Below are 288,358 nucleotides of genomic sequence, written 5' to 3'. Positions count from 1 at the left end.
AACAGCAGCCAAAATACATCATATACTAATCACTGAGCTGAGTGGGAGAGATATGGAGACATAGGGAACAGGAGGGAGAGAGGGAGAGAGACAGAGAGGGGGAGAGGGGGAGAGGGGGAGAGGTGTAATGAGTAAGTGCGAGGGGGAGCATGAATGCACTCGGCGACATACACGCGTGCACGCACGCCAGCCTACACGGATTCACACCGTAACAAGGTCATTTTGTGGCCTGCCCAAGTAAATAAAGTGCAAGAGAGGGAATGTGGCAGAGGCAGGAGAAAATGGCCCAGCATTTACTGGCTAATTATCAGCCGGGGGAGGAGAGACGAGAGGGGCGAAGGAGGACAGATCAACACACACCAAGACAGAGGGCCGGAAAGATGGAGCGAGCCAGAGAGATGGAGTGTAATCTCTCGGCAAATATCGCAAGAGGAGAGACTGAGGAAAAAGATGGGGAATAGATAGGAAAATAGAGCAAAAAGTCTTTGCAAAGTAGCTGCCATGAGGGTCGAGTGAGCAGGCAGAGAAGACAAATAGGCAGGCAGCATGACTCACTGATCTAAATCTGACACTCGAGAGGTGGGGATCTACTGCCACCCTCTGTCCAAGGCAGACATGACATCTGCAGTGGCCGGGATCAGTCACAGCGAAAGGAGGATCTCGGCTACTGTCGGGGACTGTTGTTGGTTGTCAGTCGCAGCCATTAAGTTTGTTTTAACCACAGGGCCAAGGAAGGGCTTAGCCAGGGCTTGCTCATTACTCAAGTCAGATCATCTCTCTCAAAAGCAACACCTATGGCAGTGTTTCAGTGCTGCTGCCAGTGGAGATGATTTGTCACCCAAATAACATGGTTTCAAATAAAGTAGTGATGTTTTCGACGCTATGAGAAACACCTTCAGCTGGCAAGTCGCCCCTTGGTGCTGGAAAAAAAAAAAGGCAGCTGATGAATATGCAATGCTTTGAGAGGATATTATCCTAAGACAGACACCAGCAATAGTTTTTTTGACCTAATCGCTTGCCTTTAACTGATTTTAACTGGGCCACGAACCAATATAACCTTTTCTCATCATCTTCCCCAAAACTGACTTTTTAATTTCTTAAAGGAACTGTGCGACCTTGTAACCATTCTGTCTGACTTATTTTAACTGGGACATACAGTATAGCAACAGTCAAAAGCGGCCCGTGTCATCTTTTTCCTTTTTAACTATCATTAAGGTGCACTTGTCTCTCTCGATTCAAGACCTTCACCTGCTCCCATGCCCGCATCCACATTAAAGAGCACTTCTCTTCAAGTATTTCTTTACTCCCAATGTAGGCTAGTACAAAGAGTAAAGTACTATACAACACAGGAGTGTTATCACAGGTGGAATATCATGTAAATCACCTTTAAAATGCTGTGGCAGCTTCAGTCCAATATTACGTTTAATGCCTCCATCTGACCTTTCTCTTGCTGCTGATTAAGGTGTCAGGAAAGAATTTAAAAAGTAAAAAAACTTGAAACTAGAAAACGCAATCTGTAGCGTCTGTATCTGCTGAACACTCGGTTGCCCTTCACGTAATCCTCAGACATTACACAAACACACTCGTTTTGCATTGTAACTTCCATATTCTCGTGAACTTGGTTGAGCAAAAAGCAACAGCTGCAGTGTTCCTGACAAACCGTGGATGAGAGGCTGGAGAAGGGGTTTACACCACATCACCTTTTATCCATCACCTCACAGGTCGATTGTTACCCAGGGGAGAGGAGGGGAGGGGAACGGAAAGGAGGGGAGAGGAAGACTATCGGGACGTGGCCTACATCCACTTCTCCAGTCCCAGCAGAGGTGGGAGGAGAGAGGCGAGACAGTCAAAGATGAAGATGCGTCAGCAGGATTGACTTGTGGGGATTGGACCTGCTCTGCTCTCTCCACTCTATCCATCACTCAGATAATAAGAAGTGAAAAGCAGAGTGGACGAGAAGAGGGGAGGAGTGTATGATGATGGGACTGATGGATAGATGCGTCCCTGGGAGAGTCGGTGCATTGCAGTATTAGGTGCCCACAAAAGTCCCAAGTATGGACGGGCAATGACAGGCCTGAGTAACCTTGGCCTGTCCACTGTGTACTTATCTTAAAAACGGCTCAAGCTGTTGCAGGGTCAGCGTGATGCTTCCCATCACAACAATCTGACACTTGTAATGAAAAGTTTTTGGAGTCCTAACAGCATTATCGAGTGCATGACCCTTTCATGGACAACTTTTACAGCTATCTGCATATTAGCGTTACAGAAAAGGTTTTTATTTTAACCACACAAACAACAACAACAACAACTACTACTACAAAAAAAGGCGATAAGGAAGAGGAAACAAACAAACACAGCAGCAGATGACATGGAGGAAGTCTCTTCTGTGGCTCTTCTGGGGGAGAGCGATTGCAGGGGAAAGAGGACGGCGAAGAGTCCCGCAGAGATCAAAAAGTGCACAAGGTGTAACTAGGGGCATCAGCAGTGCGGTACCGTAGCAGTGGAGGGGGAAAAAAAAAAAAAACTGTGCAAGGATACTGAAGAGGACATACATAGTCCCAGGGATCTTGATTAGGTGTTTTTTTTCCTGACTTTCACTTCTCCTGTCCTTTCATCCTTCCTCCCCTAAATCTCCCTATACCCCTCCACACAAACTCACTTTCAATTTCTTCTTCAACCCTCTACCTCTTATTTTTCTGCACCTTTCTGCCTCTTTCAAACACCCTCCTGAGCTCACCACCAAACATTCCCTCACTCCCCCCCTCCCTCCCCCTGACTGCCCGCATCCAACCCTCTTTTATTGAGGGGGTTCAGAGAGATCTGAGAGCAGCTCACACTGATACTATAAATGTTTTATCCTTTCTCTAGCCTCTTCCTTCTGACTCAGGGAAAAAAATATACATACACGTAGTTTCTTTTTGACGCCTTCTTTATGCGCGTGCAGTTTATCAATTTCATTCTGTGAGCAAATTGTCAAAGCAACGCCTTTTATGCAACCCTCAGGCTGACCATGAATTTTTCAGGGTCTTAAAAGTTCAGTGTCTGGAGGGAGCAAACACAGACACAAGACAAACTTTTTTTTTTCCACATTCCTAGAGAAGAACACATCAACTGAAGGGGAAGGGCTGGGTGCAAGTCGTCATCAAAATGCACACAGAGGGGACCAGATTTGAAGCTGAAGTTTTAAGGCTGGAGTTGCTTTACTACGTTAAAGCTACAACTTGGACACTATAATATGTCATCTGACAGACTGTATTATCGAAATGTATCAAGGAGCCCATCTCACTTGATTTGAGCTAATGTGTCCTGACATCAGGGAGGGAGTGCAGTCCCCTTGTACTTGATATTGAGGACACTTCTTTTCCCCTGAGGCCCTGGCCAATAACCTCCAAAGCTAATATCTCTAGTTCTTGGCTTTTGGGGGTCATTCTGTGCTGCTGCCGCTGCAGCATACGCCAGCGATTTGGCCCTAATTTGACTGGGGAGTGCTTCAAGGTTGCTGTTAAGCATTCCTCCCAGTACCTGTAGTGGAGGGATTTTTATTTATTTATTTATTTTATTCAGTGGGGGGTGGGGGGTGGGCAGGCAGTGCAAATGTGAAAATAAGAGGTGTCAGGAGGATATAATTTGTTAGAAGCCTCAAAGTGGCTCCGCTGCAGTGCTGGGAGAAAATTGGAAATGCTGCGGTAGACATCAAGTGGTGGAAGCAAGGGAAGCGACCAGCCTCCACCTTCGCACCGAAGCCAAGTCTGATTCATGCTGGATAATGTCTGCATGTCAAGCTGGAAGTTTTATACTCTACTCTTGCTTTTTCTCTATAGTAGAAAGATAAGTGAGGACTTTCATGATGATCCAAATTGAAAGACATTATGTTAGGGGCCAAAGAAGAAGTGCCTTCACCAATGGCACCCGGCGTATAAAAGCCACTTCAGGACCTCACCTTGGCTACAAATTGCCTGTCCTTCTGGTCCAAGTTGGCTGTGGGCGCCACATAGTCCTTCCAGATGCGGACCTTGCGCTCCTTAGCAGATCTGGCCGAGAACAAAATCACATCATCATCATTAGTGGCAGTCCTGAGCTTCAGCCAGATATTAGGACAATAAAGGGCTTCATCAAGTGACTAAAAATGATCCATTTGGCTGAATAAAACTACAAAAGCTCATTAAAGTGAGAAAATCCAAGCGTAATGAGCCCACAGTCATTGCTGCAATGATCGTAGACAATGAATATCATTGCAACAGATGGACTGTTCACCTCAGGTAGTGGTGGCATAAATTATATGTATGGCTTCTAATTTGCACATTGTCATTACTTTAAGAATCTGCACTTACTTTCTTTACTCATTATGTCTTGTCCCAAACCAGTGAGTAATATCTAAACTAAAAAATAACAAGGCTTCTTAAAAAATGCCCTGAATTTTCCTGTGTAATTCTCAGTATCTTCATGAGCTGTGCACTATCCAACCGTTTCAAAAAAATACAGACAATTCAATTTGTTATGTTTTCTGTGTGTCTGCAGCTGTGTACCGTTCTGCAGCTCTGAGCTTCTCGGCTCCCTGAGTGTAGACAGCCATGGACCAGTCCACACAGCGGGCAAAGCCCTCCTTCAGCAGGAGTTCTGTGATGTTGCCATTCTGACACGGAGGGAAAACAGAAAAGAGCAATTACTAAGACCGAAAGCCTAAATTTCAATGACACGTCCACCACCAGCGCCACCTCCTGTGTCTTTACCGGGTGAAGGATGGTTCCCAGTATGATCTGGTTGGGGCAGCTCTCCAGGATGATCTGAACGTCTCTCTGCAGAAGACGGGACTCGGTGAAGAATTTGGCCTCTGCTGCGAATGGCTCCGGTGTCTCTGTGCCATCCGCTTCCCGCTTGAATGTGGGACACTGGAGGGAAGGAAAACCCACATTAACACAATAATACTCACGCTTCAATCAGTAGGCGTCTTTGCCAGCACTGGGAAATGCGATAAAATGTGTCCAATCGCCATTTAAGGGAAGCATACATTTTGTCTGCCGCAATTCCCAGCAGTCAACCAGAGCCTCCAGGAGGTTTTTCTTTGATATAATCAGATTTTTCTGTGTACTACTATTATCCACTTTTAACCGATGTCACCTTGTCGTGTATGCTATCTGTATTCTCCTTAGAGTGTGGGAAAAGACCAAACAGATATAAACACAACAGGCGAGACAAGCAGACAGGCCTTTGAACAGCGAGACAAAGAACACCTTGAAATGGATGCAATATCTTCAAGTGGGAGATGAAAAAGATTAGTTATCTTGAGTGGTCCATTGGCAAAGCTGGGCTTGGTGAAAGAGACTGATGGGGAAATTTAGCGGAGCGGATATGACACTGGTGGAACAAATACAGACACAGAGGAGTGACGAAAATGAGCAGTCACTCTTTTTATGTCTTTTTTTGTATATATATTCATAACGAGACGGGACTGTCGACTTTAAAATACTTTATTAAGAGTTTCTGTGACAGTAAAGTGAAAAAAACAGGGGTGTCTACACGTGATTGGCCATTTGTGCTTATTTATTGTGCTATTTATTGCTACTGTACTGCGCTCCCAACTAAAAACAGCAGTTTGTCAAACTTAACGAATGAGCTCAGCGCTTCACATTTCACCACATCTGTAAGCGCAGAAAGTGAGTAGTGGTTACCTTAACTCCAGACAGCATGACGGTGACCAGGTAGTAGTCGGGGAGCAGCAAGGCACGAACAACACTGCCGTCACGCACATGCTCGATGATGGCTGCGAGGAGAAAGGAGAACAGAATGTAAAAGGAGTTGACAGAGAGAGTCGAATTACAATAACCATGCAGACATCAAGATCTCAGATCAGACTTACTTATTTGTCGGCTGGACAAAGCTTATGCTGATCGTGTAAGTACAAAATGTCATACTGGAAAATGCAACCAAATACCAGATTCCTTCAGGAAATCTTAAGGTTAGTCAGCCCAGCCAGTCAGACACATTTATTGAACTCAAAATGATAAAACGTGTGAAAATCTAAAACCAGTGATTTATTAACAGCGCACATGTTGCAGAACCTCTGTCTTTTTATTTTGACGCCCATGTTAACACGTTAGAGCAGCCATGAAGCCTGTGTGAGCAGCACATCACCAACAGATTCTGGATATTGGCAATTTATTCTGTGTGACACACGCAGTTCTCAATGTCTTCAATGTCTATATCTGTAGAATATGTTACAAAATATGAAAAGACACATTTTAAACAGCACTTTCTGCATTCTTCAAAACTAAATACGAATGAAATTTATAACTAAATTCTAACATTAATGGCTATTATCAAAGGTGAATTCAGTGTAGACAGATAGGGATGGCATCGCAGCAGCACCACCACATGTGTATGAACAGCAGCAGTTCAAGGAGGCAGCAGTTGCACACAGGTAGAGGTAGGCAGGGGGTCCTGGGTGTAAAGGGTCACTGTGTGGTACCTCTCAAAGAGGAGAAAATTACAGCCTCCTTGGCAGACTGAGTGCACCACTTCAAGTGATGCATCAGTCAAAATCAGTAGCAAACGCTCAGCAGACTGGAGGCTACAATGAATTTAATTTGAGAAATTCATCTGGATATTTTGATACTTGTCGTGACTGAAATCCATCTCAACCAGCAAAAACCAATCACTGCCATTGTGCTCTGGAAGGAAACAGCATATTTCTAGCATTTGCTTTTATAGCCCACAGAGGTAAGTACTTGATGATCAAAACACAGATCACTTTAAAGTTGTGACTATGCTATATGCAACGTATCAAGGCTTGAGACAAGGTCGATTTATTTGGAAAGCTTTTGAGGTATTAAATTGTATTTTTTTTTGCCCAAATCATATCACTCAAATGTTGCTCCTGACCTCTAAGTACTTTAAGAAATTGGACAGGATGTGAGTCACCTGTGTGAAAGGCATTTCACGCGTAAATGGTATTTTGATGATGGCCGCTTTCAGTCTGTATTCCTTCTTCCTGTGTAGATCTTTGTGTATGTAGACATGTGTGTGTGTGTGTTTGTGTCAGCAAAAGCAGATGAGAGTGAAATTGGTATTCAGATTTTCAAGCACAGCAACTCGATGCACATTTAAAAAGGGGCTTCTGCTGGATTGCTGCCTCCAATTTTAAAACAAGCCCGGCTGTCTCTCATGAATGGAGAGAACAAGAGCTAAAAGGATGAAACAACCTTCCCTTGTTCATTTTCCCATTCAATTAAAGGGTAGTGAAATGAGCTGAGCCACTGTGGCCTGGAAATGAATTGAGTGGCACATTACGGCTCGGGTAGGGTTTGAGATGAGAGACTGGAGGAATGAGCAAGTGAAGGATGACAAAACACCTTCGACTAAAAGACTCAAATGGTTGATTTCTGAATTCTGTGGCCTGTATGGGAAAACAGAGGCTTGTGTAATACCGTGTGCTTTGATATACCGTGCGCTTTTCTTTCCTAGGCCAAGCTTTCTCTGTACAAGCTTATCTGTGTGGATGTTTGCATGCTCCTTCCAAATTCATTACCGTTGATGGGTTTCTGGTGCAGGGAGTCAACAAAGTTGCGGGGGTTCTCTATGGTGTACTTCATGTCACGGATGGTGTGCGTGCCGCCACCCTCACTCCACAAGCCCTTCTTGGAAGCCTTAGACTGGTCCTCCAACTCACAGAGTCTGGCCTGCTCTGGACTGGTCACACAAAAGAAAAGGAAAGTTTAAGACCACGATTAAAGGAATACCTACAAAACACAAGCATGCATGCAAGCAAGCAAACACAGACTCTGCACAACTGTTCAAGTGACAAAATGAATGTTGCTTGCTGCATATGCGGCGAACAGAAGCTAGCTGTACAGCCTTCTTACAACATGATGGTTTGACTTCAAGCCGTTTCATTTCTTGCTGCTGTTTTTCAACCAATGAATGTAAAAAAGTTGTAAATATGGCACAAATAGTCTCCCTCTCATTCCAGGCAATTTCCTTTGGAAGAACTGGAGGCTGAACACCTTAAGATGGCCAGTTCAGCTAATTTTAACAGCATCGGACATTCAAAAAATGAATAAAAACAAGACACTAAGAAAGTCCACAGTCACTTAATTGAACTTACATCAATGAATTAGTGAAGTAGCATGAAACCTGGCCTACTACTGAAACCTGCAGCTGAGTGAAACTCATAGTGAAACTTTCACAGATGGCTCCTTACCAGCTTTTGAAAAATGAAACACTTTATATGAAGGTACACATATTCACCATTCACCAGTTTCTCATTAACATGCATATTAGGGGGATATTGGCTCTTCATTAGCAATTGTAAAACACATATTAATGTACAATACATATCACTGCTAGCTCAGCCTGTTAGGTTGATAATAAATAAGCACTTAATTCCAATTGCCACACCTAACAAGGAAAAGCTTTTTGATTGTCAACTTGTTAACTTTAACATGCTCTAACTGCTCTCATCCAGGCTGTGTTCAAACATGGGCCATCCAAAGCCTTGTCCCTGTAGGCAAATATTAGCATTACAAGGACAATTACAACAACTTGTGTCCAATGCGAAAGGCCTTTAACTTCTGTCATGTTGGGTTCATTATAACTCATCAAATTCCAGCAACAGTTGCAGCTGAACAAAACTGTCATTGGTTGTTAACTTCAACACATACAAACAAGAGCTCATTGAAAGAATGGGACTGTATAATTAAGGGTTTGGTTAGGCTCCAGCCCTGTTTAAGTGCTGTTCCTGACAAACTGTACTGTTGCTTTAGTGGCAACAAGCTGATGACCAGATTATAAGTGCTTGAAAAAAATATATCCAAGCTTTTTGTGAAGAGACAATAACAGTGTTTGACAGCTCCTTCAAAAGCAGCCACGTAGCTTTCTCCCAACGCCACAGTTAATTCCGTTCTGGCTCTCTAAATCGTGCAGCCTAATGCTTTTTGAGGGCCCTTGTATAACTTTAAATATTCATTACTTCAAATGGCCAACAGGCTTTTGTTTTTCCAAGAAGTAAAAGCTGCCTGACTGATATGGGAGTAGTGATGGTGGCCACAAACTGGGTCTCAATTAAAATGCAACGCACATAAACACACATGTAGCCTGTTCTCCAGCTGTGTATTCCTAATTGGGCTTTTGGACTTGTGCCCAAAAGCCACCAAGTTCTCTTTCCCCTCTACGCTGATTTAGCCACCAACTTCAAATTGAATGGAAACAGTTTCTTGCTTACTGAGCAACAATAGTGAACCTTTCTTTAAGAAGTCAATTGTGTTTAAGCTACTTAGAATTTAAGCGCTACACAGAAATGGAAAGCTACAAAGATAGAGTGGGGGAAACTAACAATGCAATCAAGGAGAGCAGACATCGTGAAGGCACAGAAATAAATGAAAAGCAACTCACTAGCAGAGATTGGTAAAGATATAGAAATAACTTCATGTGTGGAGGCAGATGATAGTGAACTTATCCACCTCTCCAAATAGAATGGCTTCTTTGTAGGTCAACAACTCCTTCCAACCAACACACAGCTTCAAATCAAAACAGATATTGATGGGGAAGAAAGTGCGATACTGAGCAAGACTACCGGGGAAACAAAGGGCCAATGAAAAAAAGAAAAAGAAAAAGAAACTTTCCAATTCTCTTCTATTTGAACATGCTGTAGGCTACATCTTTCATCTTCATATGGCTCCCTTGTGCAACCAAAACTGCTTTAAATAGAAACAAAATGTTGAACCTTAGCGAGCCGTTTTACAGCTCCCTGTTGTCTCTGTACAGTTTGAAGAGGATGTCGGAAGTTGTGATCCCCCGTGTACTTGACTGAGAGGGTACACCCTTCAATCAGCACTCCTCTGGGACTCCAGTTTAAAAACGAGCAATGCGGGGGGGGGGGGGGGGCCTTACAAAGCACAGTCTGCCTCCATGCTCTGGTGGGTGGGCATTTTACAGTATAAGTCAATCAGTCAAAATGTAATGGCGTGAAATCTGACCAATTTCCAGCCTCTCCACATCAGCAAATGGATAAAAACATTTCTAAAGAAACTCAAACCAACTGAGCAACAGAGACGGAGACATAAGACTGAGAAGAGAAGATTGATGAATGCGTCTGTACCAATCACTGTATGGCTCAGCACCGAGGGCAGCATTTACGCCTGATCAAGTTAAAGTGAAGCTCAGTCAAATGGTGAAGCTTGCAACGGCAACTCCAAAAAAACTCAACTGTGTAATTCAAATAAATAGAAGTCTGCCTGACATGGACAGCTGCAATATGTCAGAAGAAGAATTCATTTTTGATAGAAAGTGGGAGAAGTGGACCATTTACACAACCTTCACCATTTATATATGGAGTGACTGGAAATAAGGCCATGTGACTCAATGCATTATAATAAGGAACATCTTTTTTGGATTTGGATTACCATCTGGCACATTCCTGCATGAAACTACACAGGTCTTAATTTAAATAACGGTTATATTGTATATAATGTTTTCAGAATATTTTTTTCATATTTTAATACCAGTTTTCTATTATATATTGTTATATTTCTTGACTTGCAGTTCTTACTATCTTTCTTTACATTTTCCGACTTGCTATGTCTGTTGTTTATATTTGCATTTCAGTCCAATTGAGTCAAGGTAACATTCTGCACCCAAACATATTCAAAAGTTGAATATATAAATGGACAGAGTCGAGCCTTCAATCCAATTTATGAGCTGGGTTTTTTTTGTGTGTATGTGTGAGAGAGTGACTGTGTGTTCATTCTTGCTCTAATAAACCAATGAAAACCAGCCCCTGACAACTGTGGCCCAGCCTGCTCTGGTGAACTGGCCCCAGCCCTTAAATCTGTGAACCCATTTCCCAAGCCACAGTTATCTTCTGAACATGTTTAAGTGCACTGTCCAAAGTCATCATCATTACAATAACCCCCATAATTATGATCACATCATTGTTAGTGTGATCAACGTGACCGGTCACGAGGGGTAATGATATTGGAGGCAAGTGCATTCAGGGAGGCCTAAACTGAATAATGAGCCCCCGCCTTTGGCCAAATGATGCCCGCTTACACTTAAAGCATCATTTACATTAGTGCTTGTTCTGGGCCATTGCGCAGAATGCTTGACATGGGTCATTAGTGACAAAATATTCCCATCATCTCTGTTCATGTTGGAAGATACAAATGTAGCAGCGTGAGTCAAATTGCTTGTAATGTGTATAATGTGCAAATACTGCCACTGGGAGGGATATACAGTACTTTGTCATATAGTGCAGGGTGTGCAAGTGTATTTAGGGGATTACTGCATAAGGGCAATGTGGCAGAAAAGGGTTTCACAGGGACATCATTGTAGCAGCAGGGTAATGCTGCCACCATCTGGGACACCATGGCTCTATCTCAATTCTCTACGGTCGACCAGTTGAGGACTTCAGTGCATCTCTCCAGTTTTGTCCTGCTTTAAGCTTCGGCAAGCAGATTACATCATGTTGCCAAAAGTGATTTCCTCCTAATTTGTTGAAACAAAGTGCAGAGGCTGCAAACCAAAACCAGCTTCAATGTCCAAAATTACTTCAACCACGCTGAATGAGCAAACTAATTTGGAGGGAAAGCATTTATGATATCAGTCTCACTTGAGGTGAGTCATGCCAATGCAGCTGATCAGGACAAACATAACGCATACCACAGAATCTGATATGTAACAGATATGCCGAAGAGAAACGATGGCATGTGGTACAGTCGCATACTGCTGGGATATTAGAGCAAAACATATCAGTATGCATAGTTTCATCTAAATGTGTTTACTTTTCGAGTCTTCTTACCAAAAAGAGAAGACAAAAATCTTACTTGTTCCCTCTGATTCCTTCCCTGCGGACTGTGGCGAGGCCCTCGTTCACCAAAGACTCAGCAATGTTCTCGCCTGTTGTGTCTAAAATGGAAAAAAAAAATAAAAAAATCAAACACTTCAGAAAAACAAAAAAAGAGTACTCCCAATTTCCCAATTTCTGCAGTTTTAGACCACTATGGTTACAATTACACAGCAACAGTTAGTGCTGGTTGGGGAGCTGGAATGGACAAGAGGCAATCATGAGTGCTGACATTTGGGATAAGAGGAACATTTAACTGTACAAAAATCACTGTTTGCAGGTGTGCTGCTTAATCGGTTGATCACACTAGATACACATGATATTTTGACAACATAATCATAACCCATTATGTTATTTCATAACTGTAACTGTTCGATTTCCACATCACAGGTCAAAATACAGTGCTGGAAAATAAAGGGAAAAGAAACATTGATGGCGTGAGTGTTTTTCCAAATACATGCTGTATGTGGACATTTTTCAGACCAGTTTTTGACTCACCTCTCCCCAGGTACACCATGCCGTACTCCCTGCCCAAAGCAGTCTTGATTTCCACAGTGAAGCACACTTCTTTGCCGATTAGTTTCTTCCGCAGGAACTCTCTGGCTTGAAAGGCCCATGGCTGCAATACAGGAACATTAATTTATTTCTTGTATTATTTTCTGACTAAATTACACTCTGATCACAGTTGGTGGTCCCCCTGCAAGTTGTTTCCTTTTGTCTCTTCACAGGCACCAGACACACATACCAGTGCACAGTAGTGAAGTGAAAATAGTACCCACTAAACAATAACTAGCAGCGTGATTATAATGTTAGCAAAAACTGCAATAAACATGCTTTTCAACATGCTATTATCTTGGTCAAAGCAAACTATCTCTGAACACTGATTTAAATGGATTTTTCCATCTTTTTTTATCTGATGAAAGAAGAAAGGCCTGACCGTCTGTCAAGGCCAAGTTGGAAAGGTATTCAAAATTAAAGAGCAGACATTTTTACATTGTAAACTTCAGATATGAATAGATTTTCTTTAAAAACAGGCAGCAGAGCAGACAGGAGTAACATCTGGCTGGATAAATGAATTGATGGACTTTTCAAAGGTGCGATAAGAAAATGTCAAATTACACCAGCGGTATCTTAAAGCCTCAAGTTCAACTGAAAATAGACATGTTTACCTCGAGGTTGCATTATTATTTATACAATCAGACACGGTTTGAATACCAATTCATGAACAATTATGTTACAGCTACTTGATGGAAATGAGCAGAGCAAAGCCATGTGACAAAAACTCCACATCAATCTCGAGACAGTAAAAACAAAGATGCACAAATCAGCATTCAGCCCTCAAATAGGAATATCATTGTGTGTGCTGAAGGGATACTGAGCAGGACCTTGTTCTGCCTTTGCCAAACACAAATATAAACAAACACAATGGGATAGAGATGCTCACCTCATCAGGGGTGTCCTTGGTGTCGGGCTGGCCCTGAGCAGCTCGGCGGGCCATGGCTCCAGCTCGGATATTACTGAGATTGATCTGACGCTCCGGGGGGGGCCCACCTCGAGGCTGGCCCCGAACAATGATGGCACAGCCCGACAAGACCTGGAGAGATGACAGTAAAGGCCGTCAATTTGACAGGACTAAATCAAGTCAGCAACCACCAATGCAGATAATATCATCAAACATTTATTCAACATTTATCTATTCAACAAACAAAATACTGTGGAATTCACAGGCCACAAAGAGCAGGAACAAATAGCAGACACTTCAGTCACCTGAGTGGAATGAAGAAATTACTGGTGGCTTTCAATTTCTATTTCCTCTCAGACAGTGCATGTGCTGTGGTGTATTCAGTAAACCATTGTATTTGTTATTTGCTTTGCAGCAAGTGTCAGTCGGTTAAGCACAATGGGCGGGTCATGCAGGGTTTATTTGAAACTGGTATCACATAAACAAGTACAGTAGGTAGGCAAATAACGAACTAAGCGTTTTCATCAAGGTCATGGCCATTGTGTGGAAGCATATCATTTACCAAATCATATTTAATACCTATATATACATAATAACAGCAGCTATAAGTAAGCAAACTTTTAAAAGGTGTTACAGGAGCCTGTAAAACTATTACAGAGCTGAAAAGCAACTTCAAACTGCATATCTCCATGGTGACAGGCTGTCACTCAAACGTAAGGTGAGATCACGGTATCTGATAACGTAGCTAAGTACAAAAAAAAAAAAAAAAAAAAAGATAACTACTCTTGGGTTTGACAACCACGGCATTTACACGAATCTGAGCAAACAGCCTTTATCTGCGGACTCAACGGTGTGTCTGTGGGGAGCATCACTGCAGGCTGTTGATCTAAGATGTGGGCAAGATAAAGTCTTTCATCAAATTGTTCCCGCACAATCTGACTCCTCCAAGTAAAGGCTAAGCAGGGGGGTATTTGCAGTTTTTATACACCAACAAGGCGTGGAAAAAAAGAGGCAAAGAGGCAGTACCCTCCCTGTCGGTTTACAAAAGGGCCAAGTTCCACTTTGTAGCGTATTACAAGGTTTTGCTTGATCCCCTGGTCTGCTTTCTCAAGACCCAGAGTTGACTGTATGAGATGAGGGCCAGTAATACAGATTCTACTATTTGACTAAATCAAGTATACCATGTGCATAATAAACCAAAGACAATCATAACACAGACCTAGTCAAAGTTAAGAGTTAATGTGAAATGAATAATTATATCATCACTAAGAGATGATATAATTATGCCTTCACAAAACACTCAATTCCTCTGATAATAAACCCACAAGAGTGCAACCTACTCACATATTTCATTCTCAGAGGAGGACACCGGCGCTTACCTGTTTACAGTCGTCACCACAGATCTAAAAACAGCTCTTATTCAAACGCAGTGTAATTATGTGTTGCTCTCTGTGATACAGTACATGCTGATGAGGAGCATGAGTGACATGCAACTTTCCCAACTAATCCTCTCATCTAAATAACATACAACAAGATAACTCTGTTTCATACAGTTTATTTGTTTGCTTCATGCAGAAGAGTGTGGATCTAATGCAGACACCTTCCACAGGTCAAACTTTGAGAAAATATGCTAACTTTATCTCGATGGGTAACCCAGAGGTTAACTTGCCGTTTGAACAAAGTGCAAGGCCAAATCTTAATTCAAAGAAGGTGAGGGTGGACGAACAGAGACTACACACAACCAAGATGAATGGGAGATTATAGGGGCAAGAAAGCTGTAGCTACGTGTCAGTTGCCCCGTGGTTAGTTTAAAACAGCACGCTGAGGAAATGATCTGCCTGTAACTTGAAGGGTCGGAACACGTTAACCAGCTTGGCTGCTACAGGGTTTGGACTTCCTTACGTTAATAACGGGTGCTTCAACCGCTGAAATATGACACAATGCCATTTCTCGGAAACGCTGAGAGCGATAAAAAATGAAACGACATGGGGACGACGCGTTTCAGCTTGATGATACTTGGCAAGTCCTAATGTGCAAGCGGCCGACAATTTAAACTAGTTCAATCTACGCAAACGATGTCAACTTTGTGTTTAGCTGACCACGAACTTTCTTCATACAAGTCAACACTTGCTGGACAATGTACGCTAACGTTAGTTTGCTAACAGTTAGCTAGTCGTTAGCTGGGAAACTAAACATCTGTTAACGTTACAGCTAACAAGTTAACTTATTAAACGGCATTAGTTTCCAGACAGCTTGGCGGTTAGTACATTTATATCAAGCCTGTCTCGTCACAATAGACCTTTGACAGCTTCATATCTGTCATTATACTAAGTTAACGTTACTTACAATCAGTTAGCAAGATAGCAAACATGTGCTAAAATCAGATGGCTTCAGTTTATTAGCAGGCTAGCAATTTTAGTAGCAAACCAGCTAATGTTAGCTGACATGCTGCTACAGCCAGGTGAGCTAAACGTCAGTGACAATTTTTACATGTCAGTAAAAACCATGCCAACACTGGCCTTCAACAGACATTTGCAATTTATATCGTCAAGTAAGTTCAGTTAAAGTTGTATGGCAACGGACAGTTAGTTTAACGTTTCTTCTCGTTAGCCACTGGCTCACTAAGCTAACTAGCCGAATCCCTAGACTCACGTAGTGAGCTCACATATTCATGTGTTAGAATTCCTACCATTTTCACAATTCCTCTTTGCAGAGGAGCAGCCGGAGAAGGGGCTGTCTGAGATGGTGCCGAAACAGATGCCATGTCCACCGGTTTGAGATATAACGCCGTTAAGGGGTGACCAGGTAAGGGAGCCGGGACTCTGAAGTCAGTGACTGTTCTACTGAAAGCCAAGAGAAAAAGGCTGAACACCGATCAACACACACGTTATACCGGAAACACACTTTGCCATGCATGCACACACGTCAAAACATTTCCGGGTGTGTGGAGCAGAATGAATGGGAGCGAATGGAGCTGCTGCTTGACCGCACTGGCGAAGTCTTCCGGAGCAAGAGCTACGACACGTCAGCACAGTGTTAACCCAGCTAATGCTGCCTTCACTGGGTGTCGGAAATTCTTCAAATTTTGATCTGAATCTCATACAACGACCGGAGAAAATGACAAATGAAGTATAACAGAAAAATATGTTTAAAAAAAAAAAAAAAAAAAAGCTGCATTGAATAATTCCAACTCTAACTGTGTTTTACTTTAAAGAAAATAAGTTCACCTCATTCTCCTGCATATTGTTTCCTCCTCATTCTGGCCCTGCAGTACCATGACTTTGTTCACAACATTTCGAGATAGAACTGATATAAACAAAATAGACTTCTGTTTCATTTATTTGATTCTAATATTAGAATCTAATATTATTTCTGGCTAAATTTAAGTGGATGTCACACAAGCAAACACGCACAAGCTGTTATGCAGTTTACTCATAAAATACAATGAAATCATCAATGTCCTCTTGAAATTAACTTATAAACCCTTTTCCTGACAGGCATATGGACTTGTAAAAGCACACTTGGAATTAATCCCATTAATAATGGATGCATCCCATTAAGGTGAACCAGTTCCAGGGCCCTTGTATTGTGCATGCTTGCTTACTATTATGGATTTCTGGGACACTTAATGGAATGGAGCCATTATTAATGTTAATAAAACCTGTGCTTATCCAGCTGGACAAGTCAAAATGTCTGCTGTTGAAAAGGGTCTGTTGGCCCATTGAGAGGTTATGTGACATTACATGCACATGTGATGACACATGGAAAAGGTGAAAATGCATTAATTCAAAGTAACATGTTGAGGTACCACTTCACAGCTGATTCACTGTTGAGCAGACCAGTTGTATGGACACAAAGAAAATCTGTTAATTTAATCTCTAATCTGTTAATTTAATCTTTGTTAAGACAAATAGGATACAGTGCTGAATATAATGACAAATCTGTAATGGATAGTGTCACCATCTATGCTGTGGTGATATCATCACACCGGGGATAATTGCATGCAGGGCACAAAATTAGCACCAACCAAATAAAAAAGTAAAATATCCAAGTGACTGGTAGACCTGCTTCACTCACCAGCCTCAGAAACAATGGTAACCTATTGGAGGCTGGTAAAATCTGAACATGCACATGGCATATAGCCAGCAGACAAAAAAGTAAAATCTGAACCCTGCTTGCATCTGATGAAAACATTTGTCTTTTGTTCTGTTCTGCTGCTGCTCAGTTGTACTTGGCAGCTTGCAGACATGAGTAACCCTGAGAGTAGGAAGCAGGGCATTGCTGAAAAAGAACATTAATGCTCAAGGGACTTTAAATATTTGCAGGATAAATACCTTGAGATGTTTTTATGCACCATGACTCATGTAATTCCCAAAAGGAGTAACTTGGAATGACCACAATATATGATTCATCTCATTTTCACATCATGAAACCGTTCAGTGGCCCCTTGTGCCCTGTTTAATTGTGACCTGTGTGGAGATCTGTAAGAGCTATTGTTGAGGTGCTGTCACAAGACGCAGAGTTTGTATCAGCATCTCTGCTTGTGCATTTAACTATAGCATGAGTTGTGGAAAAAAAAGCATGAGAAAAGATGCAATTTAACTTCACTCAAGCTCTTTTTTACAAAATAGTTTCATATACTGTACATCTCTTCTTATCTCTTTTTATGTTTAAATATATATATCAAATAAAGTTTTATTAAAAACAAAATAACCAACCAAAATAACCTCCCCTCTTCCACTCCACACATCTGTCCATGCATATATGTGGAGTGTACAAATTATAGTGGCTTATATGTGTCACAACTCAACTTGCAGGATGGACACTTAAGCTTACTTTAAGTATTTGTCATTACATCATACTGGCATATTTTGTTATTATTATATCATATTGATATGCATTAAACTTGGGCAATTCAAGCATGCTGCCAGATATCAGAACATCGTCATTTTTTGCTTGTCTCTAGCTATTTTTATTATTATTTCTATAAATATAAAACACTAATTTAGAAGTGCATCATAATACCTGTGGAGGAAAAGGAAGAAAGGGGAAAAGGGTGGGTTACATGATAAATTATGAATACGCGATCATATTGTAGACAATAATGAAAAAATGTTCGATTTAAAAGCGCGTTATTCACATTGGAAGTGATTGGGTAAGAGCACTCATAGCTACATTTATACGAAAATAAATGCAGGAAAAGTTTTCATACCCATAATGAAAACTAAACATGAAGGATAATCGTGCATGACCATGACACCAAAGCGCATGCACGCTAATAATGACCTTCACTTCGTTGTATTAAAATTGCGCGCAGTGATCCTGTTGGAGTGAATCTGTACTTGCAAGACGCTCTAAGCTTCCCTGCCTTTTTGAGCTTCAGGCAAAGATTAACTTGGATTTGCAATAAACTCTTTGTAGTACTGTTGGCTAATGCGCATCATAAGACCGCTCCATCTCTGTTAAGTTGAGAAAAGGCGCACTAATTGTTCTATTTTCCAGTGGGACCTCATCATGAAGGGCAACTGTTGGAGCTTATGGCTACAGTAGATTCCATACGGATATGTTATGTTTTGTTATAACAAATCAACACTTGTCAACGACTAAATCTTCTTCACCAGCAAAGCAGGAATATCGACGGTCTGTTTGGCATCTGATGTAATTTGGCCTATTTAACGTTATTTTTTCTGCGTGTCTGAGTTGCAGTGAGCAGCGAATAGGCTGCTGTTCTCAAAGCAGTGACGCAAATTCTCACCTAAAACTTAGACATTTGGATCAGAATCAAGAGACAGAGGATCTCCGCCTTTATGCATACATTTCAGCTGCGTTGTGACAAGATATGATGAACGACACGATTTTAAGACTGTGTTAAAATAAAAGGAACATAATAAAATAATTGTCTCCAAAAAAATAAAAATAAAATATTAGTAATGTAATTGGTTTAAGACGATAGTGGAAGGTTTGGTGACATGGAACTAAAACAACTATTGTAAACACAAGTACTTTAACCTGGACTACATAAAATGTATAATTAACACGCCAGTTATCCAATTTTGAAAATGAAATGAGTGGAAAATTACCAATAACCGCTGGGACACACAATTTTGCTTGTTTCAAAAACAAAGCATTTAAGACTTTATCTAATCCTAAAGTTGAATGGCATGTTAAGATGTTAAGACTTTCTGTTGCTGCCTTCTGCTTAAATCGACACATTTGGCCGCGGATATGAAAATAAACGGGTACATCTGTTCATAATAACGGGATAAAACAAGCGTTTGCGTTCACAGAATGAAAATAAAAACATGCACCAAAGTAAAAATCAAAACCAAAAACATGAACGATACATACATCTCGTAACAAGGTGAAGAAAATTGCTGCACAAGCCACCACGGAGGCAGCTCCGTTGCGCACACGGCACGTCGGTGCGCTTTGGAGAGGTTTTGGCAACCTTTTTACGCGAATGAATTATTCCCATTTCTCAACGTTTCAAGACGCACTAAAGCACTGATATACGCGTTTTATGCACAAGACAAACGCAGGTGGTGTGTTACTACAATGTAGACTTATTTTGTGGCACGATTTAGCCACTTAAACTCCCGCTCCCTCCTTTGGCGAGCCCAGATTAGAATTTACGCACCACGAATATGCGGTACTGTTTCAACAACACAACCTAAGACCTTTAATTAACCTCGTTTGGCACACACTGAACGTGCAATAAAGTACTATAAATCAATGACCATATCAACTCTCTGGTAATAAATAAAAAAGCTTGCCTCATTTGTCCTTTGTCTTGGTTGGCAAGGAGATGATGGTGTCCAAAAATGACTGTCCTCTATCTAACCAGGCTGATTGTACACAGAGAGTATTATTGTCCTGTAGCTCATGGTTAATGTATAATTTGGGCCATATGGCATTTTAAAATCTGGGCCTTTATTTCGGTGGCACTTCGATCTGTGTGGACCCAACTAATGATATTCAATTAGTCATTAAACAGGCCAAAAGACGAGCCTTGTGTGGCTTTTCACATAGACTAATATTTGCTCGTCAAATATTTCCCTTTGAAACGTTTACAACGCATTTTTATCTGCTGGCTGCCCAAGGAACATCTGTGAGGGTTATTTTAGCCTCCCTCTTCTGGATAAACGAGGTCCCCCAATTGGCCCTTTCCTTGCGCCCATACACGAGTCTATTTGTTCACGTTTTGAAAGAAAATGTAATAAAGAGAGACTGGGTGATGGATTTATGATTTATCAAAAGCACTTTACCATATGGCAGTCGTCATTGGCGCAGATTTCCAAATGTTTGTTTTATGAAAAGAGGCCAGGGATCCTTTTAATCTGAGCCACTTAACCTGGGAAAGGATGCTCAAGTCACGTGACCACAATTCCCCCCCTAAAGGATGGGAAATATGCCACTGTTGATCATTTAGTGTCTTTGAAAGAAGGAATCTGGACCTTCACTTTAGTGGGATAAGGTGCACCGAAGCAGAGAATTTGAGGACTGAATTGTGCTGCACTGAAAAATTGGTTTATCTGACAGACTGTGGGCGGCCGCTGCGCAAAAAGGAAACCAGTCTGAATCCCAAACTTATTATGTTGATTTATGTTGAATTAATGCAGTACACCGAAAATTCGAGATAAAGGCACGATTAATAAGAACCCAGAAGTGGAATTTTATTTTCATGGCGCCGATGAAATGTTGGAAAGCTAAGAAATCAAGGATCAAAGTGCCGTCAATTCAGCAAAGCAGCGTCTAATTGTATGTAATATGCTTCCAAAACAAGACAGTGCAAACATAATAAATGATACAAGTTATACTTTTTAATAGGTGATATTTCATTTGACTTAGTTAACACAGAGAGCACATTTTTGGTGACTCGTTTTTTATTATTTCTATTTTATTCTCTTGCTAAATGTGCATAGTAACGAGATCATCCTCTGCACAGTGTTTGAATCTAAATACCGGACAGCTGCTTATGAAACAAACGGAAATACAAGTGGAGTGAAACTAGAATATTGTTATATATCCAATGTAAAGACATTCTGGCAGCATATACCTGCAAATGTGAGGCCCATTTTTAGTCTGTGGTGGCCGCATTCACTTCCAGGCAATATTGACATTTCAGGTAACAGGCCAGCACGTCATGTTGAGGTCTGCAGGCCTATAAATTTCTGCTGAAGGGCGTCGTTCCCCTCATTGTCATTCACCACGGATACGCGGAGTCACCTGGACAACTGATTTTTCTCCACAGAGGAGGTGAGCTTTCCCAACATACTTTTTTTTTTTTTTTTTCCTGGGAACATTATTTTGTTTTTGTGCTCAGTTTCATTTCATCGTCAGGCCTGGGAGCGAGCAGAGATGTGCGGAACAAACGTTGATCTGCCAAGTAAAGGTTCATTTTACCATTTTATTACACTGCACTTTTAAGCTATTAGTAGATTTTAAGACAGCTAATTAAAGCGCCTGCTGGGACTTGGCAGTGCCATAAGCACAGTCCAGATGTCAACTACAATAACTGCAATATAAGTTCAGAGAGAAGAAGCTATTTACACCTCTTTTTAAACATCAAGTGACTATTACGCGCTCTTTAAGACAGATTTAAATAGTACAGGCTGTGTTATGAAAAGGTGGTGGAAGTGTCAACCAGCTGGGAGGGATGTTTCTCAACGGCAGACCTCTCCCAGAATCCAAGCGGAGGAAAATGATTGAACTGGCCGCGGAGGGAGTCCGTCCAAGCCAGATCTCCAAGATACTTCGGGTACGCACAAATAGCCACGTTTAGACTTTAAGGTTAGCCAAAGCGTCCTGCAGTGAAGATATCCTCACTTGTAGGTCCGTTTTAAAGTGTACTTTATATGTACAGAGTTTTAAAAAGTGGGACCCACTGCGTATTTCAGGTGTCCAACGGGTGCGTCAGTAAGATCTTGAGCCGCTACCGCCGCACCGGACTCCTGGAGCCAAAGACCATTGGAGGGAGCAGACCTCGGCTTCTCACCCCCGGTGTCATCTCCACAATCATCCAATGCAAAAGGGAAAATCCAACCATTTTTGCTTGGGAGATTCGAAAAAGGCTTGCAGCAGCACGAATATGCAAGGCTTCCACAGTTCCCAGCGTAAGTGAGACTGAAATTCAATTTTGTTTCCGTGAGGATGAAAATGTTCCAGCATGATGATGTGTGTGTGATTCGCACACTGTGTTCTGCAAGGTGTCGTCCATCAATCGGATTTTAAGAAAGATCCACTTGGACCACGGGCCGATGTGCATGGAGATCAATGCGCATGTCAGGACTGAGCAGGGTAAGTCACCTGAGGTGGTTGGACGGCTGAAAATAAGTAGAAGATTGGAGAACCTCCGATTAACTGACGGTTAATATAAGGCACACAGTCTGTGACGTAAGCAAGGACACAATGGGACACAGTGGATCATTTCCACAAAGAGCCTAATTTGATCATTTTGATACCAAATTAAATATTTAAGCCTGGTAATTTCCCCTCATGCAATAAATTTACTGTACATTTACTGTACACAGAGTGATGAGTTTAAGAAGGTCTAACCACCTAACCTAACCACAAGGGCAAGCTGATGTAACGTGTATGTGTGTGTGTGCATGCCATGTGCAGGTTTTGATTCTTTGATTCAAGAAGAAGTGAATGAGACAAAGATGTGTGAGACAGTGTGCAGCAATGACCAGAAACCTAAAGGTGTCCAGCACAGAAACCGCACCACCTTCACCCTGGAGCAGAGCACAGCACTCGAGCAAGGTGTGCTTTAAGTCCTCAAAAATGCATCTGTGCATGTCTCAAACACTGCATTTTCCACTCAGAAAAGCACTTAAATACATGCTTCTATCTCCTGGATCAGAATTCTCTCACTGCCAGTACGCGGATATGTACACGAGAGAGAAACTGTCGGCTGAGATCAAACTTCCCGAGGACACCATCAAGGTAGGCTCATCAGTTTTAATCACAAAAATGCTCACTCAGAGTCACATGTTTAATCTTCCTGCTCTTGAGACAAATGTCTGTCCCTCAAAGGTTTGGTTTTCAAACAGACGGGCCAAATGGAGGAGGGAAGCCAAACAGAGGAGTAGCACACAGAGTAAGTGTGTGTGTTATTGCTCACACTGTGGGGACATATATCTGTTTACATGCTTGCAGTGTCGGCGCTCACCTTCCCTAAGGATTAGACAAGTAGTTGGTTATGGCTTTGGTTAGGGTACATCTTCAGGAAAGGAATATAAGTCTATGAAATGTCCCTATAAGTGATGGAAATACAACTGTGTGTGTTTGTGTGTGTGTAAATGTACTTACTTGGATTTCGGTGGTCTCAAGTCCTAGAAAGATTATGCACAGTGCTACAGTTCAGCCGTAACAGAGGGAATTGAAGTGGATAACAATGGGATGCCCCTCAGCACACCTCCATTCTCACCTCACAACTGCTTGACAAAGTGTGTTTCTTCATAACACCTGCAGACCTGCAAAGGCAAAGAGCTGTTGTTCCTGTGAGTTCATCAGTGCCGCACAGCTTCACGTCTCAACAGGTACAGTGGGAGTCAGCACTTTGTGAGACAGACTTTAAAGACCCTGAAAACACCTTGTTTTCTCTCTGAATCAGCATCTTACTCTGAGCAACAGAGCGGTTATGATTGTTTAACGTGAGAGATTTCTACATTTCTTTGTTCTGTACGATCCTCTCACTGGTTAGACATGGACAATGAAATAAGTGATGTCACATATTTCCATGCACCAATCAGGATTCAGCAACATTTTAATTAAAATCTGACAGCAGCTCGTCGGTTTTTTGATCACTGTTAATCAAATCTGATCAAACTGCAACCACACAGTCCTGATGAAGCAGATTAGTTTTTGACACTTAAACTCTAAAGATGCTTTTTTTAACTTTAAATATTACAAGTAAAATGTTTGGACTGTGTTGATTCGAAGGCGACAGGAGTGTCGAGAGTCTACTGTGAAAACTCAGATGCGTCCCCTGCATTCAACACAGTTGCCAGGAAGTTGCAGAATGGCTACTTTTACCCAACAGAAACAGGTAAGATCCTGCAGCCGGTGGAGATGTTAAAGATTTCACACAAATAAAGTTAACTTAAAAAACTAAATCCTTGTCTCTGATGAGCCATTTCTGCCCTATATGCAACAGCGTGAAATACTTAAGATGAAATAATGAAAAAATAATGAGCAGGAAATGAATTGCATGAAATACATGCAACTAATCACAAATGTATTGCCATATTTAGCCGTGAGAGTAAGTGTCTTGAAAACGTGTCTTAATCTTCATTTCTAGAATAGACTTTTCATCCTAAATTGACTCTTAAAGTGAGTGTAATCTGTAGAAGTTCTAGAAAGAAAACTCATTATGTCATTCCTTCACTCTGATGTCCAGGTGTGGGAATTTCTGAAGATCTCACATCCATCTCAGTGCCACCCTCGTTCCTCCATCAGCCTAACAGCATGATGGGCCAGACCATGACAGACAAGACTCCACTGGACCTCCACAGAGACAGGTTCACTTTCCCTGTGATCCACTATCATACAGATGCAAGGACATCCCTCCCTTTGGCAACTGAGACAATAAGAACAGACCACCCTGTGACTCAGTGCTGGAGCCAGCAGGGGATTTCTTTTACTTGGAGCCAGTTTCAAACAGACGACAGGTTTCTCTTTACCCAGCAGCCCTGGGATGTGAATCCACATCGCTGCCTGGACTAAATGTGCGGTTGCAGCTCTGACACCACTGTTTCATAGAGAGTTGAAAATGTGTTTCTCACTGGGTCAATTTCCAGACTGGAGGGACACATTTTAACCAGCAGAGGGCGACAGAGGACAGGCCTTACAAGCTTCTCTTTTTTTCAAATGCGCTGCAGCTTCACTCATCACTTTTCCTTGAATAAGTCGTCTTGAATTGCCATTAAATGGTGGCAACACAGAAATTAATTTGTTGAGTGTTATTCTAGATTCAAAGTTCTTCTTATAATTTGTTGCTGGTTTCATCAAACAATACCAATGGATCTTATATTAATCCACTTAACTGACCGCTGCTGAAGAAAGCCGCAATAATAAGATGGTAATACGTTTTTTTGAGAAGTGATGATCAGAGTTTCTACACCAAGGCGGGATTAAGCCAATAAACACAGCTTCTGCTTGAAAGGGTGCAGATTTTAGAGGGTACTTTTAACAGAGAATATAAAAAGAGAAACTATATTTGAGCATAACTTTAACTGCATTCTCTGGTCAGTAATATACTATGTAGCATAAATCATAGCTCCATGGATCATTTCAGGTTGCCACTGGATAATATGGATGTTATCTCTTTTATATAGTCTTGGGCTTGCTGTCTGTTTGAGTGCGGAAGGAGGTTCAGGCGTTCCTCCAAGATTTCTTTCCAGGAGAGGCCAGTGGGAAAATCTATAAACGCATAGCTTCAAAAAGTCTAAACATGACCTGATATCTGCTCCGCTTGGTATCAGTTTTTATGACTGCAACAGGGCAGAGGCATTGAGTTCCTTTATATCCCTTTACTACAGTGAGGAGACAGTAAGACTCAGACTTTTTTGATAATTGGTCACTGGGGGAAAGGTTGGGATCAGACGGCAAACAGCTCGGCCAACAGCGTGGAAGTGGCCCACTGTCAAAAATGACCTGCCGGAATTTAACGCTATGAAGCCAGATAGGTAAATTACATCTCCACGTGACAGTGTAGGTTTGTGTTGTGGTTTCTACTGCAAATGCGAATCATCTGTAAGCCTTTTAAGTAGCTTTAGTTCAGCTGTTGAAATGGGGACATAACTTTCTCCTCAGAGCCTGGTGCTGTTGTTAAGAACGATCCTTAAATATTTCCATTTTACGCTACTATGTATTTCCACTTCACTACATTTGAGAGGCAAATATTGCACTTTTTACTTCACTACATGTATTTGACAGCAATAGGTACCAGTTACTTTACAGATTAAGATTTTACATAAAAAACATATGATAAAATTTTAAAATAATCTGCATTGTTCTGGATTAAACCAGTGGCTCCCTACCTTTTTGTCTTTTGAACCTCCATCACGCTTCACATTGTTTTGCAGCTGTCTGAAGCTCCAAGACATCATCTAATATTTCACAAGAAAAGCAAAGATTAGAGACAAGTGCAAACAATGAATCCAGATTTGTGCAGCTTTCTTTTTTCTTTTGTCTTACCCCATCAATCATCTTACGAGCTCTCACATTCATCATGTGACCTTTCAGTGGGTGCCAACCATTAGGAAACATTGGACTTAAATACCTGACCGTCTCGTTAAAACTAGCTCCAAATCAAACATCTACAACAATAAAACACTACTTAAGCACTGATGCATCAGTTTTAGCAATAATGTCATATATAACAGTATCAACACAGGGCCCATACTTCTGCAGAACAACCACTAAGTCCTTAACAACCATTAAGGACTTTTACTTGTGATGAAGTACTTTTATTTTGTTGTATTGCTTCCTTTACCCAAGTAAAAAATCTAAGCACTTCCTGCGCCACGGTTTATCAAAAACTCCCAACAGTTTTAGCCTCAGTACAACAATTTGACACAAAAATGAGTCTTACATTTGGAGCATGAAGTCTATCTAATCTCATATTGAGCAACCAAAAGTTTCAGAGCTGCTGAAAAGCTTATCCAAGTTCCATTGTGCTTAACTTAAGCATGAGATGTCCGAATTTGCAATCCAAATGTTTCTTAAGACATGTAATTATTCATCTCCTTCAGTGGTTGTGTTGATGACCCCTGCTGCTTTCAGCCACTTAGGAAGAGTTATGAGGCACTAGAATTTGCAGCTCTGAGTGATACAAGGAGTAAACTGCCAAAGTTGTGCACACATTCTAAGTGAGGGCTGCTGGCTTATTCTTTTAAACATATTACACATTGGAAAACAGAAAGCCCAGAGAAAGAAACTGAGCTTCAGAATATAGCTGAATGTAATGTCAACTTGTTTATTAAAATAGGAATAATACAAAGGCTACAAAATTTAGAAAAGGTCATAGATATAAAACAACGCACTAAGACAAAATAGCAGCTGTTATATTTAAAGTTTACAATATACAAACAGAATGATCATGAAGAAAAAATACTTAAGTGTGATATTTACAAAAATTACAAGTTGTAATTTACAGAATGCACTGGGCTATTTACATAAAGGTAAATTAAATAACAGTAACAACGCCACAAGAGCACAGAAAACTGATCAGCGACCAAGAATATGTGATATTTGGCTTCACTTGTCTTATATGTCAGTTACTTTTAATGAAGCTTTCTTCATTTAAACTGCTCCTTCATGGACTTTCACCTTGGTCTTAACCTGTGCAAGGCTTCTAGGGGACTGCATTTGTCCTCGAAGTACAAGTAAGGCCACGTTGTACTTTAAATGTGTAGTTACGGTCTTTGAAACACTTGAACAAAAGCCAAAATGACTGATGGGGATCTGCAATTCATTCTGTTAAGCCCCTAATATTAAAGGACCAGTGTGTAGGATCTGGTGACATCTAGTGGTGAGGTTGAAGACGTGACAAAACACAACATTTCTTATTTTCAGGCGATTATACAATAATGAAAACACACTTAGTAATATTACATTCAATATTCTGCCAATAGATCCTCATAAACCCTACACACTGTTTTTTTAATGTTTGCTCTGTTATTGTTATGTACTTGTTATTTCCATGTGACATTCAGAACTGTCATCTTAGAGCATCGTTTAACTCTTGAATGGGAGCCACACAAACATGAGTAAAATACACTGCTGTTAACACCAGGGGCTGTTTTGGCATCATTTGGGGCATTGAGGGTTACAAGTGTCTGCTAAATCACGAAAACTTCCTTTTTCTATGGAAATCATAAGAAAATGTTCAGGTGTGGTCATTTGGTTAGCCTTTTGCATCACCTGCATTATTTATTCACTTATTATTTTGGTGATGCTAATTTCAAGACACGTGATGCAAGATGTTTCTGCATTGTTTTTTTTAATATATATTTTGTAAATAAAACTTTCTTAAACTTCAAGTAAATGTCATTATTTGCACCAATATTTGGTTATGTATGTATGCTCAGTAAATGCATGTTAAACTGTGGGCATTTAACAAGCATTTAGCTCGCAACAAGCGCTCTTGAATAAAGACGTTAAATGCATGTTATTTTACAGTGTTTGTGTGGCTGTTACCTGTGAGTCCAACATGCACCCCAGTTACGCTGTATTCTGGGGTCATAATTACTCAGATGAACCAAAAATCTTAATATCACACCAAAATCTGGATTCTCCTCGAACAATGTCCTCTGTTAATTAAAAAAAAATAAATATACCTAACTACTACTTACAAGCACCCAGTCTCTTTAAATATTCAACACCATCAGAGGCCTGAAGCAGCCAATCTGACGTTACTCAGTGAACCAAAAATATTCCAGATCTATAAGACCTATAAAATCTTACAGCACAGAAGAAACATACTCAATAAATCTGCAGTTATGTACATAAGGAGTCACTTTCCACAAAACAAAAAAAAAAGTATAAAATATCCTACTGACCACACACAGCCCACCAGGGGCCAAAGTTCCCTCCAAACTGGAGACCAAATAGCCATGTTATATTTGGCATGGCCCTTCTCTCTCTCATGCTACAAATATTAGCATAAGATTTGGAGCAGTTTGCTCAGTCCTACTTAGAGCCTCTCACGGGGAAACTAACAGTTACAGCTAACTAGGGAAAAGGTAGTCCAGCTACTGCACACAATTAGCACAGCATGGTTTGCCAAGGCTGCTGCAGTTAGCTTCTCAAGCAGCTATTTTATATAGTCAACTATGGTATATCTGCAGCCAAATTTAAACCTGTGCTGGAGTTACAGGCTTGACTTAATCACTATTTTCTCAAAGGGACTTTTAGCGTCTGACATTTTGACTCTGACATTTTCATGCTTTTGTTTTACTACTTTTTGGTATTAATAAAGTTTTCTGTTGCATTCTTTCACAACTCCGATTCCACAAAGGTTGGGATGCTGTGTAATAGTTTTACAAAGTCTTCCTGAGTCCGTGTAGTAATCTCCTTTATCCAATCATGTGTTCACAAAGTGATGAACCTCGCTCCATCCTCGCTTGTGAACAACTAAGCCTTTCCAGAATGCCCCTTTCATACCCAATCATGATACTATCACCTGTTACCAATGAACCTGTTTACCGGCGGAAAGAGAAACAGGTGTTTTTGGCGCATTTCACATCTTTCCCAGTCTTTAGCTGCTCCTGTCCCAACTTGTTTGAAACGTGTTGCTGCTTCAAATTCAACATAAGCAGATATTACAAAAATCAATTAAGTTGATGATAAAGCATTAAATATATTGTCTTTGTACTATTTTCAATTGAGTATATGTCAGAAAAAGACTGTCACATTCTGTTTTATGAATATTTTACACAGCGTCACAACTTCTTTGGAATTTGGTTGTAGTAGCCAAATAACATTTATCATTTTTACTGTAGTATTTATGAAGTATCCTGTTTGTCAACATTAAGGAATACCATAATGATCCATCCACATCCCTCGTGTTAGAGGTAAAAGGATATTTTTTGCAGTCCAGCTCAACACATTAAAAAAAAAAAAGAAATCCCAGTCATCAGAGGCGTCCTCATGCGGTTACTACCAGAGAACTGGGTTTTGTCCATATTCAAGTATATTCCAGGAGATAATACTGAGTCACAAGTCTTATTCTCATTGTCTTTGTTTGCATGGCTTCAGAAGTTCTGAACATGTCAAAATGCAATTAATATGCCGTCCATGTGCCCGAGACTTTTGGTTGTAAAAATGATATTAAGGCAAATAACCTGGATGTCTTCATTTGCAAAGTGGAAGAACGCATGAGATTCCATTTGGTTCATCCAGGCTTCAATCAGTAATCTCTGTCCTCTCTGTAAAATGGCAAATTCAGCCAAAATACCCCAAATTGGCCACTTTCCTTAGGTGATTTTCCTCATTTCTCCCTTGCAGTCCCTGCTGCAGAGCTCTTGGAATTTGCTGGCCCAAAGCTGCGCCGCCTTTCGCAGGCTGCGGTAAAGTCATGCATGGAGTTGATTTTCACACCACGCCATCAGTTCCTGTCCAGACTGGGGTAAAGTTTGAACACTTTGTAGATCCACTCAGAGTAGAAAGCAACGTTAACAAAGAGCGCAGGCTGCGACGAGGCGCATTTTGTCCTTTGGATGCTCACACCAATGATGACTTTGCGCTCATGTTCCTGGCAAACCAATGGACCGCCATTGTCTTTCTGCAAGAGGAAAGGGTAGAGGACAGCACATCAGAGAGACAGCACGCCAACAAGGACATTATAGTCCATTGAACCAAACTCCAAATTCTTAAAATGCTGTCCAATGCTTAAAAGGTCAGCTCACACTACAGGACTGTTTCTGTTTCTCAATTTCATCTGCCACTTTTTAGACATCCTTGTTGAAACATCTGCTGCCATGCGAATATAATAAAGTCACAGCAAGCCAAGATAATCCATAAACTTTGATGTCAACCAGTTCCGTCATGGCTATTTCTTCTACAGAAAGTAGTTCCAGTGAATATTCAGATGTTATGTTTTTTGTTATTTGGCGAACTTTCCAGTACTTTCATGTTGTTTCTGTGTCACGATGTAGACAGATATTGGTGATCCTTACATCACACACGCCCTCGCCTCTCTTGCCACCGGCACATATTCTGCTTTCCCCAGCATCCCCTTTGATTTGTGAGCACATGTCATTGTTGACCATTGGCATGGTCACGGCGTTCAGCGTCTCATCGTATCCTGTACCTGAACAGAGAAGGATAAGCAGCGTGATTGTTAAATGTTGCAGATATGCTTTTGTTTTGAATAATGTCACAGTGCAAAGTGGCATGGCATGTGGGTGAAAGAAGGCAGTACTTTTGGTTTCCCCCCATCCATACATGGTGCAGTTGGTGCCTTCGGTGATGTGACACTCCTTTACTGGAAGATGAATGGTGGAGGCACCTTCAGACACAGGGGCAGGACTACAACAAACATAACAAAAGCCATAAATAAGGCACAATAATACATACCATATGCACACAAGCAAGAGGTGCATGAGGCAAATAAGGGAGACTCTTAGATCATTAAAAACTGATGCAAACAACAAGCCTTTCACACATTCACATTGCCAAAATTACGATACAATACACAAGATTAAACATTTTCCATATCACTAGTTATAGTTATAGGGATCTTAAATTAGTGGAAACTGAAGTAGTTCAGAACTTACTCTGCTAGTTTCAGCATCACCAGGTTGGATCCTTCGGGGCCACAGATCAGGCGAGAGATGCGCAGTCTCGGGTGGCTTGAGGACTCATTGAGTTGGCGCAGACCAACCTGCACACTGTAATCCTTCAGATCTGGAACACTGATGACCACAAGGACCAAGACGTAAGTTGTAAACTTACAGTAATGTTACTTAAAGAGTAGGCAACTGCTCTGTACGTAGGTGGCAGGGGTGATCTCATTAAGGATGCTATCAAGCTGCATTATGGGAAAATAGGATCCAGTGTTTTAACCCATAATAGAAATGAAAAGGCAGGGTATCTTTTGACTGTTCTTTCTTTGAATGTGTTTTCAGTCAGTCCATCAACTTTATGGAAGACTAAATCACTGGTTTATCTCTTTAAGGGTGTAAAAAGAAAGTGAACCTTGCTCAAATCTGCAGGGGTCTCACTGTTAAACACTGCTGTTTAACATGCATGTAACAAAATGCAGTTTTTATTTTATAGGTTTATTTCCAGGCGCATTTTGGGATTCGCTGTTGCACATTTTCACAAGAAACACGATGGCAGCAATTTACACGTAAAAGTAATATATTATGTATATTGATCCTTTTTGCAGATATGCAACATGTGAAGACAAGACAGACGAATATGAGCAACAGAAAAAGCAAAGTCTTTACACAACACACACTGTGCCTAAAACAAGCAGAAAAAAGCGACTGATGTACACCATATGCAATGCATACGTACAGAGAAAGGGACTACTTCAGATGTAGAGATACTATATGTATACAATTGGCTCTGACAAAGATAACTGGTGAAGTTAGACAGATCTGCAAACAAAACCATTCTGTTCCATATCTAAGGTCCGGCCTGTCTGGGATTGTCGGTAAACAGGATATATCCTGCATCTTAGCTTTAAACAATATTTAAGAAGAAGGTAGCAAGAAGAAAAGAAACATGTTTGAGAGATAGAATAAATGGAAGAGGTAAATTAGAGGAGGATTTGATTTATTCGTCAGACACAGAATGAAAGCGGTATCAGAGGGTGGAGGATTACCAGGAGGTGAAGCACTGTTGGTCTGTCAAAACCCAGTCTTCTCTGATCAATGAGCCCCCACACAGATGAATCTTCCTAAGGACATTTAAAAGACAGTGTTCCCCATTACGGTAGGTATAAAAGAGTAAAAAGGGATAAATGACATTTTATAGAAACACAGATGTGCAATGACTTACTCTCTTTGGATGCTCACAACCCAGCTGCCATCTGTACCTCGCACCTGGTGCCCTCCAACAATCCTGGTGTTTATGTGCACAAAGCATGATATCTTGGGCCTCATTAGAGCTAAACAAGGAGACATTTTTTATGCTGCATGTTAGATGGATGTACTATTTACGTTTCAAATGGAAAATGTTTGTGAAAACTTCAAAAGGCAACCATAAAATCAGATTTATTTAGTCAGGTACAGGAGAACAGAAGGATCTGATAGAAGGAGTGAAAAGGAAAAGGGATGAGATTAGAGATAAGAGGACGAGGAAGGGGACTAGACCGGTGAAAGCCAGATGAGCAAAAACGATACTCACTGTTTGGTTGAGGAGCCACTGTAGCTGATTCACCTGATAGAAGGACAGAAGAGAGAGACAGCATGAAGGCCTCACAGCAGTAGTAAGTGATTCAGGCCACTGACCATACATTGACACAAAAAGCAGGAAACCCCATTGCAAAAGACACCCTTCTTTACTTTAGAAAGACTTATCTGTGATTCAGAATCATTGTTGGAGGCTATAACGGTCAGCAACCACAGCAAATAAATTTGCTCAAGACCTCAAAAACTTCATGGAAGATATGTTTTACATTATGGAAATTATTATGCAGCCAGTTGATAGAGGCACGTCAATGCAGCCGGATTAAAATCAGCCAATGAAAATGTTGGGTCTTGCTGCTTGAGTGTGTTTTTTCTCAAACAAGAAGACGGCAGCAGAGACCTGCATCTGTTTGCTGTTTGAGTATCGTGTAGTCTCTACCAATTGGACAAAACCACGGCTAACAGATTACATAAGCTGCCAGCCAAGCAGCATTAAAAAAAAAAACTGTTGTGAGATTTAAGTTGAAGTCAACAAAGGCTGCAAAAGCTAAATCACTTGTGTTATTTTATTGTGCTCCACCCATGCACCAACACTGTCTTCTTTAGTGAACTAAATGCCAGTCGATGCTCTTTCACAAGTGCTGTTTGCAGAGTCTGAAAGGCTCATGAAATACTTGCTTTGTTTTCTTTTCCAAGCAGCTGGGATCTGAGTGGCATTGTTCACATACTTACCCATGTTGTTAGTGTCTACCTGAAAGATTAAAGGGGTAAGGATGGTTCATCAGGACCAAATCGTCCCTGGCTGACACTGAAATATCTTGCTTGAGAACTTTTGCACAATGTAAACACAACTAAACATGGCACTGCTTTAGGAGGAGAAGTGCAAGCCTAAACAAGCGCCTTTAGGTGCTTCTCAAAACTCTCTCTCTTTTTCAAAACTTCACGTCCTAATATACTTACTGCTCACCTTCTCACCTACCTGCTCACTGTTCATGAGCTTAATTGTATGATACAGACAACTGGTCTTACGTGGATGCACACAAGATACACTCTGATGGCATGCAGGACACATGAATGCATATTTAAAAGCAAGTGTATCATGAGCCCCGTGATGAAAAGCTGCTTTGAAGTGTTTGGCTAGTGCCAGCAATCCACACCTGCTTTTTGCAGCAATTAGCCAGGTGCACACAAGTGTGAAAATGTTCAGTGCCCTAAACAGTCTGCAAATTCTTTTCTCTCCACAATCCTCACATTCCCACTTTTCACTAGCGCTCGTTAGCATTTTGCAGCAGTTGCACTTGTGTTGGCAGAAATAGAGGTGCTGTGCTTTCCAAAATGAAACCAAAACATGGAAAGGTTCTAAACAACAACACAGAAAGACGCAAACTCTAACCACTGGAATTAAACACACCTCAGGAAATATGGCAACCTGCTTGCTATTTGTGACAGCAACATCTTGCAGGTGTTTTGAGTCTTTGAGCTAAGCTAAGCTAAGCTAAGCTAAGCAGATGCTGGCTCGAACGACATATTCAACATACAGACATGAGAAGTATTGATTTTCTTATCCAACCCTTGGCAAATTATGTCGAGCTACTCCTTTAAGGGTCTGCTAAATAGATCACTAAAAAGTTGCACAAGGTAACATGCATCATTCACATCCTGTCTACTATGATCAGCTAAGGGTCTGCTAATATTTATGGCTGATGTAATACAGATGTATCTACTGCTGCAGAGAGAGAAGAAGAGACAGGGTTATTTAAGCCACTCACAGTGCTTCAGTTTGCAGTAGTCCCAGACCAAACGGTTATTTGGATTGGTGTAACACCAGGGGCCATGTTTGTCCCGGTCCGGATTCCGGCAGTAGTTCATCTCCAGCCCTACATGGGATTCTGTAGAGTGAGAATCCCCACTGTAAAACACACAAATACAGGTTCTCATCTTTCGTTTGTTATTTTGCACACAGTGTATGAGAACTAACACTGGGCCACGTCTCATAAAGATTCATACACACTCTCACACTCTAAAAACATACCAGCATGTCGCACACACCGTCATAAACACACTGTAAGTAACCACAATATGCTTGGAAAGTCTGACTCTGGCTTTCCTATAGTGCAATGAATCCTCTGCATTTGGTACACATAGCCCAAAGAAGGAAACACAGAGTTTTGTGAAGAGTACTCATGGGAGTATGAAAGTATGCACTCTAAGCATTCAGCAGGGCTCAGACCAGCAGGAGCCTATGGACCGATTTGGTTGTGCTCCCGATGTGTAGGAATTCACATCTAATTGTGTGTCTTTTTGCAACGTTCCTCTTGGCTCTAAGAGAATCAAATGTAATCTTCTCAGATATCCAAAATATCACTGAAAAGCAATTACTAAGCAGAAGTCTGGACACACACGCACACTAAAATAATACAACGCAATGGGCAACAATTTGTCAGGGGGTGAAGATAATTTCACTTCCCAGGAGAATGTTAAACAAGCTGTAGCTCTCAGCAGTTTTTCCTGGGATGACCCTTGACCTTGAGCAGGGTAGACTCACTGGCTGCAGTCTACGCGAGGGAGCTGATTGGCTTTGATCTACTTTCCTCAGAAAGCACTTCCTGGGGTCAGGGGTCGGCTCTGGAACATGTCCATCTGTCTGTGCCATTTTGGCTTTTAAAATTCCTGTAAATTAAGTAATTCCAACAGCCTGACTTAAGCATGGAGCAACAGCCCCGTAGTGGGCAACCTTTCCGTCAGGATGGGTCACTTGGAGAGCACCCCGGGGTTTCCTCTCGTCAGTTAGATGAATAATAATTGGGCCTGGTATTGACCCTTGAGGAACCCCTGATTTCCTCTCACTGTTTGTTTTCACTGCTCGGCTTCATTCATATGACGGACTTTCACAAGGCAATGGGAGATAAGCTGTCAACAAATATCCCACAAATGAGCTGAAAGAAATATCTCCAGTGTTGCTCAGTGCATCTTAAGCTGGATTGGGAGTAAACAGAAGGAGCAAAACAACACATTTACAGGCAGCATGCATGACTCTGTTACCTGTTTATGTGATGTGACCAGTCTGCACAAGGAATCCCTGATCGAGTTATAGATAAAGTGCCCCGGTACGTCTCTCCGTTGTTTTCATAACACTCTGAGGAAGAACAGCATGAAGTTATTTTAAACCATCTTGTTTAATAGTCCCAGGAGGAATAGAATTACTGAGCTCAGCAATTTCCCAAACACCTAAATGCAATCAGTGACATACTCAAAGGACTGTGTGCATGATTTGAGTGGTGGTCTTTCTCATTGATGCAAACATAACATAATCAAGTTCAAGATTTTGGCTTCTCTTTGTGGTTTGGATCAATTTAAAGTCAGGGGCCCCCGTCTAACCGGTGGTTCTCAAATATTATAAGAAAATGAAACCTTACTATGTCTGTTCTTAAACAGAATCAGAAGAGGGTCGATAGTAACTAACAGACTGGCTGCAGTTTGACATGTGCGGTCTTCTTACTGTAAATGTAAAGCAGAGAAACATGGGAAATGACAGCAAGCCAATTGCCAAAGTCTGGTGTTTTTGTTCTTCCATGAAATGGAATTCATTGGGCAGCATCCTGCCAAGTCGCCCAGTCCTACGGGAGCAATATACAAAGTGTCTGTGTAACTCTTTGGCTTTTGAAGCATTTGTAGATCTGTGTTTCGGTCACATTATTCAAGAAACAACATGGACATTTTCTAATAAATTACAACACATTTGCCATTCTTTTGAAGTTTAGCATATACAATAGAAAACACTCAGATAGTCTTAAAGGAATAGTCTGACATTTTGGGAAATACTGTGCACTTTGCTTTCTGCTGAGAGCTTCATGAGAAAATCACTACAACTCTCACATCTGTAAATATGTAGCTAGAGCCACCAGCTGGTTAGCTTAGCTTAGCATAAAGACGAAACAGGGAAACAGTTAGCCTAGGTCTGGATAGACCCAACCTAGCTGTTTCCCCCTTTATTTCAGTCCTTGTGCTAGGCTAAGCTAACCATCAATTTTCTCATCTAACCCTTGGCAAGAAAATGAATTAACATATTTCCCAAAATGCTGAACTATTCCTTTAAAATAAAGTTGCACAGGAATTTACCTATTTTTTGTGTGGCCTCAGCATCACACCTGGGGATGTGGGTGCAGTTGGCTATCCTCTGATTAGGGTCTGTAGTGAAGCACCATGGGAAATCTGCACCATCAGGGTTACGGCAGTAGTTCTCTCTGAGGTCTCTATAACACATACACAAACTACAATTTAAATGATGGTGCTGATGACTGTATGTTTTGCAGCAAAGCAAGCACTTTTTCACATTTCCCTTTCATCGCTTTTCCTTTTGGCACTTCATCAGTCAAATGCCAAAAATGAGCAAATCACCTCCTTGACACAGCCAAGAAAGCTGAATCCAAGCTGTCAGGGGCCGCAAGGCAAACATTACTCACTTGCATTTGAAGTTCTGAGGAAGAAAGGAGTGGTTATGGGGAAACTGAGAGTCCCAGCGCTGACATGTCACACCCTCTGGAGTGACATTCATTGTGCCTCGGTAATCTGTGCCCTTTCCCTGGACACAGGATGTTGTTGCATTGACATCTGTGTCCTCACTTGAGTCAGTGTCTAGCAACAAGAGAAAAAGGGAGAAAGACATCGAAACTGTGATTGTGAGTGGAAGCAAGGGGAAGACGGCGCAGGGAAAATTTGCTAAAGAGAGCGAGGTGGAGAAACCGAAGGCAGGAAGGAGGGAGGGAGAGAAGGAGGGAGATATTAATCCCCAGAAGAATGTGTCATGTTTAACCTAGAGACAGATGATCAAAAACAGTAGCACTCCCCCCTCGTCTCAACTGCGATAGGAAACTTTTTGTGTATTCATAACACTGGTGCCCCGCATTCTTGCACGTAGAGACATCCACAACAATATGCAGTTATTTAACTTGCACACGTCACAGGTTGTTGACAGAAAAACCTGGAGCTTGACCTTATTTATGAATACGTCTTTGCCTCAAAATCAAACATTCTGAAACTCTGTTTCTGGTGAATTTGTTTATTGCAGCCCGACCAAAGATATCACATCCGAGCCAGTCTGGCAGCGGCAAATTTATCCACCGGACAAGTATTCCAAACATCTTCAGATGGAATTCTGCTTTTCAGCAGCGCAGGGATTGTAGTACATGGGGAGCGACTTCTCCCCTCTGGATTTCTGTCTCTGTTTCTTTAGCCTTTGACAAATGAGATTGGGAGAAGACGGAGGAGGAAAGGGAATGTTTTGAAGCAGAAATGAGAAGGCGTATGGAAAAGAGGGATTCTTTGGCTTGATGTAATGCATGCCAGTGTCTGTGTGCACTGTGTAGTACAGGTCAGTGGTTTTTATCTTTCTGAGGGCAGGCATTGAGGGATGCACACATCTGGACAAATGCAGATCCTCCGCCCTCGCCGTAAATCATAACATGTACTGTAAAGTACATGTGCGTATGTGTCTGACAGAGACAAAGAGAGATGCTTGCTGTGTTTGTGGGCGTGCATGTGGGAATATTTCACCATGCTTTCAAAGAAAAAAATGAACAAATTGTCCAAATGGTGTAAGCCCTTTTTGGAGTCAGTTCTTTTTCTTTTCCTTTTGCCTTTTGAATCATAAACGAAGGCAAAAGTTATCTAAACTACAACTGTGTCAGCCTGTCAAATGTGATATGACTCTAGTAGTTATATTGTTTATCCCCTCGACATACTGTGTGTCTACTATATCAAATACATTATGGCTGCAACTAGTGATTAATACCATTCTTGATTAATCTGTGGATCTTTAAAAATCAATTTATTTTATGTCTGTAGAATGCCTAAAAATAGTGAAATATCACAACTTCCAGGAGCACAAGGTGATGCCTGTTGCTCGTTTTGTTTGTCCAAGATCCAAGATGTTCAGGTTTGAGTGATATAAAAGAGAGAAAAATCCAGATTGATGAACACCATTTTTCAGCTAGTATTCCCTCATGCAGTGTTTTGATGATGGCGGTAGAGAGTCCTGGATTGATCTGGTGACTGCGGGGGCCATAGCAAAGCACTGACATCATTTTCATACTCATCAAACCATTCAGACCCTTTGTGCCTGGTATGACAACATCTGCATTCATTATGTTTCCCCACGCCACTTTTCCTTTAACTTGTCACTTGTTTGTACACATCCTGATTTTCATACCACTAAAACAACTATTAGATCTTCTGATGGATGCGTGAGGCATCTCCGCATAGTAGCCTCTATTGTAACATTCCATTTTATAGCCCCTTGTCATCTGTGAGTGGTCTCAGTAAAACACTTCTGGCCCTCTGAAGTCAGACCCTCCCCTTTACAAACAACTTATTTGCTTTTCCTTGTTGAGGTAGAAGGATTTGGAGCCAACCACCACATGAAACACTCAGCCGGGTAAACAAAAGTCTTATGAGGCTCCGCAGGGGAGAAGAGGGGCTTTTTGACTCAGCTCACCGCAACTACCCCAAAACCACCAAAGTCTTGTATGTTATAGAGCCCCTGGCATCGTCAAACCACTAGCTGGTAGTGCCTGACCACAGTCTGTTCAAAAATTAAGCAAGGGATCCTCAACACTGTGTCCACTTCTGAATCCCATAATGGATTCCTAACTGCCTGACACATACTGTTATAAGGTTTAAAAGGTGCCAGACATTAAGAAAAAACTAGCAATAGAGTCATAAATCAGAGTTAAACAACAGTTTGATCTTCAGTTGATTTGTTAAAGACTTTGTCCACAAAACCCAAGCCCCAGCATGTAGGCCCTTACCACACACAGTGATGTTGCAGTACTCCCACGGAGTTTTGGGATCCATGGTGTAGCACCAGGGACGAAGACGATTATCTGGGTTTCGACAGTAGTTGTCCTTCAAATCTTTGTCCCGATACCTGAGAGAAGAGACAGAGGGGATACAGGCAGGAAAGAAAATGGGGGGAGAGAAGTAAGCCATAACAACTGGTGAGGTCTACCTCTCCTGAGTATTAGCGTCATTTCTTTAAGCATCTGTCATGGGCGTGTGCAGCATTGTCCGTGAGAAAGGTTAGCATGTGATTATCAGCTTTGCAGCTTACTTTTTGGGCTTGAAGTGGTGCTTGTGAGGCCTTAGTGAGTCCCATCTCTGACACTCCTTGCCACTCTCTGTATGGTCCATTTTGCCACGGTAATCTTCCCCATTACACGTCATACAGACTTCTATCAATAAAGAAAGCAACATTTATCTATGCTTTCTTTTCTCTGGTTATGGATGCAGACACAACGAACGAGTTTACGAGCGAAATAAATGACAGAAACATTGATTCAATGTTTGAACACAACTGGAAAAGGATGCATGACAGGTGAGTTATTTTGGCTGAATCTTATTGTCCAGTGTTTTGGGAGGGTCTTACCCTCTGAACACTGTGGTATGCCACACTCCTCAGCTCGTACGTTGGGGTCTGTAGTGTAGCACCAGGGACCACCGGGATCGTTGTTGGGATTCCTGCAGAAGTTCTCCCTCAGGTCTTTCCTTGGGTACCTATCAGGATAAAACCTACAGGGGAGTAGACAGACATTATTTAAAGTGTTAACTGATACTATAAGCTGTCCAAATAAATTCTAGGGAGTCCTTACACACTTGGCTGCTCCACTGGTGTATACATTGCCATACCTGCCTTCAAGTGCTCTCAGTAACAAGCCAAATAAATTCAAAAGGCATTTACATTAAGACATAAGTCTCAGTCTGAGAGTTTCCAGTACCTTCAGTGTGACCAGGTTACATTTTAAATCCTATAATGAGCCGTCACAGAAGTCTTATGCAAAGTAAGTCATTAATATGTTTCTCCTCTCCAGGTTTGCACCTTTTGCATGATCGCCTTACTGATTCCTACCATATCCCAGCTCCCTCATGCGTGACGAAGCCCGACCCTGTCACAGCACAGTAACCACCAACAGCACAGAACAATGCTATGAACCACTTGGAGCAGCCCAAGCAGGTCTTTTGCTGGCAGCCTCTGAATCCGTTTAAACCTAATCCCTCTCTGTCAATGGCTACACCACATCACTGTAAGTAAAAGAACCTGGATAATCCAAACATATGGGATGTAACAATGGGGAGCGGCATGGGCTACTAAATGGACAGTGCATAAAATTCATCTTCTGTCAGAGCAGGATGATGAAAAGCTGGCATGTCAGCACCCCCTGATCCATGCTGACCACATTCCCCCTCCCACCCAGGGAGACAGAGAGGGAAGACTGGGGGGGAAAGCTGTGTGCATAGAAGGTGAAAAGAAGCAAGCAAATTGACTTACTTAAGTGCTTAAAAAAAGAAAAAGCAAGCATAATGGAGCGAGCAAAAAGGCGGGAGCTCAGTGTTTAATTGATGATGTAAAAAGAAACAACATGTGTAGGAAGAAAAAAACGAAAAGCAAAAAGAAGTCCACCCTCCCTTCAGCAGTTTGTCTGACCACTCTTCCCCAGACAATGACTCTTTTCTTGGGGGAGTCGGCGCTGCTCTCCCCTCCGTGCCCTGGGGCTTACACAAGACTCATAGACTAATGCACAACATCATTCAACCCAGAACTACATGAAATCTCAAGAATCTAACTCAGCCAAAAAGCAGGAAAGAAGGCGAAGGTCCTAAGCTACAGATCACTGTCCCACCTACAGAAAAATACAACAGACTAACAGCAAAATTTCACTCATGCATGTCACTAAGACACAGCAGTCTGCCAAGTGCCAAAACTCACATCTGTTGTGTGTAACTCACAAGCTCAAGATATTTCCATCACAATACAGTATCCTTAATTTATAAATGGAATTACAAGGTTCCTCATTTTACAAAAAAGGCTGCATCTGGTGAGAGTCCGTAAAAGGCCGCGGCATGGGAGCAAGTTAGCCATAATGATGTTGTGCTAACAGATGTTGGCCAGTTATTCATCTCCTTGCCAAAGTCTGCTCCCATCGGAGGCAGACACTATGCACACATGCTTCGCTCTCTGGGCAGGCTAAACATATTGGCTAGATTTTGGATATCACTAAAAGATGAAATCTAGACCTGAAGTAACTGCTGCGAAATGTCTAGCAAACATGCACCTGGTGATGATGGAACAATCGTGGCGATGCTTCAATGCAACAGCATCCAACGGAATCAAGTTTTCAGAGATTAAAGCAAGAAAGCAGGGACTGCCTGAATCTTCAGACATTCATAATGACTTCTGGACACAGGGTGCAGCAGCTCACATCTGCTTTAGTGTCCTGAAAAGAACAGCTTGAAATTTGAGAAAATGAGAATTTGATGAGAATAGCACTGTCATTTTTTTGTCTGTTAAATGTCCAAAGGTAACAAATTTTGCATACCTGCACCTCTGAAGGTCAACACTTAACAAGTTATCCTAAGGTCAGCCAGGCTAGCTGTTTCCCCCTGTTTTAAGTCTTTCTGCTAAGCTAAGCTAACTGGAACTGTCACATTTACTTTGACGGTTCCACTCATCCAAATCTCGGCAAGAAGCTGCAGGGTTGTATTTCTATAGCTGAGCGTGCTCGCTGACTTCCCAGTGGAAATGTGTGGAAAAATAAAAGATTGTCCCCACGGGAATAAATAAATGATTGCAATGTTATCTATTATTATTAATATGAACAGAAATTTTCCATTCCATTTCATTCTCCACGCTTGGCTGGGCATGATTGCACACTTCTTTCAGAGCCTCTGTTCAAACACTAAATATAGACAACAGGTGGAAGTCCCATTCCTGCAGGGGAACCTCCTGAGAAATCACCCCTGGCCCACAGTGATCGGTCAAGCATGAAAATAATAGTTACCTGAAACTCAAATGGTGCGTGGTTCATTACGGCGGTAATTCTCACACAGCGGGACAGTCCCATGTTAGGTAACCCCACAGTGGCACTAAATCTCCCCTAAGTAAAGCTCCCTTTGACCCTTTGAAAGTTTAAACTTGCTGACAAGCTGGGGCGATGATGTTGGACGTTACATTTGCCATCTGGGACGGGGACTGGAACCGTGTGTCAAATAAACAATGACAAAGTATTGCGAATGTGAAGAGCTGCCTCTGGAAAGTAAAGGGAGGAAGAGAGGAGAGGATGAGGGCTAACACTGTTTTAATTGTAGGGGATCACTGGACATGTATTTTCTCTCAGTGCATCTGTGGCTTTGCAAGCTCAGCTGGACAGCAGACAGAACATGACTTCAGGCTGTACATTTTAGCACCTTCTTTCTTTAATTTCACTTCCTTTCAGTCTGTTTTTCACGCTGCACTTCTTCAAACCCATATTTCTCTGTCTCTCAACCCCTCCCCTTCCTGCCACAGTCAAAATATCTTGTAACTAATGAGCCCCACTAATGAGATGCTGGCACAGAACCACCATCACAAATCCACTGATCTTTCCTCGCCTGTAGCCGAGATAAAGCATCTTTGGGGATACACCTGATGGAGTGCAGCAGAAAAGCAGGGAGAGGACATCCTTGCCTGTGTTGAAAGAAATCTGACTTATCTCTGGCTAAACGTTCACCCGTCTCCCAGCCTGCACCTTCCCTTAACCCCTGAGGTGCAAGGGGATGATCTGAACATCAATAAATCAGCTGCTTAGGCCTGCGCAATATCAGACACAGAGAAACAGCAAGGGAGCATCCAAGAAAACGGTGGAAGCCTTAACATTAGAGAGACGTGCTTTTAAGGCTGCTGGTTCAAATCTACAAGACTCTGGCGAGGGGAAGTAAACGATTATCACCTTCCACTCCTTCAGAGGTGTCACGCAAGCAAGACATTGCACCCTCCAGGTGATGGGTGAATGTTTTCCTCTTATGAATAGCCCCCATTCCCACAAAAACAAAAACTTTTTGTTGCCTTTCTTGGTTAGAAAATGAGAGGACTTACGTGTGCTCATTGATGTTATTATCTGCCCAAGCCTGGCAAGTGATGTTTGACTTCGTCCAAGACCTCCTCCCTCTGTAGTTGTCCTTGGTGCTGGTGATACACTCTCTTATGAAATCTAAACGAAAGCATGAAAAGCATTTGAAAACATGCATTCATGTTCTCACTTTGATACAAGATGTTCCTGTGTACTCTTTGTGTGTCAGTTTACAGAGCGTTTAATCAATTAAAAGTTGATTTGTGGGTGCTGCCTTGGCCACCTGGACTATATTTTCCCATTTATGGTGATTAAGACATTTTTACAACGAGCGTTTTATTATGTCCCAACCTGCTATTCCCAAAACAGACAACTCCCTGAAGTTCATTACATGTAACCGCGGGGAGTTTCCATAAATTTCGCAGTAAATTCTAAAGTGCTAGATTCCACAGCCTGCAGTGGGGACAAGCCCTTGTGTTCAAACTGTAAACAATTAATTTTTTGTTTACACTCCACTTCAGTCTGCTACATGTTTATGCATGTGCCTCTGCCCACTGGAGTGATTACACTGCAGGAGGGCGGGTGGGGGTGGGGGGATGGATGCCATTATTGTGTCAACAGAATAAGCAAAGACCTTAAAAACATCTGAGCCAGAGAGCCGGTGCAAGAAGCATAACGTGCAATCACCAGCAACCTATTTGCCCACATAAATCCCTCCCTGCACCTGAGCGTTCTCATGAGAAAAAGCCCAGAGTGCATAAAGTCAACTTCAGGAGACTGAAAATTTACCTTTTTTCTCATATAAAGTAAAGTTGACGTTGGCCTGCTTCTGCACACCATGGGTGAAACGGTCAAAGGGAAGCAAGTGGCATTTCCTGTTGGGCCGTTGAAAGTTGAAAGCCCTGCAGAAGCACAGAGGAAGTAGTTGGAAGATGAAGAAATGATAAACAACAAAAATATGTAAATGGTGCGTCTGTACAGGAGGAGTGAGGGGAACGCAGTCATGAAGAAACCACGTGCTGGATTTCTGGGAAACACAGAAAGAAAACACCACTGACCTGCAGTTGAAGTTTTTCTTGACCTTGCACTTGGCGGCGCAGCGCTCCTGCGACCGGCTGTTTCGTACCAAAGGTCGCTGAGGGCAGTCTGTGCAAACCAGCATGTGACTCTCAGTCTTCTCATACATCCGTAATGACGGATGAGACTCTTCACAAAAACCTGCAAGAACAAGAGAACACAACATGAGAATCTGCATGTTGTGGTGCAGCCACTAGATTCACTGCTCGACTGGAAGGAGATGGGCCTGCTAATGCTGGGTTCATCTCATATGGGAGTCGCGGTCTCTGTGTCCTGTAAATACCATTCACATGAACATCCAAGTTGCAAGCATGACTGATTTTCCTCAAAGCTCCGAGTTATCCCACTTGGTGCTTAATGATAGGGAACTGGCAACAGGCAGAACAGACGCGCAAGTATGAATGATCACATCAGCCACAGCACAGCACTATAACCCACATTTTATGGATATTGTGCTATAATGTCCGCACTTTTAACTCTTTAACGTTATCAGATTTTCAATCATGCAGCTGTCTTAAGTCGTCCAATGATGTGAATGCGTGAAACAGCCTGAAACACTGGCTTCTTCCCAATCTCACCCATTCCATATGGCGTAAGTGCTGCGACAAGGACTGAGTTAGCCAATGGGCAGCACTGTGAAGACTTGACAGTAAGGGTGGCATTCAGCTTGTCACTCCACTCAGAGTACAGTTCTGATTTATCCACTACCATGTAAATTGATGGTCAGCTGCATCCCTGATTTGGGCCTTTGCTCCATGTGTCTCTCTTCCCTTGTTTGCACAATGCAAAAAAGAACATTTCTAAGATACCATGTGGAATTATTATCGTCTCAACTGTCAAAGCGTCAAACATTAGTCACAGTCTGGGAGACATGGCCAGACATTTCACGGCTGCTGTCAAGGCGCTGGCGACGAAGAATAACTTGTTGACTCGATGAGAATATGAGTTTTCTCCTGGTGGTTTGACTATTGGAACAGCAGGAGGTATGGACAAAAGTGACAGGGTCTTGGCATGGAGGAGGTGGAGTAATGATTAAATTATGTCACTGTCATGCATTGAATTGGGGGGCCAGCTGTCAGCGAAAGCATCCTTCAACTGTAGTTTGCTTCAAGCCCCATTGACATGTTAGCATCTGCACTGCTGAATCATACTGAAACTCCACATTGAAAGTCTTGAATCCCTCAAAACGCTGCTCTCCTGCAGCTCTTGAAAGAACATTTCTTTAGATCATCCTTCAGCTGTGCCGAACCCGAGTCAGGAAAAGCAAGCATGGAGTGCGTCCAGGACGTAGACTGTATACATAGAGGACGGAGCTTCCAGGTCTGAATGCTGCAGTGCCTTAATCCTGCATTCTTTCAAACAACCAGAAGGGGGTGACTCCACTGGTTGCAAAAAGAAGTGAGATTCTGTAGGCTTATAAGAAAATGAGCCTACTTTCCACTTTATTTATTACTTCAGGACACAGTTTCTGAATGAGTTTATGGTCTCAATCACTAGTTTCAAGTCTTCTTCAATGCAGCATGATGTTCATTTTGTAAATTAAGTTCCTGTAGAGTGTAGAGTAAAATAGACGATAAAGCAGAGTACATGTTGGGTTGTGGCTATATTATGATTGACAAGTTGCTACCGCTCAGACCCAATCAGGATAGAGGCGTAGCAATGACTATCCTCCCCATCTCCACCCTCTTGTCGAACTACGGTCACTTCTGGCTCCAAAAACTCCATGACGGCCATAAGGCCAAACTTGAGGCTTCAAAACAGTAGTCCACAAACTGATGGGTGATGTCACGGTGGGCTTACCCATCCTCCAGGATCAAAGCCCAGCTCCAAATGCCCCCCAGCGCTCCTGCTGGAAGCTGCCTGAGTACTGCTGAGTGGGTGCTGAACTGTGCAGACAGCCAACAGAACAGAGTGATGTCCATCCAGCAGGCCGATGCGCTCCGGTGCCTTAGTTGGAGATTTAAATCTCATGAAAGCATATTTCATATTTTACTGCTTTCAGAAAGAGCCAAAAATCAGCTTTTCTTCCCCCGCGATTTTTACTACTTTGTGGTATTTGTTCTGCTGCAGTTTTATGTTATTGTAGATAAATTTAATGGACATGTCTTCACAAAGTCATTTCAATAACTTGCTTTCATGACAGTCCTCTTGGAACTCCTGCTGTTTCACTGCAGTGACATTGTGTTGTCATTTTCATTTCGAGCGACGAGGGTGACATTTATTTTCAAGGGAACAAAACAAGATGTTGTTGGAATTCCTTTTTCCCCAGGAGAGCTTTAATGCTTTTCACCATTTCTACTAACTAACAAAGTTTTATGTGTAAGTTTTAGCAATAATCTCTTAGCTATTGGCATCCAAAACATACTAAAAAAACCTACAAGGTGTAGAAAAATGGAAAAGTGTCATGTGTTGAGAGCCCCTTCTTTGCAGGACGCACATCAAAAGAGAATTCTGCCATTGCAAAGACATAGCATAACGTATAGGAGAGCCAAGGGGGTTCAAAAGCAGGACAAAACCATATTTTAAGTCCAAATCCTCTGCGATATACAAATCATTCATTTTTACCTTGTGGAAAAAGTTAAGAGCCCATCCTTCAGCAGAATGGTGCTCTACTGTTTCTGAGTGCTGCAGCAACATCTTTACAAGCATTACGTGTTTAGTTATAATAGTTTTCCGTTCATAATTAGGGGCAAGTGCGATATAAATCACACCGGAAGATCTAATGCTACCGAGTTACAGCTACATGCTCAACTGCCAAGATCCGACACAAGACGTTGTGTGTGTACTTAGGATACTGTAAACTGTGGAGCGTTTAGAGGCTCCTCATGGTTGAAAATGGTTTTTGGGGAGAACGTGTTATTAATGTTTGGCCTCCACTGGACCACATCTGGCACTCATCACAGTGTTGTTCCAGCCCTGATGTCTGGCCAGGCTGCTCAATTAGATTTCACTTAGTCTCTTCCTCTCCTTGCAGTCGGACTCCTGCTATCTCCAAATCCCAAACATTTGCCGAAGTCGGAGATTATAATAAAATGTGCTCAATGGCCGAGCATGAGAGAAATGACATTTAATGGGAAGAGGCAGCAATAGCTTAAAGGAACAGGTTCGAGGTCCTGGTTTGGCTTGAAAAATAGAGAGAGGAAAGGTGAGTGACCGACACGCTGACCTTCCTCAGAAACTTCCACTTAGGTGCCCTTGAGCAAGAACTTAAGTGTCAGCTGGGTAAGTATTTTAGCCCAGCTTTCCTGCAAAATAAACGGTCTGATAATCACGGATTGTGTTGGGCAGCGTTAAGGAAAAACTGTTACATGAACAACAGGAAAGTAGCAGGTTAAAGGTGTGCCTCTGTCTGGGAATTAAGCAGACATTACATCTGCTTCAGAGAGCAAAATGTGGAGCTGGGCTCAGCAGCCAGATGTTACCCCCCCCCCCCCCCCACCCTCTGTCCCGCATACACACACATACACACACACCCCTTTTCTATCTCTCTGCAGGGACAAGCGCACACAGTCCGGAGCGCGCATTTTATACTTTCCCCGACTCTGGGGCGGTCAGAGGTCAGGGTCGGCACCCCTGGAGGTGGTAACTATGGATTCAGTGCTTAACTCCGTGACATGTCAGCGGGGCGGATATAGGCCGGGACACTCTTTGTAACCACTTGATAATCTGGGCTTCATAAAACGGACCGGAGCTCGTTTGGATGAGCTTTAAACGCGCGACGTGTGAGCGCCCGGAGCTGAACATTACAAGTAGGCATGCGCCGCATCCTCTGAGCAACTGGCGTCAGGCCAACAGATGCAGCAGCGTCTATTCCTGAAATCACCGTGACCTATATAAAAAGTTTAATGACAAAGCAGTAACATCAGCAGATGCACTTCAAACCAAGCGCTCTGGCACGGGTTACTCCGTTTACGCAGCTGGAATGGCACGGTGCGCCGAAACTTTCCGATTATCAAACATTACTGCACAATGCAGTTTAAGCGCATTGATTACACTCGTTTTTAAGTCTATTTATTATTAGGCGATTAGAGCTAATGCTAAATTGAAATAATGGTATCTCTAATAGATTCCTATATGGATGCGCAGAGTTGTTCAGTTCATTCAAAGTGTCATTGTTCAAAACATATTAAACGCTTGCTGAGAGACTCTTCCTCATCTTTTTTTAAAAAAATCTATGTATACTTAGCGTTAAGTGAGTTCTCTTCACAAATCTCACAGTAATTAATCCTAGAGAATGAGCCCAATCAATAGTGCAAGACAGGGCTTCTGATCAAGTTCACTCAGTGCCAATCAACGCCACAGTACATAATTAAAATGCAGAGAGATTATCTTTTACACAGCAGGATGTGCATTTTTAAAGTAAACTGCTTCAAGCCAAGATCTGACTTTTTTTTTTGCATACTTTTGTAATTTTTTAAATTTTCATTTCTTTATTTGTCAGTGTCATTTCTTGACTTTCTATCATCTCTGTTTCTCACTTTACTGCTCAGAGACAATTGCAAGAAAAAGAAGAAACAAATCAGGTTTTAATATAAGACTAAAATGAATCACAGCATGCAAACAGACATTCAACATCTACCTAGAGGCACAGCTCCTCTGGTCTTACCTGTATCCATGATAGTGACCACAACACACACCACAGCTTGGTAAATCCATACGTTTGTCCTCATGGTTTTGGGACCTTGAAGGCAGGTTAGAATCCGGATTAATTGGGCGACGGACTCTCTGGTTGTGTGAAGTCCAGAGTGGCTGATGACCAGCAGAAGACCTCCTCACGCAGATGCCACTCTTCCAAGAAGCCACACGTCCTCGGTTCAACCCCCCCTTTACTTTACTTCAGTTTGTGCTCCTCTGTGTCAGCGTCTCTCCCCACCAGCGTCAAGTCCTCTCAAATAAATAGGGCAACTTCCGGTTGTTGTTTTCAAAATAAAATCGGATGTGACTCACGAGCCTTTTGTTCTGCATATCAAAGTGTGGTGATATCACTGGTGATCCTACTGACAAATATTGTGTGTTTCACCAGATACAGCTTATTTCTGTGTGAGTCATCAAAAAAAGATTAAAACACATCAATGGACACAGTCACACATACTTCATTGTAAAGCCTTCAGTACTGACTAGGGCAACAAAAGTGTGTATTAATCCACATCTGAAAGTAGTACCAAATAAATATATGATAGACTACTAAAAAAGACTAAAGACTCACATCTTATTAAGAATGCCTGTCTTATTTTTGAAGTCCATTGTGAGTTAATCTGTACTAAACGAAATGAAATTAGTCTTACTTGAAATTCTCCCTATCATCAAAAGAATTTTTAGCATATTTCTATAAGTATGTGGGATTAAGCAAGATGCCATTAATCAAACAAGTCAACCAGAATAAGCCAACAGTGATAGAATAATGGTTTAGCTGTTCTGTACACCTCCTTTGTGCAGCTTTAAAATTAAACTTTGGTGGTTCTCTTTTATTTTGAAAGTAGCACTTCTAATTTGCCAGTCATACTGTAATCTGGCTGAATAAATAAACAAATCTTTTGTGCTATCTATTCAGCTCTTTCACTCCAATTAACTGGTTGATTTTGACCTTTTGATGAAGGGCGAGAGCAGGACCAAAATCTATTTATTAACAACTTGTTAAATTTCTCATCAAATAGTTGACAGATTATTGTAATCTTATTTTATTAACACTTAATGTTTCAGATGACTTCCTAACTTTTGGTGTTGGCTCATAAACAAGTGAAAAACTTGTGGCCATTATTGTCATGTCTTAGCCAGACACTCATTACCCTTTGTTAATGAATTTATGAACGACTCTTAATGACTCCCCAGGCAGGAGAGATTTTCAATCAGGTCATCAAACAGGATCTTTTTGACAAGATCCTCTCTCTGTCTCTCCTCACTCACCTCACTGTGGCTCAACTGAAAAGGCAGATGGGATTCTTTACATGGTGTGCCAAAGAGCACTTGGCACAAAGTAATGATTACATTCTCAAAGGACTAACCATTTGCAAAATGCATAATACAGTACCAGACAAAGTGCACAAACATAAAACTTACAAACAAGCAGAAAAGAGCCTCCTGAAGCCTCCTTAAACAAGCCGTTGTAACCGCACTAACTCTGGCCAACTGGACCTGCTGACATGAAGAGGTCCTGGCTTTTGAAAGTTTTAATTGACCTGAGACTGAACTGCACGAACCCGAGTGAGTGATGCACTGCTATGCCACATCATGAGATGGCATCCTTTTTCTCACACGGGGTCAACTGTTCTAATGAAAGGCCCGTCATGAAAAAGATGAAAAATATCTATCAGGGGCTGAGGGAATATTTGTCCTGCTGTTCAAACAATCCCTTTGAGAGAAAGAGGTATGGAGGGTGGGAGGCGGGGGGTGGGGGGGAGTCTGGTCATGGCTTATTCCAACGGCACATTTGAGACTGACCTTATACAGCCCCCCATAAAGAACTATAATGTTTATATTATATAAGGCTGCTAATGGATAGAACACACTACGGCATGCAACTTAATAATGTCCTACATCTTTATTATGGGAATATTACATTGATTACTGGAGTTTAAAAGTACCATAAAGGTGCAATAAGGTCACTATAAAGACAACACTGAGCACCACAGACACTGTGTAAATCTCTACAGGGACATTATAAGAAATGTGTGTGTGTGTTTAGGTGGGGCAGCTGGAAGTGATCCTATTTAGGTACCAGCGTACAGGACTTTTGTTGGGCCCTAACCCACATTTGACAGGAAATCCACACTTTAGCCGTTAACGGGCGGCGGGCTTAAAGCCCTCCAGAGAGAGCAGCAGGGGGAAGAAATGGTTTGAGGTAAATGCCAGATGCCCGGCCCTCCCTCATTAAGACGCGTGCAGGTCATTTAATTTTTCTTTGGTCCCTTTTCCTCCCTTTGGTCTGCGTGTGTGTGTGCGCAGGAAAGTACCGGCAGGTGTAGAGGTGTGGGTGTGCGTGTGTGCGTGTGTGTGTGTGTGTGTGTGTGTGCTCCAAACAGCGGCCTGTGCACGGAGGTGCACTGTGCACCGTACACATGTCGCACCCGTAATGTCAATCAGTGTCAGTGCAAAGAAGAAATCCAGATGCTCAGAAAATCTGTCTCGGAGCAAATTTTTGTAGATTGGTACCTTTTGAACTACGGCTAGCCCTGTCCCATGTGGTTCACAAGTCTCAGGTAAATAAGTTAGGTTTGACAGCTGATTATGCATCGAGGGAGAAGATGTTGGAAGTGGGAGTGCTCTTTCATAACAGACCAAAGCCATGGGAGTATTAACTTCCATGATTTATTTTTTCACTCAAAGCCTCGGGCCTATCGCTGAGGATTCCAAAACGTCAGTCATTCTGCTGCATTGTTAATTAGAGCATGGGAAGTTCGGTAATGCTATGATGTTCAACACTGATGGGTAACTGTATTTAAATACTATCTTAAGATGTAATCAGTGCAACTGACATAAATTTCACAACTGCCAGTAACAATAGGGTCCAGCTCTTTGAAAGCATGATCACAAGCTCCTTCTCATCAGACGGCAGTCATTCCCAGACGATTTCCAGCTAATTTGCCATCACCCTTAACAAAGTCCAGCAACCTTCTGTCGTCACAGGGTTCCTGAGAGTTAACGTTCATGATTCGTGATTGATCCCATTCTTTCTGCATTTTTCAAGTGTGGACGAGGGGAGGATTGGGCCTGAACATAGTGAGAATAGGAAAAGTTGTGTTGTGATGACAGAACAGAAACAAATGAGGTTAAATGATGATCAGACTGGTCTTCTTTAGCTGGTTTCTGGTTTGGCACTGTTGGAGTTACTATTTCCTTTTGAGGACTTCATAATAAAGTATGGAAGCTTTTTGTTTTGGATGTGTTGTGATTGGTAGGACAATTTGTCTTTTAAATAAAAAAATGTATGCAGGAATGTAAGAAACATCAAGATACTGCAACGGTAACAATTGATGTAGAAATGAGAAATGGCAAATTAATGCTCCCTTTCACTAAAAAATTGTTTGAAATAAAAAAAATATGTATTTTGCTGGTGGGGGCTTGTGGAAAGTGAAACAACATGCTCTCCAAACCAGAAGTCTGGATGGTTTTTTTTCCACGCAGTATGGTTTTGTAGTTTCTTTTTACAAAAAACTACAAATCCATCAGAATAAGACAGAAAGATGTTAAAAACCCATAAAACCCCCACACATAATGGCTTTAAGGGATCTGTTTTTGTGTCCATCTCTTTTTTGCTCTTGCTTTTTCTCTGCGTTGTCCTTGTGCCCACATAAACACACACCTATTTCATGGCCTGCTGAGCCACGTAAAGAGGTGTGGACAGGGGAAGTGAGGAGGCGGAGGAGGGTGACCCAGAGAGATGGGTAGTGTTCATCATCAGGGAGAGCTGGGAGTTTTTCGACATGGTCAGCTCCCAAGGCCAGAACCTGTCAGCACCTACGAAATGCGGCCTCATTTGGCTCTTTTTCAAACCGGCTCCTTACAGCGTTATGGCAACATGTGTTACTCTAAGATAAGTTCATTTTTACACACAGCTGATGTGCTTATCCAACTGGCAGCTTCAAGTCTTTGGTTCCCGACATTGAGAGCAGTTGGCAGTTCAAAGGACCAAAACCAAAAATTCCAAGCAACCAAAGCATGAAATTACTCTCTGTCCCCGCACTATTAAAGTTCTTAGTGGGAGTGAAAAGTCCAGTGCAAACTCAGATCATGTACGCTTACTGTGTCAAATATCTAGCATTCAAAATTTAGTTGTATACTTTTTCGGACAGCTCCAAAGATTCAGTGCTTGTATCTCAACTGCTTCTTCAGAGATTTTATGGATTTCACCTGGACTCACCTTATCAGGGTCCAGGTGTCCATGTCTTGACCTAGGGCATTATCATTAACAGCACTGACCGTCCTACATGCAGGATTTTATCCCTTTCCCTCTAATTACTTTACACCCCAGCTGCCCAACAAACACTCCCCCTGTTTCTGCTTCCCTCCATTCCTGCACATGAAGGAGGCTAATCACCGGTGTGATCTCCCCCTTTTCACCTCTGACCCCCCCCGACACTAGAATAACAACCTCCATACCAGTCCCCCAACCCCTCGATGCTTCCCCCCCAATTAGGAGGGTGCTTTTCCCCTTGCAGATGACAGATGAGGGGTCAGGGGGTTGTCAGACCCCCTTGCTAGTTTCTCCTCGTGCCCACCGAGGGATGAAACAGGAGGACATCCTTGCTTTGGGGAGTGACGAGGAAAAAGGTTTAGAGATGGAAGTTGTACTGACATAGATGAATGACTGTCGGAGAGCTGGGCACGGGAGCACAAGTTGGGGTAGGAAATTAGACCTGCAGGATGGAGCTGAGGAGGAAAGGTGTTCAAGGAAAAGTTGAGACTGAAAAGGTAAAAATGAGACAGAAAGTAAGAAGAACAACTGCTGCAGCGAGACTGAGAAATTGCCTCATAAAGAGAATCGGAAGTTGGACAAAGAGAAAGAGGGTCAATGGCAGGATTTAATGACCGAAGCAAAAACAAATGAAAAGAGGGAACGAGGGAAGAGGAGAAAGACAGAGCGAGATAAGGCAACGCTCGCTGTGCTGAAACACTGCAGCGAGCCTTTTTCCTCCGCTGCAATAAAAGCAGAGCTGCAGTCCAATGAATCAAGGCGTTGGGGGCTTTGCTCTCTCTGTTGTGTGTTATGTCCACTGCTAATGGCCAGCAGATGTGGAGGTATTTCACAAGTGTGGCTTTGGAAAACATTCCCGCACATAAATCCAATTAGGTTGGACCCTGCACACGAGCTAGCTAGTGAGCGGGCGAGCGCGCTCGCGACCGCCCGAATGCTCCACAGACACAGTTGACTTAAATAATCAGATTTCTCACAGCAGATAAAGGAAGATGTAGACTCAGAAATGGTTCAAGACGTTCTAAGCTTAAGTAAACCAATGTTCTAATTCAGGATTTTTGCTATTTGGGTTTGTCTGGTTTGGATGTTGAGGTGGGTGATCAGCTTTGACAGATCAGTGTTTGCTGTCAGCGATTCATTTACACAGGTGGTCCAAAAGACACAGTAAACTACAACAGAGAGAAAAGATCCATGAGACAATGCCACAGATAGCATTTGAAAGCAGACCTAAAGCCAAGGACTTCATGTCAGGCCAAAGTTGTATCATCAATTGGAAATGCTCCTTCTCCCAGGATCACCTGCAGTGGGATCAAATAATGCAGATCAAGTAACCATGAATGAACTCTGTGCCAACCTAATATACCTCAAGGCAGCAAAAACTCGTTTCCTCTGAGAGCCGTTCTACAAAACAGCATCAACCCATCCCGTCCGTCATTAGTTCCTGAGAGTACAAACCCTCGTTTGGAGACGAGACTGGCAGCCAGATGACCTCTGGTTTATATCCGTGATTCCAGTACAAATGTAATTTTATGGGGTGAGGTAAACGGCCTCCAAGCCATCAGTATTCAACACATTAATGAAATCACGCAAGAGATAAAAGTCCTTAAATCACAAAGCTGGGTCGCTTGCTTCATTCACTGTAGTCTGAAGCATGAATAGGTTATTTGCATGGGACTTTCAGATCAGCCATCAGAGTGATCCCATTATCTGACTGATTGCTAAGCCACGCGTTCTTAGTTACTGATGCTACAGCTGTCAAAGTACACTATTTACAGTTACAACAGTGAAGATTTACCACTCAGCTGTAGCTAGCTAGTGCAAGCTAATGCTAATGGTAAAAAAATCTGTGATTTGGCTGAAAACTTTGCTGATTTTTTTAATGCTTGATGATTTGTTTTAAAATGAGAGCAAAATGTTCTTTAATATACACTTAATGGACATTCTGAAGGAGGAGCAGTACAGCTGTTTGAGTGTATCTGTACAAAATGTACCGTATGATTGGACAATTGTTGTTTGGGGCTGGGGTTTAGCGAATTTTCAGTTGGCTGACATTGGACTAAAATTGATGATTTCAAAACACAGAAAAACGCAATTGTGGTTGTGGAAACCTCTACATTATGCAACAATAACCATTTCTAAATAAAACCAAGGAGGACAAAGATTATTCAATTCTGAAATAATGTTTCATTTTATGCCTATAAACTTGAAAGTTCCGCATCAGGAAGTTGCATCTGGTCTCCGGCTGTCATGCTAATTCGTCTCTCATTAACATTGAATCCGGTATCAAAAAAAGTTTTTGTTGTCTGTCAAATAAATGTTTTCCTTGCAAGCTTTGGGCTTTGAGTGTGCAAAACCATTTCCTTATCTTTTCGTCACACATGACCATCAATACTTTGATACAAGCCTTTTGATTCAAAGCCTGCAAATAAAAATAATAACAAATGCTCTGTTTGGCATAGCGCTATGGCTAACATTGCTGATAAGTCACACAGGCTAAAAGCTCCTCAGAATGCTTTATGTGAGATCCAGTTATTGTGCAAACACAGCGTGAGCCAGATCATAAAAGCCAGCTGAAATATTTTGTCCACATTTGGGCTTGACCACAGCCAACAACTAGTATGATTTAAAAAAAGGAGCAAACTGACCACAGTTCACATGACCCAGACACTAACATCATCTCAGCAATTCAGCAGTGCACAGGATCTGACCTAGAGTCAGCACTGCAGCCTACTGTGTCTGGATCATGAGCTATTGTTTCTAGTGTGGCAGCTGCTGCATGCTTGTCTGGCACCTCATTCACTGCTAACCGCCTCCACGTGTGTGTAAAAGGACAGGTCCAGATACATTACGTGTACTCTCTGAACACACACTCTGAGGTCCACACATACAGGCGTAAATGCACACCTCGCCACACGCCACAGACAGACACACGTGCACACACACACACTAACTAATCCCCTGGCTTTAGCGGCACAGCGGGAGTGTGGTGGTCTTGTGTGGCTTTATTAACTGGGGTGGGGCAGGGAGAGGTGAGATGGTAGAGCGAGGGATGGAAGGATGGAGAGAGAGGACAGAATAGGGGGACGGGGGGAGTCCCACCAGGTGCTAATAGATTTCCTGCAGCTTTGAAACGTTCGCTTGCGCCGGTCCCCTGGAATGGAGTCAAGTTTCATCTGTGGCAAATTACCCGGACCGAGGATTGACCTCCCTTCAACACACACCCGGGACACACGCCTGCGACACACATTCTGACACACACTTACCAAGTGGGACAGACGTGTGCACACACCCACAGTTACGCCTGCACAGCACTAACATATATCCTCTCTAATGAAATGCCTTCACAACTCATATTCATATACATCTTCTCTCTTTAAAGGAAAGGCTCAGGATTTTGGGAAATGCTTGACAATTATTTGTTTTCATTCAGAGAGTTAGATATGAGGTTTGAATCAGAATTAGCTTAGCATAAAGCAGGGGGAAACAGGACACACGACAACAGTGTACTTCTAAAGCTGTACGGAACAAATGTGGTTTACGGGGTAGCATGGAGCAATTTCTTACCAAACAATTGCTGGGTGTATAAATTCAGCATCCCTAAGTCTTGTCATCAGAGTAAGGTTTGTCAGTTTTCATACTTTTGTGGACCAAAACAAAACCTGTGCTAATAGGCCTATCTGGTATCCCACGTTAGCCAAAAGCTGCACAGAAGTACTGGACAGATGGACCAGATGGCCTCCGGTGCATAACTAAAATCACAAATTTAAAATTTCTAACATTATATTTATGTGTGAGTGCGTATGTATGTGTGGTTAAAAACATCCAAGATACATCTTGTAGGCTAGCTTTCCCCCATTCCATATGTTAAAGGAATGAGTATATAATGTAATAAATAATAGTTCAACATTTTGGGAAAAACACTTCTTTGCTTTCTTGAGTCTGAGAGATATAAATATGAAACTACAGTCAGCCACATATTAGCTTAGTTTAGTATACAGACAAGATGAAGGGAGAAAAAACTTGTAAACTTGCAAAAAGTTGTAAAAACTTACAAGATGTGGTTTTTATGGGGGGTTACGTGCCAAAGTGGCATCCTGGAGTCCATGCAGGTTGCAAGATTATCTTTTTACTTAAGTTCATAACAAGGTATAATGTATTAAGCAGTGAGCTTAATGTGAAGTCAGATTAAGTGTGTTTTGTTACCTTTAAATTTCTTCTCAAGCAATTCCTGTTTCCTTTCTTTATGCTAAGGTAAGCTAACTGGCTGCTAGCTTAGCACCAATCTTCTCATGTAACCCTTGAGAAGACAGCAAACAAGCTTATTTTCTAAAATGTAGGTAACATGTCCTGACTCCATGAGGCTGATTGTAACCTTATATATGTCTCCCTTTTGCAAAATGTTCAACTGTTCCTTTAACTCTCTCACCCACTTCCATGGTACTAATTATGCATTTACTCAGCATCTAATTACCCCATGGCCACACACATACACAGGTTCACTGCAGGTCAGCCCTTTGATAGTTGTGGTGGGAGAGGTGCTGCACCTGCATGTTTGCATGCTTGTAATTTCGACTCTGTGTGTGTGTGCGTGTGTGTGCGTGTTTGGGTGGGTGTTGTGTGTTTGCACGAGTTGTCCAGACTGGGGGTGAGGGTTTGTAAATGAGTCACTTTTGCTCAGGCAGATAATGCATGTAATACGAGTGTTTACATACATGCATGTGTTGGTGTAAAGATTTATAGGTTTGTTTGTCTCGTGTGGCTGTATCCCTAGATTCATATGTGTGTGTGTGTGTGTGTGTGTGGGCCTGTAGGAACCGTGAGATGCAGCTGTGGGGTAATTTAGTCACAGTAGATGGGGCTTCGCGTGTCAGAGGATCTTTAAGAGGCTAGTTTTTCTGCGTGTGCTAGACCATGGCGCTTAATCACACACATTGTAATTAGACACGACCAAAATGCTGACTCGCTGTCCTGATCAGACACCTGGGGCTCGCAGCAGAGGAAATAACTCACACTCTACCAGAGTAACAGACGTCTGCCCCACTCCATGTCTGTGTTATGTAACTGACTTATATCTGATCTATCTGATATGCGTCTGTCTCTGTAACAATAGACTCCACACGACTCATCGCAACAGTTTGCCTCGCAGCGTGAGTCATTGTTTGTGACTCTGGACATGAATCTATTTGTTCTAACGGTAAGTAGGACAACCAGCCAATCAGTCAGATGGGCAGTTAAAAATCCGTCTGCTAGAGGAGAGGGAACAATCGTCACAGCAGGGGCCAGATGCTGAAACACACATTTCAGTATCACCATTTACTGAGCTGACTTGCCTGATTCATGCTGCATCACTGCTTTGTCAGCTGATTACCCTTATCAACAAAGCAATGATCATTTCCTTTAAAGAGTCGTCTCATCCGAATGACCAATAATCATGTTGTTTCACTTTTTCTCTGAAAGTGTCTAGCCATGTATGCAGATGTCCTGAAAATGAAAACAAATGTGTGGAAATATGCATCAGGATCAGAAGCTGTCTCGTCTGAAGATTGTGATCCCCTTGTGAGGACAGGTTTCCAAATTACTTAGTTTTTGCGAAATGAATAAAAGTCATGTACATGAATCTTCTCCATCAGCTTTCTAGAGCTGAGCTGAACATTTTTCTTCCCCTTTCCTGTTGGGACACTATCATTTAAAGACAAAGTTTTGACAGCTTGTTTCTTTTTCACCTCGGGTCTGTCTGCAAATCTCTGTAAGTGCTCTTCTGTTTTCTCTTCTCCTCTGCTCTCCTCTCCCCTGAGATAAGGACCACTCATATTTCCAGTCAAGGACAGCCGATAGAAAACTGTGGGTGATGCCGGTGATTCAAAAACCACATCAAACCACTGGTACTGGTCAACAAGCGGCCCAATGAGGGAGGTGTCCCACATCTGCCCTGGGTATTTTTCTTTTTTCCCCGATACAGCTGGGGCCTCCACCGTAGCTGCACTTTCTCTGCGGCCAAATAAATATTAAAGGAACATGGAAAGCCAATGCTACCAGACTGCCGCAATTACAACAAAGCGAATGCATAAATGACCGGCAGATGAGTCACAAAGTAATGGAGCTCCTAACAGGGATGCAAAGTGGAGCTTGAGACAGGGGAGCAGGTGAAGCAGATCTTGAACTCAAGCTGTTCTGGGAAATTCAAGGGAAAGGCTTTGACTTTGCCAAGCTGAATGTATAAACGTATGGTTTTCATGAAGCTTTTCTTCCAAGCTTTCATGTGGCTCAAATCATACAAGGCCAACAAGACCATGTAAATAATTTCTTTTGCTAATATTCTAAAGAACTGCATCACTGCACAGTTGTTTGTACACACAAGAATTTGATTGAAGTTGATTCCACAATCATATACGCCATCAACATTACTTTTGTCATGCAGGCCACTTTTGTTTACTAACTAATATTTTCTTTACTCAGCAGACATTCCAGCACAAGACCACACTGTCCCCTCCTTAGCTGCTGTAGTTCTTAGGTAGCGATTCAGATTAAAATGTAACGTGACACATTTATCCCGTGACGCTACTCAGTCTCCAGAGGAGAGCATGTGTGGTCTCCAGGCAATCTCATATGAGTTCACTTCAAGTGAAGCCCAGACCGCCGATTTGAGATGGATCTGAGACCACTTTGCTGGCTTACACCTGGATTCCAAACCAGCCATCACATAGAACAAAATGTACCAAACTGTGGGAGTTTGGTGTTCAAGGGTTGACGGTTTCCTACATCTAAAGCACAGTTCGGGCCTCAGTTTGCTTCAGACCAAGTGACTGTTGCATACGTAAACAACAGAATAGGTAATATGCCAGTGACACCCAAAATGCCATACGATCGTTGGAGAGTACCAGCGACAGTACCGGACCTTCACCCTCATGTGTTTAACATTGTGAAATGTTACAGATTGCTTTGGTTTAGACACCAAAACTACTAGGTTTATGTTTGTTGGATTGCTGTAACAGCAAATGGAGCCCTCTCCCTCGACACCTCATGTCAGATTTGGGAGGATCATGTGTGACAACTTTTGTAATTTTATTAAACTGGCAATCCAACAACAATGTCTACTTTTCAAAGTGGCTGGGCAGGTGTTTTGAGGTGTGAGAATAGGCAGGGCTTTCTGTTTTGCATTCTTCACACCACCCTTTCTGTCCTTTTATGTACCTGTCTGATTATGCAAGACTGTGTGCGCCATTGTTTCCATTTGCATGATTAATTGGATCAAGACAACAAAGGCACTCAACAGCCACTGAGTTGAGGGAGTTGATGTGATGCGGGCAGAAGGAGTTTATGATGAAATGTGGCCATCCAGAACAAGCATAAGCTTTTTTTTTTGCCTTTAAACTTTCAGCTTAATGAACCGTTTAGATTCCAGAGTCTGGAGATAGTGTAATCAAAGGTATTTTTTTGTTCAGATCTGTTTTCTGGAAACTAAAGGCTACCTGGAGCTGCTTACTGTCTGTATGCATGATGAAAGACTGCCATACTCTTACTGTAATCTCCAAAATCGTAATCTAATACCTAAAAAACATCAGTGTAAGGAGTTGCATGCAAATGACTGCTGACCCTCAGGGTACAGACTCTCTGAATAAGAGAGGCGCAGTCCATCCAACCATCCCGTTTCTCCTTTTGAGGGCTGCAGGGGGCTGGAACCAATCCCAGCTGACACTGGGCAAGAAGCAGGTTACAGCCTGGACAGGTCGCCTGCCAATCACAGGTGAAAACCCATGCAGACACACAGGAGAACATGTAAACTCCTCACAGACAGGCCAGCCCACAGCCAACAGTGCTAACCAGAAAAGAAATTCTGTGGGGAAGAACAAGATATGCTAAACATATCAATCTCCTCCCGCGAAGAGGTCCCCTTGTGCCTCGTAAGTATCCCAAGATGTCTGTTACAGCAGTTGTGATTGGGTTTTGAGTCTGGGCCAAACAAATGCCTTTATGAGGTGTTTGAAATTTAAATGAAAGGGTACGAACTTCATTTGGGATCTGGGTGATTACACACAGCCAAAGCACAGAGTCAAAGTAACGACCTTTAAAATTACACAGAAGAGCTCAAAGACAGGAGATGTAGAGACAAACAGAAACCTCAATAATGCCTCGGTGGTCTACTTCTTGCTCTTTGTTGTCAGTTGAGGTTAAGAATGCCGTTTTTTCCAACCACAGCCCTCAAAGTTGTTCTTTCTTGCCAACAAGCATGCGTCTACTGGATCCTCTGTAGCCTGCAGCCGTGCAAAGTTCCCTCAGCGGTCGTCAGCTGGGTTTGTCTGCAGCCATGAAACAGGTTTCGTGTGGGGACAGTGTGCTCTTCAGTAATCCAAAACCAGTCATTCCGTAGGATTGGTTCCACAGAATAGGGAGGGAGAATGCATATCTTCCTCATCTTGCACGGTGAGGAATGCAAGAGTAAGCATTAGCTGAGAAGAGGGTTTAGAGATCAGGACATGCATAAAAATGAAGCGGTGAGCTTCAGTATGTGACCATTCCTGCTCAAGCATGGGATCCCATTTTATTTCTGAGCACTTGAAGGTTCACTCTGGTGCACAAATGACATGCGACACCATCTCTACACTCTGCAAAGCCCATTTTGGAAAAACAAATGTGCCTGTGTAATGAGACTTTTAATACTTACAAATGTAATTACTGACATAATAAACTTTTAATATTTACACTAGAGGCCGTTTACTTGTGAGACTTCAGGCCAGATATCAATCAGTGACAGAGGGACACAAGCCCAAAGACTTAGGATAACAATCAAAAACACAACAGCAGTGACCTCTCAGTGTAAACCAACTGGGTCATCTTGTTGCCAGACGCGAAATCCAGAGCCCCGGCAGGAAATCCACCGTGTGCTGTTGACATCACAACTCATCCGTGACAGACAAGGAATAACACTTTTGGAAAGGGGGAGATTTCAAAAAAAAAAAAAAAAAAAAAGCATCCAAGTCCAAAAGAGAGAGAGGGCGCTGTCACTGGAAAACACGGTTTCAAGCATGATAATAAATCTTTCATATAATATTCACTCAAGGAAAGAGAATGCTTTAAAAACAGAGATTACACATAGTGAAAAATATTCCATGGTTATAAATTATAACAGACTTATAGGTCAATATCTAAGAGGGCTGAAGGATGTATTTTTTGCATTACACTGCATGTTGATAAGTGATATTTTGAATTCGTGTTCATACTTAACTAAAATGGCAGTTTCACAAAGTCTTCCTCGATGCTGTTGTAATCAATTTCTGTCACATGGTCTGTAAAATATATAATTTCATATTATTGGTCTCCGTGCAGTCATTCACCAGCTGTGCTACCAACAATAAAGGCCATTTTTTATTAAAACTAAAGACATTGCAATTGGTCTCATTTAAAATGTCCCCAAGCACCTAAAGGATTTCAGTTTTCCTTCACAGGCTCTAGCAGTATGCCATACAGAAACAGGGTTAGTTTTTAACGTCTATAATAAAGAGTAAAATGAGCCTGTAGTTTGTCTTTGGGGGGCAGTGAGGAATAGTGGCTCTAAGAATCTGGGCTTGAGCACAGCTGGTTTCAGGTTCAAGTGTAAAGCGGACTGCGCTAACGAGAAAGTCACTTACTATTTGATCAACATGCAATGGGGAAAACAGGAATTACTGCAAATTTATGACCAGAGAACATTACGGGTCGTTGTTAATGGACGTGTCCTTCAGCCAATTTCAGTGTTGTAGAGAGATGTGGCTGAACCTACGCCTCCAGCGTTTCTTTTCCTGGACACGTGTTGATTTTGGCTGGACCTCAGTTTCTGATGTTGGCTAGACACTGGGAGAGCAGACTCAGGGTGCTTCCTTCTCATTCTCACACACATTTGGATGGGAAATGTGTGTTGGCAATGTGACAGAAGTTAGTAACAGAAATCTGATCCACTGTGGAAAAAAGAGACATTTTGCAAGAAAGGGACATCAGCCAGAACTCTAAAAGTAATGCAACAGATAGTAATCATAAACTTTTATTCTGAATATACCTTATTTGCACATGAATAAACACGTTTTTTCCTCCCCGGGATTATAAACATTGTTCTTTTTTCTTTTTGTTGAGAACAACATCGTTTTTGTACAAATTTTTACACGACTGATTCTGGAGAATCGAGTTCCACTACAGTGTAACATATTAAAGCACAATCGAGGGAGACTGACAGAGAGGCCCACCAAGACCTTCTTGCACGAGTCTTGCAAGAGGCGACTTGGTGGATGCTTCCATCATGAGCCTGCCTTCAAACCAAAGGCAGGGAAAGATCGACTGGCAAGCTCGCCAATCGGCTGCCAGAGAGTGGCAGCAAGGAAACAGACACAAAAAACACACACATTAAGCAATCCTCAAGATTCCAGAAATAAAAAGGCCAACCCACACGATCCATACAGACAGCACCAACAGAATCAAAAACACTTCATATCACATCGAGAGAATATTATTCCTGAGGTGACAGCATCTGATTTTAGCACTTAAGAGTAGAATGGAACATCTGGATGAGTATGGAGCTCATGTTCATTCTCCAGTGTTTTCAGTGCATTTCTAAAAGGATCCGGTTGGAGCATTTTAGGTGGTGTTAATTTTCACTCATTTCATATCTGTACAATGTATGCATCTGCCGAAACAGATCTAAAGGACCACACCAGTGTTTTTGCAAGTTTAGCTTCTTAACTACAATTCATTTATATTTTAGAGCCCAAATACTGCAAACATTTCCAATTTTCATCATATTTCAATAAGTTTTCTTACTTTTCAAGACCGGAGACCGGAGTCCCCCCCCCCCCCCCCCTTTTTAGCACTAAACATAAAGCACAGCTTAGGCTGATGAGAATGTCATTAGTTTTTCAGGTTTTCAGTCATAAACCAAATTATTTGAAAGAGACAGATAAGATAAAAAGTTCAGGGATCACAAAAGTGTTTCAAATTCATAAAAATTTCATGGTGGTCAGTCAAATAGGAGCCAGAATACAATGTGGGTATTGTATATTTCTGCAACACATTTGTACTTTTCATATGCATCAGATCAATGTTTGTAGAAAAGGCATCAAAGTGACGTAGTTCAGATTATTGGTACATGTGCATGAACAAAGATGTTATCAGGAGGAGGAGTGGATGGTGATGCTGTGACAGACAGGTGAGGTGACTGACAAGCAGCAGATCGAGATCGAGATATTAAGACATTTTGCAGCATGTTTGTGCCGATAAAACCGGGTATTTTAAGCCAAAACATGATCTCTTCCCAGCCCTAACCAAGTGGCTTTGTGCCCAAATCTTACCAAAATGTAAATAAACGTAAAGTTTGACTGTAGAGAAATGAAAGATTCGACATATACATGGTTTGCAACGTCAACAGAAATGCACAATTCCAACATTTCTTCTGGCAATTGGGTTGCAAATAACTGAAACATGAATGTCAAATTGTCCATCCAATAGTTACATAAATATTATATATATATTTCAGTCTGGACCAAAGGAGTGGACTGACTGACCCCCGGATGAAAATCTGAAACGTTACAACATGGTCTGTAAAATAATCGGCAGTAATGATTTGTAGTAACTGCTCTCAAACTTGCTAAATCACTGGTCCTTGAATAATAGTGAATCATATGCGGCTTGAACCAGTCAGACAGATTGAGCAATGCATTCAAACATCACGCCGGCCAATCAGGTTTCCTTTCCCCAGCTGACTCAGACCAGTTTGGAGCCAAATGCTGTCCCCCCAAGAGAAAGGCAGTAATAGCTGATCATACCTTATCAGATCATGAACAAATGCCTGACACCCATAATATTATGCTTCCCAACATTACACACTGAAGCAGGAGCACACTGGATATGTTTTTTTTCTTTTTTCTTTTTTCTTTCCAAATCACATTGTCAGCCACTACCATGCAGCACAGGGAAACGATTTATGGGACTTACATCTTGCCTTGGTAAATTGCATAAATGTTATATTACGATAATAGGTTTCTCCACAAGAGAATAAGAGAGTCCTATATGGCACTTGATATTCTTGAGTGGTAGTAAATGAGGAGCATAAAATACCATGGTTAGTCTCACCACATTGTTTTTGTTGGAAGGGTATAGTTCAAGATAGAGGAAAACATGGAGAATAAAAAGTGCACCTCAAACCACTTGGAAAGTTATGATGATGGCGGCGGTGGAGCGCCGCCACAAAATGACACGGACAGACAAGCCCTCCCCGTTCTGACTCGGAGCTATGCTTGTAATAGAAAACATTATTCAGTGTGATCTCACAGCAGTTATTTAACTAAAACAATTGTGAAGAGTGTGAGAGACAAAGTGGTGATGTGGTGCACACGGCTTTGTTTCTGTGGTTTTCACTTCCCCTCAGAATTAAGCAGTTTCCTGCAGGCATGTGTCAGTATTTACAGATTATACTCTCCAAAGATGCACTCAGTGGTTTTATTTTAGTGGTGTATATGACGTCCCCCAAATCCCCAAATTACTTGTTGATGTTACGATCAAACGCAGTTGCAGGTGAAAATGTTTAACAGTGAGTTAGAGGTGAATTTGGTGATTTGGGGTTGTCATTATAAAAGCAGGGAGCGTGTACTTAAAATATCTGATATCACTACAGTTACTGTTCTGGCAGGTTTCTGTCCTCTCGGTGAACTAGTGAGGTATCACACATACCCTGCATATGAATCAGTTTAACCTGTGATTGTCAATTCTTGCGTGGAACTAAGCCGCCGAAATGATGGTCAAATTGTGGGATTACTGTGACAAACAAACTGCCGAGTACAGCTGGTTGAAATAAAAATGACACTTTTATATTGAGGATTTAAAGCTTGTAACAACCACGCAAGTTTTCTGCCGGACATATTTTTTCCTGCCTGATTGAATTTATGCCTTTCACTCTTCAGCATTGTGTAAATACACAAATTGAGCCCAAAAAACATGACATGTTCTTTTCCACATGTTGCATATTCAGGATGGATTTCTATTTTCATCATGAAATTAACTAAGTGAGTTATTTACTCAAGTTCTCGCTGACATAATAACTACTGCATCAACATGTAGCGGCTTTAAGAGTCCGGATTTGGTCCTGTGAAGTTTGTTGTTATGAATTATGTCAGATTTCTTTTCCTCTGCAGCAGTGGTTTGGCTGATTCGTGCATTTCTTAATACAACTCGCTATTTAACTGTTCTGCGCTCCAGTGAACAAGATGACACTCTCTTAAAAAAAAAAAAAAACACCTGCAGAAAATCATCTGTAAATTATCACACTTAAGTTAGGTTGCTTTGTATAACTAATGGAACAGAAGGCACACGAAATGAAACAAGATGAACTCACATTAAAGAAAATGAGATACAGCAGTAGACAGGATCACAAGCATGGACTGACTGCAGCGATTTCTGCTGGGTGATATCATACCACAGTATAATAAACCGCAAGAGGGAACCTCACTACTACATAGAGATAGAGGATGTTCTTCAGTCAGGAGATCAAACTGTAAAGACAAATAACAGCTGCACTTTGAACTGCAGTGCAGATAGTAGTCATTTAATTTACAAAGTGACAGCAGTGAATACAAATGTACTGTTTTTACTGTTTTGCTGACCAAAATGTCAAATACAAATTCTGATTCATTTTCTTTAGTGGTGGCAATAAAACAAAGAGTAGCATGCTAGCTACAGCCTAAAAAGCTAAAGGGATCATCTGAGTCACACAGTCCACATGGCACTAGAGATTTTGTCCAATGAGCATGCACAGGCTCACCCTGATTGGTTTATGCACACTATGGCAACAAAGTTTTCATTGGAGCAATCCAAAATCAAAGGTGTGAAATCTAGATCATTTACCACCTCTTGATCTGACGGTTAACATGATCGGCTACAAAGTTAAAATCCGTACACTCACAACCGGGCACGAACTGTGGTAGTTGAAGGGTTGGTTTCTTTGCATTAACATAACAATGAATATGATTTCCACACTGCAAATACAGTATCTACATGACAGAACACTGGGGTGAAAGTAAAGACGATGTATCTGGTGAACCCTCATAGATACTGAGAAAATGTTCTGAGCAGTGCTATCTAAAAATCAGGCTGCGACAACATTATTATCAGCCACTCAATGGAGGCAAGTGAAGGGCAAAAGCTTGTGATGTAACAATTTGGCATCTGTTACTGCAATCTCAGCCGAATTCCCTACCATAAAACAATAAATACCTAATAACTAGCCACAGCAAATCGATTCAAAATCAACTTAACGCTTGCAAAGGGCAGCGCTGTTTCTGGCAGTGATGAATACAACTGCTCAACATCTTCAATAAACACCAAGTCCCCCCATCGTTATTTAAATACCTCTCACACTATAAGGCAGTCCGATCTCTTTCATCAATGACAACAAGCCAGAGAAAGTTCAGAAGTCGCCAATCAAAATTAATCTCTGGATTCCTCTAATCTCAGCTGGCGGGGACCATTGATGGGATGAACGATAGGCGCAGGTCAAGCTCTTCCTCATCTTTCAAACCGATATCTTCCAATACACGTTTCTTTCATCACTTGTACTCTTGCACCTGATGAAATCGCTTTGACAAACCCCTGAAAATGAACATAGCAAAAGAAGAAACTGGCCGGATGTGGGGCTCACAGGTTTTAGTTTGTTTGTTACAAGCGCTTCTCATCGGCGTTCCGTCATTTCGGTGGCAGCGTTGCATGCTGGTTGCCATTTTGGAGATAATTGAGGGAGAGAGAGAGGGAAGGTGTGATCAGGGTTTTCAGAGGTCATGAAGGGATGGCAGGGTGTCTGGAGCCAGTCAAAACCCAGAGGAGAACCAGCTGAAGGGCCACCGTTAGCCAGAGTGAGGGGCTCAGGCCGGACGCCCTGCCACAGTCAGGGTCCTCCTCCTGATGCCGAGCAGGGAGGAAAAGAAGTGAAGTTAGGGCCAGTCAAGACCAACACATTAAGCACTTTTTAACTGACCATTCACTACACCCCTCCCCCAAACACCAGTTGGGGTTGGGTTTCGCAAACAGTCAACTGCAACTATGCATGGATCAAAAATGAGGTCAGAAAATACAAGCAAGCTACAAAGTGTCTGTTTTATACTTGACTGCAAAAATTTAAGCCAATATGTTTGACCAAACCTAATCGGACACTCTCACTCTCTCCATGCTTAGCATCTGGAGAGGTACAAGGCAAAGAACGTCTTGCCTTGGTTTGTCTTTGGAGAGGAAAAAAAAGTTGAGAGTCATTAAACGGGACGTACGAACGTCTAGATGCAAATGAGAAGTGAGCGGTCTGTTTTAGCTAGCGTCTGGCTACATCAGTAATCAGATGTCAGCAGAAATAGACACTGGAGCCTATTGCCTGAGACAGATAATGATAGATGGGGAGAGATACAAAAAATATGGCTTGAAGGTCATAGTCAGGTGAGATGGAGAAAATGTTGGCGAGAGATGGAAAGACACTGGGAGGTAAGTTGGGAGGGAGGTGAAGACAGATGTTGATAGAACATAAGAAAGAGTGACAGGTGAGAAAGATAGGGGCTGGGAAACAATGGAAAAAGATATGAAGTAGTGGAGCAAAGAAGAAAAAACTGAGATTTAAAAAGAGGAGAAGAGAAAAGAATCACAACTGAGTGAAACATTAATGATCTAACGTTAATGAAAGAGAAAAGAGCTAGCGTTATGGGACTGACCCGAGACAGCACATGAACAGTGGCAGCAGTAACATGAGCAGAGAGGAAGCCAATGGGGAGCCTGCGCTCCTTCTGCACATGGCCTCATCCTAACCATCAACAGCCAATCACAGAGCAGGAAACAGAGAAAACAGAGAGAAAGAGAATCGTGCAGCAAAAGGTCCACACAGTTAGCAGGAAGTTAGAAAGCAAATATGAGCAGAAAAGGCAAGAAAATTAGTTTAGACAATAGTAGTAGGTACAAGACAGATGCGCTCACTTGTGAGACAAGAGTGTGAAGGAAGGAGTTAGTGTGTGTGGGTGGATGTGTGTATGTGAGTGTGTGTGCGCATGAGTGAGCAAGACAGTGCAGGCATAAGAGTTAATTCATAAGACTGACAAACTTTGACACTGGAAAAAGACTATAGAGAGAAAACAAACAGAGCGTTCAAGCACAGAGGTTTCACACGCAGAGATTCAGCGCTGCTCATGAAAATGTTTGTTTAGCTTAGTTATTCATAGTCGAGGAACAACCGACTGTTTGTCTTTGCGTGGGAAATCTGCGCACACGCGGCTTTCGAGGGATTGCAAAAACACGAAAAAGAAATGACATGCACCATGTAAAGATATTAGTGGTGGAAAGGTGCCATGGGTAGAATTTCTTCACTGATATATTGTTTCCATATCAGGAGTGCAGCTTCAGGATTTGGGGCTGTGCCCAGTGAGGCTAAAAGTTTTTTTTAAAATCCTTCCTTAATTTTTTATTGGTCCCTAACATGTTGCTGTTGCTTATTTTCCAGGTGAAATGTCAAAACAGATCAGGTTGTTTCATCTGGAGTTTGCATTTGGAAGGAAGATCTCCCAAGAACAGGCTCTTTGGGGGGTTGGCCTGGATGATGAAATGAAACTTTTATACTACAGTAAATTGTCACATTTACCTCGATAACATCAAATGTAATAACATTAACTTCCTTCATGTTGGCTGATTTATGATGTGTTTGTCCTGATTTATTACAGTCAAACATTGACTGGTTTGTTGAACTTCTGATTAGAAGTCAATGGTTGCTGTAGACACTCTCAGTTTAAAGATTTTTGTATTAACAATGAATCAGGTGAAAGTGATATGCAAAGTGATAGGGGTTACTTGTTTGGGTTTTACAAGGTTTACTCTCATCAATCCTGTTTCCAGCAGCATCAGGTAGCAGTTTTCAGTGGATGCTACCTGCCCAGCACCAAACAGCAGGTGGGCTGGTGAACATAATGCAGCTAAGGAGCAAAATATGTCCCTCAGGAGTTAATGAAGCCAAAAACAGACCTAAAAGGAGAATATTTGACTCGAAATGAATGCTAATGTAAAGTGTAAATATACAACTATTTGCTAACAACTTCACCATAACAAGTTCCTAATAAGTCAGTGCAATGCAGCGTCCTGCAAGCTCCACCAAGGATTAAATTTTGCCTTTGCGATAAACTTAAATGATTTTAGCAGTGAAACCCAAAACAGTAGCCTTGGGGCACACACTTTAATTTGAGAGGCTATTCTGATTTCAGCCTGGATTTTCTGCAAAGGTCTTTAATTCTTCTGAGACCAGTAAAGCGGCAGTGATACATGAAACCCTACACAGAGCACCCTTAGCAACAAAATTGCGCAGATAAAATTGTTCTCGACCAGGAACATTCCAGGTCTGATGAAAACAACTTACATTTTCAGTGCTATCAAAACAGACTGCGGGCCCTTTCCTGTACCGAGGATTGTGGGCCAGTTCACAGGGATCAGGACCATCAGCTGGATGATTAAAGTCAGGAACGTGACACAGCTTCTGAGTGACTCTGAGCAAGAAATGGCAGCAACAAATTGCCCTTTCGCAGTAGATGTAACTCTGCTTACCCCACGGGAAATTATTAAATATAACATTTTGATTGATGGGGAAAATCACCAGGATATATTACATTACTTCCAATCCAAGCACATTCAACATAATTGTGGAAGGACTGTTAAATTTAAAGCGTGTCATCTCTTTTTGGATTTCAAGCACGTTGCTCAATACCTCAATAATATGGTCATTTTTGGGCATTGTGTCTTAATCTGTAATTAACCACAGCCCTGTGTGTTTGAGAGAACATCATAGATTTGTTTGTAAGCTATTCGGCAGACTTATTCCACAAAACCATCTGCCTCACAGACGCAAACAGAAACCCAGTGCAGACACATCTGAGATCTAAACGTCATTTTCTATGAAAATGCTCATTTGTTATTAAGGCTGTTGGATTTAGGAGATGTATATGAGGGAAATGTTGAGTAGTGAGAATTACTAATAACAGAAAACAGCCTTTTATATAAACTTGGCAAAATGATATTCTGCTGTTTACTGCAAGTTCCCTTGTAGGAATCAGTGGTGAAAATATGTGTTTATGGCTACGTGTCATGATCAGCGTTCATCCACCGTTATCTTGTCAAACATGCGACTTTTGAACATCTGCTCTGTGAATCAAACGTTCTGTTGCCAGATGAAGGTAAAAGGATACACTGCTGTTCGTCCTGTATTAACGGCTGGTTGTCACAGGACAAGCAGGTGAGTTTTGCATCAGCGATGATAAAGACCAGGTTCGTCTTGGGCAGCTTTTCGGCGTGGTACATCCTGGAGACGAGCAGACACACAAGAGACACGAGAGAAGCTGTTGACATGCAGGCTTGAGTCCAGGAAAGAAGGAGATAAAATTTCAGAGACTTGCTCACAGGAGATGTAGCAAAGCTGAATATTTAACCAGAAAGCGATGAAAGGAAGACACTGATCTCGGTCCGCTGCCTTATAGTCGACAGGAATTCGTAAAACATGACTAAGAGACAAACCTTGTCATCTTTAACACAGTGAAAAGCACACTGTGGGTCACTCAATCGAGTCTCTTAACTGCCTTTATTCCTAAGGGGACACAAACCTGTTGTGCCACCCCACCTCCAAGACCTTTACTGAGTCCCACATGGCGCTGGTGCACAAATGATTTTCTCTGCTTTTTTTATGGCGGTCGTTAAAAAGAAACGTGTGTGCGGCTAATGTGCAGGAACGCCGCGTGGCATGCGGGCAGGCACTCCATTAGCCGGCACGAGGGGGCCTTAAAATGGCATACGCGCGCACACACACATCTGCACAATCACAAGACGGTGGTCCACACTAGTGACTTCACTTCACCTTCATGGCATGTGAATTTTTACAGCCCTCTCTCAGCGCCACCTCTGGGGACTTCGTTTGTGTCTCATGGATGCAAATGACCGGACCTTAACTATCCTCTGCCAGCGTGCATGCAGGACTGTTGTGCAGCTGAGAGGGAGGGGATGCTTTTACCTGGTGCAGTTTTCACAGTCGATATTGCCTCTGAAAGTCAGCTGATTGGTCTCAAAGTAGTACTGAGTCTGCTCTGTGATGCAGACCTCTTTCAGCATGGCGTCTGACACGTCTTCATCCATCTCAGCTGCAAAAGCACATGTGAGAACATTCAGGTGTGTTCATGCAAAAAGGCACCTCAAAATACATACATACAGCATGCATCTGACACAAGACTCAAACATTAAAATGCAGGTGGTAGATTGTGAATGATTGAAGTGAGCAACACTATAATAATTTAAACTAGTTTTAATTGATGTCTGGTCACACAGGTTGTCTGACTCCTGCTGTAGATTCAGGTGCACAAGAGCACACTGGATTTCTTATTTCTCTATAGTGCTTAAAGGGGCATTTCAGAGAGATGACCTGGGCCGTCAATGCAAGAGAAAGACAGAAATATTTTGGAAATTGGTGCTACATGGCCTGAGAAAACTCCCTTTTGCTCAAAAGGTAGAAAACCTACAACAACCAGAATGCACTGCACTGAACCAAACTCCCACTGGAGGGTGAGTTACGGTGAGCTGGGCGGTGTTTGGTTTTGGCCCGGTTTCAAGCTGTGGCAGCCTGGACACAAGTTTTTTCGAACTGCAGCTAAACAGTGAACTAAAATATGTTTCTGAAAACATTTGATGCAGCAGCAGAATTTTGATTCATATTTGATCAGCACTGTCTAGTATCTGTGTATTTGGATTACACAGAAGAGGGAAGATCTGGAGGCAGCTGTCAGCTGCACAGAAGAAACCTCAGAGACAGAAATTAAGACCAGGTCTTCTCTGCATAGCTTGATGGTTACAGTAGAAGTAAGTCAGATAATGTGTCTTTTCATAATTAGGATGAGCTGATCCTTTAACAAATATCATCTTGATCACATGGAACATAAACAAAGAGAGACCTGTTATTTGGTTTTGGGTCTGGTGGTAATTTGTGCTGCCTAATAGCACATTTGTAACCACACAAAACACCACACACAAACACAACTCCACATTCGCACGGTCTGGGTCAGGTGTGCAACATCTTGCACACATGGGGTCCTCTGAAGATGGATGAGTGTTCAATTGTTCCTATGAACAATATTGTTACTAATGACATATCCTTGGCATGTGGTGAGTGCTGCGCTGGAATTTCAAGATAAAGAAACTGTTGGAAAATAGTGTGCTCAATATCCTTTAAGGCCCTGTCAAAGCAACTAAAAACGAACATCTATTATTATTTTATTTCCATAATGAGGCTGCTTGTGCTGTCCAGAACTCGCTCAATATTGAAAAAAAGCCTTATCAAAACCTCAAAGCACTATTTCTTCCAATGTGTCAAATTGACAGGAACTCACCTGCGTCCAGGAAATTAGGGAATGTGATGCTGACCAGTAACTGTTGCAGTATTGACCTAAGGAGCAAAAACAAACCCAGAGGATGAAAAATGTCTGGATTCATTGGAACATAATGTACAATAAATAATGCGTGTAAATGCTAATGCATCAATAAATCAGGAGAAGATTTTGTGGAATGTTGTCTGTCCTGGGAACAATTCAGTTATTAAACAGATGCTATGTGGCTATTTTGGAGGAACAAACCCTTGCCTGCTTTCCATATGAGTTTCAGGACTTAAAATGCTTTTATAGTGTACATTTGTGTTATTTAATCATTTGAAAAAACACTATATAGGGAAGAAATTCATAAAAAAGGACTCACCAGGCTGCAGCCGTCGCCCACCATCCTAAATTCAAAATATCTGCAATTGTGGGCTGAGGGGGGCAAACAAAATGAGAGTTAATATCAGGAAACGACAAAATCAAGTCTGTAATAATCTTCTGGCAAACCACGTTAAGCTGGTTGAGCCAAGCCGAACATCCTGCTTGTGTTTACAGTGGCTGCAGACGGTCCAGTTGTGCCAGGCAGAGAGACCAAAAGGTCCAGCCAGAGAGATTTTATTTTCTTCCCTCTCAGAGGAAATTAGAACACAATCCTCCTCAACAGATGCGGGCATAAATATGTAAACAAGGAGCCAGCGAGAAAACAAAGCAGCACACGGTTTGAATCAAAGGCCCAACATGCTGCTTTGATTATGGCTAGCATGCGAGGGCCTTGTTTTGGTGAATCACTGCTGCATCCTTTCTCTTCAGCCGATGCCGTGTTGAGTCATCAGGGAGTCTTAACTAACCGTGTTAGAGGCATCGCCGGCTATTGACGTGATCTTTGATCAGACGATGTCTGCACCTTGGTCACTCGAGCGTGTTGTACACATTTACGGGAAATTACACGTTTTCAGTCTACTAATGACGGGAATTTTTCCACCTCTGAATACCTACAAATAACTGAATCTCCATTTTAGGTATCAGTTTATCGTCACTACCTGTTATCGCCTCTCAGCATCTAAGAGAAATTCATCAGCAGCGCCGAATGTCTGCATGACATGGTTGCATCATTTCACTGTGAGTTGTTTTGTAAGTGATGAAAAACAGTACCTCTTTCTACATCACTTGGTGTGTTAGCCAAGCACGCTAGACCACCTAATCCTGTTACTGTTACTGCAACTCCCACTCTAACGCTTTCACCATACCCTCTGCTTCCCTTCTCATCTGCTCTACTCAGATTTATGGCTCCCTGGTGAGTGAAGGTTTGTGTGTGTGTGTGTGTGACTGTTTGGAAGCATGCAGGCAGGCAGGTACGGCTGCGAACAGCCGCATGTGTGCATGCATCGCTGCGTGGGTTTGTGCAGGGAAATGAGTAAACGTGTGGAAATCAAAATGTGTGAACATGTAAGTGTGGTTGTGTACATGTGGGTGGCTCTGTGCGCGTGTGTGTGTGAGTGTGGTCAGTTGTGTGTGAATGGTTTCTGGCTTATGTAACTCACCACATAGACAGATCGCAGGCCTGCAGCCGCCTGGCTCTCTTTCTTGGGGTCACAGAGCGACTGGTAGTCGAAGGTCTTCTTAAAGGTGTAAAGGGACGAGTTGACCAGGTTTTTCATGAGGATCGGGTCGATAGCTCCAAAGAAACGCCCGATCTAAGGACGGAAAAGAAAACAGAAAACATTTACTGTTACGGCATGTTTGTATCACATTTGGCCGATTTGCTGTGCTGCAACTTGATAATAAACAAATCATTTTACCCGAAAGGAATTCGATTTTTGACTGAAGGCCTGAAGTTTCAGGTCATTATTACGACACTGTGGTGCAAATTCCCAAACAAGTGACGATAAAATGAGCACAAAGTAATGAACACACAGTGAAGCCTATATATTTTGGATATATGCCTCAAGAATGGTTGAAAAGAGAAAATATTTAATGAGCATACTGCTGGTTGGTGAAAAGAATCTTACAGGAAATGGTTATCACGGGAGGACCCAACCTTAAATGCATGGATGGAATCGACCTAAAAAACTCATACTTCAGGGTACGAGAAATGTTTGAACGCGCTGAAAAAAAACCCTTTAAAATGGTGGATGTTACAAGACAGAGCCCTTAAAAACTTTTACACAGTCAACCCGACGAACAGTTAAAAATGTGTGTACATGTGCCAGAAATGTTCACATTGAATTTACAGACACACACACAGTAAGTCATCCTCAAACCAGGATGATGGACTTCAGTATAATCTGATTAACACAGTCCACCAGGCAGCCATAAATTTCTTCAAAGAGGAAGTAGTTTGTCTCGGCATCTCAGAGGTGTGACATGACCGCGTGCATGGGAGTGTTTAAGTACTCGTGTATCCAGGAGGGAGTGTGTACAGTACTCACCGAAGTGTGTGTGTGCTGAGAGATGTGCATGTGTGTGCATGAGGAAATGCAAACTATCCTTTTCCTTCCACTTCGTAAGGTCATCGTTAACAAGCCATCCTCCACATATCCATTCCTCTTTAGTCTAACAGCCAAAGGATATATAAATCTTCCATTCTATAAGGTGGAGGGAGCCTTCTCTCCTTTCCCCGTGCAATAACACAAATAATGAATTAACAGTCACAGCCCTGTTGGCTGACGACTCCCTGAGGGTTTCGGAGAAAGAAAAGGAACGAGCTAGAGAGAGAAAGACATAAAGCGGGAGAGAAAGCGAGAAGCTTACAGAGAGAAAGAAACGTCGCTCCTGTAGGAAATATGATTGAGGGCACACAGACTTCTCCAAACAAGGCCTCAGGCCCCTGAGTTTTAGTGCTGCTGCCAAACTTCAGAGGGCGACTGATTTATCCAGCGCACACCCAGGCCTGATTAGGAAGGAGCCGAGGCCGCATGAAAAAACATTTACTCAGATGACAGCAGGGGCCCGCTCTTAGCATTTAGCATGGAGCAACTGTGTGCAAAATGTGTGTGCTTACTGTATGCATGTGTGTGTATCTCTTAATAATGCATAAAGATGGGTCAAACTGCGGTTCAGAGGCTTCATTAGCTTAATTTTTTTGTTTGGATGTTCAAAGCAAACAAAGATAATTTCAGTGCATCAATCAAAACTGCGTACATGCAGTGAATTCTTCATAAAGAACGAAAACTATTTCCAGTGTGAAAGTTTATTGTTTGTCAGTTGGTTGGGTTTCAAGGCTTTCTTGTGTGGGGATCGCTCCGTTGGTCACGTGATTACAGGTGATCATGCATGATTTTGACCCCTCAGTTCACAGTCTTCCTCAGTGAACTGAGGGGTCAAAATGTTGTTCACAGTCTGAGTGTTTTTGTCATTTTTGTCCCTGGGGAAAAAAAAAAGCGTTTATGTTTTACAGATGGCAGACTCAGGAAATGAATCACAAGGCAATCTTATTTGATATAAAATCCTAGAATATGAACAAGGGAACAACAAGTAGTAAATTATTCCCCACATAAAGAGATAATCAATCCATGATGTCAAAACATTTGGACAAAAATTAATAGCATCCATGTCTGCACTCCTCTGGATTACAGCACCAAACAGATAATCGGGACCAAAAATCCAATTATTAACCACTTGTTTAACCAGTTGTTAATGGCAACTGCAGACTTGATGATCAAAACCCTTTTTAATATCTATTACTGCAGACTTAATAGACTTGTGATAAGTAAGAAAACGAACGAGAAGCTTTAAATGGATAACCAATGGATTAACACCAACCAACATATCTTATTTATTACTTACACCTGACCTACAAAGCATTAGTGAGCTATTTATTAATTACTGAGTCAGTCAGTACTAACAACTAGTAACCCTTCATAAAGCATGCCTTTAGTGGTGCTAAAGTTTGAGATGCACCAGTGATAACTCACTATCTACTAGCAGTGACCTCTAGTTTTGTGAGTCAGAGTAAAATGCAGAGGCCCACCTTAGAAATATCTTCATCTTGATTGGACATCACCAGGAAGCCCCCATCATCCAGAATGACACAGTCTACATACTGGAATCACAGAGAGGTTAAACCAGTGCTGAGTGCTCCTGACTCTCATCCATAAATAACAGCTGAAAATGAAAAAATGTGCAATTAAGCCTCTTACCGGATGGTTTCGCTGGCAGCCACAGATCTCATCGTTGCACTGAAAACACAGGAGAGCAGACAGAGCCATGAAAAGTCATACAGCAGAACTGATCGTCCTTGTGCGTGCACGCCGATAGAATCCACTCACATTCATCCTCTGTGTGGTGTTGATGAAGCTCGCCATCCAGGCACTAATGTCCAACTTCACGCCGACCACTGCGATCAAACACAAAAGCCAGACATCCTAGATCATGTTGGACCTCTGTGTCAACTTTACTCTCTGAACTTGGAATATGCAAACTTGGCCAAGGATCACAGGAGACCAGACAGCTTGATGTGTGGTTTGTGCGTGCGTGAGAGTGTGTTTGTGTGTATATGTCAGGCGGAGAGGGAGAAATAGACAAAGGAGGAGTAGCCGAGCCTATCGGTGTGTGTGTCAGAAGATATGAAGGCATGAATTGCATTAAGGCTATAGGGCTGCAAATGCAGGTGTGTAAATAAGACACACAGCTGTAAGTGTGTTTATATGTAGGTGGCAGAGGGAGAGACACAGTCTGAGAAATGAGAGGCATAAAGTGTACATACAAGCCCCTCTTTCCCTCTGTGTGTGTGTGTGTGTGTGTGTGTGTGTGTGTGTGTGTGTGTGTGTGTGTGTGTGTGTGTGTGCGTCTTACCGGCTGGTTTGAGTGTGACATCCTGAATGTTGATGTTTACCGCTCTGCTCACCAGCACTGACTCGTCACTTGCTGCAGGAAGAATAGGGAACACTGTACACACTATATGTGCATACACACTGAGACACAGCAAAGTAAACACACACACACACACACACACACACACACACACACACACACACACGCACACACCCACACACATTGGCTTTTACTTACAATTCTCTTTAGAGTAGGGCGTTGGAGTGAAGATGTACAGATCGTTATCCAAACTTCTTTTATAGAAACTTGACTCGTACGTCTCTGCGTCTTCTTCCCAGGACAACCCAGCACTGTCAAACACACAAACACACATTGATTGCTGCTGCTGATGGTCCCACATTAAGCCCATTAGATCAATCCATACATTGTTTTCAACACCACTGACTGTTACATTCTTTTGAATACGCTATGTCATCATAGACCACACTGAGTGATTTTCAACAATAGCACCTTTGACCGTCATTATCTCTCCTCAAGGATACCTCAAGGTTCTGTATTGGGGCCTTCACTTTTTGCCTTTGTAAGCTTCCACTTGGTTTTCTCAACATGATGCTGAAGTACAACAGTAACTGGAAAAAGCAGCTCGGAGTACAGGGTTAATGGCCTATGACTTTCTTTGCTTAACCTGATAACACCATGACACAGACATGAACCAGTGGCAACAGATGGATGGATGAATGTTCAAAATGCTATTGACAGAATATAAAGCATGGGCAAGCTGCAGCGTTCTCAGCAGACCACACCATTATTCTTATCAGATAATCCTGAACATATTATCTACTCCCCATGCTTCTAAATCAACCCTGCCTCCTGCATGGGCTAGACAAGTACCTTTTGGGGTAGACCCGTGTGATCCCTCCATCGGTGGCAACAAATCTGGCCAAGACACCACTCCTGACAAGCAGAGAAGATAAAGCTATAAAACATACACTTAGGAAAATCTGGAATGTGCTTTATGCCTGCATGACATTTACTGGTGATGGTGAAATACTTGAACCATGTGTATTCAATCTTTTTCGGCTTGGACATTCATTACCAAATACCAAGAAACAAATAACTGTATCCACATTTCAGTTTGTTTTGATGGATTACAAACAAACATTGATGGTAAAAGTAGGCAAAATGTTGGCGCTTCGCTTACTGCAGCTCGTATTCTTTCCAAATCTTGATCAGTTCTGTGGTGATGCCGGCATCCAAGAGCAATCGGTTCACCAGCTCCACATTACCTAAACAGCAAAACATCACTTCAGCCTCAACATGTAACCTTTGAGTACCGTTTGTGTGTCTGCTGACTGATCAGAGACAGTCAAATGTTTAACTGTCTGGCCTTTGATCAGCTTCAAAGCGTCTCATCTTTAGAAGCTGATATTTCCCTTTTTGCTGTTTCAGATTTGTTAACCTGGAAAGTCTGAGTAACGGGAATCTGCTAAAATATGTAGGATAAATACCTGCGGAGCATCAATAGCCAACATGGAACGGATAATAAGAGAGAGAAGGAAGGAAAGGAAACCAAAAAGAAAAACAAACCCAGAAAGAAAAAATAAGATGGTATTCACAGAGTATATATGATACTGGAAACACAAAGAAAAAAACAAATCAAGGAAAAGTTGAGAATATTCAACATTTATATCACACTTCAGGCTTTCAAAATGAATTTCAAATTGAGTGCAACCTGGGAATAAGCTTCACTTGATACACTGCTAAGCTTACAAGCACCTAAAAGCAAGAAAAGTTGAAGGAACAAAACTGAACCAACTGGACAGAAGGTGGGCTGGTGAAGAAAAGGCAAGATCTCAGCACTGTCTCGTGAAACTGAAGCAATGAAATATGTATTTAAATTGACAAAAAAAAACTATGGATGAATGTGCCAAGGCGTAGGTGGTAGGTTAGTGTAGGTGTAACAAATTATTTTTTGAGACATCCGACAAGACCACATGACAAACATAACAGGCGATAAAAGCCGCTCGCCCATTTTTTGGGCCGGGCCCGCCGCTTTGAACTCTCCGACGACCCGCTTCAGTCCATTAACATCGAGGCTCGTCGATATACCCCCCCACCTCCTCCAACCTTTATGACACACCACACACATCAGAGAAAACAGCTGGTGTAACACTTTATTTCCCCCGACCCCACCTTCCCTCCTCGTCCAGTGGTTTTCATTAGAGATCCTTTATTGAAGGCAGCCCAGGAATTCCTAATGTACTTCAACTTCTTCGCCACTACAGTGGCTTAACCAAGCAAAGCGTGTAACGATACTCAAGCCGCCAATAGTCCACATGGGCCATAGTCCTCTCTCCCTCCCCCTCTGAACTCCCTATGGACTCCATTAAACTAGCAGCTAATAACGGTGAAAGTAATATTTCAATTGGATGAAAAGTTTTATTGGATTGATCATGTTTGGACCAAGTTCTCACACTCGAATCCTCAAGCTAAACTTAAAGGAGGTCTTTTATAAATATCCGGGGGACTTTCGTTTTGCTCAGTGGGCAAAAAAAGTGAGCGATGCATATCAATGAGCGTACGCAAGATGTGGCATGGATGTTAATGCGTTGGTCAGATGTTTGGGAGAAGGTCCACTGGCCCCTGATTTGTGTTTTATTGCTCCTCTCGTGCTCCTGGCTTGACATGTCCTGCTCTTTCTCACAAACACACAGTAATTGGATGAGGTCGAGCGGCTATAGGTGGGGTGTGGAAGGCATATTACTGGTGAATATTGTGCGTGTGCGAGCGCGTGTGTGTCACATCTAAGCCGACGTGCCTCACACATGTGCACTCAGGCGTGTGATGGTCAGACTTTTAGAGTTAGCATCAAATGGGTAACACGAACACGGGGTTCCACATCACAAAGCTTTGCCTGGTCATGCACACCAAACAGCCAGACCTGTATTTCACTGGAAAGAGAGACCTCTGGGAATAGGTTTCGGTTGACAATCCTCCATTAAATTTCCAATGCACACCTTAATGCCAAGCCAGATGGCTGAGATTCATTCATATATACATGCTATAGCAAATACTGTAAAGCTTAGCAGCTCTTTGAGGTGTAAATAGGAGTCTGTAGTGAGAATGAGGTCCAAGTGTGCTGCAGAGTACAACAATATCCACTAGAAAATTTTCAATTTTCAAGAAAAAAATCAGAGTTGATGGCAACCAGGAGCATTTAAGGTGGAAAGAGGTATTTTAGAGAATATTTATTCATTTTTTGATACTCACACATGGGGTGGTTTGGAGTCTTTGTGTCAATGTAGTGGTTGAACTCCATGAGGAACTCGGTGTTGTTTTTGTACTTGTCAGGCGGCTTTAAGTCCTTACAGTACACTCTGTGGGAGACAAAGCAACTTTATGGTGAACGAATGTAAGCTAAGTCATTGTTGTCGCGCCAGAAGTAAAAAGACAGCTTTTTTCAAATTGTTCAGAAAACCTACTCCTAATAAACTACATGTCGTCTTACCTCGGTGCGATAAACGTATAGCCATATTCATCAAACTTGTCCGCCAGCAGGCTTTCAGAAACTGGTGAAAGGTATAAAATATTGTGAATTTTCCTCCCAAATATTAGACAGGTTAAAATCAAACTGAAGTAATCAGTTTATGCAGATGAGATGGTGCTCCACTGCGCAGAACGTAACACCTGTTGAATATTTAACAGTGCACCAATAAGAGAGAACTCCTACAGGGACCAAGAATGAAATGAGATTTCATCTCTTGAAAGACTGAGCAGAAAAAACATTAGCATTAGAATAGCTCCACATATTCAACACTGCCACATCTTTCCTTTCTAAAAAACCTTTGGATGAAATATTTAGTCAAATGCAAAGTAGCTTTGCAAAGTGAGGGGTTGTTACTCATAAAGAGAAAGTAGGGAATTAAGGCTTTATTTGCCACATAGCTCACAAAAACTGAAGCAAAGGTTACAGAAATAGAACACTGTAAAGAATACAAACAGCTAAAAATCAGGTATAAACAAGAAGGACCACAATAGACTTGGCCAGACGTGCGGGGTAAAAGACCAACAAGGCTCAAGAACACAAGGAGCGAGATGAAAGTAAAGGAAAAAATACTTGCCATTTTTCCCTGGAGTGGAAAAAAATCCCAGCAGAGACAAAGTGAGCGAACGAGAGAATCATCCCCGGGGAGGAAAAGACGAGAGGGAAAAGAAAGGGGAAAAAAAGGCAGGGTAAAACCACAGGGGTCAAAGGTGACACAATATTTTATTCACAGAGCGAGTCCTGAATAGAAATATTGGATTCCAAACAAAAGGTTTAGGCCTTCGGATGTAAATGGAGACAATGCTGACGGAGAACACAAAGAGAGGCTTAGAATGCGGTCAGAAGTTTCTTAACTTATGATTTAGATGTGTTTTTAGCATTAGCATTTATTCTTCTGGTGATACAGTAAATCTGTGGAGCGGCAGCACTTCAGTGATGTATTTGCATTACAATCCTGCACATAGGAATGAACTGAGGGATATTAACCACAGCTCATAACCTTAACGCTCCTTTGACATTCTCCAAAGCATGCCGTGTCGACAGTTGATTATACTGTACGGTGAAATTTCTCATGACGACATGGGCTACTCCTTGTCCTCTCTGGTGGTCATGATTGGGAAATAATTGCACCCATGTGCTTTTTCTTTGATATTTGGTCACCGCTTACTAATCCAACGAAGTATCTAGTAATGATGGATAGCAGGGAGACTTGGGGAGTGACGACTGCTTATATTTTCTGCACTTTCACACGCCTTTTCACACCGATGATGACATTTCTACCAGTTTTGTGAATAACTGAATCAGCGCGGTATCTAAGACATGCAGCTACAATCCATCCAAAATGTGAATGGATTTCAGCATGAATCAATCTCACACGTTAAAACATGCAAGACAAGACCCCGCATTGACTTTATAAATGCATGACAAATAGATGTGGGAATTGGGACCAAGCTCTTCGGCTCTTAAATTGACATTTATATTCTCCCTCTGAAAAAGTGCAAAACAGGCACAAGTCTGGCTTCAGTTTCAGTTAAACCACATTGTTTGAAAATGCTCTGTGGAGATGTTTGATTCAATGTCCACAAGCAAGACAAAACTGATGACAAAGCACACAGAAGGACAAACAGAAGAGATGAAGCTACGTGCTAAGAGGGGGTCCTGTCTTTCATTAGCATTTGTTCAACAAGGTTGTAAAACTCAAAAGTGAGTCAAAAAAGAGAAAACAAGGAAAAGCACCAACTCATGTTTTGGGTGCAGACTCACAGCTTTCTCCTCTATGGCTTCACCTTTAAATAATGCAAGCGTCCTGCCCTTCCTGCTACAGCGGGTTAGTGCCAAAACCACATCTGAGGGCCATTGGAACAGGTGGGGGTTAAATACATACATACATACACACGCAGACACACACACACACACCATCTGCGACACTCTGTGTGGGCGCGGGTTGCATGCGAAGCGCTGCTTCTGAGGGCAGACGCCAGCTTGATTCAGCGTAACAGAATTGTCATTATTAATCAGAAGCCATTAAATGGAGAAAAACAGAAAACCAAAACAAAATGCTTCTGTGCCTGTGAGCCGGCAACATCACACAGGATGAAGCACGTCAGAGGCGAAGTTACATCCAAAGTCTGCTGGTAGTGTGAGCCTAAGAAGACAGGGGTTGTGAGGTAAAGCACAGGAGGAGAATACTTGCCCACAAACGCTGCAGAGAGTCCGACACACCAGGAGTGGTCAAGAGTTGAAGGAGGGCAGGAGAACAAGAGGAGGGAGGAGGGAGGAGGGAATTGGAAAAGAGAGCAGTAAAGGAAAAAGAAGCCAACAGGGTTACGCAATATTTTATTCAAATGGACATTGAATAAGAATATTGTATACAAAAAGTACAAAACACTTAGAGTTTAAAGGTGAACTATGCAGGATGTTCCTTAGGAACAATGCCGGGACTCATCCAAGAATAATCTCTCTCAATCATCACTTCTGACCCACTGGAAGTGTGTGGTGGTGTATTTATCCGCAGAGGCTCTGCCTGTACTTTCTTCTGATTTTGAGACATTTCGGGGCTGCAGCCTTGGGGCAGTGGGTGCGTAACTCCCAGCCAATCACAGCACACAGGTGAGGTCAGGACTTTACAAAAAGGTAGCAAGCAGACTGATGCTGTAATCTGTGTCATCTGTGTCAAAGGTCAGGAGGCTAAATTCTCCTGTCTGGACACAACAACAATTAGCTAATGTTGCTGTCTGTAACTCGACAGATTCATTAGTTATTATAATTACATGATTATCATGACACATAATTATTATCTACTAGTAAGTCTATTAGTGAGCTGAAGATGGCTAATCTCTCTCAAATTAAAGCCAGTAACCCAACTTTTATTTTAGCGGTTCGTTCATACACACAAACAATGCTATTAACACACTATTTGAAAGAATAGGCAGTCAGGTACATTGCTCCTGAGTCACTGCTTCATGTTGGCATATGATGCTGTGATGCTGTGGGTGGTGCACCGGGAAGGCAGGGGCGTGCACGTCTGGTGGCGTCTAAATGTTGTGTTTACAAACAGTAACCGACAATTCCTGCATAGTACACCTTTAAGTAAGTTACCAGTGGGAGATACAAGGGGTGTTTAAGGTAAATTAGGGTAAGACATACTGTGTGTGAGGGTGTGTGTGTGTGTGTGTGTGTGTGTGTGTGTGTGTGTGTGTGTGTGTGTGTGTCTGTGTGTGTGTGTGTGTGTGTGTGTGTGTGTGTGTGTGTGTGTGTGTGTGTGTGTGTGTGTGTGTAGTTATGTGTCTTAATGCCATGGAGACAAAAAAGTTATGCAGTCACATTAGGGAGACTTCCCTCCTAGTTGGGGACAAAAACTGTCTTTACTAGATTATTTAGGAGTTCAGGTTTGGTGTTAGGCTTAAGCTACAGTTGGGTTTAGAGTTGAGTTTGTTGTTGTTATGGCTACAGTTAAGTTCAGGCTCCAGCGACCGATGCAAGGCAATGCACAAAGGCTGAAATGACAAACAACTGTGTGAGTCACCGAATAAACTCAGTGACATGTGAATGAGCCCATCACTGGATTCCATGTTTTTACATCAATTACAACTGTTGTCCACTGTGCAATTTACTATTTTTACATTTAAGCATCAAGTGTTTGCCATCAGTGTGAAAACCAACTTCCAGAAAGCTGCTTTTTGTTGCTGTTCTGTTTCTACTGTCTCTGTTGGTGAGTTCATCGATAAGTCAAGATTTCAGTCAGCTGCAAAGAGACAACCAGCTTAAAGCGAAAATGTGTCCAGTTGATCTTCTGGTCTACTTTTTTCACAAAGTTGCTCATGCACTCAACTGCCAAGCCAATCATTGAGCTGGCTTTAGCTGTGTGCAGGTAAACAGACAATATGGAAAATGAAAGAGGTGGAAGGAATTGGCTGAAATGCAACCTTGGAACAGATCAGCTTTCGTCTGAGGTTGTCTGAGATTTTTTTTTAAAAATTGATCTGCATTCATCTGCAGATATCTGCATAGGGATTAGCTGAAATGTCATCTGACTCCATTCTCATGTCTCAGACTGCAAACAATGAGCGGTGGTGCACAGAGGAGCAGTTCTCAGCCCGGATATCTGGCTCCACTGGAAGCCTGAAACACTGGTCGTAGCATCCAGAGGCTAAATCATTGTGATAGCTGACGAATTGGCAAAACCCAAACACACACACAGGCTCACACACACACACAGGCTCACACACACACACACACACACACACACACACACACACACACACACACACACATAGAGTGAGGTACTTTGCTATAAATGAACTGATGAGCACTACATGTGTGAAAGGGGACACCGGAGCGACTTGTCTTGCTGTCTGGCGACCAAAACTTTGAACAGCGCCACAACTGAGGGTGTGTATGTGTGTGTGTGTGTGTATGTGTGTGTGTGTGTGTGTGTGTGTGTGTGTGTGTGTGTGTGTGTGTGTGTGTGTGTGTGTGTGTGTGTGTGTGTGTGTGTGTGTGTGTTGCCATATGAGAGGATGGCATGCAGAGGTGGTGTAGATTTTTTTTTTTTTGGGTCTATGTATATGAGCATGGGCCACTATAAGTGATGGATGGAAACCATAAGCTGGTGTTTCTCAGCCTTACAAGGAGAGCAATAATATCACTGGAGAACATGAGCAGTCATTTTCCAACTGCCGACATGTGTCTTCTGTCTGTGTACGTAATGTCAGGTAAATGTTACTAAAATGGAAAAACTAAGAAGGCACAAGAGATTGAGCTGATTTAGATGGCACTTACATTTTGCCTGGGTGATTGTGTCGCCGATGTTGGCCTGGATGTAATGCATACTGTACTCAGGAAGGACCAGGGCCAGGCTGAGGGAGGACATACAAACAGTATGAAACTTTCCATGGCAATGTTTTTCTGCCATATTAAGTTTTGTTACCTGTTATCAATTATTTTGTGATTTTACTAGTTTTTGCAAAGATTTTACTTGTGAATCCACGTTTTGTTTCACTGCATTGTTGATTGAAGTAAGCATCTCTTTGTCTTGCTCAACCAAACAATTCACATGCAAAAACGCACAATAAAAACATTTCAGTTTCCCTCTCTGCTTTTAGGAGAAAAAAAACAGAATCATAGCACCGAAGCAAATCTGTCAGTAAGTCCTGCTAAGCATTTTTTAGCAGGAGGATGAATTTTCCGAAGAGTGCACACAAGTTGTGAACACTGGGCCCTCAGGGCTTCACCTAGAACACTCTAAATTTGTGCCTGGACTCTGTCCTGAACTTAACACCACCGTCCAGCTCCAGTCCCAATGAGAACAAAATGGTTTGATGCAATTATGATGAACTGTGTAAAAGCATCTGGAGTTCCTCTATGTCTGGACTGAAGTTTGGTTAAAAGTACTTTACACACGCGATGGCGTTATCACTGCATGAGACATATTTAACATGTGATATTTACCTGTAATCTGTCCCCTTCACTGGTGCAAAGGTGTACGTCCTCTGACCTAAGTCAATGTAGCGCTTTGAGGGCAACAGTTTGGTCAGTACGCGTAACATTTTCTAAACAAATATGTTGATAACTGTCATGGACTCTAACATGCTCCCAATATAAAGTTACCTCATCTTGGGATTTCACCAGTGTAGATATTGTATAATTCCCTGTTAGACCGTCAATCATTTTTCTTCTTATCTGTTGACCAAATCATCAGAAATAAATTGATTAATTAAAAAGGGAAAACAAAAATTAGTCATGCTATATTCAGAAATCACAATGTCATCTGTTCTGATATGAGCTCATGGAGTCACAAGAGTTGGAATAATCTATTTTCCAAACCTCCACTTTGATCTCATTCTCCAGCTCTGCATCCAGGAAGTCCAGCGTAACAGGTTCATGAAACTTGGCAGTCTACATAGAAATGCATGCAATTAGACTGTGATACACACTATAATTCAGAATTAGTGGGCTTTGAGTACAAAGGAGAAGAATTAAGCAGGAGACATACGCTATTGATCTTCGGTTTCCAAAACAGCTTCAAACAGGGAACTAATTATGGACTAATTTATCCGTTAACACTGACTTTTGAGTGCTGCGATCATCTGTAACCAATCTGTGTGTGTGTAATTTACAAGAAGTGCGCACATCTCAAAGGTCAACGAGAAACATCTTGCCGTGTTTCTACAAACATCACTGCGGACCCACATAATCACGACATTTCAAAAAATAAAGAACAGAAAAGTCAGCCAACTGATACAAACACAGTCAGTGTGGCAACTCAGGCTAACGTTGCATCTGCAGCAGAGATGCTGTGCCATGTTAGTTTAAGGCTGAAATTTGATTTTCTCTGCAGGACAACGAAGTTGGTCAATGTTTTTGAAACATGCATTTTGTAACATGTCACAGTGGGTTTCTAAACCTCAGATGTAAGTGAAAGGGATTTCCAACAGGCTGCAAAAGACAAGCATCTTTATGTACTCCCAGTCTAAAACGCCTGCTGGCTATCAGGAATGTAATGTTTTCTTGTCAGTTTAACCAACATTAATGAGCAGCTAATGGATTTTAGAAAAACAGATATTTGGAGCAACAGCAGTTGTGACAGGACCGTCATTAGAAAACAAAAACATCTGGTTGCATTGATTTATAGTCTTGTGAATTGGCCTACCATTGGCTGGAGATTAGGGTGGAGCAGCACGTATCCATTGGGGTCGATGGCAAAGTAGTAGCCATTTGGTCCAAACTGCAGGAAAAAGGATATAATGAGGGAGACATCTGTGAAAGGAAGGACGGAGGAACCCAGGTACTAAATATGACACCTACTGTATAAATCGGCTGGTTTATGTTTGTGTTTATCTATGTAGCGGGTGCTCTTACAGTAAACCGAGGCGTCAGTCTCTTGATATCTTCCAGTGAGACATCGATAGCCATGACACCCAAGATGAGCTGGTTCTGAAATTTCTGAGATTTCTGGAAGAAAACCACAAGGGAACCAGAATTACTGCCTCAGAGTCGTATGCCTCCACCAACCAGTGAAGAAACGGTTTACATCCACGTCTGTCCTGACCCCTAAAGGTATTTTTGTCTTTTTTGGCAAAATGGAAGTTTTCACTACATTGACAGTGAGAAACGTGCTGTCTTCACATAGAGACTATTTTATACAACCACCTGAAGCTCAGCATCAGCAGAACCAATGAGCTTGTGGTGAACTACAATGCTTCAAATATGGATGTTGCTGCAAAGTAGCTATAAATGAAACAAAAATGTGTTTTGTGAGGTCACAGTGACCCTCAACCTTTGACCGCCAAAACCTGAACAGTTCATACTTGAGTCCAGATGGACGTTTGTGCCAAATCTGAAGAAATTCCCTCAAGGCGCGCTCGAAATATCATGTTCACAAGAATGGGATGGATGGACAGACGTACAGTATGGACAGCCAGACCAAAAAAAGCCACTGTAAGATCCACTTTATGAGTCTTGCTGTTCTTTCTGGATGAGTCAAGTCCCTCTGTGCATTCTGAATGATTTCAAGGAAATGGGGTGCAATAGAAATCTGGACAGCCTCATTCCCAAAAGCTTTACATGCCGCCATGAGTCACTGACAAAGCATTTCCAGCCTTAGCTTTCAGCCATAGCGGAGGTAACCCTGAACTTGGAGGCAGACGTGTAAGCTCATCTTGAAGCACTTAGCTACTGGATCATTTGTCTCCCTGCTCTGCAGGTTTGATCTCTTTTTGATATTTGCTTTATGACATCCCAGAATCTCTTCCTGTGGAGGCTTGTGGGAGAGCTTTGAGGGACCTCAGCGTCAACAAAGGATACATGGAAGAGCCACAAGAAAGACGGGGGATAAAAGTAAAGGATGCGACGATAATTGAGAGTATTCACGTTGCATGTTTATTTTTTTTTAGTCTGGTAAACATTATGGCGTGTCAGGAAACCACAGACTTCACGTCTCTCATGGGGTCAAAGTATCAGACAGTAAATTCAGTCAGCAAGTCAACTGCAAACTAGATGGATGCAAAAGAAGACAGAGCGGGCGAGTGAATCAAACAATCCAGGAATAAGCATGTAGACGATGAAAAAGGTCGAACCTAAAATGAGCCGTGTGCATGAAATAAATGAGAATCCAAAAGCTTGTCATTGTCTACCTTTGAGCCTGTGTTAGTTTTGTTGAAGACAGGCAGAGTTCCAGTGATCACCAGGCCAAGCTCCTGGAAGATCAAACATACAACACATTGAACAGACATGAGGTATGGAGGCAAATCAATCAGGTCAAAATAAATGTTCATGGCATGAATCCACAGAATACTTCATTGTGTGTAATTTTACTTGTGTAATTCCTCTGATTAATTAATAAAACATCATTTAGCAGCTGCGCAGCACTGACACCACATGGGCGGCATTGGAAAACCAACAGCTCCAGCTTGAAGTTAAGATGTTTCCTGTAACCAGTGGTGGAACGTAGCGAAGTGCATTTACTCAAGTACTGTTCTTAAGTACACACTTGAGGCATTTGGACCTCTACCTCTCTGTTTTGCTACTGTTTCAGTCATGCAACAAACATTTCATGGTTCTACCTTCACAATTGTTAAGACCTTTCTCCCTATTTTGTCATTTAATCAATTAATAGAGAAAATAATCAATTGATTGAATCCCTGATGAAAATAATCATTACTTACAGTTCAATACAAAACAGTTAAATGAGCTCCAACAGTAAAATCCTGCATTTTTTCTGCATACAGTACTTTTACTAACAATACTTTACGTACATGTTCCTGATTATAGTAGCATACTTTCACTTAAGTATTTTTACAGTGTGGTATTAGTACTTTTACTGAAGAAAAGGATCTGAATACTTCCTCCACCACCAGCAGTAACAAAAGGCAGAGACATCCTGGAGGTGACGAGGTCGCTACAGTCACAGTTGACAGCGTCTTATCAGTAAACGGATGACAACATCCAAACCGTTTGGCTCCGGTTTCCAGACTGCTTTCTTATCTGCACTGTCGTCTCAAAGTTAATCTTGACGGAAGCTTAAGCACCACAGAAAAATGACTGATGCCGCGTTTTTGAAATAAAGTGAATGTGTCTTTTTACAAATAACACTGGAGCAGAGTTGAAGCTGAGTTTACCAGTGTGACAAGGAGCAAATGTCGAGCATAACAGGACAAGACTTATCAGAAAATCTTCATCTGACAGAAAGCAGATTTCTTCTCATTCTTGCAGAGCCCTACATGAGACTGTGATTCCTTTCCCACACTTGACCCAAATCATCTTCTCTCTTTACATAAACTTGTGTACGAGCAGATAATGTGTCTTTTATAAAGCAAAACGTACCAGTGCGTCCAGGTAGACGTTGGTCCACTGAACCTGCTTGGCCTTTTTGTTGTCCTTAACCATAGGCCTGCCCAAAACATCCAGGTACTCCTACACAAACAGGACAGGGGCTTCAGTTTTAATTGCACAGGAGTCATTCTACCACAAGAGGGCACAATACACAACTGGTAAGTAAGCCGGGGAGCGAGCTGAAGGCAGAAACCACCCATGCAAAATAAGTGTTTGTGCCACATGAATCTGAGTTTACCTGAGTGTTGATCCTGATGGCACCTATAGATGGGATCTCATAGTAGTACCCTGAGACAACAATAGAAGTTTATTCTAACATCCACTGTGAGAACAGAAGCTTCATTTAGATGAGACGACCCCAAACTACTGCAAATCAAACAGCTCAAAAGACCAGACACAAAAGTGGAAGACATCTTATGTCTTCATTAAGATGCCATATTTATACTAATTTAGTGATCTTATGTCATCCACAAGCTTGTTTACATTTGGATCACAGGTGGACACTTTAAAGCATTCTTTGAATTAGCTCAACATCCTACAGAAGAACACAGATTGGATATGTGACCAGTTATGTGTCACATGGACACCAGACCTCGAATGCAACCTTGTACCTTTATTAGTGCAGGCCATCCACTGTATTGGTCCCTTGTCATAGTTGTGTTGACCTACTGAAAATGTAAAGATGCGCACCTGACAGGAGAAGAAAGTCAGTAAAAACACAGATATATGACGAAGAGCAAAGACAGCTGTATTTTCCCCTCTGAGCATGCTGTGTGTGCAGTCCTACCGCTTGATTGGGGTTATATTTTTTAAAGATCTCCTCTGCCTTCTCCTCTCCTCCGTCAGTGAAGAGCATGATAATCTTGTTACAGTTGGCCCTTGACACATTCATCTAAGGGATACAAAGGTGGAGTTTTTGTATTTTAACCACAATTTATGATGAAAAAAAGATGTCAGAAGCATTGAAGGCTAATGCCTCTTAATACATATGCAGTTATGCACGGGAAACATGAACCCTTGCACTGATGCAAAAACCTGCAATGTCCAAAACAACCAGAAGAGGTCGACATACGCTCACTGTTCATTAGAACACCACCAGGATGAACTTGTCAGTGTGTCCTATGTTCCATCATTATTTTCATAATTGAACAAAATTGGTAATTAAATGAACATAAATTATATCTGCTGTTAAGCAGATTTCACAGGGTTTCATCACGCCTCTGGGTTGGTCTGCACTTTTCAGGGGACGCTGTCAGAAAAAATAATTAAACACAACAGATCGACAGCGGTGTCCTCAACCTTACCATCCCTTCCTCTGTCCGCTAAACACACACACACACACACTCCTACACCCTTATGTTAGCCAAACACAGATATCACACTAATATTCCGCCACACATGCCCACACTGACACTTTACCTGAGCGAGCTGCTCGAAGGCCAGCTGGAAGCCTCCTCTGTAGTTGGTGGTACCCTTGGCAGTGATGCTCTGCACAGCATCTTTCAGCATCCTCTTGTTGCGGACGTTGGCCTGCACCAGGTTCTCAAAGCATGATGCATACGTAGCCTTGTCATTGAACTGGAGGGAAGAGGGAAGGAGGGATGATGGGAAGTGGAGGGAAGGCACTTGCACATATTTTCTGTCAAATATGTGGCCTGTTTTCCCTTCGTTACGGAGTCATGCAGTGTCCCTTAAACATATACGATGGACTTAAAATGAGGTATTTCAAGAGAGAGATTTAATGGGTTCCATTATAGATTAAATAAAGTGAAAGAATTATTCACAAATGTTATAAAGTAAATAAATCTACTTTAATAACACTTCAACTTCTTTGCTGTTGCAAAAATCTTTCATGTGTGAAATGAAATCAGGCTTAATCAAATCTGCACAGACCGAAGGGAGCTATAGGAGCAGAAGGAAGGATTGGCAGGAGAGCAGGTAGGGGTGTGAAAACGGTGGCATAAGAGGGTAAAAAAACAAAACAAAGAGCATGATTATGGAGGAATTATGCCAGAGACAGACACTACTACAACTGGTTAAATTACAATTACACAGCTCTACATTTAAAGTGTCTTCAGATTAATATTGGTGAATAGTTAATGTGGAGGAACAGATGGATGCCTATCAATTCATGCATACGCTCACACAAATATAAACCTATACACACACACACACACACACACACACACACACACACACCAACACACAGCATCTATGGAGGGCTGGGACATGGCTCATTAATACCCAACATCTGTTTTGGCCTTGACTGCAATCATGATCATGTTCAAAACACACACACGCACACACCCTTTGCAGTGCAACACAAACTGCACATACTCACCGCTGATCTGATGCACTATTTATTTTTCTTTATTAACATTTGCTTACATCTGCAGTTGGTTACATGAGTGATTTGCACCTTTAGCTCAAGATCATCTAAAAGTATAGGTGGAATTCTGAAGCTGAGAGAGAAAGACCTCACTGCGCTCCCATAAAATGTCAAATCTGGGTGACAAAATGTTAAAAAGTGCACCTGAAAGAGACTTAAACTTTGTAGTTCCTCAGTAGAATGACAAGGGCAGCTACAAAGACAAGTCATTTGGAGATGACTGACAGTGTTGTCAGCTTTAAAAGATAATCAGCACTTTGAAGTGAGTTGTCAAAGCAGTTCATGTAGTAGAGTAGAGTTAAAGTAGCCTAAATATCCCAGGTGAGGATATGTTTCATTGATACATGCAAAACACACAGTAAAGACATTAAGGTAGTTAATAATGACTATTTAAGCATAACAATATAAGCTCATAAAGAGCACAAAAATCAAAATCTATGAGCAAAGGACAAATTTTAATTCAGTTTCTATGGCACCTCTTTGCTATTTTTTCTCTATTCGCATGAGTTTATGTTTTCAGAATGCCAAAGGAACTCATGATGACTGTTTCCAACTACTCAACATGTTGGCAGACGTTTCAGGGCAAATACTGCCAAGACATTCGTCCTCTAAACAGACTCACGCCTACACACACACTAATATAAACCATGGTGAGTTAGAACTTCATCTAACTTATGAAACACATCTTAAAATATCTCAGACAAAGTAATAAAAGCTCAGCAGAGCAGCATACTGTATGTGGGCTTGTTATATATATCTATATATATGTTTGGGTATATAAAAAATAATAAAAAATATACGCATACATATTCAGGCAAGTTTACGCAGATATAGGCTGCATACTTTCCCAAAGATGTCTTAGAAAACAACTTATATTTAATTCCTGGAAAATGAAGCCATAGGTATACAACAATTATTTCATTTCAATTAACTGCTCTGTTCACAGCAGCTCAACTGAAGATACAGAAATGACTACAAAGATCATTTGGATATAAAGATTTGCAGATATGTACATGGGTGAAACATAAATATTGCTTGCAACCCAGATTCCAAAAAAAGTTGGGATGCTGTGCATAGATACACAGCATCCCAACAAACATAGATACAAACAGACGGTGATACCTTGCTAATCCTTTCTGACATATACTTAATTGAAAACAGTCCAAAGACTTCATTGATTTTTGTAAATATATGCTAATTCTGAATTTGATGGCAGCGACATGTTTCATGGTGGGACAGGAGCAACAAAAGACTGGGAAAATGCTCAAAAAACACCTGTTTGTAACATTCCACGGGTAAACAGGTTAATCCAACAGAACAGATCCAGTTGCTTTAATGTGACTATTTTACAATGAAAAGCTATAAGAGACTTTCAGAAAACCTTCAAAATGCTTCCGGAAGTTCTAGAAATTGAGCCGCCGTCAATATGGTTATTACGCTGCCTGATTTGATTACCTTCAAAAGCCCGATCACTTAGCTGATTTGAAAGCTCCAAACAAAAACGCAAACTGCTGCTTTATTAAGGAAAGTGAAAGAAAACGTAATTAATGGTTCACTGGGAGAGGAAACAGGAAAAGTCATTTACGTTCCCTCCCATTAGGAAGGACAAAGAAGAGGCAAATAAAGATAAAGGAGATTTCAGATAGAGTGCAGGCCCATCCAAGTATGTGGTGCATCCTGAGCCAAAGATACAAGTTACTGGTGAGAGATGTTTTAGAAATCTGCATCTCTGGCAACTTAAAAACTGCTAAAAAAAAAAAAAAAAAAAAAAAAAAAAAGTAAAATGGGCATTAATGGAAGGAAAGTGGAGGAGTTAGCAGCTAGATACCCACATATATGCTGAAGGTGTACAAATGAGAAAACACTGGTGGCTCATACCCAATTTGCACATACAAAAACATGTAAATGTTAAGTTTGTGATGTGACATTTGGTTAAAAAAAAAACAAAACCTGAAGCTTTTATATGTGGAATCCATAAGAGTATTAAATGAAATTAGAAGAGTCAGATGAACAGATCGCTAGCAGTAAGCTAGCTTAGCTCAGTACAAAGACTAAAAACAAGCAAAAACAGGCTCTGTCCTACCCTGACCTCTTAAATTTGTGTGTCATATCTTTTCTGTTTAAACCATTAAACAAAGTGTGAAAACAAATTCTATGGAGGGCTGTTTGTTAGAGCTAAACTAAGCTAACTGGCTGCTAGCCGTAGCCTTCTATTTAACAGACAGACATGAGAGTGGTATTGTGTCTTCTAGCTCCTGGCAGGAATGTGAGTAAGCATTTTTCCTAAAATTTGAAGCAACTGCTTTAATCCTTTCTTTTTCAAGGCGAGGGAAACTGTCACTGTTTGAACAAATCAATTTCATCCAGAAAGTCCTTCATTTATGGGCAGTGGGCTTCCCCTGTCTTGTTTTCAGTGATCGGCTACTTCAGCCATCTTTTTAACAGCTATGGCGGCCTTTTAAAGGTGGGTTGAGTCGTTCTAACCTAGTACAATTTTGTCAAATTCAGCAAATATCTCCTCACAGTCCGCTAGCTGTCTGTTCTGTGCGTACATTGAGAAACAAATCCTATGTTTGCACACAACGCTGGCTCTGTAGATGGGAAACTTGTCCTCTCTCCATGTTAGCTGCACGTCCGGGTGTTCAGTTCAAATATCAACAATCTTTATCCAGAATGACTCACTCCACCTTTAATTCGGTTACTTAGAAGGAAGGTCATTTTACTTCTTGTGTAATCTAATCTCTCAGAGAAAGGACAAACGTTATTTACTAAGAGGCTGAAGCAGAGGCATTTTGGCAACAAGAGTCGCCTCTTTTTCATTACTTTCAATATGTTTGAAACTTCTTCTACAATCAGATAAAAAGAGTGAAAGAACTTCTGTTACATCAATATAAACAAAGAAACCAAAAGGACAACTTGGCAGTGGTTAATTCTCCTCACTTTGCTTTACCGGAGAACCAAAACATGTGCTTTTTCGAAAGCTAACAACATAAGCTAACGTACACAAGCTACGTGACGGACGGCAGCAGTTGGGTGGTTGCCTAGCAACAGCACAAAGAGGTGCATTTTAGCAGTGCTTTTAGTGGCTAAAAATCAAGCTAGAGTGGTGCTCTTCACATTTCAGCACTGCAAATCATGTCCAGTGTGATTGCCTCCAACGTGTCTTCTCAAGTACTCACAAATTTCTCCAGTGGAGGGAAATAATGACTGTAACCAGCTAAAATTGTGTGATTTTTCGTTCCACAACTAATATTGCTAGGAAGCATGAATCTGCCTCATGCAACCTGCTGTGGAGCTTTAAGTGATGATGGATGAATATTTCCTTGATCCACACATCAGTAAATCCTTTGATGCCACAGATTCGTACAGAATTTCAATTAGGCAAACAAGGGCTTTTCCATTACATGCTGCTAGTGCAAAGTGTGGGTTATAAATAAAGCACACATTCATTTGTCAACCTTATCTGATGGCATTTCAGAGTTTGCTCAAGCTGTGTCATCTGTTTGCTCTATTAGGCACAAATACATGGATTGAGCCCTAATGCTCTTGAGACATGTCTCTCATACACACCTCTTTATAACCAGGCATGCAAACTCGCACAAACATATTGTACATATACATACATATGCGCGTAAAGATATTTTGAGTTAGACAAATGTGCACATAAGCATTCATGCATCCACACACATACACAGCCACAATAAAGATTCATCCATGTGCAGTACATTAAGTCACTCAAAAGGTCATTGCCATATTTAATCCAATGACTCAAAACTCAGAAGTGAAGCTACTCAAATGTCCACATTAACATTCAGCAATGTGTGCGTCTGCAAATTCAATGAATATACAGCATCCTAAGAACTTTCTGGACAAAAAAACAACATACTTCGTAACTTGAAGTGATGGAAAGTTGAGTAATTCAGAGTGAAGTAAATATTAGTATGAGTAGTGTCAATACTCACATAGACCACGTTCACGTAGTCATCATCTGAGAGGGTCTCCAGCATCTTGCTGACGGACGTTCGGATGAGTTTGAGGGTGAGACCAGAAACGCTGCCACTCCTGCAGTTTGGAGCAAAGATGGTCTTTGTTTGACAACGTAAATCAATAAAATAGAAATAATTCGACATTAACATGTAGGAATGAACCTCATGCACGAATGGCACAAAGCTCTTGAACAGCACCTCTGCCTACTTGCACCACTTGAGCTCTCTTTCCTCATGTAAAATAATCTGTGTAATTCAGCTGACTTTCTGAAAATTTATGCTCCTCTCCTTTGCTGTTGCCACCACAGCCCAACAAGAAAACAGATAAATTGATGAACAAACCTAAAAAGGAGAATTAGGAATTAGAATTTGGTTGACTGAATTCTTGAAGTATGGCCAAAAATCCAAAATCTAATCAGTTCATCCTTGAGTTTAAGACAACTGGACCTTTTTGCCTGATCAGAGCATTACAGAAGGGGTCAATTCACAATGACAGCCTTCAGCCTGTAGAGCAAAAAATCCACAGGAAGCAGAGATATCAGAAGTTCCTTCCATTAATAAGCAGGCTGGACATAGTATTATTTATCACATGCCATCACCATGTTCTATATTGTACTGCTCTTCTAAAACGACATAACCTGCACCGATGGATCTATAAATAGACATTTCACTGGGTTCCTGCAGGTAAAAGAATAGAAAAGGACAGACTGGAAAAATGAGGAGTAGGGTTCTTTCAATGTTCTTTCCACCAAAGCTTTTAATGTCTAATAAGCCTCATCAATCCTCTGTGTGCCAATTACCAGAGCTGTGTTAAAAGCTGCAAGTGGACAAATTTAGTTTTTCATTTATCATAGTGTGATGCCAGCTAAGCCTGGTGCTGTGCCAAGAGTGCCATTTCTCATTAAACTCCACCTGAGTTAGGAAAATTCAGACAAATCACATTGACGCTGAACACACCACACTCACAATCACATGTTCTCGCATGCAGCACATTTCTTGCGCTGTAGTTCCACCGGTTGTGGTAAAGAAATCGGCAGAAAACTGGTGAGTCATCAGCAATCATACGGGAAAAATATACAGAGAAATAAAAATGCTGTGAGAAAGGCATAGGGCTGGTGTTATTCAATATGGTCAAGCTTATGAGCAGTTTCCTAAAACAACTGGGAACTGTGGTGTTTAACCAAAATTACTCAAACAGGAGGAAAAGGTGTATTTGTTGGGGACTATATACAGCTGTGAATAGTACAGTAGAGTATTTACAACCCCCATAGACGGTGTATGTGGGATTGACTTGGCTTTGGACATGCTTGTTAATATTTAATATCAATTCCTTGTTGGTTTGGCTCTTTTATGAGGATTGCATTGACAATAATAAAAAGACAGAAACTGCCAGCCTCACCTTATAAGCTTATTTCCCATAGCTCCCCTTTTTCCATACAAAAAACAATATAACGCTACTTATTAGGAAATAAACTATAAACCTGTGGGTACATATTTATGTGAATTGCTGGTAGACTTGCACTTCAGGTTATCCTAAACTGGAAAGGGGATTGGCCTCAGTAAATGCAGAGAATAAAGTTTCTTTCCTTGGTTTTGAAAAGTGAAATCAGAAAACATCCAAATTGTGTGTTTCTTGATCTGCAGTTCTACAATCTGATCAAACTTCTGTCATGACAGATATTTCTCCCGCATCCTCTCTGAATATCTTAGCTTAAACTATAACTTTTAGGGCATAAATCACAGGAAGTAACAACTGAACTGTAAATGATGAAGTTGCCAAATACACTGACTGCTTTTTTGTTCGTCAGTGTCACACGAGTGGCGCGGCAGCCGCGAGCACGGCGTGGCGGCGCCCAGCAGGGTGAGGCCAGTCAGGGAGCTAGCACCGGGGCCTTTTGGCGCGCAAAAGAAAATTAAATCTGACTGTAAGAGATGAATCATAAGGTCGTCACTCACGCATCCACCAGGATCAGCATGTCCTTGGGTGACGCTGCCCCCTGAATGTACCTGGTGAGTAATAGCAGACACACAGACAGAGGTCATGGATATTGAGCACATAAAGAGATGTGCATGCGCACAGAAGAGGAAACACAGAGAGAGATCATTATAATGCAGAAATGCTTTTACTAATTTGTAAGGAAACTCCATTAACACACACACACACTTCAGCACACATAAGACTGTATATTTTACTCGTTCATCACTCTCTCTGAGCAAACACACAAATATCGCTCTCTATCATTTGCATTTGAAATCAGTCACACCTTTGTATTCTTTAATTAGACCTCTTTAATAAACAAACAGTTATTCGTCTTTGTTCAGACTTTGAGTGCTCAGTAGCCAAAGGGTGCTTCTGAGGCTAATGAAATTTAATAACACAGTTAAAAGAGAACTGGTGGCTTCCGGCCAGATTTGAATAATTTTTAGAAGACTAATGAAGCTTTTGTATTGGTACCCTTTGATCTGCAGTGGCTTAATCATCATAGTGCTCTGATGTGTTTGTTTGAGTGGGTTTGACTTGGGTCCTGGATTTGATTGTTAAACGGTGTGTGTGTGTGTGTACAGGTGCTCTTAAGTGTAACAACATGCAAATACAGTTTTTGCAAATGAACGTTTAATATGACGATTAGACAGGCAGATTGAGTGTCTGCCCTCGACAAACACTGGACACTGAGATGATTAGAAACACAGAAAGAACACTGCCCATCCCATAAGGACTGCCGACACTCACCACGGTCGCCGTCGCACGTCATAGAGGTCGATCTTATTGGCTGAATTGCTCGAGTTCATCCAAGGAGATGCTGCGGTTTGGCAGGAAGAGAAAAATGGGAAAAGAAAAGCAGGTTTACTTCACATTTGGCTTGGGTTCAAGTTACTTGAATATGTCAGTGGCCAAATTCTCTGTCTTATACCTTTATTCTTATATCTTAATATTTTCTCTTAAAAAGATTGGCTGGACATTTTTGGGAAATATGCAAATATGTTTTCCTGCCAAAAATCACATGAGAAGATGAACACCACTCTAATTTCTGTGTGTATTCAGTCTATCTGCTAAGCTAAGCTAACTGCCTCCTAGGGCAAGCTTGAGTATTGAGTGCTAGTATACAGTTATGAGAGTGTTACTCTATTCCCAAAATGTCAAACTACTCCTTTGATGCAATCTCATGACTTTTGCGGTGATGAAGACAAGGTTTTCAAACAGATTATGAGAGATGAAGTGGTCATGAGCGTATTCACATACATGTTCAAAAAGCTCAAAGTCACAAGAAAGAGTTGTGACTGACAGCACGCAGCGTTAAGAAAACTTTGCATGCATCTGCCTGCAACATGATGAAATGGCCCTTAGGTGGCAATTTTTGTTCCCTTGACTGACCACAAGAAGGTCAGTGGGCTGTGGAGTAACCCCATTGGCCAATGTGCTGCTCACCTGGGTAATACCGAGCCAATCCAGTGGCAGAGCCAAACACCTGCCAGAGGAGTGACGGATCTTCCTCTTTGTTTTTCCGGAAAACCTCCTCCAAGGCCTCTGTCCAATTTAGCTCATTCAAAATGATGGTAGCTGGCACGCACACACACACACACACACACACACACACACACACAAACAGAAAGAGAGAGAGAGAGAGAAAAAGATTAAATGAGTCATATTTGTATAGAAGTACAACATCATAAAAATCACACAAGCACAAAATGTCAAGGATTTTCAAAAACCATTAACTCTGAAAAAGCAATTCTGAGGAAGGAAAAAATATATATGCTTGAAAGTCCAAGACACACACACACACACACACACACACACACACACACACACACACACACACACACACACACACACACACACACAGAGATTTGCCAGTATCAGGCAAGTGACATTGACGGCTGAGAGAAAGCCTCCTCACAGATATTGAAACTGACGTCAATCTGCTGTGATGAGATATTTCCATTTCTTTCACTTTTTCGCTCCCAGAACACACACTCAAAAAACACACACACCAAAATGTGCAGCACTGCAAAGTGAGCAAAAGAGAGGCGAAAGGGAGGAGAGGAGAGAGGGAGGCAAAAACAGAATGATTCAATTTGATATTTCTGGAGTAAGACACAATCATGGTGCAGGTAGTCAGAGGACAGACATACAGTAAACGTTTTGTTTACCTGTTTGTCTGCAGGAGCTCTTACTGGCTTAATTCTCCAACAATCTAGTTTGATCGAAAAAGGCAGCTCTCCGCCTGGGAGAGTGGGCTGCATGTCAAAGTGATGCTGTGCATGACTCATACTTGCGTGTGTGTGTGTGTGTGTGTGTGTGTGTGTGTGTGTGTGTGTGTGTGTGTGTGTGTGTGTGCAGATGCCCCCATCAATTTGTGTGTGTGCTTTTGTGATAGCAACTGGATTAAAGGAACAACAGAGAACAAAGAAAAAGAAACAACCAGGGCGAGTCAGGAGGTCAGACAGACAGACAGCTGGAAGATGTGTGGTTAAAAGTGAGTCACAGAGTTAGCGTGAAGCACCTGTAGACCTGCTCATAACTCAGTTAGAGAATTACATTGACAACTCAGCAGGAAGAGGTGCTAGAGAGAGACGCATGGCAGAGCGAGAGAGAAGAAATCTGATTAAACTCTTAGCATGTGACTAATGCCAGAAACCTTATTAGTTTGTAGTCGTACCTGAGTCAAATGAGAACACACAGACGTCAAATCCATACTGTTAGAGTCAGTGTTGCTCAGATTTTGACTCATAATTATCAAATTATCTCTTGAGCATCAGCGGGTGATTGTAAACCCATGATGCTTCAGGTAAACCTACAGGCTAAAAAAAAAACATAATAGCAGCTCTGTGTGGCTGCTAATATTACACCATTTCCAACATTATCCAGCTCGGCTCCTCCCGACTGCAGGCGGCTAACATTTTTTGCATTTTTCATGAACAACAACTTTTGGTACTCCATAAAAGCTCTGCGTGGTTTCTTGGTTTGATCGATTTAAGCGACTGTAAACAACGCAAAACATAGGCATTTTGAGTGTGTGTTAATAGAGCTTCATGTGCAGAAAATCACCTCCTGCCCTCCATCTGCGCCACAAGAGACTGATGTGACATCATAGGCAAACAACCTATTTACGTCACCTGAAGCATGATGGGAACTTTAGTGCACAACTCAAAACTTAATTATCACAATGGGAAATGCTTTAGTTTCAGTACATTTTGTGTGATTGCTAAAGCAGAGACATGGTTCTTCTACTCCTGTGAGATGTTTCTCACATTTTCTGCTTTCCATTTACATGAATAAGGGTAGATACCCTCAATTAAACAGCAACACAAAATGCTACACAAACTGAAGAAGGGTTAGAATTAGAGTGCACTCGCTTTAGCTACGTGTCCATAATGAAGCGGCAGCTGAGTGTGCAGTATTTCCTATGTGCAGAAAACCTTCACAGTTAAGCAAAAAGCCCAACAATTTCAAATTGTGTGAAATTTCAATGTTTATAATACCACTGACATATAATGCCATAAAATCACATTTCTGCAAACTAAACAAACACAAAATGGGTTTAAAACTTTTTGGGCCTGTTTGGATAAAAGTACCACCAAGAAAAACTTAGTGTACTGTTTTAACAAAGTAAATAAGCAACGCCCGGCCATAAAGTCTAGAAAAATAGCTCTCGCCCTCCCACTTGTGCCTTGTTTTCTCTGCTCACCATCCTCTAGCTCTCACGCTCCCTCTGGCTCCTCACTCCTTCCCCACCTCACAGCCCCCCCTCCTTTACAGAGGCTCTATTTCCAAGCTTTGTAGGATAAAGAGGGAGTTTAGGCCTGGCCTTAAATGGCTCCCTCTGGTATTGTAGAGGAAAAAGTGTCCCAGTGATAAGTGGTGACAATTTGTTCAGGCCTGATCTCTCTGCTCCCCGAGGATGGCTCTTAATGGATTAGTCCTACCGGTTTCTGTGACATCAGTAACAAGAAGTCTCAGAATAACAAGGCCTCATACAAGAAGCACTGGTATTTTCCCCCCATACTGAACAGTGGACTAACAAGGAAAAGCGCACTCAGTATTTCATTCGTCCACCAGCTGCCACTGCAGGAAGCCATTGTAGTGACCAACTCATTGTTGAGGAAGAGACACAAAATAAATGACCGACACAAACTCACTGCGTCTCTTTTTTATGTGTTTCATGCGTGTAAAATTGATGAGCCCATTATAGCCTCCCAAAGGAATCAGACACACATCACACACCCCCAAATGGGCAGGTCAGGCACCACTGGTGAGCCCTGAGTAACTACATCAAAGGTGTGGCATGGCAGCGTCCTCTAATCCACTGAAAGAAATCACAGTTTCAGTGTAAACACATCCATCTCTGTGTTGATGTGTTGCTTGCTCGAGGTCACCATGATGAGGGGAAGAAATGAGAAGTATCAGTGCAGGAACGCTCTGGTCAGCTCTGTTTGTTCATCACGGCCTGAGGGACTTTTGGCAGGTGGGGCGTGTTCGTTTGTGTGTCCACATACTTAGAGCAATAAACATGGATATTACCAGTGCTGCCAATAAAATGTGGATTTCAGTAAAAGTGTTTTTCTTCAGGGTTTGGGGGAAAAAAAACTAAATAACAAAGCAATGGCCATGATTTTTTGAAGGTTCTACAAAAGCAGCGAGAATCTGTTTTCACTCTGAGGAGATATGAGAGATGACACAACATAATGAGTGAACAGAGAAAAAAAGGAGGTGAAATGAAGGAGAGACGTGAGGAAGCCACCAGCAGAGGTTTGTCTTTAAAAGGTACTTTCATTCAACTTGTGTTGTGTGGTACATGCATGTATATATTACCTTATGGGGTACAGGTAAAAGTGAATTACATGTGGGCTCGTCATGAGTGAAATTCTAAGACATAAAAGTGTCGCTGTATTTGTATTTTCACCATCCTGGACAGTGACAAACATACAGAGCTTAAGTTCTGAATCCAAGCTACCAAACTTGCTAAGTGAGCTTGAATGATGATCTATACTTATGTCAGGTAGCCAACTTTTTAGCCAATGGACAATAAGTTCACATAGTTAATTAAAATATATTTGTACTATCAACTCATGTCTCATAACTGTCCTCAAACGTTTCCTCTTAGGTGAATGGTTTATATTTCGACGGAGAGGGTTAAATAAATAACTAAATTATAAGGTACAACAGTTTCCCTCATTTTTGACTTTCTGTAAGACTCTGGCTGGACTTATGCATTTGAGGGTTGTAAGTGGTCATCCTTTAAAACAACTCAGACAGACTGAAGTATAATTGTTTCAGATGATAATAAATTCAGCAAGGATGCCCAGCCATGCCAGCCTCATAAATCACACTATTCAAATGTCACATGGTTAACAAGTGAAGACGAGTGAGATAAGAAAAAAAGATGAATGATTCATGGGGTGAGAAGACATGGGAACTGAATATGGAAAAGAAGATACTAAATATTCCCTGTGAGGCATGTAGATGCTTTCAAAAACAAATCAAACAGGATTCTGGCAGTGACTGATGAGGGTGACGGCGGTGGGATGAGGAGTGGGAGAGGAGGGAAGGCTGCACAGTGCCATGCCAAGTGATGCCCTGTGGTGTTCCCTGTCGTCAGCTAGCTGGTGGCTGAAACTGCCTGTGCATTTGAAAGTAATTACATGGTGGGGACTGAAGTGATGAGAACCTACAATCATTGTATCAGAAGGGGCCCTATCCTCGATGATAATTCACCACTCACTGCTAATGGTGACGTGAGCCCCAAAGCATCCTCGTGCAGGCATCCACAAAGCACTGACATCCACTTTAGCTTCTCGCACACACACACACTCACATATAACGTCTCCTTCCACCAACACACAGATTTTTTTTGTTTTGACGGTCAGGAAAGAGACCATATTTAAAGTCTGCATCGCAAACCACCTTAAAATCCCTCCATAATACAAATTCTCACCATTCATCTGCCAAATAAATTTGCCTTGCTAATTAATGCTGCAATTTGCACTTAAAAGCCAAAAAACAGAAAGGCAGTAAATTTGGATGAGATGTTGGATGGAGAGATGTGGGCAACAAGAGCACTAAATGCTGCAGAGAGAGCTGGAGGTGACAGGACTTCATAAGAGTTCAGTGAACTTCAGCTGCACACCACGCTGTTTAGTACGCCATTTTCAGCCATTTTTGAACAACAGTCATGATGCTGAAATCGTAAACATGGTGGGGAATAATAATGATGTGATCCCTGCCTTTACAAACCCACGAGGAGCTGCAGAGTTAAAGACGACAGAAAAGTAGGAAACGCGAAAACAGGGGCAGTGGATTGCATTTCAATCCCAGTGCCAATGGATGGTGATGTGTGGAGACCATGTGACAAATAGGTGATCATTCTGTCATGCCACAGGAGTAAATTCTGAGCGTAGCTATAATGAGCATGTGTGAAAACCACCCCAGGTGATATGAAAATATAGAGACACACTCATCGCAATATGGACACCAGCACTCACACGTACTTGACCACCATAATTATTTCTGTAGCGTGACAAAGGTGTTGAGGTCATGAGGGTGAGAAAAGCCCTTTTGGTAATGTCCACTGCCTTGAGATCAAGAGCAATTACTCATCACCCCCCCCCCCCCCCATCACCCCCCCCACACACACACACACACTTATGACTGTCTTTTTTTGAGTGACAGGAGCCTTTTTACGCCACTTGGATCAGGACGTTGCAAAGTTGACATTGGCTACCAATACTGGGAAAGAATCCAACAATACAGTATGTGACGTTGCAGAAATGTCCTTCATTACTTACTAACAAGTTTTATAGATGAGTAAAATATGATTTCTCTGGGAACTTTCTGGCATGGAGGGGAATCCAAATGCGAATCCCAATCACCTGATTAGAACATCCTGGGAAGGTGTCCAACTTGTCGCAAGGACGCAGGTCGCAGACATAATGACAGTGAGAGGGAAGAACAGGGAAGGAGGGACTCAGGGAGAGAGATGGAGATGAAGATACTTCAGAGTTTGGCAGCTAGCTCCGTAAACCAAATAGGACGCGTATCAAGTGGCACAAGAGTGCAAAAAGGAAAAAAAATCAATTTATACGCTGTGAGCTTTGCCACAGGGGCCGTGACTTCGACACGCTCACATACGCAGTGTCACAGTATCTCAGCACGTCACAGTGTGTGTGTGTCTCGAGGTGACAGGTGCCACACAGCGTTGATGCAAACGGGCATCAGACGAGCCTCCAATCTCCTGCCAAGGCCGCGACGCTCTCCCCTCATCTCCTCTCATCGCATCCACGCCAATCTGCCTAATGAGCAAGAAGACACGCATACGTAGGCATGGGATCCATACACAGTACAGTAGGTGCATGCGAAGTGACACACACACACATGACGGCTCTCACACTGCAAGTGTTTCTTCCTCTCTCTGTCTCTCTCTCAAACACAGCCACACACACACAGATTAAACTCTGATTCATCTCCAATGTGCATGCACGCACACACATAAACACGATAATGAATCCCAGTCTGACCACCCACACTGGATCAGCAGGGAGAATAGATTCCAATCAGCAGCACTAATGCGGGGGAGAAAGACAGTTTGTCGCCACACACCCCACTATTAATATGCTTAATAAAGTGGAGCGAGGGCTGAGGGGTGGGTGGAGGGACAGGGAAGAGCTGTATAAGAAGGAAGGGACAAAGAGAGCGAGGCGGCAAGGAGGCATGAAAAAAAGCATAATGACATAAGTAGGGAAGGAGGCACGGTTAAGGGGCCAAAAAGCAAACCAAAGACAAGGAAAACAGGGGTGGGGGTCTGCAGAGAAAGTCTACAGCAATTTAAGAAGAAGAGGTGGATGACACATCTCTCCTTCAGCGTCAGTACAAGGCACAAGGACGCCGGCATTGTCTGAACAAAGTCCCCTAATCAAGTTTCCAGTCTTTCCTCCACACAAGACAGAACACCAGGGCGTGTCCAAGCGTGTGTGTCTCCCTCTACACACACACACACACGCACACACACACACACACACACACACACACACACACACTGGAATACACGTTGCCATGGCAACGATGACAGTGCTGGCCAGCTGGGGTGGCATCAATGTGGCAGTCCATCCTTGGATAAAGAGGGTGAGAGGGGGGGGGGGGGGGGAGCACCATCACCAGGCTAGCTTGGCTACTTTGTTACAACAAGAGCTCCACCCAGACCCCACCCTCCTGCACCAGTCTGCGAGCTGAAGAAGATCAAACACCCTGCCCACGGGCCTTTCAGAGACGATGGTCTTAAACAAAGCATGCACTAACAAAAGATGGAGGAGAATAATTAAGAAAGACAGAGAAAGATAGATCACATATAGTTGCATAAAAAGAGCAAAAGACAGAATGATGAATCACACAAGGAACAACCCCCTCCTCCAACAGCTGAACCCACCCCCCACCTTTTCATCATTCTAACTGTTGCTTGTAAAAATAACTAAGTGCATTTGGCCATTTGGCAATGACAGAAATGTCTGCACAGTCAGAGGCCTCAGAGGCCTGTCACTCTGCACATTTATAGTCCAAATTATGTGGAGTGACTCGCTGTATGAGGGCATTATAATCATGTGACCGAGCCCACTGCATTCAGCAAACCCAGTGTGACGGTCATTACGGAAATTGATATTGAATGCTCAATCAATGCCAAGGAAGCTATTAAGTCGTGCCTGGGTATCAGGAAATCATTTAACTGTTTTGATGCCTGCTGCAATCATGGGCTGTTAAATGTAGTGTGTAACATGTGAAATGATATCCTTTAAAGCGTCACGTTAAGCAGCGTGAGAGTCCAATGATGCACTGCTGCTGTGCTATGTTTCTCTAAAGCCTGGACTGACATCGCATTTCTTTGGTTTGATGTAGATTTCATTATGATTATCTCATCAGATCACACGTCAGTTCTAATTTTATATTCGTGTCTCCTCCCCTCCATACCAAGTGTGTGTATGTGTCATATGAGAGTGCGTCCACAAGGACGGACATGACCACTACTGTATGTTGCTGTGTGTGTCAAGACATGCCTGCATCCTTATTTCCACCCATACTTGTGTGTGTGTCACTCTGTCCTTGCATTATAATGTCTTCAAATAAGAGGCTAATAACCCAGAGGATATGATCGTGCGTGTGCATGTGTGCGTGGGCAAGTGTGTTCTGCTCCAGTTTGTGTGTACTGTCATCCACCCATACATTAGTCTATTTCTCTCTTCCAAGGAAGCTTCTGCCTGTTTAACATATTGCTGTTTTCAAATCACTGGCAAAAGGACAAATCAATGCGTGTAAAGACATATTGAGGCAACACACGGTGAGCTAATGCACACTCAGTTACCACCTTTTCCACTCAAGCATAATCATAATAAACATAATGCATCATATCTTTTTCATTCTGGGCTTCCAAAGACACATGTAATGGTAAAAGGTTGCAGCCTGCTGCAATCACCAAAGACACTGAGGCATCACTCTGATGCTAACATTCATTTTACAATGATGTCTGTTTCACATCTGACGCTGTAAGGTCATAATGGACAAAACTCTCATTATATGGCTCTTAAACTTGTCCAAAAGACTTTAAGGCCGGCCACATTCTGTAATAGTATTCTTCATTATACTAGATTTCATTACTGTAGGCTAAATCTTGTTTGACTGGTGGCCTGTTCAGTGTGTTTCCTGTTTTATGTGCATGGAGAGGCTCCAGGAGGAAGAGATGGACAACAATCCACATGAAGTTACAGCCACATATGCGATTAAGTTTAGGTCAGCTCAATGTGAGACAATCACTCATTATGCAGAATAGTCAATTTCAGAATACTATGCATTGTATCACTGGATTAAAAGTGATGCATCAGTGTGTTAGCTTCACTAATGTTGCAGCTGGAAAAGGTGGGGCTAATTTCAACTCCTTTATGTGGGCTGGTAGCTGCCAATCCTATCGCCACGCTGCTAACGTGACTAAAAATCAAACTATACACAACACTGAGTTTGTATGATGAAAACAATCACAGAGAAAATCATGTTGACAGTGAAAGAAGCAATGACAAAGAAACGCATGAATGTAAGTATGTGAAGTATGTGCACACTGAAATAACTAAGAGCAGCTTCCTGCAAGCACATCGGACCCACCAAAAGACCTTCCATTAGCCGAGGCACTGACATTCTGTGCAACTGTCCTGAGAGGTCAGCGGGGTTAGCAATGAACGGGAGGGAAAGGAGCAGCTGGTGACCAGGGCAAAGAGGGAGCTAGAGTGTGCTGGCCACTGATTTGTTGGCATCTGGGCTATATATAGACTAGAATGGCCGAGCCCTGGTGTGGAACTGTACACTGCAGACAGTGCTGGGAGGCTGAGCTCGACGTGAGCTTGGAACGTACTGTAGATACTAGTGGTGACAGGGATAAAGAGAGACAGAGAGCAGAGTGGGAGGTGGTTGCTATGTATTACTATTTATAATAGAGGAATGAGTAGATGAGATGCATTGAATGTATGTGTTTGTGTGTCTCAACTCACATCCTTCATATATGTCCGTGGGGATGTGGACGGCGGTGGTGTTGTACGAGACGAGTCGTTTGAAGTCGGGGTCTATCTCAAAATCATCTGGAACATACCGGTTCTTCTTCCTCTTCGCTTCTTCTGTCTGATTAAGCTGCACAAAAGGAAAAAAAAGGTTTCAAAAGCATCTCGCAAAGCATTTTTTTGCCATTAGAGAGCTCTGTACATGTGTGCACACCCTCAGTTTGTAAACATACCGTATACACAGTCAGTTTCTTGTTACCCTGAATGACAAGGTGTCAGTGTTGAGTACTCACTGAAATGTCACTACTGACAGATAAAGATTGAGAAACTGAATTTTAGACAGTGAAACATAAACCCAGGCATCCATAGAGAAGGAGAAAGCAGGGAGAGGGGCTGTCAGTCAAATACAGAGTGACATTAGGGTGCTGTGGGTGTGTGGTTCTTTCCCACTGGGACAGTGGGGGGAATTAGATGCTGATCCCTGTTTATAAGAGCAGACAGATGACGTCTGAGGCCTGGGGAGCATTCAACGTCTCACGCGCAAACTCATGTGTTAGGCCCAAAACATGTACTGGTCATTGTGCACAAAAAATACCACACTGCATACTTTAGTGAAGTATAAACCCTACTTATGCAAGACATGCATATCTCCACATACAGTGACTGCCTTTCACAGATACTTAGAGGCTATCACTAAAATCTTCTGTCAGGTTTGTTGCCATGGTAATAATCTCAAGAGGGTTGGATATGGGTTGCTTGCAGTGTTTTATTTGAGAATATGCATCTCTAATCACACTGAGAGAATATGAGAGTAGTGGGATCAAGTTGTACTTACGTCCTCTTTGGCATTGTAGTAAACAATTTTTTCGACCTGCAAAGAGAATGAAAGAGAAACAGGTAAAGATGAGGAATGAATGATCAAATAGAGGAGGTACACGTCTTCGAAGAGGAACTCATTCCCAGGCTGAAAACTGCATTTTACACCCTCTCTGGTTGAAAGTTTCAGTGTTTTACCTGCGACCACAACCAGCATCAGCAACAAGTGTGGTTGGGTGTTGTGTTTCACCTGTAGTCACACCCAAACATGATGTCACAGCGTACAGATACACGCTGGAGGACACTTCTGCATCACTGCAGCATGGTGAGATGCCAAAACAAGATTTCCAGCTGCTGTAAAGTTGTTCTTTAAATACACAACTCAATGTACAAGCATCCAAATGGGTGCCAAAATATGTCCAATCTTATCAAGGATCAAATCCCACAATTTGGTGTCTTCTGTTCTTAAAACTGTACTCCATGAGGAATAAAGACTAAAAGCCTGAAGTCCCACTAGAAGCCGCATAACATTCACTATCAAAGTGCTGGATAGCACAACATACCCGAAATGTTACTATTCTTAGAGCCTTAGCAGTCGTGAGGCTAACATGTGAGGCTTGCTGTGAAGATGGCAGTTGTGGAAATGTCAGGGCACCATTAAAATCAAGTGGGTAGGTCCTGGGAGAATACACTTGGCAAAGTCAATGGCAATATGCAGTGCACGCAAAGCCGGCATTTTGATAGGTGGTGTAGGTGTTCGTAAAATGGAAAGTTTTAAACCTCAAAGGAGAAATTTCACAAAAGTGACAAAAGTACTGGCACTCCATCTGCAACTAATTTCATGAAATTTGGCCAGAAATTTCCACAGTACCTCATCTTGGACGGAAAAAGACCAAAGGCAATTAAAGTGATGGACAGACTAACAGATTGTTGCATGTGCTAAAGATATGTGCTTAAAAATAGCTTTTGTCTCATATAAAAACATGACATGAAGTAAGTATAACTATCATACTTTGTTTCCCGCTGTGGATATCATTTGAATCTTGCTATATTTTTTTGCAGGGCAGCGGTCTGTGTTTGACACTGAGGATCAGTGAAGTAAGTGGTGTTGTTTTGCTCTCACACTGCTGGACTTCCTGTCAGTACACAGGCTAGCAGGGTGCTAACGAGCTAGCCTAGCTGCTGACACAAGGGGGCCCTGGAGCTACGGAGCTGGTTCACTGACTCCCACCACCTGCCCACCACTTCTGGAGCTTCAACTCAAAGGAACCTGCGACAACTCCTGCCTCTGCTACTGTTGCCTCAGCTTAAAGGGAAATTTCACCATGTTCACGTGGAGTATAGTTAGGTAATTAGGGGCTTCTAGCCTCCACTGCTGGGCAGCCAGGGGGCATGCTAGAACAAAAACAAAACCTTGTTCACGTTGCTTCTTCTGTAAACTAGCTACAATGCGTGAAACTCTTGGACTCTTGGAGGTGCATAAAAGACATTCTTCAGGATCTGATAGAAAGGACCAGGAGCAGCAGGGCTGAGCGGACAGATTACCTATAAGTGAGTATTTTCGTCACCTAAAGCCTGTGGATGCACTATAACATTAAAAGTAAATGCAAAAGGCGGTATAAACTTTGACTGTTGTTCATGAGCAGCTATGATGTTAGACATCAATATTGCCTCAGCAGGCACTGAGGAATTTATTGCTTCAACTGACTACATTTACCATCAACATTGATTGGGAATCTACATAAAATGTGGCAAAAATTCCCTTTAATTTCCCTTTAAACAGTTTGCAAATAATAAGCAGTTAAGCTTAGTGACTGTAAACTGTGCCAAACGCTAGCAGCTGCTCTCTGCTTTGTTGTTTTTACTAGCATTTATGCAAGTTCAACTATACGCACAAAGAGTAGGTCTATTGCACATATGCTGATATGCACATGCAAGCAGAAAATATACACACAAAAGAGCTGATAGCAGGAGACTGTCCTATGATGTTTTCTGTCAGGTCATGTTACTGCAGACAATGTGCACCTTAAGAGGTGATGGTAGCACGACGGTCACACCATCACACCCCTCAGGGGAGGCTACTGTGTGCAAGAACACTTAATGTGTGAGAGATGGAGAACGACGTGTAGGAAGGGGAAGGGTTGAAAAATAAACTATGCTATTACTTATGTGGCATGTTGTGGTGGGTGTAATGTGTACTGCCAAATCAGTCTGGACAAGAAGATGCTTGTTAAAGTACTGCAATCCAATCTCTAGCAGGTGGAACTGCAGCTCATGTCTATGCTTGTAAAAACCAAATGACTCATTCAATATGCCATCCTCTCACTGATAACTCCAACATGACCTGCTCCCACCAGTTACAGTGCTTTTCCCTCACATTCACAGCAGCTGCACACACTGCTCTGTCAATGGAGTCATAAAAGATGACCTTTCTTTGCCTCAAATGAAACTTAATACAGGGGCAAAGAATGACATCTTCTGATGTTTATTTTTGCCACCTGCAAACCCACTCATACTTAAAAATGAGATCAAATAAGACTGCAAGAAGAACTAATATAAGAAATGTAATCAAATAACAAGATGCAGCTTGTATTTTAATAACAAATAGGGCCAAAGTCATTATATTACACTGAGCAGACCCATGCAGGTGTGTGGTTCTATTGCAGCAGTCACACCTTTTGAGTGTTTAAAAGTCAGCAGGGAGAGATGCCCAGTAGTACTGGCCTAGTTATCAAAGGTGAGAACAGACGCATGCGCATAAACACTCACACACCTCCAGCACACAGGATGCTCCACATGGTATTTCAAAGACTCTTAAATTACTACGACACAAATGCATGCAACATGTTGACATGCTTGAGAAGACCTACTTTGTGCACCATGTCTGTTTTCTGTTGGTGGTGTCATTTCAACTGATTGCAGTAATTATTTTTTTAGCAGTATGTACAATATTGTAAGTAAAAAGGAAATTGAAATGCTTTTTTTTTTTTTTCACAACATTTTCTGTCAAACCTGTTCAAAATTTGTGAAGGCTATTTCAGTATTGATTATAATGGTGTTGAAGTAGCTAAATTGCATACTGAATACATGGTATCACATTGTTAGGAAATACAAAATCCCACACAGGGTGCACGTATCCTGTGTTACAAGAATTTCCTGGTATATATTGACCTGCATAAAATAAGGGAGCCTGGGTGCTTTGTAAAAACATACAAATAAATTCCCACAAGTTCAACACAAAGAAAGCTCAGAAACGGCTGTATATCTTAGGGAAACACGAGAAAGCAAAATTCCCGTGCCAAGTTCTTGCTTACATTTCCAGAGAAGTGTAGGAAAGCATCCTGACATGCAACATCACAAACAAGCATGGGTTTGTGCACAGCCCAGAACAGGAAGGCTCTGCAGAAAAAACACCCAGAACATCATTGGTTTCCATCTACTGAGCATCAGTAATAAAGGACAATACCCTCCCCAGCCACAGCCTGCTCACCATGCTGCTGTCTGTCAAGTGATTCAGAGGAATCCACTGCATCCAGCATAAAAAGTAAGTTTTTCTTATGTAGCATAAGGGGACTACAGCTGGAATTTCATTATGCAAAGCTGTTTTGTGGAAAGACAAATAAATGTGCAGAGAGCATACATTAGCCTTATTCCAGTGTCAAAGGCTGATGCACAGTATAGGAAAAGACACATACTGTGTGTGCAGTGATGGTACACACAGGTTCATGTGAGGCTAACCTGAGTGTAAGAGGCTTGCCTGAGGCAGACACAGCACGGTCTGCAGTTACACTACAGCTGCGTTCACTACAACCATGATGGTTGTGCAAAGATGAGATTCTTATCTGTCAATTTAGACCCTGCAAATTTCCTGCTAAAAAAATACAAATCCCTGAACCCATTCAAGGCCTCAGTGTTTATCTTCAATCTATGTGGCTCTATAAACTCAATGCTAGATCATGATGTAACTTCAGTTATTTAAAACAATGGCTACTTCTCCCATGACATCACTGTGTCTCACAAGTCAACAGAGAAAGTCTCTCCTGACTCCAAAAATCCATTGCCAAAACATGGGCTTCCACATCAAATTACTTTTCCTATGAAGCAAATGAATAAGTGCTTGTCTGAAAGAGGCCAAGTCAAGCAACGACTCCACCTGCAACATTGCTTTGCATTAACATTTTAATCCACGCACACTTCAACCTCATGTGACTGAGCTCAGCATGACACCACTGAAGCTGGGGCGATAAGCAAGCCCTTCACTTTGCACAGCCAAGTGTTGAGTGGAGGTACAATGGACAGCAGGCTCGCATCTATTTCTGTGCTGCCAGCAAGAGCTAACCAGCTTGTTAGTGCATTATTTCATATTATACGGCCAATTTAGCGCTGCAAAACGTGCCTCATCCACTCGTTACACTTCAGCATGTACTATAAATACAGACGGCCCATCAGTATGAGTTAAGCAACCTACCTCAGGTATAGCTACACCAAACAGCAACCAGCAACTGGTGCAAACCAGTAAGGCTGGCAAGACATTGCTTTGTGCTCTTAGTGCTGAGTATCACCCACCTGTGCCTATTTATAATGCAAGAGAGATATTTAATTGGGTCAAGTGTTGCAGAAATCCCCATAACAGTGACCAAAAAATTAATTACGTTTGCTAGCCAAGCATCTCGGGCCAAAGGAATATCAAACTGATTGAGTAATAAATTAATCTATTCCCATAGAGGATATTGCCTTCCCTGTTTTCAATGTTTTCTTTCACTTGGTTTCTCAATGCAAACAGGGTGCACAGCTGAATAGTGGGAAACTTTTAATGGAAAAGAATCATAAGGTCTGGCAAACAACACTGAAGAGTTGTTTTTTTAAGCTATTAGGCTAAATGACGAGGTTGAATTTCTTTGAAGTTCTTCCACCGCCGTCTGTACACACAATATCATTTTTCATTTGCGAAACGGCTGCCGAGAGCGTGAGGGCTTTTCTCATTGCAAAGCAGGGGCAGGAAATTTGCAATTTGCATTTATTATGAAAAGCCCAGAGCTAAAACGCAGCATCACTGGCCGTGAACAGTTAAGAGCTGCATTGTAATTCTCAGACAGACAGACAGACAGACAGACAGACAGACAGACAGACAGACAGACAGACAGACAGACAGACAGACAGACAGACAGACAGACAGACAGACAGACAGACAGACAGACAGACAGACACTGTGGAACAGGGCAGTGAATTCATTGGAGCAGCAATCAGGAGAAGTAATTGAATGTGTAAAATAATACTGTCTTAATATTATTTGCATTACATTCCTTTCTAATGTATTGTTAATACTATGATTAATGGACAATATCAGGGAGTGAGCAATGTGTGTGCATGTGTAATCATCAGCACGCCTGGTTATTTTTGCCTATTATGTAAAATAATGAAATTCAGTCCTGTATTAAGTCATTACAGCGCTATTGTCATTGTAATGAGATTTGCCATCCAATTATTACAATCATATTGGCTCATGAATAACACGTCCCTCCTCGTCGGCTCCTCTTGTGGAGTTCACGGCATCACTTGATCTGTATGTAACGCAGCCCGTGTTAATGAACATATCAGACCAGCTCACTCACCTCGCTGTCGTCCCTCCACTCGTGCTCCATCTGAAACTTCTCTGCTTCTCTTGCCAGCTTCTGGGAGAAGAGAGAGGAATACAGTGCGTCAGACCGTGTTTAATATTCTCGTCAAAACTTAGAATTTAAGATTGTTTGGCTCTAAGGCTACTTTACTGTCATGGTAATAGCTCCCTCACTTTGTCTCTCTTTGTCCGAGGATGACAGTTTTTGCATTAGCCGGTTTAGAAATTTGAAAAGCCACGAGCAAGCCAGCTTTCAGAAGAAAATATGGATAATCAAACATCAGAGTTATACGTCAAGACATGGTATCTAACCCCATGGCAGCTCAAAGAGGGTGCTTCTGTTGCAGGAATAGTGTGTTCAAGGGAAAATACCCCATTTCCACCCTGCACCAGTAAGGTGTGAATTAGGACTAGCTGCAATGTTGCTCTAAAATTAGACATCCACCCATTCCATCTTTCCCCTGATCTGGTCCTAATGACTAGGTTAATGGGTTTATAATGGGCCCAGCTTTTAATCTGTACCTGGTCCAGAAACGTGCTGTACTATTAATTTCCCCTGGGAAATATCAAATCCAGCTCTTCCTGCTTACTCCTGGGCTTCAAGTCACACAGAAGGAGCAGTTATTTGATGGGGGCAAAGTAGTAAATTAATTTACGAAATGAGAAGAGGAGGGGGCTGAAACAATGAATTATTGAATCAATTCTGCTGTGAAATTAAACAAGACGGCCGCAAGAATCAGAGAAGCAGAACAAAGTGTGATTGTGAGTCGCATGCTGGGCTATTAGTCGCCGTGTTTGGACGCAAAATCAGACCTTAAACATGACAACAACTGTGCTTCTTTCTTTGCTTACAATTTTGGGATCACTCATCCAAAAGCACTAAAAATCTCTGTGGCCTTGTCGCCTCACTATCAGATAAAGTATATGTAATTGAATCAATCATCCATATTGACTCCAAACATCTAGCAGTCCATAAAAGATTCCGCAGGAACAGTGCCAACATTTTTTAGCCTCTTGTTCATACACTGCTCCTTCTGTCTTTCTCAGTGAAAGCTTACTGCACAATCAGCTGGCACAGAGGAAACGTTTTGATAATGAAAACTCCCTCCTGCAGATCTGGCTTCAGATGACTCGTTATGTCTGAACACCATGCCGTCCCATAATGCATGCCGGGGGCTCTGGTGGTCTGAAACCTCCGTTACCTCGACAGCCTTTCAGTTGTGTCTCATTAAAGGGGAAATTTAGCAGTAGCTGTCAGAGACAGTGGGACCTCGCAGCTAGCATGTGTGTGTCTGTGTGGTGGAGGCAGGGGAGAGAAGCTTCACTGCATTTTGAATACTAAACATGTTTGTGTGTGTTAGTGTGCACTGGAAAAATGCATATGCCACTTAAGGGGGAAAATAATTGGGCTATATATTTCTATGACATTTCTGGGATAATCCTCCCAATTGGTGTTTGTGAGTCTCCATGCATCCACACTCTTGTTCTTTTGAGGAATACGGCTCCTGACAGGTGGGTTATGGTGGTCTTTTTCCTGCACATGTGCAAACACAAAATGCCTTGCAGATTTAGTTGCCAGTTACCAATGACTCCGCAGCTACTAATGGGAATATAATGTTGATTTCCAGTCAGGACATTATTGGTGCAAAGAGAGATCGGGGTGTGTGTTTCAATCAATCTAATAAACTGCTTATCTGATGCTGTGGTCACAAAGCCATCAATGGTAATTTAGTCTAGAAGCGCTTCTATTCAAGCTCAAAGCAGCATCAAACACAAGAAGAGGCCCAAAGGTTTTTTTTGTGTATTTCTGAGCTCCAAACAAAAGCAATTTGCAAAAAATTACTATCAAAAGTCACTATATTCACAGGTGAGGGTCAGTCATTGCAATCACATTTTCATGCATCGCACACGTTTCTTTGGGAATAGTCACTTCAGTGCAAATAAATAAATCCACACTGATTCTTTGACTAAAGGCTGATGTTTGTCCAGTTATTTTTCTCAGACTCACACACACAGCTACATTGATATCATATGGGCCTGTGAGTGCCTGCAAAACCCTTCTACACTGTAAAACACTACAGAATAATTCAATGGAATCAACTAATTTTTTAGAGTGAACTGAATATCAATATAACTTCTAATAATTTCAAGTTAATTCAACTTAAAATGTATGGTTTTTATTTTTAGACCACTTCAGAAGACAAGCTCTTTTAATCCAGAATGATGAGCTGAATGAACGTACCCCTGCAAGTTCACTCTACTCATTAAATTAAGTTAAAGAAACATGAGCAGCACATTGGCGGATTTCCCAGCATGCATTGTTTGAGAGTTAAAACTCTCTAGAGAGAGCACACTGTCACAGGATTGGCTTCATTTATGAAAATGTGTTTTCCATCCATCCTCTCTAACTTACAATTCTTTAACAACTTGCAATAAGTCTTCTTCCCCTCCTTATTCCTCCTTATTTTGTATTGTTTTCTTCCGTTTACTTTGTTATTTAACTTAAAGTAACGTATGTGCAGGTGCGACCTGCTGTCTTTGACTCCTCTCAGACAACAGTTACAGCTGTCAGGACAGATCTGCAGCAGCTGTGCACACGCACACACACCTGCTCACAGACACACGCACACACCTGCCCACAATCACATGCGAACACACACACACACACAAACACATCCACACACAGTTATGTTTCCATCACTTTTGGAGACTCATCACTACTCTCCTAACTCAAACCTTAATCCAATACTTCATCCTAAAATTTAACGATTTTGTCCCCAAAGGAAAGACGAGTTCTCACAATGTGAGAAGTAAATGTCCACGCACGCTCACACACACACACACACACACACACACACACACAGGCACACAGAGCTACAGGCACTCATTAATGAGTGTCTCTACAGCAGATCGAGAGGTCAAAGTGTCAAATGTCAGCAGCTGGTGTCCTTTCTTCCACGTATCTGCTCTTTCATGCTAATAAAACCAGCACGGGCTCGTCACACCTCTAAGTGGCATCAGATTTACAGTGTTTCACAGATTTTATATCTGGTGGAGCCACGTCAACCACGTCAAAGGAACGGGGATGCAACAGAAATTCACAAAGCTCTGACGGATCCCTAACTATAGCCTCTCTCTCTAAAGTGCTGGAAGTCATGAGAATTAATAAACACGACAGGAATATGGACTTGCTAATGAGCAGGCATTAAATTTTATGATATCAGCAAGCTGCTATAGAATGACTAATGAGAGCACACTGCTGAGTTACAGAACGGATAATGAAGATGATATAAGTCTGGTTCATGCGGTGCAGCTTTATGCTTGAGAATAAAGAGCCAGCTTGTTGTTTTAGTTCCTGCGTGGAGAACACATCAAACTCCGGCGGCACCTCTTTGTTTTAAATTGCTGATGGGGACAAACCCTTTTGTTTCCTTGTTGTCAAATACACTTAATGTGTGCAGTCATTGGAGGAGAAAAGACCTGTAACTGAATATGAGGTTTACTGCCCAGGCACTAAAACTATTCTGTATTTGAAAGAGACAGATATAAACAACAGAGAAAACTGGGCTGTATTACTAACAATGAGCAAGTGGGAAAAAGTGTTTAACAAGCTGCAAGTGTCCACTTCACAACAGATGCCTCATAAATCCACTGTGTGCACATGCACAGAATGAGTGTGTGTATCTTCATTTTTGGAGGAAAATGAATCATGTCCACTGTAATGCTGTAAATCTCCTACTGTTGTCACACAAATATCCAAATGGGATGATTTTTCATAAAATATGTAATAAAGCAAGTAAAAATCACACACTGTATGTATAAACTCAGTCCTAGAAAGTACACATAAAAGGCGTTTTGGTGGAACAATGTTTTATATTTAACTGAGAAACACATTTTGTGCTTCCGCCTAAACGTGACAATATTGAAATTAATAAATGTGACAAATGATTTGTGATCCTAAGTGCTGTGATATCTCTCGCTCAGTTCTCATCAACTGCTCTTGCACAGAGCATTTTTATGGGATTTCTAATGATCAATCACAACTCAAACTACGTTATAATGGAGGACAACCTTGTCTAATTTAGATGAGTCTTCATGTCTGAAGGCGGGAGGAGTGTTTGAAGGGATGGAGAGCGCTTTCTCGCACACGTACATGCGCAATGCACAAATCTCCCTCAGCTGTCCAAAAGCATCCTTTATGTCTGTGATCTAAGAACAGTGGATAATTGATTCAGAACATGTAAAACACACCGAGATGCACTGTGTAAACACGCCTGTCCTTCCTGACACACGTTCCTGGCACTCTGATTAGAGCATCCAGTCCTGCCAGGACAGAACACACACACACACACAAACACACACACCTGCAATCTCACTGATGTGTAGGGAGGCACGGGAGAGCAGAGGAAACATGAGCATCTGCTGTTGTGACTGGCAGCACTTTAGTCAGATCTATCCTGCTCAGCCTGTAGGGAGCCAGGAGGAGAGTGGTGAGAAAGAAAATGGGGAGAGAGAGATTTGCTCACTCACACTCTCTCTCTCTCTCTCACACACACACACACACACACACACACACACACACACTCAGGCAGACTGACACAAGAAAGAAAACAACTTTGCAGTACAGTAACTGCATGTAAGTTAACAAGTTATCCCTCTTTACTACAAGGCTGCTCTTTCAGACAGAAAATAAGCCTCAACAAGCAACTTCCCAGGAAGTGACTTCTTAGCGATTGGCGCTAGTCTTGCCATCCACTGCTGTGCGCTGGTTTGACAGCTCATCTCTCCTGCAGCAAACTCTTCCAGCCGAACACGCTATCTGTGTGCCAGCTGGCTGCAAACATCCCCCAATTACAGCTGCACCCGACTGCAGTGTTGACATGGCGGTTCTGCACATGTCCTGATGTCACAGTTCCTATCACCTTGGATTTGGGTTTTAAAATCACTCTTTAGTAATCACAAGATAAATTGGCCTGATGCAGCCTCCTTTAGCTCCCAACTTTAACTGCGATCGAGCTGAGACAGTGTTTTGGCAACAATGCTTTGAGTGGATTTACTGTCAGCGATAATTTCACACCCCAGTTTGTTTCAGTTTCAGCGCTCATCACACCGAGCTGTTGTTGATATATCAAGCTGCCAAGAAAAAAAACTGGATTCTGCAGACAAAAAAAATTGTCAACAATGTCAACTATCATTTTGCACATCGCATGACGACACGTTTATTCTGTAGCACAGCTGCTGCTGTCTGTGCCTGCATGGGACCGAATATGACGGAGAGCCGCAACGAGCAAGACACATCAAATGTACACAGCCTCTCTGTATGCATATACTGTACGTCTGATAAGTTTCATGTAGGAAAACAGAGATGACAAACACAAAGCTGGAGCCGCGGAGACACACAGAGAGAGCGACAGCTGGGCTGACAAAAACAGCCAGACACACAATGCACACACACATACACACACTCCAGGAAGTGGTGAATAATGAGTCACTGGTGGCCAAAATCAGACACACACACACACTCCATCTCTATCTCACTGACTCAACAATCTCTGCAACAGTATAGATATCAAATATTAATAGCTTTTGGTGAGAGCGACAGAAATATGTTTGCACAACGTTGCATCACACCAAACTAGAGATTCCTTAAAAAATCCCTATGTTCTAACATTTGTGTCAAACATGACTACTTGGTTTGCAGAGAGGTTTCTGTGAGCTGGTAAAATATGTAATGTGCACAGCCCCCGTAACTGTTTATACGTGGTGTTTATACATTGTTTGCTAAGCTTGCTGTTTTTAAACATGTTTCATACTCCTCTAGCATGCAAATGTGGAGCAGGAAAGCAGCCACTCTGGCTCAAAGCACAGCGGCCTGAACTATCTATGATGCAGTGCACTATTAAGTGCCCTTAAAATGGAAATAAACAAAAACAAAAAAATAATTTGTATTTATTTTTTTCATTCTGGTGTGTTCCATAAATACATAATTGATTACGAGCTCCAGTAGCAACATACTCTAGTGCATTTCAATCTCCTGCCCCACTGTAGCCCCGGATGCCATCAGCATAAATTACCTGGCAATAATAACTCCTGGGCATGTGACGCTAGTAGAAAAATTTATGTTGTTTATTCAGCAATTTTGGGATGATAAATTTGAGCAGCACCTCAATGTGACAGATTCTTGGAAAATGTGTAATCACGTGAAGTGACAGATTGTGTAATGGGCTCTCTTCAGAATTGAAACATTACGTCTTGATCTTTGACTACAAGTGGATATGCACTCGTGGGAAACTGTACAAGGGAATCTGTTTTCACTTTATTGTACAACTTAATAAAATAATGTGTGAGCAAGGAGCCTAATGAGCCTATGTGCGTGTGTATGTGCGTGTGTGTTTCTACTCTGTGATTAGGGCTTTAACAGCAGTGTCTAATGACTCACAGCATGTCATCCAGTGTCAGTTTAATAACGCACTTCCAGACACTGGAGATCAGTGACTCCTCTGTAATTACGCACCACGACATAACACAGCGCTTAAAAGAGCCCTATTCAAGAGCTCGCACTCTTGCTCTCATCCTTTTTAGACAATTTAATGAACACGAATGCTACTAGAGAGGCAATGTTGTGTTTAATGCATAAATATGACTGTGGCGAGCGAGGGTGCGTGAATGAAAGTGCCCTGTGAAAGAGACTGAGAAGAGATTCACTTTGGGAGTGAGGAACCTGTTTATGATGCCCACGTTGCTTAGCGACCAGGGTGTCATGGTAACCTGCCGCATCTGCGGTCCATGCACTGTGGAGAGCGAGGACTCCCATGCGACGGCAACACAAGAGACCCGAGACGTTTTGTTCATTATCTTGCCATTGTAGCGTCGACCATCTTTTTCCTTTGCAATTAAGACTCGCCTCAAACCTGCCTCTCTGCACCGGTGCCAGCGGCCCACTCACAATTAAGAACATTTGGTTTCCTATGGATGGAAACCCACGCTCAGGGTGATTTAAACCAACGCACAAAGCCAAGTTTGCAAAACAACTGTTGTTTTTGTTTCCAAAATGGCCACCAGTTGTGGCTCAGACTCTGGTGTGCAGCCAAAGCCTTTTTGGATCTGCTGCCAAAGCACTAATGCGATCCCAGGCATGTGATAACCCTCACCAATCAATATTCAAACAGCACAGTCCTCCGCTGTCTGTTCTGTAGTTCTGCATTGTCTCTTCCCCTCATGCTCTCCCTTTCTCTCTTGGGTGGTCACTTTCTTTATCTTTTTCTTTTACTTCGCTCAAGAAAATTGTCTCTGGAAACAAAGAAGCTCGCTCTGTCTTATTGCTTATTCTTCCTTTTATTCTCCTTCTCTCTTTGATTTTAATCACAACGTTTTCTCTGCAGGTCAGTCTGCTCTTCTCTGTGCAGGCGGACTGTCTGGGGGAGGTCTTGGCAGGCCGCCACGTCCCCCGAAGCGGGTGCTTTTGTCAACAAGCATCCCTCAAGGTGGGTGCAAAGCATTAGAGGGAGTTCCTTGAAGGCACTCACGCAGAATAACCTTCCCCTTGTCCCAACAAGTCAGTCCTCTCTCTCCAGTTTTAGGTCATCTTGCGACCAGCCATCAGCTAGAGTAATTCTCACTGGCTCTTTAACGTCATAGGTAAGGGAAATAAAGGACAAAGGATGTGTCAAAACGTTTGCAGTCATATCATACTGGAACAGCTGCAGTAACATTTCGGATGTACAACCCTGATTCCTATAAAGCCTGTTTGTCTGCAATTAACCCCCTTTAATTTCAGTTATTTTTATGTGGAATTATTTAGATATGGATTTATATTATATTTAGATCCCAATTTTACAGATACAAAGTAAGTGACCAGCCTGATACTGACACCAACTACCTCAACCTACTGGCACAGCGTTCTCTCATTGTAAACCAGGACATACAACCTTTTGCATTTTAAAAGACTTACAGAACCACATTTCATGATAAATGAACCGCTCTGGAGGTCTCTGCCGGTGTCACCGTAGGAAGACGAATGACCTATTCCACTGGTGGAAGTTAACCACAGGCCCCATCAAAGAGTATTGGTTAAGAGGGATGATTCAATTATTGATGAGAACAGAGTCAGAAGTGGCCTGGATATCAGAGAGAGGTGATCTGCTGTCAAGGCAGGTTAAAAAAAGAAGCTCAGGTCAATGTAATGAACGAATGGACGAAAGGTGTGTGTGTGTGTGTGTGTGTGTGTGTGTGTGTGTGTGTGTGTGTGTGTGTGTGTGTGTGTGTGTGTGTGTGTGTGTGTGTGTGTGTGTGTGTGTGTGTGCACGCGCCATCTGTGTGAGTTCATTCACAATTAATCAACAGACTGCACCTACATGGAACAGTTTTACATAATTATAATACAAGAAAAGATAAATGTATTCTGTTAAAGTCACAGAAAAAAAAAGTGTAATGAAATTACAGATACATTTAGTAATAAAGGGGATTATTAGCATGATTACAATATTACAATACATTTTAAAATAAAGTATGATACACCACCATGCACATGCACGCAAATCACAACACTTCATGAGTCTCACAGCACCAGAGTTAATCCATTGATTGATTCATTCATTCATTCATCACGGCCCATAGTGAAATGAATGCATGAAAAACATCACAGTGAAGTGCAAGTTACACCTTCCAGCTGTGAAAATGAGGACTCTGCATCTAATTTAAAGACACTTTTAAAGGTAAAACCACCCGCCAGCGTTAACTATGACTAATGACCACGGTGATGCTGGTGATGTGGGTAAAAACACAAACCTCAGACTGGAATAAGTTTATGTGTGAAGAGCATACTTAGTAAAGTACATTTAAATATGCATAATTACTTACTTGCAAATAACACAATTCATTCAACAATGTTATATTTATTTTTTCTTGAATTTATTTGCATATTTGGCAAATAAAGTAACAAAGGTAACAAAAAGTAATCAAGTTACGTTATCACTGTCATTCATTTATACATTTTGTGATACATTTTTTTGAACAGATAATTAGTAACTGTAGTGGAATTAATTTTTAAAGTAAGCCTCCCAACTCTGGTAATGAGGGAGGCAATTGCAGCACAGTGCAGTGGAGGAGGATCTGAGTCATCACCACACAAAGAGACACAAACTGAGTAAGAGGAGGAAAACAGTGCGGTGAGGCTGCTCGTCCTTTGGTCACTTTCTTTCTTTAAGTCATTAAGTAAAAAATAAACTTTTAAAGCTATTGCTAATGCGCATTGCACATCTGGGTTTTTGCTGTTCTCCTGATATATTCATGATGATTTTATATTTTTGGTGATTTAATGTCGACAGCCTGATGCGTTCAGGTACTAGCAAAAATTCTGAACTCATGTCTTTCCCTCCAAATCAAAATACAAGAACATTTCTAGACAATTAATCATCATCTGTCCCTTTCAACTCACGTCTCCAGTCTCTCCCTCTGCGACCCATTCATTTTTGAAAGTTAGGTGACCAGAGATGCACGTGCACCCCTGCAATACATGCTAAAGAAAGATGGATACTGTAACAGAAGCTGGAACACGGCCGGGTTCAGGAGAAAAACTGTTGCTAACTTGATGAAGAAAAGCAGATGCACACTTGTAGCATCACACAAAAGACACTTTTAATGGACTGTACGAGCAGATGCTTCAATTTTCCTCGGAGAAAACAGTTTTTTCCGAGAGAGGTGACAAATCCTTTCAGGGGCAAACATTTTTAAATTGAATTCATGTCTCAGGAGATGCCAAGTTTCCTCTAAACGCATCAGGGTGAGAAACTGCTTAATATGATAAAGATTTCAATGCAATTAGACACCAACTTCAGCAACTTATAATACAATAAAACATCCTTCTGTGCTTTTAATGTTGCCGCTGGAGTGATTACTAAGGTTCCATTCAGTTAGCTATATCTAGATATGTTTATATGTGCATAATAATACCTCTGCTGCAGGTAAGAAAAGCAACGGTCTTGCAAATTGCATGAATGGTAAACAGTAGAATATGATTAAAACAACCCTGATGTGCTGGTTTATTTTTAACACACACTGCAGCATCACAGCTATGATGAGCATAATGGCCTAAAGAGGAAAGAGAAGTTGGAGATGGAGACGACAGGCAAGGGGATCAAATTTTAAAGTGCAGCATTTCCTTACTTTCAGAAGAATTTATCGCCCATGTTCAAACTGTGCCACACAGACACACACACACCCACACACATGCACTCAAAAGGGAAGAAATAAGAAAGGACAGACAGGGAGAAAAGAGGAACACAGGCGAAGGCAAAAATGGGAAAATTGGAATGAAGAGTGACAGAGAATCGGGGTGAAGTTATGGGAGAGGAAGTTATGAGGGAGATGTGAGCGATGAGGATGGAAGGGGGAATGACAGAAAGAAGACGCAGCGCAGGAGATATAAAACGCCATACGTGTCAAAAATGGAGAACCAGAGGGGAGAGAGAGGCTTTCAGGGATGTGAACAAAGGCTCGGGGAGGCGAAAAAGGTAGGAAAGGTGATTGCACCTGTGTGTGTGTGAGCATACAGATCTCCAGTTTGCACAGCCGGTGAGTCTGTAAAGGTTCAGCGAAGGTAATCTCCAGAGTTGTATCAGCACGGAAGCTCAGCTACAACAGCAGCCGCCTAAAGAATCTGACTCATCTTCTGAGGCATCAAAGAGATCTGGGGGACAATTCTCAGTCTGGCTCACACACACACACACATACATCAATATCTCCCTCTAAAAAACTGAACTAATCAGCTCCAGCACATTGCAGATGGCAACAAGAATTTCAAGGCTTTTGTCTGAGGTAAAAAGTTCTGCAGTTCTCGCGGTGGTGTCTTTCCTGTTGAGGATTCCAGTTTCACTTGACGTTCTTTTAAGGCCAATGCACACTGAATGCTGAATACTGTGGTGCAACATGAAAGAGGCAAATTCTTTGATCAGCCATGAGTGGTTTGGAAACAAAATTATCTCCCCAGTCAGATCGGCAACACTTTGGGAACGTTGAAATGGTCGAGACAGACGGGTGGGGAGGGATGTTCCAAACACTGAATAAAAGAGTGAGAGACCTATACGTTTGCAGCCTTTTCATGCTGGTACATGAACGCTGAGGAAGGACAGAAGACAGCAGATCTATCTACATAACTATCTAGCCAGAAAAGTACTTTTATATACTGGCTGCTGCGGCAGATTAAAACCTAACAACAGTGCAGAAACATGGCTGATACAAATCTAGATTTCTAGGACATCTTTGCTGGATTTTTCTGAATGACATACAGTAATGTGAGGGAAGGCTATACAGACACGAGCAAGAACAATACAACTACAGTAAAGCAAAAACTCACATAACTGGCAAGTTAAGTTAAAACAAACTGGAATTATTTTTTAAGTCTTGCTGACCGAGATTGGAGACTCCCAACTGGGTGGACTTGTACAGTTGCCTGGGGGTGTGTGGGAAGACTGTGGATTGTAGACAGCTGCTCCTCAATTAATTTGCAAAAAGGAGAAAATATGATTTGGTAATTGGACCTTGATTCCAAAAAAGTTGCAAAACATCAATAAAACAAAATGTGATAACTTGCTGATCCTTTTTTAACATAAACTCAAATGAAAACTACATATTTAATGTCTCACTTCATTGATTTTTGTAAATATCTGCTTATCCTGAATTTGGTGCAGCAACACGTTTCAAATACGTTGGGACAGGAGCAACTAAAGACTGGGAAAGATGTGGAACGCTCCAAAAACACCTGTTTGGATCATTCCACAGGTAAACAGGCTCATTGGTAACAGGTGAGAGTATCATGATTGGGTGCGAAAGGATATAACAACATGCCCTCAGGAACATTTCATAAAACAGTTGTCGGTAAACACAGTTGGTCTGCAGATAACTGCGTTCTCTTTTTATTACCATAAATCTACTCCATGTGACATTAGGGTGTACTGTTTCTACAGCTGCCATTGCTAAAATCTTGTGTTTAACAGCTGACAGTCTTGGGAAGTGTGATTCTTGTCTTGTACATGACCCAAGACAGAGTTAGACCCACTGTGACTATAATAATAATAATATGAAAATGAAAAATCTGTCTTCCTCTAAGTAGCTGCAGATGCCAACATTAAAGAGATTGCATGTCAAGGGAGCACCGCTGTCAAACGCAGCCACTGAACTGAGGTGACAGTATGGGCAGATGTCAGATTGACAGACAGCAAATCCAAGCGGGCCACTGATTAAGTTAATGACAGCTGCCATCATTCTAATGAGACTGTGAACACACACACACCCAAACACACACAAACACAAAAAAAATAAACACTTGCAAAGCAGAGCCAGAGGAGACAAGCTGCCCTAGTGTAAAGAGAAATGCCACCAGCCAGAGAGGCAGTGTCTGTCTGGCTTATTTCAGGCACAACGCAGCCTGCACTGTACAGCTGCAGGCGGTGGAAATACAGACGAGTCAGTGGCTTTTAAAGCGCTCTGGCACGACGTCTTACAGTATTCATCCCAAATTTTGTTCTGGGATGGTAAGATTTTCTTTTTTCTCTAGACATGCAGATAATGTGACATCGTAACGAAGATCCAAAGAGAAAGAGATGAAAAACAGCCTCTATAGTTAATATAATGTGAAGATAAATAGAAACGAATCCATAAACAGGCAGAGCTTATTGGCTGTAACACTGAGTTGAATTTATAGGTGCTTATATGCACCCACGGCACCACAACAGACCCTTTCCACAGGAGATCTTTTGGCTTGTCGAAGCAGGAAGTAGAATTAATAACATTAATGATGGCTGCATTCCATTTAGGTCAGCCAGTTCCAGGGCTCACTCACTCACTGATATCGCTTACTGGGACGCTTGATGCAATAAAGCCATCATTACTGCTATACACCTGCGCTTTTCCCGCTGAAAAACCCGCTCATGCAGCTGCTGCTGCAGATCTTTCAAAAACCAAAAGAAGCGACCACACACACTTAAGTGTTTGCACTGACTTCCAGTAAGTCACAGAATAGACTTTAAAACAGAGCTGCTTGTTTATGATCTACTAAATGGCACAGGACCAAAATACGTCTCAGATATGTTTCAGCAGTGTACACCTGCTCAACCGCTCAGATCAGCGGAGAGAAATCTGTCGGTGATACGTACTGTCAGAATAAACATGGTGAAGCAGCTTTTAGCTTCTATGCAGCTCAGCCCTGGAACCAACTTCCTGGTTGTATCACAGGTGGTCCTGCTGCAGCCATCTTTTGTTGGCTTGTGTACTTACAATATCCAAAAGGTTTCCAACAATGCTCAAACCCAAAGAAATCCTAATCTATTCAAGGTACTGCTGCATTTCGACTCCCATGATCCCATGCTACTTCATCATCAAACTCCATCTTTCATTTTCACTCTTTTGACTGAGAGCCCCCCTCTCAGCAAAACCTACATTTGTTATTTTCCTGTATTTTTTTATCTGCTCATTTGCAAAGCACTTTGGATCACTGAGTTGTGCCACATAAACAAACTTGCCTTGATTTGGCAAGTCAAAATATCTACCATGAAAAGGGTGAACTGGCAAGTGTTTCGCAGCCGGCTGAGATAATGCCATGTTCCCGCTGCTTCAAAGCCAAACGGGCTTACTGCTGCTCAAATGTTTATTCCTCCAGTGTTCAGCTGGGTTCATGATACAGATCACAATATCACTGTACTATTACAGCAGAGAGGGCAGTCTCAGGGAAAATGGGTCTACCAAAAATGCCATTAGCAGTATCTAATTGCAAAATAACTAGAATTCAGTGTAATGGTCAGTGTAGAGCTGTGTGAACAAGAACAGAGAGCCGCTTGTTGAATTGTGCACTGAGAGGCAAAGACCCTAATGGATAGGAGGTCTGTAATAGGCTTCTCGTCCTTTGTACGCTGGCACATGGGAGGTGTGGCGTTCTGCACTCATGGACTTCTCACCACTCACCCTCTGCTCATCATCATTTCTCTCTCATACACACCATTCAACGTCTCTGTCTCCTAGATGGAAAGCTATAACCTCTAACACAATCTACATGCTCACTTCACGGCGTATGTCATCAGCTCATCAGCTCCTAAATGGAACAAGGGACAGAGAGAGAGAAGAGGGAGGGATGAAAGAGAAAAGAAAGGAGGAGATGATGACGGGAAATAAAAGAGCGAGGGTGCTGAACGTGGTGAGTCAAAGGGAGGGATTTTTTTTTTTACCACGCAGATTGAAACCAGCGCAGAGAAATATCAGATTAGTGCAGGTCAGAGCAAGAACATTACAGATGCTGCAGCCATCCTTTCCCTACTCCAGTTTCAATTCATGATTCGACTAAGTGGACGCAGTAACTATTTATGCTCCCTTAGATAAGTGGATGGCCATTAAGCTGGCTCAACTCCACTTCATTATACAGGACACCATTTACAGTATCTACCACGCCACCACGGGCCGTCTCCTCTGCAATGCTAATGCAGTGACAAGTAAACGAGCATTTTGAGAGGAACAAAGAACATCAGCATATGGTGTTTCGCTAAAAAAGATTAAAAAAAAAAAAAAAAAAATATATATATATATATATATATATATATAACCCCTGCCTCCCTCGCTGTTTTCGCACTTCCGGCAAAGAGCTCAACAACTGTGGTTAACTCACGCAGGTGAAGTACACAGCAGATGGTGCTGATAAAATGAAAGAACAGAGCCTGTAGTTTAACGTCTCCATTCTGCTGCCATCAATTCACCGAGCAGTTGTGCTTCTCTCCCAAGGTGCAACACAACAACACCAAAAACTAATTGTCCCTCATCCCTTGACAATTTTTGGAATGTAAGAAAAACAAAATGCTCTGCTGGATTGATGGGGTAATCAATGAGAACGTAACTATGGCAACAGGCTGTCTGGCTTTAATTGGATATTTCTGCCTCTTGGAGCCAGATTGATCGAGACTGGGAGCGCCCGGAGATCCTAATTCAGTTGGCCAAATACTGTTGTGTTTAAACTAAGGAGCAGTGAAAGGTTCTATAGATCAATGTGGCTTATTGTGCTTTGTAACTGCATGCAAACAGGACTGAGCCTATAGGCAGTGCAGCAGCTCGCTGAGGCTTTACTGCTGCTAACATCAGCACCCTGACATGCTCGCAACGACAATGCCGACGTGTTGATGTTCAATAATGTTCATCAAGTTAGCATGCTAACATTTGCTAATTAGTATAGCTGAGCATTCATGACTTCATCCTATAATTAGTGTATGAATTCTTGAGTTATGGCTAAAAACCTATTTTGTGAGGACACAGTGACCATGACCTTTGACCTTTGAACACCAAAATCTAATTAGTTCATCCAGTTCATTCCCTCAAGGTGACTGAGAAATCGTGTTCACAAGAAAGGGATGGTCGGATGGAAGGACAGAATGTCTCCGGACACTGCTGTCACTGGTGCGGTGGCATAAAAATAAAAATTTTCAAAAACAGCAAAGTGATACAACACATACACACACATTGAAATTTCTGGCATTTTTGGCATGTTGCAACACAGACTGCTAACTCTGAATTAAGTCATCTAGCTGGAGGATGTCCGCTTATATTGTATCAGTGCACGGCCTGAAGCAGTGGCTGTGCTCCAGTGTCTGTTCTGACGTGAAATGAAAAGAAGCAGACTGTTTCTGTGCGTTTCCATGGGCTCTGCGCTCAGAGAGACGCCGGACCTGATCTCACAAACAGACCATAATTTGCATTTTATGTTTCAAACCACTTCTCTCCCTGATCTCCCAGTGTTCGCAGAGCACTCACCTTTAGGGCCTCGGAGCGGTTAGCCAGCAGTCTCTCTATATTCCCCGCAGCCGTCGCCACCAGCTCCCTCGCATTGTTGGACTGCACAGTGAAGTGAGGACTGTGTACATGATATATCTAAGACAATCAGAGGAGAAGGTGAGGGGTCAGAGGTGAGCAGAGCTTCAACTTAAGAAATCCATACTGTATGTCCTTGATGTCAAATCTTCATTAGCAGCCAGGCGTTTATGGAGATTAGGTTCAATGCCTGATGATTAAGGTCATAATGATTTTAACCACTAGCTGGCTTTCCATACCCAACATTTTCACATAGATTTCAGAAAACAAACATGTAGTGCAGCACTGTAAGTGTCATGTACATGATCTGCTAGCGTTACAACTGATGAACGTCTGAAAATGAGATTTGGGGCGTTCTCTCAGGAGCTTTTGTTACAGATGATCACAGGATAACCATGTGGTCATCATGCCATCAGATGCAGAGACGTATTTTCTATACACAGCCGGACTGCATCTGAGGCAGAAGACGTTACTCTGCATCAGCGGTCATCTTTTGTTCATCAGACCTCGCTGGCCAAAGCACTATGATTTTAAAAAAGGAAAGCTACATGTCCACTGATTAAATTGCAATGTCAGCTTATGTAACGAGACCATTTACTGTGCTATGGAATATGCTCCAGCGAAAGAAATAAGAAACACAAATGCCAAACAGCCAATTATTTAGCAGCCTAGAGGGATTTCATTGTCCGACATTCAAACAGAACTGAGGCACGTGCATGTATTTGTCGTCGTCCTCCAGGCGTCTGATGGATTTTGCTTTAGCGAAAGAGCATCTTTTTTTTAAGCTTTTTTTCTGCTTTATTTAGATACTGACAGCTGGAGAGAGACAGGAAAGGCAGGCGAGATAGAGGAGATGACACGTAGCAAAGGGCCTGGGCTGGAATCGAACATGGGCCACTGCGGTAAGGACTCAGTAAAAGTCTAAAATTGTGTCCGCTATTAACAATATTTAATGGCATTCCAGTTGTAGTTTACAGGATGAACTGAAAAGGCAATCTGGATAATTTCTCCACATGTATTATTAACTTGCAAGCTACACTCCCTTTTAAATTCTGCATGCCGCATATGTTACGTTTTCTTTAAACAAGGGCGTCGCCAGAAGCATCAGGTTCTTCTCCAGCAACAACAGTTTAAGAGGATTCAGTTACACAAAATATTGATACGCTTAATTCTCATTTCTGCTGACATGCCATGGCACCACATCAAATAAAAACATGTTTTGTAATGATTTCCATGACGCTTTAAAGTGGGCTGATTTTATTCTCAAAGTGAGTGAGGAGCAAGCGTGCCAGATGCATTATGTCAATCAATGTGGATCTAAAAAGCTTCTTCTCGTTCGTCAGATCTGAGCTTGTGCGTGGGCGTGCGAGAACTATAGCCATCAAGCTATAGTCATGATGCTGATCTTATCTGAGCGTGTACATTGGGCAGGCAGAATGAAATGATGCAGCGTTATGTCTAATGAGAAGCTACTATATATAGACTGGTGATGTGTTGTGACAGATGAGTTCGTGCAAGGAGGGTTAATGAGTGGAAGAGAAGCAAGTGGCAGAGAGGACACACGATAATTCTTTAAAGTCGAACTGAAATTAGAAATCAGTGAACTAAGATATCAGTACATATATCCATGGTGTTTCGTTTTTTTTTGCTTATTTGGTCCAAATCATAGCAAAAAGAAGAAATTTAAGTGTGAATTATTTTCCTGCAGGAGCAGTGCACCCTACAATGTTACTGGTCAACTGACTGTTACAGTATGCAGGGCGGTTTATCAGGCTCAGGGCAAATGCTAGCCGTTATCTGGTGGGTATCTGTGAATGTTTGAGCATTTCCTACTATATATTACTCTGTAACTCTGTAAGATTAGAGTTTATATAATATAATATAATATAATATAATATAATATAATATAATATAATATAATATAATATAATATAATATAATATAATATAATCAATATTTAACCTCATCGACTTCCGAGATTTTTGTAAACATATGTTAAAACACCTGTTTGGAACATTCCACAGGTAAACAGGCTCATTGGTAACAGGTGATAGTATCATGATTGGGTATGAAAGGGGCATCCTGGAAAGGCTCAGTCGCTCACAAGCGAGGATGGAGCGAGGTTCACCACTTTGTGAACACATGATTGGATAAAGGAGATTACTACATGAGCTCGGGGACACTTTGTAAAACAAGTTGGTGCACAGATGCATTCTGTTGATAAAGAATGTGAAATGTTGTCTCTGTTGTTGTCGCAGCGTTTTGTCGTGCGAATTGCCCGGGCAGCGTGAGAGCGTTAGACTGAAGGTGAAAGCATGTGTAACACGCAGGAAGCGCGAGAGTTGGCGACCCTTTCACAGAACTCCCCATCGCTGTTGGTGTTGATATTTGTCTTCACCAAAAGTGGACCCGAAAGAAAGAGACAGCTAACAGATAGAAACTTTATGTTTTGTTGGAAAAGTAAAAATGTGTATACGGTATATATGGTCAATCAGAGCAACAGTTAGAGGAAGTGTGTGAGTGTGTGAGTGTGTGTGTGTGTGTGTGTGTGTGTGTGTGTGTGTGTGTGTGTGTGTGTGTGTGTGTGTGTGTGACACAGAGTCATGCTTACCTTTGTTAGGTGATGTATACCGCTGGCTGTGTCTGTTAAGGTCATCAAGTCTTTTTGCATCTGGTCCACCCATTCCTTTATTCTAATAACACAATAAAAAAACAATCAATTAGCCAACCAATCCTCATGCAATGGAAAGCGTCCGATTGGCCTGGATAGTCTAATCAGATTTATTGAGTTGCTCCAATCTCATTCAGTTTTAATGCAGCCTACGCTGAGCTATACTGCTTAACATCACAATATGCTAAGAAAGCTGTATGGATTCAGGGAGCGGAAGCATGAAAAAATAATGTTTAGCCAAGTGAATACATTGCTCTACTCCACATGAGCTGTGCATTAAAGCGAGAGCTATTCATAGTTTGTCAGCATGAGAGTGTCACACCCTCAGGGGTGAGATGCTGGTTAATCTGTTCTTCTGATGAGAAAGAAGAGAGAAAAGAGCACGAGAGAGATTAACATTCATTAATTAGGGTGTAGACTTTGTTTTAAATAACACGCTTAAGTAAGATCAGGACATATCTAAGGTTTCTTTACTCAAATAAAAATATATTTCACTGTTGTTGCACTTCAAAAAGTGCAGTACAGTGTACAGAGTGTCTGTGTGTTCCTAAACTCATCTAAACAGTAATTACCAGCACGTCAAAGCTGTGATAAATCAACGTTATGCCCTGTAACTTAGCCATGAGGATTTTAAGGACACCAGTTCCTTATATGGAATCCTTGACATTCGGTTCAGTTCAGGTTATACGTGCGTGTGCATGAGTGTGCGTGGTGTGTATGTGAGACCATATCCAACATGCCCCCTTACTGTCAAAACACTAATGAATCTCTTTACTTGGCGGGTGAGGCTACACACCCCACGTGCACTCTACAAAGATATTTATGTTTATTTCCAAAATGTACACGGTTGTACAGTGTTTAGGCTGTAATAAACTTTTGGACAGGCCTCCTGATCATGATCAATGGAGCTAAAATATCTGAACAGTAAACCAAGCCTGCAGGCAGTTGGCTTAGCTTAGACTAGAGGACTAGAAACAGTAGAAACAGCTAGCCTGGCTCTGTCATATGCTAGCAAAATCTGCCTACGAGCAGTCACACAAAAACCAAACTAAAAACATCGCATGTACTTTTATTCAGGGTGCCACACATGTTGTTTTTACACTTTAGTTCAGGCTAGCTGCTTCCAGTGTCTGTTCTAAGCTAAGCTAACATGCTGCCAGCAGTGGCTTCATATTTAACACACAGGCTCAACAAGACAGCAAACGAGCACATTTACAAAATGTCAAACTATTACTTTACTGAGCAAAATCATTGAACTGTAGTCATTCTCCACTAAGCTCTACTTCAAGAACTTTTGCTTTTGAACTTCTGTGCTGATGTAGAAATCTTTCTGCAAAAGCAATGTGCACATGCAATAAAACCCACACTGCCACCACACCACTGTTATCAACCTGCTGCTGCTCAGCGACACATAACATGTTCTGAACCCTCTGGAAACACTGTAAGTACACCAACAAACCCTGCCCCCAGCTCCTTTACAACAGCTAATAAAATATACATGACATAATCCATAAAGAAAATTACCCTTTCTCCCCCACAGTGTGAGTTAACCTCTTCACCTTCCACGCTGCTGAGCGGCCTCTGACACATGAACCCCATCTATGTTATCTTATTTAAAAAAATACAGTGTAACGTGAGCACAGTTAGCTCACTCTGGAAATGTGTGGCATAGCAGCCACAAAGTATATTTAGCATTGTGAGGGACAGCTGAGGGCAGATATAGGATGGTCAGCACATAGCTCTTCCTGTCCCTCATACAATCACGTGCATGTGCATTAATGCCTCACAGATGACTTCAAAATAAACTAATGTTTGAGAGCCATAGTTGCCATTCAGGCTGAGCCAATTCCAGGGTCAAGGTCCAGTAACCATAGTGAGCAGGTGTGTATTAGGGTTGTTATGCACCTGACTATCAAATAAGCCCAGTTGGCCTTAAGAAAGAAGGGCGGGTCATTACAGCAGGTGTCTAATGCGACAACTGTGAGTGTGTGTAGGTGTGTATTTATGCTTCATCCAAGAAGAACTGATTCTTCCACTGTTTCAACAAGTGTCCTTGAATGTTCCACACCCCATTAACAATTAATCTTTATCGTGTTTCTGAGCGTACCACATCATATTCTCATCACATCCACTGTAAGTGCGAGGTATTTAGAGCTGCTGATCCAACTTTGTAGATACAGACAGCTCTGTTCATCAACGAGCTGACACTAATCCTGTGTTTGCACAGCTTCATCCCTAATGAGGAGAGCTCTGCTACAATAAAACATGATCCAGGGAGAGTGGCTTACAACACTAGTTGTGGTTAAAGTAATCAGTCCCCTCACTTGTCTACAGCAGCTTGGGTGTTCCTACATGAGGTCAGCTTGTAATATAATAAAACTCCCTGCTAATGGCAAACTTACTTCTGAAACTCTGATTTTGGTTTGATAAAATCTAAAATCTCTCGGGTAAAAACTGAAAGGCTGAGCAGTGTGCTGATTAGCCACTTCCCCAAATAACCATCGCCCTTTTATCAGTAAAGGCATAAATTCCTTGCATGACATCAGGATGTGTGGCTTCCTCATAACTGATGAAAGAGTTCACTGTTTTTGAGTACAAATGCAAAAAAAAAAAAAGTACAAAAAAAGCATTCGATGACAGAATGGAAACTTGGAGCAAGACATGGAAAAATTAGATAGCATCATTATCCCCTCCCATGCTCAGCTCCTACTCTGTCCCCTTCTCACTCTCTTGCCCCATCTCCTTGGGGAAATGGAGAGGGGGGCAACATGGAAAGGAAGGAAGCCACCAAAATGGCTGGTGAGGCTTGCAGAGCTGCTCGGCTACAGCAGTTAGACTGCAGGGCTGGAAATGAGAGGACCCATGTGATGCTCAGCCAAGTGAGAGACCCGCTGGCATTACAAGCCTATTTTCTCTCACACTTGTCTCATTCAGTCATTAATATCACCCACTTATGAGGAAGACTGTTTTTTTCTGACAGGCAATTGTTGAAGCCCCCTTTTCCCCCTTAACTTCTCTTGTGTTTTATGCCAGTTGTGGTCACTCACTCAGTTCAGTCGACAGACTGTGAGGCTGGAGCTGTTTTTGGTCCAATTATAAAATCTGTAACACATGAAAGGTACAAAAGTCCAGTTTTCTTACAGTTCTGTTTCATCTCACTGCCACGATGCTTCTCTCTGGAATTTATTGTTGTTACTGCGCTGCTGTGATGACTGAATTCAAGAGGCACTCCATCAATTTTATACACCTACTACTAATACTGTCCTACTAGGCACCACCCAGCCTGTGAAAACAGATAAACAATGTCTTTTGTGGCTCTGGAGGGAGCTACCAGATCACTGCGTTTACCAGGTGGGGAAGGGCTAAAAAGGCACTAATGATTTGCATTATGGGAAATGTAGGATCCTGTGCTTTCGGAACCTGTAGTTGCAACTATTCATCCATCCATCCATCCATTTTCTATACCGCGTATCCCTTTCGGGTTTTCGGGGGGTGCTGGAGCCTATCCCAGCCGTCAACGGGCGAGAGGCGGGGTACACCCTGGAGCAGTGGCCAGTCGATCGCAGGGCACAAACACACAACCATTCACACCTAGGGGCAATTTTACAGTAACCAATTAACCTAATGAGCATGTTTTTGGTGCTCATTGGTGCACGGGAAGAACATGCAAACTTCACACAGGAAGGCCCGACTCGGGAATCGAACCGGCAACCTTGTTGCTGTGAGGCACAGGCACTACCTGCTGCGCCACCGTGCAGCCCTAGTTGTGACTAAAGGTCAAGATAACTTAGGTTTTAACGCCTAAATTTAAACACAAAATTGTTGTAGCCTGTTGCACCAGCAATATGCAAGTTCTCTCTTAATTTAACTGTGTCGATGTCTGGTTGCACCACAAGGAAGTGAAAAGCGCTACTCTTAATGCAGTGTTCATTATCGTAATGCCAATTGTCTTTAAACACTTTGCTTCATAGTAGCGAACAGGCTAACAGTTAAAAAAGCTCACATTATCACCAAACAACAGCAAAATGTAGGTAAACTAGGACAAGGACAACATAGGGTATCCTATCATAGGGCAGGTTAAATTCTAACGTTAAACACGCAAAGACACTGGCAAACTCTTGAATCTTGTGCTGCGTGATACTTTGTTGGCACAAGATTATAAAATCAGCAGCACTTCCCGACTCTCAGTCTCCCATTCCCCTGGTCATTGTTTAGGCTAGACAGGAATTTGGCAACATAACTGCTGTTAAAAAGTGAGTAACATAAAATAATCCCGTCCTCAGTCCCTACAATGATACAGGCGACTGCTAGAGCTTGCTAGGACTCTGAAGGAATGACCATATGTTGCAGCTTGTGTTTGACCATTTGGCAACGTCCAGTACTGCAAACTTCTAAGTGATACTACACATTTTCCTGTACGGAGCTGGAAATGAGCCACGGTCTGACACATGCATGCACACTTTGGGCCTGGGCTGCTTTAATACTTGTCAGAGCTGAGATGAGATGCTCTGATACCTGTCTAACTCAGCATGTTGTTTGCAATGGTGAAATGTGACTCAAGCGGTGCATCCAGTTAAGATCATCACAGGTTCACTGGCTGCAGAGAGCTGGAGACACACATGGTTGGAGTTTAGACAAACACACTCTCTGATATGAGGGCACCGACGCTGAAAAGATGACATTAAAATTTCATCAAGTTCTTTCCATGTCCTCAGTCACGAGCACGAATTTGCCAGTGCGTTAAATAGTGTGAAATTGGATGAGGTGCTGGTGAGCAGTGCCAATATTACCACAGATACCACACCAAAACTCTGCAGACAAATTAAAAATAATAACAATTCCTCAACCCCTGTGAATGAGCATGTCTCTTCATTTGTGCTTGACCTATGAGTGGCTGATGGGTGCACCCAGCCCCCCCCCCCCACCCCCCACCCTTAGCCTCCTTCCCTCTAATGAGTGGAAAAGAAGCTGCCTCCCTTAGGCCACCTGTCACATGTACTTGTGTGCACATGTGTGTCAACGTCTGCATGTAACCAGAGTAGTGGGTCTTTCAGAGGGCAGTAGGGGGTTGCCCGGGGTCAAAGGTCACCAGGACAGGTGCATCTCTATTGCAGAAGCTCTTAATGTAATGAACTGGGTGTGACCCTTTTGTGCATGTGTGTTTTATAGCCCACCATTCAGAGTGATGGCCCACAGCATGACAATGCAATGAAATTAGCAGAGTATGGCTTTGAAGCTTAAAGCTGCATGAATCAATACTTTTGCATGAACACTGAGTCAAAGAAAAGGGTAATGTGAGTAATAAAAACCCACTAAATCCAATGTACGCTACCTGCTCAGCACTACACAACAGACAGCAAATTTAGTGACAAGCTGGTGAACATTAGTGTAGCTTTTAGCAGCAAAAGAACCAGATATGTCCCTCAAAAGTTGGTGTAGATTAAAGGGATAAAAGGTGAGTGAGTGAATATTGAACTTCCATTCATCAGGTTGCATGAAACATGACTCCATGTGCTGGATGTGTAAATAGGAAAATGTTCTGCAAGAAAGTCAGCCATAACAACTTCATAATGTGATGACAGAGTATGCCAGTGATGTGTTTGAAGCTTGTTGCACTTCCCCCCAATAACAATATTTATTGACATCCAGCCAGTCTGTGAGGTGATAGTGCTCATCAGCTTGTTTAGATTACCAGTGTTGGAAATTTGAAGCAATTACCACACACTGCATGAAAAACCACATTTTCGACCCGTAAATCCCCGCGAAGTTCCTTGATTTTCGGCAAGTTTACGGGGAACTTCGCCGGCTCCGAAAATCGTCGGAAACGAACCATCTGTTGGCGGGGGGCGTGGTTAATCGCGCCTTCGCGAAGGTGCGAATAGCTCTAATTAGCACATGAATGCTACCGACGTTGATCTACTCAGGCTGGCCTGCTGACTTCACAAACAACCATTGAACATGTTGTTATGATGAGTTGCACTAAGTTTGTATAGTACTGGTTTGTAATGCAGAAGTAAGTCCTTCTGTTATTTCAGAATTAAAAATGAATGAGGTGAAATACACGGAGGAAGATAAAAACAAGCCTGACAATCCAGTACTACCTGTGTAAGAGACCTATTCATCCGTATTTGCCACCTTAGAGGTGGAAAAAAAGGAAAACTTGATTTGAACATCCTGACTCACCAAAAAACAGCCTCGCTCTGCCAGTTAGCAGCACACTGTCCAATCTGAGGGGTGAACACAGAAAAGTGGACACAATCCCAGAATAGAGGGCGTGACTCAGCATTAAGAGCACGGCTGTCTTACTTCTGAACACATTAACCTCTCCGGCCAAGCTGTGTGTGACTGCCGGGGAGCCCGTTTACGTTCTGCTCTCCCTCTGTTTATGCATTTCAAAAGCCCGGCCTCTGGCCTTTAGCTGCCGTGCAGCCGTTTGATTCACTTTCAGCAGGGATAACACACCTGTAGGACAATCAGCTCGGGAAGTGAATATGCTTCAACACTCAAAAATGATAAATACTTAAGTCTCTTGGGTCCAATTGATCAGGAGGCCATTTAGATTGAAAGATAAGTCAGGACTGTTGCAGGAAGAGCAGCTTCAATTCACATTCTGGATTTAATTATTTAAAGGATAATTCTGGTTGATTTGAATTTGGGTCTTATTTTCCATGTTGTGGCCATCATTCCCACTCCGTGGATAAAGAAGTCACAAGAGACAAGCAGCCAGACAATCAGGCAGTCTTTTTTTCCAAACCACAATAAACAAACTATTTTGGAAGCGAAAACAAAGACAGACAGTACAATGATTACAAGACTGAAGTGTTTGTTTCAAGCTTTTTCACCATCATGGACAAGAAGTCCTCAGAGCACTCAGAAAATAGATAAATGGCTGAACTGTCAGCTTGTTCACAACCCGTCGGATCCTCTGGATGCTCGTTTCTTGCCCAGCTGCCTACTTCCATTGTCATCATGTTTGTAGAATTAACGACTTGCGCGAGTACGTAGTAAGTTATCACTCAAAGAAATGAGCCAAAACTATCAAAATAAGACGAAAGTTGTTTTTTTTTTAGGTATATAAGCTGACCGCAAACTGTCCTTGACTAATACTTTGCTTCTACTTTTACCTCCATTCAAGGTTCAGATAAAAAGCTCACAGTTGTGCTGTCACAAGGGGTTTGCAAGAGTTTGTAATCCAACTTAAAAAAAAATGGCTCCCAGATGGAGTTCATGGAGAGAAGATTGGGAAGATTTTACCTTTAAGCTTTTCCTGTCTGTACTTTCATACCCAACTTATTTCTATGTCATTTCTGGAAAGAAAGCAGGGAGGGAACTTTAAATAAATACCCTGTAGACTGTATTCTTATGCTTTGGGCTGTCAAAGTATTGGAACAGTTTGTCATAAAACACTTTTTCATGTCTCGCTGGTTAGCAGGCAGTAGCTGCCTCAAGTCTTCTCATCTCAACTGAAACTCATGGAATGAAAAGTCTAATTTCATGCAGCGTGCATGCCATATCTTTGATCAGCAGTGGAAGAGAAAGGAATACATCCAGTGAGAAGCACTTTTTTTTTTTTTTTACCACCATGACCTTACATTGTCTCTCAGCAGCAGAGGTTTTCAAGTGCGCCCATGTTATTTCCACAGCTTTAGAACTAGTCAGTGCATTTTCTGTTTCTGTTTTCTTCTGTTTTTTCCGAGGGATAAAACTGACACCACGTAAACACCCCCAGCCACTGAAAGTCCATAAAATTGATCCAGCAAAGTTTGATGCTGCATCATTTCGACTGATTTCCCGAAAAGTCGGCCTCACGCCGGCTCTGAGGCCCGACTTGCCCATGTGCAGAGCAGTCGCAAGAATCCAGGGCTCAGCATCCAATCTCAGAGTTTCCACTCCAGCGCCCTCCCGTCTTGTAAACATCCTCATGTTTTTATACTCAGAACCAAGTCTGCGGATCCACATTTGATCTCTTAATACCATCGAAACCGTCACAGAAGAAGCTTCCGACAGCCAACGAACAAACGCCGTCCTTTTTCCTCCCTGTCTCATCATGCTGAAATGTCGTGGTTTCCAACATTGGGAGACAGCTTGAAACCTTAAATCCTCCTCTGATAGCAGTAATTTGGGTTTCTAATCTGTTCTTAGAGAGAAACAAGGCTGACATCATTACAGGAAGCAGAGGGGATGCACGAAAAGAGACAGGGATGTTTGAGGATGGCAGCGTGGATGTAATTGAGCCACCGGGGGATAGTTAAGAGCTCTGGCTACGAGGCGAGGCATCTAATAAGCAGCGAGCCTGACAGAGCTTTGTGGAAGACAAACAGTCACATTCTGCTTCTGTTCCTGTCTTTTCCATACTTTCTGACACTCCCTTCACCCTTTTTGGGTAAATCTATCACCTATAGCTCTCTTTCTTTCTCCTTCCCTTCATTGCTTGGACCCTTCCTTCAATCTCTGCCAATCCTCTTCATTTCTTCTCTTTTCCCTCTTTCCTCCCACCTCTGTTACTTCGCTATCTGTTTGTTGTTTCGTATAATGTTGCAGTGTTTTCTTGTTTTCATTATTTTGCTGAAAGCTCACATTTTCATCTCGCAAACTCCACATAATTAATCGCCTTGTTCACCACCTAATGCTTCCCATTTTTCCTCTAAATGAACTCATAATGCTAGAAATTCTTTGTCCTCCTCCCCCCTCACAAAGGAGACAAGTGATGATACTGTATGTTCTCCTTTATTGAGGTCAATAACACCATAATTGCAGGCTTTGTAAATGTCTCGCGGCCTCATTATCTTCCATGGCAAGATGTTATTGATGTTTCAGCCTCTCTTCTAGCATATTCCTCTTAGCAAGTCAGTCAGAGCGTTTTACCACGGCCCCCCCGCCGCGATCTGAAGATCAGTGTTTACTGTAAGTGAAGCCTTGACAGTATTTTCCACGCTCTATCGAGCACTTACGTGAGGGTGTATTACAGGTGCGGAAGAACTGACAAGACATTGTATGAGATCATTACCAAATGACGAGGCGGTGCTGGTGTGCAATCATGCACTGATATAGAGCAGGTGTGGGCTGCAGGAAGCTGACTCCGATGGGACTGACTTAACTGGTGGACTTACGGCCGAACACAAACAGCTTTGTATTGACTTGTTGTGCTCTGGCTGACTTTGAAGCTACACCACAAGCATTTACTGTATAAAAGAAAATAACTCAGACTAGACCTGTCATAGTTATTATGTAACCTCCTGTTAGAGCTGACCGCGAATATTTTGAATAATTAACTTTTTCCATTCCACTTTTTAATGCCGTCATCTTCGACTTCGCCTGCAATGAAATTAAGTAATCTAAACCACAAGTGAAGCAACAAAATACGACACAACGTTTAAGAACAAGCAAAATGTGTCCAATTCTAATTATTATTACGTTTTATGTTTCATCACTGCAGCAGCAGCACAGTGAATTTAATGACCAACCTTGAAGGTGAGAGAACCTTTGGCCTCCCTGTGGAGGAGGAAAATAACCTTTTGTAATTTAATGTCACAAGCTTTGTGTTTGTCTTTGAACATCTTGGGACTCTGTTGGAACATGTTATCCCTTGGATTGGCATGGCTCAGTTCATCAATAAATGAGTAATATTAAATAAAAAAGCATTCATTATTCATTCATCTTTCATTTCCGTTCCAAGAAATGTCTGTGAACGGAGTCAAACCAGGCCACTTGGTTATCTAAGCTGTCTGTCCACTGGCAACAGGGACTGCCACAGAGGGCCGGGGGTCAGACTCTCCTCCTACCCTTGCCCACGTTTGACCTCACACTCTGGACCACGGCTAGCTGGGATTGACTCGCCGTCCCCCTAGCACCAAGTCTGCCTCGTCCACACCCTCCATGTCAAAAGCCATATACGTCCTGACGGAACTAACAGCTCCCATTGTATCACCTCTCCCAGCAGGTGTCTGGACGCATTAAATCAGAGGAAACTAAATTGTTGTGACACCTGCAAGTGTTTGCACTCGCTGCAGAGCGATCACACCTGCTGGTGAGATTCCAGCACAATAACAGAATAAAGAACAATAACTAAATGAATATTATACACAGGCAAAATTTGCTATGAGAACTGCTCACCTTGCATGTACTACAATGAATATTGGTACAGTTTTGTGATGAGTTCTTCAAAGAAATGTCTAGATAAGAGAGGTAATGACTCATTAGCTTAAATTTAGAGACTATACTGAGAACAGGTACTTAGTGTATTATTATTTTACACCATTGTCAATAGGTGGATTAAAACTGCAATCTCTAACATAAAAAAAGCCTGCAAAGATGAATGGGAAACATCACGCAACATAGAATTGGGGTTTGTACAAAAAGCTTTTCCCTCACACTTTAATATCACTCACATATATTCTATTTTCAATCCCTTAGTCTTTCAAATGACTCCAGAAAATTACAGAATGTTATTCTGTTTAAAATTTGACTGTTTTTCCTCCTCTTGCTCATCTTCGTCCCTCCAGCGGTCTTTCTCTCTCTGCTAAATGCCATTTTGAACTCCGCTCAAATGACTAAACCTCCACATCCCTGTCACCTTCACACTTTCTGAGCAAACCCTCTATCCATCCACCCTTACATCAACTCTACCCCACTGCCTCACTACACACACACACACACACACACACACACACACACACACACACACACACACACACACACACAGAGACAATCTTGGACAATGTGTATAAATAGAGATATTATAGAGCTCCCCCTGGCCAAAATGTCCAATTAACGTCAATCTAGACGCCTACACAGGCAGACTACTGTTAGCGCTGTACTGAGTACCGGTCTCCCTGATGGCTACACACGCTGTCCAGTGTAGTGTAGTAGTGTTGTGTAGTGTAGTCTGGAATTAACAGCTCTTTCGCTGTAATACAACTCCATTAAGTCACTCAAGAGAAGCCATCACAGACCATCATGGGGCCACCTTTCTCTGCGTCTCTGTCAAAATATTACACATCAGACGGGCTCATCATGGCTCACTACAGATATTTTTAGCACTTCACGCCTCTCGTGTGATGAGGATAAGTTGACTTATTAAGTCCTTTATCACATTTCCAGATATCTTTGGGAAAGTTTTATTTCAAAATTAGCAGGTGGACACTTCTATAAGTACTGCTGGTTTTTACATTGAGTGATCTTTATGCTTAATTAACACACAGGCATGTTAGCTGTTTCCCCTGTTTCCTGTCTTTAAATTAAGCTAAGCTAAGCTAACCAGCTGCTGGATGCTGCATACTATCATATTTAGCATACTGCCATTGGAGTGGCATCAATCTTCTCATCTAACTCTGCAAAAAATGTGAACAATCATATTTCCTAAAACACTTTGAACAGCATCTCCATCCAGATCTTTCTTGGATGTAGTTTGTTGACATAAAAATTGGTAAACAGTGAGCTTGAGCTATTTCATTACAAGCTCACATTGTTCTTGTCTTTGCTTTGAGCTTAACACTACACTTCTGGTGTATTCAGAAGGTTATAAAAAGTCTTTATGAGCCGCAGCAGTGACAGTATTTTCTTAGCACGCAGACAAACATTTGATCATGAACTTAAAAGACGTGAGATGACAAATACAAAAAGCTGAAGATGAGATTAGCCACAGGGTTTGGTTTTCTCACACTCTATTATATCTCTGTGACTTCTGTATCTTGCACTCTGTTTTACCTCCATGTGCTTCACATCGTTATCATACACTGTTTTACTTCACTATTGATGAGCCTCTTTCTTACTGTCCTTACAAACAGCTTATAAATAAACAAACCATTAAAATAAGGAGGGAGTGACACGTGATTTACAGCACAGCCTTAAAACTACACTCCCCGTGCTTTATATTACGGTATACAGATGTGCTTCCTGCAGCGGACAGGCCTCCAAACCAAACAGCTGTTAGCTATTCCCAAGGTTGTCTGGGAAACGCTGCAATGGAAAATTCTTGGGAATTTCCATGTGCCAAAGGGTTGTGGGGAAGAAACACAGCACCGGGGCTGCTTCGTTACTCCCAAATGTTCTTTTCACATATGGGGGGATATGACTTTTTCTCAAGAGGAGAAACTCAAACCAAATACTAAAGCAACACTCAGAGGCCACACGCAAGCAAAGGGTCCACAAAATTTCAGTGGGGGGGGGGGGGTTATGGGAAGCCCCTTGCCACTCAACACCCCTGTGTCCTGTATCTTTACCTATTTCTGACTCAACGTACCTTCTCCAAACATAGACAGAGGCGTGCCTAAATATAGCCAGGGTTGAGATGGGGGCAAAGGGGAGTGAGCAGGAGAGGAGGAGGAGGAAGAGGAAGAGGACGGGGGGGGGGGAGCAGGAACGATGGGAAAAAAGAGCAAGAGAAAAAGTGTGAGAAAGGGTGAAAGGAAATAAAGTGAGAGTGCAGAGCAAGCATTATCCATAGGCACAGATCTTCGCATGTGTGCGTGTAACAGATATAGCCGCCAGCTGCTTGTCTCAAGGCCTCCTGAAATGCCTGCTAGCAACTCCCTGGTGGTGGCGAGGTGCAAATCACAGCCAAGGAAACCCTAGACAGGCTGATCATTAGCATCTGCTCATTACATTTGATTCATCCTCTTCAAACCTCCCGGTATTATCAGTGTCATACTCCAAGTTAGATTTGACACCGGAATAAAAGTTGAAGGAAAAGCTAATTTATCGGCTGCTTTTTTCATTCCTCAATTATATTAGATGAGACGTTTTAAATCTCTCCGTCTCTCCCAAAGCAAGAAACAAGATCAAGGCTCTGTGATTCAGCCGAGACACAAGGCCTGGAGCTTTTCCCACTGAAAAAAAAAACAAAAAAACCTGAATTTGTAAATATATTGGTTGGTATACATATATACAACGACAATGATAAAGCAAGAGTGGATGTAAAAGTGTCATTGCAGCAAGCCAACATTTAAATCACAACTCCAGTCTGATCACAGCATTGCAGATTAAAGTCGTGATTGTCTTCTTTATGTCTGCATTTCTGCATAGTTTTTACTAATGCAATCTGTCACATTTTATGAGCGAAGTGCTCAGTAGCAGTGCGTCCAAGCATCTGCTGTCCAGAGGAGGTTTGGCCATGAAATAAGATGCGTATGGGTGGCCTCAAGTGGGAACAGAGCCATATTCATTACAAGCCACTGGGGTGAAACAAGTGTCAAGACTGAGAAAAAGACATCATCTAAGACAAAGTGAGGCAGAAAACTAAACTACCAACAGAGAAATGACACGAATATACTCACACGAATGGCAGATTTTCTCACTTGTTTGACTAAAAAGTAGGATAGGATGGAGAATTTGGGCCAATGTGCTTATTGTATCAACACCACAATCCCATTTGGTAAATATGAATCTGCAGCAAGCATGCGGTTAGCTTAGCTTAGCATAAAGAGCAAGGGAAACAGCAAGCCTGGCCCTGTCTGCAGGAAGAAAGCATATATTCCAAGAAGTCAAACTAGTCCTTTAAGTGTTGATGCCTTGTCTTCCCTCTAAGTCTGGATCTTATTTGTTTAGAATTTAGAATTCATACCTGCTGCATATTCATGTATATGTATCTTACACTCTTCCTGCTGCCCGTGTTGCTCTGTGTTTAGATGCAGCGCCTCCTCACATTATGTCTACTGACCGCCAGAGACGAGGCCGCGAACACGAGAAGCACGGCTCTTTAGCTGGTTGAGCATGAAATCTAGTTAGCCTTTAAAAAAAAAAAGAAAAGCAAGTGCGAATGGGAGAAATGGAGCAGAGGGTAAGAGAAACTGAGGAAAAAGGGAAGATGGAGACAAAATATGTCTTTTCAGCTACTAAAGCAAAAGCCAGAAAGAAGCATACGATCAAGTCTTGGATTGGGTGGCTGATTTCAGCACAATGCCCTGGCACGGGATGACACAAACATTTGGACGTGTCTTGTGTTTTTGGCTGTGAGCGTGGTAACAGTAAGCAGTAGACACGCAGAATTTATGCAGCAAAATGTCCATAAACAACAGACATATGGGATCAAGAAGGCCAAGCAGTCTGGATTTTCTCATCCTCTGTCCATCTATATCTTTTCTTTTTATCTCCCCTGATCTCTCAATGTGCTAGCTGGCGCCAATATCTCTGGGGCACAGTCTATGACATCAGACTTTGCATTTCAGATTCGATGATGTTAATCATCCGCCTTCGGGCAACGAAGAAAAGAGGAGAGGACAGAGAGATAAAGAGATGCACAAGGAGCCGGACGGAAAAGGAGATGGACAGCGAACGAACATGACTGAAAGGGAGAGCGATGAGAAAGAGAGTGAGAAGGGATGGAGGGAGGGCCGCGAGAAAGAGAGGGGACATGAAGATCTGAAGCGGACAGATGCTGGCATGTGAGGCTGGAGATGGAGCCCAGAGACACAGTCACACTTCAAGCCATGAGACAGGGAGGTGAGAACGAAAGACAGAAAGAACATGGCAATGCCAGTGCGCACATACTGTATGCAAATTTGCTTTTTTGTCGCAAAACACTGAGTTGCTTAAGACCTTGCTCATCCACCTTTCTGAATTTCCTGAAGGAGGACACACCGGGTCCGTCTCTCCGTCCTTGCCCTTCTAGTTTCACTGCTTGTCTCTGTAACTTTCACCTTGAGGAATCAGCTCGAAGCTTGTCACTCAAAATCACCATCACACCAGAGCACACGCAGAGTGAGAGCGGCTGCAGTTAAAACAAAGGGGCGCAGTGAGAATGAGAATGAGACGTCTCGCAGTTTTAGATACTTTTTAGCACTGAAACTTTCCTCCACAGCAAGAAATTGTCATGATTAGTTATGGCCCAGAAGGGGATGTCAAAATAGAGGCTGCGTGAGCTGACTGAGTGTTTTCCAGTTTGATTCTGGCATCCTCTTTTTTACTAAATGAAGTTTGCCTAATTCAAACAAAGAGCTCTTGCCAATCTTGTTGTGAATATTAATACTGTTTTTCCTGACAAATTGCCAGTTCTACTCCGTAAGTCAACTGTGTCAGTGAAAGTGGGTCTGCAGCTCGCCAAGCCTGTGTGAATATCATGTCCACAACCCACAGATCAATCCACTTAGTGCCCATGAAATAGAGGGCGTGGGCAGGCCACTCTGCTAGTCTGACATCATTGCACTCGGCCATTAGGCTGAGTGCCATCACGGCTCACCACCTCTCTTGGGGACCGATCTTGGGCAGCATTCAAAACAAAACGCTGTGGTCCTGCCTCCCTTAGAACCATCTGGAATATCTTAAACCTGTTGATTAAGTGTGAGGTGCAGCGTCGCCCACCTACACGTTTAGTTTAGGAACTGTATTCCTGTGACTGAGGATATATCATCTGTTACATCTATTAATGTTGCACTGCAAATATAGAGGGTGGGAGTCAAATATAGACAGTGACACTGATACCTCGACTATATCTCAAGTTCACAACCCATCCTGCAGGGCCAGCGGAGAGTTTGCAGCTCACAGGCGGAGGCAAAAATACACAGACTTTGGCAATAAATTAGAAAGCGTAACTGCAAGCCTGCAATATAATATCGTGGATTTAAAAGTATTAGTGTGTAAACAAATAACTGAAATATTGAGTGTAAACAGATGACTCCAAATTGTATAGTTAGATCTGTGTGAGAGTCTTAGAAAACACTAGTTTTCAAGAGAAGTCTGGCCACGTTGCTCACATGGGCTCCAGAAAAATGAGAAATACTAGCTTAAGTCCACGACCATTTGATTTCAGTGCAGCGGCTAACAGTGATTTTCATCATCAATTATTTTCTCATATCATTTTCTTGATTAATCAGGTCATTTTTTGGTCAATGAAAGAGTGAAAAACGTCCGTGGCAAGTTGCCTTTCAATGTTGCTTGTTTACTCTGAACAGTCACAAAATGCAAAGATATTCAATTATTGTCACAGAGGACAGAAAACCAACACAATATTCACACTTCGGAAGCTGGACGCAGTGATTGTTTGGCATTTAAAAAATACATTTATTTATTAATAATTATCTAAATTGTTGCTGTCAATCAACTCAGGAGGGACAGTTCTCTGATAGACTCAGCATCAGCTGTCATGTTCTGCTAAATAAATCAGGTTTATCCACAAACAAATCTCTCAAACATTGACCCCCCCCCCCCCCCCCCCCCCCCCCCCCCTCAACTGTGCACTAACAGCGAATCTGCGTGTGGAGAGATGCTCCAGGAAAAGTTTGGGGAGCCCTGCGCCACATTCAGACCTCAGTCTACCTTCCCGGGGTGATTCATTTGACAGCAAGCCACATGTCGCGCTGCTGCGAGCTGGCAACAAATGGGGAGCAGCTTTAAAGATCACGTTTCACGAGGTAAAGTTGTATCCCAAGTAATGTGCGATCATCATCACTTGGCAAGAAGGGGTCCCTTTCTGCTGCTGCTGCTGCTGCTGCTGAGACGCTTCGAGGATAATGTTCCACCAGCTGCAATTCACCCGCTTTAAACGGAACAGAAACCTTAGCACGTTTGTCTTTTGGTGCTTTAAGTGTGTGCCTTTTACGTATCTGACTATCAGAAAAGAAATCTTGACTGTGAAACATAAAGGATGTCATTTCTGCTACACCGCATATTATCCAAGACTTGGGGAAGCCAACAGGCTGTTTTGAAGCTGTACTCACATCTGCGCTGTTGGGAATTGTCCGACCGAAACAGACGAAATGGTTGACAGGAGTAAAAGTAGGTAGACTGAGTAATCCATCGCTTTGCTTAATTCCCCTCAACCGGGATCCAGACAGGAAGAAGATGCACAAAACAAACGGTTCACCAGTCCACAGCGCCGTGCGTACTTCTCAGCCAAACGCCTCACACCGCCATCGGTGCGCGTTTGGAAACAAATCTCATCTGGTCGCTATGTCCCCCCCACCGGCGGAGTTGAGGAGTGTGCTTTTTTTGGGTTCAGCCGTATGTGTGTGACTGTTAAGTGAGTGTCTCAAACTGCGATAGGCTATTAGAGCAGATCTACGGCGTGTGTCAAAAAATAAAAGGAGAAAAGGGGAGGGCGCAGTGAGATCCTCAGCCTGGCCGGCAGAGCGGTGCCACTCCACACACTGCAAAAAACATCCGAGCCGTCGTTTGGCAGAGAGGTTCTCACTGTTAAACACGTGGGGGAGTGTGCGGAAGAGGGGGGGTCTTTAAGTCATTTCTCCAGGACTTTAATTTGACTTAAGTGTCCTTTTTTGAACGTATACCTGTATTCTGCTCAGGAGAGTTTAGACGATTATTTCGGTTGAAATCCTGATAAAAGTAAAACAAATGAAGTCCACTGCTCCGGATTCACCTCTCAAGAAAATTAAAAATGACACCAGAAGGCATAACATGGACACTTTTGAAGTGTGGCTTACAGTAAATGACATTTTTTACAGTGTGTGTGGTTTTGTTTTGTTGTCTTCTGTTTTTGTGGTGTGTGTGTGTGTGTGTGTTCCTGACGCACAAATGGGTTTCCGGCCGGCGCCTTCTCTTCCCACAGAACACAGCAACAATTACGCACGGCTCTCTCGCCGCAGGAGGCTTATCGAGCGCCGGACACTTGGCACCAACAGCGGCTCGCCACCGCTCACCACCATGCCGCCGCCTTCCTGTCTACAGTCTGCACTTCTCCGTCAGATTAACCGACAGGTCACTGTTTATCCACCTCATGTGACCTCCAGTTAATTACCATCACTCAACACAACAACTCAAGAAGAATTTTCCTCAGAATACATTTTCTGTTTCTCTACAGCAACAAAGCTCTGCATCCTGAGGTTATTTCCACCCCTGAAGCATACATTTGCCAGTTCTGTCATAAATGAAGGGCTTTCTTCTCCTCAGCATCCTTGATAACAAGGATACACACTGCAAACCAGGTGGGATTTGAGTCTGGATAACTTGGCTTGGTTATGTGTTGCTGAAAGCCCTTTCAGGCCCTCAACATGACTGCTGTCCATGTCAGATTCAGCCAAACATCACCAAGAAACCCCACCATTGTCATCAAATAAAGGTTCTCTTTTATTATGTATATCATTATAAGGCTTCATTTAATTTGCAGCAGCGCAGTGCATCCACTTATGCAGAAATTTGATAATAAATTCCACTTGCTCTAAGGGCTGTGGCAAACTTAATATGAAGCGACATTTCCCTTTGCTGGGCCAATCAGCAAGGTAAATACCAGAAGAATACAGTATACTGTATTTTCTAATGAGGTTTCTCTGCAAAGCCCCTTGTCAGATACAAAACTAATCTCTGACTAATTTCCTCAGAGCTCCTCACTTATTATGGAACCCCGAAGTTATTATTCCTGAGTTTAATTTGTTTGTGTTGAGGAGTGAATATGGATGTGTGCATGCATATAAGTTCACTGTTTGCTATTGAGAGCAGACAGACAAGGCTAAGTGTTGTTCACCTGCTACTGTATGAATGGCACAAACAGATTTACAGTGCAAATGGCTGTGCGTGCCCCACCGACTCAGGTTTCACTATAACCATAACCTCTTACTGGACAGGGCTCGGAGGTGGAGGTGGGTTCAGTTAGGAGAGATGTCAGCCAGACAAAAAGCGGAGCCATGGTTTGCAGATGCACTATATATAGATACACTAGAACACACAGATGAACACCCTTTAGTGAGGAAATAACCTGTTAAAAAAAAAAAATGCTACAAGCCACTTTTGAAAATATTAGAAATTCTGGTGACATTAATCTGGCAAAAAAAGCAAAAGTCTTGTGGCCATGTGTTGCCACATACAATAATCCAGCACCAAACTCTCATGCTGCTTCTGTTTTTGAACCAGGCAAGCGAATGCAACACTCTCTTAAATAGGATTATATGGGATTATTCACAGGGATTAGTTTACTTTACAAAAGCTTCTCAAAAGCAGCAAATTCAGTTTGACTAAATACGTCCCGTTCCCATAAACGATCAGATTACAGACACCCAGTGTGGTTTTATGCAGCATTTATCCTTAAAGCAGCTACAATCAATATTCTTGTGTCAACAATGGATCAAAAGACTACGTGAAATGTTAAAGGGGGTTTCTGGTAGTAACAAACTAATTGAAATTTATCACCAAACTGCTGTTCCCCTCAGATCCATAGAGCATTTGAACATCTTTTAGCTCCCTGCTTTGATTTTACAGCCTGCAACTTTATGGTTTTGGTTCACTCTCGTCAACAAAAATGCTCTGATAAAGCCTCTTTATGGAGCCTGTCAAACCGCAAACAGTGGACAGACAAAGTAAGCACCCAGTGGGTGAACATAATGGATCTTTTAGAAGCTAAAGAGACAGATATTTTCATCAGGAGGCAGGGGAGAGCAAAACAGGGCTGAAAGGAGAGTGAATATTGGACTTGCGTACACCAGGTGAATGCTGATATCTGCTGGATGTATAAATAGGAAACTGATTGTTAATAGCCGTGTAAGCCGTGGTGGTGAACCGTTTATAACACCAGGAGCCTGGAGTTTGCTCACCTAACTGGAATGCAGTCATTTTTAATATTGTTAATTACACTTGCGCTGTTCCCTGCACACCATGATGACTGATGTGAAAAAGGTCTGCGACTGCAGATTTGAGAGTTGGGCAACAGCAACCTAGAGAGGAATAGACTTCACTCCCTTAACTCTTTGTTTGGTAAAATACACATTGATGTGTCAGACAGTGTATTCATGTTTAGTTATTTGGTCAAAAACTAGCAACACACACACAATGTCTTTTGTGGGGCATGTTAGATTCAGCTTTGTGTGAAGCTTTTGTGCGTCTCAGCTATGCGGTTCGCTGCTCTTGTGTCTGAACCTGTTGACCACTAAGGTACAGTTTGCTTCAGGTCGTGTTTCCAGAAAAGAACAGCGAAAGAGGTGAAATCAAGAGTGCAGGTGGTAATGGAGAGCGACAGCGGGGTTGATGTAAAGGTGGTGTTTCTCAGCGAATTAGGAATGTTTGCCTGCCGTGTGTTTGCGTGTGCGCCTGTCGGGCAGCAGGTGTGGCCTCCATCACCAGCCCGCGACCCCACCCACCCGTCCAGGGAATTGCCGTCGCCTAGCAACCCCTTCACCGTCTCCACGCCGGCTCCTCGCGGCCGAGCCACAAGGCTGCTGCTTTCCCAACCAGCGCGCGCACACGTGTGTGTTCACAATGAGAGCAGCACAGGGAGGACAAAACAGGAGAGACGAGCACTCAGCGTAATGAAGGACAAAGTGGCTGAAGCGCTTTTCTCAGAGAGCTGCTGTCAAAATAAAGATGAGCTCACAAGTGGGCATTTTACATTTAAAACATGTTTCATGACTTTTCACTCACAGTCTGTAATACTGGTTGCCCTTTAAGAAACTAGAAAACCATCCTTTTTAGTGCGAACCTCACCCATTAAGCCATTAATAATCAGTTTCAACCAGCTCTCCTGAACTCTCATTTTTAGCAAGAAAGCAGAGATGAAGTGCTGCCTCATAATAAGGTTTAATTTTCTAAAAATGTAGCAGCTCATTAAAGCACATTTGCAGGGCAAAAGCTTTTGCATTTTATTCAAATGACATTCGAAATGCACCCATGGCCATTTCTCACATAATTACACTTTAAAGTAAAGAAGTCACAGAGAGTTTCTGTTCTTCCCAGCCAACTCCTACATTTGTGATTAGCTTCTGTTTTTTTTTGTTTAGTTTTCTTTATGCTGACATCAGTGGAAAAATGAAGGTTTGAAAGCATTCAGAGAGCAGCCCGAGCCTCGTGGCATGATACAATATGATGAAGCATCTGTCAAATCTGACTCCTGTCTGCAGACTTAAAATGTCACTGTCACATCCTCTCATATTTTTCAGTATCTTGCAAGACAAACAAATTGATGCATATACTGCTGAGCCTTCAGGAAAGAGAGAAAAAACTGCATTAATGCAGAAATCCTACCTTATACTGTATTTCCCCCCTTCTCTCCCCCCACAGGCTGCGAGCACAGTTCATTTATTAATTCTTCTGGGTGAGTGTGTTACCCTGGCAACAAATTATTTCCCAGTTTAAAGTTTAATCTCCATCTCTCCCACAGAGCCTCTTTTTGGCAAAGATGACGGGACATGTGTTTTCTCTCCATATAAGCTGACACCAGTGCGTTCTTCATCGTCAAATCCAATTGTTATGAAGGATGACGGAAGATGATGAAAAAAAAAAACACGGTTAGAGTAGATTTAGATGTGATTTAAGTGGACAGAGTTGCTGGAGTTGAAAGGAAATTGTGTTTATTTTTAAGGTAAAGTTGGGGAAAAGTGGGAAATACCCCTATTCAAATGTAGCTTAGCTAATGACCTGCTAACATAAGCTTCATATTTACATGTAGACACAAGAGTATGGATCTATTTCTCAAAACTGTGGCTCTAAAAACGAGTGAAGCTCTATATTTTTACATGCATCATGTCTGTGACTTTGCAAATTGTAAGTTGCTGTTGGACATCTTTGCCTTTGACTGATCATCATCAGTAATGGCACAAAAAGCTTTTGTAGGTCACCAAAAAAAAAAAAAAAAATCTTGCACCACGGTCGTCTCCTCGGTGACAGTCGGCATGGTTGTGCCTTGTTGACTCAGTGAAAGAGAAGTGACGGCGAATGTGTGTGATATGATGTCTCACTCGGGACAAGGGGCAGCCTCAGTCCCCTCTGTGCACTGACTGATCACATTACTATTAGGGAAAGCTATTCTGTCAGGAGGAGAAGTTATGGCCCGGCGAAGGAGGGCCTCAGGGAGAAACAGGCATCCAGTGACAGGAAGAAGGCTGCAGGGGGGATCTGAGGTGATTAGACATGAAGGGTCTTAGCTGTCTGGTTCAATTCTTTTTTTGCTTATAAAATCTTGGTTCCTTCCCACAAAATTAAGTTTCTTCTTTTAAATATATCAGTGTTGTCATTTGAAAGACACTTTAATTCTCGATGGAGTGACTGGTGGCAAGAAAACAAAACACGCCTTTGCAGCAATAAACTGTCACATATGGAGCCTAACAGGTGGCTCTGTTCAATGTTTTATCTTATTATTTATGCTACCAAATGTACTTCCTGCCTGACATGTCTCCACTCTGCCCAAACTACATGATTTACAGCTTTATCTTTTTACATTAGCCTGGCTGTCCAGCACGCTTAATTCACATTTATGTTTCCAGAATTTGGCTTCGTCTCATATTAAGACACTAACATTAGTCACTGCTTAGTAACAGCACACCCCTGCCTGTGTAACATCTGGACGTTTTCCAGGTGCTGCTTTTGGGGCAGGAGAACAAATTTAATCCAACAAGAAAAAAGCTCTGGTCATTAAATCAAAGTCCAGATGGTTTCTGCTTTCCAGCTATCTAACAGGGCTGTCTGTTATTGTATTAGGATGTCAAACAGTTTGGTACATGCAGTTTATCACCCCAGAAGAAATTAAATTTGAAAATCAGTATCCTGTTTAAGACCAGAATATCTGTTAGCTTTCCAGTTCAGCAGGTTAAATATCACCAACTGTTAGAGTCGAGAGTCATGTTCCCAACTCTGCAAGGCTGGACTTAGGCACAGCCATGCCTCGAGCTAAATGCTAATGTTAGCATGTTCACATGCTCACAGTCATAAGGCCAGCACTCTGATGTGCAGCATCTATCATGATTATGATTTTCAGTCTTAGTTCAGCGTGTTAACATTTGCTAATTAGCATTAAACGCAAAGTTGCAGCTGAAGCTGAAGGGGACGTTTGTTTTTTGCAGGTATTTAGATATGAACCATTGAACCATATTGGACAAACTCACAAACATTCTGACTAGATGATGGTACTAAATTTGTGATGTGAAGCAGATGAATGTAAACCTTTCACTGAGGCGTGCAGTTAAGTAATTGAAGTCTTCAGCATTGAATTTAGGATTTGGGAAAGAAACATTTGTGTTGTACAGCAGAACCAATTGAAAATAAGATTTTGAACTGAAGGTTGTATTTATACTTTGTGATATTTAATGCCATGTGTAGTATACATGACCTGTACTGATATACACATACGTACATACAGTATATATGCATATTTGAGCCCAAATGATTGTTCTACTGACTAAATATTTCAATGTTGAAGGCCTGGTTATTCAATTCTGCTGTTTCGTATGCACTTCACTCTTTAGACTATATTGAATCGAATGGTGAATGTCTCAAATGTTCTTGTTTTAACACAATGTTCATGTATATAATTGTTCAAGTATCCTTGATAAGTCTGTAATCCAGGTTTCAGATGGGACTTGTGTAATTACCCACATTTTGAGTAGTGTTTAAAGACGATTAATACCTGTGGTGAAACATAGTCATAAATTGAATTGATTCTCAGTGACTTTGGCTTTTGGCTTTTAAGCAGTGTTTGGAAAATCACATCTAAAAAATACATTTGTTGTATGTGTTTTTATGGACAAAAGCAGCTTCTTCCAAGGCCTATGACATAGGCATAAAAAATCCCAGGGGGGGGGACTTGCCTGTTGAAGGCACATCTGTGAGAAATTAAGAGGACCTCTGTCGTGGCAGTGTTATGTCACATCTGCCATGACTGGAAAAGATATAATCTGCAACCTCACCGCAAAATGCCAATAAATCCTGCAGATCGGACCTTTAAAAAATTGCTTGGCATCTCTCATATCTGCCCTCAAATGATAAAACTACAACCAGCAGCTTAGAGCACAACCTGGTCCTTGCTGAGTAAAACCACCTGCAATCTTACAAACTTCCTCTAACTGACTGCTGGCTGTAGTGATCAGCAAGGAAACAAATGAGTGTTTCCCCACATGTTACACTCCAACTTTTCCCAAATATGCAAAATTTCAAGAGTCAGTAATTCAGTCTCCTCACCATAAAGCAATATGACTGTGAGTATCTGATGAAGATGAGATGTCAAACTTTCTGAATATAGCTTGTGGCAAGACCTCAGTGCTGTTCTATATTTGAAATGTTTTCTCTATTTAAAAGCACAGTTGAGACTCTCTGCTGCTCACTAAGCTCCACACAGCTATGACAGCCATTTATGGTGCGTGCAACAGGTGTCCATGCAAAGATTATAATTACACCGGGTCATCAACAATGATGAACAGTCCCAACATTAGTCATGATTACACAACAGATTCGGTTTAGTTGATCACAATGCCGGAGCAGGCAAAGAGAATTATCTGAAAGAACTGCATTACATGGCTGTATTCAGATATGATGAAAGTGGATCCACATTGCACTTTAAGGCTTTTTTAAAGCACAGATACACACTGAGGATATTCACAGGAGTGCTTTGGGCTTGGTTTCCTGTGTTAATCTAGAGACACTTTAATACCCCTTCAGAGAATAAATAAGAATAAGTGATTTATTGCAAGTATCCTGTAACTGGAGGGATAAAGTGATGAGAGGAGGAGGGTCGAGGGAAGGGGGGGATGAGGGCCAGGGGATGAGGAGATGGCACCACTCCCCTTACTGGCAGAATTATATAAATGCTTCCACTCATATTTCAACCTAAACTTTTTAAAACCAGGTGTGTGTAAAGATGGTATATACAAGTAGAATAATATTCAAATTGTCCATGAGTAGGTTATACGTTTCAGAAGGTGATAATTAGCATCTGAGCATCTTAAATCTGAACTCCGACCAAGCAACAGTATTCAGAAGCACCTGCACAAAATATCTTGAACTCAACGTAAGACATTAGTCTTTAAGATGCACTGTGGTTTTAAACGTATGCAATATGATGACAAAAGAGACACATTGAAGCAATGAAAGGAGAATTGGTAAATTAATCAGAAACATAAAATTGTGATGTTGAGAGACTTTGAACAAAAACTGATCATTATCATCAGACTCAAACCTCCATTGGATTACATGATATTTATCTAATAATGTTGCACGAACACCTAAAGTGAAAAATGACAAAAAGAAGAAGCTCAGATAAAGAAAGTCCATTCTGTCAAAGCGGCAGAAAGTTTTCAAGCCTTCAGATCATCACCAGGAACAAAACAATCTGGAGATACTTCGTTCCAGCGTGCGTCAGAAAATAAACAACACATGTCCAGCCTTCAAAGGCCCTCGGCTGCATCGCAAATGAACAATTAATTCCTTTTCATCAGTGTCATTGTATTTCATCAAGTGCAGCTGCAACTGCACACAGGCTACAGGCGCATGATTCAGGTCTTTAAGATTTACACTGTTGTACAGTAAGTTGACCGTGGCTTTATCTCTGATCACATGGTAAGCTTTGCACTATGCCACATGCAAATGCTAACAGTTCACCAAAGAATTAATGCTGTAAACGCTACTTTGAAATTATGCTTGTTTTCAAAGTCTTATTTTTAGGAATATTTGTGCGGTGGGTCAAATTTTCAGGAAATACACGATGTTTAAGTAAATGTTTTTTTTCCCTACGCACTCATAATACACAAATCAGCGCTGTTGGTTCAGGACTGCCAAGGTGGAGGACCAATGACACTCAGATTTATGAGACCACTTAAAAAGTACACGTGGTGAAGCGGATATGTACTCTGGCTGATTGTGTCTATGACTTGCCAGAGCAACAAAGAGGACATGTTTCATTTATACTGAGTGCAGAGCTTACGATCGTATGCCTCTAGAGACAAGTGCCACTGCTGTCATAACGAGGCTCAAAGAATTAAGAGGACAAGGAAGAGGGGAGACCACCCATATATGTGTGTGTATATATAGTATGTATGAAGCATGTTAGATGGATTAATGGAACATCAGTGGCTTTGTGATGTGTGAATGAGTGAACAGTGGACTGTATGGATGTTATATGGTGCAGCAATCCAACAGAGAAAATGACACTGGCTGCAAACGGTCACGCCAGGTGAACTGAATCTCCCTGATTAGCTGACTTTGCAGCAGGAAGAGATGATGGAGAGCAGCCTGCCCACGAAATGCGTCATAATGCCCAGGTGTAAATAAAAAAAATGAATGATGGCTGAATTCCATTTAGCTTCAGCTCCAGGATCCTGGTTCTGTGCACGTTGTCACACTTTCCTTGTAAGTCAAAATGTTTGCTGGGAAATAAGGCCTTTATAAGAAATATCTGAAAGCATTTGAAACACTGAGAGCAGCAGGAGAAAGAACTGAGCGTGACAATCTGGAAATCATTTATCACCTATTTTATCAATGGAATCATTTGGGGTCTCTTTGCAAATAAACCAAGAACAATCACACATGGACACACACCGTGCACTATTTAGATCAGGAGTGTGTACTTTTTCTTTTTACGTTTAGTCCAAACTGCAGCTGCCCTGACGAAGTATGCACTGCTGCATGCAATATGCCAGGGACAACTGGGACACACTGTGTCATTGCTTCTCAACTCCGGTCCTCGGGCTCCTCCTCCACCACACCATCGTCATCAAGCTCTGCAGTGGCCTGATAACGAGCCACTCATTTGAATCAGGTGTGTTGGAGCAGGAAACATCTAAAACATGCAGGGCGGGAGGACCAGAATTGAGAAACACTGTACTATTCCATAACATTGCACCTTGAACTCTGACCCTCTTGCTCATACATCTGTCACAGTCCATACTGCAAAATTTGAAGTGAAAAGTAAATGTATACAGTTTGGAAGCTGTGCTGGGACTTTGCGTGAACCCTGCTCTTGGCGGCTGAGTCGATGTGTATCTTCCACTGTCCACTGCACAGAGGATTGTGAGTCAAAATATCCAGAGAGGCATGCTGGCTCGCATTCTGCAAAATGCAAGCGGGTGGAAGACATCCTGGTATTTTTGGCATTCTGTATTTGACATTAATAAACATGCTAAATCATACCTACTAAATCTTTCTCTGGCATGCTAAATATTATGGTAATGTGGGTACTGGAACACAGCAGTAGTCTTGAGAAGAGCTCTAAACAACCAGTAAGTGAAAACACCTGTGCCTTTAAAGCATGCTACCATGGACTTGTATTTTTTGGACATTGCTCAGAATGAAAGCACATGGCGCCATCTTGTGGTTTTATTCTGTTACTTCACATCCTTGCTATGAAATCAAACAAACCAGTTTTTCAAAATGCAGCTCTGTTATGATCAATAATGCAACCTGCAGTATAAGTTAATACACAACAACACTTCATTTGTACTGATATTTAATATTTAGACATGGGGCAACAGCCATTTTTACAGCACAATTTGCATAATTTATCAATACCTCCTGTATACAATCACAAAACCATGACAGTAGATTTTTTTTTTTTAGTTTACTTACAAGTGAAAAACCAGACAGGTTTTACAAGCATTATCTTTGTACAGTCAGCATACATCATCAATAATCTTAATAGGTTTTTTTTTCATAATTTCCCCCTCTATAACATTTTGTTCTATATCTTTCTCTACCTCATTCTTTTTTTCTTTAATAATATCTGGACACAAAAATAGTATGAACCACCAACGAAACATGCAACATCCAGTGTGAGCACATTTAAATTCTCCTGCAACTGACTGAGTTGTTAAGATAGACTTCTGTGTATTAGACTCTGGTAAACCTTTAGTGTTTGGTGCAAAGGGTTGGGTAAATCCGGGTCCCTATAGACAGACGTAAGTCGTTTCTCAGTCTATCCACTGTACAATGATGGAGAGAAAAACAACTTCCTTTTACTTCTATGATCACGCACCTTTTTTCCACTTCTGCTAAAAGACCTATTGCTCCCCAAACCGCAGTATAAAAAAGCTATGTATTTACAAGGTTGGAAATAGAGAGATGGCATCTGTGTGTGCGTGTGTGTGTGTGAGTGTGTGTAATTCTTTGAGTGTTACGAGAGATTTTAGAGTCGATATTTTTAGACAGACACCACTTAAAAAAAGAGATATGCATTATAGCCAGTGACATGCATGGGCTGGGTATGAAGATGCTACACAGACAAGCACGTGGGTATAAAAATAAGGCAATAAAGAAAAAGAATAACCCCACACTGACCTTAAAACTACTATACTTTGAGATATAACGTCCATTGATTACAATGTTGTCTTTTTTTGGTCATTTCTCATACACATACTGGAAAAGGAAACTATTCAAAGGGGGCGTGCATAAAAAGATGTAACTGAACAGGAATGCAATTTTTTTTCTTAACTAAAATTCGGGATCTGTGCATGTTATTTTCCATATGTGAGTGTGTGTTGGTGCACAAGGGAAAAAAAGTTGGTTCTCTGAGTTTCAGGCCGTCTAAACCTTGTAAACAAGCACTACATTGTGTATAAAAACAAAATTTTTCAACCTTATTTTATGTACAACTGATATGTACTGTAAACAAATATAATACAACATATGAAATAGTCTTACAGGCAATAAATAAAGATTCATATAGCGATACAAAATAACACGTTTAAATAAAAAAAACATATTAAAGCAATAACCATTTCATGGAGGACACGTCGACACGCAGCAGTGCAAAAGAAAAATCAATGTAAATGCTTCCTCTCCCACATCGTGTCACGTTCCTGGCGAGTCAAGATGCAGTTCCCACGTTTATACAGTAGGTGTTGCATAGAAATCCCTCAGATGTTAAGTGTTGTCTCACTGCCAAGTGGGACTGAAAATGCTGCAGCCGTCCTGCCTCTTGACCCCCGTACAAGCACGCGAGATGACCTTCCTCAACACATAGTGAGCATAGTAGATTTTTAAAGACACAACATTGAAGTGGAAGCGGTAAGATCGAGACAGCACAGATGTGACAAAAAAAAAACAAAACGCTGGGACAAAACCTCAGCATGGAAAAGCATTTTTGGATCTTCAGAATGGCAACAGTGCGTTTTGATGGATAGTTTCCGGCACGTTTATCTTTTGTTCGCTACAACATCTCCTGATACTGTCCTTGCTTTACCTCTCTACTCCCTGCCCTTGGAAAAATAAAATCTCGTTTTCAGCAGGAGGATGACGTCAGTCTTACATTCTAAGCAGAAAAAGTGCAAAATACCACAAAAGCGTGCGTTGCTGAACCAAAGCGGGACTGACACAAGACTCGTAATGTGCTCGGATCTCACCAAGAAAAACAGGAAATACTTAAATCTCATATGGTAGATGTGTCACATTCTAAGGGGCATCATGGGTAAATAAAAACTCTATGTCACAATCATCAAGACTCGATTGTCTGTGATAAAGATATCTATATATCTATCTATATATGTTATAATCAATTTCCAGCTATGACACTTCACTATATACAAAGCCTTAGAGGTGGTTTCTGTGTGAGTGCAGAACATGTGGCACTGCATACCAGAGAGATAAGGTCATGCGCACAATATGTAGTGTCCAATTCAATATATACCAATATAGAACCTTTATCAAACAATAATAATCATTTGATTGAACTCAGTTTACGCTTGCGGAGAGGAAAGATGGGGTCCAAAGTGAATGAAGTCATGCTTTTTTCTCTTGCACTGGAATGCTAGGTAGTCTGTTATAAAATATACTATGCTTCCTTCCCAGGATAGACTCTTAAGTACTTAAATAATTGAGGAGAAGACAAATGATAGAACTCTACACTAATATCATAATACAAAAATAAATAAGAGGTCTCCTAGGCGGAGTCTTCAATATTTCTTTCCCAAAATGCTTTGTAAACCAATAAAACTCTGCCGTCGTAATAAAGCAATGAGGAAAATCTTTTCATGGATAAAACATCTAAATAAATCTACAAGTGTGTCCATTCCCTGTAGAATTAAAATTTCTCTTCTGCGTGAATGACTGTGTGCAAAGTTGTCGTAAATAATCGTGTGCGTGTGTGTGTCTGAGTGTGTGTGTGTGTGTTGTGAATTAAAGTGTGTAATACCTGGTTGATTCCGCGCTGACCTCTGAACTCTGCGTTCTCCTCAGCCCTGCCTGCACTGCTGTACACTGCACGTCCTGTAAACTTGTGTTCGTTGCCTGTAAACACATAACTATTCCTCCAAACTTCCTACGTGACAGAAATCATCAACAGAACTGCCCGTACGAACGAAAGCATCCTCCAAAACTCGCGCTATCGAGCCCTGAAACAAAGATCGAAGAAAAAGATATTTCGCCCCCTCCCGTCCCCAAACCACCCTCTCCCACACCCGAGAAGAGTAGATTAGCATTATGGATGTTGAACCTAAGCGTCTCCAGATGCCAGAAACCTCTTCCTTCCCTCTCAGGTATAGTTTTTTTGATTGCGTCTCCTTCTATGAGTGGATTTGCGCCGTGCTGGCGAGCAGCTTGTGCCAGCTCACCACTCGCTTGCGCAGGTCCACTTTGTCCAGCCACACATAGGCCTCCCCAATCAGGGTCTTCTTTACGAACTTGCCACCATTGGACACCAGGAACAGCTGGCGTGAAAAGAACAGAAAGCAGCATGTCATATGAGTGAGTACTTAGAATAGTTTGATTTTTTTTAGCTTAGCTTTATGCTAAGCTAAATGCCTTTGTTTGAGTGTCATAATCAGGATAAGTGCACAAGAGCGCATCGATGTTCTCATCTAACTGTCAGCAAGAAAGCCTATATCTAGTGTCCGTCTATGAAAGTATTGTTAAAATATGGAGCTATTCTCCTGCTGTGTGTGTGTGTGTGTGTGTGTGTGTGTGTGTGTGTGTGTGTGTGTGTGTGTGTGTGTGTGTGTGTGTGTGTGTGTGTGTGTGTGTGTGTGTGTGTGCAGGCACGAGGGGTCACCTGCAGAGAGTGTCCGGTGGGGTTCATACAGAAGCGGAAGGTTTCGTTAAAGGATGGCTCACGGTCATGGCGACACACTCTGGTCTTCTTCTTGATGATCCTTTTTTGGGTGGCGATGTTCACCACATAGAGCTTCACGTAAAGATCTGTGCACACAAACACACACACACACACACACCCGTCAATGTGACGCTGAAATCAAACTGCTATAAATGCGTAATTGTATGCTGCTTTTGTTTCAAGCTATTTTGTATGATGTTTGTGTAAATATATAACCTACTCTCATATCTGTGTGTCTGTTTTTGCTGTTATATGTTGTGTTTATAGTAATATAAACCACAGAAACCCAAATCAAAACCTTTTTAAACTGTCATAAAACAACATGAAACACAGAATAACAGAATTATTATGAAAATAATGAATCGAGAAAAACATTAGCGACTTCATTTGCAATTGTGGCGATAAAGAAAAAAAAATGCAAAGTGCAGCCCGCCACTAGAGGGCAATATGAGAACTGTAACTCCAGAGTGTCTGTTTAGAAAGCCAAAGTCTTTCAACCTGAAGAGAAGAAACTCAGAAACACCAGAACAAGCTTTAGAAATAGTCACAGACAGACAGCAATGAAATGTTAATGCTAAGAGTCACTGCTGCACATTCTTTAGAGCGGCTACATGCTGTCAGTGGAAATAAACCTTTGTGTGCAGATCCCATCTGGAAGCAAGTGCAAATCAAGCAGCTTGCTTTATCAAGATTTAAGAGGAGGCGAGGTGGGCGGCAATCTGCCTTTGATCAAGGGTGGTGTGATTTTGCTGTAGACACGTCTGCGTTTGGACAGTCAGGCTTACATGTGATCGATCTAAATACTGTTGTATGTACTGTTGGATGCCATCTTGGATCTCAGGGTGCTGTTTATTTTTCTATCCCACAAGACAGTTATGTAATAACATGAATTTTTAATCCTGGGTGTTAACCAGAAGTGGCCATCTGGGTATTTAAATATTTAACTGTAGTGGTAAATCGTAGCATTATCAAATACTACATATGTTTTTTTCAGCACAAATCTGAATTTCTGTGCTTAAATTTAACTATAATACACAATATAACTGACACAGCTGTTTGCAAACATGGAAATGATTTTTTTATACAAGCAGTAACACATATTGTGGCCATAAAACAAATAAACATTGCTTTTCACTTGCAAATATCTGGGAGTCTTTACTGTCTCCAGCTTTGGTTCTGTGCCCGCTTCTCTCAGCAGCATCTCCGAGCATTTGCTTGATATTCACTGGTGGTGAAGTGTGCACACAGTGACACATCGCACCCCTAACATGTCCACGCTGTGCTCCTTTTGCAAGAGGCTTACGTGTTTGTGTGAGTGTAATGGTGTTTTTAACCTTATATATTTACTGGAAGCTGGTTAATATATGCAAAACGCTGCTTTCTGAGGGAATGCTGGCTGGATATCCCGACACCTGTGCTTCTGCATGTAGAAAAACTGGCAAGGATTGTGTGACATGCCTTTCTAAACAAGTGCCTGTGTGGGCTGTCAAGCATTACGAATGACAAGCAGCACATAAAATAGTCTTTGAACGTTGAGAAATCCTGAAACAGAACTTCAAATCCTGCATGTCTGAATTCATGTGCGTATGTGAGCAGAAATGTTTCCCATTACCGGGCAGGTGGTCCGGACTCTTGAACTTGTAGGTGATGTTGCGACACTGAAGAATCTCAAGGACCAGGTGCTCGCCCTCTGTCTTAATCTCCTTCTTCAGAGCGATCTTAATCTCCCCCATTACCTGGGACTTACCTGGACAAACACACACATAGTGAATCAGCAGGGCACAGTGAAACATAAAGCACATATTCAAGGCCTGCCTCTGCTCTCTCCCTCCCTCCTCTGTGTGTGAGGGCCCTCTGCTGGACTCTGAGGGTACTCTCATGACGAGCCATATCAAACACCGCCCGTGAGCAATCGCAGTTATTTGTTTTAAAAGGACTTATGAGGAGCTCTGCCTGGCTTCTGGTTGCCTTGGAAACTGAATGGAAATGACAGTTTTGAAAGCTGGGTCGACAAGACTCTGAAAACAGAAAGTGTAGCCTTGTGTGTGTGTGTGTATTATGCATGTTGTGGGGACATACACATCTGTTTATGCAGTCACACTGTGAGGACTCGCCTTCCTTATAGAGACAAAATACAAGTACCCATAACATAAATCATTAAACGTTAGGGTGAAGGTCACGGTGATGGTGGTGGTAGAGATAATGAACCCTTTTAGCTTTTTAACTATTTCTTGAACCTGGACATCTGAATGTAAGTGCTGTACCAGAAATAATATTAGTTAATACTAAAAGGCATCAAGAGAAACAGTTCTGAGTACACACACACACACACACACACACATACTGTGTGTCTGACCTTCACCATCACCGTGTCCCATTGATGACTTCATCACGTCTGTGCCGTTTGGGATCTTTCCACTAAAGAGAGGGGAAACAAAATCCTGGAAATTACAAAGCCGAACTGAACTGTTCATCTTCTGCTCAGAACAGAAGCAGGTGTCTGAGCATGTTGGTAGTTTAGCATCAATAAACGTGTACAGCACATCCAAAATGAGACTCACACAGATCACAAGTACCATTTCATATTCCTGCGAAAACAAGCTTTGATATATCAAGAAATACAAGATAATCAACAAGTTATCACCAGAAAACAAAAGGCTGTTTCCTCTTCTTACTTATCATCAAGGAGCACCTTGCCAGCATGCAGAGGTGGTGTCTTGGCAACTGTAGCACCTGATTTTCAGGTGAAAATGTGCAGTCATTTCTTTTCTAGTTCTAGTTCCTCTCTGCCAGTGAGAGTTCTTTTGGTTGCAGCCAACTGGACCGTAACACATCTGACAACTGTATGTAAGTCTATCCCATCCATCCATCCATCCATCCATCCATCCATCCATCCATCCATTTTCTATGCCGCTTATCCCTTTCGGGGTCGCAGTCTCAGCTGTCAATGGGCGGGAGGCGGGGTACACCCTGGACCGGTCACCAGCCGATCGCAGGGCAACACATTTACACAAACAACCATTCACGCTCACACTCACACTTAAGGACAATTTTAGAGTCACCAATTAACCTAATGAGCATGTTTTTGGTCTGTGGGAGGAAGCCGGAGAGAACCCACACATGCACGGGAAGAACATGCAAACTTCACACAGAAAGGCCTGACCCGGGAATCGAGCCGGCGACCTTCTTGCTGTGAGGCACGCGCACTACCTGCTGCTCCACCATGCAGCCCCCGTAAGTCTATCCCTTACAATAATTAGCTGTAATGTAAATATCCTCAAATCATGAGGGAAAACATTCTTACAAGTTCATAAAATGTTTATATGGTTTGTTTTGAAAGTCCTCAGCACATCCCCCAGAGCAGTGCGTGCATGTCATGGTCAGGTTCTGATCAATTATCTTGTTATTTCCAGAAATCTGGCTTTAATTTTCTTCAGATAATGACATAAATTGATCTGTTATCATAAGAAAACAAGCTTTGTCATGTCAAAATAAGCGAAGGCTTTTTGGTTTCTGTAGAAAATGAGACATTTTATGAAAAAAGTATTTGAATCAGTCCACTCACAATCGGGGCACCTGGAAGATGGCACTGTCCACCTCGTTCGTCTCTCCATCTTCGTCCAACAGGCTGTAGGCGCTGCCGCTCAGGCCGCTGTCCAGAGAGGCTGCAGTGACCGGGGCATCGCTGGATCTGTAGCCCGACCGAGCTGTGCGGAGATACGACCACACCCATCACGACAAACAGACAGGAAGAAAAAGTGCACCTCTGCCGGGTCCAAGAATGTAAGAGGTAGGGCCAAGAAGCATTAGTTAACATCTGCAGCAACTAGAATCCAACATAACGAGCTGCTTTATGTCGCAGTCAAAAGTGAAGTTTGTTCAAATCGCACAGGGCTGGGCTGTAATGAATCGCACACAAACACTGAGGACTAGCGAGAAGCATGTGAACAACCAGTGTGCTTCGGATCTTTCTCTCAGACAAAGACAGGACAAAAATAGCTCACATGTAAAGCTTCAACATGACACAGACAAATAAATCAGAGAAATATCACATGTATATGTTTACGCAAAGGTAGACCAAACAAGAGGCACGTAGACCCTACTCACATTGTTAGTTATCTACATGAGCCGTTATTAAAAATCTAATATCTCAGCTTTAGTTGAGTTTAATAATCAAACTACATCAATAAAGTTTCATATCTGGAGTTTAAAGGATGTTTATCTTTTTTCCGAAATCGTTGAACAAAAATGTTTATATGCACCATATTTTAGATGCTTTAGGAAATAGATGCTTAAATGTTTTACAGCTCAACATTTTCCTCTCGAACAGCTGATCAGGCGTCAGGTGTGACAGAGAATGAATGGTGTGAGATGCGTGGATGTGGTGCGGAACAGGATCCATGTCGACACCTTTTTGGTTTTCTTTCGGGCCACTCGACGCATCGTCCGATTGCAAAAGCTCACTAATACCAGTTCAATGAAGCAATGGGGGAGTCATGACGTGGCGGATGTGGCAGTGTGGCACAGTGTTAACTCTCAATGAATCATGTGACAGTTTGAGACATTCATTTCCTGCTATTAGTGAACTGTGCTGGTGGCCGTTAAGAAAGCGTGTCTCGCTGCATGAATCTCTGGTGATGTGGCTGAGTGCAGCTTTCTCCCTGTCTTCCTGGCTCTTTCATGAGCGTGTAAGCCTCCCCTCTCTCTTTCTGCAGGTGTGCGTTAGTAGCATCGCATCCTCTCTTTCTTTCACTCTCTCTCTCTCTCTCTCCGTGCTCCATCTGTGCTTCAGTCACACGACAGAGAGGAGACTCTTGGGCAAACTCTCACCTCCGATGCTCTGCGGCCTCTCTTCTGACACGGCTTTCCTGAGGGTCAGGTGTCTGCCGTCTGCTCTGCTCCCTTTGGCCGACGCAACCGATGGCAGGGCAGGCAGCCAATCAGACTGGGCCCTCTGAATGGTGAGCACGCCCACCACGCTGTGTCTCTGGTGCCTCAGCGAGAGGCGGCCTCTTTGGCCTGGGTGTGTTTGTTTTCGCAGGCGCAGGTCAGATGTCAGGGGGTCAACGCCGGGAAACAAAGGTCATGGGGTCGCAGTTTAAGATGGAAGGAGGGAGGAGCGAGATGGAGATTCAGAGAGCGGTTTATCTTCATCATGGCAACCAGCTTGACTGTCAATCACATGCAGCCACAGTGTGCGGTGCACATCTTCCCCTCTTACATTCCACTAAGAGGTGGGGTGTGCAGCATCTACTGAGGTGCATTGTGGGTCCGGTAGTTGTTCAAACAAAAAAAAAAGGGGGGGGGGGGGTTAGTGGACTGCATGCACAGCCATCTCAGTGGAGGAGCTTCAGAAAAGCTGGTTGTCGTTTGTTAAAGTAAAGGAAATTAAAAACAAATAAAAAACCAAAAGAGGTTAATGATATTTCGGGGGGAGGGGGAGGGAGTGCAACTTTCTTCTGTTTCACTGCTCGGATCAATCAATCAATCCAAAATGTGTATGACAGCTAGCTGGCAACAGAAACCTCCACTGGAAGCAGAACGTTTTTCCCCGTGAACTCCATTAAATGAACTCGTAGCAGCAAAGTTCAGAATTTGCTCGCCTTTCATTTGGGAGAATGTCACTGTGCTCTGACAGTATTTATCCTTCAGAATATGTGCTGCAACTCTCTCCACACTGTCAACTGTTCAACAACAGCAAAACCTAACTCCAACCTCGGTAAATGTAATTATTTCTGTTTAACTTAGCGTTATAGAATAAGATTTATTGCCTGTTTTTAATGGTTAAAGGGTTTTTAAGCAGTCAATAAGCAACCATTATGCCTCTTTGGGTTCACTGAAAAAGGGTCAAACTTAGGAAGACAGTGTGCTACAGTACAGGTGAGATGCTGGCTCTACACACTCGTGAGTACATACAGAAGAGAAGCGTTGTGAGTTTTGACACACTACGGAGGAGAGGACCAGAGGGTGTAAAGGGCGTAAGGAACCAAGGATAGGAAAGGAAATTAAAGGAACGGAAAAAAAAGAACTCAACAGAGGGTAGAACAGATGAGTGTGCGAGGAGGCCATGCTGCGGAGGCTTTATTTGCGTCTTGGTTTACTTGGTTGGAGGCGTTGCGGCGGCGGCTGCTGCTGCTGTGGGGCGTCGCCCGGTGCTATGGCAGCGCCTCTGCCGCTTCCAGTGCCGCTGTCCTGATGGTGTTGCCGTGCAGCGCTTTTGCTGGAGCGTGAAGCGCCGTGCGAGCGAGAGTGTTGGCCGTGTCCGTGGCTGTGGCTTTGGCTCTGGCCCTCGGACAGGGAAGGCTTCGATGTGCCAGGGCTACTGTGAGATTTCTCGATAGTGGGCACCTGCGTGTCTAAAACAACCAGATTCACCAAATTACCAAAAAAACTATCCTTCACTTAAGTGAACTTAGAGGCTGCTACCTTTTGTGTATCACCTGTGGTGAATTAGTAGCTGGCAAGACAGCAACTCCATTTGGCCAGCATAGCAACTGCCTATTAAGTCTACAATCTGCAAGCATCCTCATTAAATTTGATGGTCATTTTTCTAAATTAGGGGAGCAGTCAAAGCCTTCCACCGCCATGTTGCCCTCTGTGTTAGAAGAAAGGTAGAGCGAAGCTAAGGCTAGGCCTCTGAGCTGGGTGACATCATGACAACCAAGAAAACAGACCATGAGAAAGCAAAAAGCATGAAGCTTAAGCTGTGACTGGTGTGCAGAAATGGGCATAGGAAGGTGCTGGTGTAAAGAAAAGACTGCAGAGGGAGAAACAGGTTGACAGAGGCAGACACCAAGATAGTGGAAGAAACAGACGAGAGAGGAGGCGACAGGAAGAGAGCACCAGGTAAGAGGAGTGTGAAGAGTAAAGAAGAGGAAGAAAGAAATACAGAGCAGAGGGACGAGGGAAGTAGGACTAGCAGAGGGAGCAGAGTACAGTAGGTTGTCAGGGGATGACGGTGATTAAGTCAGCCGGGTGAGGGAATTTCATTGCGTCCTACCCTTGGCTGGGTCAGGAAAGATCCCGTGACTTCGGCTCTTGATGACAGATGATTTGGGGGAATCCTGATTGTCGTGTGCGGAGCCGGTGGTTTTAGGGGAGGAGTGCAGCGAGGAGGGTTTAGAGGAACTGTGGCGGCCCTGGCCTGAGTGGGAGCGCCGGTGGTGGTCCCCCTCGCTCTGCTCCTTCAGGGGGAGCCACCGGGGGACGTTGTCCAGCTGGGCTGTGTTGGACAGGTCTATAAGGACCTGGGAGCAAACACAGCAGTTTAACATGCATATGCATGACAATGTATTGGCACACCACTGAAAGAAAACTGGTATTCTCAAAGAGGTTTACCTCTCCTAAGAAATCATTAGAGGAGCACTTGTCGTAGTCCCACACGCTCACTTCCAGGGTCTTCTTCCTCAACTGATACACACACAGTCAAAGGTTAACGTATCTTTTATGGTTAACTATCTTCGAGTGCACCATAAAATGTGCCTTTAAGGGGCAGTTCGCCACAAAATCCAAAATTATGACCCTGTTACTCAAGATAATCCAAAGACCTTGTTGTGAGCAGTTTCATGTAAGAACTATTTTGGATCTAGAGAGCTACGAGTCTGACACTGCTAGCTTGTGGAGATGAGTTTAAAGCTAACCGTTACTGCCAGCAATCATTACAGCTCAGCCGAGGAGGACGCCATTAATGTTTACATCCCACGCTGTCACGAGCACGAGCATCTTTTCCATGAGAAGATGCAAACTTTCTTCTGCGCAGTAACTGGGTCATGATTTCTGGAAAAAGACTTCGCTGTTGAGTTTTTCAGATGTATTTTTTTGGCTCTTTGAGCAACACAAGCCGAGTGCCATCTAAATCTAATATATTTGAGAGACAGCAGACGTTGCAACAGCCAATTTATCCACATAGATAAATAGCCATACTGGTAAAAGTATTTTTCTTAATTTGGGGTGAGGTGTCCCTTTAAAGAAAAAACATATGATCTGGTCTTAAAGAGGGAGCGCGCAGTCAGGCAGCTTAAAAAACACAGACAACAGAGGTCCACACTTTGCTACGATTGATAAGGGTCCAATTAATCTAAAATGGGATCTAAAATTGTATAATCAAATCCCAAAGGCATATCCATCTGCTGTACTAAAACCAGTGGCCACAGTGCCAGCACAGAAAAGGCAATATTTATTTATTTTTTTTTTTTTAAATATAATTCTTTCATTATGACCCCATGCATGTCTAAGCACATCAAAAGGTGTGTGACATTGAACTTGTGCAACCACGCCTGTGAGAAATGCACGTGTGACGGCATACCTGCTCCAGGAGGATGTTTTTATAGATGACTGTCTGGTTCCACTCGGGGTTGAGACTCTTGCCTGCGTGTTTGGACCTCCTCTTGTTTTCAGCACTGCGGGAACACATCAGAACAACGCAGGTTTGGTCACACACGTGCAAAAGCCCTGCAGATTAGTGGACCACCACAATGCAGGGAGCACAATATAGTGGAGTAGGGCACAACGTGACAGTAGAAAGGAGAGAATGAATGTGATGCACATTGTTTGGACGGTAACAATGTATGGGCCTACGTGCATGGACGGCAGGATATGATGTCAGGGTGTGCTGCAAAAAAGTCCATTTTGATGTCCATCAAGTCATTTAGACTCATGAAATTTTGATGTCCTACAACAAGTGAAAATGTATGGCAGTAAGGAAAGAGAGGCTGACTTATTTACGCACTTAGTTTGAAAGAGAAGTCAATTTGCATATGAAGAAATCGCATAATGCAACCTTACTGGCCAGTTATTTCACTTGTTTTCAGGAAAAAAATACTTTACATCACAATGCAATAGAATGAATGCCTTTTTAAGATGGATGTTTTTTGCAGTGTGTAGGGTTTGATTCAAGATTGCAGCATATGAGTAAGTCCGTAAGAGTTAGTTTGGTCAAGACACGGACTGAAATAATGGAATGAGTAAGGACTGCAGAGCAAAGTAATGGGAGTGTGTGCTGAACGTGGCGGGGCATCGAGGGTACAGTAAGATGTCAGGGCACGATGTAGGACATTACTGAGGGATTTAAATCACAAAACAGGGACAAACTAAGGGGTGTCAGGTTCAATGTTAGGATTTGAAATTACAATGGTTAGGGACAAAAACAGACTGTCTACCAGGAAAACACAACAGTTATCTGGGAAAACACTAATTGTAAGCACAGGGGATATAAGTTCATCAGTGACATGTTAAAGAGATGGGAAGATGTTAATATTTAGAGATTCAGCTCCTCTAAAATGAGATGCAAAGAGACTAAGCTAGTGGAGTTAGTGGAACTGACTTTCGATAAGCTTCCGGACAGTTAGAAAACAACCTGGATGTTTGTTACCTTCACCAAACTGACAACCAAATTTCAACCAAAACAGAACCAAAGTACCAAAGTGGGCAAGTCACATACCTGGCGTTCTGGACAACCATGACCTGACTGAGGGGGTCCAGCATGCATTAAATATAAAGAACAACATACAGAAACAATAGTCAGAGGGAGGGTGGGGGGTCAAAGAGAGAGTCTGTGGACTGTGAGTGTGTATGTGGGAAGGGGAGATCACTGTATTTAGGTTGAGTGTGGGATTTATTAAGTGTGTTTAGGACAGGGGCAGGAGCGGGGAACTGTGATGTGCTGCAGCGGTGGGCTGAATTTGTGCTTTAGTGTCTCATGAACAGCATGTATGTGTGTTGAGGGGGCTTTCAGGTGATTTAACGCATCCATTGGCAACCGTAGTGGAGATCTGCTGCTCGTGAGCCCGAGTGAGCAGAAAAAAGGGATTCACAGCTCGTGGTACAAGAACTGCTATCTCATCCTCTGTATGTGAACACAAAAACTAATTTAATTTGTGTTTACATAGTTTGTCAGCTGGCAAAGCATCATTACTTTACAGAGCACCACTGTGTAAAATGTGAAAATCATAAGAATTAACACTTGTTTACATTAACACTTGGCTGAACTGAACTACAAGTTGAAGTGTTTTGAGTGACAGATTCCTGCAGAACTTATGATGGAGTTATGCTTCTGCAGAGATACACGTAAACATCTCTGCTTCCATGTGGAACTGTACATGTTATCCCCAGTTTGTGCAAATATAAAAGCAACCTGCATGGAAACAGAACAACACTCAAGTCTGTTACATGCAGCCTGGAGAAGCATAACCCCAGCTTTATACACACCGACATGTAAATGTGCATTACTTTCACCAAATCACAACTATTTTTCCCTTTTTCCTGGTAAGCTATCATTTATAACCACCCGTCTCACTGCAGGAGCTCCATGTGGTTGCCAGGAGATCTGTGATGCAACTGAAAAGCCTCCGTATGGATTGCAGTCGGTGCTCTGATAGCTGTGAGCCTGTCCATGTATACACACATGTAGCATATACACAAGCATTTGCACGCATGTGCTTACGGTAAGTGTGCACATTTCCGGAACCACTTTCAGTAGAGTGGCTGCAGGACCTGTGGGTGCCACTATCCCAGTCCCTTTAACATAACCCTGACCCTGTTTGAAAGCCACATTGGCGTCTGCACCTGCACGTCAAACTGAAGGCTCGTAGGAGTGGCGGCTGCAAAGCCCACAGCCATATATTATTGCTTTTATCTAAAACGATCCCAGGAAAAAACACTCTCTCGAAGGACCTCATACAGCAGAGGAGGTGGGAGAGTCAATTACGTTACAGCACAATCACAGCGAGAAAGAGAGCCCTGGACTCATGAGGGAGTGTGGATCGTATTGCACGTGAATATGAGAGCTATTGATTTTGACTGCACTCATCACCCATCAACAGGAGCAACATCAACACAAGAACACTCGCAACTTCATATCATTTACATAATGTTCATGTCATTCAGCAGCAATACGAGGCTGATGAGCCCCATAACGAGGAGTTCATATCACATGCAGCCGCTGGAACTACAGTATTAAACATCTGACGGACCTGATGTGCAGTGCATATGCGCCATGGAACTGATACCAAAGACAAGTCATGTGCTGCACATTGAAAGATGTCATGGTAAGCCAAAATCAATTCTAAATCAATTTTAAAATGAATGGAAATAAGATTTGAGCTTAACAACGGTGCTTCCTTTGTAGCCTGGAGATATCTAAGCAGGTATAGCACTAAAATTTCTTCTCTAAAAGTGTCTGAAAAAGACAGAAACTATAAAATTAATCATATCTTACACACCTCTATCTCTCAAAATCAACAAAGCTGGTACAGCTACAACATTTTCCATCATTTATCCTTCACCGACCTTCCTGTTCCTGTTCTGAACTACTGAAGGTGTGCTTGCAGTTTCCACACCCTTGACTCACCCTCTCCCTGGTAGGAGATAAACTTTAACAAATGGGTCAGAGTAGCCATTGTTGTCCCGCGGGACAAGGTTTCTGGCCTGCAGGACATGAACGATCAAGTTGCCGAGCTGCTTGTCGTAGTGGATTTGAAGCTGCAAAAAGAAGCACATTGAATTACATTCGGGGAAAGAAATGATGTGCGAAAACTGAAAACTAAGAACGTAAAATACAGGATTCACTTTGTATTACCATGCACTTATTTAATCTGATGCTTTTTGAATTGCTAAAACACTGATCACATACCCTTAAATCTAAAATATCACCATTTAAATGTATACATTATAGAGCTGATCCTTTTGTTTCACAGACCTGTATCTCTCCAGAGATGGGGTGGGACTGGGTCTTCATCCCCTCTGCAGTCTGTAAGCGATAAAAGCAACATGCTTAGATACTGCTGACAAAAATCTGGAGGTGGATACTTTGTGTTTGCTGGTGGGTGTTCATACTGAACAGTATGTGCTGTGCTGTGCTGTGCTGTGCTGTGCTGTGCTGTGCTGTGCTGTGCTGAGTTTTATGTAGTGCTTGAGGCTAAACTACAAGTTAAACTCTCACAATTGATGCATCTGTTTAAATATTAATTTTAGATGAGTTACAAGTGGTAAATGTTATATTCATAATGGAGTAAAAGCTGCCTAATGTGGAAGGCTTTAACATACGCTCCACAAACTTTATGTTCTAGCTGGGACACAAACTAATTGTAGGTCTCAAACTGCCCCTCTGGACTCGCCTTGCTGCTGTGGCGTTTCTTGCTAACGGAGGGTGATCCTGGCTGACCGGGACTGGAGGTCGCCGAGGTGGTGGCAGGCAGGCCGGAGGAAGAGGTGGAGGTGGGAGCCTGCTGCTGGGACACCTTTTGCAGCTCAGCCGCCAGCTGTTTGGGATCGACACCTGGAGACCTGGGAGGTCTGTCACCTAGAGGGGTCCCACCAGGCGCATCATTATGCAAAGGCGCCCATTTAAGCTCATGCATGCAAACATGGGCATGAACACAAACAATGAAAGTGTTCCAGTGCAACCATAATTAATTTCACACAGAACCAGTATGCAAAGCTGGGACTGGCCAAGGACTGGAAGCAGCAACCCTCTGGGGAGTTCTCTGACTTCTAGGCCACATTCCATTGAAAAGGAAGGGCAAAACAATTAATCATGAACAGAAAACCTCAAGTTGGACACGAAGGCTGTACAGTGTTTAAGCTCTTCTGAGAACAATTTAATGTCCCCAGTGTATTGCAGGCAGAGAGAAACGCATGACTGAACTTGAGAAGAGAGAGAATTGTAGATGAAAGTGATATGGGAAGAATCTAAAAACTGCAAGAGACGAAAGTTAATTTCGAAATACTGAGAAGACAGTGGTGGTGGGGGAGTCATTGGCTCACCTTTACTGTGCTCCGGGAAATCCAAGTGGTCCGACCCTTCAGACTCAGCCAGCATGTTGAGATCACTGAAAGACAGACAGAAAATAAGGTATCATATAATTGTGAAAATCCAAACTCAAGTCGAACAAAGAAAAACGAGAAAAAAGTAGAAAGAAAACCCGTCTGAGTGCTGATGAAGTCAGGAAAAGTCAAAGCTGGCAATCATGGCTCACTTTTAAATAATTAAAATGGGAAATCAGGTTGAGTTTTAAAGATGGATGTCTCAGAATTTAATGTGTCATTTAGGGGGAAATTGAGCTTTTTTGAAGTCATGACAATGACTGGAAGAAAAAGAGGAGCAGAGAAGAAGAGAGGAAGAGGCAGGATATGCAAAAAGAGCAACGATTGGATCGGGAAGATTACGGATCCAAGAGACAGTGAGTGATGATTAAAGTATGAGGAAGAAGAGGAAAGAATTAATACGGCGTGCTCACGATGGTATGCAGATAGAAAAAGACAAAGGTTACACTCACAGTCTGACACACACTTCTGCTTCATTGCACGGCTGTCCGACGAGCCCCTGGACCTCTTCGTAGGTTTTCCCCGTCAGAAGAACACCGTTCCACTCCAGGACTTGCATTCCTGTACGTGGTCACACATTTGCATACAGTCATACAGTACGCCTAAATAAATGTGTGCAGAATCACATTTTCCAAACAAACAATCCACCTCAAACCAAACCAGATCAAAGCCCTAAAGAGAGTCATCAATCAATTCACTCTACAACTAAATTCACATTGACCTGAAAGGGGGACCAGTTCAGGGTCTAACATCCATCTTTTGAGTAAATTGACAGTGAGCAATCTTTTGAGAGAAAACAAGCTTTGATTCTTGTACTCAAACGACATGTGCATGAGACTGCAAGCCAAAAAAAATGGAGAGCTACATGCTGGTGACAGCCCAAACAGCAGCTGTGTGACAAAGCTGCTTGTAGAGCGCTCAGGCACAGAACTGGATTAAAACCAACATGAAAATGCCGTCATTTTATTCCAGCTATAAAACTAGAATTTGCAGGACAACATTTCAAACATGGTGCGTTACGGCCTGGAAAGAATACAGAAATCAATCTAGTCCAGCAATGACAAATGTCTCATAGAAAGGAGAGACTGTTTATTTCTATTTAATGTGAAAGCTCATATGAATCCACACAGCACAGCAAACCCAGCGCATCCTCCAGAAACACACCCTGCCTCACTGGCAGGACTTACACCGATTGAAACAGCTCATCAGGAGGGTCTTCTGTTTGCGCCGATACTCTCGAGCTGCATGCGTGAGTGACAAGGAAGCTGCTGTTTCACCCTGATTTCATCAAATTGTTCACACTCCACGGCTTGCATGTGTGCTGCAGTTTGAAACTTGAAACTCAGCGATCAGACAAACAAGCGCGTATTCATGCACGCACTCTGTGTCTGTGCCTCTGTGACACTAAGCCTCCACGCCTGTTGAATCTGACAACGTTTCCCCATATTCACACCACGGAGGGTGAGACGCCGTGTTCCCGCTGACAGAGCCAAAGTACTTTGCAGCCTTTTCTGTCTGTGTTGATGACAGGGTTATGGGTGTTTTCATGGTTGAGTTGTCCTCGCGACTAACAACACCGCAGATGCATCCTGACTCTTGGACTGAAGCAATCGTCAGCAGAGTTCTGTCTGTGCATGGAGTAATAATGAATGAGACTAGTAGAGAAAGGGCTGGATGATGGCTGAGACAGGTTAATGGGTAGCAGAGGGTTTACATACATCATACAGAATATAGAAAGCTCTGGGAATTTGTTTATTTCAAATTGGAGCTGAAGTGATTAAACCTCATTAAATGATAGAAGCTTGCAGACTTTAAAATATCTGTTTGGCATTTTTCTTAGGAACGGTTGCAGTGTGGTTTTAGAGATGTTGAACAGGTGTGAACTGGATATTCAAGGTCCCTGTGGAACAAATTTTAATAACTTTGGTGCTCCTCAGACTGTTCCTGTAGCAGCATTAACAGGTTGAAATTTTAATTCACCCAGTACCTGCAAAAGTTCATTCAGCCTCAGCTGTACTGTTTTGTACCACTTGGCAAATGGAAAATGCTACCATGCTAACATGCTAAACCAAGACGGACAACCTGGTGAACATTACACCCGCTAATGCTTGCATTTTAGCACAGTGATGTTAGCATTTAGCTCAAAGCACTAAAGCCTAATTAGTGTCTCACAGTTTTTTTTATACAATCTACATTTCCCCAATATTGCTTTGAAATAAAATGTGCCTTTATTTTGTTGTCAAGTTACACTGGGGATCCAACTCTCAATTCAAGAAAACATCTATAAGAAACCAATTTTCCCACTCGCATTTGTTTTATTTGCATTTCTTTGATAGAGCAGTTTTCACTGGAGCCCTCACAGAGAAGTGGAGAAGACAGCAATGTCAAAGGAAATGTAAGGAGACACGAACAAGAACAGAAAGTATGAAAAGAATTGCCCACGCTCAAACGCACACACATCCACAGAGCACAGACAGACGGATATCACAGTATGCAGACGTCCAAACCGGGCAGTTTTTCTCTCTCCCTATCTCACCACCCATAGATCACTCGTGTGGCAGATTCAAATATGCTCGGGCCACAGCTTTGCCAGTTGTCCAACACCCTCAGTGTGGCCCGACGCAGAGATTAAAGGGGACTATGAGTAGACAGATGGACTTGGAGGGTGACAGGGTTAACTGTTCCTAGACTCCCCCATGTGAAATCAATAGCGCGTCATGAAATGTGTTTCTGTTACTACACCACACAGCAATTTATCCTGAGGTGGTGTCAGTGAGTGGTGTGTAGGGTGAAATCACAGGTCTCTGAGTTAGTGCACAGTGGTTAGTTGGTGAAATTTATGTGAAGCAGAGGTAGCCTTGTGTTAAGGTTTTTTTTTTTAAATTAAAATATCCAATTTTACCAAAAATAGTTAATCTTGCTGTCTGTAAACTGTGAGGTAACATTAGACTTACTTCTGCATGTGAATCACTCTGTGAATGAATGCTTGAATACTTAATACTTGAATGAAGAAATACACAATCCCTCATTGTCGGGATTTAGATGAGAGAATTCGCACCCTTATGCCTGTGAAGTAAATATGAAGCTACAGCCTGAAGCCAGTTAGCTTACCTTAGCACAAACACTGGAAATGGGGGAAACAGCTAGCTTGGTTGTCCTATGGCATCAAAATCCACCTCCCAGCAGTTCTAAAGCTCAGTTTAACATGCTAACACGTTAGCCTGCCCCCAGCCAAGAAACAGTCCAGCAAAACCACCAAATTTATTTTTCCACCTACACATTTTTCTTGCACAAAAGGAAGTTTAATTTGGTAAAAAAGCTTACCTTCAAGAATCTTTCCTGTTTGTTCTGCAGCTCCACCAGGGAGCACTTTGGCAACGTAGGCTCCAATGTCTCCATTACAGCCAGGGACCTCTTTCCCTCCAACCACACGGATACCCAGACCATTTCCTGAAAGTGAAGACATGGCACACGCAGACTCATTCTCCTGTAACCCAGTTTGTTTGAAAAACATTTTTCTCAATTTCACTGCTTCTGCATGCAGTTTTCTGCCGTTGTAGAACAGCACAGACAACAGCATACATGTCAAGTCCTCTGCAAATGATCTACAAATCACACGTGGATGTATTATTTGTCCCTCCACCGGTCACACATAAAAAGGCCTTCACTTACACAGAGCCAGACCCTCATTTCACCGTATGAAACATGTTAACGTGGTTATGGAAGAGAGATCAGAGCGACTGAGGCAAAATGACTCAGAACCAGGTCCTCGTCAACAAAACGCTTCCTTTGTGGGCTGTTTGTTAATTGCGTAAGATAATCCTAAGTGTGAGGGATACACCATTTTGAGCATGGCGATGACTGATGAGCGTGGAGAATAGCCAAATCAAAACAGAAGCCAGGAAATGAAATGTCTGCCTGCTTTGAGCCTGGAGGAATGGTGTGATGGAACGTAATGGCAGGGGAAGTGACTCGCCAGTTTCTTCAGATCTGGCATGAATATCAATAAGTAAAATGCATGAAGCATGCTAGTCATGCTCTGTCAAGCTAATGAGAGGTTATGATCCATGTTAATATGTACACTCAACTGTTATTTCCAAATAATTTTGAATCTGTTTATGATCATTCAAATCCAATAAAAGGAAAACAATGTCTTTGCTGCGAGCAGGGCATATTTGATACAGTCAGTGAGCAATGGGGTCAATAAAATCTAATGCATGCATCACAGTCAGTAACACATTAGCTTGTAATACATGCTTCTTTGAAGGGATGTTGTTCCTCCTCTTAGCATGCTGCTGTTATGGAATGAAATGTAGTAAACTGTGCTACTTTACCTGAGACACTGCGGTCTTTGGGATCCCTCTGCAGTTTGACCCTGAGGTGAGGGAAGGGGTAGTACGGGCCTTTTCCCTGTGGCCCATACACAGTAGTGAGATGTCATGTATGTAGAGGGTAAATGGGAGACAGTTAAGTATGGATTCTTTGCAACATGGATATATATATGTGGCATTTAAGTGCCTTGAGATTGAGTGTGGGTGCATGCATTTCATCACCTTTTGGATATACAGTGCATGCGAGAACTTTACCGGTGTCTGTGTGTGCAGTATGTTTGTGTGTTTTTCCTGTTTCACCTGCTTCTTTTCTTGTCCATTCTCTGACCGTCCGTCTCTAGGTTTGTCAAACCAGTCTGTCTCTTCTCGTCTAAGGTGGTAGGCTTCAGGGATACAAACAAGCAGTACTTCAGAACCAATCTGAGAACCTGCACTTTTTCATCCTACTATTACGATTACGTGCTATCAAGCTAAATTCTGCTCATGAAAAGTCTGCTAACGCTAATTGGTGACTAGGAAAAAAAAATATGAGGAATTCAAAGGTCGGAAAAAATGTTAATTATTTCACTTTCATGTGAAAAGGCGAAAGATGCAAAACAACATTTTCACAGGTTTTATCAGCACAAAATGCAGTTGGACAGTGAATAAAAACAGCATTAGTAAAGGGTGTATATTAGCATAATCTAAACCTATAATGTGGTAATTTGTATGAGTGTAAATGTTGGATATGTATTCTCTAACTCAAACTGTTAGGAAAATGAATGTATTTCCTCTAAAACATACAGAACGGTATGTATCTTATCATATGACATCTTTGCAATGTAAAATCACTGACATTTGTTCGAAGAATTGCTAATTAAAGCAGTTAGTTGTCATTTAATTAGTGTCTTAAACCTACATTATGTTATCATGTTATGATGATGTGCACTTGACGTGTGATGTGGGTTAATATGTTAGCTAATGGATGACTAGAGAACTGAACTATACTCTACCATTGGCTGCATCGTCTCTGTTCAAAGCCATCAGGGAATCACTTAGGGCTGGAATCAAGGCAAATGGGTTTACATTGCAAAATGTGGGATCCATATGAATTTATTAAGAAGTAGTTATTGCTGCATTCAAAACCACTCAGAACTGGGATCTTTACATGTTCAAACCAGAAAAATAAACAACAATAACCTCTGTTAGAATCTGAACGTACTAAAATTGTCACATTTTGTATTCCTTTTCATTAAAACGCTGTCCTCAGTTTAGACACTGACCACGTCACTGCTGTTTTAATTTAGCACTCCACAGAATATATTAATTATTGTGATAAAATTGTTTTAGCCCTTACTGGAGGAGTGGACATTTACAATGTATTGCTTATAAATTAAATTGATGGTTTATGGCTTTTACCGAGCAAAACATATCCAAAGGTAAGGAAAGAGGAGACAGCAGTAAACTAAGATTTATTTTATGTTGTTGCTTAAAAAATGAATCATCTTTCCTGATGAAATAAGACACTGTTCAGCACATTTTACAACACTGCCTCCTCTTAGCAATGACAGCCCAGAATACAATATGCTTTCAGTGATAGCAAGTGTACAGAAAAATAAATGTTTGCTCAGCAGTTAATCAAAATAATGATATTTTCTGTAGTATTCTTGCATTATTGATGTTTTTTATCAGGTTCTTTCCTGTTTCATAATCACAAATACAGAAAACAATGGGTTATGCTAGGAGAGTGTGTTCATTCTGATTAAAATGAGGCAGTAATTCTTTTAGGGAATGCAAGATAAAGAAACTATAAAGGTTAACGGGCATAAATGTATTCCATGCAGCATAGAGTCACTGATGTATCACAATACATACAAGCAAGTATTCATGACAAGACATGCAAGTTAAAGTGATATATTTATTGCACACATTAGTGTTGTGACCAAATACCATGCATTTCAAAAAATACAATCAAGGTCCCCCTACTGTGATGACTGTATCCTTCTTTAAATATTTCTTTTTCTAGGAATGTAATTATAATTTGGTAAAAGTTTGATGTTGCCTATAGTTTCGTGTAATAATTTAATCCACAAATATATTTAAATATGATCACTAAATACACCAACATCATACACTATTTACATTTACACAAAGGAATCGAAAAATATAATCAAGAGCTTTTGGCTATGTTACTGTAATATATTGTTAATTTGAAGAGTGACTGCAGAAGAACTGGTCTAACTGACAGAGTTTTGTACCAATTGAGATTTTTGCGGGGAGGCACTTCGTCAGTGTATCATTAGAAAAAAAGTTTTCTAAATCTGATCTGAATTTTGAAGGATTGTTCTACTACTGTGACTCAAGCCTTGCATGATTAACAAGCAGGATTTGAAAGACTATGAAAATGTTCTTTGAGAAACAGCTACAAATGACAGCATGCTCTAAATAAAATGCAGACTTCCACAAGTGAGCATTTGCTATTTGAGGAGGGAAACCTCCCACACAATCTGGCTGTAAGAAAGTTAGACTGAATGGTGTCATGCTGTGAACTAATATTGGAAAATGTTACACAATATCTGGAATGCAGACAGAAACACAGTGCATGCATAGACACATTCAAGCATAGCCTCTAAGACATCAAGCAAAATGTACAAAGACATGCATGCACACCAGATATGAACTGACTGACCAACAGTACTGACACCAGAAAACAGAAAGAAGATACATTCACCAAAGTCAAGGTTAAACATCAAAACAGGAAAATCAGACACATGCAGAGGTTCAATAAATACATAAAAGCTAAAGACTTTACACAATAATAATAAATGAAAGCAAGACAAACCATAACCAGACACTCTCAAGGATGAAATTGTAAGTAGTAAAAGAGTGACAGTGTGACAAGTCTGTTTTTTACCTTCACTATCTGACATGGTGCCCTGAAGGTCATCCAACAGCACATAACCCCTACCCCTGGTTGGCTCTTCCCTGATATGTTGCTGCTGCTGAGAGTCCTGCAAGGACAGGCAGGAACCAAACTGGTCCCTTGAATCAGCTGAGATGGGCGGCAGAGGTCCCGCGGATGCACGGGCCATGCCCATAGGCTGCCCAACAGGGCTCAGTGGACTCTCTTCCTCTGAGTTCTGGGCCACGATGGGTATTCGGCCACGCCCACTTTGCACAATGGGAAGGCTGGTGGGTTTGGTGCGACCAGAGGGTGTTTGATAGTTCGGTCCATCTCCAGATGCTTCACCATCTCCTTTCAGCCTTAGTGAAGAGCTGGAAGGGTCTCTTTTGATAGATAAGTCCAGACCATAGCAAGATGTGGGCCTGGATGAGGGTCTTGAGCGACTACCACTAGGATAGGCAGAGTCCAAACCTAAGCTCTGGCCCAAATTTAGTGATCCAGCCAAGTTGGCGCCCAAAGTGGACCCCAGATATTTTTGCTGCTCTGCAATATTCTTACGAAGGCCAAAGGTAATCTCATCCTGCAAGAGCCGGCTGGACCTTGGAGATGCACTGGTAGACCCAAGATAGCTGGTATAGTCTGTCTCCAAACCTCTGTTGTCTGTAATAGAGGAGTACTTGGAGGAGATCTTAGGTTCTAACAATGGAGTCTTATGTTTTTGGTACAACATTGATGCTGGGAGTTGTTTAGCTGCTTGTTTCTCTAGAGTAAGACGACTTATGCTATACTTATCTGACTTTGGATACTGTCTTTGAGAATAACCAGAGATGCTAGAGCTTGGGGAATAGTAGTGTTGAGAGAGACCTGTCAGTTGTTCTAAGTTTTCTGTTCCACCAGTGCTTCTCCTAAACTCTTGCTTGAGCTGCTGCTTCAGGAGTTTCAGTTCGTAGGGTTCCTCCATTGTATCCTCTTCATCAGGGGTCTTTCCAAATGTATGGAGTCTTGAGGTGGATCCAAGGTAGTCAGTAGACCCCAGATCTGCAGCACTCCTGCGCAGTAGCTTCTCTGCCTTAGCCAGCTCCCGCTCAGCTAAACTATAAGATGAAGACAGACCTGCAGAGCCCTTAGCCAGTTCTGCAGCATCCTCCAGCAACATGTAACTCCGAGGTGTATGGTGATCTACATCAGTGTAATAGGAATCAGAGACACCTGACATTGGACTACGTGCCATACTTCCCACCTCCAAGGCTCTGAGGTCAAGATGGTTGCCATATTTGTCATACTTGACTCCCAGGTAAGCTGATGATGTGGGATCAGGCTGGCGGCTAATGACATCATACTTAGTTGCATCCAGCTCTGAGAGGAGGGCTGCTTGTCTGGCAGCTTTTTGCTGCAACAGGAGCATCTGGTGGTAACTCTGCTGCTGGGAGCTAGTCAGTGAGGGGACAGAGGAGTAGATAGAATGAGACTGGTAGGACTGTGGGGTCTGGTAGAGAGATGGCTGGTACTGGCTTTGAGGATACTGGTACTGGGAGTACTTTCCATACTCATGCTTGGTTTGAGGTGGGACAAAGTCATCCAATTCTGACTGGGGAGCTGTCCTGGGACGTTCAAGACCATGACCTTCAATCTCCTCATCTTCACCACCTCCGCGCCCACCTCTAGTCTCTCTGATGTTACTGACTTCACTGTCTGACATGTAGTCTCTGTCCTCGGCAACACCCTGTAAGTAGGCCCTTTCCCTCTTCTCTCTCTCCTTCAGTAACACATCTTTTCTACGATTAATTCCCATCTCCAAGTACCGAAGCTTGGCATCAATCTCTTTCTCCTCCTCATCTAGCTCTGCTTGTCTTTTGCGGAGTTTGGAGGACTCACGCTCCACCAGATCTAGCTCACGATCAATGTCTTGTAGGATCTTGGCACGTGCCATGTTGGAATTGCGGCACATTCTTCGGCGGGCAGAACCAGTGGTGTATGCTGTTTGGCCACTCGTTGTTGACTCATCCTCTGACGGTGGATTGGGGAGAGTCCTCTTCACCTTCTTTTGAGTGCCTGTTGGTGTGCCACCTGAGCCTTTCCCCTGTATCAAAAATAAACAACAACAAAAAAAACTGATTGGGCCTGAAGGTACTCAAACACTTTTCTTAATCACCATAAATGAGTCAGCTTGTTCTGACTTATATTATATATTATTATATTACTCAGAAATTGTTAACTTGAGAAAATGGCTAAATTTTACATGATTTCAATCATGTTGTCAAATTAAACAAGAGGAAAGGGGAATCAATTCTAGTCTCTACAGTGTTAATATAAAGTAATGACTAGAAATTACAACATGCACAGTGGGGAATTTCAGTGTATGAAAGGTTATTAGAAAACACAATTTATTGATCACCTTTTGTGCATCCCAATAAGATATGTATTCTTGCACATAAATGTTGCCCACTACTAACTAAATTGTACACAGTGTAGTTTTAAAATAAGTAATTTATTCACATTGAGCCTCTGTGGATCACTGACAGCTCAATATTTTCATGCAAGCTCAGCTTATTTCCCATCCTTTTATGTATGTATGAGATTCTCAAGAGTGAATTGCCCAGGCAGAAAACTGACTTCCATACCCCACAAGGGCCAAGAGCAACACGGGATGCTTAAGTGAATATGCATAACATATTCAGATCTTTCTTTCATTTCCCTGTATGTACAGTATATATTTCCATATGTATGTCCATGTCAAATTACATTAGAGCTTTGCACATTACTGTGAGTGTTTCCATAAAACATAATAGAGTATTATGGTATAAAGACAGACTGCAATTCTTGGATTAATTACAGCAGAGTGTGAGGACTGGCACATTGTTTGGACTATGGCTAATTCAGTCTATTAAATTGTTCTTTTGAAATTCCTTCCTCTGTGTTTGACCCATCCATCAGGAGCACCAAGCAGTCAAAATAGTAGCAGTATTCCCAGTGCTTAACATGCATGTCATATAGTGTGGTGTGCAAGCCTCCTCATGCAAACATGAGGAGAACATGCAATCTCTTGCTGTAGGGCAGGAATGTTAACTACTCAGCCATCATGTCACTTGTGCTAAATGAGTAAGACATGACAAAGGATGGTTTTGTTGGTGTTGCAAGAAACATAACTTATGGTTAGGTTTCCATGGAGCAGTAATTCTTGGGCAGCATTATTTCAAAGGAATAACATGCAAATGTATATATATGTTTGTATTGTTCCTTGTTTGCACTGGATAAATATTTACTCATGTGTGAGTAAAGCAGTCAAAGTATGATTCACATGAAAAGCTAAGTAAGAATTTTCTAAAACTTAAGTGGCATAACAAACCAAATCTAAGAAAAACTGTCATCATTGCAGCTATGACCATGTTATTTTACCAAGAAATATGCTCAAATTGGAAATACCTCACCAGACACTGACCCAAAGAGCAGATTAAATACAAATAACATCCTCGCCTTCTTAAAGTTAAAATAAATCCAATCATATTTTTGCGCCTATTTTCTTTCTTTTGTAAATTAAAGTGATACTTATAATACTCACAGTATAGCTGTCACCATACTGGGTGCCAGATGTTGCCCTTTCTTCTCCTGTTGGACTCATTGGCTTAGGGTCAGACATGGATCTTTGCATGGCTTTTGGTCCCCTAGGACTTCCTGGAGAGGCCTTTGATGGATCCTCACTTCCTCTTAACTTCTGGGGGCTTGTATCACCCAGTGATTTCTCATAGGACACAAACTCAAGGGATTTGCTAGGGGATATACAGGGGGATATGGGTGAATAGAGCACTTTGGGAGATTTAGGAGGGGCTTGAAGTGTAGAGGATTCAACTTTAAGGTGAGGAGACTGGCTTATTTCTAAGGGAGTAGGTCGTTTCTTTGGTGAGGTCCTTTCAGAGTCAGACAGTTCCATCCTGGTGTCCATCCTAATGTTCCCCTCTGTATCTGTTTGTATAGAAATCTCAGTGTGGGCTTGAAGAGATATCTCTGACTGTCCACCCCTATCACCTCTGGAAGTGCGTGGCCGGCTTTGTCGGCTTCTGGTCTGAGCCTCCCATTCCTCTTGATCCTCATCATCAGTCTGCACACAACTGTCAACACTCTTTTTAGCACTTCTCTTTTTTCTCCCTGCTGTGTAAGCTTTGCTGACTGCCTCGTCCTCTTCATCTGTCTGGCACCCACTATCCGTGATCTTTCGGGCCAGCACTGTGCCATCAGGCCCTAAGACAATTGCTTCCTGCAAACCATGCCCGGGTATGTCCCCTCCCGGGTACATCTGTCGAAGCTTTTGCTCTTCCAGTTGAAGTCGCAGTTGCTCTTGAAGTCTCTGAATCTGCTCAAGCTGCTGCTGTTGCTGGGCATAGGTTTCTTTCTGCATCATAAGGTGAGCCTGTCTTTCCTCTTCCTGTTGGGTCAGGATATGCTGCTTCATGGCCTGTAGCTCCTCCAGTTCCTTCTGCACCAGGAGCTGTTCTTGTTCACGGAACCGCTGAATTTCCTGGCGCTCCCACTCTAATTCCTCAGCCAGGCGCTGTTGCTTGAGTTTCTCCATCTCTAGTCTCTCACGCTCTGCCTGATACTGGCCATCCCCAGGAACCATGGGTGAAGACAGAGCCTCAAGTGAAGCAGCTATGGCCTCCAGGGATGCATCAGTGTAGGTGTCAAGAGATAAAGAGGTTGTTGCTGTGCTGACAGCATGGGCAGCAGTAGTACCCCCTCTAGAGATCTCCAGATTGAGTGGGGCATCGCCTTGCTCTTCTGTTGCAGGAGTGGAGATGGTGGACAGGAAACTGTGGGACCGTGTAAGTGGTAAGTTCTGGAGGTTGGACAGGGAAGGCATAGTGTCGCTGGTATGCATACTTGACAAGGTGTTGTATGTTGTACAAAAGATGGACCCTGGTTGGGTGGTAATGGCATATGTAGATGGTATTGGTGCTGCAACAGAGGAATAGACCACCCCATTTGATGACCTTAAGACGCTGTTTGTACCAAAGAGAGTACCAACAGCACTTGTGACCCTGGCTTGGGAATAGGGTGGAATTGTCAGTCCTGCGTAAGTCCCTTTCTTGGAGTAGTCAACAGCTTCACCTGTCAAAAGTCAAAAATATCAGTTGAGTCCAAATAATACACACTTTTTTCAATATGGAAGCAAGCCATGCCTTATCCACATTACGAAAAAAGGTGGAAAATGGAAAAAACCTTGATTGTTAAGATATGCAACAAGCATACAAGATGAACAGTAACAGCATGCAGGCACATGCAAAAATATTATGATGAATGGTCAACAACAAAAAAAGGAACTGTCCATGCAAAACAAAAAGAAAAGCAAAAACAAACCAAAAATGCCATGTTAGCCATGAATGAGTGGAGGCAGTTCAAAGTGACACTTAAGTGATAGGTCTGCAATGTCACTGCACTGACCTGCATCAGAAATCTTTGCAGAGGTAAGATCTACTGCACCCTCTGTGGTGCCACTGAAATTATAGCTGTTCTTACTCTTGTAAAAGAACAGGCCAGCTTCTGCTAGGTTAGTGTCTGACATCGACGGTTTAATTCCACCAAACCCTCTCATGCCATAAGGTGATCGGTCATACTGGTAATGGTCATCACGATATCCAAAACGGTCTTCAGGCAAGGGTGTGGTAGGTTGCTGTGTCGTGCAGCTTCCTGCAAATGGAAGCTTATACACAACATCACAGCATACAGCTCTTTTTCCTGCAGTCAGATCCACTGGTTTGCCATCATCATCTGTGATTACAGCTGTGGCCACTTCAGCAGAAGCAGCATCCACCGATACCACAGTATTGAATTGTTTTGTTGTGCTGAGGTCAACAGCTCCTGCCACTGTGGTTGTACCTATAGTTAATCCATTGGCAGCACAGCTTGCAATAGAAGTGGGTGCAATAGTCACAGGGGTGGTCTGGAATGTTCCCCCACCCGTGCTTGATCCAACTGAGAGGTTAATAGGGATTTCTGTACCAGCATGAGTGGAGGGCTGAGAATCAATGGGCCGATATATAATTTGGGAAACAGGCTCAAATGCTTTGTTTTTTGTTAGCTGAAGGGGCACTGAAGATGCCTGAGGGGTGTCTATATTGTGACATTGCTGGATTGTGGCAGCACAGGTCACAATGGTGATGCTATCAGTCACTATAGATACAGTAGATGACTCAGCACTGAGATTCACCACGGGGGACTGCACCGCACTGTTCTGACGACTGACATCTGTTGCAAAGGACTGTCGTCTTGAGTCTGGGCCAGAAGACAGATCCACCCCATTCATGTCTGATTCTGAGTCCACTTTCACAGTCCTAAGATCTACCACCTCAGAAAGTTGAAGGGCCTGTCCATTCTGTGAGGGCAATTGGGGTTTGGGTTTTTCAATTGAGATTGGGACACCATTTGCCCTTGGAGCTGGCACTGGTGGTGGTGTCCTTTCATGAACAACGGAGACCATGGTCCTTTGCACCTCTGTAGTGACCACTTGAGAGATGAGATTAGGCATAACCACAGGTGGCTGTGCTGAGGCAGATATAGCCTCAATTATGTGACAAGAACTAGATACATGTTTTTCTGGGCCACAAATCTCTTGACTTTCAATGGATTCTGTGACACGAGTGTATGCCAGAGGCACCCTGGTTGTTTGAGGAGGGGTTGGTTGTGGATGCTGCTGTGGATATGACGGAGTTTGAGGCTGTGGCTGGTGATAACTTTGGGGTTGAGTTTGGCGTGATGGAGATGCTGGGCCAGGGCTAGAGGGAGCTTGAGTTAAGACACTGTCTACTGGAGAGCTAGGCTGAGATGGCAGTGTGATGACCACATATGTGTCACGAAGATTGCTGGCATATCTTGGAGAAGAAGGAGACTTTGGTGAGGGTTGAAACGGCTTGCTCTCAGAAGAAGGGCTCAGATTTAGGGCTATGTCAGAAGAACCAGTGGGAAGTACAGTTGGTCTTGGTGGTTGTGGGGCATGGGCGGGTGATGAAGGCTGTGAGCCAGGCTTAGGTGCAATTGGTGGTTTGACACCATGTCCAGGTCTGTTATCCCCAAGCCCAGCAGGAATGGATGGCTTTGGGGGAATAGGAGGGGGAACATGAGGTTTGTACATTGGTGTAACTGCTTGTCTTGTAGGTGGTCCTTGGGCTGCAGCCATAGCCACTGTTTCTGGCCTAACTGGAGTTGCTGAAGCCTGAGGTGGAAGTGGAACTGGAGGTTTCCTTGGAAAAACAGTAGGTTTTGGTGGGGTGGGAGGAGGCAGTGGTGGTGCAATAGGTACTTCTGTTTTTTCCTGAGAATTAGCCCTACGCGGTACGCTTGGTTTAGGTGGCACAGGTGGGGCAGTTGACACTACGCTGGGAATACTAGGTGTGTACTGGGGGACTGTAGGCAAGGGCGATACACTAGCAATCACATGGGGTGATGTTCTTGGGAGTGCACTAGATAAGTCCATAACGTCAGCCTGGGATGCTGCTGCTGTGGTGTGAGGTTGTTGATCTGATGTGGATGATGGAGGAGATTCAGACAACACTGTCACAGGCTCAGTTTTTGCAGCCGATGTCATGTCTGTTACTGCAGTTATCTCCTCTCCCTTTTTGCTTATATTCTCGTCATCAGAAGACAACTCTCCTGAAGAGCACTGCGTCACCTTTAAATCTGGGATGGGGTGGAGTGCCCTTTTTTCTGGCTCCTGCTGAGTTGGACTTGTTCCAGGAGTCAGCACTCTTTTCATTAGCTCTTCATAGGCAGTTTCAGCATCAAGCAATGGCTTCCCATCTTTGCCTAATGTTACTGTACTGCTTTTGGAGAGGGTATTCTCAGCAGGTTGCAACACAATTTCTGGGTTTGTGTTTTCCTTTTTTGGCTGCATATTTTGATATTCCTGCTCCAGCTGCATGAATTCTTTCCTCTTCTTTATCATATCTTCATAAACTTCATCTGGTGATCTCAGCTTTTTTGGCTGAGCAGGAACAACAATTTTCTCTGGAGCCCCCAGATCAGCTGTTGAATCGTCAACAAGAGATGCATAGGCATAGTCTTCAATGAGCATGCCTGCATAAAGGGACTCTTTTCCTGGTTGAATCTCACATTTGTCAACTGTTGGAGATGTAGCCCTCAGCATTATTTCTTCGTAAGTCTCATCAGCAGATTTAAGAATTTTTCTTTGTTGTTTATCAGTATTTTGATCATCTGTTGGGGATTGAAGAGATACTGATGTAGGCAGTTGATACGTTTTCTGAACTGCTGCAATCTTTGCAGCATGGATTTCAAGCCCTTCAGGATCTGATTCAATGCTGGGGGAGAAATCAGAGCAGGATGATCGCCTGATCTCCTCCATTTCAGCCTCTTGCCTCAGTTCCTCAGTTGGTGAAGCATCTTCAATGGGGGATAGGTTGCTTGGTGGTGTTTTTGGACGCTCTCGCCTCCTCTGGGCTCGAATCTCTTCCTTGTCTTTTTTCGATTTTTTCCCTGAGCCCTTTTGTTTTTCTTGTTCCTTGAGGAGTTCCTCTTCTTCCCGTAACTCTTCTTCCTCAGAAGAGTCTTCAATAGTTGGCAGCATTTGACCAGGTTGCCTGTGTTTGGCTTTCCTATGTTGTTTACCCTCACCAGAACGGATATGGCTGGGACTACTGCTGTCACTGTCTTCATCCAGTGATGATAGGGATGTTGGGGATGTTCCGGGAGTAAAGCTGGATGCATGTAGACTGGATGACCCCTCACCTCTTGATCGATCATCTGGAGAGTCTGTAAGACTCTCCATTTCAGGCTCTCCATCATCATTAGGTATACGCATAGGGCTGCTGGTTGCATTCAGCTCCATTGTTTGGAATTTGCGAACTGCAGTACCAGTTTGATGCTCCTCTTGTTTTGGTTGTGGTCCCTCCTCTACATCAGGTTGATCCAGTGACCCTCTGAGTTGCTTATCTTCTTCATCATCTGGACTTATAGTGCTTTTCTTCGTAAGTCGCCTGGCTTTTCCTGATGTGCTTCTCTCTACAGTCTCTGTTTTCTTCTGTTCCATTTTTATTTTCTCATCCTCTCTGATCTTTCGCCGGACTAGATTTTCCTCATCAGATGGGGAAGCATCCTCATTCTCACTCATTTCCATTATCTGTTTTCGAATAAAATCCTCATCATCCCCTGACATTGGGCTTTCTTTTCCAAAGCTTTCACTGCTATCATCCAGGGAATCTGCTCTGACATCCATGGGCACAAGAAGTTTTTTCTTTGTGGTACCTTTGGTATTCTTCTCAGAAAGTTCTCTGTCATCCTCTGAGCTAGGTGAGTCAGGTGAGAGAGGAAGCACCTCTAATTTACGTCTGGTCTTTAGAGTGTCTGTTAGTTTCTCCTCATCCTTTGGTTGTGTGCTTGCCTGGGCCTCAAGAATGGGAAGGACTGTGCTTTCTAGCTTTGCTAGGTCCGATGGGCTGGTGGGACTGCCCTCCTTAGCAGCCATTTCTCTCTCTCCAGACTCTTTCAGGGTCTCCACCATTTTCACCTGTTGGTTTGAAATAAGACACAGTTAATGTTTTCCTCATGAAAAATAACACATGCGGTTTTGAGAATATTTCTCTGGAGCTCCATCAATTAATTATAAAAACACTATTTTTTTCCAGTACATAAAATAAGAAAGTAATGATAAGTGACAGCTACACATTCATTGCAATATTTAGGTACCATTTCCTTTTTCTATAACTGACACACCCACGTACATTTCAAAATATAGCAGAAATCAAAGTACAAAGATAATCTAATCTACCACCACGTCTGCAAGTACTATGGTCACCTCAGCAACTGCATCTTCATCACTGGGCTTTCCCAGAGGCTGAGCTTCAGCCTCCTTTGTCTCTTCCACGTTAGCGTTCTCCTCCTTTGGGCCTTTGTCTTGCTCACTAACTACAGAGACTGAGATTTGAGGCTCTGCTACAGGGACTGAAGCAACTGATACAGACACACCTCCATTTTCAAAAGCAGTCTCTGATACCTCATCCTTCTTTGATATTGTGCTCTTTTCAACATCAAACTGTGCAGTGCCATCTTTGTCAGACACTACGGTTGTCTCTGATACTGAAATAGGTTCCTGGATGTTTCCAGCAACAAGTTGTGACTCAGACTCTTTTTTGTCAACTTCTTCCTCCTCTTTGATTAACACTTTGTGCTCTGTGAGTTTCTCAAGCTTTTTTCCATCATTATCGGTCAGAGATAACGTCTCTTTTTCTATTTCATGTTGATTTTCAGCAATAATGTTTGTCTTTTGTGAACCAGCTTCTGTCTCATCCTGAATGAGTTTCTCCTCACAGGGTTTGCAGCTGACTTGTGTCTCACTACTGACACCTGACACCACCTCTGCACTTTGTATCGACTCCTTGACATTGACCTTTTCTTCAGATGTACCCACTGCATTGTCAGTTTTATCATCTGCCTTTAACTTTGTGTCTATCGGTGTTTGCTTTTCCTCTTTGAGGGCTGCACTCTCTGCTTCGACCACAGGCTTTTCTTTCTCCTCTGACAATGATACTGTTTCAACAAGGCTTTCCTCAGCACTCACTGGCTGACACTTTGTTCCTGGCTCTATCTCTTTATGTATCTGTATCTCATCTTTTGGGATTTCTTCAGTGTCAGCCGGAGCTAGCGCTCTCGCCACGTCTGATTGTTTCATATCTATTACAGCACAAATATTTTCTGTGTCAGTAGAGGAGGGTGCTGGACTGGATTCTTCTTTATTAACCTTCTCCTCCTGATGTTTCTGGTCATTTGCCATCTCAACTGTTTTCTGTGCAGCTGCCTCTCCTTCAAATGCTTTCTCTTCGTCAGCTTTTACCTCAATAGCCCTCTCTGCAGCTGCATTATTCTGAACTCCCTCCTCTTCAAAGGGTTTGCCATTACATGATTTATTCTCAATTCCTGCCTTTTCAATGACCCTCTCCTCAACAGTTTCTTTTTCAACAGCTTTCTCAACACTTTTTTCTTCAGCGGTATCCTTTATTGTTTTAATCTCAACTGAAGTTTCCACATTGGCCCTCTCAGGTATTTTCTCCTTTGCTATTTCCTCTTCAATAATAACTTTTTCGAAGCCTTTATTTTCAACAGTTTTAGCCTCTTCTGCTTTGGTTTCTCCATCGACTGCAGCAATAGGAGGTGACTCATCTGCTGGGTCAAGTGGAGTAGGCTCCTCTACTTTTTCTATGCCTTTGTTTTCCACTTCATTAGCGTTAGGATGTTTGTTCTCTGACACAACTGGAGAACCTACAGATTCGACACATTTTGCTGGCTCTGATTTAAATTCTTGCTGAGCCTCAACAAGTTTAGGTACCTCATTGTTGTCAATAAGGGCAACAGGAGCTAAATTTCCTGCAACCTCAACTGAAGGAGGAGGAACACCTTCGCTGAATACTGTCTTCTCTATTACTGGTTCTGGTTCTACCTTTATTTCTGTAGTAACTTCATTCTTGACATGCGGTACTACACTGTCATCCTCAAGTTTTGTAGCGATGTCTGTTTGCTCCACAGTTAAAGCTGTGTCTGCTGTATCTGATGGAGTTTGACCTGCTGCAGTAGCATGGGGTTGATCTTGGGGTTTCTCACTTGGCCTACCAAGTTCTGCCTCTGTTATTTTCTCCTCTTTCATATTTGTAGATGTGGAATCTGGCTTTGGATCCAGATGAATAGGATCATCCTGTGAGACTGCTTCTGTGATCAAGGCAGCCTTTGGCTCATCTGAATTTGTTGTCACTTCCGGATGCTTTTCTGGAGTGGGTTCCACTTTCTCATTATCTGTCGGGGGAGCTGCAACCTCACTCTGAGTAATCTTGGGATTTGGCTCTGTTTCTGTGTCAGCAGGGACTGTTGCCTTGTCTAAACCTGTAATAGTCAATAGACTTTGTGCCTCACTTTCCACAGGAAGAGAAAGGTCCTCTGTCACATTCTCAGAGCTACTCCGCTGTTGTTGAACTGCTGGGATTTCACTGACAGGTGCACTCTGTGCTTGTTGCTCAACATTAGATGGCTCAGTCTCAGAGAGAGGAGGGCCCTCTGCTGCTTTCTCAGAGCTACTCTGTTGTTGCTCAACTGCTGGGATTTCACTGACAGTTGCACTTTGTGTTTGTTGATCAGCGTCAGATGGCTCAGTCTCAGGGTGAGGATAGTCCTCTGCTATTTTCTCAGAGCTGTTCTGCTGCTGCTCTACTGCTGGGGCTGCAGGGTCACTCTCAGCTACAGTCTCTGAAAATGGAGCTTCTTGTTCAGGATGAATTACAGACACTGGTTCAGCTGCTAATGATTGTTTTTGTTCTTTTGACTGTGGTGTTTCCTGAGGGGTGCAATCAGGAGAAGGGGCACCAACAGAAAGAGGTGCATCATGATCAGGTGAAATGAATGCAGGTGTGGGAATGGTTTCGGGCACTACCTTGGCCTCAGGAGCTGGTGGGGTTAGGATTGCTGCTTCAACTACAGGTTTGCTATCTACAGCAGCTGGGGCAGGGGTGGAGGAGGGAGCAGGAGCAGGTGGTTGTTTCTTTGGGGAAGCCATGGCTGGAGGCGGCATGTCTCCCAGCTGGCCTGACATGGCTCTTTGGGTCTGACAGTTGAGGCAAAGCCATTCTTTCTGTAAGACAAAGGTGAAAACAAATTATTAGTAATTAATATGAATTCTTTAACCTGTTTGCTGCAATATGATTTCTACCACTAAAACAAAAACAAGTAACTGATATAGATTGGTTAGACATTATTGTGAAGTGCCTGGCTAGCACAAAATTACCTAACAACCCTGTTGGAGAATCCCCATAAAAAAATAAAATATCCCCATAATGACGAATAATTTGAATCTGTTCTTTTAATTCTGGCACAGAAACAACATGTTTCTACGTAGTTGAAAAACTGTGACAGGCCACCAGTGTGACTTCTTCTATTTCAAGGGAAGCTTTTACATTTATGGGACTTAAGATAGGCCCATGTATAATGCATGGTAATGGGACAGGGGTTTAACAAGTCATGTCAGAAAGAGTTGGGTGGCCTGTGCAGGCATTTCATCGAGCAGACTTAACAGAGAGACTGTGTTTGAATGCATATTTGTGTTTGTATGGTCATATAACTTGGTGTGCATATGTGTATGCATGCTTTAAACATGACAGTAAAATGTGCACACAACCAAAACCTGTTTTTAACTCTCCACTGTTAATTCAACTGCTTACAAACGTTCAACACTGAAAAAACTAGCTCTTTCCGCATGGCTATTGTGAGTCAGTGAACCGCAACTGCTTTTCCCAAGACTCTGTGCTCCCTGAACATCTCATTTAGTTCCAATTACACCTCTATTCAAACGCCAAATCCCAGCAAAGGCCAATTTAAAGAATGTTTTCAGTGCTGTTTATTCTTTAAGTACAATAATTTGACGATAATGTCCTCCTTCGAATCATCTGGGATGTAGTCCTTAACCACATCTTAACAGCGTTGCAGCTTGCTGCGGAACAAGAAACAAACACATCGCTGCCACAGCTGGTCTAATCTGTCGTCTAATAGCTCTGCTAAATCTATCCTGTCGTGGCCATTTTATTACTCTTGTATATTTCCAGGTATTCACTTAAACACAGGGCTCTAGAGGAACATACCTAGGTTCAAGGTCCTGCCGGGGGCTATAATTCAAGAGCTGCAGCTATTACTGGAGATTAGAATCCAGTTTCGTTTTGCTTAAAGTGAAAATTGAAGTGAATGGTAGACAATCTACAAAACACTGTAGCTATAAACAGTGCAAACGCATGCACCCACCTATCCAATATGGGGACACCAGACCAGAACATGTATTATGGGAAACACACACACAAAGACTCAAACTCACACACCACTTGCACACACACAACTACAGTAAGTCTCAGAAGAGGTAATAGTCAGCATGTTCTCAACCACCCTCCACTGTGACGTAAACACCTCATTTCACATTGCACCAAGTGCTCTAACATTCCTCTGTGGCACCCCTCTTGTGGATGCCTTCGCCTGGCTTAAGGGGGGTGGGGTGGGGGGGTTATGCTAAACTCAGGCTTCAGAGAATATCGCAGACTGCATATTAAGCCATGCAGCAGACAAGCCACCTCTCTCCAAGTACAGAGAGGCAGGAAGAAAGAAGCAGACAGGGGGAGGATGGGAGAAGATGACAGGGGATGTTGCAGCAGCCAAGTCAGGGTAAATAAGGCATGAGCCACCATGTTTCAGTCTATGCCTAAACAGTCGGGGGCTTACACACCTGGAAACACATCATACTGGTATGCACCCAACTATAGAAAGTCTGCTAAAATGTTTTTGCTAGTGTGTATCATTCCCAACTCAACAGAAATGCAGTTAATCCCCAGATATGATGATAGACGGAGCACAGATGCAAGTGCGTATATGTGCATGAACAAGCGTGTGCTATCAAAATGACCCCATCCGTCCCTGCTGGGAGGCCTTGAGAGAGGAGTTTCTCCAGTTTGACGGTTCTATCAGTTAAACCAGAGAGAGCAGGCACTGAGAGCTGGAGAGATGGCGGCTGATGCGACAAGAAAAAACTCTCAGTCCTCAGTCCTCAGCCACTTCAGAGCCAAAACACTTGGTCAGTTTACCTCTTATAACTACTGTACAGAGCTTAATCAACCCTTTTCATTTGGAATAACCTCTCTGTTAGTGCTAAGTGGCTATCTCCAGTAGATTTCCTTCTGACATGTCTTACAGCAATCAGCCTAAAAGGTCATCAAGTCATTAAGTGTCTTCTCAGCTCCATTTATAGCTAAATAAAGGAACTTTGGCAGCTCTGACTTAAATAGCCAGACACGAATATCAGATGTCTGTGCACAATGTTTACCTTCCCAGGTAGGTGGCCTGGATCACTAAGACTACAGAGAGAGTTTGACTGCGTATAATCCCTCTCTTCATAGAGCAGTTTATCCCATTTCATATCATGTTGTGCTACTTTGTAATGATTTGTAGCAATTATTTTTCCAAAAGAAATTGGCTTTGCAACATATATTTAAAAAAAAAAACAGATTAGCCTTTGATTAAGCTTTAATTATAAATATTTTACTAAACAGCAATCATGAATGTCTGTACTAAGTTTCAAGGCAAATGAGAAATTTCCAGTTAGACGAAAAGGTTGGATCGTCCGACCTACCAACAGACAGACCAACATTGCCATCCGTAGAGCCTCACTGCATGGCTACAGTTGATGAACAGATGAACTGATACTGACAACAGTCATTAGTTAGAGACCTAGTTAGAATTTTCCTCATATGAATCGTCTCCTTTTGCCGTCAGAGCAGATTTGTCACCAGCACTGCCACACCCATCACAAAGACTGAACCCACAGGGACTGGTACACTCCTCTCTAGCAGTCCTGCCTCGTCATTAACACTAACAAGACGGGTGTATTTTTATATAACAGACTTTCCTGCTGCAAGCTTTATAAACGCGACATGCCTGTGTGTATTTCTGTCTGTCTGCTGAGACGAGTTCTGCAAACAGCAACATGGATGATTCATAAAAGCAGCGGAGTCACTCACTCGCATCACCATCTTACAAAGACGTTTTCTGGCATCACATGTGCACGGATACCAAGAAGTGGGCACACACCAACACCCACGGGGATGAGCTTGTGACGGTGTTGATGACATACTCAGACGAAAGGCACGAAATACCTCGGAAGGAAACGACAACTTGCTCTCTCTTCCCTCATAACATTTCTCAAGCAAATACAAGCTCATACATGAATACCAAAGGACAGATTGAGTGCGAGTGTTTCCATCTCTCGTCCATTTCCAACTTTGCTTCCTCTACAAACTTCCTCCAAGGACACAAAGACCGACTGAAAACCGCAGACAGCAACCGGATATTGAGACAAGATGGGCTGCAGCCGTACCGATGTACGGTTATTGTTTCCAACTGGGAGTTGGAGTGTTGTGAAGGTCGGTGCAGCTCTTTGATTAAGACAAGGGATCCTATGAGGGTTTTACCCATCTAAATATAGATGGAGACTGGCACTGAGAGTGGGAGAACAAGAGGATCTAAAGAAGGATGGGACAGATGGATGAAGCAAAGACGAGAGGATGGAGAAGTAGAGGAAATTTGAGGACATGTGAGAGAAAAGGGAGATAATGTGTCAGAATCAAAAACAAGAGGAAGAACAAAAGACAAGCAGGGAGAATAGGCAAGCAGGATGAAAGGAAAGCAGCATGATGTAGTGAGGGAAAAGGTGAGGCAGCAGAAGTGAAGGAGCTTAATGGTCATTGGAGGTGACTCAACACCAGCTCCTGCCAACAAGCTTAACATTATCGCCCAGTAAAACCTGCTAATCAATTGCCAGGAAGTCAGGAAAAGCTGCAGTTCATGATGACTGCCAAGAAAAACCTTAAAATGTTCCAGAGAAGAATGAGAAGTTCCTTGATGTCATTTACGCATGCAGTGTCACACCGTCCTGCTCTGCTAGCTTCTGAAAACAGCTAGCCTGGCTCTGTGCAAAGGAAAGGAAAATGTGCCTGCCCATTAACCTGACAGCCCATTATTCCAACATGCCAATAGTCAGAAAGATGGCCTGCCCAGTATCCCTGTGATTGGCCAGTGTGTGTTGCTTGGTTAGATTTAAGATAATTTTGTCAGCATGCAACACCTACAGCTTGTAGAAAGCCTTGAAAATGCTTCTGCAGCTTACTGGGATTGTTGCTGAATGCTAACAAAGCATTTGAGGACATGCAGTCTTGTCTATTTTGCTCTTTGAGACGAGTATTTAGCAGAGACTGCATTCATAATCACATGATACGGACATGTTTGTCCTGATAGAAAATGAGTATATAATCTTTGCAATCAATATGTATCAGTAATGAAAAACTTCTTTTCTGCATCAAATACCGTGTAAATCCTAATTATATCAATAACACAGGCGTTGAAAGACTCGTGTCCTTTCTGCAGCCCTGCTCAAGTCACCTTTCTGTGGGAAAAGTAAAGCCTGGAAGCTGCTGCCCTTTTCTCATTGATGAGCATCGCTGAGTGGCCAACTTAATTATAATGCATTAGACTGGAAGCAGAACATCACAGCATCAGCTCCTTTGCAAGCCAAAAAAGATCTTTGTCCTAATAAACGTCCTCACCGTTATATATGTTCCCATCTGGGGATCCGTGTGCACGCTTTCAAACTGATCCAGGCTCATGTGTTGATGTAATTCTCGCTCAAATCATGAAACTAAATGTCATGCAAGTGGTGATTGCCTTAAGGTTGGAGACTTGGGCTTTGGATCAGGAGATTGCTGGCTTCAATCCCAAAATAAGCAGCGAAATCTGAGCTGGGAAGTTGAATAAATCAAAAGCTGCTGTCAGAAAGCCTCTGAGAAAAGTACTTTAAACCCTCTGCTGCTTAGTAACCAGCACTAGAGGACAATGGTTGAACTGGTCGGATCCTGTGTGTAACCAAATATGGGTGAAGCGGAGTGCTGCAGGGAAACCACAGCAAGCCTTCAGAGCAGCCATTCTTTGGGTAAATGGAGCTTGAAGAAAAGTTAATTATCCAATTCTACTGATCTTTTACCCGACTCTAAGCTGACAGATGAAAAACAAGAACCTGAATGTTCCTGTTCTCTCTTGATAAGAGTGTCAGGCTGTGTCGCCTCATTGTGGATTGATATCCCCCCTGCCAGGTGAGTGAGAGAGTGCCAGGAGAGAGAGAAAACGTGTGTTTTCCTGAGTGTAAGTCTACGTATGTGGATCAGATACAAAAGAAAAGGTGTGAGACAGCACCTATGAGGCCAGGGATTAAGCAGAGAGACATTTGTTTCGGGGCATTTTCTGTCTCCATCTGTGTTTGTTTTATCTACAGCCCACTTCATAATCTGTCTGCATGTGCCAGCTTCACATCCGAAACAGAAGAAGATGCATTTATTTCATCTGTCAATGGCTTTGAAATATCTTTGGTTTGAAAACTGTTGGCTCAGGCTTCTGTTCCCTTAGTCATCTTACATATCCTATGTCACACAATGGGCACTTTTTTCCAAAGAGCCATACAGCAAAATAAATGTATATATATGAATATTCAGTCGCATATTCAAACCTCAAATCCCTGCTTTCCTTCTCGCTTAGAGCTCCAGTCATCATATCAACTTCATGAAGCAATAACATCAATCTGTACTTACAGATTGTGTTTTTAATACTGCTTTAATGAATCGAATAACTACGCGTACTTGGAAAGTGGTTGCATAACAATCACAGGATTATTAGCCAATCCTGCAGCTTTGTGCAGCTAGCCTCTGTTAGCTTTGGTTTTCCAGGCTGTAGATGACCTGGTTCAGTCTCACAGTACCCACGTTTCCAGCAGCAGGCAGCTGTTTTCAACAACAACAACGAAACTCACACATGAACTCACTGTATCCTAGGCCAAGCGCCAAATGGCAGACAGACAAAATTAGCAACCGCCTAACGGACAAAGTCAAACATGTAGCAGCAAAAGATCCAGCTGTTTTTCCTCAAGAGTTGGTGGAGACAAAAACAGAACTGTTAGCCGTTCCACCGAGGTGATAACGCTATCTGTAGATGAAATGACCTGAACAGGATATGAGAGTCTGGTCTCATTGCACAGCTCTAGCCTGGGCTGTCTGTCAGTCTGTATAATGAACAGTTACTTCATACACGTCATTTGCATCAGCTGCAGGTGTGTCCTCATCTGCTGATAAATGTGCTCAACATTACCAAGCTTTTCGGCTACTAAGCATATCAGTGCAGGTGGACAGAGAAATTGTACCAGAAGAGGGGGGAGGTAGAAAAAGACAAGGAGGGTGGAGGAAGACCCCCACCCCCAACCTCTATTCAGTGTAAAGGTTAGGCCTAATGGGCTGTGGGCTTTAACAAAAACATTTAGCAGTTTGCTGTTAATTAAAGGAGATATGATGTTATGAGGTGGAGAAAAAGCATTTTCTAAATGAAAATGATGTATTTCATGTATGCTTTGTGTATGACATTTACTGCATACTTACATGGAGTGTGAAGTTATGGTTTATGCATAAACTACATATATAACATTTACATGCAATGCAGTATGTTGCCCAAAAAAACATCCATTTACAAATTCTAATATAGGAGCACAGTATTTCTTGCGTGAATTCTGTATAAAATGTGCATTTGCTTGGATGACACTGAGGAATGTGAACCAGTAATATATTAAATGCAAAATGCTGCACTGGTAAATATTTCTATAGGAAATAAAGCAAACTCACTTAGAAGTTCACTTTTCTCTGACTGGTGTGGGAAAAAGAAACAGCAAGCAACTGCATTATTTATCTGTTTTGTCTACATATTCTGCAGAAACGAGACACATTTGTGATTATGCTCAGTACAAGCGTATGTTTTTTAATTCACACACAGGTCTGCAGGTTAATTTATAGAAAATATTCACAATTTAAATCGCAATTAGATAATTTCTTCAGCTCTAGAAGAGGGACATTTCTACTCTAACAAGCATAACTGATCACAGAGAAACAATTCAGCTTCACACACTAACCACATCCTTTACTCTCTCAAAATCTTGTACGATGGTACAATTCTTGCTTCATCATATGTTTCTGCCTGACAGTAAATTCTGCCTATAGGTGCTGCAAATGTGACTCAGAGGCGTGAGTCATGAGTGCTAAAGCAAACCACAAAAGTCAGGTTGTCATGGTCTACACTGCTCGGGGCAGCATGGGCTGGCACCCATATCCTTTGTGACATCCCCCCATCCTCTCCACTCCCCTGCTGGACTCCACTTTCTGTCACAGCGTTCCCTCTTGTCTCCTCGCTCCTCTGTTTTGAGCCTGTCCTCCTCCACTCCACAATCACATGTAATCTGTCCATGTTTGTTACTCGTTTCATGGCTCTCACACAGGACAGAAAGCGTGTTTCAGCTTGGCTCGTGCATGTGTGTATTTGCTATTTCAGACCTTACTATTTGATTGTGAATGAATAATCAGCAGCACTTTGTGAGCATAGACTGCATAATAAATACTGGACCGAACCACTGTGACGTCACTCATTGGTTTGTGGACTACCATTTTGAAGCTCGATTTTGGCTTTATCGCCATCGCCATCTTGGATTTTTGGAAGCAGAAGTGACCAGACTTGGACAAGAGGGTGATGGGAGGATAGCCTTTGCTGCGCCTCTATCCTGATTGGATCTGACTGAGAACCCGAGGACATGCTGTGAAAGCAATCACACGGTAGCCAGGCCTTCAAGCACACCCTGCTTTATCACCTGCTTGAAAAATGAACATCATGACACTTGAAGCTAGCGATTAAGACCATAAACTCATCAGGAACGTGTTTACTGAAGTAATAAGTCAAGAATGAGGGTAATTTTCTCATAAGCTTATTTGTAATTTGACTTCTTTTTGCAACCAGTGGAGTCGCCCCCTGCTGGCCGTTGGAGATAATGCAGTTTTAAGGCACTTCTCTGCTCAGTCCACTTATTGTTCTGTCTATGTGACTGTGACATCAACAAGCATCTTCCAGCTTCACTCTCTTTGGCATTTTCTATATTCTCCAATAAGGAAGAAAGGCCTACTTTAAACGTGGGGGGGGGGGGGGGGGGGGGGGGGGTTAATCCACTTTCCTCTCAGGTTTTTTAATGCATGGAAATGATTTTGGGAGGTGAAGCCATTTCCTCATCCAGGCTCTGCTGCTGGCCTCACCTATTGAATATCAATTTCTATGGAGGAAGTCAGAGTCAGACACTCCATCCACAAAGCCAACTTCCCTTTTTCAACTCAAATCCGACTCTCCTGTCACTCTGCTAAACCCTGTGTTCAAGTCGAGAGAGCAGCAACAGTCAGGATGTAAATACAACAGCCTGTGCTAACTAGATCAGGCCGGTGCCAGAATGTGTGTGTTTAAGGGTTTGTGTGTGTGTTCGCCTGCCTGTTCTTGCCTGTCTCATCAGGGCTCAGTGCTGGCACACACTATGTCTTGGCTTTTTTCCCCCCCTTCTTGGCACTAAAGGCTCAGTGGCTAAAATGCGACCCTTGCAAAGCATGCAAGCACCAGTAAATTAGAAAGGGGATAATTGGAGATCATTCTGGAGAGGAGCTGGAGGGGGAGCTCTATAAAAAGGAAAAGAAGAGGACGTTTGCAGTGCCTGAGGACAGTTCCTTGAATGATAACAGTTTCTAAAACAAAGATGAACCACTTGTCTGGGATTGAACAAGGTCCAGGAGCTGGTAAATATGGCAAGACAGTAATAATTTAGCCTGTGTGCACTACCGCTCAGCAAAACAATTCGACATGCACAGCATATTCCTATTGAAACCAGCATTCACACTGCCAAAGTCACTAAAACACTTCTCCCACAAACACACCAAGCATTACACACACAAAACACCTCAATGTCTAAAAATACCGTCCATTTCAAGCCTTCCAAGGTGGCCGTGGGGGGGACTCTGTGGGTTGCCTGGTGCAGCCGACAGACCCTTTTAAATGGAGGAAATATGAAAGAGGGAACACAAAAGAGCCTGGAGAGAGAGAGATAGATGGAGACAGAGAGCGAGAGCTGCCCTGCGGTAGCTTGTGTTCTCCCCTTTGTGGCTCTTTTGTGGCTGCGACTATTTTTGTCCACTTCAGCCTCCTGGGCAAGTGATGGCAGAGCTGTAAGGCAACTGGACTGTAATACAGATACACATTAACCTGAGTTACACACAAACGGTAATGAAGCTGCAGTCAAAAAGCAGATTCATATCACAACTGGGATATATATGCAAGATGTGATTATGTAAAGAGGATAACACACAGACACCAGGCTAGGATTGTGCGTGGGCCTTGACGGCATGTGTGCCAGCTGACACCAAAGGCTGTTACTGTACGCTACATGTGTATGTGTGTATTGTATGTATGACCATGGAGGAAGCCTTTATCTGCCAGTGCAGACTCAGGAGGGTTCAGACTGTGGGTGGGCACTGTTATTCTGTGTGCACAACCACAGAATAACAATGAGGGAAGAAGACACAGGAAATACCATGTTGTGAGTGTGTGTTAGCATATCAGGCCGCACAGACGTGAGGATGCGCACGACCTGTGCCGACCATCCAAAGCATGAATGCACAAACGGGCACAGCCACATTTGTTTCTGTCATCGAACTGACTCACATTCATTCACTGGCGAACACACTTAACATTAATTATAACAGGTACATGCCTAATCCCAGCACTTAACCTAAGCATATTTTCCACCGGTACTCAAAACGCAGTTAGAAAATAAAGGGCTACAAAGGAACCGTGTGAGCAAATGTTCGTCCAAACAGTGTGATTAAAACATGAACACAGGCACACACACATGAAAAGTTAATGGAACAGTCTGATGTGTTCAGAAATACACTTATATGCTACCTCAGCCAGAGTGAGATGAGAAAAGTCATCATCTTTTTGCATTCAAATAGGTGAAGGAAGTGCTTAGCTTAGCTTAGCGAACACATTTAAATATAAATTCAGCACCAGCGCTGCCTTATTTATGCTTTGTGCATATGACCACTCATTTGCTCATCTTTCATGTGTCAAAAAAATAAGAAAAAATAAATTTTTCTGAACAAAATTAGGTAACAATGACTTTTATGAGGACGACTTTGCTAGCTTAAGATAACATATTTAGCTTGTTGTATGGATTAAACAAACTAGGTATAACATGCTAATTAGTGGATTCTGTTGCCTTTGACAGAGCCCAGCTAGTTGTTTCCAGTCTCTATGCTAAGCTAAGCTAACTGTCTACAAATGGTAGCTTCATATTTATCATAGAGATATTAAAGCGGTATCACTCATCTCATACTACTCTAACCAAGACAGGAAATAAGCTCAGGCTCAAAATGTAGAACAAGTCATTCAAATAGCTTTTGGCGCTCTTAAGGTTTTCACTGTGAATGGAGCCTGATTAGCATGTTTCCAGTCTGAGGTGAAACTGATGTCAGTCATCTAACTTGAGAGCAGGGTATCCTATTTATCTTTACAGCATTATTGGAAAAATACTAAGATTACCATCCATTTAATGATCCTTATTTACAGATTTTTCAAGTCTTTACATTGGAAATGATCCAAAGCCTCACAGTGTTAAATTATAAAGACCAGAGAGACCATTTGATATATTACAGCAAAGCACAATCTTCTGTTGAGTGAAATACTCTGTCAGCTGTTTACCTTTGGTAATGAAGTGGTAAATATAAAGGTGAGTAAAATGTGAACCTCCAATCGTAATAAATGAGTCATTTGTCATCATAAGTAAGAAGACACTGACATTAAAAAAGGGCACATTTGGTTAATATTCATGTCAGGATTGTGCAGTAAACTGGGCACAGGTGCATTCACCCTTAACTACATCAATGTATCTGTGATTGGATGTTAAGCTGCAGGGTATTAAAGGAACCACAGATTGTTATGAAGCTTCAAAACTGGGAAAATTCAGCTGTGACTCTCAATATTCCACACAGCTTGGTCAGAAAGGTGAGGTTTAGTTGGTTTTGCTTGGTGTAGGTGATACAGTCTGCAGCCTCCTTTCTTAGCTTCAGTTCTTTGATTCGTGCTTGTTAGCAAAGCGGTGCCTCTCCCATTTTACGTAAGACTTCTCCAGCGAGCACACTCATTACTGATAAGGGCGACATGACATCGAGTCTGAGCTACAGTAACATCGCTGCGCAGCACTAGACACAGACACACATTTACAGACTTTCCCTACATCAAAGGGAGCCACAGTGAGAAGAAGGAAAGGGACAGCATTACAGAGAAGACACTGTGTTTTAAGGGGGGATAAGCACCAAAAAGCCACTGGCCTCGAGTCTCCTCTAGGCCTCATAGAGATAGGAAGAAAAGATATAGAGAAAGGTGACAAAAAACACACATATTAAAAAAACAAAGATGGAGGGCTGTGGTGGAAATAAAGAAAGAAGGAAACCATGAAGGTCAGTAATGAGCCACCTGAATCTGGGATCAAGCCTTGGTAGAAATGACAAGCTGCCCGTTGCCCTTTAAATCCTTTTAGGAAACAGAGATTACTCCCACACACGTGTTGACATGCAGTATGCAGGCAACCGTCAGCGTTTCAACAGGAAGACAATCAGAACTTCAGCTGAACAGACCCCATAAAACCAACAAGATGACAAGCAACACACCTGCAGTACGCTAATTCACACCAGCCGTCCCAGGGTGCACCCAAAATAAATAAATAAAGCGCGGTTTAGTTCCCGCGTGCACACACTCAGGTACACACACTTAACCCGCTCTCATGCGTCAGCGAACGAACCCCTGCTGACGGCCGACACTGTAACAGCGAATGACACAGAAGCAAGACACAATACGTAGGGGGCAGATGACTCAACCAAGGTGTCGTGTGTGTGAGTGTGTGTGTCATCTGCAGCCATATTCCACCAGGTGCTGCTGGTTTAAGACTGAACTTGTTATTAGGTGTGTTTAGTGTTCATTTGTCTTGTGCCGATCTCTAGCTGCATCGCCTTAAAAGCAGAACTGAGCTGACCGCTCTAGCTTTAAGAAGAGATGTTGTTCAAAGGACTAATCTATATCCAATTAGGGCACCAGTGGCTTGGATGCCCATCTCTCTAGCATAATTACATTTTTGCTCGTGCTTGGCCTCAATTAAGTGATTGTGCAGTTCAGCTCCTCATTATCCCAGCAAGTGGGAGCAATTAAGGAAAGCAGGAAAGAACGAGTCTGAAACTTAAAAGAAGTAGAGTCTAGCAGCGGCATCACTACTGTAAACAAATGGCAGCCATCTTGTTTTGGATTGTTATCGTAGCAGTAGGGCGGGGGGTACTTCAATAATAATGTGGAGCATGCATAGCAACAAATAAATAGCGTCCAATTTGAAGTGTCACAATAATATGACTTCATTTGATTTTTTAAGCAATAACAAGAAGAGCGTGGAAGGTCAAACTAACATCCTGTTAGGACAACGTGTCAATCTGCACAGAGCAGTTCGAGCCAGTCAGGAAGTCAGACACAGGAACAACGCAGAGAATGTGGTAAATTTTCAAAATAAAACACCCTGTGCAGACTTACGATTGGACATCAAGAATAAACGCAATTAAAACGGACAAGAAATGAAACCATTTAACTACAAAGCCTACTTATCCAAGGTAGAAGTACAAAAAATGATTTAAGGGGCAAGTATGAGACCCCAGAAGGTTTGAGCTCCAAGCCAAGAAATAGCTGTTCCCTCCTCTTCCCAGTCTTAATGCTAAGCTAAGCTAACCAGCTGCAGGTTGTAGGCCCATGCTTAACAGACATGACAGTGGTATCAACCTTCTCATCTAACTTTCCGGCAGAAAACGAGCATGCATGTTTCCTAAAATGTCAAAGTATTCCATTGAAAGTGCACAGACTGCACTGTACTGACATACAAAATGTGTTCATTCTCACATTCTCTTACAGTAATACTCATACAAAGCAATGCAAAGTATATATTTCTCCACATTCTTTCACCAGACTTTTCTTTTACGCTTGATTTCTCATGAGAATTTAACATTTCCTGTAAATAGAGTGGAGGTGGAGTTCACTCCCAGCTTAGTTTCACTGGCTGTTGTAAAAGTCTCCTCAGAGAGCCAAAAATACACAGCAGATTACTAAAGTCACACTTAAACCACCAGCTAACGAAGCAGCGGACACGTGAAGCCTGGATAGAGCTGCTGGTTGACGAGCATGTGACTGTGAATCGCATGATCAGAGGAGGCAGTCGAACACCATCCTGTAAGTGACCTATGGCTTTACTTTACCACGCATGGCTTCAAATTTTCAATGAATGTTTAAGATTCTGAGTGGCATACAGACAATAACTCGTATGCTTCACATGGAATATTATGTAGGTGTAGCATATGTGAGTATGTTTCGCCTGCACGCTGAGAAACCGCTCAACCGAAAGCACTTTTTGGCCTCTGTTCCCATAATATAGTGATCCTACACCATAGAGCACCATCTGCTCTGTGCAACTCAACACAGTCTTGTGATGTTGCCTCCATGTGAGACAAAACACCACAGTAACACCACAAAACCGGTCCCCACACCTCAGGAAATAAGCAGGCCAGAAGTGTTTGGTTTCCACGTCATCAGTAGACAAGCTAAGACAATGAATGGACACACAAAGTCTCAAATGCACACACACAAATCATCATCAAGCATCTTTTCTTGTACTAAACACAATAAAAGAATACTAGCCAGAGGGGGGACATGTGTGCATCGTGTGTCGACACACATATACTGTACTGCACACACACGCAGAGTGTTCCGTTTCAGAGTCAAGTGTCAATTGTTTGAAGTGCTCTTTGGTGATGAGACGTCCATTTAAACAACCTAATTTATCCTCACATTTCTGGCTGCCCTCTCCACTAAGAAAGCTTGATAGTAATGAGACTGACATTTTAAAATGCAGCACAATTGACCACAGCCATTCATTGGTGGTCAAATATGTTATGTGTAGTGTCTTTACAGCGTCTACTGGGATAAATGAATGTACTTAGTAGAACTAATAACATTCTGTCCTCCTTTCAGTACTTTGTTCGACGCTGGTGGGGGAAAGCGCAGAGCTGAAAACTCTGCAGCTCCTGATGGTATCTTTACAGTGACCTATTTCAATGAAACATCTAGAGGATGTTTGCGTTCTATTTATAAGCGACAGAATGCATAAATTACTGGTAGGTGCAGTGTGTTGAAAGCACGGGAAGCTGTGGGGCTCACGACAGCTGTAGTTCCAATACGGCGTCTTACCTCTCCTAAATGGGGAGTAGGATTAAATCCACACAGATTGCACACTGTCTTCTTGCACTCGGTGCAAAGGCTGTAGTTGGGTGTGTCTGCTGATCCAACGTTCAGCTCCACCTTACAGAGAGGGCAGCTGTCCCTGGGTGTTGAGGCCGGTGCAGGTTCGGCTGCTGGGGTCTGCTCTTCCTTCTCCACAGAAATGCTTCTGGGGGGTTTCTTGGATTTAGCGGGTGGGGTGTCTGGAGCAGAGTCCGAATCAGGAGGAGACCCAGGAGCAGAGAAGGGGGAGTCGGGTGGCGAGCCAGGGCCAGAATCCGGAGGGGAGCCTGGTCCGGAGTCAGCGGGGGAGTCCGGCGGCGACCCGGGCGGAGAACCCTCCGCCTTCTCCTCCTCTCCAGTGACAATATTGGCGGCTGAGCTCAACAGCGACGACCCAAAGCTGAACATCTGAGAAGCAGCAGCGGGAGGTTTTGCTGATTCCGTCAAGCCTCCGAAACCTCCAAACAGCTTCCCGGTCACTGACTCCTCCTGCTTTGGCGCGGCCTGCGCTGGAGGCTTCGACGATTCCATCAAGCCGCCAAACCCGCCAAACAGCTTCCCTGTAACGGACTCGTTGGCTTGTGAAGCAGCCGCGGCAGGTTTAGCCGTGTCTGTTAAGCCTCCCAGACTGATACCGCCAAACCCCCCAAAGAAGCTGGACTCCTGTTTGGCTTTAGCTGGAGACTGCTGGGGACTGGACTTCGGCTGGATGGGGCGGCCTGTCTTGGGGTCTATTTTGGGGGACCCTCCCATTGAGGAGCCTGGGGACAGCGGTCCAGGAGAGCTAAGACTCGGGGATTTCTGCCTCGGCGTGGTCGGCGGCGTTAACCCTTGATCGGTGGTGCTCTGCTGCTTTATCAGCAGCTTGCCCGGCTTGCCAGGTGCCTGTCTCTGGGGCGAGGGTGGGGCTGAGCCTTGTTTGGGTTTTGTCATACCGGGGGGATCCATACCTCCCATCGCTCGCTGCATCTGGCAGTTCAGACAGAGCCACTCTTTGCCCTGCATGAAACAAAAGATGGGTTAGATTTGACTGGAACAAATCTCCACACTGTTGTGAGCACAGACATCAGTGGGACGTGTAATTACTGTATACAAACAGGCAAACATAACCAATTAAAGCCCTAAAATAACTGCTTTATGCTCATTTAGCGTAAAATAAAAGACAAATTCAGAGACATGTCCATTAATTAGTGTTTCAAATGACATTAAATCCTGTTTTGCTGAGCCTAATTCTTTCTTATAACACGAGAGAATTCAAATCTGGCAGCAGTTACATAAATACTAATCAGTCAAAAAAAGGCACTGGATATTTATAGTCAGACCATTTTTAGGATTTTTTTGTTTTTTTATTAAATTAAATGTTTGTTTCTAATTAAATTTGAATTAAAAAAAAGCACTTATCTCTACAATTCAACAATAACATAAGTGTAAACCAGGGGAATATTACCAACAGACTGTTAGCAGAAAGGTAAATACTACTGCTCATTCATCATGGGTACTGTCAGTCTGACCATCATAAACAGTTGCATTTCATTGTCTGGTCTATAACTACAAACAGCATTCAAAGAAAATCTACTGATCATTTTGATGAACAGCAGAATACTATCTGCAGAAGAGGCTGGAGCAGAAGGAACCAGTCATTCTGTGCTGCTGTAATCATGGCCCACCAGCATTTTACCGTCCATGTGTGACGGAGAGTCCTCACTGGCTGGCACACTATCTTCCTGTGGCCATGACATGAGTCACCTTGATCAACATTCCCCGGGTCCATATGGTCCCTCTGTTCCTCAAATCATGTGGCACTCTCAGGAGATGCACTCCATTCGCCAGGCTCTGAGAACAGCAATATGCTGCTGACAGGCTGGTGCTGGATTCAGCTCCACAGCTAAAATGAAGCCTTCACCTTCAATTATCTGGTCTTATTTTGAAATTCTATTGTTTTATCTATTTGAAACATGTCAATCTTCAGTAATCTCCACTGTTTCCAATTCAGTCTGACCGTTTTTGACCATTTCCTCTCTCTGTAACAGAGTAGTTAGTTAGTTTCATTACGTTGATTTCAACTGTTAATGGAATTCTGTTTGACCACAGAAAGTTTATCAGCTGGAAAACTGACAGCGACATACGAAATGCTCACGTCGACCTCACTGAGGTAGTGCTGAACAGCTTAAAAACAGGAAGAAAGAGAAAACTAATCGCTGTCTTACCGCTGAGTCTGGGGGGCTGAACCCACAGAGGCTGCAGACCTGGTTCTTACACTCAGTGCAGTTGCTGTAATTAGGCGGGTCCTTAGATCCAGTGTTCAGCTGGGTGGTCTTACACAGCGGACAGAGTCCACCTGCAGGCCTTGCAGCCCCCTGCTGACCAGGATGAGGCCCGGGGCCTGGTGGACCTTGCTGTTTGGGTCCAGGCTTCCCAGGTCCTTGTTGAGGGGGTCCACCTTTTTGCTGGGGAGGGCCACCCTGTTTGGCGGCTTGACCTGGTGGTCCTTGACCAGGTTTGGGGGCCTGTTGCCCTGGGGGTCCTTGGCCTGGTGGTCCCTGACCTTGCCTGGGGGCCTGCCCAGGGGGTCCTTGGCCAGGGGGACCCTGACCTGATTTGGGCCCCTGGCCTGGTGGTCCCTGGCCTGGAGGCCCCTGGCCTGATTTGGGCCCCTGGCCTGGTGGTCCCTGGCCTGGAGGCCCCTGGCCTGATTTGGGCCCCTGGCCTGGTGGTCCCTGATCTTGCCTGGGTCCCTGCCCTGGCGGCCCCTGGCCTGATTTGGGCCCCTGACCTGGTGGTCCCTGACCTTGCCTGGGTCCCTGTCCAGGGGGTCCTTGCCCTGGCTTTGGGCCCTGTCCAGGTGGGCCCTGACCCTGTTTCTGAGGTCCTCCCTGTTGTGGTCCCTTTGGACCTGGCCCTTGCTGAGGGCCCTTGCCTGGTGGTTTTGCTCCCTGTTTGGACCCAGATGTTGCAGATGTGTCTCCCTCCTCCTCATCCCCAAACAGTCCAAACTTGGGTATGTTGACAGAGTCGCCCATGGAGGATATGGAGGATGTCATGGACGACACAGCATTCAGCGGGTTGGCCCCGCTGAGGAAGCTGGAGCCAAACATGCCGGATGACTTGGCCTCTGGGTCTTTTGGCTCCTGCCGGAATCGGGATTCAAAGAGGCTCAGGGACGAGGGGCTGCGGCCCGGTGTGGGTCTGCCAGGCGGACCTTGGTTGAAGGCGTCTACAGTACGACTCTTACTGAGACCTGTAGGGCCCCTGGAGGCCCCTACCTGCTGGGAACGCTGCTGGGCATCAGATTCTGAAGGTCTGGAGAGGAGAAAAAGAAAACACAGTTAGTTTTTGGTTTGTTAGCACTGGAGCTTTTGCTATTGTTCGTTTGTGTTTACTCTGGCAACGTGAAACAACCTGAAGCTCATAAAAACACACTGATTCTCAGCTGAGCCAGGGGCCAATGGGCATTAAAACATGAAGACTTTTACTGAAATAACACTAACATGAGACTGATGTTAACAAAGTTTCTGTCCACATGACTATTAATATTCTGATTGTCATCCACTTTTTTAATTAGAGTGACTGCCCACTATGATATCCGCTCTCTTTCATTTTTCCATCTCCAACAACAATGTCTGCTGACGCCTCTGCCTCTACTGTAGCTTCATTATGCTAACAACAAAGGTTAAGACCACAGCTTTAGCTCTCTGCGACCGTGGGCCCTTTCAACACACCAGTGAACGCAGAACGTGTAGCCAGCAGCCTTCGAGTAAAGCTGACAGGAAAGTGAATACCGCTGAGTGACACAGAGTGTAGATCATTGAGATGGAGGGGGAGATGCTCGGCTCTACGGGGGTAAGCTGAGACATCTTTGTTAGCTCAGGCTGAGCAATGTACACAACCTACACACACTGCCAGGCACCGGCGTGAAAGTCGACGTTAGCCCCTCGGAGAGCAGCATCAAATGGCCCAATGGGCTGATTGCTTAATGTTTTGTTATTGTGTGACATGCTGGTTTCTCAGGCTGCTGTTTGCACGTCCCTGCCGCTTCTGCCTTTATGTCTCAGCTAAATTACATTCCTCTGCAATAAAGTTTAATGCAGGAATGAATACAGCATTTGATTGTTCTTCACAATGCGCACTGAGTAACATGACTTTACAGCGCAGGAGCCCAGCAAATATTACGAGCAGTGTTGTTGCAACGCCCGCTGTGGGCCAATCCACTGCAGCGAGTGCTTCAGCACCACGGACAGCGACCAGACTCAACAACAGGAGCTGAAATGTGACTTTTACTTTAAAGACACATCAGAAAGCAGCAGGAGGGAAGTCTATGAGGGATGACATTCACGCTGCTGTTCTATTTATAGTCATATTAATATTGATGCACCCCTCCCCCCCATCTCCAGCTCGGATATTAATAACAGATCTCCCCCAATTGGAGCCAATTAGCCGCACATGGTGTAATTTTAGCAGATCTCTCGATTATTATTATGACTTGAATTGGAAATGTGGAGCATCGTGGAGCATATTGTTTTCACTGGCAGCTTTCTGCCTCCCCCTCCTCAATGGAGCAAATCCCGCGACTCACATCCAGTTTAGAGGCAGTTTAACTGGAAAATACGAAAGAGGCGATCTGACAAAGGTGGCGGATTTGTTTAGCTTGGTGTCAAGACGTCGCTCAGATGGGAGGGGAAGAAAAACTCTGGGCACGACAGATTTTCTTACCCAGCAGGCATTTCGAAAATTTCGCACAAATACCGGAGGTGTGTCTCTTACGCTATGATCTCACAAACCGACTCAAACAATTCACCAAATCGCACCAATTTCAGCCGTCAAATCCTCGAAAATCATCGCACGTTTGTGCATCCGCGCAAAAACAGCAGACACGCAACGTTCAAAGCGACCTCTTATCGACTGAAGCTGCCCAGCAGATGTCCGAGCTGTGTTAGGGGGGACCCAGACTCTTTTTTCAGTCATGCAGATCATCAGATGTTCATGATCATCCACCACGGTGAGCCCTAAGAGCGGACCCGTTTCTTGGCGTGGTTGCGGGGGGGGGGATTAAAAATGGGCGTGAACGCCTCCGTAGAAAACGATGCTTCACACAAACACAACACATCCACTCGTTCCTGCCTCACGTATGCCTGCTCGGTGTGGGTATTTTAAGAGCATGGAGGAGAGAGAAAGAAAAAAAAAACGCCCTGCCTTCGTGCAGATGCTGCGCCTCCGGGCTGCCTGCCTTGCGCCCTTGACATCGCCGCGGCGAGCTGCCTCCTCTGCTCCTCGCTGAGTTCACTCAGGTTGACCGGAGTCCCTTCGGGGACCCGGACGAAGCCGCCCTTCCCGTCAGGTGCCAGCCCCTCTGGTAGCCCAGGCGGCGGCCCTTCGCCTCCTTCCAGGCTCGCTTCGTTCCCCATGATCGACCCCTCCCGTCCACTGGATTGGGATCAATGCACGATCCGAGCGCTCTCCGCGTTTTTTATGTCCAAAGAGCGCAGCGAACACGGTCTTCCTCGGTGTCTCGGAGCATCTCAGATTTATTTCCCTTCCCCGTGCTGTCTTCTCATTTCCCTCATTTCTTCTTGTTTTTCTGTGTCGAGCATCTCTGCAGCTGTACACCACAGTTACCACAGTTTTCCGTGAGGGGGGTCACCGTTGTACTATTGCTCACAGTCACAGAAGGCAGTTTCCGGTAGATTTTACGAAATAAAATCCTAATTAAGCGGCAGTAAAGCTGGTATTCAGTTTATGCAACTGAAAACAAGCCTCAACTACAGAAAGCACAACCTGCAATTAGTAGAATCATTAAAAAATATAATATTTGCATACAAATTAGTTATATCTCACGAAAAAAGGCGATGAAGGGCGCACACCAGATGAGTGGAAATGAGTCTGCAGGCTTCATCTTTACCATCTGGGCGAGATTCCTGATTTTGCTCCTCCACCTTAGCGCTTAATTCATCTTAACAGCCAATATCACATTCAAAATGTTTTACTCTGAAATCAATCTCGTTTTACTTCCGTTATTTTCGAGCTAACTCTGGTTGTCTTGACGCAGATTCTCCAGCAGCCACTCGGCTCTGCTGCTCAGCGCGCATGTCCCGCCCCTGACAGGTGATCAGCAGACATCAGCGGAGGACAAAGTGTTTTTAAGGGGGACTACCTCAACTGAAAGCGTCTTTGAAATGTGGTTTGATTGTTTAAAGAGTCGAGGCTGGGGGGAGAGAGAGGACAGAGGGGGTCGTTGAGGCTTTTCTTTAAGTCCTTAATTATGGTCCTGATTTTAAGGTAGGAAACCGGAAGGAGAGAGGTGTAAGTACTGGTTGTGGGTCAGGCATCAGGGGGCTTCAGGGAAAAGCTTGTGGAAGTTCATATAAAGGCGGCTGTATTGACACACATCACATGCTTTTCAGTCTTTGTGTATAATCAGTAACTTTGTGTGTGTCTTTATTCTTCCACCACTAGCCACTCAGCTCACAGAGCAACAACAACAAACATTAAAGAAGGATTTCAAAAGGCAATATGTCTAATTTTAGGGGAAATTTCCAATATAAAATATGAAAAAACACAGAAAAGGCATCTGCGAAAGGTCTTCAGATGCCTCTTAACATGAATAACATCCCATGCACTTTGTTTTTGTTTCATCTGGCAGCTGTAAGATGTCTCTTTTTACATCTAAACCTTTTATATTCTCAAATATGTTAATGTGCAAGTCAGGGCTGGAGAAATCAGACTGTAATAGGATGAATGAATTCTCCATCTCCTCTCCACCTGTGAAGAGCTGATCGCTGCTGTTCTCATGGAGAACACAGCATGTGATGTAATGGCATCATATAATATGTAAGAAATGATATTTTTAAATCAACACAGAGGCTGCAGTGTGTTGCATCATACAGTCCGGTGTATGAACCTGAACAAAGTGACACAGTATGATTGCATGACATCAGCCCTCATGTTGAAAATGGCTGCAGAAGGAACCTACAGTATATTTAGCCGCGCTGTACTGAGAATATGCACACCCTGTCACCAGATCCAGCGAGTAGGATATTAAAACACGTCGGCTCGGCTGTACATCAAGCAGATGTGTTGCAATATGACAGCGAGTGCTCATTTGCTGCGTTGACTGTGGAGCTCTGGGGCAGATGTGTCCTCCATGCACCCAGCTCAGAGCCCTCAGCACCTGGGCAGCGGTGGAGAGGAGGACAGGGTGACCAGAATCCGCACCAAGGGGAACACAGCCTAAGGCCAGTATTTATGCTTCTCCATCTTTTTTTTTCTTACTACATGGAAAAGCTACTGAATAAAAGCATTAAGGACCATGTGGCACTACAGATCATCATTTAAAACCAAAGTTTAAGTGTGATGACAGTCCCTGCAGGTGGGATGTTCAATACCAGTGAATTGTGTATCAATCTTAGGTGCAAAAAAAATGCGAAGTTGGAATTATTAGGGGACTGCAAGCAAGCAAAATGTTGTAAACATTAAGTAAAAAGAAAATGAGAAGATTGATACTTTAGATACTTTTTGTATCTCTATATGTGGAGTGAAACTGTGGAACAGACTGTCGGGGGAGCTAAGGCGATGTCCAAACAGCGGTACAAACATATGGTATTCACAAGGTACAGGGAAGAAGAAAGGTATGATGATCATTAGGGTTCTCACATATTTACATGTTTATTTATTTTATTTATTTGCTATTGTTGGCATAGGCAAATATGCTTAGTTACAGTATGTGAAGTAGGTGATTAAAAAAAAAGGGTTACACAGGAAGTATACGGTATGATCATTAAGTGGAGAGGGGGTAGGATTAAATAAGCTAATGCTTCTTCCTACTCCTTTTCAAACATGTTATGTTAATATTGTTCCAATGGCTCTTAATTAAGTGTTTTCATTTGTTCATTTGTTTTTGTTTTTTGCTATTTTTTGTACTACTCTCACATGTTTGAGATAAAGCCTTCATTCATTCATTCATTCATTGACACCTCTCTCAGATCTGTACAGCAAAGATGAAGCCTCAAGCAGGAGCTGGTTAGCTTAGCATAAAGACTGAAAGCAGGGGGAAACGGCCATCCAATGGCTCCCTACTAGCACCTTTAAAGCTAATGTTTTGCTTGTTTAAACTGTAAAAGCCTCACACATACCCCCCCCCCCCCCCCCCCCCCCCCCGAAAAAAAAAAATCCACACCCTGTGTCATTTTTACACTTTTTGCACAGATTAAACAAACAAGATGTAACCTATTAATAAGTGAGCTTTAGGGGTGCTGGTACATAAACCTTTGGGCAGATCCAGAACTCACCATTCCCCCTGCTTCCAGTCTTTATGCTAAAATAAGATAAGCATCTCCTGGCTCTGTCTACAGGGGGATTATGCGCCGTTCTATTTATTGCATTTCTTGCGCAAACAGCTTTAACGCTGCAAAAACAAGAAGTTCTGGTGAGCTTTAGCTGTGCAAAGAAAGACGTGTTTTTATGTGAGTTTATGTGCAGAAAGTTAAGGCCCCCCTGCCAAGACATAGCACGGCAGAAAACCTGCAGTAAAACCACAACATCGAGGATTAAACAAACACAATGTGACATGTTGAGCAGTGAGCTTCAGAGGAGCTCCACAGATTTTGTTTCCTTTGGACAGTGCCAGCTGTTTCACCCTTCTTCCACTCTCAGCTAAGCTAATGTCGCCTCGCTCTTCGTATTTAGCTCGCACATATTTTCTCAGCAAGAAGGAAAAGAAGTGTTTCAGTGTCAAACTATTCCCTTTATACAGCAGAGGAGGGAAATGGCTATAAGTGAATATCCTGTTGACATTGGTGGGTGTTGCAGCTATAGGCCTCAAATCCCACCTCCATCCTCCTTCCCTGCTTCTATTTTCTTTATCTGCACATATCTTTTTCCTCTCCTCGGCTTTCCTATGTATAGATATGCCTCATTTTTTGATAGTTGTCTCCCTCTTTCCTCTCAGTCTTTGTCCCTCCTCCTCCTCCTCGTCTTGCTGTGCAGTCTGTGTTTGTGTAGGCAGAGGTGAGTTTTGGTTTCCGTCCTCGGTGATAAACGATGGTGGTGTAGCGATTGCTCTGCTCCTCCCCGGCTTCCCACTGATCGCTGAAGCGTGGCCTGATTGTCTCGACGCTGTGAGGCGGAAGCAGGCCGTACATGCATGCTCTGCCTCTCTCCCTCCTCCTCCTCTCTCTCCCTCTATCTGTGTCTCACCCACACACTGGCATAAACACACTGACTGAGTCCAGCCATGCAAAGCAAGCGCAGTCACCCAGACAGACAGACGGGCGGTCGCACAAATACACACAGGTGTAAACACACAACATCAAACACAGAAGGCCCGGGGACAAGCTCTCTCTGAGGTGTGTGCAAACGCAGCGCGCACACACACACACACACACACACACACACACACCTGCATACAGTGTACACAGAGTAGACGCACTAGCACGATGCCATCAGGGCCCTTTAAGCACATTTCTGTCAAGGAGTAAACAAAATGATGGTTTTTATCTGATATTGAAACTTACCTAATGGTTGAGTAGCCCTAACCCTAAACTACTGAGATTAGGATGCATTTAAGGTCCTACTTGATTAAATACACACAAGTATTATCGACAAAAAGTAGTCGAAGTGCTTCTTCAAAAAGTCTACTGTAAGTCTTTGAGTAAATTGTTTCGTATATGACGTTATTAGTTTTTTAAATGTCTTGTGTTACCTTTAAGTTTTACAGCAGATTGAGGCAGAGCTCGTTTTGACTGCTTTTATATTCAGTTATGGACTTTAGTCCAGAGGTCCCCAATTTAAAGGCTGAAGAGGAAAAAAAGGGAAAAAAAATCCTGCGACACTCTTGTTAATCAATTTGGGCTTTGAACAGTTATTTAAATGAAATATCAGAGAGGGTCAGAATAGAAATGTATTGAATACAGCTGTCAGATAAACACAATAGATTAAGAAAACAATGAAAGACGTGTCAGTTCGTAGTAATAGTATAAAGTAAAATGTGAATGCTCTAGTAAAATGAGGACTTGTACTTTCTCTGAATATATACATTGATCAACTCCCTTCCTGGACATTTCCAGTTTGTGTGCGGTGTATTTGTGTGGCCTGGCCAGCGTAACTTGAGTCTGGTAACCAGATAACACACACTGCGCTGTGTTCATTAAATTTGAATACACAGTTGGGGTCTGAGGCAAAGACACTAACAAAGACAATGTCTTTTGCCGCAGAGATCGGTGCCTTTAAAGTACTCTGGTATCTTCCTCAACACAACAAGCTGCACAATTTACACAACAAGACAACCCACCAAAGACCTCCCTGTAGATCCGTAGATACGTCTGAGACATTCATGTTCTACAACAGCTCTTTTTCCCCTGCGATAAGCTTCAGCTCTTTTCCAAACAAACTACTAGAATCTTCCCTTGAGAGCTTAAACTCCATAATCCACCTTCTTTCCAGAAACAAGCAGGAAAGGAATTACATACCTTCACTTCGGTGTTAGTGTGCAGGAGTGTGTAGCTGGTGGTATCACTGAAGTTAGACGTGTGTGAAGAGTTGAGGCAGCTCCCGGGTGCAACTGATGTTTCATTTCTAGTATATTAACACTGAGTCTTTCTCATCCCTATTAGCAACCTGGCACGCGCCTAATTCCGCCCTCAACGCCAATTTCTGACCAGCGAGACACCATGGACTAAAAATACCTTTAAAGTCACAGAGGCTGCTTTCCCCTCCTTACTCAATCATACTATCTGGTACATGCATGCGCGCCGGCACACGGGTAGGCGTGCTTGGGTGCTGCCAACACACGAACACTGACGGAGACAAAGACATACTCGTGCACAGACATAAGAGGTCCCTCTAATCCTCTTTTCCTCTGAGAGATAGGCCAATCACACACCGCTCTGTACTGTAAGCTGTTTTCTTGTGTGCACAGTACAGGAAGTCCTGCTGCTGTTACTGCTGCATTTGAGGGTCAACTTAACTCACTGGCAATCAACCGAAACAACAAAACAAACAAGCAGAAAAAGACTCCGAAATCAATTATTCATCTCTTGCCAAACTACATTTTACCCTCAGAATACTTTCCCTCACAGCAGCCACAAACGGGCCCCGAGAGCTGCACTGAGAAGGAATAACACCACCATCTGTTAAAGCCAGTAAACACAAACAAGGGAAGTGGATGGAGAAGCTGCATCATTACAGAAACATATATTATTTCCCTGCAGTGTTTGAGAAGTAGGCCATATTTCTGTCTCCTAGCATGTGGAGGCAGTTTTCCTTCCAGCTGAATTCTCTGTGAATAATGTTCCCCGCTCCCCGAAGACACACAAAAGGCGTCTGATTCAGAGACTCGACACAATGCCGGAGTTACACAAGTGCCTCTCATTTCATACAAACACACAGCAGCGCAAAGCAGAGCCGAGAAGACGTATGTGTGCGCTGAACTGACGAAGAGCTGGAATGAACGTCCGCGGTTTTATGACGGGAAGTGTGTAAAACATCAGCATCATGTTGGAAGCTGAGTCACACGCGCTTCAGTTGTCTGTCCTCATCTGCGTCACCTCGTCATGACTGAGGTGGATTTAGAAAGGTGCACCTCTAAGTCTCCTGTCAGTCCAAATCAGTCCTGAGATTTTATGATTCAACGGGGAAGATTATACATTTTCAGATGGTGAAACGGATCTGAAATCAGTGAGTGTGGGATTTATCTCAAGGATGTTGTTATGGGGCTTGGGTGAAGGGCATGGGAAGGAGACTTTAACTGGTAACATGACTGTTAATAGGATTTACTGGTCACTGTCCAGAAGCCAAAGACACTAGTGGCTGATTGATGTAACAGCAGCATGACCTGCTTACTGTTGAAAGGTGCAGAGGAAAAGTTGAGGCGAGAATATGAGAAAACTACTGGAGAACAAATAAATCTATAATCGGAGTTATATAACTAAGTAACCAGTGACATCCCTGATTTCCTGTCAGCTGGTACAAGATGCTCTTTCCTCTCAGCACTTCCCAGAGATCACTCAGACGCTGTCACACGTCTTTGGAAGTTTTAATTCCTGAGAGCATACCAGTCACTGTCTTTGTCTGTTCAATGGAGGCTGCTCATGCTAATTAACACAGCTTTGTACACAAGCTGCTGCCAGAAATGAAAACACATCACTGGAGGACATTTGTGACAGTTAAACTGGGGTTTAAAACAGCAGAAGGTCTACTTGTAGATTACTACCTTAATTATTATTACCTTTGCAGAGAGTCAGATGAGAAGATTATGCTAAATATGAAGCTATCGCCAGCTAACCGTTAGCTTAGCGCAAAAACTGGAAATGGATTTTGGGGCAGATAGCTTGGCTTGCCAAAATCCTCCTACCATCGCCTCTAAAGCTCACTAATTAAAAGCAGAGACTTCAGGAAGTTTCTGCTCCCGGCCAGGAAATAGCCTGATACATAAAACCACAACTTTATTTTTCTAATGAATGAGAGATAATTAGCTTGTAGGCATATGCTTTTACCTTTACATGGTTAGCTTAGCTTAGCATAAAGACTGAAAACTGTGAGTCGGCTCTGTTAAAAGGTAACAGCAGCATGTTGATTAATGAGCGATGATTAGCTTGTAGGCAGATGTTGCCACCTTTGAACAGAGCCAGGCTTGCTGTTTCCTCAGTCTCCGCTCTTTATGCTAAGCTAAGCTAACTGCACCCTGGCTCTAGCACCATAATTAACATATAGGCATTTTCCAATATTGCTCAAAATGTCAAACTATTCTATGAAAATATTCTCATATCAGTATAGCTCTTGAGCAGCAACTAAACAATGCTGCCGCTCATCAACTGCGGTGGTGATATGTCAAATTGTCATATTAACATTTAAAACAGCACACGTGCGACTTACATGTCATTTTGTATGTCATTTTCTTTGGAGAAACGTGGCATTTGAGAAAAAGCCTTCAAAAGCCAGCTCACCAGTGTAATGGATTTGTGTTTTCTCCGCCTGCCCTCATCTCCTGCTCTCACTCCACATGCCACTCTCATTTCTCTTGGTGAATTGACAGCAGCTGACATCTTAACTGATGCTGCTCCAGGATTTAATGGGCTGATTCATCAGTAGCGGAAGAGGACCGGGGCAGTCCTTCAGAAACAAAAAGAGATCATTTCGGCAGGAAAGGGTTGAGAGATAATGTCAAAGTAATGTGGGTTTGAATGCCAATCAAGTTGTAAAACACCCCCGCAGTTCATGAATCATTGACAACACACACCTGTTGTCAAGGTAGTGCGTCACAGCCAGTGACGTCGTCCCTTTGCAACGAGGGGGTAAGTCCCCTGAGTTCAGCTGGACTGAACACAGATGAGTCACAGAGAGGGCAAATTCAAATGCATGCACGTCCATACAAATACACAAACACATCACATTATGAAGCAAACAAGGGGCTTACATAAAATCCTCTCCTGAGGAAATGTTCCAAACACTGCTTCAGCTTTAATACAATCTTATTTTTTTCTTGGCTTGTAACTTTACTAAGATGACGCTTCAACCACAAAGCTTTGGCAGTCCTTGGTGATTTACCAAGTCCTTGAACGCAACCCTGCAGCCCGGCGTGCATCAGTATTCTCTTCAGAGACAGACAGGAATAGGTCATCGATCACCTCATCAATCCCAAGCAATCAGTGAATGGAGAGTGTATGAGGTCAAAGTGGTGTGAGTCAGTCTTTATCTGTGCCTGGCTGTGCAGGCGTCTCTGTTTATGACTCCCAACCTTGTAGCTCTGTGTTGAAGAGGCGGGATCACAGCCATAAATCACAGCTTCTTAACAACAGACGGGGAAACGGTGCTCCCAGAGGTCATTGAATATACAGTGAAACCCTGAGGAATATATGTGCAGGGAGACTTGGCGGTTGGTTATGTGATTAGTAGTTGAAAATGAAAGTAAACATGGCAGAGGAGGTTTTATTCTAGTCTGGATAGATGTATATTGAAATATAATATAATTGCTTGCTTTAAACAAACTGCAGCTCAATTAATGTTAATGTAAATTAATCTAACATACTTATTTTAAACCACAATCTTTTCATTAACCTAACAAAGCAGTTTTGGTGCCTAAACTTCAGTTTAGACAAATTGGTACTCGATGCACAGTATATGAAATATTGAAGGGCAGAATGGAAAAAGGTCATTTTACCAAAGTAAAAGCTCTTAAAATCAACATAAAATTGAAAACAGTACATTAAAGCCAGCAGAGGCTAATTTAGAACTTCCAAATCAAAGGTTGCATAATACAACAAACACCACAATACATATGTTAACACTGTACAACATACTTAAATGTACTTTTCTAGACAGTTTTGACCATGCAATGAATGCAGCCAGTGAGGAGGAAGAGGAGGAAAGCTGCTGCTGCTGCTGCTGCTGCTGCTGCTGCTGCTGCTGCTGCTGCTGCTGCTGCTGCTGCTGCTGCTGCTGCTGCTGCTGGAGAACATGGCTGCGGCTCAGTGGGGTTCAGTCTTGATGGAAAATGTCATCTGTCATCAAGGAGGGCTGCTCTGGATCTGATCCCTCCCTGGTTGCCATGGTTTCTGAGGCAGCTGCCACTCACCTGCAGGGTTTCTAATTATGGGATCAGTTGAAGATTAGTGCAATGCACATATTGATTCTTTGCTGTATGGTCTGGTACACTTACGAAGCCTGCAGCTACGAGTTCTCCTGTATGTTTTCACAGCAGTTTACTCAGGAAAGGGTGGATGGAAGTGGTGGAGGCTCAGGGCTTTACAGGTGTTTTAACATCAGGACAAAGGAGAGAGATGAGCTGGAGATTATGAGGGAGATGGAGAGTGAAACGAAAGACATTCAGAGCAAAATTAAGAACATTTAGGCAACATTTAGACTGAAGAGAAATGAGGAAGCTAAAGAGTATGTATATTTAACACACTGTGGTGGTGAAGGTAGAAAGGGGGTAACTAACAGTGAGTTCAGTAGTCTGCTGGTGTGTTGTCCTGCCATTGACCTAAATCTCCTCCTCTCTCTTTGCCCACAGACTTGATTTCCCACAATCCCTTGGGCTAGCTCTGGGCAAGAAGGAATGAGTCAGAGCCTCTGCATAGAGCTGACTCTCAGGGGCCGTGAGGAGCTCTGGATACGTATATGCACATATTACACATGTAGTGAGGATAGAGGACGAGTTAGAATACAAGAAAAAAAAAAATCAGAATATTAAATCAAGTCCGAATATTTTATGACTATTCTCTTTTATTGAATATTGTGACTTTATTCTGAAAATCTCAAATGTATTTCGTACTTTAAGAATTGCTCAAATACTGCGTCACGCATTTCAGACCGGAAAGAAAAGAGGAAAATTCAAAATATAGATAAATACACTCGATTTGATTAATGTAATAATAATTGAATTTGCCTTGGCAGTGCTGAATGCATCCTGCGGCAGCTGATGTAGAGAAGAGTCTGGGGACATGAAGAAAAAAGTACTTGAGACAGTGAAGAAGCTCCCCTGAAGCAAAGGACAAATAATAGCAATAAAGCGCTCCAACATAATGGTCAAGACGGCCCTTTTCTACTGCTAAAAATGTGTATTTTGAAGGCTCAGACAAGCGCACACACAGACACACAGGACATTCAAGGACAGTCACCATGGTAACAGGCCCAGCGAGTTCACAACACGTGTGAAATTTGAGGGCAGGGGACATGATTGCAGCAGTCTAATCACTTCAGGTTGACGCGCACGTGTGCACGGGCAGCTTCTGAGGCAGGCTCGGCGTGTCTGACCGTGAGAGGGAGGCTGCTCTGAACAAACATCACAGCATGTCAAGATGTCACAGCCAACGCTTGTCCCACGAAAAGCCTCAGATGGGCTGTGACAGGCCGGCTGCAGGGGCAGTGAGACGACAGCGACCTCTGGTGGCTCTTTGTGGGAATTGTCATTTTCTCTGCAGGCCATGTTAAAGTTACAGTATTTAATTAGCAGTAACAGAATCTTTAAGCAAATGTTTGCTTTGTAAACTTGAATTACAATTCCAACAACAACACGTATCTCTTACCTCCCGTGGCATCTAGCTGTGGACGGTTTTATCCTCATTTATTTCTGCCTCCATCACAATTCATTTCAAAGAACAAGCGCTGAGCTTTCCAGCTTTCCACAATAGACATTTTTAACAGCAGGTATTCTCAAAAGCAACAGGTGAAACTAATTTCTTGTCCCAGGGAGCCGGCTTGCACAATGCCTGGACCCTGGAATTGGCTCACCTAAATGGATTGCAGTCGTTTGTGAAATGATCGGTTCCACCTGTGCTTTCCCCTGCCGTGACGTGCCACAGTGTCCGCTGTGAAAAAGGTTGATTAGTCATGATTGTTCTGGATAAGCCAAAGAGCTTGCTGTGATAAATTACCACTGGATCCACTTTCATTTACAGAATCACTCTGCGTGCTGCTGACAGCATTATCAAGGGTAACGGGACAGTGTTTCTGGAAAGATGCGTTGCTGATGATGATTTGAGCCATGTTTCATCTCAGCGTCTGCACAGACATTCATGGTTCCCAGAGGATGAATCCAACCTTGGTGACTGATCCTCGAGTACCAGCATGAGGCTGACGTTTGTGGCTTTTACTGAAACTTTTGTTTCTGTTAGATCTCTAAATATAGCTGTTACAGAAGTCTTGAGACTTGACCATGAGAGAGGCTGGTGTGCAGAAGGTCTCTGACTGAAATGAGAACAAAGGGACTTTTATTTTGTAACGGAGATGTTTATTTAGACAACTGAATGCATGCCAGGAAGAACTGTGTTACAGCAGCGGTAACTTTCAGCTCTCTTACTTTTCTAACTCTGAGGGAGAGACCCGAATCAGGGACACACCAAACTTGAGTTTTGGTAGAGACCACGACCTGCTCTAATTTACTGTACTGCATCGACACATTACTCTTGTCATGTATTACGGGGACGGGGGAGACAAGGGGGAACCATTGCTGAAGATCGAGGAGCTTGGATCTTACACAGTTTTGGCCAGAGTATCATGAGTTGTTAATATCACTGTTTTGGCAAAAGGACAGAAGTAATTCACACCTTGCTTTAAGGGAACTTTACCTCTCACACAAAACACATAAAGAGACGATAAAAAAGATGCACTTACTGTAGGTAGCATTCACATGCAGTATAACGTGTCTTCTCCTTCAGACTAGATTTAACATTTTTCCCCACTATTTCTTACAGAGATTCACAGCTAATGTTTTTCAGATTGGGGAATTATCTTACACATAATGGCTACTGGATGAATAGAGACATGTTGGATGGATTTGGGAGAAAGAAAAATAAACACTTATGAAAGTCAAAAGAGACAAAATTGTGCTTATCGTTAGCGGGATTCAGTTAATGAGGCAAACCCCTGTACTCGAGCTCCTGAACTTAAGTCGTTTTCAACCCTCCGTGACACAATTTCAGCCAGTTGGTCCATCAAAGTTTTCTAAGTTGCTGTTGCCATTGTTTCTCCAATATACTGATGAGCCAGAAATACCATAATATCAAAAATAAATGCAACCCTTTCACAAAACAATGAGCAATAAATAATAATCAAGTGGTGTTCTTGTACTGTATATGTACTGTATATACACAGAGAGTTAAGTTTGTTGTATATATGTACACAAAACAACTGGCAGTCTACTTCAGACTGGGTTTTTAGCATAGCCTACAACTGGAATTCGTGCCCAGATTCTCAAAATCCCAGAAAAAGCAACAACAGAATAACTTACACAGAATCCTCGAGAGCAGAGGGGATAATGCACAATGAGTCTACGATGCCGCTTGAGATTTTTTTGCCCCCAAAATTAGAAGCACTGGTCTGGAAAGGAAAGTAAATATAAAAGAAAAATGTAACTTTTTTTTCTTAGGTAGGGTGTAAAAAAAAAAGCCTCTAGAATTCCATAAAATAACTAGCTTATTAAAACATTGATTGACAACGACATGCACGATGCTTTCCCAGCCTCAGGTGGAGGAGGTGACGATGAAGCACGTCCTCTTCACCGCGACTCTGCCGTTTTTGCACGTGACAATGCTTCGATTTTGTTTTTAAACAACACGAGGGCCACCGGTGCACGCTGTGCACGCCTCGAGGTCAATCGCAACCCTTCCTTTCTCTCCTTTTGGGGTGCTGTTGTCCGTCTTGACTTTAAAGACTGGATGGGAGGTTCTTCTCACCTCAAACAGTTCTCCAAAATAAGAGTTTTTTTTTTTTTAAATTCCATTCCATGTACGCTATCTTGCAGTTCACATGCTCGGGTCAAAGGGCAGCAGGCTGCAGCCAATGCATCATTTCTGCCTCCATGAATGTCTGTGTGTCTATTAATCCACAAATGTCCTCTCAGCATATTAAGTCCATCTGCTTACCAACAAACACCTCACTAAACACTTTTGTCCCAGTCTTATTTTAGTAGCTTATGTACAGGAGGTTGAAGTGTCTGCCAGGCAGTATCCCAGGCAACCAGCCGTGTCCTCACACATTTACAGTATGCATTCCAGTTTTTCAGTCCTCTGTTCGTCTTTGTCCTCTTCACAGGTTATTTGTGTGTGTGTGTGTGTGTGTCTTTGAATGAGAGCTCTGCTGTTGTGACATGAGTGCTGTTCATGTATTTCTACCTAAAGGTGTGTGTGGCTGTTTCAACGATGGGTTTTTTGTTCTGCTGTTATGACGAGGTCACTGAATCATACGTTGGATACACAATCTATAGAATGTGTCTGTGTGTATGTGTGTGGATGCGTGGGGGGGGGGGGTTGTGCTTGTGTGTGTAGATCTGGTTGCATGTGTGCATCTCTGTGCTTTTCCTCAAACGCTACGTGGGGGTCTTTGAAGCTCATGGGTCCTCCTGTTGCGCCCTTTCTTATTTTCCTGCATCCGTCTCCACTTGGCTGCGTGCTGGCTGCTCGCCCGAGACCCCCCCACGACCGGAGAACCAGCCACGGCGCCCTGCCCCTTCTGGCCGTTTTGTGTCTTCTGGACGTTTTTGGGAGCCTGGCCACTCAACATGCCCAGATTCTGCTGCCCCTTCTGGGTATTCTGGTTCCGCGCTAGCCCTTCCGCTGTCGGAGCTCCAGCCTGGAGCCATGGCCTGCTCTGCGGTGGACTGGCTTGCTGCCTCTGGGTGTTGGGAGCTTTGGGCCGCAACGCAGAGTTGGAAGCGCCAGTGCTGTCAGGTTTACCCTGACCGTTGCCGCCGGGCGTCTTCACCCTCTTCTGTTTGCGCTCTTTCTTCCAAACTCGATCGCAAAACTCCTCCACGCTGTTGAGGTCTGGGTGGTCCAGCAGAGACAGGAAATCTCGATACCACAGCCTGTGCTTTGCAGAGTGACCTGCGCCGCCTCCTGCTCCAGGCAGGATGTCACCCAGTTTCTGCGTGGGGATGACCTGGAGGTTGAGGCGCAGCAGAGGCTGGATGAAGCCGTGTTCGACAGCCTGGCAGTGGTAGATACCTGTGTCGGACTGGCTCAGGCTGCGTATGAGCAGGCCCTGGTCTGTACGCAGCACCCTGTCATCTAGCTTGATCTGAAAAGACACAAAGAGAAAGACAAAGATATAACTAAAGAGTAAGAAATTAGAAAAACATGTGTGTTCCTGAGTTTCTTGAACTCTACACCTCCACACATCCACGCACATTTGTAAAAGTTACTTCTTGTCTTCTCTTATTTGCTTCACTGCTGAAGACAAGATGTCTCCTAAAAGTCCATCCTCAGTGTTTGTGCACTGGAGGGAGTTTCCACATCACACTTCTGTAAGCCGCCCAAACAATTTGGATCCAAATCATGCTTGTACATAAACAGGATGTCTGAACACAGATTGAAGGCGAGCGCAGAGAAGCTTTCCCTCTTAAGCTACGGTGAAAAGGCACCCATGTGACTATTGTTTTGAAGGAGTGAGTTGATGGTCACTGTGCTAACTTTCCAAGGAAGTAATATCCTTCCTCAGGACATTAAAACCTGCTGTGCAGTGATTTGTGTCTGATAAGAGTTAAAACTCACAGATCTGTTACTCAAACTCCCTGAGTTGTATTTTGTCACCTTCAACCACATTAGAGTCAGACAAGAGTGATTGGTTACATCATAAGGGTCAAAAGTCAGTCTAAACAACCACACCCACACGGTTACCACCCTGTCTAAGTCACTGAGGTGAAAGGTCAAAGGGGTCAGAGGTCGTCCCACAATAACACAGACAGAGAAGGAAAGATGTCGTCTTTAGCAGAGGGATGTTTTCTTTGCTGAAATTGAATTAGTGTGAAATAGAGCTGTGGTCACAAATTGCAATGTATGCGTTTTGCAATCACCCTGCTGCACACACACACACACACACACACACACACACACACACACACACACACACACACCTCCTGCTTGCGATCATCATTGGGCCTCTGCAGCTGCCAGTAAATCAGCGCTCTCTGAGACTTGGGGCTGCACTCCAGGAACATGCTGCTGTTCTCCACGCCATACACGCTCCTGTCCTCCACGCTGCCTCCGAGGCCGTCCATGTCTTCTGCTCGAACCGAAACACACGGACAGGATGAATGAGAAGCGTGTGGCGAGAGGAGGAAAGAGTGTGTGCGTGTGTGTAGAGTCATTAAGGTACCCTGATGCTGAAGGTCTGAGCACTGCGAGAGAGGGTCTCCGTTTCTGATGTCCTGTCGTCTGGTTCTCCTGAGAAGAAGAATAAAAGTTAATGGTGAAATCAGTGAAAACATGCTTGCATGTACTCACAATTTAAGCAGCACATGTTCCACCAGCAGACCAGAAATGATCACGCTCTCTTCCCTGTACTGTTTAATTTCAGCCACTAGGGGGCAATGTTAGCCAAGACGAATCCACATTCAGCTCCAGGAGCAGCGAGTGGGTATTTATTCAACCTTCAACTCCACTGTTAAATCACACCAGCCAAAAAAAAAGAAAGAAAAAAACTAACCCTGGCAGAGCGTAAGAGACATAAACCTGCCGAGCAATGAAACAGCGTGCTTCATTTCCTTCTGATGAGCTGAAATTATGAAACACGTACTGTATTGTTTCCGCCCTTGAAATGCCTCGTTAAAAAGCAGCCCCACTCTTTGTCCTCTGTGTCATTCGCTTCCTTTTTTTTTTAACTGCGATGGTGTTTTCATGGCCTGGCTTTATTGACTGACTGCAAATGTGTCTCCTCTGTTCCGAGTTGTCATGCTCATGTTTTAAGTCTCTGATGGGTGCGGTAAAAAAAAAAATCAAAGCGGAGAGAGAGGTGGGGAAAGCCAAAGGTGAGGTGAGGGTTGGAAAGAAGGGAGGTGGAGGAAAAAAGTAGAACCGTTAGACGTAAAAAGGAAACAGATGGAGTGAAAGGATCACTACGTGTGGGTGAATTCTGCATACAAAATACGACCACTGACATCCTCTCCTCCTCACTTGTGTGTGTCATGTTCGGTCGCTCGTCTTTCTGTCTCCTTCTCGCACATGTCCCTCCTCTGTGCGCTTCCTGGGCTAAACATTCCTGTCTTTTTTGGCCGTCTGAGCACGTGCGGGGCCGGGAGTCTGGTTCTCATTCTGGGAGGGAAAATATTTGCAGTGCGGAGCAGAGCTGAGAGGAGCCGGCCCTGGCCTTAACCACGGGGTGTGCCACCTCCTCTGTAACCCTGCCAAGCTGGAGTATACCCACTGGCCTACTTCTGCTGGTGTGAGAAGTTCTGGATGAATGAGATGCAGGGGTGTAGTGTGCTGTGTGTGTGTGTGTGTGTGTGTGTGTGTGTGTGTGTGTGTGTGTGTGTGTGTGTGTGTGTGTGTGTGTGTGTGTGTGTGTGAGGGCTGTAGTGGTCAGCCTAATCCCGCTGGATACAGCAGAGGGTAATTTGAGGGTGTGTATGTTCATACCTCCTGGCTGCAGGGTGAAGCGGTCAGACAGCTCCTGTTGGCTATAATTTAGTGTGTGTGTGCTTGTGCTGATGTAGATTCAGGCGCGTTTCTTTATGGCTGCGTGTGTGTGTGCATCTTGGCTGTAGGGAGCCGGGCTCACAGCTCGGAACAACTGTTACTGGCAGAAGTTATAACCCAGGTTGGTGGATTGTACCTCTTGGAATGAGCCCGCGTGTAAGTGTATTTAACGACTGCATTTTGGGCCTGGGTAATATTCTGACTCCAGATTACTTCCATGTTTGGATGTCTTGGCTCGTACAGTGTATCCGTGTTCATTTTTTTGGAATCACAGCACTTGCTAATAGGCCAGTGGAGGTCTGAGGTCAGAGAAACAAGGTTGTATATTGAGATGCCCTTGAGCGTAGCATTTAAAGTCGACCAACACAGCAGACTGCAGGTGCGCTGATAACTCCCAGGTGTGAGCGCGTGTGACTGCATTAACACAAAGGCAGGATGTTGCTAAAAGAAAGCATGCAAGCTCAGCAAACCCTCTGAGGATAAATAAAGCTCAAAGATTTGTTTGGTGTGTGCATGCCCCTACCTCTTAGCGGTAGGAAAGTATCTGGAGCACTCGGTGCCGTCCCAGGCACAATACGGGTCTCTGGCCAGGCAGCACTCAGCGCAAGCTTTCCCATACACCTCACAGCGGTGTAAAGACATCTGCGATACACCCAGGGCCGAGCCAAGGTACAGCTGTTGCTGTGGGAGCAAAAGAAAGGGAGGACGTAAAAATGTAATATTCCTGCGTGGCTCGGTCGGAAAGGATCTGGTAAAAAGAAAATATCTATTAGTTATCTCTGTTTTTGGATGTCGGTGTTTGCTTAAAGGCCCAGAGGTTCTTACTTTTTTATTTTGCTTAAAGTTGTAGCCTGTCAACAACCTTTGGATAAATTATCATGTGTGAAAAAACAAGTCTTTACCTGCTTGGTGGACAGCTCCATAGCAGTGATGGGAGTAGGCTCCTGCACAAAACAAATACAGAGCAGCTGCTTTACTACCTTTAACTTGGGAACTTTCCCAACAGTGCCAGGAAGAAAGAAAGTCGTACAAAGACAACATCAACAGGGCATGAAGGAGGGGTCAGCACAAGTCCACATCGGTCTCATCCATTCAGACATCAAAAGAGTGTAGACCCACCAAGCAAACAAGTCCCAGAAAAGAAACCAGGAAAGAACATTAAATGTGACAACACTGCTGTCCTCAATGCTGAATTCAGTTAGACTGTTATTGAAATTTGCTGCCACATTTATGGACATCATGTGTATTTTTTTTAGTACGCATCAGCTTTATAAATTGTTAATAGCACTCATTTTTCATACCCTGAAGACAGTCATCTCTTCCAGCACCACCTCCTCCAGGTCATGCCAGCTCTCTCTGGGGATCGTCACCACCTTCAGCACCGTGCCCATGTCTGAGAGAAGACGTTCACATTCAGTGTATGTATATACAAAGCTGCTTGATCATGTATGAATGATCTTTATTTGAGATGCACGCTCAAAAGTCTGAATCTGTGAAGTCATTATTTTCATCTTTTTGTTGATATCTGTTTATTCTTAATATTAAAAAATGGGCAAAAATGTATTTTTTTCAATAAAAAAATTACACAAAAATCTATAAAACTCTGCTGACAACCAAATTTCTTTCAAGATAACAATAAAGGTCAAGTGGTGCATTATCAGACCTCATTTTCTGTGAACTGTGCTTATACAGCAGCAAGAGGACCTTGTTTACTGTCCCCTTGCAGCAGGGAGGTAACATTCGGGTGCAGAGGGACACATGAATCACGATAGAATGTTTAAAGTGTCTTTTGCTTTAATGAAAGTACATAAAAAAAATAATATTCAGTCTTAAAAACCATTTAACTGTGAGCGGTTTCAATAGTTTGTCCAAAAAATGTGTGTTAAAGAATGAATAAAAAGCTTTTTTAGTGGACCTCCCTGGCATGGAAAATACACATTAAAGCACAAATGACAGACTGAGTTTGTGTACCTGTCCCGATGAACATGACATCATACTGTCCGTCCTCCGCCTCCACTCTGTCCACCACCAGCTGGGAGAACTGGTAGTCCACATCCGTCCGCACCATGATGGGACGCCCGCCTATCGGGTGCACTGGGTTGTACATGGCTGGGTGGCCCCTGGCAAAGGTGATGACATCATCGGGGAGGTCTTTGGTGGAGTCGAATCCTCCAAAAGTCTTACTGGGACACTGAGAACCAGACCAAAATGGAAGGCAGGTAAGTTTTAGATAACGGACAGCCGTGATTATTGTTTCATTCTCTAAATTCTTGTAAAATCCCTGCGTTTGTGGAGACTCACAGTGCCAGGGCGGGGGTAGGGCACCCTCCCTTGGAAAGGCACCCACTGGTAGTTGGGTCCATCTCTGTGGGCGTAGGGCCCCAGGAAAACCCTCCTGATGTCTGCCATGTTGTACATACACACCGCTGAGCCTTTAAAGATGTTACTGTGGAGAAAGAGAGTGAGAAAAAGGCGTGAGAGATGAAACGATAGAGAGAGTTTAAGGATGAAGAGATGGAGGGAGTGAGAGAGCGGTGAAACGATGGCAGAGACCAACAAAAGGGATTCAGAAACGGTCGCTCACAAGACAGGGATTAGGAGCCTGTGAAATACTGAAGAAAGACAACAAAATGACCCTTCATCGCACAAAGACGGAGGGGAGCAAGGTTGTCATTACCTAAGTACAGGAATGACAGATTGGAACTTCACTCTGATTGCTTCCAGCCTCTTGAGAACAGACAGGAATTTGGGCACACCACCAACAAAACAGGAGACCTGGTTCAGAGCGTATTTGAAATCCCCTCCAATGTTTTGCGAGCGCTCGCTCGAGCCAGATGGGTGGGTTTCGCTTTCACTCGCCAGGCGAGGTCCAAAGCAGGCAAGGTCAATCAATCAGGCGAAAAAACAGGGAGATGATGTGGATTTTATTTGAATTCATGCTCTGTCCCAGGTCATCCAGAAGACAGCAATTTGAGCAGTGACTCATTTAAGTGGAGAATTTGGGAGTTTCGCAGGAATATTCCATGATATACATATTCCAAAGGAGTTATTAAAACGCTGTTGAGGCTGTGAAAAAGTACGCTGGCTGTTTAAATCTCTGAGCACCATCAAGTCTGCTCATCTCTGACCACATAAAAGGGGGATCTGTTTCACAATTTCATAGATTTGTAATTATTTGTTTTTATGTTCGACGCTCATTCATCAGCTTTTTGTCACATTTTACAGATGGCAGATTTGAATTTGGACAGCAAGTCTCTCGCATGTGCAGGAACCAAATGCTTCAATAAGATTCGGGACGTCCTTTGTCTTGCTGACTGCGATGGGAAGTTGTATCAGACTAATTAGGGATGTGGCTGGCATACACGCACCCGACAGTACGCGCTAAAGCGTGGAAGATGAATGGATTAGCATTTGAAAATGTTAATTACAGAGAAATTCAATTAACTCCAGGGGCAAAAAAAAAGACACTCCGATATCTACGCTTAAGAAGAAGGGCGAACATGTGTTTGCGCAGATACACACAGTTTGAGGGAGAGGACACACAAATTCAGCCGACCCCACACTAATGCACGTACGCACACAAACAGGGGCACAATCAAACATTGATCTGTCAGTGGCAGCTTCTTTGTGCCTCATTAAGCAGTGATATTAAAAGCCGGTCCCTCTGAATCTCTGCTCTATTCATCTCTGAAAACCGGCCACTTAGAAAACCAATTAAACCACTCTAATTCCTCAATGCCCCATAATTGAATTTTAAAACGTGCATGTGTGTGTGTGTGTGTGTGTGTGTGTGTGTGTGACTGAGTACAGGCACACATGCTGGTACGTAGGTGCACGCCCACCACCGTGCACCGACCTCTTCCTTTGAATGCATTCCAGAAAGCTGAGAAAAGCCACACGGGCCGAGTGATGCGAGGCGCCTGTCAGTACGCGTTAGCTTGCGCCGCCGTTCTATTCAGCCCGTCTTATCATTAGTGGTGATTGATGGTGAAGTGTTTGTCCTCCTTTCAAAGCCAGTCAGAGACACTACTGGCCACGAGATGCCCCCTCCTCCTTCCCAAATGCAAATTCATCATCATCACGATAAGTGCCACCATCTGTGCCATTTCAACTCGCTTATCTGCCTTTGCCCCGAGCCTTCACCTCTCCACATGCTTCAATAGAGCCACACCCGGCCTCTGAAAATCCCATTCAAGGCTGGGGCGGCGGCCAGCGGAGAGACGTGCGTTCCTGCTGAGTGAATATCGTGTTTCTCTCGCTCCCTCCTGCTCCATAATCTGATTTCCCTACAAGGCTCTGCCAAGGTTTCAATGAAAAAGGGGGACAGGTAGCAGGGGAACGGGGGAATTGGCTAAAAGCAATCTCCAATCTGAGACGTGGGGAGGAGAATCATGCGAGGGGAAAGCAGCCATAAGACACCTGTAAGTGGATTATGGGACCAGGAGCGCTGTCTGGGAATTTGACGGGGGCACGCTCAGTTGCTCGCATCCCGCCTTGTCATATAAAGTGCTTAGGACATTACAGATAAAGGGAATAAAGGATGTGAAAAGGCAGAATTCTTGAAAGGAAATATGAAGCGTGTGTGTTTTTCAAATTCAGAGGAAATAACTTGTCCAGAACACTTGCCGACTGAATATATATCAGCTTCCTCTGATCTCCTAGCAACAAATCAACAAAACAAATATGATATACCGGTGTCTTTCAAGCTATTTGGGACTTTCAGTCTCCGCAGACACATTTTGGAGGTCACCACGAAAAGATCCGGGCGGCTCCGTACCTGGATGTGGTGAATACGGCGTAGATAACTGGATTCTTCGGGTCCTTGGAGCTCATCAGAAACACATCCTCTGCAAATGCAAGAAGAGGTGAAGGTGAGAGCTGAGTCTTTGAGGTCAACTTCTCCTCGCGTGCAAATAAAGCAAACGCACTCACGTAGCTCATCGAAGTGTGTGTCAATGCCGTTGACCCCGGGCACTGAACACATTAGCCGGGCCTTGAGGAAAGTGGTCCACTTGTTCACCAGACTCCTGTGACCTCCCATGTCATTCTGTAACACAAACAAAATAAACATGACCGGATCTCTGCAGCCGCTGACGTAAACATGTATCATATCCATGCAGAAATGTGAGAAATGATCGTGAATCTGCGATAAGGATTCTGTTTGTGTTTGTGTGTTGTTACCTTACACAGTTGTCCTATCCTGGCGATGGTTGCCTTCCCCGTGTGCTCTCCGTCCATGGCGTTCTCCTTGAAAAACAGGAAGATCTTGTCGTCTTCAGGGTTGTCACTTTCTGGGATCAGGTTAACACCTATGAACCTGGGGTCTAGAGGAAAAAAGGAAGCAAATAAAGCAGAGAAACAACACTGCACACACACATCTGTTCACACACGCTTGAATCACACACACCCTTACACAAACGTGTTTTTTACAATCCAACTCCTGCCCGAATGGCAATCCTCTCACCCCTATTTTACACCTCCGAAACCAATCCCCCGTGATATTCTCCAGTCACGGCTCAGTAATAACAGCCATTCACTTTACACCCTGCTGTTACAGTATCTGACTTTAACCCGAAGTGAGCGCTCTGAGTCCAAATCCCACATAACCCCTGTCTCTAGACCACATCCTCACAGCCACACATGGCTCTGATTGTCCCGGGTAACACGTGAATAAATTTATCTCAACTTTTAAGCGCAAGAGGAAATCAAAGCTAAACGGCCGAGGCCGAGGCCGAGGCCTTTGGGATGGGATATCTCCTGACTGGAAGGGGGCAGAGGGGACTGAGGAAAAGTGGCCGCAGTCACCGAGGCGTCGTCACGCTTAAAACGAGCCTGTGTCTAAAAGCTCGGGGGGTTAGCTGGAGAGAAACAAGCAGTGCCATGTTACGCCTCCGTTGCCGTTTAGGATATAGAGTAGCTGTGAAAAAGTCAAGTGTGGCCAAAGTGGGAAGCAGATTTATAAGCGCTGTGCGGGTGCGAGACCTCTGGTATGAATCATGTGTACCCCACACACGCTTCATACCTCTATTGTGAATATGCCATTAAATCTACACCTTCATAAATTCAACCTTGCACGCGGTTGCATGCAGAAACAGGCTTCTGCCGGTGTCGCCAGCCATTTCATTTCATTTGATTCTCAACAAAAGGCCACTTTATTCAGCCGAGGTTTAATCTAACCTCAATGCTGAGTGTGAGGGCATTAAAGGGTGAAGAGATGTGTAAATAAACTGCATGAACCAGCAAAGCCAAAGCTACCATTTAACCCTAAATCCTTTCTAGAATCGACTGCTATTAAGGATTCATTCCCAAGTTTCTCTCTTGTTACATCTGAGTACCATGTAACCTCGTTGATAAAGGCTCAATAGAATATCCCCATCCCAGTAATCCATGCAATTACAATCCCCCCCTTTGTGGAGAAGGAGCTGGATTTTGCCGGGCTGGATGGATACAATCCCTGGCGTATTTGTTTGAACAAGGTGAAAGATCGATGGGGATTAACGGGGTAACAATGACTTCTCCTCTTTAATTCTCTCTTTATTGATATGTCACTGCAATCAGCACTGCAGAGAACAGTGTTTGTGATTTTTGATGGTGCTGGGGAGGAGGGGTTGTTTGAGGGGAACTGAGAGGAATTTGACTCCACTACAGGAAAACAGCTGAGAGCGGATTAGTTCTGTGGGAAAGAGGGGAAAAAGGGATGGCACAGCTTGAGGGAAAGGTTCAAACTGACCTTTTGTGGCTCCCTAAGTCCTCGGTGCCGAAAGATAGCCAGACAGACTGCACAGTCAATAACCCTCACTGCCGTGCTAATCTTACTAGCACAGGCAAATCCAGTGACTTTGTGAATGGGCTCTGATATCTGATGTCTGCACATGAATGGAAATGATTGGAGACTCGAGGCTTGTGAGAGAATTTAATGCTTCAAAGTCTGCTGAAAAGTCCGTGGCATTCTCTCTCCAAAACTGGTCAATGACAAGGGTTTGGTTACATCTTCTACTGAATATCTGAGGCTTATGCAGGCCACAAGTGTCCGTTTTTATTTTAATAGTAAAGTTTGTTGGAGTTCGCGCGGTCTGAAAATGTATGTTATCTTGGTTTTGCGGTCTGAACACTATTAGCTTCGAATGTGAGTTTGTAGAAGCCAAAGGCCTCTTAAAAAATCAAGGAAAGGCAAGACATTTAGGGAGACTACAGTTACAAAACCCAGCATAATACAAAATTAAATTACACACTAGATTTCTAGGAGAACATGAACAACTCTTTGTGACGAAAATCACAAAAACAAAGATCAACTTTCTTTTTCTCAGGAAAATGCATTCCTTCAGGAGAGAAAGTCAGTTTTTTTACCGTTGATACATCATTCACATGCTTCTTTTTTCTTTCTTTTTTTTTTACCATTCAGCCATCTTGAATCATGTTGCTCTGTTCTGATTGGATGATGATCTCCCAGGGTACGGAAAATAGCAAAGTCCCTTCCCATGAAATCAGCAGATGTGCCCGAGTACAGCTCTCCATCTGCCAGTGAGGAAAGCATTGTTAGGAGCAAATGACCACTTCTGAATCGAATGTGTACTTCCTGGAACTAATCAAGGCAGAGATCAAACTCACCGATCAGAAGCGAGGCCGAGAGCATTTTGGGGTCGTAGGGGCTTTTCCCGCGGCCGTTCTCGAAATGTGAGGACAGTCGAAAGATGTTGTCCTGCAGTGGAAAGGGTCAAAGTTCAAAACGAGGCCAGTGAACGCCGCATTAGGCTGGGCTAAAGGTGCATTTATAGCCCGTGTGTCAAATTACGCCAAATTCTCATTATAGCACACTGTGTTTGGGATGGGACGCGCTGCAACTTCAGGCTGGACCTGAGCAGTACGTTATCTTTTACTGATGGCTCGTTCTGCTTTGGTTACAGATCAACAGTAGCTTCTTGAATATGTTAAAAGAAAAGTCACAAAAGAGAGACCAAACTCAGTTTTCTTCAAATCAATTACAGACAACACTACCTTAAATTCAAGTGAACCCATGCAGGGTCTTCTACGCTGTAAACCTGCATGGTGCAAACAGCCATTCCCCTCCCCATTGTCACACTGCAGAGTCCATGCTGGTACATTGATTAACCTGTTGACCTTTATCGAGATGACTGATTCCACTTTTATGTGGAGGAGAGGTTATTTAATTTCCGAACCATGTAGTGACCACTTTTTTCCTCTTCCTCGCACAAAGGAAAACATTGATGAGGAGATAATCAATGAAGGGAATGATTACTGCTGTGCTCGACAGAAAAAATTCTGTGTGTGTGTGTGAGAGAGAGAGAGAGAGAGCATGCACTCAATGCAGTCTGTGTGACTGCTGTGCACATTTTTTTAAGGGGGACAATATTGGACATTCGCTCTCATTAGTTTACAAAAGCAATATTGTCACATTTTACGACTCATGAATGAATGCTCAATTTAGATCTAAATTACCTTTTGCATATATATAACTCGTTAAACATGTAGAACCCCACCCCCCACCATTAATGCACCCAATGCATTACCTCTGCCCTCTTGCCCATTTCCAGAAATGCACAGATGGGGTGGAAGGCTCCAGTGCCACAGATGTACAGATGGGTCTGGTTGTACGGTTGAAGGACCCGGATGAAGTTATTACACTCTTTCTGAAAAAGACAAGAGATAAGAAACATCAAAAACCCACCGGATGTGTATTTATACAGCGAGAAGTGCAGCTGGCAAAGTGATTTAAATACATTTGTCTCCATACGTTCATGTGTCTCTGTTTATGTAGTAATCCTACCAGTGTAATATATTATATAGCCTTGTAAAGCATGTGAAACTTTTGGGAAAGAGATTGCTAGCATTAACCTCCCCCATATCATAAAGTCTGAATTAAGTTTTATCCTTTATGAAAATAATGCTGACACTTTCAATAGAAAAAAGCCCCGATGTTGTCCAATTGCAAATACAGACGTAATCGAAAGCAGAGCACAGTGGAGAATGGAGAAAAGCTCTGTTGGAATTCCCTTTAAATCAGGGACTTTCCAGTGGGTTTGGAAAAGACTTACTGTATGAAACTGAGTCTCCTTCAAGGAAATCCCACCTGTAAGTCAAATCAGGCACATCCACCTCAGATCTTTAATGATCCATATGTTTGAATTTACTGAGGGTATTTAGGTTGGCTCTCCAGCACATGGTGATAGTCCCAGTGGTGTGAGACTGTTTATTAGTGCGCTAATCAACTGGATTGGTTAATGTAGGAGGGTCATTAGCAGCCTCGAGGAGTTATTTGGGCACATGTGTTTAAGAGATTAGCCTGGGGTTTGCCTTATTATAAATACATGCTGAATATCCACCTAACAAATAAGTACACATTTGCTTGGGGATTTGGAAACGCAGTACGCACATCACATCACACACAGACACATGTAGCTCTTCAGGCTTCTAAACTTCACTGACATTTCAGTTTGGTGATTTGATGATGTCCCACATATGAGACATAAATGGACATGACACTTCACTGAGTTAAGGTTTGAGTGATGACATTTCCCAGTCCTACATCAAATTGACTCTGGCATCACATGCTGCACACCATTTCCAAAAAACAGTTTCCTGCTATTATTCAGAAAGTGTTTAAGATCTGGCTCTTTGTTCTCCTCAGTGCTTTGCTTAAAGGAACAGTTGGACATTTTGACAAACATGCTTCTTCACTTTCTTGTTGAGACTTTGATGAGAGGACATCTGTATGTACAATGTGAAGATGGAGCAGGCAGTCTGTTCGCTTACCTTAGTAAAAACAGGGGAAACAGCTAGCTTAGCTCTGTCCAAATGTAACACAATCTGCCTACCCACCAGCAAACTCACTTAATCTGTTTTACGGGGTTATGTGTGGGACTGTTTCTTGGCTGGGTGCAATGACATCCTAAGTCAACTGAGGTCTTCATGACAAGATTTGAGGAAGTCGCTGCACCCAGCCAAGAAACAGTCCCACACAAAAAATCCTGTGAAACCACAAACTGTCATTTTTGATCTTTGGTTTTTGTATGATTTAACAATCAGAAGTGTGTTACCTTTGCATGGAGTCGGGCTAGCTGTTTCCCCGTGTTTCCAGTCTTTATGCTAAGCTACGCTAACAAGCTGCCAGCTACAAATTTGAATTGAACACGCAGACATGAGAGTGGCATCTATCTTGTTGTCTATCCCTCACAAAAGCAAATAAGCATATTCCCCAAAATGTCCCACAACTGTTTATTTAGAATGGAATCTGATTTCCTCTTGACTTAGCTTTGTTAAATACACATCGCTTTATACTGCAGCATGCCAGTAGTTTCCAGCTGACTGTGGTTCACTGAAGCACTCAACACCTTTCAACTGTGCACGCTATTATTAACTCACAATCCCAAAAACACATTTCCAAAGGACTAGGAAGACTAAACTTGCATGATGTCTTGTGGCTGACCTCAACCCTGCACATCTCTGTGCACATGTGGCTGTACAACATAATGACTTTACCCTCTGTGTTTCCTACTGTTGAACATCAGGATCACCCCTGACCCGTGATGTCCCCCCCCATCATTCTCACGCCCTTATTATATGCATTTCACCAACTCCTGTAATTCCACCTCCCCCAACGTCAGCTCTGTTTAGGATTTTACACGCCTGTCTTCGACTTAGACTCATTGGCTGTGTGGTGGGTAGTTTGCATCTAAACACTGGCAGACGTTAGTCCCTCAAACATGTGGCTCTGTCTTGCCTCCAGGTGAAAAATGGTTTCCCTGATCACAAACCATGTCATTATGTGAAAACACCAGCAGAGGATAAATGAGTCATTATTGGATAAAATGAATGACTGCCTTTGGACTGAGCATTAATGATGACTTTCCATGGGAGAAATGGGTGGACAGATTTGCATGTATTTGGAAGAGTTGGGTGAATTTTGAGATTATGCTGAGGTCTCTAATTGAATATGGAAAATGCACGGGAAATGCCGGACAACTCGGAACTATTATTTTTCCTTTAATATCTGGAATCACTGGAGAAATAATCGGGAATGACATCAGCCAGTATGAAATAGTGAGACCACACTCCAGCATCTGAACCCTTTGTTGACTGAATCAAACGCAACAACCTGGGCAATGTTACACACTCGTCGTGCCAAGGAGAATGATACAGCCATCAGGCATTTTAGAGGGCAGCTGTTACATTTGCTCTGCGGCTGTAAATTGTGGTCTGGAGAAATGCATCAGCTCTGAATGCTTTAGTAATGTCCTAATCAAGGTCTCTCCGTGCCGCGCTCCGTCTCTGCTCTCACCGCCTCATTTTCAAGAGTAAACATTTTCACAGCACGCAAATACCTCATCATTGTGCTCTGTGTGATTCTGTGCTGCCAGAACACATTCTCTTTCCACTGTGTGAGGGAGCGAAGGTGCTTGTGTGGCAGCGGCTGTGTGTTTGCGTGAGAGTCCCGGAAAGCTGGCGGTGAGTTAGACCCCAGTAAAACCTCTATGATTTAAAAGGACATCGTAATTCTGGATAATCCTAAAACCCTGCAGTCGCTGCACTCCAGACTCATCCAGCCATGAAATTAAGATCAGATACAACACAGAGAGGGCCTATCCAAACAGCAACACGAAGATAACACACACTACCGCCATCGTGCACACAAACTAAGCCGGTGGCATATAGTATGTGCTCAGCAAACTTGTGCAGAACGGCACATGTGAGCTAACACGCCGCGCCAGATAACGGGGACTCAAACAATACACTCCCACATAAATATGCACATATGCGCACAAGCATAGACGTACTCCCAACAGCAGCAAATAACCTCTGAGGCAATGCGTCACTGTACACCTCACTGTGACCGAACATCTGCTGTACAGCGTGTTGAGTTGTGTGTGTCAGTGGGGGATGGCCTACAGAGAGTACAGTGCACTGTGGAATATGTCTGCTGTCCTATAATTTTTATCTGAGCTAATTTCCTTCCTCTGCAGAGCTCTTGCTGGATCCAAGCAACTTCTTCTATGCTGTATTATTTCCACCAAAACACGCATCCCAGAGAAATCTGAGGAACTGCATGGAACCACGCAGGACAGCCATGTAATTTGTTTAACAATAGAAGCAAAAATTGTAGGGAAGCGTTCAAATGGTGACGCCATCATGAATGTGGACTTACCCCAAGGTCTTTCCCTGCCCACTTGCATTCATCCCTCTTGGAGGGGGTGGCAGGCCACGCGATCTGTGCGAGTGAGAGAACAACAAAGTCATACTACGCTGGAGGTGGAGTGGAGAGGTTTACCCGTTGTTTCATGAAACAGTGAGTCAATGCGGTGAATCAGAGGAAATCAGGATTTGTGTATTTCCAGGAGAATGACTTTGAATTTGTCATGTTTTTCTATTGACAATTCATAGTTTACTCACTTCCTTATTTCCCTCTATATCCCTGGTCATACCATCAGTGTGAGGGTACATGATGAGTAAGGAATGGCATTTTAAAGTGTAATGAAAAAAGTGGAGAATAAAAAGGGTTCAGATGAAAGGTAAAATAAAGTGATTTGAAATAATGTAGGGTGTTTATGTGGAACTGAATGAGACACAATATGTAGGTACAGCACGCAGGAATATCACCCTCAATATTGCTGTTTCTGTGTTGATATAGACAATTCGAAAGTCTAAATACAGGCTCTGGTTCAAATTATGGCATTTAAGAAGTTAATCTCTTTTCTACAGTTGAAATCCTGAGCATATGGTTGTGCTTTTCACTTCAAATTTGAAGCGAAAGTCGGCTTTTGCTACTTTGTTTTGGAGGAGATAGGAAACAAAGGAAATAAATGATGGCTTTGTACTGTCCTTAAGGCGAATCCATCTGTGGCCCCTGGTGTCACGTGAACTGTAAACACGCACGAAAGGAAGGAAAGTGAATGAGTGAGCTGTAATGAGTAAGGGAATGATTATATCCACAAAAATGGGGTGCAGTTGAGCTCTGCGTTTTGCTGGTGGCCACGCAGATGTGGACAGACAAAGGAAATGTATGCACATGCATGTGCATGCATTATGATGTCCTTACAAAGCACACACATTCCTCGACTTTATCTCCTCGTTAGATCAGCTGAGTGTTCCTCTCGAGGGAATCTGCGTTACACATTTCAAGGTAATTACATTAGATTTGCTTAATCACTGCTTTCTGGTCTTTATCTCACAATGACGCAAAGATCAGAACAAAAGAACGAAAAAGGGGAAAAAAAATACGTCCGAGCCAAGGGCGAAAGAATTCAGAGACACGCTCTCTCTCTGCATTGACAATGTGCTTTCAGCACTTTCATACCCTGGCTCAGCTCTCTGCAACCTCCAGGCATGTCTGTGTCAGTCTTGTGTGTCAATGATAGCAGCCTGAATCTGATAAAAAGACTGTTAACCTAGTCCAGGTGGTGTAATGGAATTATGGACAGCCCTGTCTGGACCCAGACAGACAGTGGGAGGGACGAAGGGAGGGGAGAAAGAGGTGGTGTAATGGACTCCAGAGGGAGAAGAGAAGAGAAGAGAAGAGAAGAGAAGAGAAGAGAAGAGAAGAGAAGAGAAGAGAAGAGAAGAGAAGAGAAGAGAAGAGAAGAGAAGAGAAGAGAAGAGCTCAAATAACACCTTGCAACCTCGACCAAAAGAAAACAACTTTATCCAACCCTCGCACACACCTTGAACGGACACCCGCACCCGAGTTTTACCTGTTTGTGGTCTCTGTTGATGTTGACGAGGTCGAATGAGAAGATGTGGTCCTCGGCTCCGACCAGTAGTCTCCCTCGCTCCTCGTCCAATAGGAAGGCGTCGTAGCTCGAGCTGTTGGCCAAGCCATTGAAGGTGACGAGGTTACTGGACTCTAACATCTCTGGAAGACGAGGAGAAGGAAGAGTAAGAGTGGATCGTGTACAGGAAGGGCTAACAAAAGACTCAAAGATTGACAGAGGAGTACAAAGTAGTACAAAACACCACAGTAAAAGTAAAGTATGCTGTAAAAAAAACAACCTTTTAGATTCAATATTGTATGAGAGCACAATTACTCATACTTTAAGTCAGTATCACCCAAGTTGAGTACTTTATTCTCACAACACTTGATAAGCATGTGTCAAAAACTTTAAATATATTTGCACTGAAAGGATAAATATGTACATATATATATTAGTGCTTCCACGATCCAGGTGCCCTCTTGTATGAAATTACCTTTTTCACATTTCCTTAATTGCTTTTCCACACACATATTTGCGCACACTGACATACAGACATGCGTCAGTCAGGTATAGCGTGAGACATTCCGAAACGAACACAGCATGTCCCAATCAGGGACACGGTTCAGACTGTTCAGCCGTGTGATTGGTTGAATAATTCATATGGAGTCAGGGCCAGGGGAGACACTGTGTGTACGTAAGAATGCGTGGGTGTGTGTGGCATGTTGCTGTAAATGGGTTATTATGTAAATCAACACTGAGGAGTGTGTGACTGCACATGGATTTCTGTTCCATTCAGGTGTATAAGCTAACAACAAGCAGCCACGCTACGTGAAAACCAGCACAGGACTGTACGTACGGGCTGAAGTCCAGCAACCTCTGACAGTCAGTTAACATTTAATCACCAGACATGAGTTCCATCACCTCTGATAGTTTTATATTAACAAAGAGCCACACTCCCTTCCTGACATCAGGTTAAACCAATGATTGAATTTTGTTTGCCACAACAAAAGTAAGACAAAATAGTTCATTTATATTGGTTAAAGTTTAACCAGGAGAGCCTCAGTGTTCGTGGGAATCAATGGAGGAGCCAGAACGTGCATCGCCCTTCAGTCTGCATCACATGAGCTGATGAGTTCGTTATGGTTTACAGTATACAGGTGATCAACATGAAAATTAAACAGCAACCATTTTCATAATTGATTACTTGCTTTCGTCAGCCATCAGGTAAGAATACCAAACATTTGCTAGTTACAGCTTTTTGCTATGATTCTCAGTTTTATAGCATTAGAATTTGAATCAATTTATTTCATGTATTTATATTTGTATACCTTGAGGTCTGAGACATTTTAACAGGCTTTTTTCACTCATCTCAAACATTTTGGAGACTAAGCAAATAATCAAGTAATTGGGGAAAAAATAAACCACAGATTTAACAGTAATCACAATGATTGTGTCCTAATTAAATCTCATAAAAAATCCCCACAGTTAATACTACTGTGTGTAAAGACACTTCCTTTTCCAACCCCTCACATCATCTTAATTATACATATCTCTATTATGAGAGCCCACGTTGACCAAATGCCTATGAAAACATATATCTTTAATTATAATTAAGTACAAAACAATGGCATATGTTCAGCTAATTGAACAGCAGCTCCCACAATTAATAAGGAATTTGCGAATCAGGAGTGGCTCATTTTTGCTCATAGCCTCTCTTTAATGTTCTGAAAATAACAGTAACATTTGGTTTACTATTCAATTAATAGAAATTGACTTAACCCCTTAAACCATGTGCCTCTGGATACTGAACATGTGCTCTATATTTGCACCACAGGTACAGTCCTCGAACACATCAGCCTCACTATCACACCACATCATCCATCATCATCAGTGCCACCGTGTATCATGGACACACACAGGCACACAAAAAAGCCAGCACAAGCAAACGCGTATATAGTGTACACACACGCACACACACGCACACACAGTCCGGTGGATTGTGATCTCCCTGCTCTCCCCACAAAGCTCTGATTGACGGGCTGCTATAGGAGCCATCTGCGCCCACTCACAGTGTGTAAGATCTTGGACATCTGTGTCTACATAAAAGAGGGGATTGATGGGAGGGGAGAAGGAGGAAGTGGTGTGTCAACCATGCCTGCGTATCGAGTACCAGCGGGGTGGACGAGGACCGTGAGAGGGAGTGGTCATCACCTAATAAAGACGGTTGCAGCTCATCTGCGTCAGTTGGATTTCGGGTTGAGGCTAAGTTTGAGGCTAAGGAAATGGAGTGGGTGGGTGTGGGCATCAATGGAGGTCTGTGGATGTGTGTTGGTGTGAGAATTTGTAGTGTACCACAGATGGGTTGAGCGTATGTGTGTGGGTTTCAGTGCGCGTGTGTGTGTGTGTAGGCATTTTTTTTCTACGCTGGCCATCACATGCACACTAACATCGAGGCATTCACATTGATACACACTTGTAATGCTACAATACTAAAATCATGACGACAAGTAATTACATATTGAAGTTAAGATATGACGTCAGAGCCAATCAGAATCTGACTATCAGTTTACCAATCAGACGCGAGTTAGAGGAGGGAAGTAAGGAAATACGATTTCCAGTCGACAGACCACCAGAGGAGGTCTTCTGATGTTTCAGCTATGAAGTAATGGAAAAAGAAATGGATATGGCAGAAAGCAAAAGTATTCATAATAACGGGAATGAAATGAAAAAATAAACAATTTTCAAATTAATAAATAAAAAGGAGACAAAAGAATGGCAGATATTGAGACACAAGAACAAACAGTCAGAGGACAAACAACAATATCCTCCGTCTTCCCTCTGTTTCCACTTAGGAGAGACCTTTTCTCATTTCCGCTTCACTGCCATCTTGGCTCCATTTGTGACAACCGGTGTCATCTGAAAGTGAGAGGCTGGAGCTCAACCCGGCAGCCAGGAATGCCGTCCAAAATGGCAGCCTCCGTGGTCCGTCACGAAAGGTTTACCCCAGATGGGCCAAAGAAGAAAAAACACACAGGCATATTTCAACACGTGGCGATCTCCGACACAGACACGGTGGCCTGCGCACACAGACACACACAGAGAGCTGCTCTATCTGAGCTGGGATCTACTGTGTGTTTGGAGAATCGAAGGAACTGGGCGTGAGCACCTAAGGACCTCCAACCTAAACACAGACACGCTCGTTTGGAAATGAGAGCATGGGCAGATAGCGGGCGTGCAGCACAGCTCATACAATATATAGCAACCACACAAAAGACGAGCGTGCACACATTCAGAATAACACACACACACACACACAGGCAGGCAGGTTCAACATGAATTCACAGCGCTCTGCTTTTAAAATGCAAACAAGTACAAACCCTTAAACTGACATGCATATTATATTCATATTGACCTAAATGTTTACACCACATCAATTCTCCCTGAATACACACACACACACACACACACACACACACACACACACACACACACACACCCACACACACACACACACACACACACACACAAACTTCTTCCCAGACAAAGTTGTAAGCCAATCAGCATTTCTGCTTACTAGACGAACAGTGAGCGCACTCAGCAGCTTCCCCCTCGAACACACGCCCTGGCCCTGGACCCCCCAGCACACATACATTAAAATGCATGTGTGTGCATACACATGCCACACGGCCCCTCACCGCACACAGTCTGCTTACACTAGCCACCAGATACACGGGCACATTGAAACGCACATACGTGTGTGTGTGCATATGCATTCCACTCACTTCATATACACACACACCCGGCTACGCACACACTCTCTGTTCAGTCTCCGCTGCCCACTTCCATCCCACTTTCTCTTGTTACACAGATCCTCTGTCTGCTCTGTTTCACTGGCACGTTCTGTCTTTTACACATTAAAACACACACACACCCAGGCACTGCGGCCTATGCAAACAGCCACAGACACACATGCACGCACACGCACAGATGCAAATCTGTAGACATCTGCATGCATCCAAAGACACGGTGAAATCATCAATTTGTAGTTTAGTGTTAACATATGAATGATATCTTATATATGTGAATCTACATATTTTTCATATATGTATGTTCCAGCTATACTGAAGTTACTTCATTTTTATATTCACTCCCTGCACGAACACACACACTGTATATTCAAGGACACCCCTTCAAACAAGGTAAATACAAGCATTTCATTCAAATAAATTATCATTTGTCTGTCTGCCACACTCCATTATGGAAAATAACCTGCCTCTTGTCTTAAAAAGCCCCAGGAAAAAAAAAGAGCTACATTCAAAATTCAAGTGCAATTGTCTGTGGAGTACTCTTCACTCCCCCATTCTCCAAACAGGCAGGCATTTTGGACGCCTACATGCCACGCAATAGCAGAATAATGAAACGGCATGAAAGAAAGACGACAGGGCATTAAATTATGTTTATCTGAACGTGCGTACGCGCCGCTGTGTGAGTGTGTGTTTGAGTGACACGAAGCATAAAAGCCTGACAGAGGAAAACACTTTACTGAGATTCAACAGATGGGTAATATTCCATTAAACTAATGCAACACTTGTGAAGTGTTCCTCTTGCTCATATATACAGAGAAGGTGCAACAAGAGCAGAGGGGCTTTGGGTGTGTAAAAGTGTTTGAATGACACGTTTTACTTGTTAATTTCCTGTTGTTGACACAGCTTTCTCTTTCATTCTGCTGCTGGCAGAAGGCGCCTGACTTGGGCTATAGGTGTGTTTCTGTGCTTCGTCAGAGTGTGTAACTCTGTATTACTAAAGAGCGACTCCACTGACAGGCAGTGGGGGGAGAAAAAAAAAAGAAAATGGCAGCTCAAAAGGAACTGGCTCAGAGAATTACACGTTTATCTTTTAAATACGAGGCTAGCTTCAGGAAACCAAGGGCACACAGCGCTGTAATACCTCCAGCGGTTTGGTTTGGCTTGTCGATCCTCTCTGCCTTTCTCAACCCTTCCTCTGAATGCTTTCTTTTTTCTCCGTGTGTGGTGCGGCGCGCGTTTTTTCTGCCGCTCTCGCGACGGCCTCGGCCACAAAACGCAGGTGTCAGAAAAAAAGGCGAGACGGCCGCCCGTGGAAATGTGCCGAGAGCTTTGCTTAACAAAGTGTTCAAATATTATCCTGAGCTCAAGGATATCCACACATGCCTCAAAAGTTCACCTCCCCTCTCTTTCTCTCTGCCTCCCTTTCTTTCTCTTTCTAAGCACAGTAGCAGGTGTGGGTTGGTTTCCATGGTGACCATCTGTACAACACAACCTGGGGCCATCGGATTTCTCATTCAGGTGCGGCTGAGTGACAGCTCTGACAGGAAATGTGCAACCTCACACACACACAGTGATTACGAACAGCTCCCATGTGTGTGTTTTCATCCAAAAGGACCAAGAACGTGTGCATGAACAAAGTGTGTGTTGACTGATTGTTCAACACGGCCACGCTAAATATGTGACAAGTTTGCTGTTGAAGCCATAGTGATATTGCCTTCATGCCAGTTCTGCGAGGTTTCAGTTGAAATAGAAACTTTTCTACTTTTTAACCGAAGTGACTCATGGCCGTAATTCATAATCAAGGACTGGATCGTATGGGAAATTTTAATACCATATTCTGTCCTGTGAATACCAGCATGTTCAACCAAAAGATATGTATCAGAGGGACTAACAAGGAAAACGCGACCACATCCCAAACCACACAGAATCCATATGAGTAGTGTAAGTATGTGTTGAATTTCACCATACAGCACCATTCATCTCTCTCAAACCAAATGCTAGACTTCCTCATCACCGCACGACATTCCTGTTTTCCCTCGAGAGAGAGAGAGAGACAGAGAGAGAGGAGGGATACTGAAAACAAGGGCACAGCATGCTGGAAGAGTTGAGAGCGGAGAAGGCGACATAATGAAAGATAAAATAGAGACAAAAAAATATATCAAGGATAATGACAGCAAACTAAGGCAGAAACATGAGCGCAGGGAGAAAAGAAAAGCGCGCATAACAAAAGCGGTTGAATATGGAACCATTTCATTAGCGTGTGTCTCCTCCTGTCATTGGACGGCTGGACCACAGAGAGCAGTTTTCCACCAGCGCCGTGACCACAGACGGCTAGAGGCCTGGCCATGCCTACCGCAGAGAGCCCACTCACTCACCACTAAATGCTCACGGTATAACCAGGCTGCTCGGCAGCTCTGGTTCTTATTACTTTTAAGGAAAACACACACAGACAAACTCGCAGATACACACATTCACTTTCGTATGCAAATACAGTCGCCGGCACAAACTTGTTTGAATATGTACAAACAGTCAAAATGGGCCATGTGTTGCCAAGCGCACGCACACAAATCACAATATCGCTCCTCTGCAGAGCTGTGCAGAAAGAAGGGGATGGTGCTATCGCCAGGCAGCTTGACGGATGGACTTTGAGAGGAACCAGGCTGTGGTTAGCGTGGTCATGTCTGGAGCCACTGCCTGTTAGTGCAGCCTGTCAGCTGTACCGTGTAGCCGAATGTCAGCTCTGCCATTTTATTAGGAATTAATGAGGCAAGGCTACAGATCTGAACGTGTCCCAGGCAAACTGTGACAGCAAACACACTGATGCCACAGAGACCCTCGAAGACAAATCCACAGGCACAGATGCACATTTCAGCTCTGCACAATATTATCCGAGGATCTCGTGGAACGAAACGAGGTTTCATAAGATAATTGAATACACTGTCTGCATTTCATGAAATGCATTTGCACTTGTGAATTCTAATAAACACAGTCCCGAGCATTAATTATATAATGTCAAGATTTATATTTGCCATTTCCGAATGTGGCAAACTGAAATACGACATTTGCGCAAAGTGTTTTCAAAACCTTCCTCATTATATCTCATGCTGCTTCTGACATTTATGACAGGGAGAGAGAAATAACAAGTCAACAGGAAAGAAAGAAAAAAAATGACTCCACAGCAAATTAAGTCTTAAATTATTGAAACTTTAAGGGACTGGTATTTCAAGTTGACCTTATGTTTTGACATTAGAGGCAGTAAGAGCGGTCGAGTCGGATTAAAATCACCACCGGTGTCTGTAATTATTATAAATCACTGCACATCCTTCTGCATCACTCACTCTTACTTTCTCTGCTTATTTGTGTTTCTGCTCGTCTGCCACTCCCCTGTCTTTGTCTGTGTGTCCGTCTGCTGTCTATCAGTCGCTCTGTCTGTCTTTCTGCAGAGATGTCCCCCTCATTTGTAACACGACTCTGTTCAGATTGAATGGTGCACCCTTTCTCCATCTGACTGACGAGACTTAGCAGGTGGCGGGCCCATTCATACCCGCGGTTCAGCAATCTGCGCCACGCTGTAACCCAAGCCTGTGTCCCAAACACAGATGCAAAGGCACAGGATATTTTTCCTCTGTGCATGTCCATACAGCGCTTAATGTACACACAGACAAAAAAAAATGGACACTGAACACACACAATTACTGTGCACACACGTTAGTCTGTGAGCAAACACTCTGCGCTGTCACTACCTCCTACTGTGGCCAATGAGCACACATCCGGGATGTTTTTGATAATCATTTTTGTGTTCTACAGCAAATAGCAGCATAATTTGGGAACATTTCCTGAACGCCGGGGAAGTGTGTGATATTCCAAAACACGCAGCGACTTGGAAAGCAAGCTCGACACACACAATTGAAAGGTCAAAAAACTTATCAATGATACCCGCATTCCTGTGTGAGCTTAAATCACTTACAACAAGATAAGTTAAATAAAACGATTTATAAACGACAACAGACAAAATCACCCACTTCCTGGTTTAGTATGCAAGTGTAAAACTGCAACTAAAACAAGCGACAGATATGTGCGACTTGATGAATGGCTTTCTGTTTTGCAAGTGCATTTGAGTTGTTGCACAATTATCTACGGGGCAATAAGTGTCAGCGTAGACACACTGTTACACACACTCCATGATGCCAGCTTTCAGCGTGTGGACTTGGGTGATGGGAGCTTACCAAACACTGCGGTCAGGTGTGTGAGTCAGTGTGAGGAAATGTCATATATTTGGATGGAACATGGGGGCAAACCACTGCAAAACATTGGCTTATACTATTGGAATGTGCCCGTGTGGGAACAAAGATGAGGGCAGTTTAGTGTGTGTGTGCGTGTGTGTGTGTCCAATGGAGTTGAAAAGAAGGATAGCCAAAAGATATGTATCAAATGAGCTGCAATCAAAGAGACAGGAAAAGTAGACTAGCAAAAAAAAAAAAAAATTACAGACACACACACACACAGACACACAGCCTACTAGAAGATTGTACTTAGGGTCTGCGGTGTTGTGGTTCCTCGAGATGCGACTGAGCCGCAGGAGAGGGAGGAGGGGGTAGGAAGAAAAGAGCGATGAGAAAGAAAGAGAGAGAGAGAGAGAGAGAGAGAGAGATGGAGGCAGACATCTCCAAAGTTGGCGCGTTGGGAGAACACCTTATAATTATCTACATCCGCTCTGTCAGGCCCAGCCCGCAGAACGGACAGATACAACAGAGAGAGGCGCTCATTCACATGTGAGAGCATGAATAGACAAAGATACACTGATAAACCAACACACATGCAAACACCCACAAACATACAAACAGTACATATTTTCATAGGCAGGCACGCCCACACACAAACACACACACACACACACACACACACACACGGACCCACTCACACAGACGGGCTTATTATGGGGCTCAGTCCAGACTGCGTTGAGTGCGGTTCCACACCAAGTGTCTATTTTGAAGGCTTGTAAGCCAATTCCAGATTCCCTGTCTCTTTCTCAGTCTCGCTCTGTCTTTCCTCCTCAGTTCCACCCATCCAGCCAGCGTGGGGCCGTTGCGATGGCATTAAGAGGTCATACAGTAGGCTCCGTAATTACCCACGGCAGGGGTAATTAGCAGGTTGTTTAACGAGACCTTTTAAGTTTAAACGGCCGCTCGCTGGCTCCTTTCGAGGGATCGCAATAGGGTCAAGTTTTGCAGTTGCATGCACCTACCCCCATGTGTTTGCATTGACTGTGCATCAATTGACCTTTAGGGGTCAGTGTTCCTCCTGATGACTACTTCTAGAGCGCTGCTAGAGCGCTGTAGATGGACCGTGTTCAGGAATGCGATAGTGTGCAGGTATGCATTGATCCATGGGAGCATATCGCTGCGCTTCATATGGTTGCTGTGCTGCAGTCATGCAGCAGCAGCATTGAACAGTCTCAGTTGTGCAACACTACTATCAAAGAGGATGACTTCAATATGTTGCCAGTTGCACTTTGTTCGGCAAATCTAGGTGATGATTCACTTTCCAGGGAAAATCAGGTGTCCTTTAAATATTACAACACAACACCGATTTCTATCAGTTGTTTGAACAAGTCAGACTTTGATGAAGCGAAACTAAATACATGAAATATCTTTGCCAAGCAAGATTATTTTACTTTGGACTTGAGTTTCACCTTGTGGCTCCCTCCGCTTGAGATACTAGTCAAGGCGAGGAAAGTTAGAGCTATTCTCGTCTCAAGGAGAAGAGAAAATCATTAACTCTTGTGATCATAGTTCTGTCCCCATCAAGCCAGATCCTTTTACCTGAATGTCTAACTGACCCCACTGGGAAATCATTTACTCTGCACTTGCTGCGCCAGCCGTCCCATGAGATGTCATTTTATCTACCTGCCTCCATTTCTCAGTCGTTCCTTTTCTCAAACTGCTCACTCTGCAGTTGTTGCCTGTCCTTCGCGGCAGACGAAAATCACTCACTTTTTTCCTGACAATCCGTCCCCGGAGGCGTGTCATCAGCACTCATTTGAGGATGATTTCATGGGACCCTGCACACACGCTCAGCGGTTATTTGACTCGCCTAAATCACAGGCCCTCTTGTTACTGTCCTACTCCCGGGCCTCAGTCTCTCTTTCGTTCTCTGCTTGTGCGATCGTCCCACTCAAGGACCTGCTCTTTTTCTCTGTGCTTGTTTGACTGTCCTTCCCAGGAGTATTCCTCCCTGTCGTTTATTTGACTTAATTACTACGCCGTCTTCGTGGAGGGAGAGAGGATGAGTGACACTTCATTTAACGACCAGCCTCCCGTCCTTCTGCGTCGTCTACTGTGCGTCTGCCAGCTTTTCCTTCATTAAAAGCAAATTTCCTCCCATCCACCATCGCCCCCACCATGCCTCCATCCCTCTCTCCGCCCCTCCACCCACCATAGTATAGGTGTTAACTGAGAATCATCCCCTGACAAGCATCAAGAGAGCCATCAAACACCTGTGGACCCGAGACACAAGCGCAGACACTGGCGAGCAGTGACACACAAAGACAATGGCAGACGATACACTCTGATGCCTTTACACCCCATGATCACTCACACAATGACATGCATACACACACAATGGCAGAAGCCAACAGCAGTTTGGCATCACGCATAATTATAGAAACAGAGCACAATAAAAGATACCGATTTGTGAGCTTATGCATACGTGCACACGCACAAAACCAGGTGTCTAATTATATGAGTGCACGCCAGACCTGACACATTTCTTGCCTCGCTAAAACACACACAAACTCGCACACCGAGACACTGCTTACAGTCTAAGGGGAGGAAATCACAAGAGAGGGTGTTGAGTCCTCACACCAAGATGTGGCAAGAACATTCACACACACACATACACATAAACAACGAGCCTTTGATGTACTTTTAGCAAAAATAATTGTACATCCACAAAAGTGCATCTGCCATGACAGGCTACTCTTCCCCTGCAGACCTGCTCTCTTGGATTGAAGACACACATCCATCACTTGCACAGTCAGTCAATGCAGACTTTGATGCTTGATGACATATCTCTTGTCTCGTATTGTTGTCAGCAACATGCTCACTTGTCAGTCTGAACAGTGAAGAGGATCACAAAGGGGGGCAGGAGGGAACTATTTTCACATTCTTTAAACAGATGGCTGCGTAAAGGAGGGATGACATTTTCCCATCATGCCTAGAGGCTGCTTTACGTGTGAACTGACATAATGGAGCCCAGGGGATGTTTGACATGTAGCAGGTAAGTGCAACTATGATTCTTTCCAGATCTATTTTGTTCACATGGTAAATGCATGTCATCACCCTTTACGATCTTAGATCACGATACGCCAACTACACCACACCACAGTGGCACCAGGACGCACCGACAAAAAAAGTATTCAATTACAAAAGTCACATGCCTTTTTATTTTAGATTTAGAGCATAGACAATCGCCATACAAGCTTGGAAGTTGACAGGGTGATAAAGGAAAATATACTGTCCCACAATTACAAGTTGCACTTCATCTAAAGAATAAAGCATGTCATATAGCCAGCCTCTAAACATAAGTTACACCGAGCATCTTGGCTAAAGATAGAAAATGAATTAGAGTGACAAACATCAGGTTTGCCCCCTACGAGACTGAAATTGTCCCTCAACATAGATTGAAATTATTTGAGGAACCAAAGCTTTGGGTGACACAGTCGAACACATAAAGGGACGATCGACCACACGCTCATGTTTTCAGACGCAAAACGACGGCAAATCAGCCTGTTCGTAAATTTTCAGAGGGCATGTTTTATGAGAGAAACAGGACTAAAATAAAGAAATGGGAGACCACACTCCCAGCCATATACTTTCGGTCAACAATAGCCTCCCTCACTGACATTAAAAAGCAAAAAAAACCTTCTCAAAATATGCCAAAAATGTTGCCAGTTATTTCTAGCTGAGATGAAAAGTCTGCTATTACAAAGAGCCTGATTTAGTGTAGGGTGTGAGAGAGGAGACGAGACAGAGAGAGAGAGAGAGAGAGAGAGAGAGAGAGAGAGGGAAGAGGAGGAGGAGGAGGAGGAAGAGGAGGAGAGGAAGAACCGGCGCTCCGCAGTCTCCCCTCAAAATAACACAGAAGCAGAGAGAATAACATGTTTGCTGTATACGTCAAAAACTTACACGTGCACGATATAAAAAGGCACATGAAACTCCCTCTCATTCACTGCCATGCGTTCGACTGCAAATAGATTATTTAATGCACACACGTCAAACCAACATGCATATATAGTTTTCCATTTAAACAAAACTCGACAACTGTTGGATCCATTTAGGACAGAGTAATGAGAAGTCAGGAAACCTGCACGGCCCCTCAAAGAAAGGCTCTGTGTCATGACCAAAGCAGAGTTTTTGGGACAGAAGCCATCAAAACAGAGGCTTACTGCCTGTTCAGAGCACTTAACAGGGCTGTACAGTACTAGCAGAAGGGGACAGCACAAGGGGAAAATTGGTACAGGGGCCAATATATACATTTAACCCCTCAACATATGGAACCACTCTGACTATTTGTAAGAAGAATAGTGAATTCTGAGAGACAGGCAGAGCGAGTGAGAGGGAAGGAGTGAGTTAATGGGAGAGAGGAATAAAGAAGGTGAAGTGGAGAGTTAGATGCTGTGTACTGACCAAGAGGGAGAAAGAGTGAATGAGAGAGACACAGAGGCAGAAATAGATCCACAGAAATAGAAGAGGAAAAAGGGATTCTCAACATAAGAAAGAATGGGTGAAAAGAAAAGCATGAAAGAGCAGCCACGGGCAAGAGAAAGAGACCAGACAAGCTAGTCTACGTTAAAAGCACCAGCGACCGCCGCCGTCCCATATATCCTGGAGTCAGGGGAGAAAGGAGAATGGGCTTACCCTTGTATGACAGCTTTAGTCTGGGTACGTTGTGCTTGGGCTCAACACCTCTTCCCGGCTGCACCGCCCCGCACAGCAGCACTACAATCCCAAACAGGTAATCCATGGTGCTGGAGTGCTGGCCTCCAGACCAGGGGGCACTCACGACCCTGACCAGTGCCCAGAGATGAGTGTCTCCCGCTGGGGTACGCCGAGCCTGGAGAGTCCCTCCACGCGAGCCCTGAAAGTGGAGGTTCCGGGGAGGGGGGGTAGGGGGGTGGGAAATCCTGGTTGTGCTCCCCAGCACAGAGTGCAGACTGTGGGGGGACTTCTGTAGTGTGAAGTGGGTGGAGGGGTGCCGCTCACATGGCTCCCCGTGTGGAGGTCCAGGCTATGTAGTCCCTTGGCTTATCTGTTCTCCCCCAGGTGAAGGCTCAGCAGGGCTTCAGCTTGGCGTGAAGGAGATGAATAGCAGAGCCTGCGTGAAGGTAAATCAGATCACTTATCCACAACAGGAAGGCTATCCTTGTCTAGAGGTTTTTTTTTTTTTTTTAATCTCTTTCTGTCTTCTGGCTTCTTCTCTTTGAGCAGACACTCACAGCAACCCTCTAATCCTTGTGTGCGGCTCCACCAGACTGCCAGGGAGAGCGAGAAAGACAGAGAGAGCTACACCATCCACGGGAAGAGAGGGGAGGGGAGGGAGAGCAGCTGAGAGAGAGAGAGAGAGAGAGAGAGAGAGAGGGAGAGAGAGGGGCGGGATGACTGGAGAGCAACGATGAAACCAGAGTAGTGGATAGAAAGTGTGGTGGATGGTGAGGTTTATATACTGCTGTCTCTCCGCTCTTAATTCATTTATTATTCGTCATCAGTTTTCTAACATCACTTCCTTTATTAACTCTTGCTTTAAAAAGCCTAAAACGAGGCGTTCACTGGGTTTAAGGCATTTGTAGTTCAACTGTACATCCTGACACTGAAGTCAGACACTGATCTAAATAAATGAATATGAATAAAGTTTGACCCTCACAGAGATCTGTACGGGTCTTTTCTATAACTCTTCAGTTTGTGTTTTTTTGCGCTTGTAAAACATTTTGGATCCTCAGGTCTTTGTCGTGGGTTAAAATCCAGAGAGTCACCTTGTTAATGATTGACTCAATCATTTCAGAGAACCAAGAGTTTAATTTTGCTGTGCACTGATATCAAGTCCCTCAAATTACAGGAGCTACTTTTATGATTTTCATCATTTAATTCTAAGAAATGTAATTCAGTAGAGTCTGCCCAGTTATCATTGGTTGAAACTTTACTTTTTTTCTGTCACTTTAAGGATTTATTGTTCACGTTGGCTTAAATGCTGAGACTGATTTGTTCGAATAGTTCAAGAAACAGCTCCTTCCTTGTAGGCGAAAAATATCGTTAGAGACATTAAATGTAAGAACAGGTGTGTTTTTTAAAATTGTGTCTTCAGGATTTTGACAGGAGGAATTTATGTTATCTCTTTTTCACCGTCTGACGGTCACTCTATATGCTGTAGCTGCTTCGACGCGGGGTGACATGATATGTGATTATTCCCTCGGCAGAATTTCAGGGTATATAAAAAAATCATTCTTCACAAAGAGGATTTAGACCAGCTCACGTTTAACTTTTAAATGCAGTGCAGATCATATTGAAGATGTTTGGGTTGAAACTTGGGATTGAAGTGTGTTTGGGAGTTCGTGAGAGGTGGACTGGAGGACGTGGATGACGAAAAAACAAGGGCCAGGCGAGACAGAAAAACAGTGTCTCATTTCTATAACAGCCATATCATGCACACTGCAAGCCCTGCGGAGTTCAACAAGGTCGATTCAAAAGAAGACTACTTCAAAATTTCCCACATTAGTTATATTTTGAGAACAGAATATGAGGTTATGAGGAATACTGTACATAAATTACGTGTCCGATTTTTTTCCCACAGTGTATTTAGCCTTTGAGTCTGTTTTCCACTAGTCCGTATGAAACCAGGAGGAACACATGCTGGTAGTTAACCTGTATAGTCTGAGACGGATCCTGTATCTGGTTAAGTCATTCACATCAGTGAGGCAGGTCAACAACGCTCCCCCCGCTCCTCTCCACCCCCGCTAGCCCCTGCAGGTGTTTGTGTGTGAGTGGGCACCTCCTGTCTCCTCTCAGAGGGTGACAGCAGTGGTGAGGTGATAAAAGCTTTGATAAACAGGAGTGCTGATGTGTCAACTCACACACCTCAAGACACTAAAAGAAAACAACCTGAGAACTGGGCTGGTGTAGGGAGCGTATGTGTGCGTGCTTCTTATATGAGGGTGCCCTCATATTCCAGCACTCCCACCAGCGTTTTGTGTGGTGAAACCACTGTAGCTACTTTGTACAGCATATGTGATGGAGCATTTTGTGTGTGTTTGTGTATTCTATAACCTCATAAAAAATAATGGAACACCATCCTCAAAGGCTCATTTCAGTTTATAACAACTTGGCCATCGTTCCTACTGGTAAAAAAAAAAAAAAAAAATGCAACCATGACTCTCAAAAAAATGGGATGCTGTGTGAAACGTAAATAAATACAGAAAGCAATCATTTGCAAATTAACTGTGTTTATCCACAAAAGTTTTATGAAGTGTTCCTGTAGTCAGAATAAGCAGATACTTACAAAAATCAACGAAGCTGATGAGGTCACACATGAAATATATTGTCTTCAGTTTTCAGTTGACTATATGTCAAAAAGGATGAGCAAGTTATCACATTCTGTTTAATTTATGTTTTATACAACATGCCAGCTTTTTCAGAATCAGGGAATGTGCTCTCAGAGTTAACTACTGAGATCTGATCGTCTGACTGACAGTGTTTCTCACCCTATCAGACTTTCTAATCTTTCTGGTGCATACATTACCCATGATGCAACACCACCACCAACAGTTCAGTCAGAGCAGAGATGAGGAGTGTGCTGCAGAGGTCTGGTAAACTCACTTCTTTCTGACTTCACAGTCCCGGATCTTCTCTCATTTTCAGACTTGCAGTCTTCAGTCTCATATAACACTGACTCACACGACATCACTTGAGGCGATTTATCAGACTTCACATACCCCGTCTAGAGCCACGAAATGCTTTATTTAACTTTTTCCACATTATCGCAGTAAGACTCCAGGCCTATGCGTGAAATCAGCAGAATTTAAAAATCTATGAACCGCACTGTTTCACTTCCTCTTGGAGTTGTTGTTCTCATGAATTTTGATGTGTTCCTACAGGTCTTCCATTGTGCATTCACTTCCACAACCGTGGCACCCACGTCCTCGTATCTCATCGCCCCTTTAGTCTAAACGGCCTTTTTAGCTGTTTACCCAAAACAAAAAGACGTGTGGACAGACACATGAAAGTACCTTCTTCTCACACTCAGCCTCTCTCCATCGACCTCTGCCTCTCTCCTCTGCCCCAATCAGCCACCTCCCTCCCATTTATCTGCATTAGCCAAACTAATGGCAGCCTGGCTACCTGCATTGATCTTCACTCGCTGAGTGAGATGTGCTGGAACACGCCTTTATGGGTTGCCCTTTAGGGAGTGCAGCAACAGTCCGACCTATCCTTGCCGATCTATTTGCGACACCCCCCGGCACCGCGGCAGCCGGAGCGGCCCTGAGTAATGACGACTTAATAAATGGTGACACGCCGTTGGCGGTGGAATGAGATGCCCATTGACAAGGAGCTTCCAGAGGCTTTCAGCGCCTGCCGGTAAAAATAGAAGAGGACACGAGACACCCTGCTTATGAGGACGCATCGGATAGGGGATAGGCGTCAAACGGGTCTGTGTGTGTGGCGAGTGTCAATGTGCTGTTACTGATACGATGGTGTATCTTCATCCGGTGGTATGGGAAGGGCTGTTAATGTTCTGTGTATGTGTGCGTGTGTTAGACAAAATGATTATGGTAACATGACGCCAGATATCTGTTTTACAGAGAACATCGGAAATTTCCCGCCCTGAACTTCGCACACACTGCCCTTTGACCACCGGCTGGCTTTAGCACACGCCTTCAAACCAGCCTGCTCATATCCCGACTGACCCTGGTGTTCCTGAGGCCATTGCCACTGCCAGCACAGAGTAACTAATTGCTGTTTCGATAAATGACATTTGAAGTTCAAGGTACGAGCAGACATCACTTCCTCTATGCCACAGGAGTTTCTCTTCCTATTCACTTCCTGTTCCCAAACGCCTCCTCCTACTCCATGTTACGAGAGGTCACACAGCAACTCCTTACTCAGCAAATGACATGTTCAGGAAATGTCGATGAGGAAAAGGTGGGAGATAATGAGGAAAGGTGGGTGGAGGGGCAGAGGAAGAACAGTAGCAAGTGGGGGGTGTTATGACAGAGCAGCATTTTCGTTTGTGTGGTGGTGAAGTGCTCACCCTAACGCTGCTTACCGGAGAGGCTGAGGCAAAGGGAAGAGTGAGCGTGCTTTTGAGAGCAGGTTTGCTCATTTGAGGGGAGGGGGCGGGTACCCGTGATCATATAACATCATAAAAGATGCAGTAACAGATGACAAGTGAGGAAAGTGAAACGGTAAAACATCAGCACATGGCTGAGTTATATTGATGAGGTTTATTGCGAGAGGGAGGGTAAGAGGAGGAACGTAAGTTAAGGAGATAACTGTGCAACTCTGGACTTTTTCATCACACACATTTGGTTATAAAAAAGGAAGATCACCTTACATATCACCAGCGGTGGAAGCGGTTTGTCACACTTAAACATTTACCTGAATGTGTGGGTGTGGGAAAGGAAGAAAAAAGGAAAAAACACATCTGCGTTGGCAATCATTATGGTAACTCTGTAAACCTCTCTGTGTCGGTGAGAGCTATACAACGAGCTATATATCACAGTATATGAAGCCTGAAAGCACGTCTCGGTTAGCATGTGAAAGTGTTAACTCGGAGTTTCTAATGTCTCCAAAATCCAGACAAAGAGATAATTTTAACAGAAAAGACATCTGGAATGTGATAGAAAGACTGTCTGATGGTTCCGTGATTACAGACAAGCATTTCTCCTCATTAAAAGTCTTCACAATCTCAAAAACCAACCCTGTATTTCATTACCTGTCCAGTCAAGTGCTGACACCTGTTCCTGCTCTTGCATGCTCTTTTTCCCTCGACTCTTAGCCTTCAAACGAAGTGGCAGCTGCATTAAAAATCCATTCCAGAGCTCGATGACAATGCGTCCTCTACACCAGAAGAGCCTCCAAACCCCGGCGGATGGAAATGGGAGGTTTCCCTTCATTTCATCGCTTCTCAAAAGGTCAGAGGTCGGCCCCCAGGTTTACAATGGGGTCACACAACCCCATCGTGTGCATGACGGGGCTTGGGTAATCTCTTTTAGTGACGCCTTCCACCTACACACACGCACATACACGCGGTTCCATGCGTGCGCATCCAGTTTCCGCATCCACTCAAGACAAGTACGGGAATGAGAGGATAAATAAACAAAAGTGGAACCACATTGCACCAGGGAGGGAAAACACGACCGAGCTGTAACATCTGTTGCAATGAGGGAGGGACGAGGGGAAGTTGTTGGGTGTATTTATTCATTGTTGATACATTTCCATCCATCTTCTGCTGACGGAAGTCTCCCGTGGAGCTTTACCTCACACAGATGTGTCCGCTCTGCTCAGAAGATGACGGTTTTACAACGCCGATAGGGAGCCGCTTACAGGAAGCAAAGAAATTTGACTGAAATGTAACGGTGATTCATAAAGTCTGCTAATTTCCTGCCGTGACTCGTTGCTGACGTCCGAGTGGGGGAGGACGGAGGAGTCGTTTTGTCTGTTATCAGCTGGCGTGCACTTGTTGGGCAAGAGCATAACTATGTCCAGGGCAGAGGTGTAATCTCTTCTACACTACATGCAAACCAACAGGCTGACCAACAACTTATGTAGTTGTTGGTCAGCGGTTGTTACAAATGAATGACTGAGCAATTTCTAATTCTGGGATGAAAGACTTCTAACTTGTTTGAGTCTGAAGGAAGCTCATCATGAGGCACCACTGATGCGGAAAGGACCAATAGAAATCTTGAAGCGAGGGGGGCGCGGACTAATCCAAGACCTGAAGGATTCCTTTAAATTGTATGTATATGTAAATGCTGAACACACCATTTGTGAATGGAGGTTTGTTGGGGGAGGACTTAAGTCCGGAGTTGGGCTGAAACAACGGTGGAGAAGCTCATTATTCCCTCTATATGGTCAAATCAGGGAGCTTATAGGCCTTGAAGAAATCTGCTTTCCCTCAGCCCTTCCTCCCACCCACACCCACAGTGAAAGTAGGGCCTCTGAGAGATCTCTCAAAGAGCATTAGCTTCCCTGTTAGGTCCCTGAAATTAAAGTGTCACCTAATTGAGAGGCAAGGGTTTGCTAAGTTGGGGGGAGTGATGATGGGACTAAAAGCATTTGTTGGAACCTTGCTTGTGCCATGCCCACACTCATTCAGATGAAGTTGGAAAATGCCAATTTAATTTCGCTTTATCGAAATGTTTTCTGAGGGTCGCCCACACTGAAACAACAGCAAATATATTTCTTCTTTCTCTGCTTTCGGTTTGATGGCAATTCACAATCACTGAAATCCCGGGCTACTGCCCCTCGCAGCTAATGAGCGAGGATGGATGAATCAAGGCTTTTACTGGACCACACATGTCTGATGTTGATGTCTACTTGGCTAAAACACAGTTTTGTCAGCTTCCAACTCAGACTGCAGATTGACGCTGTTTCTGAATCCTGAGTTATTCTCACCTTTAGGATCAACTGAGGACCTGCTGGTTAACAGGTGGCATTTACGACCATTAAGCAATAAAGTTTTATACTTGTGCAGCCCCCTGACAACGGTAACCCAATATAAATCACGATGACGTCATATAACGGCAAAACTAAGACACAAAATAGATCCTTGCTGCAAAACAAAACCGGAGTTCAAATTTGCCCATTCTAGAGCTGCAACTAACAATTATTTTCAATATATATTCCACTGATAACTTTCTAAATGGTTCAATTTATCATTTGCTACAGAAAATGTCAGAAAATGGTACAATATACCCATCATAAAATATTTATTTATTGTGCATTTCTATTATTACTAAAAAGTATTATTGTTTTATTGATGCACATTTGCACATTTACTATTATTATTATTATTATTATTATTATTATTATTATTATTATTATTATTATTATTATTATTATTATTATTATTATGGCTATGTTATTGTTGTAGTAGTTTGTAACTTTGCACCTTACCTTAGCTTTTTAAGTCTGTTATCCCTCTTTCTAACTGTGTGCTGTACAAAGCAATTTTCCGCGTGGGGATCAGTAAAGTTTTTCTGAATCTGAAAAAAAGATGTTCATCTTGTTAAAAGAGAAGATTAAGAAAACCAGCAAACCACCACTTTCGCATCTGAGAAGCTGAGAGCAGTGGGGGGTTTTTTATTTTTGTTCCTGCTCTGAGGAGCAGATTTTCTTCATATTTTTTCTTGATTAGACAGCGTCTAATAAAATGCTGAGCAGAAATGAGGGAGAGACATGCAGCAGACATGCCACTCACCACGAGGAAAGTCTGACGTCAGTGTTTATTAATGCAGCTTTAAATATTTGTTTTTGTCCTGCACAAGCACGCAGCTCCTCGACTGATTACGATTTCAAGCTCTAAAGTGGGATTGAAGTGTTTCAACAACATGACTGTAAAAAGCTATGGGACCAAAAACTGTGTCTGAACGCTCCCCAGCCCTCGTGGGCGCACAGTTTGCAGTAACAAAACACCAAACAGACGCTCCAAACACACATCCCAAGCTTGGAATGCTGTTAGTCGCCATCATGTTTCATACATATCAAGTTGGGTATCAACATCTATACCAACTGACATCTTCTGCAACCATAAACAGCATGTATATCCATGTCTGTCACACTATCCAAGAATCCAACTGCGACGAAATACGGCTCAGAATAAGACTCGTGTATGAATCTTCTTGCTGCTCCATAAATTTCTCCTGTCAGGAAGAAATTCTCTCAGTATTTCTCTGTCTGCGTCTGCGTGGCTGACAGGGCAGGAACAGTGACACAGCACTCCATCCCGCTCTTCTATTAAATATTTACACGCTTGTGAAACATATAAAACTAACCGCCGGCGCTCGCATTACCGCTCAGCAGAGGAGTCAGATTTAATATGGCTCACATTCGCTTCCAAGAATATGTGTGTTAAATAAGGAGAGGTAGAGAGACAGACAGACGGACAGACGAATGGGCTCGACTGCATTCGTACTGCTGAGCGAGTGTCCAGCGGTCCACTGGGAGCTTTTCTTTTTGTTTCATTTCGGGAGCCGAAAATCCCTCATGAGGAAACTGACTGTAAAACATCTCAACCCGTTTTATTCAATACAAATCTGACTGTTTTCATACGTTATGTGCTGAAGAGTTCGCTGAAGGATTCTGACTGCTCCTTTCTGCTTCCATCATGAGCGTTTTTTTTTTTTTTTTTAAGTTTGGAATCGTAATCATACCTCAAAATGCAATGACCATGACTCAGCGGAATAACCATCAATTATGTTGTCTTTTAGGGTTGGGAAATAGCAAACTACTAAATAATCTAATTACTTCTCACAATGTCGTACAGCATGACAATTTGACTATTTCATTTCCAGAAATTATAAAGTCTCATTTTGTTAAGTTAGTCATGTTAGCTGTCACCCTTTAAGATATATGGATTAATATGAATTATGCAAAAACATGACACCACATCCTCGACATTATCATCAGCTGCTTCCACTGACATGTCGCATAGATGAGTACGAGCAGAGATGCTTTACTTCTCCTCTCATTGCGGAAGTATTCCCACTCCTTTTATTTTACGATAAATGTAATATTGGATTTCAGCACTATAAAATTTGATTTTTATCTGTAATCATTCACAGGGAAAGAGGGGAGAGGTAGCTGAGTTCTCCTCCTGTTTAAGAGTAGGAGCTGAAGCATTTGCCAATTTAGGGTATATAACTTAATAAATCACTGCTTCCAGGGAGTAATAAGTAAAGCGATAATATTCCTCCTGCAATGATGAATGAGAACAATATATTTTTTGGGAAGTGGGTCCAACATTGATCGCTACCATATGATTCCAGTAAAAGCTATCTGAAAGTGAAATTATGTATTTTAGCTTGGTTGGTGAATGTCTCCTTTTAATATAGTAGATGTGTTGTGGCATGCTGGTGACTCAGCCGCCACATATTTCTCCACGGTGATTTGCCCCAGCTGTGTGAACAGACCAACACTTTAACACCAAGGGAAAACATTTCTGTGTTTTATCAAGACAAGAAAACTCATCGCAGATCCGCGGCAGTCTTGCTCAACTGGCACCAAACTTCATCACCTCTCATTACCGAACCCTGTTTTTCCTCCAGATAAGTCCTTACTCTTAAACAGAGTTATGGCCCCCATTCTTAACAACATAATTACCTTCTTTTATTTATTGTCCTAGCCCTCTCCCGAAGCCATTAGCACAATATTATCAGTTCACATTTATCAGGGCTCATAATGCAACCTTGGGGAACTTCAGGCAACCTTTGTGCCCCTGTCTGTCTGGGGAAAGTGGTTCATGTGTGTCGCTTTTAACTTTTTATGAAACCCTGTGTCATGTAACCCTGAGAACAAAACTGTCATGTGCTCTCTATTCACTACTTTACGCAGACAAAGTCCTCGTATTTGGCTAGCTTTACAGCATTTATATAGGGCCCTGGGTGAATACAAACCATCTGTGTCAACAGACTTCTGACAGGCCGGTATGGTGAGCGATGAGTCCCACCTGTACAACAGCACAATAGCTCTGGAAAAGTCTGAAGTGGTCCTGTACCTTCTTATACAAGTCACACAAGCTCATGCGCATTCATGCAGACTCTCACTGTATACCTGGGAGAGGTCATTCCTGATAAGAGTAATGACTGAAATGACTCACTCCAATTCGACAAGGGATAATTGAAGGACATCCTGCCATGTTAATGAATGATATATTCTGCCATCTCCTCTCTCTCTAGTGCAATCACCCACTCACAAATTGATGCTTCACATTCACTGTCCCTCAGATACCTTGTAAATCAAGTATAATTGACAGACAGAAGTGATGAAATGCAAAGCGGTGCGACTAAATGACTCCATCAAAGCAGCTCCATTAAAACCTCCGAGGTGGCCAATTATCTTTCACACTTGCTTGGCAAATAACACAGGCAGGCAGATACTAAACAGTAAACTTTTGCCTGTGCACTATAGAGTTATACACATAAAAGTACTGTTTAGAGAAGAGGAGCGAACAATTTGAGGTGAATTTTTGGGATCGAGCCAATATTCCTCTCACTATATTCAACCATCCCTTTGAGACGTCTCAGTGTCTCCCCTATATTCATTCATTCTGCAGCAGCATAAAATTTCACATGACCATTAAAATGAGTGGGCCACTGATGATTTTCACTTGCACACTGTGCAAGCATGATAACAGCCTATGGTTGGCTAACTCCCTCTCCCCATTCTTCAAAGGACATCTCGGGAAAGGTGCTGTTATAACAGTAGTGTATAGTGACGGGCAAAGTGTACTGACTCATTAGAATCAGTTCATTAAAAAGATTCATTCAAAAGATTTGTTCACCGAGGCGCTCAGTGCTTGACCGGACCTCCAACTGTATAGCCCTGCTCTCTGAACTGAAACAAGGCTGAACATTCAGTCTGGAAGCTGAGCAGGAAACGCTAACAGCTTGTTTTCTGGCTGCAGTGTAACTTTAGATACATTGACAGGAAGTAATGCTAGTCACTTGATTTAGCTGCATGTCATTAATACCTACATCCAGGGTTTTTCCTACAGCCATAAGGCCTAGGTGGAGCACCCAAGCCATTTTGGGCAGCACCACGACGCAGAATCAATGTAAAATCAGTGATGTTTCCCAGAACTAATGGTTGGAGTTGGTCACCATTGGACTTGTCTTTGTCTTTAAGCTTGCATCATTGTAGAGATGCAACATGCCCAACAGGACTGCTGCTGAAAAAAAGTTGTAGGGGAAACGCATACAGTCATATACATATTCATTTACATTCATATGGTCTTTTGTGGTGCAGATTATATTCAACAATGGAGGCTTAATGAAAGTGGAGGGTGCAACGCAGCTAATAAGTTACAACACGTCCTCCATTTCTGACTCAAGCTCTCTGTTCCCTCAAAGGTCAGACCTGTCGAGACAGCTTGCTATTGGCCAACTGCACAAATTTGCAGGTCAAGCTTCAAAAAACGCACAGATTACTTGCACACATTGTGCCCCTGGTGGATCGGCGGATTTGGTGGTTCAATTGGAATGAACTGATTTTGCAGCAAAGTTTTGCTGCTTTAAATGCTGATGTCAGAAGGACTTTAAAGTACACAGGACTGTAGTTACACAATTCACTCCAACAGTTTCATTTCCTCAAACAAATCCCTTTGAGAATTCCCTCCATGGATTCACCAGCATCTGTCAAAATCCATCTTGGCAGGAGCAAAATCCAAACTACTCATCTCATCGTCATCCACAGACTTCAGTCCTTAAAGATGTAAAGGATTCCTTTCCTTCGACTGTTTTCCCCGACAGCCTGCAGGCCGAGAGTCGCCCTGTTCCACAGCTCAACTTTGACTATTAAACCGCTGGACAGATGGATTCAAAGCACTGTCCACAGGGTGATTAAGTTTCATTATGGCAAATGAAACACTCCATTACTCTTTACTATCTTATAATAAATGTCTTTAAAGTATGCTTCCATGACTTAGAAAAAAAAGAGTGTCCAGGTATCAGCAGGAATGACCGTGATGCTGACTTTTGAGGAGTCTTCTTTTGACCAGAGGAAATGAGACAGAAAGAGAGGATGAGAGAAAGAAGAGGAGGAGAATACAAAATAATGTCAGCAGTTTGTGTCTGTATAGCAAGCCTTGTTAAAATAAATAAGTCAGTGTGTCATTTGTATGCTCTGTTCGACTGGCACAACACAGCCCATCTGGGCCCTGAGAGAAATATGCAGAGCGCAAGCACAAAGATCCAGATTCAACAGTGTTGTACAATTAATTTACAGGACAAATATCGGGCTGTGGTTTGTTCCACTACTCAGCGCCACAAATAGGGGCTTCCTTGTCCCTGTTAAAATGCTGACAAGGCAGCAGCAGTCGATACCCATCTAAGGGAGTAATCCTGATTCGCACCATGCCCAAAACACAACACGCAGCGCCCAATGCAACACAGGGCAGTCTGTTTGGACAGTTCCCCGGAAATTCTGTTATCAGCGCACGTCCAGAAGCGAATGTGGGGTGGGTGGGGTGGGTGGACAGTGGGTGGATGGTGGAGGGTTTGTGGGGGCGGGGACTTGTTGGAAAAATGGTTTGGATGGTGGCCCCCAGCTGAGGCTGTCTGGCAAAGGATCAGTCTCATTCCTCTTCAGTCCATGGCTCCTTTTCTCTGACCCGTCAGTCCTGACGTCTCACAGAACTGACGCAAGACATGCAGCTATGAAAACAGCCTCTGGTCCTGCTGGTGAGAACTGGGCAAAGCTCGCAACCCACATTCTCAAACACACACACACACGCACACACACGCACACGCACGCACACACACACACACACACGCACGCACGCACACACACACACACACACACACACACACACACACACACACACAACACACACACATCATGCGACGACATACAGACTTACTGTACTGCAGCCATCCTGCATTTCAATAGGGAGAGCCATCAAGATACTGTACATTAGAGGGGGCTGTATGTGTGTGTGGTGGGGTGTTGGTGGATGATAAAAGGCAAAGATGATACTGATGTATTAGCGTCTCAAACAGCTGTACTGCATGTGTTCTGGCGCTGAATCCCGCCTTTGAACTGAAGCCTTTGTGATGACTGTAAAATAAGATGTAGAGGACTGACAGCGTATGAAACCACATCAGTCACCTGAGCAGTGAATGGCGCATAATGGTGCACTGTTCAAATTAGCACAGCTTTTTCTTCAGGCACGCTGAACTTTTAAAAAATGCCTTGAAGCCTGAGGACTATTCAGACCTTCATTTCAAAGCTGCCAACTTTTTATGCACTTGTCTGCCTCCGAATGAAGAAAAAAATATAAAAGCAACCACTGTTAGCTCCAGTAACATCACAAGTTTCAAGGCTGGTGGCACAGTGGTTCACCAGTCACCTCAGGCATAGAAACTCATCACATCCTGTTTTCCCTGTGTCACTGAGGTTGGACAATAGCGGCGCATCTCGCCCCTGTGTTTTTCTTCAGGGTGGATTCTTGTTGGATGATAGATGATGCGATGTCCTCCTGTTTCCCTCTGATGTTTGGGCTCTGGATTATCCCTGGGCTCAGTGTGGTTGTTTTGGGTGGATTCTGCTCTAATCTCATGAGCTTCTGTCACACTGCGATGAAAGACAGCCTGTTGGTATTGGCGCAATGCTGAAGCTGACTCACAGGCACAGGTGCACCGTGAGAGAGGAGAGGTCGCGCTACAAGCTGAGCCTTACTGTGCATTTACATCCTCCGAAATGTAAACAACACAAAATAATATGGTGTTCATCCAAAGAACAATCACAAAACAAATGAAACTAATTAGCTGGCTAACAGGGGCTTGTACAAACAACCACCTCATTCACCCTCAAGCAGTAAATACATACTGGTTTGAACTTGCAAAACCTGATTTTGCAGTGACTAATCTGACAATTTACAGTTTTCTTCCCCTAATCCTTTAAAAAGGGTGGAGGTTTTTAAAACAAACCCCTCACTGTGTTCTTTGTTACACATTTTTGCAGACCTGACAAGTTTAGCCTCTGCGGTTAAGCTATTTGTGACTAACATGTCTTCATTTTCTTTATGCAGGATTACCTTAAAACAACAGTTGTCATGGAGAAAATGTACCTACATCACAAAACTAGACATGTCCTTTGACGAAATGCCTTCCTTTTGAATCATCTATTATTATCTACACCACCACTGTATAATCATACTGCATACACTGTACAGCAAGAACATGTCTACGAACACCTGCATACACAGGTGTGCTTTTGACAGTCAGCATCATTTACTCTTTTCTTAAATTCAGTTAGTTATTAAGAGAATCATTTGATACATATGAAATAAACATCATTCAGTTCTGGCTGAAGGCCAACATGTGTAAATTAAGTCTAATGCCACTAAAATGTGATCTTTTTCTCGTTTATCGGTGCTCAGGGACTGTTCTTCTGGATTCTGAGGTTTTGGTTGGAGGTGCTAGTTACTGTTGTCTTGTCAGTATGCATTTTTCTGCCAAACTTTTTGAGATTGGCAGTTGGTTGATTGTATAAATAATCTATACAAACAAAATCCCAGTGGACGAGGTGGGTTTCACAACCTGCTGTGACACAGTGTGAAGCCTCTAATCCTGCCAGACAACTCCTATATTTCATGCTTGACCAGAGAACAACATGTTTTGATTACAGCCGGTGGAAATTACCCTTTGAAACATACATTAAATCATGTCAGGGCGGGGGAGTCTACTTCAGTCTTCTACCTGCTGGGGTGTGATGGGTAAACAGAGGCTCTGATAGTGGTTGGTGGTCTACAGCATTCAGTGGTTTACTCGGGATTCGCTCCTCTGGGGAGCAGTCCTGAAGAGGAGGGGATTACCTCAATCCTCTCTCCCTGCTTCACCCCAACCAACTCGACACTTCAGATTCAAACAAAAGCTCAGGGACTGTGGGCCTCAGGCCCCTGGCGGACTGCTAATCCCATTCCAGCTGGACAACAATCCGTCTGGCCGGTGGCCCCTGTGGGGCTGTAAGCCCCCAGTAAGAGGCTTGGAAGAGAAGTCAGACAGCTCATCAAGGATGAGGACTTAATTAGCCTTGCAAAGTCAACCTGGCTAATTGAAAAGATTCGAGCTGCCACAGGAGCAGAGGAGTGGAAGAGAGCATTTTTTACGTTTTTTCTCCATTGTTCAAGGTGTTCTGTTGCCAGGCGAAGAAAAATGCCAGGGATGAGGCACCCCTGCTGCTTCTGAGTTGGCAACATGAAAAAGGGCCTGCTTGTAAGGTTAATTGGGCTGGACACAGTGCCAAGATAAAGTATGGGGGAACATGTCTTGAAGTGTTTAGCTGGATCTGAGCTTAATCTTTCATGACAGGCTTTATCGGCAGGGTCAGGAGTGTAGTTCTGGGAGTGATTCTACATGCTGGTTTTATTGGACGCCGCAAGTTTAAAACAACAAGAATAACTGGGTGTGCGTTTCAGTTTGCGATGCATCCGTATCTACATGCATGTATGTGTGTATTTGTCAGTTCATGAGTATATGTGTGCCAATAAACCCTCAAGTGTGCTTTAGGTGAAACGAGTCACTCTGGTGAGTCTGTGTACCCAGGCTGAGCTGATGTCAAAACTCAGTCAGCACTCAACGGGCAGACAAAGCACACACACCTTGGCGAAATAAAACAGAAACTCTCTTGACCCCTCTCTCTCCACCCTCCATCAACACTCTGTTTAAGCATGCCACTGCTGCTCCGGCATAATGTGTTTAGAAATGTTGCACTCCCTCAACCTCTCCGACTCTGTAATGCATTTTGCTACACGACCCCCATCTCTCTTATCCATGAGTTTGACTACGCCACTTCTCCCCAAACACACTATGTTTAAAGAATGCCACACTCTAACTCTCAAGCTCAATCACTGTAACGTGTTTGAGAGCCCAGACTGCCTCTCTCTTTGTAATTTGTTTGACGTTGCTAGCCTCTCTGACGCCACTTGCGCCTAATGCGTTTGAGCATTCATAGAATCACACACACACACACACACACACACTGAACACACAGCTGATGATGCTGACTGTAGAGAAACTAACTAATTTCATATCTCAGTTCATGAAGCGAGGCCAGATAATTGTGCCAGCATTTACAATCTTGGATTTAATTAAACATTATGATAAGATGTAAATACTCAAAGGCCTGAATAGAAAAAAATACATCGAAAAGAAATAATTAACATTAAAAGGACATTCTGCTGTGTTGTGAATTCCGGGTTGTTTTTTAATGCATCATCTAAACTGTGAGGCACGCAAGCAACATGGCTCCATCCATACCGATGACAGTTAATTGGCTGGTCCACAACTTTGTTCCAGAATGACATATCTCAACAACCACTGGATGGAACTAAAATGCTGAACATGGCAAACGTTATACCTGCTAAACAAGTTAGCATTGTCATTGTTAGCATGTTTCTAGCATTAACATCTAGCACTGCTGTGCCTCAGTGCAGCCTCACAGAGACGCTAGCAGGCTGCAGACGTCTGGTTTGGTTAGACTTCAGCTTGTGCTTTGTCTTTCAATCTTACATTAGTCCAACTACTGGTTTTCAAGTGTTTGCTAACCTGTGGATTACTTTTAAAGTTTTACTCTTGATTGTTTACAGTAATGTATAATGTGAACCATAAAGCCTAAAGTTAACTGACATGACATTATGTTACATTTCATTGTAGTGTTTGTAGAAAAAGAACATGAAACAGCTACTCACAGCTGCAAAAAGCTACCAAAGCAGTGTACTCATAACATTAGTACATTATGTTTTGGAAGAATAAGCATGTTTTCAGTGGTGATGACATGGGATGCAGCACGTGAGATTCCAGTTACCGTTTATGAGAAACTGATTGGTGAAATAGCAAATCACCTGTCAGCATTTTGCTGGTTGAGTCTTTCTTTCAAAACATTTTTCCGCTTTGTCAAGTCAAATGTATCTTTCAGCTAATCCCCTTCTGTCTCTGTCTGTCTGCCTGCTCTGAAATCCTCACTTTGATCCACGTCTTTCTTCCTTCTGGGCTCCTCAAAGTAAACCAAGCGCTGACCCTGAGCTGCAGAAACCGATCACCCACAGCTATGATGCTAATGGTCTTCATGAGGTGACGATATTGCGCACATTGTGGTCATAAGGGATCAGCACGGCTCTGTGCACATGGAGCCATCACTCACGGGTGAGGACAGCTGGGAGTAAAGGCAGATTCAACTGAAAATGATTTAACAACTTTAGACATGTTTTGAATTCTCTCTCTGCATTGATGTATGTGGCTTTACTGTAGCATGGCTGCCATGCTGAAAAAAAAAAAAAAGAAAACTGGAGGCTCAGCTTTATTATTTCCTTTTAAAGTTATCTCCATAATGTATCCCATGAATTAGAGCATATCCCATTCGCATGTACAAATAATCTTTTGGCACACAGTTTGTTATTACAGGAATCTCTTGTCTGTTTAATATCAAATGCAATGCTTCTGGATTCAGCTGAAATAACACCGCTGGTGTTTCAAGCAATTAACCTTTTCCACTGTGTAAATGGCTCGGGGGTGGGGGGAGAAAGAGGAGCTCAAGAGGGAATGAATGTCTGTGCCTGTGTGCTTCATCCACTCTGGGAGAATACATGGCACGTTTCAGGGAGGCCCCAGCTGAGTCGGGCAAGAACCCTGCACGGCGTGTGTGTGTGTGTGTGTGTGTGTGTGTGTGTGTGTGTGTGTGTGTGTGTGTGTGTGTGTGTGTGTGTGTGTGTGTGTGTGTGTGTGTTGAAGGGTGGGAGACAAATGCAAAAGAAATCAGTGTGGTCTCCAATGCACCGTTTGGAGTTAATATAATGGGGGAAGGGGAGTGATGTGTGGAAGCTCATGGCAGTGGGGGAGTAAGAGAGGCAAGACATTAATAAAAACTAAATCAGTCAGGCTTGACATAAACACCCCTTTGTTCTGCGGTGTGATGGCAGCAGCCACACAGTCAGCAATGTGATACATCATGCAAAGGAACGCTCAAAACCCCCCGCAGCCTTCCCCTCTCGATTGCTCCATGAAGACCACATACGCTCATGCTCTCTCTGGCTCCAACTCTCTCATGCACACATACACACACTCTGAGGCTTAATATCCCCTCCACCTCCATCCCCTACCTAGGAGCCTAATATCCAGGGCTTGATAATAGAGCGCTGTGTCTGATTCGTGTCTGCAGGAAGGAGCCATGAAATTACCTTCCTATGCATCAAGGCCTATAGCGTAAAGCCGCACCTCAATCACCAAGAGAATAAGGCCTATTGTTACAAGCCAGAGCTTTTACGAAAGTAAGCGATCCTACTTAGGAAAAAAAAGAGAAGATGATAAGACTTGATATCCCTGAATAGTATGACTGTCGCCCGGAGTTAGAGCTTTACAAAAATCCAGGTCAAGCCCCCTCTGTGTCTATGTGAGATCTTGGAAGAAGCTCTTGAGTGTGTGATTATACATTAACCCCCAAGTGCAGGAGCAGCTCTGTCCTTACGCTCAGAGATGTTTAAAGAAGGGTAAGTTTTCAGTTGGTTTCAGTTGAGGTTGTCTTGCCTTTGTCTTCTTGGAAGCCAGAGTTGAAGTTGGGTTGCGGCTGTGAAACTTGGCAGGAGCAAGCTGCCATTATCCTCTTCTCAAATCATATAATGGGCATGTTGCATTGAAACAGTGGCGTTCGATGACCCAGAGCGCCACAGGTAAAAAGGGTCGCAGTTTTCTTTTTTGCTTGAAAGGTCCCTAATGGCCAGAGGTCAGCGAGTCATGTTTGCCCTGCCTGGAGTGAATAACAATAGAGGAGGGTGGCGATGGACAGAGGCCGGCAGGTAGACAGATAATTAGATGGATGAGTAGACAAAGAGCTGAATCTTATCAGTCAGGAACAACAGGGAAGCAGACAATACTGGATCGCCATGTCCTAGTCTCTTTGTTGGATCCACAGAGGCACATGCTCATTAAAAGTTTTGTCCCACATTCACAGAACAGTTTGCCGCATCTGATGTTAGAAAACAAACATGTTTAGTGTGTGCAAAATTGCAGCCTACTCCACACGTGACTAAAAGAATGTTATTTTAACGAGGCATAGCACATGATTTGGACCAAACTTAAACTTAAGTATATGACGGTTTAAGGATGATGGTTTTTGGTTTTGTGTGAGAATGTGGATTTTTTTCTTTCCTCCTTTTAGGCCATCTGGACCAGCTCTGATTCTAAGAGAACATGATGAGTTAGTCCAGAAAGGACTGGGATGATTTCTTGATGAGATGAAATTCATTAACAGAGACAGGCCATAATTTATTTAATTAAAGGGTAACTCAGGTCCTGAGATCAAAAGATATTCTTGTCTCTTGAAACTCTGTTGTACAAAAAATTGTTGATGAATGCTTACCAGTCCTCGGCAGAGAACGTTTGATTAAATGTAGGATAATTTCCTTTTAATCTCAGTATTACTTGTAACACTAAAACGAGTGATTTCAAATTTATAAATCAGTCATGCAACATGCAGTCATTGATGCTATTTTATAGTTTTGACAGAAATCTCGCTTTGATCAAAGCAGCATTGTTTTCTGTTAGTCTGTCAGCCGTTTTAGTAGTACATCTTGTTACCTCACTTTATGTCAGACATAATTATGTGAAACTGTGAAAGATGTGTTTCAATCCCTGTGCTGAAAAAACCACAAAAAAGAGCAAGATTTATGATGAGCATTAAAACCCAGATTTTCATCTTTGGATCCTGGAGAGAAAAATAAATGTTTGCTTGATTCCCAGAGCAAGAATAATTCCATCGATGGTCAACGACTTCAGCTGGGTTGATGAGTTCTGTTGCAGCGACAGGATTACGCTCAGGGATCGATGCGGGACTTTCATTAACACTGAGTGACGGGCACCCGAGATGGGTCGATCCTGAACCGGGACTGACATTGACCCAGTTCCCTCCCCGCACGAGTCCTGTGCCTACCCAAGTCCATCGTCACTGTCATCAATAGCCAAAGCTCCCGGGGGCAAAATGTGAGAGAATTGATTGTGAGAGCACATGCAGAGTATTACTTGTGGAGGCACTGAAGCTCATCCAAAACCTCACATTAATCACGGTGGTGCCTGTTATCAATTCTCCATTATGGTTAAATTAAAGCTCAGCAGATTCCCACTCAAACATTTCGCCTCATTTGTTATGTGGTTGTTCTGTGAGTTGAGCAATAATATAATAGAATTTGTCTCACGTTAAAGAAAAAATTGATTGGAAGAAGAGTGGATGTGTTGGTTGCTTAACAAGTAAAAGCAAATCCAGCGTCTCAGTGGTTCTGATTGTACTTACAGTGATAATTTCCTGCATTCCTTCATCCTTCTCATCCCTTTCTATTTGTTTATAGGCCTGTCCAACCCCTGTCTCTGAGAAATTATGTTTACATACCACTAATTTGCTACAGCACATGCATTTTCATAGAAATACAATGCTGGCAAAATGACATGACTCTCAACATTCTCAGGGAACTTTGGCAAAAACATCGCAAAATGTTGATACTGAACGTGTCTGCAAAATGTTCACTGCAATTTATTTTGGTGGTTTTCCTGCATTTTCCAGCGGAATCATACAGTACTCTAACTCTGAATCACAGCGCTTTTGTTGCCTAAACATAGTCACATACATCCAACTGACTCAGTGGTGGAAAGAAACAATGTACTGAGTACTGTACTTCAGTACAATTTGGAGTTATTTGCACTTTACGTTAGTATATCCAAACAATGCTACTCTCTACTTCTACTCCACGACACTTCAAATATTGCACTTTTCATTTCTCCACATTTATTTTTTTACTGTTAAAGCTACTTTGATTTTACAACCAGAAGGATCGCCTTATTAAATATGATGCATTGTTAGAGACGCGACCCTCACAGGTGTTTTCGGTTATGTTGCTGATTAGACCGGCTCAGGTTGGGGTTGTGCAAAGCTCTGCTGGGATTCACATGAGGTCATGAAAAGAATGATGGACCTGGAAATTGTTCTGATATAAAACCAAAAGGAGGGCCCCTTAAGTCCTGAAAAAGCACTTTTTCATCCTGTTGCACACCATCATAACTTGTGTGTACAAATTACGATCTTGCATACCATAAGATAATGCAGGACCTCGAAGGTGTCATAATTTAACACACTGAAAGGGGCCACTTTGTATGCCGTCCATGCAATATGAATGAAGGGCTTTATTTTCAAAACTTGTATTTCAACACTGTAGTATTGTTGCTTTTAAAGTAAAGGATCTGAGCACTTCCTTCACTGCCAGTGAATATTATTATGTCTATCAGCAAAACATAATTGGAAAAGCAAATTAGTTGGACAGAAATGGCAGACTTGGCCTTACTGTGTAAAGTCCTTCACGTATTTTCACACTGCAGCCACAGTAAATTGCTAAATCTGAAAACGCAGCCTTTTCTCTGTTCCTAAGCTCGTTGGACGGTTTTTCAGAAACACTCTTCCAAGTGGATACTTCTGAAAACAGCAGCTTCACATTTAGTCTGGAAAGGCGAAACCATGACGCCTGTCTGCCAGACACAACCGGGTGCTGTGTGGCTGCAGAAAACCTTCTAACGCCCTCACTGATCTCCCATTTTAAGTGTGAATAGAGCCGATAATACATAAACCAGTATTTAGGTTTACTTTCTCTGATAACATCGTAGCGGTGCAGGAGTTTCTGTTCCACTTGGTTAACAGGTCGAATTTATGACTTGCCATTTTATGCTTGTTTAATTGCCTTAAAACTGAAAAATGTGCATGAGAACGAGACAAAACAGCCAAACAGGAACAGAATCAACTGCTTAACCAAAAGTGATAGAAAACGATAAACGTGGATCCACATCACCTTCATGTGTTAATAGCTTATGACACGAGCTCTCACACATATTAACCACGTTTACGTCTGTTTAACCATTCTATCATCGCTGCGGTCTATTTTTGCCTGTTAATTCAACTCGCTTTACTGTCTCTCACACTATTTCTAGTTCACACTGTAATGTGACAATCTGTGCAGAGTTTACCTTCCCTCCCTCTCTGTTTCTCTCAGCAACAGCCCCCGCCACCCCTCCCTCCTCCCAGGGGAGTCACTCCAACAGACAGGACCAATTTTCTGCTAATTGGGCCTCAGGAAATTGCTCCTCGTTTTAATTTACTGTTGGACAGCCATGAAGACATGTGATCCACCGCTGCTTTTCTCTCTCCCTCCCTCCTTTTCTTCCCCTCAGCGAGTGCAGGTGTGAGGATGAGAGAGGTGCGCTGCACTGCGCCCTCTCCCTCTCTCTCTTTGGAAAATGAAATAGTAGACAATGTTGCTGAGTTGAAGGGTTAACTCACTGTGGCAACCAGATACATTAAGACATGGTCCAAGTTGTAGGGTCAGATATGCACACAGTGGGGGATGTGACTCAAAGGTATTTAAAGTTTCCTGAGACAAAAGCGAGCTTGAAGAGAAAAAGGAAGAGCAGGATCAGTTCCAGTCCAGTTCGACTGTTTTCACAAACACAGACTGTCACAATATTATCCAAACCAGCGGGGCGCAGCGTGCACACTATCCAAACAGGAACTGTATTCATTGGAAAGAGTATTAACCTTTGCTATCGGCCGATGGCAGGCCGGACTGTGAGATCACCAGGATCAAATGACCATATCTGACAGGGCGTCGTCTGGAGGATTGTCCAGATAAGATTAATTGCCATATAGTAACAAAACTAACACGATAACCGTAACATTAGTAACAAGGATTACTCTGTTAGCAATTACCGAGAAAATATCAGAGGAATTCTACACCACACTCAAGATCTTCAGACCTTGATAGTGATGGGCAAGTGAGACAGGTGTTCCCTCCTCCAGGGCCGTCACAGGACAATGTGTATGATGATTTGTGAGTCATGTCACAATGCATGCACCTTCTAATACACAAACCGACACCAAACAATTTGAACAAATGTAAAACGCTTTTACAAATAAATACAACCCAGCTGTTCAAGACATTTATGTGGAAATTCAAAGTGTAAAAAATCATTTCAGTGTTGAATTGTATACATACCTTAATGAATGTTATTGAGCTTAGTTTGACATATTTTCTACATTTCATTTGAAGCGACAACAAACATGTTTCCTAACTTAACATTTGACTATTTATTTTACCCAAAGAAAGTGTCAACCTTCCCGCTAACAGAAAGCCTATTTCAGCTGCGGTGCTCATGAATCAGGGAACAATCCAAGCTGTCTGCAGAAGTCAAGGAGAAATGCCTTCACTCAGTAAAGCACTTAAATGAGAATTCCCCTCTTGCCTTGTTTCCCACTGTCTTATTTAGAGTCTCTGACATAATCCATTATTTTCAATTCTGCCTATTGTTTTCGTGTTTTTTGCCAACATAAGCAAAGTGCGAGACATTGATTTGAAAACTGTGAGGCTGACCATTTTACTGACAATCTATAAACTATGACAATAAAGCAACTTTGGATGGATTTCAGTGGTTCAATTTAAACACTTAAATAAGAAGAAACAAACCCTGATGTGTACGCTGCATGTCAACACACACCTATTGGGCAATGCTACACTCTCACACACACACACACACACACACACACACACACACACACACACACACACACACACACACACACACACACACACACACACACACACAGCCCCCAGCCCTTCCTCAACACACGTGTTGCAGAACGACTAGATCCAACCTTGGTTGACATTCACACCAACACATCCATGGCCCCTGAGGGCCCGCTCTGACCCTCGCACAGGGTTCATCTGCATCAACCAATCAATACACACGCATGTTGTAGCGCAGAATCCCTCCATCCCTGCCTATCAATACTGACACGTTACCCCGGCCAAACATCCATCAGGCAGCCTGACATGTTTCTGAGCCGAGCAGCACCATCCATCAGCGCTAGACTTTTATAAACCTAACGACCTAATATGAATCAATAAGTCATGTTTTCAAACAATCTGCCGGGTCGATATGCAAAGCTGCACTCCAACACCAGCAGTGACCTCCATTCAAGGACCTCAAACACAGTCATAACAAAGAGTAACAGTAGGCCACTGTAAACAACCAGGAAATGAAGTTTAGCGTGACTTGTAATAGTGTTCATTGATTCTGTGTTTTCAGGCATTAGTGAGCTAACAAAGCTCCTCTAAAGGAGTCAGGCTTGATAAATCTGTGCTGTTTGGTCACTGATTTTGTTCTTAATAAAATGGGCGTTGTGTGACTGTGTGCGCAGTATGTTTGTTCATGTGTGTGTAGAGGATATAGAAGCGGAGAGGCAAGAAGAGGAAAAGAAATGACCAGTCTGTAACATACACATCCAAACACATCCAAAACCAAACACTTTCTCTCTCGCTCGCTGAAAAGGACTCATACACAGACACACACGCACACACACACACCAGCACACACACACACACACACTGAGCTCATTACGTCCACCGCGCTGCCTGATGCCTGGTTGACAACTTAGCACCTTCAACTTACTTTCACACTTTCCAAACTTCCTAACTGCTCGGCCTCTGTGCACAGTGGAGCTCATTCACTCGAATCCTCGGCGGACGGAGAGGAGACAAATAACCCTGCGAAACCTGTCTCCCCCCAAATCCTCAGTATCTTATCAGTTTGAACTCCTGACTTTCCACTCCCACTTTAATTGTTCACACACCGGCAAAACACTGTTGTCCAAAAATACGCTTCAATAAAAGTGAGAAAGTTTTTCCCCCAAAGCGAACGGGGGTTCTGTTGTAACTAAAATCTCCATCCATCATGCAGATAGGTATGTGTCCCTCGAGGGGACTCAGCACTCTTTGGCTGTTGTAATAAAGTGGACCTATCAGTCAGGATGGAGCAGACTTATTACTGTCTGTGTGGCCTCCTAATGCTTTACACACTCTATAAAACCCTCCTGCTGCTCCTGCAAACTGTGCAACAACACCACCGCTTAAAACATGGATTTAGGAACAGTGGGAGGCAAACCTCAGGGCACAGAGCAGAGCATATCAATGGATACTAATGATAATGATCAGTGGTGACAAATTTAATATCGCACTCAACAATAAACATCAAAAAAAGAGTTCTCAGTTTCATGTTTATTATTTATAGCGTCTTATTAATAACAGAAATATAATGAATTACTTGAGGAGCCTTTTAACTCAGGCTGACTGCTTTTGGCTACACTTTGTTCTCATTTTGTTTTGATGTCAGAGGATTAATTAACTGGAAGGACAATGGCCAAACACATCCTGCAACCAGGGGAAAATAAAACAATGTGCTGCACTGCGGCCACCACAGAAAGACCAGCTGCAGCAACAACACAAGGACACTTATCAAGGATGCAGCAGCACTGCAAAGGCAACCGGGACTTTTTTTTTTCCCCACAAACCACCACTACGACCATCAGAACTGTGGTCTCAGCATACCATGAACAGTTACATCAAAGCTACAGTACAGTCAGACAGCTCAAACCAGCCCCCGGTTTCTGCTCCACAGAGATGCATCAATCTTTAAAGTATTTCGCAAGTGAGCCAAAGGTTAAGTCTTAGAGACTAACTAAATTATTTGAATGACACAGTTAAAACCACAAAAGCCACATGCATCAGGACAGGCTGGGCTAAATCATAGCTTGCACTTTTGCACAGTGCACCTGAACGTGGCTTTTGAGGGCTTGGCGAGTTTAATGGTGTGGCAGGTCATCTGCACTATGTTCAACACCCTCGGGGCAAAGGAGAGTGAGAGCGCTCATTCAAAGACCTCCACTATGTACAGCTATATATTCCACCTGGGTGGCGAGTAGTAAAGATACAGTGGGAGTGGGGGGGAAGGAATGTTATGGATTTATGCATGTCAGGTATCACCTGTCAAAGAGCGGGGAAGATATACAGGCACAGATCTATAATGAAGAGGCCAGGGCTTGTAAATGAGGTTTCCATGTTTGTGGGTTATGGCTCTTTTTTCCACTTCATCACACCTGTTTTCTCTCTTACTATATCACTGCCCATGTTTGCTCGGGTCTTTAGAGGTGAGATGTTTCTATGAACCCTAGGAGTGTGAGTTCACCAGCTGCATTTCTTATTATGTCCCAAGTCTTTCAGGTATTGAACTTAATTTTTACTTAATAGCAGACATTGCATACATGTTTATTTACTATTGTAATACTACCTTCACTCCTGTCTACTCTGTACATAAAGCACATATTTCATGTCTTCAGGACGTCCTGGAAGAGAGATCCTTCCCCTGTTGCTCTTGCTGTGTTTAAGAGTGGTAATTTATCATGACTTTGGAGAGCCTTTCCAAAACCAAAACTAAGAGAGCAAAGGGGAGAGATTGATGAAATGGTGTGTTATCTGCTAACATAAACTGTAGCAATAGCTTGTCTGGCTAACTAGCTTACTATCTACTAAGGTAATGCTAACATAGTCTTATTTCTAGTCTAACTCCTTTTGTTGGGTTACGGGTCACGTTAGAAAAATAGTTTTTCAGCCGACTAATGTTAGCACTAGCTAGCGACAGCTGATAAAATCTGCTCACAGCAGTTTTTCAGCCTGCAAAAATATACACTTGCTAGAAATGAGGAGCCTGGTTTTGTCTCATCTCTACTGCTTCAGTTATTACTGTGAATTTCAAGTGTTAAATGTGCCACCTTTATAATTCTAAACTGCATTTGTGGCATGCAGTTTCAGACAGGATTGTGTGGTTCTCACATTAATACTTCTGCACCCTCACTAAATGTAGTCCAATATCAACATTATCATCTGGCTGTAGGGTTTCATTTTATATGTTGAAATAAACCGTTAACTCTCTCTAAG

General features: G+C 42.9%; 6 protein-coding genes across 7 annotated transcripts in view; 1 reads left to right on the top strand and 5 right to left on the bottom strand.

The window, feature by feature from the left end:
* Positions 1-16,200, bottom strand: part of snd1 (staphylococcal nuclease and tudor domain containing 1) — a 167,314-nt gene extending 151,114 nt beyond the window's left edge. Inside the window, 9 exon segments of the mRNA XM_070991570.1 lie at positions 3,941-4,031; positions 4,527-4,633; positions 4,731-4,889; positions 5,670-5,761; positions 7,526-7,686; positions 11,817-11,898; positions 12,335-12,455; positions 13,281-13,430; positions 15,988-16,200. Coding sequence (XP_070847671.1) covers positions 3,941-4,031; positions 4,527-4,633; positions 4,731-4,889; positions 5,670-5,761; positions 7,526-7,686; positions 11,817-11,898; positions 12,335-12,455; positions 13,281-13,430; positions 15,988-16,062 — 1,038 coding nt within the window. The 5' untranslated portion in view covers positions 16,063-16,200.
* A 5,456-nt stretch (positions 16,201-21,656) lies between these two features.
* On the top strand, positions 21,657-25,025 carry LOC139350812 (paired box protein Pax-4-like). The gene is made up of 10 exons (XM_070992419.1): positions 21,657-21,690; positions 21,926-22,056; positions 22,196-22,411; positions 22,505-22,595; positions 22,920-23,060; positions 23,161-23,243; positions 23,334-23,397; positions 23,772-23,839; positions 24,243-24,348; positions 24,700-25,025. Exons 1-10 carry the CDS (start codon positions 21,657-21,659, stop codon positions 25,023-25,025), a joined length of 1,260 nt encoding a protein of 419 aa, XP_070848520.1.
* A 5,312-nt stretch (positions 25,026-30,337) lies between these two features.
* On the bottom strand, positions 30,338-49,790 carry LOC139350682 (hepatocyte growth factor-like). The gene is made up of 18 exons (XM_070992206.1): positions 49,727-49,790; positions 45,102-45,261; positions 44,833-44,945; positions 44,070-44,184; positions 40,587-40,729; positions 40,272-40,392; positions 39,970-40,088; positions 37,627-37,798; positions 37,283-37,416; positions 36,206-36,299; positions 34,933-35,072; positions 33,162-33,194; positions 32,814-32,922; positions 32,638-32,712; positions 31,583-31,720; positions 31,228-31,334; positions 30,983-31,116; positions 30,338-30,588 (listed from the first exon to the last, which is right to left on the bottom strand). The coding sequence occupies exons 1-18, from the start codon at positions 49,788-49,790 to the stop codon at positions 30,412-30,414; spliced, it is 2,148 nt and encodes a 715-aa protein (XP_070848307.1). The 3' UTR covers positions 30,338-30,411.
* Positions 49,791-64,030: 14,240 nt separating this feature from the next.
* On the bottom strand, positions 64,031-152,861 carry LOC139350314 (voltage-dependent calcium channel subunit alpha-2/delta-1-like). Of its 2 annotated transcripts, XM_070991568.1 has the most exons (39): positions 152,553-152,861; positions 135,841-135,922; positions 133,173-133,289; positions 117,385-117,444; positions 111,792-111,827; positions 110,951-111,086; positions 101,856-101,987; positions 101,160-101,229; positions 100,385-100,435; positions 98,405-98,504; positions 93,473-93,631; positions 92,841-92,945; positions 92,665-92,743; positions 92,292-92,341; positions 92,045-92,134; positions 90,856-90,918; positions 89,582-89,674; positions 89,373-89,447; positions 88,547-88,618; positions 88,331-88,402; positions 88,172-88,233; positions 87,503-87,579; positions 82,685-82,745; positions 82,447-82,553; positions 80,378-80,462; positions 80,068-80,130; positions 79,414-79,526; positions 79,198-79,269; positions 78,672-78,739; positions 78,543-78,581; positions 78,374-78,445; positions 75,945-76,097; positions 74,783-74,835; positions 74,422-74,477; positions 73,056-73,182; positions 72,241-72,353; positions 71,418-71,500; positions 69,736-69,824; positions 64,031-68,941 (listed from the first exon to the last, which is right to left on the bottom strand). In XM_070991568.1, the coding sequence occupies exons 1-39, from the start codon at positions 152,630-152,632 to the stop codon at positions 68,905-68,907; spliced, it is 3,252 nt and encodes a 1,083-aa protein (XP_070847669.1). In that variant the 5' UTR covers positions 152,633-152,861; the 3' UTR covers positions 64,031-68,904. The 2 variants fall into 2 exon arrangements, with proteins under 2 accessions (XP_070847669.1, XP_070847670.1); XM_070991569.1 differs by lacking the exon at positions 69,736-69,824.
* A 10,107-nt stretch (positions 152,862-162,968) lies between these two features.
* pcloa (piccolo presynaptic cytomatrix protein a) lies at positions 162,969-219,345 on the bottom strand. Its single transcript, XM_070991567.1, has 26 exons — positions 218,576-219,345; positions 215,593-216,685; positions 213,353-214,384; positions 199,035-199,232; positions 192,053-196,127; positions 190,176-191,719; positions 186,626-188,696; positions 184,725-184,772; positions 184,033-184,115; positions 183,736-183,811; positions 182,726-182,851; positions 179,854-179,962; positions 179,342-179,406; positions 178,693-178,877; positions 178,275-178,325; positions 177,927-178,057; positions 176,019-176,045; positions 174,885-174,978; positions 173,918-173,989; positions 173,580-173,826; positions 172,681-172,935; positions 170,145-170,286; positions 168,936-168,997; positions 168,192-168,326; positions 166,520-166,665; positions 162,969-166,178 (listed from the first exon to the last, which is right to left on the bottom strand). The coding sequence occupies exons 1-26, from the start codon at positions 218,785-218,787 to the stop codon at positions 166,035-166,037; spliced, it is 12,423 nt and encodes a 4,140-aa protein (XP_070847668.1). The 5' UTR covers positions 218,788-219,345; the 3' UTR covers positions 162,969-166,034.
* Positions 219,346-230,083: 10,738 nt separating this feature from the next.
* sema3aa (sema domain, immunoglobulin domain (Ig), short basic domain, secreted, (semaphorin) 3Aa) lies at positions 230,084-262,351 on the bottom strand. The gene is made up of 17 exons (XM_070991746.1): positions 261,715-262,351; positions 248,991-249,151; positions 247,448-247,510; positions 243,816-243,935; positions 242,896-242,986; positions 242,683-242,802; positions 240,469-240,611; positions 240,220-240,334; positions 240,065-240,134; positions 237,589-237,733; positions 237,259-237,478; positions 236,589-236,680; positions 236,190-236,231; positions 235,811-235,968; positions 233,969-234,036; positions 233,727-233,875; positions 230,084-232,891 (listed from the first exon to the last, which is right to left on the bottom strand). Exons 1-17 carry the CDS (start codon positions 261,818-261,820, stop codon positions 232,175-232,177), a joined length of 2,580 nt encoding a protein of 859 aa, XP_070847847.1. The 5' UTR covers positions 261,821-262,351; the 3' UTR covers positions 230,084-232,174.
* Between the last annotated feature and the right edge of the window lie 26,007 nt (positions 262,352-288,358).

This window comes from Chaetodon trifascialis, chromosome 22, assembly GCF_039877785.1.
Source record: "Chaetodon trifascialis isolate fChaTrf1 chromosome 22, fChaTrf1.hap1, whole genome shotgun sequence".
Classification (NCBI taxonomy): Eukaryota; Metazoa; Chordata; class Actinopteri; order Chaetodontiformes; family Chaetodontidae; genus Chaetodon; species Chaetodon trifascialis.
Note: the sequence above shows the minus strand (reverse complement) of the source record. Positions and strands in the feature narration are given on the sequence as shown.

Bases quoted from the DNA above. Each gene is read 5' to 3' on its own strand.
- LOC139350812 (XM_070992419.1), top strand. From the start codon at position 21,657: ATGTGCGGAACAAACGTTGATCTGCCAAGTAAAG. The intron at 22,596-22,919 runs GTAAGTCACCTG...TGCCATGTGCAG, and splicing joins GCATGTCAGGACTGAGCAGG to GTTTTGATTCTTTGATTCAA. The intron at 23,244-23,333 runs GTAGGCTCATCA...TGTCCCTCAAAG, and splicing joins TTCCCGAGGACACCATCAAG to GTTTGGTTTTCAAACAGACG.
- pcloa (XM_070991567.1), bottom strand. From the start codon at position 218,787: ATGGGGAACGAAGCGAGCCTGGAAGGAGGCGAAGGGCCGCCGCCTGGG. The intron at 191,720-192,052 runs GTCAGTGCAGTG...GACTTTTGACAG, and splicing joins TGCAAAGATTTCTGATGCAG to GTGAAGCTGTTGACTACTCC. The intron at 179,407-179,853 runs GTGAGTGTAACC...TCTGTCTTTCAG, and splicing joins GCAGAAGTGTGTGTCAGACT to TGATCTCAACATGCTGGCTG.
- LOC139350314 (XM_070991568.1), bottom strand. From the start codon at position 152,632: ATGGATTACTCAGTCTACCTACTTTTACTCCTGTCAACCATTTCGTCT. The intron at 93,632-98,404 runs GTGAGTATTGAC...TCTTCCCTCCAG, and splicing joins ACTACGTGAACGTGGTCTAT to TTCAATGACAAGGCTACGTA. The intron at 92,946-93,472 runs GTAAAGTGTCAG...TGTATCCCTTAG, and splicing joins CCTTCGAGCAGCTCGCTCAG to ATGAATGTGTCAAGGGCCAA.
- sema3aa (XM_070991746.1), bottom strand. From the start codon at position 261,820: ATGGATTACCTGTTTGGGATTGTAGTGCTGCTGTGCGGGGCGGTGCAG. The intron at 235,969-236,189 runs GTAAAGACTTGT...TTGCTCCCACAG, and splicing joins TGGAGCTGTCCACCAAGCAG to CAACAGCTGTACCTTGGCTC. The intron at 232,892-233,726 runs GTGTGTGTGTGT...GTGTCTTTTCAG, and splicing joins ATGATGATCGCAAGCAGGAG to ATCAAGCTAGATGACAGGGT.
- LOC139350682 (XM_070992206.1), bottom strand. From the start codon at position 49,790: ATGAGGACAAACGTATGGATTTACCAAGCTGTGGTGTGTGTTGTGGTC. The intron at 45,262-49,726 runs GTAAGACCAGAG...TTGTTCTTGCAG, and splicing joins GGTCACTATCATGGATACAG to GTTTTTGTGAAGAGTCTCAT. The intron at 40,393-40,586 runs GTAAGACCCTCC...CTTTATTGATAG, and splicing joins CATACCACAGTGTTCAGAGG to AAGTCTGTATGACGTGTAAT.